This window comes from Echeneis naucrates, chromosome 14 (assembly GCF_900963305.1).
Source record: "Echeneis naucrates chromosome 14, fEcheNa1.1, whole genome shotgun sequence".
NCBI lineage: Eukaryota > Metazoa > Chordata > Actinopteri > Carangiformes > Echeneidae > Echeneis > Echeneis naucrates.
This window is the reverse complement of record NC_042524.1, coordinates 16331541-16567882: the sequence shown is the minus strand read 5'-3', so window position 1 is coordinate 16567882 and position 236342 is coordinate 16331541. Positions and strand designations below refer to the sequence as shown.

The 236342-nt window shown below is 41.0% G+C and overlaps 17 protein-coding genes and 1 long non-coding RNA gene across 35 annotated transcripts; 10 read left to right on the top strand and 8 right to left on the bottom strand.

The window, feature by feature from the left end:
- Positions 1–11951: 11951 nt before the first annotated feature.
- On the top strand, positions 11952–21058 carry gusb (glucuronidase, beta). Of its 2 annotated transcripts, XM_029518690.1 has the most exons (12): positions 11952–12233; positions 13031–13216; positions 13393–13574; positions 14497–14639; positions 15019–15206; positions 16225–16377; positions 16517–16695; positions 17611–17757; positions 18148–18232; positions 19200–19376; positions 19486–19621; positions 20189–21058. In XM_029518690.1, exons 1-12 carry the CDS (start codon positions 12018–12020, stop codon positions 20338–20340), a joined length of 1944 nt encoding a protein of 647 aa, XP_029374550.1. In that variant the 5' UTR covers positions 11952–12017; the 3' UTR covers positions 20341–21058. The 2 variants fall into 2 exon arrangements, with proteins under 2 accessions (XP_029374550.1, XP_029374551.1); XM_029518691.1 differs by lacking the exons at positions 14497–14639; positions 15019–15206 and having other exon boundaries at positions 13393–13464; positions 16219–16377.
- Positions 21059–22085: 1027 nt separating this feature from the next.
- Positions 22086–32070, bottom strand: vkorc1l1 (vitamin K epoxide reductase complex, subunit 1-like 1). Its single transcript, XM_029518693.1, has 3 exons — positions 31538–32070; positions 28222–28331; positions 22086–26373 (listed from the first exon to the last, which is right to left on the bottom strand). The coding sequence occupies exons 1-3, from the start codon at positions 31885–31887 to the stop codon at positions 26147–26149; spliced, it is 687 nt and encodes a 228-aa protein (XP_029374553.1). The 5' UTR covers positions 31888–32070; the 3' UTR covers positions 22086–26146.
- Positions 32071–34115: 2045 nt separating this feature from the next.
- Positions 34116–35995, top strand: znhit3 (zinc finger, HIT-type containing 3). 2 transcript variants are annotated; one of them, XM_029519456.1, is made up of 5 exons: positions 34120–34287; positions 34888–34919; positions 35040–35105; positions 35305–35382; positions 35496–35995. In XM_029519456.1, the coding sequence occupies exons 1-5, from the start codon at positions 34220–34222 to the stop codon at positions 35699–35701; spliced, it is 450 nt and encodes a 149-aa protein (XP_029375316.1). In that variant the 5' UTR covers positions 34120–34219; the 3' UTR covers positions 35702–35995. The 2 variants fall into 2 exon arrangements, with proteins under 2 accessions (XP_029375317.1, XP_029375316.1); XM_029519457.1 differs by lacking the exons at positions 35040–35105; positions 35305–35382 and having other exon boundaries at positions 34116–34287.
- Positions 35996–36093: 98 nt separating this feature from the next.
- On the bottom strand, positions 36094–48298 carry myo19 (myosin XIX). The gene is made up of 24 exons (XM_029519454.1): positions 47757–48298; positions 45042–45189; positions 44259–44407; positions 43578–43691; positions 42815–42947; positions 42661–42730; positions 42443–42545; positions 42241–42337; positions 42060–42136; positions 41869–41959; positions 41453–41618; positions 41150–41223; positions 40936–41057; positions 40615–40728; positions 40186–40362; positions 39966–40103; positions 39762–39869; positions 39560–39630; positions 39402–39481; positions 38641–38801; positions 38355–38484; positions 37892–37977; positions 37484–37807; positions 36094–37396 (listed from the first exon to the last, which is right to left on the bottom strand). The coding sequence occupies exons 1-24, from the start codon at positions 47832–47834 to the stop codon at positions 37283–37285; spliced, it is 2925 nt and encodes a 974-aa protein (XP_029375314.1). The 5' UTR covers positions 47835–48298; the 3' UTR covers positions 36094–37282.
- pigw (phosphatidylinositol glycan anchor biosynthesis, class W) lies at positions 47391–50352 on the top strand. Its single transcript, XM_029519455.1, has 2 exons — positions 47391–48495; positions 48723–50352. The coding sequence occupies exon 2, from the start codon at positions 48726–48728 to the stop codon at positions 50205–50207; it is 1482 nt and encodes a 493-aa protein (XP_029375315.1). The 5' UTR covers positions 47391–48495; positions 48723–48725; the 3' UTR covers positions 50208–50352.
- Positions 50353–50768: 416 nt separating this feature from the next.
- Positions 50769–56810, top strand: ggnbp2 (gametogenetin binding protein 2). Its single transcript, XM_029519151.1, has 14 exons — positions 50769–50925; positions 51708–51825; positions 52343–52423; positions 52587–52840; positions 53141–53239; positions 53860–53973; positions 54069–54278; positions 54430–54604; positions 54696–54884; positions 55038–55167; positions 55284–55409; positions 55523–55671; positions 55755–55964; positions 56062–56810. The coding sequence occupies exons 2-14, from the start codon at positions 51733–51735 to the stop codon at positions 56263–56265; spliced, it is 2034 nt and encodes a 677-aa protein (XP_029375011.1). The 5' UTR covers positions 50769–50925; positions 51708–51732; the 3' UTR covers positions 56266–56810.
- Positions 56811–57592: 782 nt separating this feature from the next.
- On the top strand, positions 57593–72579 carry dhrs11a (dehydrogenase/reductase 11a). The gene is made up of 7 exons (XM_029520193.1): positions 57593–57918; positions 70019–70228; positions 71015–71109; positions 71509–71638; positions 71811–71903; positions 71988–72053; positions 72137–72579. The coding sequence occupies exons 1-7, from the start codon at positions 57787–57789 to the stop codon at positions 72176–72178; spliced, it is 768 nt and encodes a 255-aa protein (XP_029376053.1). The 5' UTR covers positions 57593–57786; the 3' UTR covers positions 72179–72579.
- Positions 72580–73910: 1331 nt separating this feature from the next.
- Positions 73911–79766, bottom strand: LOC115054581 (sodium- and chloride-dependent GABA transporter ine). The gene is made up of 13 exons (XM_029519851.1): positions 79640–79766; positions 79139–79273; positions 78837–79041; positions 76355–76487; positions 76140–76274; positions 75862–75965; positions 75661–75785; positions 75256–75368; positions 75010–75150; positions 74813–74912; positions 74424–74524; positions 74172–74339; positions 73911–74063 (listed from the first exon to the last, which is right to left on the bottom strand). The coding sequence occupies exons 1-13, from the start codon at positions 79764–79766 to the stop codon at positions 73911–73913; spliced, it is 1740 nt and encodes a 579-aa protein (XP_029375711.1).
- A 2549-nt stretch (positions 79767–82315) lies between these two features.
- Positions 82316–100547, top strand: LOC115054791 (flotillin-2a). Of its 2 annotated transcripts, none has more exons than XM_029520191.1 (11): positions 82316–82511; positions 85145–85226; positions 89485–89575; positions 92694–92817; positions 93104–93222; positions 93352–93465; positions 93594–93713; positions 93792–94006; positions 94655–94838; positions 96213–96362; positions 97525–100547. In XM_029520191.1, exons 1-11 carry the CDS (start codon positions 82463–82465, stop codon positions 97573–97575), a joined length of 1299 nt encoding a protein of 432 aa, XP_029376051.1. In that variant the 5' UTR covers positions 82316–82462; the 3' UTR covers positions 97576–100547. The 2 variants fall into 2 exon arrangements, with proteins under 2 accessions (XP_029376051.1, XP_029376052.1); XM_029520192.1 differs by lacking the exon at positions 89485–89575 and adding an exon at positions 88897–88987 and having other exon boundaries at positions 82463–82511.
- A 3043-nt stretch (positions 100548–103590) lies between these two features.
- Positions 103591–112668, bottom strand: eral1 (Era-like 12S mitochondrial rRNA chaperone 1). Of its 2 annotated transcripts, none has more exons than XM_029519376.1 (11): positions 112469–112668; positions 110937–111095; positions 110627–110754; positions 110446–110523; positions 110313–110359; positions 110164–110225; positions 109955–110067; positions 109017–109322; positions 108251–108400; positions 107594–107674; positions 103591–106195 (listed from the first exon to the last, which is right to left on the bottom strand). In XM_029519376.1, exons 1-11 carry the CDS (start codon positions 112572–112574, stop codon positions 106073–106075), a joined length of 1353 nt encoding a protein of 450 aa, XP_029375236.1. In that variant the 5' UTR covers positions 112575–112668; the 3' UTR covers positions 103591–106072. The 2 variants fall into 2 exon arrangements, with proteins under 2 accessions (XP_029375236.1, XP_029375237.1); XM_029519377.1 differs by having other exon boundaries at positions 112493–112668.
- On the top strand, positions 104095–108031 carry LOC115054254 (uncharacterized). Its single transcript, XR_003841593.1, has 2 exons — positions 104095–104263; positions 106015–108031. It is a non-coding gene; the product is annotated as an uncharacterized LOC115054254 (long non-coding RNA).
- fam222ba (family with sequence similarity 222 member Ba) lies at positions 112533–146027 on the top strand. Of its 5 annotated transcripts, none has more exons than XM_029519374.1 (4): positions 117921–117982; positions 119234–119293; positions 136551–136678; positions 142316–146027. In XM_029519374.1, exons 3-4 carry the CDS (start codon positions 136597–136599, stop codon positions 144007–144009), a joined length of 1776 nt encoding a protein of 591 aa, XP_029375234.1. In that variant the 5' UTR covers positions 117921–117982; positions 119234–119293; positions 136551–136596; the 3' UTR covers positions 144010–146027. The 5 variants fall into 5 exon arrangements, with proteins under 5 accessions (XP_029375235.1, XP_029375232.1, XP_029375234.1 ...); XM_029519373.1 differs by lacking the exons at positions 117921–117982; positions 119234–119293 and adding exons at positions 122383–122588; positions 122782–122892; XM_029519375.1 differs by lacking the exons at positions 117921–117982; positions 119234–119293 and adding an exon at positions 112533–112616.
- trpv1 (transient receptor potential cation channel, subfamily V, member 1) lies at positions 145636–161329 on the bottom strand. 5 transcript variants are annotated; one of them, XM_029519367.1, is made up of 18 exons: positions 155125–155398; positions 154705–154833; positions 152923–153143; positions 152602–152759; positions 152280–152432; positions 152035–152172; positions 151402–151700; positions 150984–151160; positions 150747–150902; positions 150561–150656; positions 150379–150449; positions 148919–149084; positions 148778–148844; positions 148203–148531; positions 147994–148115; positions 147033–147145; positions 146807–146904; positions 145636–146645 (listed from the first exon to the last, which is right to left on the bottom strand). In XM_029519367.1, the coding sequence occupies exons 3-18, from the start codon at positions 153117–153119 to the stop codon at positions 146592–146594; spliced, it is 2394 nt and encodes a 797-aa protein (XP_029375227.1). In that variant the 5' UTR covers positions 153120–153143; positions 154705–154833; positions 155125–155398; the 3' UTR covers positions 145636–146591. The 5 variants fall into 5 exon arrangements, 3 of the variants coding, with proteins under 3 accessions (XP_029375227.1, XP_029375229.1, XP_029375230.1); XM_029519369.1 differs by having other exon boundaries at positions 145636–146904; positions 155125–155397; XM_029519370.1 differs by lacking the exons at positions 152923–153143; positions 154705–154833; positions 155125–155398 and having other exon boundaries at positions 152280–152734.
- Positions 161330–161763: 434 nt separating this feature from the next.
- On the top strand, positions 161764–163552 carry emc6 (ER membrane protein complex subunit 6). Of its 2 annotated transcripts, none has more exons than XM_029519379.1 (2): positions 161764–162256; positions 162728–163552. In XM_029519379.1, the coding sequence occupies exon 2, from the start codon at positions 162735–162737 to the stop codon at positions 163065–163067; it is 333 nt and encodes a 110-aa protein (XP_029375239.1). In that variant the 5' UTR covers positions 161764–162256; positions 162728–162734; the 3' UTR covers positions 163068–163552. The 2 variants fall into 2 exon arrangements, with proteins under 2 accessions (XP_029375239.1, XP_029375238.1); XM_029519378.1 differs by having other exon boundaries at positions 161797–162256; positions 162701–163549.
- A 1269-nt stretch (positions 163553–164821) lies between these two features.
- Positions 164822–169553, bottom strand: p2rx5 (purinergic receptor P2X, ligand-gated ion channel, 5). The gene is made up of 12 exons (XM_029519777.1): positions 169423–169553; positions 168477–168627; positions 168241–168312; positions 168019–168094; positions 167698–167782; positions 167464–167544; positions 166434–166575; positions 165982–166115; positions 165797–165890; positions 165650–165715; positions 165385–165473; positions 164822–165251 (listed from the first exon to the last, which is right to left on the bottom strand). The coding sequence occupies exons 1-12, from the start codon at positions 169551–169553 to the stop codon at positions 164981–164983; spliced, it is 1392 nt and encodes a 463-aa protein (XP_029375637.1). The 3' UTR covers positions 164822–164980.
- A 3090-nt stretch (positions 169554–172643) lies between these two features.
- Positions 172644–180551, bottom strand: LOC115054524 (polyubiquitin-C). Of its 2 annotated transcripts, XM_029519775.1 has the most exons (3): positions 180434–180551; positions 178696–179891; positions 172644–173370 (listed from the first exon to the last, which is right to left on the bottom strand). In XM_029519775.1, the coding sequence occupies exons 2-3, from the start codon at positions 179881–179883 to the stop codon at positions 172729–172731; spliced, it is 1830 nt and encodes a 609-aa protein (XP_029375635.1). In that variant the 5' UTR covers positions 179884–179891; positions 180434–180551; the 3' UTR covers positions 172644–172728. The 2 variants fall into 2 exon arrangements, with proteins under 2 accessions (XP_029375635.1, XP_029375636.1); XM_029519776.1 differs by lacking the exons at positions 178696–179891; positions 180434–180551 and adding an exon at positions 174104–174222 and having other exon boundaries at positions 172644–173426.
- Positions 180552–180830: 279 nt separating this feature from the next.
- cenpv (centromere protein V) lies at positions 180831–184392 on the top strand. 4 transcript variants are annotated; one of them, XM_029519780.1, is made up of 5 exons: positions 180831–180883; positions 182724–182816; positions 183138–183207; positions 183286–183400; positions 183693–184392. In XM_029519780.1, the coding sequence occupies exons 2-5, from the start codon at positions 182725–182727 to the stop codon at positions 183863–183865; spliced, it is 450 nt and encodes a 149-aa protein (XP_029375640.1). In that variant the 5' UTR covers positions 180831–180883; position 182724; the 3' UTR covers positions 183866–184392. The 4 variants fall into 4 exon arrangements, with proteins under 4 accessions (XP_029375640.1, XP_029375642.1, XP_029375643.1 ...); XM_029519782.1 differs by lacking the exon at positions 180831–180883 and adding an exon at positions 181686–182196; XM_029519783.1 differs by lacking the exon at positions 180831–180883 and adding an exon at positions 181686–182201.
- pigl (phosphatidylinositol glycan anchor biosynthesis, class L) lies at positions 183855–194301 on the bottom strand. Its single transcript, XM_029519779.1, has 7 exons — positions 194047–194301; positions 193072–193171; positions 187705–187795; positions 186471–186538; positions 185448–185479; positions 184501–184634; positions 183855–184326 (listed from the first exon to the last, which is right to left on the bottom strand). The coding sequence occupies exons 1-7, from the start codon at positions 194294–194296 to the stop codon at positions 184198–184200; spliced, it is 804 nt and encodes a 267-aa protein (XP_029375639.1). The 5' UTR covers positions 194297–194301; the 3' UTR covers positions 183855–184197.
- Between the last annotated feature and the right edge of the window lie 42041 nt (positions 194302–236342).

Here is a 236342-nt window from a genome sequence, read left to right as displayed (position 1 = left end):
CTTTCCCAGACTAATGTTGTGGTGAATGCATGGCAACGTGAGATGGATTGCACCAGAGAACCTGATGTGGTGACGGCAAGGTGCCTGTTGAAAAAACACAGGAAAGTGCAGAAGCAGTTTCTGTGACACAACGTCACTTAGTCCCCATGGGGGAAAAGCAGAGACACCTTGTCTTCCCTGGGACAATGAGTACTCAAGTCATGTCACGTCATGGCACAGAACCATTCTTAGTGCACCAGGATACAAAAGGGAGGGGTAACAGGTCTGCTGAGTCAAGCCAGACGGATAGTGAGGTCGCTGCTACACGTTCTGCACAGCTTTTGGCAATTGGAAAGACCCTCCGCCAGCTACATGCTGGATCTGACCAGTGATCCTGCAGTGTTCTGGCACCGGCTTCTGAGGAGCAACCTCTCCATGTTGATATGATCATAAACACTGATTAAGTCAGTCGCAAACACAAGAAAAGAGCTGGGAAATTTGCTACTGCATTCATGCCAGGAACAATAAATGCCAGAGCAGCCATGCAGGAAGTCAACATCAGTGGAGGTGTATGTGAGAATATGGCTGCGTGACAAAGGCATTTCTGCTGTAGTCACGGTGACACGTGCGACTGCAACAATACAACTTATCCTAAGAAATAATAATTCACTGTATCTTTAAAAAAGGAAGTAAGAGTAATTTTGGCTTTATTAGCGTCCAAGCATCTTAAAGGAATTATCAGACATTTTGTTGTGTAAGAATAGGATTGATACCTATAGCTGCAGTCATGTGGACATCAGCCCAACGAATCATGAAGACTGGAGTAAAGACACAGGGTCACTTTCAGGAAGCCATATTCTAAAGATGGCTATCAGGACGACATTATCAGCATCTAAATGTGCTGAAAGTTGGGTTCTCTGAGTCAACACCTTTTTACCAAGAACCCAGAAAGAATGTGTGTGTGTGTGTGTGTGTGTGTGTGTGGGACATGGCTTTCCAGACATCCTCCCTGTCCGTCTCTCTGTGTGGGCTCTCCTGCAGCGCCGGCCTCTTATTCAGTCTCCTCCGAAGCAGGAAGAGGAAGTTGAGTGTTCGATTGTGTGAAGGAACCAAACACTGATCAGAATTTGCCTCACCACCAATAACAAATTATGTCATGAGCGTAGAAATGTGTGACAAATCCCTCAACAATGATCAGAAGAACATGACTATTTGCTCACAACAAAGAGCTTTGTCTACGATGCCGTTCATTCACCTGTATTCATCAGTTTCCCTTCCTTTATGTTCGATTCTCATTCTTCGCTTCATTAAAATCAGACCTGTGACATCACAAATCAGTGTTTTATATTTTCCCATCCTGGTTATGTGAAGTTCTGTTGCTGGGAAGTTTTGTCAGCTTCAGCAATTCAAAACAAGAAAAGAGGGAACACTGATTTATTTTCTCAGCTGAAGACCCCAGGACGCTGGTCCACTCTGACCTCTGACCTTCACCGGGAACACAGACCTCTAGTCTGTGAAGTCTTGGACAAGTCAGAACAGGCTACACACACAATGGAAAGCAGCTCCAATACTGCAGCTTTAAGCTGTGGTCTTTTATTTTACACTTAAAAATATTCACATATGAAGTAAATCTGTTGCTCTGCCTCCGTTGAAGAACAGGCAATCGTTTGCTGACATGTTAGCTCTGACATCTTGAAAAGGCCATAATATAAGTGTGATTTTCAGCTCATTGGGGATGTGACCTTACAGATAAAAGCAATGATGGTTTATAAGGTCTTATTGCCAGCTTTTCACTCTCCTATTAAAACTTTCAAGATGGAGAGGCATAAGTCTTTTTCTGCAGCACAATGTAAATAATAAGTTTCTAAAATTCCCCAATATTCAGTGTAGCCAAAAACTCTTTTTTTATCCGTGCATTGTCTATTCAGCATGTTCTTGCCTCTGAAATATGTAGATCCACTTATTTATTGATGCATTTTTAAGTATTTTCATTTTGCTAGAGAATTGAGAAACTGACTATTCTAATCTTCTTAGGAGCAACATTTCTCCTGTCAGCATTTATTTGAAGCAGACAGCCTCCAGAATGGTAGGGAAGTCTTTAAAAATCAATTTCACATTAACTGCAGCTATTTTCCTTTCAACAGCAGGACAGCTATTTTCATCCTGAGCCATAGTTGATTTAACTGCACAATATGTGACTTTTTACACATCTGAAAGCCTTTATACTGGCATTCGTCTTCATGATGTGTGTGTGTGTGTGTGTGTGTGTGTGTCATGCTGGTATGATTTATTCCTGTAGCCCCTGCTGAATAGGCACCCAGCTGCTTGGCGTCATTAAAAAGGGAAATCCTCAGCACTGCCTGAGATAAGCACAGATCAATCCACTCCACTGCGTTAGGCGTTGCCACACACACCTCATTTTGCCATGATACATGCTGTTGAACACGTTCGCATAGTAAAAAATCACATGCTGGGTACGCCCTGATTTTCTACCATGGTTTCAGTGAAGCAGTTAGGCTATAGCCTTCAGCACACACGTACATCACTCCTACATGGCTTTAGTAAGTAACAGTGCACCAAGCTATTTTGTCTTGCCTGGGGGTGTGTTGCCTTTTCAAATACATGTGAGATGTATATTTAGAATACTTGTGCGTAACAGTGGGTGTTGCGTGGGAGGATGTGAGGAGTTACTTTTAACACTGGAACCAATGACCCATGTTTTGCAAAAACAACCACACATGGGCTCAAGAATGAGTCAACTCAGATGCACGCACAGACACTCATTTGCATGCTTTGATGAATTCACACACACAGAGACAAAGTGTGTTAGGGAAGAGGAGCTAAACTCCAGATGCACCAGCTCTCCTTCCAACCCTTCCTGTGCAGGAAACCCCGGCATGCAGACACAGCTCTGCGTGATGCCACAGCGATGTATTATTAACCATCTTTAAACATGGATTCTCCTTTTCACTCCATTTCCACAGTTTTATGGCATCCGTAGAGCTTAGGGGGATAAAGGCATTAAGGAGAGTATGTGTTTATGTGTTATGTTGTGCTGGCAAGCATCAAAATCCATAACACTGGGCTTTCAGTCAACTGGAGACTTCTTTTGTTTTGTTTTGTTTTGTTTTTTGTTAGTAAGGCAGGTGAGATATCACTCAGCGGGTGAAGACTTCCTCTCTCTCTTTATCTCTCATTCCAGTTCATTAGCATGTAGGCTGTAATCACTTGCACATATTCATTGTTCGCCTCCCACAGGCTATGAATTATTCAACACTCTGTTTTCTACATGAGAACAATGAGCTAAGACACGAGGAAATGCCTGTTCTCTGTCTTTACTCTTCCTCTCTGTCCTCCTCATCCTCCCCTCCTTCTTCGCTCCAGCTCAGCCTCCTTTTCTCATGCACCATAGCCACACAGCAAGGACAAATCAGTCTTCACCCATCAGTGTGCATAGTCATACCGCAGGATGATTATGGTTGCCTCAAAACAAACCTGCTCATGAGAAAAATATTATTTCACGGCTGTGTATTACTTTGTATTTTTACAGCAACACAGCCTTGGCCGTGCAAACAACAGCAGTCACGACGCAAAGTTTTGTTTCTAATCCAAACGAGCCGTCATGCAGTCGTGTGATTTGTTATTGATCAACCGATTCTAGGGCCGAAATGTGAGCCTCCAAATAGGAGCACACCTGCTAGCTGTCGCTAAAAATGATGACACATCCAACTCTACCACAAAGTGTGCTGACCTCTGCTCTGCCCTGCTCCCATGAAAGCTAATATGTTTCCCCACTCAGCTCCAACCACATGACCTGTGATGACCATTAACAGGTTGCATGGAAACAGTTAATCTTTGGCCAGTTTTGTACCTCACCTACAATACACAGGTGGCAACAAGCGCAGGATTGGGAACGAGCAGCATATTGCGGCAGTTTGCTCTGAATTTTGTTGACATGTTGAAAGCATTGTAATCCATAGCTGTTCCCTTTTTCTCAGGGCCAGATGCAATAACAGCCTTCATGTAGTATTTCTTCTTCTTCTTCGATTTTGACAGGGAGACGATTACAAACTGAAATGAAAATTGATTGAACAGGGTCTGTCAGCCTGTGCAGCTGAGGCACTGTCATCTCACACATTGTGTTGTCAGAGGATTCTGTGTTATTGTTTCCACCGAGAGCACAACGCACAAGCTATGTTATCTAGATGGAAAAGGAAAGATGTTTTTCTCATTCACATCACACTTACATCTCATAAGTCCAGGAAAGTTTCCAGGAAAATTCCCAGCTCCGACAGTCACTAACAAAACTATTCTTCTCCTTGTGGTTTCAAAGATGCACAGCTACAACAGAAATAATCACCTCCTTAAACTCAGCGTTGTTGTAGGAAAGTATTTATGTATAAAGTGTGGAGGAAAGAGGAGATCTGTGCTGAGGTGGTGGTTGGCTGGTTCTGCAGGCTCCTGATCACAGCCTGGGCTTTGGCAGAGTCACACCCTGGCACAGAGGCACCGCAGGACTTAAGAGATGACTTCCTACTCTGTCATGCATGCGCCCACTCAGCCAATCTGCCACTAGTGCTGTCTGACTGAGCCTCTCTGGACCCTCAGCGAAGCTTCACCCTTATTTCAGCTTCTCTTTGCCACACACTCATATCTCTGGAGGGAGACATAGTGCATAGTTTCATTTTAATAAAGAATAGGTCAATTGCCAAGGTGGCACACAATTTAACAATACTAAAAAAAAATAGTCCATGACAACAACTAGTTGCAGAATTTAGGGAAATAAATAGATATATCAATTTAGTGCAAATAGTATACTGCACTAAAACGTTGCTTGCTTTAAAGTTAGATCGAATATTCACACCTCAGTAAATACCAACTGCTTCCTGCGTCTTTTAGCAACACATTTACATGTCAATGTATAATGTTCAACTCATTTCATCATCTATTAGTGGCCAATATTAGTTATAATGCCTCATTGAATTGTCTGCCAAAGATTTATTGTCTTTTATGCATTCAGTATTTCACTACATGATGAGAACTATTTTCTCTCTATATGTTGTATTATTTCTTTTATTGCATTAAATGTTTTTATTACAGTTGTTAAGAGTTGCTGATAAGACACCACAACGTGTCTGTGTTGAACTAAGGACTGGGATGCCTCCAGGATGTGGAAAGGGGAAAGAAGGCACGCAGCGAGCAGCCTCAGTGACCGGTTTCACCTTGTAACACATGTTCACTGGGCACAACTTGTAGAAAGCAGTGAGCCAAACAAACTCCCCTTCCTTCTACTTGGATTGACATAAAAAGGCACAATGCAGCTAAGTCCCTTCTTTCCTTTGCTGGTTTGTTGAAGTCACACACAAAAAAACCCCAAAAAAAACAAACCCAAAGGTGAATGTGATAACATCCTTTCTTTCTTTCAGAGGAGATGCACTGACAAGCGGGTGTGAAGCGCAGTGGTTGGAGGATTCAGGAGCGAAACCACGTGACTCAGGCTTCTTATCAGATGCACCACCAAGCAGTAAATGTTTATCCAAGCAGTATGGACACTGTTGACAATGAGAAGAAACAGGATGCAGAGAGCTCAATAGGAAAGACGCAATTATATCCGCACAACACTGGAGCCAGTTCATTAACCTCTGTTAAAGCTACTTTACCATTATTAGACAGTTTTCAAATAAATGGAGAATACAAGTAGTTAAACTAACTTACACCACGACATTGCTCCTGCATGATGACATGATGGTGTGTTGAATGACAACCATGTTGTGTTAGGAGCATGTTTTTTTTTACGTTGGTAGTGATAACAGAATCAGACCAGATAAAATGTTGATTATAAGTCACGTTTGATGGTCTTGCTTGTGTTCAATAGAAGACAACTTATTTTCCTAACCACTGTGAGAGATCAGGCTGTACACGCTCCTCACAGACACATCAGTGTTTTTGCTCACTGATGCTGCTGGTAGAGTGGGCACAGACTGTGAAAAGCACATCAGCAAAATTTGGGGCTTTGGGAAATTGTGTCCCCCTTTCTCGCCCTCTAGCTCTGTGGCTCCCTCACTCCCTATTGCTTTCCCATCAATAATGCATGAATGAACAGCCTTTTAAAACTGTTCTTACTGCACACTGCTTTTTATTAATCACAAATGAACAAATTTATTCAGGAAAAAAAATCTAAAGAAAAGTTTAAAAACAAGTCAACTATGAAAATAACTGCAGCATAAAATAACATGGGGTGGGTAGAGTTAATAGAATGATTAAAATGTTGTTCATGTGTTCTTGGAAAAGCAGAACCAGGAATGACTTGAATATCTGAATATCATTACGATGATGAGACTTTCCCTGACTCTTCGTTTCAGTCAGGACGTCTGGAGCTGATTGCAGTTGTCAGTGCAATTGTCAATGCCAACCTCTCATCACTTCAGTCTAGTAATATGTAAAAGTACATATAATAATAGCAATAATAGAGATTTAGACAACAAGATGCTCTAAGTGATGGCATGATTATCACACAACTTCTACCAAATTGAGGTCATAACCTCTTCTGTGACCCACAACTCCTGCGTGTATTATGCAAGTGCATGTTTTTAGGCTTTCTTTGAAAGGCTGCTGATACAGCAGGTACACAACATAGTTTTTTCTTTTACTTAAAGGGTCATAAGTTAATAAAGTTTAGTTCGAGGTAGAGGTATAGAGTTAAATTGTCACGGTGACATCTGCTGGATCTCTCTCTCTTTCCTGCCTTTGCAGTTCCTTACACACCCACATTCCTGGCAATCACCTTCATTCCCTGCACCTGGTTTGCTCCACCCATCTTCCCACCTGAGGTCCGTTCCCCCATCAGTCTCCTTTACTTATACCAGCCTGTCTGCTCATTCAACCCTGGCTGTCTACCTGGTTTTAGAGATTCTGCCTATCCCCTTGGATTATTCTGCCTGGTCTGCCTGCCTGGTTTCTTGACTCCTGCCTGTTTGATACTGATTAAAGCCTGTCAGACTTACGACTGCATCTGTGTTCATGCTTATGGGTTCCTCTGTTCTGAGTCCTGATATAAATGGTTTTTCACAAAACAAGCAAAAAAAGCTGAAATATATGTGTGAAAAAGATAAAAGAAGCTCTACAGCCCAGTGGAGCGCCGGGAGTAATGTGCTGTGGATAAAAAGTGACAGTCAGGTCATCTGTTGGTCTGTGGTCTGTCTCATTGAAGGTTCCCACTATACTCCATGGATGTCTCAAAAATGTACTTGTTTGTCTAGTCTCACATAAACCAACTCAATAGTGATGAAAAAGAAAACACGCAGGGGACCAAAGATTATTGCAAAGCATGATAGTAAAGGCTGTGCCACAAAAGATGTAACATTTTGAGCAATTAAGGGGCAATCCTCACATCCAGCTGTGGAATTACACTTGAATGTTTTCAAAGCCCTTCTGGCTTGACTGCATTTGATTTTACCCACCAAATGATGTCATACAACAAAAGGAACGTGAAACAAGAAATCCCCAAAATGGAACGGAAACAAGAGGATTAGTAGTTTTGTAGTCGTAGCATCCCAAATGAATCGGTGGGAAACTTACTTCAGACAGGAAATTAACACTGAACTCACTATTAACCTTATGTTCATTTAAGGCAGATGGTAACGCTATAGACTATTTGGATTCACTCTGTGAACATCTTTACGACAAATCTGTCTTGTTTATGCATTATATCCACAGTAAATCTTCCTCCTAATGTTCCAGACAGCTTTAAATTCAGTTTTTGTTTTTTTGTTTTTTTTGAGTATCTGTATTTTGTATTTTTCTGACTACATGTCATTTTCAATGGGAAATATTTTGATCTAGTGAGAAGCCATGTGCGAAGAAAAAAATATTTTTGGAAGGGGAATGATGGGGTCATGTGGTTAAAAGAAATTGCAGACATGAGTCAGATGCAAATAAGTATACAGAGAAAGAGCAGTGTCTTCAAGTCTGCAACAGACTGAAGAGTCTCCCTGTAGGGTTTAGAACTTATCTGGGAATATTTATGGGACTCAGGGATGAGAAGCATATCTGGATATTGGTGAAATCAATGTCTACTTTGGTGTGCAATGCAAACCAAATTACTCCTAAGGCATGCATGGGTTACTTTAAAGACAATAAAATGTTAAACTTTAACTCTGCACCTCCAGTTCAAGATTGTCGGAAACCCGCAACTAATATAAACTCCAAGTTATGGAATATTTTTAACAAATCCATCCTAACCCAAAAATACCAGTTTATTCAGTTCAATACAGGTCAACTAAATTTAATCCATGCTAAAAAAAAAAACCAAACAAACAAAGAAACAAACAAAAAAACACACCCCACAGGATTATAAAGGACACAATCAAAGAATACATGTTTTGGTGATGCCGATGCAGTCAAAGGTATATACTTTCAAATTGAAAGAAACATCAATGTTTAAATTCTGAGATCACTCAGAAAATACAACAGGAAAGAATTCTTTGGGTAGCACAGTGGAGCGGTGTTGTCTCATAGCAAGAATGTTCTCCAACCCCCACCCCTGTACTCCTAAAAGGATAGCACCATAGCTAATAAATGAATGAATGGAGTTCGGAAACTTTCTTTTAAGTGGGTTAATCTACCTAAGAATATAACAAACCACTCTCTGCACATGCACTTTCAAAGTACAGTCCCTAGAGTCAGTCGTACTGAGATACCTAAAAAGTAAAACTAGAAGGGTGCAAGGAGCATAGATGTTTTCTGGGACCAATGCCAAAAAACATACACCAGACAAAAGATAAATTGAACTCTGCCCCAGAATTGAATGGGTTCCTTGAATGGGGTCCTGGTGCTTGCCTATTCCTCCAAGTCTGCTAGAAATGAACTTTAACCAAACCAAACAGAGGTGGAAACGTGACCTTGTAATAGAAGTAACAATGAATACATATTTTTATACTTTAGCTCTATAATTGTAAAAATGTATCTGTAATGTATTGAACACATCCAGACCGATTAGAGTGCAGTATTCTTTGCGTTTGCATAGTAATATGGTGCATCTGTTTGGGAATATAAAGCACAGGGCCCATCATTAGCACACATGATCCTCTCGATCAAAAGCATGCCTGCTATAATCACAGCATGAGCACAGGCAGGTGGTCAGGCAGAAGAACCTCACTGAATCCATGGAGCGGCGACGGATGTGACGTCAGAGCAGCCGGCAGCTGTGCGGTCCATGTGCGCGTATCTGGCGCCATCTTGTGTCTCATTCACATGATTCACGACATAAGGCCAGTGGTGAGGAAACACTGCCTTTGGAAAGTTGTTCCATGCAGCCCCAGATATGACATGGGGGGGGATATATATAACGTACGCACGAAATGCTAATTTGTGGCCACGAAATACTGTTAGTCAATAGAGCGCACCTTCTCTAACATTTGGAGAAGGCACAGAGGAAGAGGCGCTAAACAACCAGCTGGACAGGGATAGTATGACAGAGTTTTATTTTAGGCTGGGGATGAGCTACAAAGACATTCTGAGAAACCTGACATTGCACTAATCCATTATGAGCGAGAGACATTTAAATAGAGTATTGAGAGCCAGGTCGCTTCACCGGCGCAGGTACGACTTGGATGCCGGGATAGATTCTATTGCTGACCAAGTGCAAGGCCTTGGAAATTATCACGGTTATATGTGTACAAAGTGTATACAACACGGTATTCATATCAGGAAAGAAGACGTCAGGATCCTCCTCTCTCTCCTGGACCACATCGATTCCCAAGTTCGCCGGGCCAGCCGTCTCTGAAGGAGGCAATAAGCTCAGGGACCTAACTTTGTGTAGCACATGTACATATGACATATGGGATATGCATTAATGGCTGCATCGACGCCCTCCAGAAGAGCTGCCCTAAAGTCATCGGGGGTACTTTGTGGGGGCTGCCCCAGGCTCGAACGGACCGACATGGGCTCTGAGAGCGCGGCGGTACCTGCGGAGAGATGATGTGGATGATAGAGCAGCAGAGAGAAGCTGCGTCACAGGCAAGTACTGCGAACCAGAGAACTGAGAGCTGGTGGGGAGTGATGAGAAAAGAGGGATTCGGGCCCTGGATCAGCTCTGGGAGAACTGAAGGATGAGGGATTCTTCTGCGAGGGTTTTGTTGACAAAGCTCTGTCCCAGTTCTGTTTCACGAAGCACCGCATCATGTAGCCTATATTATGATCACAGCAGGAAACCCAGAAACTCTACCGTCAACTCTGCATTACCTTCATGTAGGCCTAATCTTAGACATTTAAGTCACTGTGAGTGACTGTGGTGTAGCTCTACATTCTTTAGACTGTTGTGAAAAGAAGACACAACGCAATGTAATTTAGGCAACTTTTACTTGCTTAACACAAACCTTTTTTTGTTTTTCCACTGCAAAGGCAGAGAATATAAGCAGGACTATATTTCACCTGTAATGGTCACTGTTTAAAAATGTACTGTGTTCCAGCTATGTCTTAATCATTCTTGCTTCTTCACCAGGAGATATTAAATGGCATCCAGGGTGTTTAGGGGTTAGGGTTAGGTGACCGTATAAGGCCCACCAAGAACACCAACGTGTCATGTACATGGCCACCTGACAATATGTAAACACAGCTGCACATTTTTAAGTTTGGTTCCATGTGACGTGGATGTGTTTGATTCGTGCACAATAATAATGGAGGAATCTAGCTTGGAGTTCCCATCTGCCATGTCCCAGGCATTTGATTTATATTTTCAGCTCAGGGACATGGTTCATTCATAGTTATTTGAGCCAATTTAAGTAGACAAAAGGATACAAATCATGCGCTTTAATACATGTTTTTACAGCATAATGTACATATTACTAATCATATTTGTGTGATTATCTTGTGTCTCATTTTGATAGTTGTATCATCAATATTATTTTTGTTTCCTGAACCAAAAATGTTAATTGCGGTGGTGGTTAAAACAATCCAATGTTTGATCAAGTATTGTGTCTTCCATAACAAATCACAACACATTTACAACACTAGAAAGTGAGGTGTAATATAACTATGGGTGGTGTAATTATGTTACATGTTGTGTAAAGTGTAAAGATGTAAAGATGAGAGCACATCGACATTTTGTACAAACTTGAATGGTTCATTGATCTTTTTAAACCGTATGTTGTATATAATAACAGGATAAGAACGTTTTCAAACTGCTGATAGTTACAAATTAATTTCTGTATACTTCTTTAAAGTTTTAACAACCTATGTAAACAACTGACTAATTTTTTAAACACCTTGAAAACGTCCGTCAAGGCTCACATTCTGGGGTTGCTACAAACAACTGTAATTATAATAGGAAGCATAATCAGTTGGAGTTTGGCATCAAAATAGTTATCTGCGTTGATAGGATAGTTCAGGTTTTTTGAAGTCATCGTACCCACCGTAGGCAGGGCTCAGTGTCCTGGTGTGTGTGCAGGACATATCTGCAAGACACTGACAAGAACACAACCTTCAGGACATCCCGCAGGCCACTGCAGTTTCTAGGTGTGCTCGGTTCGCTTACCCATGCAGCTATCCAAGAATAATTGATATTATGATTTAGTACTTCGTGCGCACGTTATACCTATTTCGTGGCCACAAATAAGTATTTCGTGCTCACGTTATATATTCCCCCCGTGTCATGTCTGGGGCTCTGTGGTTCCAGGTGTTATGGATTACTTATTTATTTCGTTGACTTTGTGAATTTGGACTTGACCGGTGGGAGCCTTTGCTTTGGTGAGAAAAGATTACCTAATACTTCAGGCGCTTCCTCTGCACAAAAAAAAAAGACTAGCATACAAAAATATTAAACGACAGTATACATGCCACACCGTTAGCATGTGTGTCAGGTGTTAATGTGTTTCTATTAATGATTTCCGGGGAATCTTTAAATCGCGCCGTGTTTTGCTCGAAAGCACACCGGAAGGAGCGGCTCTGCGGTCACGTGACGGCAGAGTCGCTCACGTGACAGACTGAGCCACAAAACCCCGCCGCGGTGTTGTTGAGCAGGCAAGCGAGACTGGACCAGCATGGTTCCTCCAGGGAAAGCCGGGCTGCTGGGCCTCCTGTGCCTGTTGGCAGTCTTTGACTCGGGCTGTCTGCTGGACAACGGCATGCTCTTCCCCCGGGAGTCCTCCTCCAGAGAGCTGAAGGAGCTGAACGGCCTGTGGAGCTTCAGGGCCGACAGGTCCCCCAACAGGAAGCAGGGCTTCGAGAGGGCATGGTACAAACAACGGCTGGCAGAGGTGAGCTGGACAGACCGAGGCAGCTGTTTGTTTGCTTAGCAGGTCAACAAATCCGAGCTGCTCTGAAGTAAGGCGAGTTACTGGCAGTACGTCAGAGCTGTGAGATGCGAGAGACACTAAACACAGCACAGAGAGTGCAAACTCCGTGTCAAAGTCTGCAGAGAGCTGCTGCACAACACCACACTGACACAATGAAACCCATACACTGTTATTCTAATCATCAGAATTATGATCAGATGTACCGCCGTAGAATTGTTGTTGTCAGTCTCTTGTGTTACATGACTAATAAAACTCGTAACTGTCATCAGCATTTCCAGCATAACCAGATCAGCAGCAGTTAACACTCGTTCATAGGTTCATAGACATCATTAAAACATATGATGCATTCAAATAAAATTGGTATTTTTACAACTTATGACTTTACTGTGGTCATTTTTTATTTATTTATTTATTTATTTATTTTAAACCTAAGAAGCCTGGAGTGCTAAAACATACAGCTACAAAATCACAAGAAAAAATAAAAATGTATACACTTGATTGAATGTTGGGCAAATATCGTTCTCCTTTCTAAACTTTTTAATCATCCTGTGTCACGACCTCACAACATGAATGTGTTGTTGCACCCAGGCAGGGATCTAACAGAGATTTACATTTACTATAAAGTAAATATACTCAGTAAAAAGTCATAATTGTAACGCTACTAGTGATTATTATTGTCATTGCGGTAAAACTCTTACTGCTGCATAGAGGTGTTCCACTCTTGGTTCTGTTATTTGAAAGTGTCTTGTTTTCCTTAGACTGGCCCAGTGATTGAAATGCCGGTCCCTGCCAGCTACAACGACATCACCCAGGACGCCACACTAAGAAATTTCATTGGCTGGGTGTGGTATGAGCGGGAGGTGGTCTTACCTGCCCGCTGGCTTGCAGATGAAACAACACGAGTGGTCCTTAGGGTGGGAAGTGCTCACTACTATGCCATGGGGGTAAGTAACTCTCTTTCACAAGAAGTAATCAGCATCAGTTGCTGAAAACTTGTGTAAAGACTTGCTGTATATTACTAATACAAAATATGGCTATCCTTGTTTGGATTCATAGGTGATTAATCACTTTATACCACCTACTGAGTTCAGGTGATCAACCACTCTTTTCACCTTCACAGTGGGTGAACGGGGTAAAAGTGTTAGAGCATAATGGTGGCCATCTTCCCTTTGAGGCTGAGATCAGCAGAATAATCCGCAAGGATCCTACTATGCCATGCAGGATCACCATCGCTGTCAACAACACTCTGTCTCTGGAGACTCTTCCTCCTGGAATCATCAAATACATGGACGACCGCACCCAGTAAGATAAGATAAAAATTGAATGTCCGTTTTGGAGGGGTGGTAGTAGCTCTGAGCACATCACTGCTTTGTTACTAAGAATACCGAAAGAGGAATGAAGTGTTAAGTTTTGGGTTTTTTTTTTCCAAAATGCTTACTCACTTGGCAGAGGTAAAGTGACTTATGAGTGAGAGACATCACTAAGGCTTCACTGATGGGAAGCTGAAGAATCAGTAGTGTGATTGCTTCAATTTGATGCCATGCTTGACATCAAACATTCAAAATCTTTACTGGTTTGGTGACAATTTGACCTGGGGTAAAACTTTAAACAGGATACTGCCTTCCACTTTGAAAGATCTTTCAGCTTCTTTGAATATCTTTTACAGTTTAAGTTTATTCCAGATCTGGGCATTGGTATATAGACATGGCTTGACTCATTGCTTTGCCAATGAAATTTTAGAAACTGGTGACAACAAAACTGAAAGAAATTGACTCTGCCATTAAATATCACAACAGCAAATGTATCAAGTGGCCGCGTTTAGGCGCCTGGAGATAGTGAATGTGTTCGGCATTTTTGCTCAAAAAATAACTGCATCATCAATCATTTACTAAACTACTTCCAAATTAATCTTCTTGGTCTGTCTGTTGGCAAATGCATTTGAGTGCATTGCACTGTGTTAAAGTTGCACCACGAAGATTCTTAAACTGCTTGTTAGATTTAATATTTCAACTGCATCCAGTACTTGCATATTATTGAAATCACATCATTACATCTTACAGTAGTTACTTCGTTCAGTGCTCGCACGTAAACTTTCTTATTTTCTGTGCTTGCCACTCTGACATGGTTAAAGGTCCTGTTGCTGGAATTTGGATGAGATTCAAATGTGCACAGTTTCTGTCAGTGGGTACTCGTATCCTCTGGAAAATAATATTTTTTTCAACAGGTATCCTGATGGTTACTTTGTGCAAAGCATCTTCTTTGATTTCTTCAACTATGCTGGGATACATCGTCCGGTGCTGCTCTACACTACTCCTAAGGCGTATGTGAATGACATCACTGTGGTGACTGACTTCCTGGATGATATTGGTAAATTGCTGAGGGATGCACTGAACACCTCACTCACTTACTCACTCGTTTGCTCTCTCTCTCTCTCAACGTATCCGATCGAGACAGACGGCTGCCCTTCCTGAGGCTGGTTCTGAACGAGGTGTCAGCCTCTTAAAGAAAGTTTTTCCTTGCCATTGTTACCAAGCGGTTTGTCTTGGAGTAACACCTCCATAAAGAGCTTAGACCTGTTCTCCATGTAAAGTGCCTTAATGTAATGTAGCACAACATAAGTATGAGTTTGTGCTATATAAATAAATTGGATTCCAAATTAATAAATAAATATAATGAAATTATAAATCAATTAAAAATTGGTGACATACAAAGTCACAAGACATGGCTGCTTTCCCTTGTGTTTCAGGTTTCGTGAAATATACAATATCAGTCAAAGGTGCTGTCACAGCCAACATGAAGGTCAGTTTGATGGACAAAAGTGGAAAGTCTGTAGCCTGCTCCAATGAGCAAACTGGAGTCCTCAAAGTGGCAAATGTCCAGCTATGGTGGCCGTACTTAATGCATGACAACCCAGGCTATCTTTACTCTTTGGAGGTAAGACAATATGTTTATACTGTTTAACACTGATGTGCCAAAGTGTCAGATTCCCATTATTAACTTTTATTCATAGTTTGTCAGCTACATCATCCTAGACTGGAATTACAGCACCAACAATATTTTAGAATGATGATACAAAACACCTTTCTAGTAGTTAAAAGCTGTGATCCAATGATACATGAAAGCATTTAGGCTATATCAGGAATTTCTGCTACCCACCTTCAATGCGTTATCAAAGTTTACACAATTAGTGAGATTAACAAATGGATCATGAGCCAAAGAATGTTAATGAACTTGCTTAAATTCATTTCTATACCACCAAATTGTCTGGAATCCATTAGCAGAAAAGTGTTCAACGTGACAGCTCATGGAAGCCAAATCTGGCTTAATTTGTCATCAAATGGAAAAATCAGCATGATGCAGATGTTAACCTTTTCCTGGGCAGGTGTTTCTACCTTGGCTATGGTAAGGGAAAGACAAAACAAAAAATAAAAAAGGATATATATGGTCTAACTTTTATTCACACATACTGATTGTAATTTGATATGGTCTTCATGGCCAACAGGAACACAATCCTGCATCAATGTATGTATTAGTATTGTGTTACTAAGTATGTTTAGTTTTTACCCTCATTGTTACCAAAGCTCCTCTTTTATGTGCCAAATTTTCATATGTTGTGCAAAAGGAGAGATTTGCTGCTCTTTTCAGTGGCACTTTAAGTTTTCTTAGCTCTGTCACAGTAAAATAAGCAGATTGTAACCAAGAGAACCAAAGGTATTTCGCACATTTACCAGTAATCTTTTCTAACCTTACCTTGTATGTGTACTTTATATGCAGGAAAGTGGTGACATCGTTGTCTTGTTTCAGCTCTTCACCACACACTGTTGCAATTTTTGCATCACTTTAAGGTTGCGAATGAGCTTCCTAACTATTTGTGGGGTTTTTTTTTTTAATTCTGCCAAAACATTTTTACACAGTCTGTGTGAAACTGGCCCTTGTTCACTTTGACATACAGGTTCGTTTAATGGCAGCTGATGAGAGAGCTACACATGAAGATGTCTACACTCTCCCAGTCGGCATCCGCACTGTTAAGGTCACCAGCACCCAGTTCCTCATCAACAACAAGCCCTTCTATTTCCATGGAGTTAATAAACACGAGGACTCTGATGTAAGTACCACTAGAGGGAAGCAAAAGCTTTACCCAAAGACAAAGCAGCATGTCTATTCTAACATTAAACCCAGCGAACATCCTGAGACAGTGCCTGACATGACATGATATTAATTCTTGTTTTTGCCCTGCATGCCAGATTCGCGGTAAAGGCTTGGACTGGCCCCTGGTTGTCAAGGACTTTAACTTATTGAAGTGGCTGGGGGCCAACTCGTTCCGCACCAGCCACTACCCGTACGCTGAAGAGATCCTGCAGATGTGTGATCGCCATGGCATTGTAGTAATAGATGAGTGCCCTGGAGTAGGCATCAAAGACATGTGAGTGTCTCTGTGACCTGTGGGTGCATTAGTGGGGGTCAACAGAGTAAGCATGTTACTCTTTAGCCACATTGTATCAGCACAGAGGACTAATTTACTTAAATGTCGTCACTGCTGATGCTGTTAAAATAAAGAGAAAATTTGGAGATGGTTACAATAAAATACAGTTAACTTCAGTTTGATTTATCTAAAAAGCTAAGTAATGTCAGTCTGTCAGCCGGATGGTCTGTAGGTTTAACACTTAGGTCCCGACAGAAATCTTACAACAAATATTTGATATCCTATGAAAAGCTGTAAAATTTTGTTATCCTCCTCAATTTAAAATAGGTATAAATTTATGGTGGTCATTAAAATTGGGGGACTTTCTACAGTAACAGTCAAAAATTTGGATACTTTCCTCATTCAAATGAACAGGAAAGTGTGTCCAAACATTTTTTTTGTAAAGTTAATATTAGTAAATAGGCATTACAATGCCACCTGTCTCTTTTCTTCTGTCTACAATGGGAAAATAATTCTCTGTTGCTCAACTTAAACAATGTATTTTTCTGCTGTGCTGTATAAAGAAGTTTATTACATTCTGTTACAGTCTGCACCACTAAGTGTTCTACATACCAGCTGCCAGCATTGTGATGAACTTGTATTCTTGGTATTTACTTAGTATGAGATTCATAAATGTGTGGTTGGTGAGCTGAATATTTTAATGACAGGTTCACATCTTACAAGCTGTCTGTAAAATAGACTCCGTGCCCCACAGCTCAAGCTGTTGTCACTTTTATTTTCTTCTGCCTAACTTGGTGCATGAGTTTATGGATCTGCAGCATCTAACTGTTGGGTTACAATCCTGGTAATGGCATGATATGATGGTGTTTTTGTCACCTCAGGGTTTGCTTTGTCTTTTGTGCTTCTCTGAGCTAGTCGTAGTTTTGGAAACAACTCCCTCGGCCATCACCTGGATGTCATGGATGAGCTTGTACGTCGGGACAAGAACCATCCCTCTGTGGTCATGTGGTCAGTAGCGAATGAGCCTGCAGCAGAGATGCCTCCAGCTGAATTTTATTTCAAGTGAGTACTGAGGACTGCACTGATTAACTAATTGTTCACACAAAGTCACTGTTGCTTTGTGGAAATCAAGGATAATTTTTTCTTTGTGCCTAACCCCTAACCCTATGAAGCTAGCCCCAACCCAGCTTGAGTTCAGCAATAGCCTAAGGCTTCAGAGAGACAAAGTGCTAACAAATACTAGACCCTAACTGCCATAGTCATTCTGTAAAGTGACTATTGTACGTGTTGATGGCAAAGCCCAGATTGCTTTCGGACAGTCGGAATCAACTATTGGCGTTCTCTGATATTATTGTGATTATTTATTGTCTATCACTGTAAATGCACCTGATTCCTAGATCACTACCCAGTGCACTACATTTGCTATTTAGTCACCTTTTGTTTTTCTTGCAGGATTTTGATAAGACACACCAAAGGTCTGGACCCTACCCGGCCTGTCACTTACATCACTGCCAGTAACTTTGCCAGGGACAAAGGAGTGAGTTTTTATGGTGAACTGTACACACTCAATCGTTTTCATTTGCAGTGGCAAATATGCTTTTGTTCTTTAGTGAAGGAGTAACTTAACATCAGTTGTTTCTTTTGGAATCTTAGGAAATGTAAAACTAAAATAATCTCCTTGATCAGGACTATGTGGGATTAGTTTGATCAGACTTGACTGACTATCCACACAACATGAACAAACAACACCATAACTGTTGCTATTTTCAAATGCTAAATGCCAACCACACTAAGCTACTGAAGAGCACAGAGAAAACAACATGATCCATTGTAAATTAACCAGACCTTCAAAGTTTGACAGCAATGGGTTTAGTCTATTCATGTTGAACCGCATGATTCAAAGTTAGAAGATAATGCAGAAAAAACTGACAGAATATATGCCTGTTCCTCAAAAAGCTGCAGCCAGATACAGGCCTCTAGTGAAGCAGATGAAGTGAACAACAAAGAAGTGAAGACAAGTTTTTGTTGTTGACAAAAGTTAGCAGAATTGTTGATAGCTCCTCATGCCCGAGGAGTGTGTTTTACATTCCTGTGATGTGAGGGAAACATTTCAGGGGGATGATTGTAGCTCAAAGGTAATGATTAGTTTGTAAAGGTTTGCAATTTGTGAAGGCTCAGTGAGTACAGTATTTTATCACTTCACTGTTCAAACACCGTCCATTCCAGTTCAAGTTACTGCCACCACACGTCCTCCTACTTGCTAAGGGCTTAAAAGGCAAATCCACCATATTTTGCATTATTATTTTCATGATAATGGCTACCACTACAAAATTCTTTGTGTGTAAATGGCTAAACGGCTGAATAAATCAATCCATTAGAAGTTTGACAGCCTTTATTTGTGATTTTTGGTCATTAAAATGGATCAAGCTCTGTGTAATAACGCAGAAGTCATCGTTGTGCTAAGGCGTCTCTAAAAGTGATATGATCTCATATCTTGTCCCTAGGCCCCCTATGTGGATGTTCTCTGCGTCAACAGTTACTTCTCCTGGTACCATGATCCAGGCCACACAGAGGTCATCCCCATCCAACTCAACACTCAGTTTGAGAACTGGTATGGAAAGTACCAAAAACCCATCATTCAAAGCGAGTACGGGGCCGATGCTGTGTCGGGGCTTCACAGTGTGAGGATTCACAAAACCTACACGTTCAGTTAGCTGACCAGCAATTATCCTGTATACATTAATATTTATTTTTGTTCACTCATGAGGCAGCTTTCTTCTCACGTTACAGGATCCACCCATGATGTTCACCGAGGAGTACCAGAAGGTTGTCCTGCAGAACTATCACGATGTGTTTGACCAGAAGAGGAAGCAGTACGTTGTCGGTGAACTCATCTGGAACTTTGCTGATTTCATGACGGCGCAGGGTAAGACAAACACGGATCATGACAACCTGCACAACCAGATCTGATTCCTCATAGCTGATACCACAATAAAACACTCTGCACTTAACGCCTCATGATGAGAGCGACACAGATACTTACTTCCATGCCATTAACTAAAACTACTAATTGTCATTTCATTAAATGTCAGAATTTGAGTGAAGTTGAATACATGTATGTTTAAAAATGAAATGGAAACATGAATCAGAAGTGTTACTGGAGTGTTTCCAAGGACACGCCACATGAGCTAGAGGAGTCACTGTGGCCTCCTTTAAATTGTCCTTTAACATCAGTGCAAATTTCTTGCCAAGTTTCCATGGGAGGAGTTTCCCATGGACCACCAATTCTAAAGGCCCTGGTGACAGAGCTATTTTAATCTACACTTATTTACTTACAGCTATAGGTTTCACTTTTCTGGTTTTGGCAATCAGGCAGCTCAGCCTACTAAAAAGGAATCTCTTCTTACATTAATCAATCGTCATAATGGGATGAACAAATGCTGCTTCGATTGTTGTCCCTTTTATGACTTGTTGCTCCATTTTGTGTCTGCAGGGCTCATACGTGTTGTGGGGAACAAGAAGGGCATTTTCACCAGGCAGAGGCAGCCCAAAGCAGCAGCGTTTCTCCTCAAGGATAGGTACTGGAGACTGGCTAACGAAACAGGCACACTTGCCCCTTGGACCAAGTACCAAGGGTGGCCCTGACACCTGCCTCAGTCCAGATATATTCTGGTAAAATCCTGATCTACTTTGAAAACTTGATTTGAAATTATTTCACTGATTGCGCCAATATGAAACACAGCTGATTCATGCTTTTATGTCATTTATCAAGTACCAACTCCAACGCTATGTCCAGGCATTATTCATCAACATGGAAACATAAAGAAGTGGTCATACTGCTAAAATCAGCTCAGATTTCCCTTTTCCAATAATGAATGTAATATGATTTCCCGACCACACACCTCAGTCAGGGCTGGAGGGATTTGCAGGATATTCTGGCACAGATATGTGAGGTGGTGTGTTTCAATTGGGGCCATAAAAAAGTCAGATCAACAACCAATCTAAAACCTCTGTATTACAGATTAGATCTGACCTTTTCTCCTGTCAGATGATATGAGTGCACCTGGCAAAGGCACTATACTGCACCGAAGGTACAGCCTTCACTGCTGTGTGAAGCAGTTACCTTGATTAGGAGTTTGATATAATACCAGTGCTGGTAGTGGATATAATCATGGAAGTGCTTCATATTTATGTATAAAAATCACCTTTGTGAACCACAGCATTAAAGAGGTGGCATGTAAGAGGGAGCACAGTGGATATGTAAGCTGTGGGGATTTTAACAAAAGTTTTGTAGAACATATGGATGTACACCCCAGCCTTGGTGCTGTTTCTTGAAATCTCTGATTAAATGCTTTGAAAAGCACAATAAAGCTCTGTGGTCTCAAACTCTTGTGTAACCCTGAGGGTTTAGTTGTGGTTGTTGATGGTGGCATGACTGCTATCAGACTTCTCACTATCTGTGACGCTGCTGGTGGCTTCACTACATGTTTGACCTTTGTGTTACAGCTGGACAAATACAGAATATTCCGATTCCACTTCAGTTGTCTCATCCACTCAACACTAAATGGGGCTTAGTTTACCTCCATTTCATGAAATTCTTTAAAGTGTCAGAACAAAACTTGAACAGCAATGATTTCTTTGGATTTGTTCCAGCTGTTCTTTCTGTTTTCACAATCATGAAGTTGCATAACTGTATTCATGTTCTACTAAGGAAACATGTCACATGACAAAACCTTTAAACTACTTTTCTGAAACATTAAATTAGTCAGTATTCTTTATCAGCACTGATAAAGACCTCATCATGGCTGAGCCAAATGAATATACATTTTCTTCATAGACATCAAGGCCGTGATTCATGGTTACTTTTTATATCTGTCCATGTGAGGCTGATGTTCAATAGCATTTTATTGCATTAGCATCCTGCAATTGTGTTTGGTTATTGAATACAAATCAATAAAATACAATAAGATAAAAAAAGTTAAATAAATTACATTAAAAAAAAAAAGTTCAATCAATGACATCGTCAGGAAAAGTTGAACCTGCTCTTCTGCCTTAGAGAAGACAGAAGAGTCAAACAGGTTTTACTTGGAGTAGTTGTTCTTCCTGTTAATTGTGGTCTTATCCTGTCATCATATCCAGAAAACAAGAGTTGCACTGCTTTTTCTGATCAAGCTGTCCAAAATTTATCATAAGATGAAATGAATTTTCTGCTGAGGGAGTTGGTCAACTCAAGTTGACTCATATTAATTTAAGATAAAATGTAGATTGTTTTTGAAGACGTTTGATTACAGGAGGCTTAACCTGCTCTGTTGGTCCTTTAGTTCCGAAATCAGCACTAACTCCTGGTTACTTTCACTGTTATTTCATTCAAAAAACTTAAAATGACAGACCATTTCAGAGGGAATGTTTTAATGGTAGATAATTTCCACATGACAATGACAATTAAAAATGTACTCATGTCAACCTTTTCCACAGTTTTCCCTTAAGATGGATTTGAACAGATTACCTTTGTCCGACCCTCCTGCCATTCCTTTAACACTTTTCTGTGTAAGAAAATACAGCATTTTAAAACATATTTGGCAATACAGAAGCAAACTCAGTAAGTTTTCCTCCACAAAGAAATTTAATAAACATTTTATGCTGACACATGGACTCCTAGCCCTCCAACCCGTCAATAATAATAATAATAATAATAATAATAAAAAAAAAAAAAAACTAAAATAACCCAGAATGTTAACAGTCTATACATCTAAAGGGCACAATTAATGACAAAATTAAAGTTACAATCATATGGTTAAACAGAGTGTCTTTTAATCTAACAAACATGTCCTAACTAGACGAAATAAAGATCAAAATTATAGTGGACTTGAGGAAGGGGAAAAAATTAATCTGACAGGGCATATTGTCTGTCAATTTCTGAATGGACTTTTGCACTGACATTGGATATTAAATCTTTGGGAATTACCAATTTATAGATTACATTTTAAGGGAGGCAAGCAGAAGTGCCAGTTTCAGTTACCATTCTTTGTTTTACAAGGCTATTACTGTTGCTCGTCTTTGGCTCAAGGCCTAGTGATCAAACAGAAGGCACTTTTGTTGGCTTGGTGATGCAACTAACATGGCAGTTATACCTCAGGGCCTAAATTAATTTTTGTAAGAATGCAGTATTGATCCTTTTGATCTTTTTGACATGAAATCATCACGCACAATGGTGATCCTTTAACCAGCAAAAGATTCCAAACATTTAACATCCAAATTCCTAACTTTTTCCTTAAAGTAACTGTTAACAACTAGTGTGTTAGGTTGCATATGACTGGATCCATGAACATAATGATAGGCTACTTGATGTGCCTGTGCCAGTTCTGTGATCAATACTGACAGGATTCATAGTTGCTGCAAAAAAAAAAAAAAACAAAACAAAAAACACTATCAAGTAATGTCAGTTTGAGTTCTCTACATAAAAGACTGTGCAAGTGAATCCATAGAAGACTTGTCTTATGTGAGTGCACAGGATTTCAAAGACAAAACAGTGTTGTGGCTGATGTGTCGCTGAAAAATGAGCTAACGCAAACCTGTCCAGGCAATACTGTGTAAGGAAGATCTTAAGGATGAGTAGGAAATATTTTAATTGTTAACAAGGAGAACAAAGGGTGTGTTAAATTTACTGTAACAGCTTTAATACCTTTTTGCCAATTTACTACCAATCATGTCACCTTAACAAGTTTCCAAACCAGATCACCAAGTCTAAATGAGTTTTCTTCCAGGCAGCGACTGGTTCTCATTTTGCTCTGTGTGGTAATAAATATCCAGAGTTCAAATTTGCTTAAAAGGGAACTGCACTGATTGCAGTTTGTAAATAAACCCAGTGTAGAGGGGTGGAGTAATACAAGAGTCATCTGAAACTAGATTGTATCACATTCATCAGAAAGACTCTCACCCAAGCCAGACAAACAGTCTGTGAAGGAATGTGCGCTGGAAATGTCCAGTCTGTTAAAGTTTACAACATCCCATTGTCAAATGAACAGAAAATGCAGTCAGCCTAAAATATATGAAAACCTATATTTTTTAAAAATCAACAAGTTTTGCTTTGGAACAGTCAACAGTGGTGTCCACCAGTCTATATATGAGATGCAGTAAATGGGTCACAACATGAAAGAAGAGATATACAACTTTACAAGATCTCAGGAAAATAATATCACCTCATTTTCAATTCACATGTACAACTGATGACTTCATGATTCACAGGAAGTGCATTGCTGAATTTCCTTTCCTGGTTGTTGGCATTATCAGCACATTAACCACCTTCACCCTATAAAACTGCCATCTAGGATAATTTGTGTTCCGTTAAAACACGAAGGGGCTTGGAGACGAGCAGGGATGGAAACTATTAACAGGTTGGTTCAACACCACAAATGAGTCACATTATCACAGTTACTAATAGGACTGTTATAGATCTTTGACTATGTGTGAGATTGTCCAATGGCCATCACATACTTAAAGCCAGGAGACAGTGTACCATGCATCTGTCAGGTAGGAGGATTCTGGATGGAAGAGACAATGGTCCTTCTTCGCCACCGGAGTAACAGTGTTGTGGATTTGTAGCAAAGCCACAGTGACCCATGCTTGCTGTCCCCCCTACTGTGATCCATCAGTGCAGACCTTGCTAGGTTAGCCAGTCAGCCACTTCATGAAAAGCTTCAGTGTGACAATAAAACCATCAGTGACCTCCTCCTGCAGCAAACACCCCCCAAACTCCACATATGGCTTAACATACCATTTTGTTTTCTTACACCTTGTTACACTTCTGGTGTTCATGTAAACAAAGTATTACAGTTTCCAAGGTTTGTCATGTCCTGCGGACGAACTGTAACTCAGCTTGGCAAGATCACTGTTACTGTTCAATTGACATCCAAATGTACACAGGCGTGCACCATGAACGAAAACCTGACGATAATTAAAGCAAGTGAAACAGAAAGATTAGAGATGCTTCTGCCACCAGGTCACTCTACTCTTGAGCAGACAATCACAGTGTAGCAGCCTTTTGCTACCTCATGAGACTCTATTAGGGAAGGAGAAACACTTCACCGGTATCTTAATTTACAAAACTGTGATCAGAAAAATAAAGCCTTGGACCCATGACAATAAAATGAGCAAAACTGGTGTTAACATGACATCACCCTCCCCATCCCAAAACGAGATGTTTAAAAAAAAAAAAAAAAAAATCACCTTAACACTCCTTTAGGCACATAAGTCTTTATGGATCCCACTTTTGGTGGTCAGGAATGCTTTTCACACGATAACCAAACCAAAAAAAAAGGGTGAGGGTATGTTGATGCAAACTCGGTGAGACGAACCTATACTTCTGTTCAAAAGACTTGTGTTGGTGGCTTCAGATGAGACGGTTACCACGTACAACAAAGAAATCCACATAACTCTGAACCGCATGCCTGACCAGGATTACAGGACAGAAGATGCCCGAAGTGCATCTTCCGGCACATCCACCTCACTGTGACCTTGATAACTTTTTATTCCAGATTTAACTCATGTTTTCTCCTGTTTAGTTGGTAGTTTTTAATTTTCTTTCTTTTTTGTGTGTGCGTGTGTTTTGTTTTGTTTTTTGTTTGTTTGTTTGTTTTTTTTTTTACCGTAAAAGGTTTGTGTCAACACTAACTCACAATCTAGCCTGGAATATTGCTCAGCAGCTATTTACAGAATTGCAAAACAAAACAACCTGATCTACACAATATCTCACATTGTCCCATATTTATTTTTAGTGGTCCTCTTCAAAAACAAAGCTACTACAAAGTGTAAACATAAAAAATAACAAAACTATTCTGTATAAATGTTATTCGTTTTTCCCCCTGATCCTGCCATTGAACTTTACCTGCAAACTGTCAATAACCATAATGAGCATTTGTCTAATTTTAGGACCCATCTTTCAGCTCAATATTTTAGTGCAGGTCTGCTGTGCAGTAATAGGACCTTTCTAACCATTTCATGTGAACTCCTTTAAATGTCCTGTTTTTCTTCCATTTAGCGACCCTTTGTTCATATGAGAGCTTGTCCTCCATCGTTCTGCATTGTGGCCTTCTGCGTCTGCTTGCTTGGGTTGTTTTGTTCCTGTCACACACAGTCACACCCACACCCACACCCACACCCACCCAGACACACACAAACAGCCAATCTCCTACTTGAGAGAGTACAATGTTAAAGAAGGTACAAGAAATTAAAGAGAATCATCTTCCACTTACAAATCCTTCCATGTTTGCAATCAACATTTGAGACGTCAGGCCCAACATTTAAGTTAAATTTCTTCATTTTTTTTTTTTTGAACACACAGCAGAATAAACATTGTTTGGAAGCAAGGTCTCCTGGTGGCAAGTCAAATGTTCAGAGGTCACATTTCTTTTCTTTTTTTGTGTGTTGTCGTACTTTTGCCGCTCTTGACAGCTTAGTCCTGCTTCACCTGGAGCTGCTGCTTCCAGGCCTCATTCAAGTAAACCAGTCGCTTGTAGTTGAGAATAAAGAGAATGAAGTTCAGCGCATATGTGGTGATGCAGATGATGCAGAAGTCCTTTAGGACAAAGTAGAGGATGTAGCCCAGGTAGAGCGAGCCCACCACCGACAAGATTGATGTTGTCATGAGAATGAGGGCGGCCATTGCACTGACAGTCATTCCTAAAGCAAGAAACACAAACTAAGACTCAGGCAAATAACCATTAAAAAAGGCACAACTTTGCAACACACATGCAGCCTGATGATTCTATTTACATGATCAGCCTCCTCGTGATGATTTAGCTCAGACACTGAATAGACTCATCAGACTATGCCACTGTCACATGAGCTCCTGTCATAGTTCTAAAGCTGAATTTCCTCGCTGTTAATGCTGGTGATATCAACCATTGCTAAACAACACATGGGCATTTCCTCTTTTGCTACCAAAACCACTTCATCCCTCCCTGGCATTAACAGTGTCAAAGTTGATCGGAACATAGCATGCATTCATTTGTCCATTATCCCTGTTTGTTCGATGTTTGGTTCGTTTTACTGGCAAAATACTCAGATTACTGAGTATACTGAGATACCAGTTACTGGTTTTGTCTCGGTTGACCAGTGACTGTAAGGTAGGAACTAACTGCAGTGATTGCTGACAGTGCTCACTGTCTTCATTTATTATTAATTAGATAAATTGAAATCCTAACATACAACAGTGGACTCCAGTGGGTTAGGGTTTAAACCACATTTATTTAACCTCAGTTCCTTGTGACTACACAATAGGATATTTAGCAGTGAACATGAATTCTATCTTTACCAGCTGTGACACTGACGTGATAAATCCATTAACGCATCAATAATTACAATGCAATTACATAATATGGTAGGTGGCACAAACATTTGGAATCTAATGCTTTTACATGTTTACTCACATAATACCAAATCTTTATAAAGCTGTGGTAGCACAGTAGAGGCCTTTAGCCTGGGAAATATCCACCATACCTTCTCTTCTTGGGGTTGGCAATGTGACAGTCTTTTCTATGAGGTGGCAGAGGCAATAAATTTGTCCTAGAAACAGATGTTTCCTCTAACTACTATATATCTGTGTGTATTAGACCATTGTGGGTGATGTTGCAAATCATTGAGCAGGTCGAGCTTAATGGACACATTTAATTTTTATTCCTATGGTATTCCCATCAATGTAACGAACTTTGATTTGACGAGTGTTTCATTTGCTGGATTATCCCAAAATAAAGAGTATTACCTGTATATCTTGTGGAAAGAAAAAAACGGTAAAATCCTTCTGAATATTCTCAAGATATAAAATGGCACTAGTCAGCACTTAAAGTCTCAGTTGTGGAGATTTTGGAGACACGCCTACTCACAAATATTGGACAGTCCAAGGCTGTGAGAATAATCCAACCTCTGAAACTGAGCAGCATTGACTCTATTATGGAAATCTTGACCCGCTGTAGCAGTTTGGCTTAACTGGGCTGCTATTGTGTTAGTCAAATGAGTGTTAACTACTGTGGCTAAAAGAACCTCTTGTTCTGTGCCAGCACCAGGTGGCCAGACAAGCCTACAGACCACTCAGCGGGCCAACATGTCAAAGCCTCAAGACTGAGTCAGCAACACCAACACTGTATTGAAGGTAGCGGTGACCAATGGGACAAGAAACCTTTAAGTAACAACACATCACACCTGAGACGAAATATTAATCATGGCTCTTAACTGTAAGTTTTGAAATTAGACAAAGGCAGAATTATTAGTAGTCAAACTTCAGCATTAAAGCCCACTGATCAAGGCCCAGCAAAGAAGTCTTTATAGAAAATAATTATAAGAAGGTCAATATTGATTGCAGTTCAGCCTCTCACATAAATACGTGATTATATCTTGTGAGAAAGGCCAATTGTAGCTGTGACTGTGGAGAGCAAAGTATTGAGTTAGCACTAGATATCAGTGTACAAGCTTGGGAGATTTGTTAAGTAGTTGCAACACCAACAGACCACTCAGAGTAAAATGACATCTTACCTAGTAAGAGCTGAAAAGCATAAAAGACAATCCCATAGACACTGTTGGGTTGGTTCAGTGCACTTTCATTTCCAAAAATTGAGCCTAAGAGTCCAAATCCTCGACCCCACCTAGGCAACAGAGAGACAGCAAGAGCAAATAGGAAAGCAGTTACAACTCTATTTCAGGAGTGCTGAAGAACTGCAGCAAGCTAAAAACACTGGGCTATATCTTTGTCTGATGCATTGGGTTATGACAGGACTCAATGACTCAAAATTAAAAAAAAAAACAAAAAAAACAATAGTCAATCTGATCTAGGTCAGGTGATAAAATACCTAACTGAAATACTTCCCCCACTTCTGTTTTGCAGGAACTTGAATGACCAGCACAGTAACGTTTGCCTGGGTAGCCTTATTATTTACAGAAACATATTTTAGTGTTCAACCGAACTAAATCTACTGGGTATTTGATTCTCAAACAACTATGATGTAAAACATAAAAAATAAAGAGAGAAGTAAAACAGTTCCTAAGAACCCAACATGAAATCTTCCTGGGCATCATTTTGTTCCAAAAACAGCTCGAAACCCACAGGCCTTGACTTTAAATGAAAAGTAGCAAATCAGAAACTGGAGAAGCAACGACGTTTGGCTATTATGCCTGAAAATCACTGCAATTATTGAATAATTGATGGCTATTTTCTGTTGACCAATAGACAAATTAATTAAGACACGCAACATTGTGATGAATGGATTTTTAACAGTCACTAAAGTACAATTAAATGTACCGAACTAAACTCATCTTTTAACATTACCATTTCCTCAACATTGCCGTGATTAAGTTCAGTACCTACTGTGCAACTACTGAATCTCTTATTTAAGAACTGATGTCCAATTTATCTGTATTGGAGTGACCCCCACTACTGTTTAGCAGCAAGTTAAGTATGCTCTCTTGTCTCCACCTGTGAATACCATTCAACCCATCTGCTGCCGCTTTTCAGTTTCCGGGTCACAGGGAGTGCTGGAGCCAAGCCCGGCCAACGTTCCGGGCAAGGGCAGGGTACACCCTGGACAGGTCGCCAGTCCATCACAGGGCCAACACACAGACACAAACAGAGACAAACAACCACTCACACTCAGACCTACAGACAATTTAGAGTCACCAATTAACATGATGTCTTTGGATGGTGGGAGGAAACCCACGCAGGCACAGGGAAAACATCCAAACTCTGCACAGAAAGGCCCCAGGCCGGGAAAACAAACCCGCGACCTTCTTGTTGTGGAGCAACAGCGCTAACCACTACACCGCCATGCTGCGAATGCCATTGCCTTGTTGACAAATAGCTTTAACTCTTTTTGAACACACAAGGTCTCCATTCCAGTTAGTACAGTTAAAGCCAAACTTCAGCATTTTGTCCAGATATTAAGCTGTAATACTTCAGTTTGATTAGACTCTATATATTACCTAAAATAATTATCTAAAAGACAGAATTACACTGATTATACTTAGTAGATAACATCTAAAATGGTGAATGTAAACAGTGAGAGGACATCCTGCATAGAAGACAAATGGGAAATGCCTGCTCATACACTGATGTACAAACTTACTGATGTAAAGCTATATAGGTTTGTTACTATTTGTTCCAAATGTTTCTCATTCTTGTCATGTTTCTGTGAACACTGGAGTTAATTCACTATTAATTTTAAACGTTCAAATGTCTCATTGAGGCAATATAGCAGGAAGAGGTTGGTTCAGTAAAGTAAACCTTTTGTTTTATTTCCTGAACACACCAACATTACTCAACTATGTGACAGAGGTTCTGTGTTAAGGACCAGTCGACTTAAATATAGGTTTCTGTAAATTATTTGGGAGGAATGGTGGTACAGAGAAAACAAGTTTTAATATCAACTTTTTTTAAATAACAAAAAAGATCATGTGGCAGCAGCTTTTGGACTGTACAGTTTCATTCAATCTCATTTCAAATGTCACTTCTTGCCATCTTATTCTCCTTGTGTGTAATAAATTCTGAGTTAAGCTTTTCATTCATACAGCGGACATTCTGGCAAGTGTTTCAGGGCTTTATCTCAAACAGAATTTGAAGAGACATGAACAAAACATATAGTTTAATATAGCAAACAAACATAAGGAGCTGCATTGCAAAGCATAGAACATTCACTTTATCTGTAGCCCTTCATGGTAATAGTGACCAGATTGCACACAGTGAACACTGTTTAGACTGAATTCAACTGATATGCTCACATCTGATTATATTTAGAGCTCTTTTTTAGGAGACAATGACAAGGTTATCTCACACACTCACAAAGACAGTTCACACAGTCATTTAACAAATATGCAAAAAGTCCTCGGCAGGTCACATTCCAGGTATGTTGTCAGTATGTGTTCAACGAAAACTTTCATTCATTGAGATAGATAGACAGATATGATTCAATGAGAGTTGCATTATCACAGAAAGGAAGCCCCAATATTAAGAACGTTAAGGGGTGATCTTTTAAAGGACTGGCTGCTTGGAAACATGCTAGTAAAAGAAGTCCTGCTATTTGCCCGTGGGAAATAAATCAAACACTCCAGCAGCAGCTGTATCTCATCAACAATGCGTGATGATGGGCAGCGCCGACAATGAGGCAGTGACCTCTGTAGCAGCCGGTGTGTGCTCGGTCCCCGGAGGTCGCCCCAGTGGAGGACTTAACCCCTGGGACCGGCTCCCTGCTGACATTAGCACGGCAGCTAATGACAGCGAAGTGACATGATACTGAGCGCCAGCTAGCAGCTTCAGAAGTTACATTTACAAAACTAGCAACATGAAACCAGCTAACCTCCAGACATCCGAGTGTTTGTTCGGCGGAATGAATGACTTCATCCGGACCGACACACACACAAAATGCTCAGTCTGAACAAGCTATCGTCAACTTTTGTGCTCAAGTTGTTACAGATGTTTTATTCCGACATACACAAACGGCAGCAGGACGACCCGTCAACAATAGCAATACATCAACTGATCATTTTTCTTTGCCTCACCGGCTGTGGAGTGTAAAATGGATTTCGTTTGCTAACGGTTAGCAAAGTTAGCTTCAGCGAGCTAACTAGGTAGCAAATAAACGTGCTTCTTAAATGCTCGGCTCAGAGTTATCTCAGAGCGGCTAGACTCGAGCTAACGTTGAGCTCGCAGCCTGTCAGCAGGAAGGGGCAACAGTGCGGTGCAGGGGCAGATGTTAGCGGGCTGTAGGTGACAGACTGGACCGCCAGCCCTTCCCAGTTGGCCACAATAGCAGGCAGCTTCATTGAGCGCCAGTGTCGGCGGTCTTTGCTGAATTCAAATTACCTTGAGCTGAACACTTTTGAACAGCTGATGGAGCTGCTGACGTCGCACATAGCCGTGTAAGTCGGGTCCCGAGCCTTTTCCCTCTCGACTTGAAAAGCATAAAGAGACAGCAGTATGCCCAACAGGCAAACGAGAAGCCGAGCTATTCTTTCCCACCGAGGGGTGGACACTCTCAGGACGGGCGCCGCCATCGCTCCCTGGCCTAGCTGGAGACACGCATACACACGCAGCGAGCTCGCCTGTGAGGCACAGCAGCGACGTGGAAAAGCGTCAGGACGCGCCACACCGTGAGGGGCGGACCCTGAGCCGATCAAGTGTTCATCACCATGACAGGAAAGCACCTCCACCATCACACAGACACCCAACAGGCCCAGCGTCTGGGAAAAGCAGAGAAATTGTGTGTTTGGCCTAATCTCCGTAAATGGAGGAGTGGGCCTATAACGTGTGGCCTCGCTGGGTTCCAGCTAAATCTGTGCACTCGTTTCCTGGGATTGTCTTTCAGGTCTATTTTAGCCTTATTTTAATTACAAAATAATGTCAGGTGAGCAACATTATTGTTACAGCGATAGAAATGTATAAATGTTGTTTAATTCGTCATAGACTGTGCAGAAAACAGACAGCACAGAAAAGAAGGAAGCGAGAGAACACGAGAGACCCAATATAAATAGTCTGTAAAATGACATGGAACCAACTGGATTATACTAAAAACAACCTAACAAAAACAAACACGGACACAAAGTAAAGCCTAACGTTCATATCTCCCCTTTCCTGGCAGTGAGCGCTCAGTGGCGGCCGCGGTCACATGACCACATGTATATAAACACAGGGTGACATCATCTGTTTACTCTCTCCAACGATCGTCTGGTAAAAACTGCTGCAGTCCGTTTCCCAATGGCGACAGATATGGAAAGATTCGTCTCTTTCGAGGAGGCCTATTACGATCAATATGACTACTATAACCTGCTTGAATACTCGTGCCATGCCTGTGGCAAAGGGAGATCCAAGAAAGAAATTGAGCTGAACACCAACCGCCATTGCCCCGCAGGACACGAGAGGAAAATAGCAGAGAAATATCACAACAGCCAAATGAAACGGAGGAGAACCAAGAGCTCGTCGTGTTGATTCCTCTTTTCGGTGCTTACAGGTAATAGTTTACCCGTCGCTGTCTGAAGATTGCGTTGAGAGATAGCTGAAAAGTATGCTCTTATGTAACCGTGTGGTACAACAAACAACTGCATATCATAATATTGCATTCTTTTTTGCACGAGCAGAATAACATATTTTTGCTGCATTATAATTGGATTGTGTGTAATCGGAGCTCATTGCCAGCATAATACAGAATGATTGAAATGTATAATCAACGGTTACCAAAACAGCAACACATTAATCAATGTGTATTTAAATATGCTATCCATGCCTCTTTTTAACGTAAATTGCCAAATACTCACCTATCCTAGCTTCTAAAATGTTACCATTTCCTGTTCTTGCCTGCTGTGCATTGTAAATCGAATGTCTTTTTGACTGTTGTTCAGACAAAACAAGCAAGTGGATTGTAACAATGTCGGTTTTTGGAAATATGGAGAGACATATTTTGCTTGAGATAATTGCAGATTTGTCGATATTATAAATAGCCTTTAGCTGCTGGATGTGTTTTGACCATTTCCTTCTGATTCCACACAGATTTGGACCCAAGGTGGATTTCCGTGTTTACTGTCCTGTCCCAGTGAATGGAGTGCTCTGACAGCAAGAACATTTCCAGCGATCAGTCACGAGACAGCTCCTCATTCCATACTCTATCCTGTAATGAGACCTGCTAATCTCAAGTTACAGCTGTGCAAGAATAGTTTATGTTGAGCTATATGGGTCAGTGGTGTGTGCTTGAGCTATATGGGTGGTTATAGCCATTTTATTTCAGTGAGTCAATATATTATACTGTATTTTAAGTCAATAAAAATTGGTGTTAATGAAACCATCTTGTTGTTCTATCTCTGTTATTCATGACTGAATTAAAACAATTTCAAGTGGATTTAGTATCGCTGGTTAAGTTCTGAATTGAACTTTAAGTTTGTTACGGTTTTGTTTTTCCCAGTCTGTAAAAGTAGAATCTGAGCTATCATCCTTTTCATATTTGTTTACTTACTCAGCAAAGCCAGCTCCAGTTTTGACCTGCCCTCTACTCTCTGTTTCTTCCTGTCTGTCAAGTGATTTCTCTGGGGGGAAACACTTTATGGACGTAGTGAGTAGCACATGGAGACTCCAAGTCAGGGATATTTTTCTCAAAATTGCTCAGTCACATTACTTGTAGTTTGGAAAGTGACTTGGGGGCATTGCGGGTATATATAAATTGTATAGTTATTTTCACTCATAATTTATTTAGGTTTACACTTGATACTTTACATGATACCAAATCCATGCAACCAGAGGTAATTAAAAGCTGCACAAATAATTACTACTTATTAATGATTGAAAATATTAAATGTAATCCACCTGATTTGGAGGCTCACGAGTTTTTCCGGTATTTGGATTTTACCACCCAGCTTTTATTTTGAAGAGAAGAGGGGTGGGGCTTCGACCGGAATACCTAATAGCCGTTTCCTGCTTCCCACATGTCGGACTGTCAGCCCTGCATACAAAATCAACTTAACTAATTTGTTCAACATTTATATTTTTCCTCCAGCGACGATGCAGATATGCGGCGTGTGCAGTGAGCAGATACCAAAATACAGATGTCCAATTTGCAAAATAAGATAGTAAGTAACTACAGCTTTCTGTTTGTTAGTTAGCTAATAAATCTTCAGTTAGCTTCTGATTTGTTTAGCTAAGTTTTCTACGATGTTAATCAGTTAAAACAGCTAAAACCACCTCTTGAGACTGGACGGTAATGTAATGGACGATGCATTTTTGAAGTTCCTGTCTAATGTAATATAACGGTTAAGTTATTAAGATGGAACTTAAGGAACATCCTACGTGTGTCCGTTTGCTAAGGCGTGAAACTACTAATTCACAGACAGTCAAAACACGGGACAAGTCTACATTACAAAACACACTCGAGCACATCCACGGACTATACCATCGTTTTCCACTGATTTCCTACTTAACAATTACACGTGAAGTCAATGGTGGGCTTCGCCACCACATGGTACGGAAGCCCGTGCTGGTCAAAGCCATTTGCGATTTGATGTTGAGTGAACGAAGTAAACATTTCAAATATCACAGTTTCAATTAGATTTGTTTCGCTAGCAATTCTTGTTACTTGTACATAACATCCCCTAAATAAAACATCTCAACAAATGGATATTAATGGAAAAATTAATCCAGTGTTTGTTTGTTTTTTTTTTCTCCTCCTGTAGTTGTTCACTTGGCTGTTACAAACGCCATAAAGGTACCTTGGTTTGATGTCCATCTTTGATTAATATGATTTTTTTTTTTTTTTTTTTTTAACTGTGGCTATAATTGAGGATAAAAATGCTCTCTTAAATCATCTGATTCCTTCTCTCGATAGACGTTTGCCTTGCTGTTGAGCAGCCTGCACCGCCTGTCCCTGAAGTGAAGGACACTGACAGTTCTGGTATGCTGCTGTTTTTCTTATCATCCCTGTGATTCACACATGATCAAATTAATGATGAATGGATGTAGATAATACATCAATACAATCAATTCATTTTACTTGCAAATCAAAAAGAATTCAATTGGCCATATACATTCAGGCATGAGAATTTTGAATAATGGCTGAATGAAATAGAAATGAATGTCTTTTCTTTTGGCAGAGCCATGGACTGTAGTGGATCTTCTGCAAGAAGATGACATCGTTGACAAAGTGCCTCTGCAGAGGCTACAGCTGTTAGGTATTAATAAAACTTTGCAACAGCTTCATGTCATATCTCCTCAGCTGACCTCATTCATGAAGTTTCCTAAAATGTTGCATGTTTTTTTTTTTTTTTTTTTTTGGTCTGTCCAGGTAAATCGAAAGAGCTAAGAGATCTTCTCTGCAACCCCCATCTCAGACAGCTACTTCGCTCTATTGACAATGCTGACAACAAAGCCAATGCAATGAAGCACGCCATGCAGGAGCCTCTCTTTGTTGAGTTTTCAGATCAGTGTTTGAAAATTGTAGAAAGTGAAACAAAATCATTCACATATAATGAAGATGATGATGATTTGTAAAATTGTGGATTTTTTTTTTTTTTGTCTTGTAGATTCTTTTAAATACGTGTATAAAATGCACTAGGAAAGACACACTGTGCCATGCTTCTTGTGTCTGCTGTAATTTTTTGCTGTAACTTTGCAATGTACAGTATGTATAGTATGATCATTTAAGGCTCTATTGAAAACTTTAAGTCCTAAAACAACACAAGAGGGTTAAAGTTTTAGTTATGCCAGATTACCTGCTGAGAAAGTTTGTGTTGAATTTTTTTTTTTTAAGGAAAACTTGTATATTAAAGATTTTATAAAGACTGATATTTATTTTTGTGAAGATCCTTTAAATACCAACAAAATTCAAGTTCTTGTACACCTATTCCTTAGTGCCCTTGACAAAAAACAGATTACACAAAACATGTTGATCCAGACACATTCATGTGAATCTACAGCAGAATAAAACATTAAATAATTCATTCATGAAGATGAGCAAGGAATCAATGGAGCTGAAACTTTTGCTGTGTTGGATCAGAAGCTTAAAAAAAATCTAATTCAGTTTGACATGCATCATAATGAGGAAATGTTTTTATGGTAAAAACATCTAAACATCTAACATCAACAGTTTAAAATAGTTATTTCACACACAATAGTGTACAAAGACTTTGGTGTGTTATACAGTACTTGCATTACTTTGGACTGCAGCTAATTTAAACACAAACAATAAACTGATATGCAGATTATGAAGATTATTTATCTTTTAAACAAGCTGTTCCCTGTTTCACATCAGTTGGTGCTTGTTAAAAGATTTTCTGTCTGTTGCAGTACTTAAGCAGTTGCATGGTTTTAATGTGCAATATGTGCTTTGCATGTGCGATAACTGCTTCATTTCCATTTTCCCAGCACCAACCACAGTAAAAAATAATGCATCATGTGCAGCTGAATCACGAGTGTTTACACACCGAGAATACATCTAAGAAATGACACATAAATAATCACCTCTAAATAAATACAAATACTGACAAGCCCATTTAGTGTGTAGAGTGTAGATTTTAAAAAGGCACTTAATAATGGGCCGAATACAAACGCATAGTAATCTGCTTTTAAAAGGTGCTATGATTGTGCTGTGTAGTGTTTGTTCTCAAGACAGGGACAAAAATGCATTTAAAAAAAGATTGTTTTACTTCTCTAGTAATTAAATCACCATGACCATAAGTCACATCCCATTTGTCGTTTTCGTTATGTGGATCTCATATGTTGCAGAAGTCTGTGCACTGACTGAGATTATGAATTTGAATTGAAGATGATTTTTTTTTCTCTCTTGATCTAAAGCCACAACAGATGATTACAGCTAATAAAGTAAAGTGTGTAGTTTATTGCAGCAGCTTTCCTGCTTCCTCTTTGGTTTTAAAAATAATTATCATGCCAAGGTGCAAGAACATCTTTGCACCCTAATAAAACATGGAGTAAGATAAACTTTGGCGACTTAAAAGACTAAGTATTACTTTTCTTTGTTAGGTGCAAAATTTTGCAAAATGGCACCACAAATGAAATGATTTGTTCCCTGTGTCGGACTATCCCTTATCTGGCTTCATGACTTGAGTGTCAATATTACAAAGTTTTTTCTAGCAGGATCTCATTGAAACCTGTCACCTCACTCTTCAGGTCCGGTTGCCTGTCAGCATAGAGAAGTGGCGATCGCTGATAGTGCAGCTTTACTGATCCCTGTGTGGAAAAAGGTATGTTAATCCCAAAAGAATAAGAATCCCTGTCCACAAAAACTTGAGACAAAACTTGTGTGAATGTTCACACCTTGGGTTGCGCTCGTATGGAGGCGAGCCCCTGTGTGTACTGGTTGGGTTCCACTTTGTACTCCCCTCTCCTGGAGGGCAGGTTGAGTGAGGCCATCACAGACATCATCTTCTGGAAGCCTGTGGCCGTCAGAGATACAGTGATGGATGGGGCTGAGGCCAAGGCCAGGCCCATGGGCCACCCCCTCACTGTGACAGGCTCCTGGAGGGTAGAGAGCTGCACTGAGCCCCGTTCCCTGATAACAGGGTTCAACTCTGGCACATTCTCTTCTTCAAGGTCCTTAGCATCGTCAAGTTCAGCCTCAGCCAAGGATTTTAATAGAGCCTGGCACAAGAATAGTAATTTATGTATTTACGTAAAGGACCAACAAAACATAATGTGATGTTATAAGTTCTCTTAAATGCTCACCTTCCACTTTCTCCAGGTATCCTGAATGACTGTAGCTGCCCTGTTCCATCTCTGGACCTGCTTCCTGACCAGCCAGGATCGCACCGCTGCAAGCACAATAAAACATGTTGAAACACCTAACAGCCAGTCATTCTTTAACTTTAATCCGTGCATACTACTTTATGTAACTGTGGTAAGAATTTTTTATGGGATGCATTATACTGTGCTCTCATTCAGAGGAAGCTATCAAAAGAACATCTGCTGTTAACCGTTAATCAGATGGGCTTCAATGTTTGGCAGCTTCTGTTGCTTCTAAAAAGATAAACAGTGCCAGACTGGCCAACAGAGTGCACGGACGCCACCAACTGGTTCCTGTTGGCCAATCAGTCAGCTAAGAGCCAGCAAACTCACAGAGCTGTAGTAGGACCACAGAACCTTGCTGATCCCACTCAGGAGTACCAGGCCATGGGTATTAAGAGTTTACCTGCTTGGATCAGAGTAGCAGATTTCCGACGGGCTTGGCGTCTGCGCCTCTGGTAGCGCAGCCAGCAGCACTGAATGACGAAGGCACACTGAGATAGGATCTTATTTCTCTGATCCTCCAGCAAATCTAGCTGCGAGACAAAGGCCAGCAAGGTCAGTACTGCCAAAATAAGGCCATAGTGCTGACTTACTATACAGTCCTAATCAGTAATTAAACATTTTAAACACCCACCAAAGGCTACAGAAAACAGACTGACTTTGAATGCCAGTGTGAATAAGTGACTGACCATTGACTGGGTGAGAAAAACTTTAGTCCTTCCACAGTGCACCCATGAATTGTGTTTGTCACTATCAAGGCAGTGTGAGAGATCTACATCCTGATTTTGTAGCACCACCCGGAGGACCTTCTCCACTTCTTGCTGAAGACCTTGATTGTCTGACTCCAAGTCTAGGACAGAAAGGGCAGTATTGATTCAGCTTTCCCATAGTGCATTTGTTTCACTGCACAGTATGTGTATTGTGTATTTAGTGATTCAAGTTCATCAGAATCAACAACATGGCTTCAACAGACTGACATTATTACTGCGGATTTAATACATTTTTCAAAACCTAAACACATGCATATGCAGATGAAGCATAAGGGAAGGGGGTTGTTAAGAGTTAACTTCACAACATTCATATTTAGTGGGTAGGTTTGTTCAACTTGAAAACAGAAAGCAGCTGAAAAGGGGGTCAGGATAAATATGTTCAAACAAAAAATTATTTTGTTTGTGAACCGTAAGTGAATCATTAGGGCAAGCTCTGACAGTCAGACAAACATGCATTTACCTTCAAGTTTGATAGGGAGTTGTAAATTTGTAAATCTTTTTAAACAAAAAAATAAATGTCCAAGGAGCGTAGGAACTGAGAGTCGAATTAACAATTAAGGCTAGTGAAGGAAAAGGAGAATAAACCTGCTGACCTGAAGAGAGGAAAGAAAATCAATCTTTATCCAAAGTCAGCAAGCCAAATTTGTCCATAAATGGACACAGTGACAATGTGTACTTACTAGCACAATCACTCTCTGACTGGAAATTTGAATATTTTGCAATCAGTCCATAACGTTGCAAGAAACTTGTGAAGGGAATTCTGTGAAAAAGGAATGACAAGTCAACCAAAATTCAGGAAAAACAGAACAATACAGTGAACAAAGGAAAAATTATTCACCTTATTGGAAAGCCAGCAGCACTAATGTGTATCGTCTCCACAATCCCACAGGCCTCCAGTTGCATGATAACCTGACAGCAGACAGAACATATCCATTAAATCCTCTCTCTTTTGGGAATATGGGAAACGCTGCTTCTGGTTGCTGCCATTGTGCCACTGCATTGAAAAACAGAACAGTATTGAATGTGTGCAGATCATCTACCTCCTCCTTTTTGAAGGTTAATGGCTTGCAGTCGTGGTTTGGTTTGATGCAGCGAGTGTAATGAGGAGTTGTGGTGTGAAGGATCTTCATCAAGCTCTCCAGAGAGTTCTCCAAAAAGACATTAACACAGTCAGTGCCACAACTGAATCCTCGACAGGGCCTGCTGACATAACCCTGGTGGTCAATGCTTAAGATGTGTCCTACCTTGAACTTGGAGACGACAGTTACTTTACTAAGCCCTTTGGAAGTCATGTTGTCCGTTTCCTTGTCGGTAAATATTTGGTGAAGCAGGGAGTTATCAGACTTTTGAAGCAGGCTGTTGAGCTCCGGAGGCACTGGGTCCTAAATTAAGACATCCAGTTGATGTTGAGTGGATGGATCAGTGAGTTCAGCTTCTCAGAACAAAATCAAAAGCTTTACAGACCTTGTTTTTCTCCACCATTCCTTGTATCTGGTAGTTGACCTTGCCAGCGTAATGGGCCACAGTGAAGTGTGGCACCTTGCTGAACTTGTCCCAGCTGATGTTGACATTATCACACAGCTCCTTCTCCAAACGAACCCTGAACATCTTACAGTCTGATGCTCGATTAAGACGACTTTCCTATAGGACAGGAATGTAAAATGTAATGATGTTGTACTTTCACCATCACAACCTATATGGAAACAAGCTTTTAAAAGGGGAGGAGAAATAGTACCTCTGTGCCATCCCCTTTTTAAAAAATGACAACTACAATCAGTGTAAAAAGATAAACCATACTTGTATCATTTAACTTGCAAAGTAGTTCTTTTTTTCATGTTCTTAACTATTAAAATAAATAAAAAAGAATAAATAATGAGAAAATGACCAGGATACCTCATTAAGAAGAGAAAACACACTGACTGTGCTCCCTTCTATGAGATCCAGACAGCTCTGGTTGTCTTGGTATTTGACAAAGGACCACTGCAACCCCTCTGACACATATTCCTCCTGAGAGTACAGACACAAACATATATGTTCAAAGATAAAAGCCATTCTTCCTTATACACAAAAGGTCAGAAAGCTGTTGTCAACAATAAGACACCCCCTGAAGGCTAGACATTAAACAGTGAACAGATTTGTATCATAGCATCCCATCTTTGGCTCTGCTTAGATCTCCCTGCATGGAAACAGAAACCTGACAGATGCTGCCATTACCTGCTGAGCTCTGAGATAGTGGGCCACAAAGTGCTGCTGCAGTTTTTCATTTGCGTAGTTGATACACAGCTGCTCCAGGTTATTGAGCTGGAAGCACTCAAACCCATAGACATCTAGGATTCCTGGAAATTATGGAGACAAGATTGCGTGTGCTCGTGAAAAGAAACTAGTGCTTTGTCTTCAGTGTATTCATAAGGACAAATAATGCTCTTACCTATGAAGTTGCACCACATTGATTTGTCTGCACAGATGCTGTTGTTAATAAATGCAACCAGCCATTCAAATAATCTGTTGGGAAAAAGTTCAATGACACTAAAATGTGAATGGCTTATAAAACACACCTTCTTTTCTGTTTAATGTTTAAACAAATATACATGATGGTTTCATGCATATTTCTAAAGAGTGTTTGATGACATAAGAGTCACCGTTACTGGACAAAAACAAACTCCTGCAGGAGCAGCCATCGTCACACAACATCACAGTGTGCATTATCTGAGGACTGAATTCTGTTACTTACTGGGCATAGATGACCTTGGCCAGGCAGTCTCTCCTCATGCTGCACTCTGTCTGGGAACAGGGCTTTAACACACTCTGCTTCCCTGCCTTCAGAGTCCTCACTCTTAGAGCCAACTGAAGCTCCTCAGTGGGGATCGAAAACAACTCAGCAGCCCTCTGCAAGAAGTCTACAACAAAAGCAGGAGATCACCATGGTTTTTCATAGACAATGTGAAACACAAGAACAAGATCATGAAATTTGTTCTTTCATCAGCAGGACGATGCTGAAGTAAAACCTTCGTTAAACTTCCAAAATGACTTCTTTAAACACCTTGCTGTTAATGCTTATGACAGTCTTACCTTGCAATAACCGAGAATTTAAAAGGGATTTTGGAAGAATTGATTAAATAAAACCTGAAACTAATTCAAATGTATTACCTTTAGACTGTTCCTCTAAGTTACAAGGTTGTGATTCGTCTGTTGAAGGGGAGAAATTCACATTCCCCAGCTGCAGAATCCCTGCTAGTATCTGTAAAACATTTAAAAAAAACCAAAGAAATTAAAATATGAGGAATTAAGAAAAAAAAAACTGCACCAAACTACACAGGAAGTTGAGATCAGTATTTTACCCTAAATATTTCCCTCTGCCTTTCTGCATTAATGCCCAGATGAACCATTGCCTCAACAGTCTCATGAAAACAATCCTCTGCAAAAGAAGAGAAAACGAATAGCAATTAATTGAACAATTTAATCAATTTGTAAATTTGTACAAAAGTAAAAACGGCACATAGATGTAAATTTTACACCAACCTTCCACTGTTTTTTCAGCATTTGGCAGCCACACAAAATGTTGACCACATGGCATTTTCCAGTCCTTTCTCTGCTCATCTGTGGCCCCTTTGATCATCTGAAAAATGACACACTGTCCTCATTTACATATTTATAAATGTGTTAATAATGTGCTAACATGCCATATTAGATGATGAGCTTTGTTGTGGCTCTGTGAAATAACCTGATAATAGATATGGAAGTTCCTCTCGTTAGCTGGTTGGCAGGCCACTCTAGTTTTTTCCAGCAAATATGTCTGCACAGATGCCCCCACTAACAGCTGACTCCTTCAGTACAAAACAACAGGATTATATAATGTGTCTTATGATTGACTCGGAAACAGTCCACTGATGCAATGAAGCTGGTGTGATCATACATAATGATAAAGAGTGCAGCAGGTACCTATCAAGCTGGAGCTGAATGTACTTTCCAAATCGACTGCTGTTGTTGTTTCGTAGGGTGCAGGCATTGCCTAATGAGGAGCACACTGTTGATGAGTGACAGTCCATAGCTGATATTTTCACTTTAATATTACACCAGTGATCTGTTTTCTCACCAAAGGCTTCCATGATGGGGTTAGAGTCCAGCACCCTCCTCTCTATCCTGCCCACTATGTCCTGACTCTTCACCACTGAGGATGAGGCTGCCACTGTGGCGTAGTATTTCATTAGGCAGCGGGATGTCCATGTCTGTAAAGAAACAAGGCTTTCACCAAAAAGTCAATTAAAGACAGCAGTCGTGTATCTTTAGGACTGGAACTAGTAGCAGAAAATAATGAAAAACTCCCATCAGAGATTGCCACAGGCACAGTGATAAATTGATATGACAATTTTGAACTCTACCCCAGAGGCCAACTACCATCAACCATGTGATGAGTTCTACTGTAAGTTTTCCTTTAATTCTGTAGCTGTCTTACTCACAATAAATTATTCTGTTCCTATTTAATTGATAGTAAGTCCAATAAATGTATGAAATGCCTAATGCAATCACATGTTATTTACTATTGATACAAGAGAAGCTTCATTTTCTCACATCAGATGCTGATACCAGTAAAGGTTGTGTTTATCCACAACAAACCACTGTTGATGTTTAAAAAGACACATAGCTAACTTAATGTGGGTTCTGGGTGTCTGAACCATATTAAATATGCTGAATGGTCTTAATTTACACAGTTAGTTTTACAATTTATACACTGTGAACTGGTCAGTATCCAAATTGACAGAGTTTAAGATTTTGTATTGTGACAAAAGGAGTAGAAAGAGTGACCATCTTTTTTATGTGGTATGTTGTTGTCATTGTGTATGTGACTGCTGGTTTACCTTTCCTGCACCACTCTCACCGCTGACCACCAAAGACTGGTTCACTGGCTCCAGCTGACCCTGCACATTCCTGTAGGCCTCCTCAGCCACAATAAAGATGTGTGGTTTGAGCTCCTGTTGACAAATATATACAAACCTATAAAGGCTCTGGTAATTCATAACCCTAGGGGGTGCTGGGAGCAATATGCAGAGTTTCTGGAGGTCAGTGATTTTGATAATGGCACTCTTCCTGTTTAGAAAGTAGGCATCTTTTGTTACAGTGGTGGTTGTAGTGACCATAAAGCAAGATGGAATTGTTTTGGCCTTTTAAAACTCTGCAAAGTTTCTGAACATCGAAAATACAGCTGACCTATTGATGTCTGTTGAGTTGTACCATCCATCCTTAGAAATCCAATACAGACATTCACCAACTTACGAACTAATTATGTTCCGAACAACCATTTGTAAGTTGTTTGTAACAGAGTATGATATTGGTGCTCGGCAGAAGAGGTGCGCAGAACAAAATTTGAGCTCGCGGTCGGCAAGGGGAGCGATCCAAACCCTACTTTAACTGACTGTCTGTCAGTTAAGTCTGTCAGTTTGTATCTCTGAATGTTCGAAATACGAATGTTCGTAAGTAGAGGAGTGACTGTATATAGAAATTTGCTGGATTACAGTGAGTGGCTACTGTCATGTAGATACCTGTGGTTGGGGAGCACAGTGATACTCCTTCATTACATCCACAGAGTAGAGGTCTGGGATTGGCTGGAAGGGGTTGAGAGCCACCAATGTGCAGCCAGCATGAGTGTAAAATACTCTTGCATTATACCTGGCCTGCAGGCATTTCAGCACTGGAGGAAAAGGAAAAACATTACAATATCTTTAGATATCAATAGTAAAAATAGGCCAGCAAATAGCCAACAGAGGTAGAAACACCAGAAGATAGCAGCAGTAAAAAGATAAGTTTAGCTAATTCTAATAAAGTCTTTGCTGATATAATGAAAGGCGCTACAGCTTCAAACACAGACTAAAATGCTGTAACAACAAAGGCTGAGCTTTTCTTAAATATAGTAGTCAGTGACTATTTAATTTTGTCAACCCCAAAAGTTGTGTTTTTAGAAGCAGAATAACTCATGTCATTGGCTCAGTCATTTGAATTAAATTTGTCATTGTGTTTATTGCAGCAGAAATCAGTCTGCAGACTTTATCTTGGCAGGGGTAAATAATGCACAGTAAATGTTGCAGTGCAAGGTGAAATGAGGGTGACACTGGCTGTGCATTTGTAAATAATGGCAGAGTTTATGTAACATTTCAAACACTGACATACCATGGCGTCCAATGGATTGGAAGTGGTAAAATGTTTCTCAAAATATCCAAGATTAAAGACAGTTGAAATGATTTAAATGTGATTTCACACTACCATCATAACATCATGTTTGCACAGCACAATGAAGAGACTTAATGTCCTCCATGTTCACTGGTTACCTGTTGTTGGGGTCACAGGGTTAACTTTAGTGAGGTCGTCATACGTGTGTAGTTGGTCTTCATCAGTGAGGAAAGCCTGAATTTCTCCCTCCAGCGAATCATTAAGGTTCGGGCGAGGAAACTGGTCTTTGTGGACAAATCCTTTCACCTGTGTGTATGAGGTCAAACTTTAGACAAACACACACACAGAGCATTATGTGTTTTGAATAGACACAAAAACAACACGAATAAAATGATTAAATCATCATTGTTCCTGCAAATATGTGAAACCAGAGGATCTCTTTTATATCTGATGCCCTCATGACATCATTTCTGAACATGCAGCAGTTTGAGAAAAAAGTCATATTTTAGAATAAGAATACATTCTTCTCTCAGTAGTCACAGCAGTACAGTATCATGACTCATTTATTTTTGCATCATAATGTAAAACAGCCTGGGTCCATAAAATCTGAGACCATTTTTCTGGTCCATGACATTTCTAAGATGTCTCAGCTCAAAGGAACCAAACATTTCCATTTTTATTCTCTGCTTTTAGATCTTTTAAACATCATAACACAGATGATAAATGTATAACTCAAGTCAGATTCCTCACATCATACAGCTGTGTGCATTTCCACAGAATTACTAGTCTCATTCATCACAACACTGACCGTCTACCCTATCCTGCCCCATCACATGGACTTTGATTTGATTTGATTTGAATCCTTTATTTATTCAGGGAAGGTCAATTGAGCGCAAGTTCTCTTTCCCAATGACACCCTGATACAAAACGCACTGAAGGACAAACACAATATAGTAATTAATTACAATTACATTCAGATTGTACTGTACACTGAACAATATGCATTTAAAACTATTCAAAGGAATAAGGCTCTCTAATTTAAAGGACACATTGTAAGTCATTCCATCTCTGGGGGACATAGGCTCAAAAAGCAGTCCTCACCCATTGGGTCAAAATGTGAATGAGTTTGCAAGTTGCAAGTTTTGAATGAAATTAAACTGGTAAGATCTGTAGGTATAACCTGTGGTACTTTGTAGATAAAAATCATGCGGTATTTTTCCCTCCTAACAGTTAAAGATCACCATCCTACATTTCCATAAAGAACCCAGTGCTGAGTTCAGAGGAGTGATACACTGCATCAAGGGGCTTCAACGCTGAAGGAGCAGCATGCATATTACATCACCATAATCTAGAACAGGTAAAAAAAAAGGCCTGGACAAGTTGTTTGTTGCAGTTCAAGGCAAAACATGTTCTGTTGTAATAAAAGAACAAGAGTTTTCTTGTTTTTTTTTTGTGAGCTCAAATATATGAATTTATCGTCTAACCAGATGCCCAGATATTTGTAGTGGGAAACCCTAGTGTATATTTTGTCTTATTGGAGTTGAGTAATACTTTGAGTAATAGTTGAGTAATAGTCTAAGATTAATTAAAGCTTGCTCTATTATACGAAAATCTGACTGTTTTACCTTTTGATAAACTTAAACAATTTGATTTGTAAGGCTTGAGATTGGTCTGACATAGTTTTACACCAACTGAGGGATTTACTGTCAAAACCAATGGATTCCTGGTACCTTAAAAGTAAGGCATGGTCAACTGTATCAAATTCCTTAGATAGATCTACAAAGACTGCTGCACACACCAGCTTATTATCTAAAACATGGACAATACCATTGACCACTTTAGCTGTCGCTGTCAAAGTATTGTGTGCAGATCTATAGCCAGACTTATAAGGGTTTAAAATATTAAAAATGGATAGATACGTTTTCAACTGGTTTTAACAAGCCGCTCGAAAAATTATGGCAAAACAAGGCAATTTAGAAATGGGATGATAGTTATTTAGATTATCTTCTGGAGCACCCTTGTGCAAAGGAGAAACAAGCTCAGTTAAAAACATCAGTTATAATAGGCGCAGCTAATAATAAAAGTTGTGGATCCAGCTGATTTGCCCTTACTTACAGCCTGTCTGGAAGCTGTCAACAGACTGAGGGACTAAACCTGTGCAGACACATTTAATCCAATAGCATGCAGTCTACATCCCATTCTGTACAGCTATTTTAAACCTATTTAAACTGTCTTAATGACATGGATTTAAAACTACACGTCTTTCCTGAATGCTCACACATCATTACAGTCAAAACCTCAAAGTGTCATTAACATGATTTTTGGAGGGCAGTAAGTGGCTCAAAAACAGCCATATATCGGGAAGATAACAAACAAGCAATGTTAAAGCTACGCGTAAAATGTGGCCTCAGTCCTCCACCGCTGTTCTCCGAGCAAACTTCAACAATCCATCTGTTTAGTGAGTGGTGCCATTCAAACTGACCCATCCCAGGGCGTTACGTAGACGAACACCGTTACAGCAGCGTGGAAAGTATGCTGAAACTTACTGAAACAGACCTGTGACAGTGTGCTGGTCTACAGTGAGTGTGTTGGACGAAGGTAGAAAATGTTGCCGGCTTCTGTCCTCCACACACCGATGGATCTATTTTTATCGGGCGCATTAACCGTTGGATGAAGTAATTCGGCCACAGGTATGAGTCAAGACATTTTCCAAAGCCTCTGAAAACGGAGCACCGCTCCACGCTGGTGTATCTACTGCAAGGCGCGTCGGACGTGAACAATATCACCGACTTTCACAATTTATAAACGGAAAAGAACAGGTTTAAACCACAAGCTGCAAAACTGTAGAGGAGTCGCCCCGACTCCCAACTCACCGTCCCCCCTCCATGCCTGAATCCCGGTCTAACTCTGCCGCCGTCCGCTGAACTCATGGATTTAACGGTCACAACCATCCGTCTGAAAACACACACGAAAACTTTTATCAAATCTGTGTTAGATTGTAACTAAACCGAGTTGGGTTAATTCAATCCGCAGCCCCCGCCGCCAACATTTTCCATTACAGCCACAAACTCCTCAAGGACAGAAGCTTTCCCGACAGCCTGCGGAGAGTCCGACCGACTGAGTGCTGTTCCCGCCTCCTCCTGAAGCTCCCCGGTCCAGCTGCGCTCCACCGCTGCACGGCTCGGTGTCACTCATACTGCTGCCGGGCTCATTCACTTCATTTTGCCAACTAAATCAGTTTACATTTACATTCAAACTTATGTTTGCATTTGCATTTTCTGTGTCTAAAAGTTCCATACTACATAAATGGCCCTCCAGCTTCTATAAGCTATGCAGCTACCTGAAATAAAGACTGAATAAATAACCTCCTACCAGTGTTAACATTAATATTGCTACATTTCCAGGATATTTTTGATACGCTTGAGATTCATGTCCCAGTTAGAAACGGAAGTAGTCAGAAATCCAAGCAGTCCTGAATGCGCCATGGGACTGAACACGGAAATAAGCCTCTATGGCGGCGCAGTGGTCGCGGCTCTCAGAAACTGTTCAGCTATGCTGTAAAACTGGTATTTTAGTGAACCTACCTTTTCCACCCGTAAGCGACGACCCAAGGTAAATACTGCTAAGTTACTGCCAAGCTACATAACCATATCATGAAACGTCGTACTGTAGATTTGAGAATTTATTTGACTCCAATTGTAATAACGTGTCAGTCTCACGGTAGCTCTGAAGCATTAATTTTGGTAATACCCTTGTACCTGTAATATGCATGTCATTGTGATCCAAACATATACTGCCTTAAAATCTCTCCTGAGGTAATGAATGAATATTGTTTGCAGGCCATGTCTGAGAGGGGACTAAAGGAAGCATTTGTCAGTAATCTCAATGGGACCAGTCTGCAGGACGTGGCACTGGGCTCACTTCTTTCACCACTATGCCTCTTCAGCAGAGGACTGATTCTGATCCTCTGCCATCAGGCTAAGGGAACTCTTCCACTGCCACTTCCACTGATTTCTCATCTGTTTCTGGACTTTTTTGTGCTTATTCTTCCCCTTGTTGTGTCATGCACAATCCTGAGCAGCATTCTTGACCAAGTCATCATTAGTTTCGTCTCTCTTTCAGCTTGTGTCTTTTGGTATATCTGTCGCACCAACCGCAGTCACTCATGGACCACCATCAGCCCCTTCCTACAGAGTCATGTTCAGTTCAGCCAGGTTCCCTTTGTGACTGTCTTCAGGGTGTTTGTAAATGTGAAAACTGCTATCAGCATTCTTGCTGTAGATTTCAGCATCTTTCCGAGGCGATATGCAAAAACAGAAACCTATGGAACGGGGGTTATGGACTTTGGAGTTGGCGCATATATTTTTGCAAATGCTCTGGTCGCTCCAGAGGCACGGAGGATAGGTATTTCAGGATCCAAGATGAATCATATCAGAAAACAGCTCCTATCTGTCTGGCCCCTGGTTGTTCTTGGTATGGGAAGGCTAGTGAGCCTCAAACTGACTGACTACCAGGAGCATGTGACAGAGTATGGTGTCCACTGGAATTTCTTCTTCACATTGGCCATTGTCAGAGTTGTGGCTTCTATGCTTTTGACTGTTTTGCCAGCCAACCACTCATGGCTATATTCTCTTCTGATAAGTGGGTTTTATCAGTTTACCCTGGAAACATCAGGGTTGAAGTCATTCCTTCTGCACAACAAAGACAGAGAGAAGGACTTCCTGCATGCCAACAAGGAGGGCATATTTTCTGTTGTAGGATATGTAGCCATCTACATGGCAGGGGTTCAAGCTGGACTTTATGTGATGCAGTCAAGATCTCAAGTTAAAGAGTGGCACAAAGTACTTTTAAATCTCTTGTTTGGTAGTTTTGTGCTGTACTTTGCTTTGTACACATGTCAGACACTGGTGGAGCCAGTCTCTCGCCGCTTATCTAATTTACCTTTTTGCCTCTGGAGTGTTGCTCAGTCTTTGCTATTTCTGTCCTCCTTTGGTGTAGCTGAAATGCTTTTACTGTTTTCCAAAAGAGCTTCAGGGTGTGACTCTGTGCCTTCATCGTGGAATTTACATAACAAAAAATCAGACTCTGTCTCTGACAAAAAAACAGGTGAAACGGAAAAATTTTGCCTTGTCCAAGCTGTCAACAGGAATCAGTTGTTATTTTTCTTACTTGCAAATGCCATGACAGGACTGACCAACACTGTAGTGGACACACTTGGCTGTAGTGCTTCATTTACAGTGTGTATTTTGTTGTTGTACATGTTCATTAATTGCTTTGTAATATATGTTTTACATCTGTGTGGAATGACGTTGAAATTTTGGTAAAAGGTTTTGAACCTGTGGTTCAATTCTTACAACCATTATTACAAGCTCTGATCTGTAATGCTCAAAATACAGTTGTGTGTGATATGGTTATGACAATATTTTTTTGTTTTGATAAAAATCTGAAATATGAATAAACATGGCATTGAAAGCAGACTGTATTCAGTGTTTTGAGATGATTTGCATTTGTTTATGTTTAAAAAAAGTCAATTCATTCTGTTTATTTTGGATCCTCTTATAAGGATTTGGGTACTGGGTAAGCAGCAAAGGTCAGTTTGAAATGTTTGCAACTTAACTCTCTGTATATCCGTTTATGTACATGCCGGCTTACTTTACCGTCTATTTAGGTTTTTTGGTTTATTTGTTTTGTTGTTTCTCATCCTCACATCTTATTCAAATCTCAACAGAACCTTCGGATAAAAACAGGAACTGAGCTTAAAAATCTGAGACAGCAGCAGGATATGACGAATCCTATTTAATAAAGGAGCTGGGAGGTCTCTAATTCATGATAAAGAAACAGGAATTCAGATTTTTTTCAGTAGTGAATGAATATTTTCTGCATCTGCCGGTAGACACCGCGCCCCCTTAAACGCCTCACGCGTTATAACGTGAGCGGCTACGTCGGAGGGCAAAGGTGAAAGCAGTCATGAAGATTCCGCCACCGTAGCAGCTTCAGTCACTGTCGCACTTGTTTATTTTTAAGGGGAACTTTTGGACTCGGGTAAGTACAAACTCTGGCTGGTTCTACTCGGGTGTCCGTCTGCTCACGGTCCTCGTTGTACTGAGTAGTTATCGAGGCTGAGGGAAGTGACAGTCGCTAAGTGGCCAGTCACCCACTTTAACTTTATATTAGCCATATTCAGGCTTGCTAAATTTAGCTTTGTGGGGTAGCTATGCTAACCAGTAAGTTACCCAACTTTCCTGGCATCGAGAGGGCGTGGGGAAACTACATTGTCACTCTGATATTTGTCGTTTGTTAGACTGTTGTAATCTCACTGTCCAATAATAATTTGAGTATACTGTGCAGAGACTGTCTTAACCGGCTTTCTCGTTTTCTGGTATTAGCTAACAGGCTAACACGAACCGGTTAGCCGCCGGTTCCTCCACTAATATATCCAGCAGGTAGACATTGACGTGAATAAACCTGTCTGCACAGCGTCAGTACTTCTAGGAGGAACACTGTCGGTCAGGTTTTTCCTCACAAAGACAGGATACTCCTTGCTCCGACGAGCCTTCGTTACTCAGGCTGTTCTGCTAACTTAGCTGGTTAAATCTGGGTCAAGAAGGATCTGGGTGAAATGTGCACCAACGCAGACGGTAAATCGGACGTTTTCGGCTTCAACACATAGTTGACATATAGCGGTCTCTTTTAATGCCCGATTGATTGAAAGACATGCTTTAGTGTGGCGACATTGCAGTGACCTGCAATCGTGTAGCATTAGCTTGGTGTAGCCTGTGCTGGTGTCAGATCTGGTCAGCCGGTCTCTGGTGTGTCACCTGCAGGCGAGCTGCACCAACGGGAAAAGGCATGGCACGTCTGGTAGCAGTCTGCAGGGAAGGGGAGGAAGACTATCCCTTTCTTGCCAGGCAGATCCCCTTGTACATCGATGATACTCTCACGGTAAGCAAGCTCTCCCCTGTTTTTGACTTCAAGGAGAATATCTGAGATCACAGTGAAGCGGCTAACTCAACCATGAGCATCTTTGGATCAGATGTTAGCCCTCCCTATCAGTTCACTGTACTCCGAGTCTGTCCAAGCGACACACGTTCTGCTACTTTCGTTTACTCATAATCAACAAGAAGGTTTTACACCAGATTGACTTTTTATAACATATTGAGCTTGTGCGGATGCAAAATTGATAATGAAAGCGCAAACCCACATTTCTGTAATATTATATTACAAATTACAGTCTTGCAAGCTAGCGATAGTGTGGAGTATTGTAATGCTATTTCCCCATGTTTCACGAAAAGTTGCCTCCCAGTCAGGAACTGTCAAATTTTAAATGGGGGGTCAAACAATTTATCCTAACATGATTATAAGCATTTGATGCACACACCTAAAACCAAAAAGAACACAATGTACTAGACAGTGGGAGAACATGTATATGTGCATTAACTGTAATATCTCATGTTGTCAGATGGTGATGGAGTTTTCTGATAGTGTCATGGATGTTGACAGCAATGAAATTAACACTTCTCATTGGAAACAGTTTTCTGAGGTGAGGATTTTTGACTTAAAATGGTGGCCCCTCGTACAATGTGTGCAAGCATTAGATTATTTATGTTTTAGTTTTTTTCTTTGTAATCTTTGCATGGAGAAAAGCATGTAGTTTGTCATCATGCGATTTAACTCTAAAGAGATGTATGATTCCTTTCCTTTAGTATCATTCCAAATTGAAGCAACAGGACTTGAATATTGCATTGATGGTAACGTCCAGAGAGGTGTACGGCGCACTATTTCAACTGGTGCCATGCGTGGGCTGCAGACGAAGTGTGGAGCGCCTCTTCTCACATTTGGTGGAATCAGGGAACCCGGCCCTAGAGCCACTCACAGTGAAACCTACAGGCATGCTATCTGTAACCAAGGCCTGTGTAGCAGATGTGAAGAAACTTTATACCCTCTTTTATGTCCACGGGTAAGATCTAAGAAAAAAATTGTATAATTTTCACAGCAAAATGGACTAAACCATGTATCAAAAGAGATCAGCCTAGTCTAAAAACCAAAACATCTGCTCTTGTATAAAATTTTTGAATGATATGCAAGGAAAATACTACACCAATCAAAACCCTAAATTTAACCCACTTTAATTCCTATGAGAAATAAATGTGGCGGTCCCAAATGCAAACATAATTCTAATGTACTAGTATCAATTCAGGAAATCAATGTTGGATTTTCAAAAACTAATTCTTAATTGCCTATTCTCTCTCTCTCTCAGGTCAAAATTGAATGACATGATTGATGCCATTCCAAAAAGTAAAAAGAATAAGCGGTGCCAGTTGCACTCCTTAGACACACACAAACCTAAACCTCTGGGGTAAGTAATGCACCTGTTTTCATCTTAAGTCTGTTGCCAGCTGTTCTTTTTTTTGTTTTTTTAATATTGAAAGTTTGCACAAGTACACTTTGGGATGTGTGTGCTTGACATTATTATGAATGATAACATTTCTTTGTCTTCGTCCTTTTTTTAATTTTTTCTCTTTTCCAAAATCAGCATTATGAAAACCGTCCTACAGTTAGGAGACTTGTATGTCCATGTGCACTCCTAGTGTTTTCAATCAAAACATGTGAAATCCCCACTTACAATAATGTTTTGTAAAAATTTGGTCTTGTGTAAGACAGGCTGTAGAAATTGGAAATGGACAGCCTTAGTCAGACATGCTGCAGTATAGTAAACATAGCCGAGCATTTAACCGCTAAAGAGCCTGATATTTTCCTTTCTCTGTAAATAGAGTGAATAATTGACTTGCATTAATCACTTCTAATGAGCACTGATCTTGCTTTGTGTCTGTTAAATGTGCAAAGTCATGACAATTTCACCACAACAGCTTGTATACAGCTTTTGTTTGATGCCTTGATGCCTGAAAAATCTGAAATTGCAATCATGAGATGATCAATTTGGATGGCCTTTTAATGATCATTTATTTTTACTTGCAGGGGAAGTTGGATGGATGTTTGGGAGCTGATGTCTCAGGAGTGCAGGGATGAGGTGGTCCTCATTGATAGTGCCTGCCTCTTAGAGACCCTGGAGACATACTTGCGTAAACACAGGTAAACATGTGACTGTCCTGTTCATTATTTCTAAAATGTTATTTGTCAGCGCTTTAAAAATAATTTAGTTAATTGCATTTCTGTGTTCTACCCAGGTTTTGCACTGATTGTAAGAATAAAGTGCTGAGGGCATACAACATCCTTGTGGGAGAATTGGACTGCAGTAAAGAGAAGGGTTACTGTGCTTCGTTGTATGAGGGACTATGCTGTTGCCCTCATGAGCGCCACATCCATGTTTGCTGTGAAACAGATTTCATCGCTCACCTACTTGGACGGGCAGAGCCTGAGTTTGCAGGAGGCTATGAGTAAGTCAAGTGTTATGCAGTGTCTGGTGCTCAGCTTACACTACCATTGGCCAAAGCTGTTTCTTTAACAGTTTCAGTTTCTTTCAAATTGTAATCCTTTTCAGTGTGCATATTCAGCTGATTGTATGTTTTGTTTAAAAAAAAAAAAAAGACGCAGAGAGAGACATGCCAAGACTATTGACATCGCACAAGAGGAAGTCCTGACTTGTCTCGGAATCCACCTCTATGAGCGGCTGCACAGGATCTGGCAGAAACTACGAGCCGAGGAGCAGACCTGGCAGATTTTATTCCATTTGGGAATTGATGCACTACGTAAAAGTTTTGAGGTATACAACTGAACTACCTGTTTATGTATGGTATCATTTCTTATCAGATACATTTTACAGTAATGTGATACTGTGCAATTTATGCCCCTAGACGGCAGTAGAGAAGATGCAGGGGATCAGTCGGCTAGAGCAGTTTGTTGAGGAGCTGTCCGAGGAGGAGAGGGCCAAAGAACTAAAGCAGGAGAAAAAGAGGCAAAAGCGTAAAAATCGACGCAAAAACAAGTGTGGCTTTCACCTAACTGAACAGGAGGCCGACGACAAGGACAAAAATCTGGATGAGGTATCCTAACAATAAGAAGCTGTGCAGGTTTTCAAGATGTCCATTTTCTGCAACTGCACATACAGTACAGGCCAAAAGTTTGGACACACCTTCCCATTCAAATGAATAGGAAGTCCACCTGTACTTCAGTCTGACCCATTTGGTGTTTTGTAGGGCTGTCTTGAGTCTGCGGATGGCAGTTGTAAGGCTTGTAGCAGCCATGATGAAGAGGAGGCTGGCTGTGAGGAGGGCATCTCCGCTACTGGAAGTACTTCCTGTAGTTGCGCTGACAACACCAAGCAAGGTAAAGATGCACACAGATATGTCCAAATGCAATTAAACTTTGCATTATCATGGAGTTTACAGTATCAGTATAATCATTGTAAGGAGAAATGACCCAGAAAAAAACTGTTTCCCCAGATTTATCTCCCCACAGCAACGGCAGTGACTGTGGTTACTCTTCAAGTATGGAGGGCAGTGAGACAGGGTCACGAGAAGGCTCGGAAATTGCTTGCTCTGAAGGAATCTGCAATCATGATGAAGCAGGTCTGGCTCAAGATGCTCTATGGTGCTTAGTAAACTGAAATGTTTGCAGAGTATTATCAACAAATGGCACAATTTACTAGTTTAGTCAGTCTGTTTTTATTTAACTTTTTAAGGAGATGATCCAAATGTCCATCACTGTGCTGAAGATAAAGAGGAGGAAGGAACAGACAGTTGTGTGGACTGCTGGCAACACTCTGAGGAAAACACTCAATGCAAGAGTAAAAAAAAGAAAAGGAAGGGCAAAGGTTTATGCAATGATCAGGTCAGAAAATGAGCTTGAGATTTCACATGTTGTTTGATGAATGTAGAAGGCTGTGTTACCGATAAGTATGCATGTTTCTACAGGCACAAAAATGTGAAAGTTGTCTATCGGCTGTGAACACAACAGGCCACGGTCCATCATCCCACACATGCCGAACCAAAGAAATCTTTTCCACCTTATGTGATGATACATTTGCCAGCATTGCACTACGATTACCATGGACGGTACATCAAAAGAAGCTCAGCCATCGAGCTGGGCCTCCAGACGCAAATATAAGTCTTGTGGAACTGCTGGTTAGTGAGAAATCTTCTCAGTAGAAATATACTTTTGTCATGGCAGACAGTCTGCTGTTTTATTTCTAATATCACTCCTGTTGTGTCCTTGATACAGGATGATTCAGAGATGAGCTCAGATGAGGAGAACTGTCTAACACAGGATGAAATCAAGGCATTTCAAGAAAGAAACCAATCTTTCTACAACAACCGCCACCAGTACCGACAGCTCCTGAAAGAGAAATTCACCAACTACTGCCGTGCCACTGAGCGGAGTAAGACGGTTTGTGGAAAGTGGTTTGCCACAACCATTGTCAACTAACTGCACTTATGAAAAGCCCACCTGGGGAAAACACTCATGAACACTGCTGGAACATGTTTAGAAAAGATGAAATTCTGAATCGCGTTTGGTGTCTTGTTCAGTCATTTCTCCTTTTTTAAAGTAAATGTAATTCTTGCTTTCTGTTGGTCATCTCTCTCTCTTTTGCACTCACTCACACCAACACGCTTTTCCATCCCATTTCATTCACTTTCACCTGTGATTGATTTCTTTGACCAAGCCTAACTATTGTTGGTCTTCTCTAGGGTTATTGGGTAAGAGCACAGTGGAATCAGTAATCATGCTTTGCAAGCTGTGATGTTAGGGATAAATTTTAGGAGTCTTACTTTTTGTTTTCTTTTTTATTTTGTTTCTCTGGTGACACTTCAGTGTAGTGGTGAAAGTTGTACCATTAAATGTGTACAGAAATTCTAAATATAAAGATTTTACAGAGAATAAACATCCATTTGTAGTAAGGATTTGGGTGTGATGTTAAGAGCGACATGTGCAAAATTTACTAAATAAAGAATATTTATTAGTATGCATTATATGTTTGTCCTTTTTTTTCTGACCAGATAATATATTTATATTTTGAGGTAAGAAGATTGAAAATTAGTGAACCAGTTCACTAGACAGGTAGTACACCTGTTCATAAGAGTAGAACACTCAATAAAATTCTTTTCTTTTAATTCTGGCATAGGAAGATGGACATCTATTTTGATTTCCAATGTCAGTAAATAAGAAGCACCATAATGAAACTAAACATTGTCCTGTTGCAGAGGAATGCCCTGACCTTTTTATTCTAAATTGATGAGGAAGCATCTTATATCCGACAAAAACTTTTTCCCATTTAAATAGCAGCTGAGCACGTTTCTATTAGTCCACTGCGTAATTTACTGTAAATGTTATATAAACATGAGGCAATTAGTTTTTAATTTCTACAGTGGAATTTAAATCAAATATGTGGAGATATAACTTCGATTTTTATCAGAAATGTGTAAAATAAAACTTGAATATTCGTATAGTCTCTGAACATATTTGTTATAGAAATCCCTATAAGCGGCAGCCAGGCAACAACGTTCAACCTTAATTTATTACAACTTATCTCGGAAAGAAATCTGTGAAAATTAAGTTAAGCAGCCGAACATTTCCCCACGACGAGCCTTTGCTGGCGGAGGACACGCGAAGGCAGCGAGTAGAGAGCTGTCGGTGTTGTTGTGTTTGTTTCCGGCAGGGAGCGGCAGCTGATCGGTGCCAGGCCGGGAGTGGGAGGGATGAGAACCAAACACTTACTCTCCGGGGAGCTTCATATTTCATTCAGAGGAGCGCATGGGTCCGGGCTGCTTCGCTCTGGCGGCCGTGGAACTGGATGCGGTTCAGACTAAGAGGAGATTGTCGCCGCCGCATCCCTCCGTGTGAGCGTCTGTCTCCAGAGGACAGCGGTGACTTGCAGTGAGCGGCTCGGCTCGGGGCGCTGCAGCTCGGTGTTCGGCGCCCGGTGCCGGCGAAGACAATACGGTGCAGATGGAGCGGTGGAAAGGCAGAGTGGCCCTGGTGACCGGAGCCTCGGTGGGGATTGGAGCGGCTACAGCCCGGGCACTGGTCCAGCAAGGCATGCGGGTTGTCGGCTGTGCCAGGAATGTCGACAAAATAGAGGTAGGTAATTGAATTTAGTGTCATTAACAGCTGTGAGGGGAGTCGGTCCGACACTCCGGACAAGCTAGCTCCTGGAGAGCTACTACAAAGTAGCTAACTCACCTTACCGGCTAACATTAGCTGACAACTTCAGACAGGAGCCTGCCAAAGGTCGTATTCTCGTTTGTTGAAAATAACAAGTTGAACATGATGGCACGCGAGGTAAACAACAACAAGAAGAAGTCTAATTACAGCCCCTTTCAATTTAATAGTCTTCCAATGATGACATGTATTACTGGAATTCGATCTAAATGAGATGCAGACTTTACTGCGAGAGGCACCACGGGAGCCGGAAACCACAGCAAACTACATGCTGTTACCATCCCTCCATAACATGGCAGGGATGTTATTGGACTTTGGACTTTAATATGAAGCTGAAAGGAGACATGATGGGCTCACAGTACCTTCTATCAAAGGAGGCAGCCATGATGCTCCCATCACGGCATAGCCCACACACACCTAATCTGCAATAATCTCCAGTTAATCCTTTCGGGAGAAAATCACTTTCTCTTGGTTGGCTCACGGCAGTGAGATCAAAGTTCAGTGGGAGCAGCATTTACTCAGATCTAACTTTTAATTGCGTGCTGAATGATATGTGAACAAAGGATGTCACCTGCTCACACCTGGCCATTGTGTTGGCCAGTTAATAGTAGGTCGCCCAGTCAACCACTAATTCACCTGCTGCCTCTGTTGTAATAAACCTGTTCAGATAGAGTCAAGTTACCTCAAAGTTTCCAAAGAGGATGTGCTGCTGGATGCCTATGGGGTTTCAGCCGAGTCAACACGAGACACTGTAAATAAAACGTTGTCTGCAGTGTAGAAGATAATAGTTTTCCATCTCTCTACTGTCTTCCAACCAATAGACCACAGACCTAAATTTCAACCTCTTGTAACCATCAACATAAAATACGTATTTTCCAGTTTAAACCACACCCATTTCTAATCAATTTTGGGATAAGATGAGTAAGATAGGTCAAGACATTGTTTTCGTTGCGACTCTGAAAGCGCATGATATTACTGGTGGCTGTTGTTGGATCACATAACATTTTTTTTCTCTCCCAACTATTGAAGGAGTGAAGTTATTGTAATTCAACTTGTGTGACACATGCATGCTGGCACAAAGACTTTGGTGGAGAATGGCTTAAAGGAAAACACCAGTTCCAGTGCAGATGACAGTGCCCCCACCCCAGTAGTTCTTGTCTAACCATAAGCCATAAGGCACTGCACCTTGCTTATCTTGTCAGCCAATAATTAAGCCTTACTCTTCTCAGTCCACAGTGGTCCTGGCTTCTAGCGCCAAGCTGTAAATATCTACTGCAGCTTTCTTAAGATCCCTTTTACACAACCAATGTGATTTTCATAAAGCAAAGTATTGGAGCCTTAGGTTGTTAACAACACTGTCAAGTTCAACAATTTGGTCTTTGCGATGCAGTGTCACCCAAGTATATTCACAGTATTCATTATGGTGGATAACCAACCATGGGAATGTTTTATGCAAGCTGTCCTTTTTTTCTTTCTTTTTTTCTTTTGCTAATGTTTAGTTTCCCACTAATGTGCTGAGCTGTTCTGGATTAGATTATTTCACATGCTTTGAAGAAGTTTATGAAATCAGTATGAAGTGAATCAAAAGTTGTTCAGTATGCAATTATCCATGACAAAGAAAAGCAGAACCTGTTCACACTGGAAAACCTGAAGGTAGCAGGTAAAGAGTTCATTGATAAAACTGATGATATAATGTCAACTAACCTGGACTGTGGCTGTTCTTTTATTCCAAATGTTTTTTTTTTTTTCTTTTCTTTTCTTTCAAGTGATTACTTTTATCGTATTTGTCAGGTCATGTTTTTCACTTATATTTTCTGTGACTTGGCTACGCATACTTAAAAACTTGCACATACATGTACATAGTCGGAACGAATTGCATAATACATAGCCTACCTCCATTCATACTCTGGTCACATGATCCATTCTGTGAATAGTTAACAGCCTATCTCAGTCCTTGTCAGTGACTTGTGCAAGACTAAAACAAGGTCACAACATTCAAATTCCTAATGAGCTTTAAAATACAAAAGCATCTTAGCCAAGGCAACCATACTCGTTCTTTATTATGGCTTATAATGCCTGAAACCAATTCTTAGACTCTTGACAACGTGATCTCCATCTTTAGCCTGGCCAAACAGAGTGAAAGGTTTCCATCTCTTCTATTCTTTGACACTTGTACAAGACCTTAGAGAGAGATCTGTGTGAGTTAAGGGACAAAGGCAGAATTGTACTCTTTCTGCTATGTAAACTGGGTTCTTGTCGTAGTTGTGGCGAACCTGGCATGCTGCTACTGGGGGATGCCAGTAAGTAATTGTTCTTCCCTAGTGCTGTTTATTTTTTACTTTTAGTTGTGGGGGAGGCAGCTTGTAATTTTTCTAACAGCAGTATCCTCACTTGGTAATTCACTGGATAAATTGTGATGAAAAGGAGAAATGCAATACAAAATGTGGAGTGAGGGAAGTGCAGAGCTGGGGCAACTTAATTGTTTTGCTGTCTGTGAGACTATGTAGTAGACAGCGGGGGCGCCCCAAGCTCAAGGGAGATGTGTGGTCACCATGGGCTGTATGCAGGAATGGAGATAGCAAGGCTAAATCCAAGTTGCAGCACCACAGCTTCTCATTAACTCTTGTGAAAACGTCCCAAACCAGAGGAAAGACACTTTCAGTTAGCCAGAAGAAAAAGCTCTCCACAGTGCACACAATGTCTTTATTCTGTGAGGCTAGAAAAAGTATGAAAGTGGCCCCTGAGCTTAGGACAGTACAGTCCATAAATTATGGCATAAGAGCATAGGGATACACATTTCCAAACCAAAAAGCTGCAGCATAACTAAACTCAGCTCAGGTCAGAGTCAGTGGATAAGAATAAGGCTTTTCTAAGGTTTGGATCATTCGACCCACATAACCTATATCTCCAAGTTCAAGGTATCTGCTTACCTAGCACAATATGATGCAGTAGTAAATACACAGTTATGGGAGGATGAACCTTTACTGCTGATTCCCACAACTCCAATAACTGCTGAGTTAAAAGGAGAAATATATTAGATGACTGACTACTGCTGCTTCTGCATCTAATCAATTGCTAGGCTATACACTGGTGTCACTGTGTCACTGTCAGACAACCATAAGCTGCCTTTTTATGTTTTTGCATTGTCTGCGGATCAGGGTGGCCGTAGTAGAGATCATCCTAAGTGTTGGTGTTGCTCTGGGGCGGGAGAGGCAGAAGTTGGGACAGGATGGGGTCTGTCACATAACAGATCAAACTCAACAGCGGTCTATGTATCTAGGCAGTACAGTTAGTGTTTCAGTGTCATTATTAATGATGATTAATGTAAATACTGTGCAGGATTTCTCTTTACATAATGACCCGTTGTTTTAATCAGGAAATAGTCACATTGGTTTTAACCCAGTAAATACAAACAGAACATAGCTGTGTAGATAATATATCTGTTTGTATTACAAGTAAAATTAAAACTGAGGCTACACACAATAGACAAAGCTGTCAAAATTCAAAGCTTTGGCTGATGCAATTTTAGATCAGATAAATTCAGCAGGCATAATTTGTGTGTAGTGGCAAACAGCGGACAAAGTGCCTTAGTAGAGAGAAAAAGGAGATTGTCAAATTTTTGTACTCAGCATTAAAGAAGATGATGTTGAGAAAATTAAGAGCAGAATTGACAAATAGATGATTATTTTATTTTTTTTAGAGTTGGCTATTTAGTACTGATGGCAATTGGAGTTAGAAAGCTGTCCAGAGTTTTTTTGGATTGCACTCACCAAATGCTAAATCAGTGACATCAGTTTCTCTGGTTACCTGTCTTTAATAATGCCATTTGGATTTGTATATTTAGTTTTTGAAACCAACAGTCTACTCCAAAGGGCTTGTATCTTAATGATTGACTGTCTGTTAATGTAGTTATGCACAAAGCAGAGGCTGCTGCACTTTTTTAACTAGCCTAAGCATCTTTTATTTGAGAGAGGAAATCCTAAGGTAAAACTGAGAGCTCTTGGCAGGTAAGCCAGAAGGTTAATTCAAGACCTTGGTTGACCAGCTTTTATGGAGTCACATGCTAAATGAGAAATCACAGCACTACTGTCCTAACATGCTCAGTCAGTCTTCACTTAACAAGCGTTTGTCTTAGCCATCCAGAACTATTTTCCACCAGGATTGTGAACTGACTAAGATTTATACCTGACTAATAATCTCATGTCATGTGTCAATAGATTCTGCCCCCTAGGGAGGCAACATTCACACCAACACTGCAAAGATTGTGTCCTTATGTATGAGTCCTCCCAAGGCAGCAGTCCAGGAGAAGTGATATCAATGAAAAACAGCCTTTTCAGGCATACAGTCAACATACCTGTATAGGTTTGGGGGGATGAAATTGTCTTGGTAGTTATCTCCCCAAAATTCTGAAGAATAGCTTAAATATTTCTGTTATTTGTTCAGGTGAGGGTTGACCCAGGTCCACAGTAATATCATGGCATAGCTGACATGTGTTCTGATTGTCCTCATAAAAAGATGAAGTAGTGTTGAAGAGAACCCACACAGCTTCAGTATCTGATATCTAGAGGCACCTGAGACATATGGGACCTTTGCTGATAAATCTTCTCGTGTACCATACCACCCAGAGTACTGCAAGCCAAAGTCTCAAACTCTCAGTCAGGATCCATACTGAGCTACCCCAGCAGCAGCAAATAAGCTATTTTAATGGGGTTATTTGTGTCCAGTTATTCATTCAATAAGAACTGCTTTTAAGTCATACATTTTGAACCATAGTAAAACTGTATTAGATTTATTTAGGAAGCAATTCTAAACTGAAGAAGGTTTTAGGAGCATCAAAAACATGAAATGCATTTCATCTCAATATCATAGGACTAAATTATATATTGCTAATTTATTCCCATTCAGTTTTTTTTGTTTTTTTTTTTGTTGCTATCTTGCTAAGACATGATAGGCACAGATTTATCAACTAAATCAAGGAACCTGTTTATTTTAATTGTATCCGTCCCATTTGTCCATGAAATCATATGAAAACTGTATACCTGTATAGGAAGGACCAGATAGAAAGAGACTGATGGTTTGATGCCCTTAATAGAGGCCAGCCAGTGAGAATCAGATTTTTATTCATTCTATTTGTGGTCTCTACTTTACACCCTCCCTTTAACTCATCAGTTGAGGTTTCCGTAACCAGCACTACCTCTGTAATACAATACATCCGCGGATGCTGCATCTAAATCAAATAAAATGCACTTAAATCTTCCAAATTTCTCAGTGCTCTTCTAGCTGCTTAAAACTCTTAGGTCAGGAGTGATTTTAATTACTTTCTATGCAGGATCACCGGGGTCTGTTACAGTTAACAGTCTGATATGTCTAGACAGTGCAGTGACCCCTATGAGACTCCCTCTCTGCACCACTGTGCTGTCCTCTCTCTGCTTATCTCTCAAGGTGTATGGTTTACTGGAGTTGACATTCCCTCCCGGGCCTCCCACTATGATAGGTGGGGGTCCTTCCTGTCCTGTCCTGTACAGCTCTTCTCTATGTGTAATGTATGTGAAATTATGTTGGGAGTGAGCGTATTTAAATAAACAGGCCAATTGTGCAACCGATAAGTGCAACAGCAGCAACAACCCTGAACTGGTTATTGGATTTACACCCACTGAGTGCTGGGAATGCCTGTGTACCTTCTCATTTAAACAATTATCCAATCAGCCAATCATTTCCAGTGTGTAAAAGCTGCAGTTTTTGCTCACATCAAACAGAAAGGGGAATTTTGCCATCGAAGATTTGAATCTGCCCAGCTTAGTATAAACTATAAACTTCTTCATTTTTTTACATGAATTATTGAAAACATGATTGTAACACACATCTAAATGTGCATGAGCACACTGACGGTGAAAGTTCTCAGGACTAATTTTTTTCAGCCTCCAGTTAAATCTTTCATCATCCTAATTATGATGTAACCCACCTTTTATTCCCCCTCCTGTCTCAACCCTCAGTTTTTTGCTCTTTGGATTTCTGCTATTCTAATTGGATCTTTTGTATTTCTTTCCCAGTTTCCTTATCAATACAGGAGACAGTAACCAATTGTTGGTCAACACGTACCCCAATTTTTTAGACAACAGCCAAATATATGGGTTCATTTGAATGGATGGTGAGCTGGTCTAGGCTAAATCAGTGAGTAGACCAACTCTGTTATTAGGATGTACGAGTATAGCCATGGAATAGTCTTTGTCAGTTGTAGCATTCATACTCTTTTGGTGAAACCCTGAAAATTCATATTCACATTGGCCTACACACACATTCACATAATCCCTGTACAATGTAGTTATATAGTCTGCAATGTGACTTTAGTTGTGATTTCTTGTTTTCCATTGCTAGGGCAACAGTTTACTTTGCCTCTGCCTTTAGGTTATAGGGTAGTGTTCCTAAGCACCCAGCCAGTGTGTATATGTAGCAGAGCTGCATGACAAAGAAAGCACGTTGTGGTGAAAGGATTTAATGAATGTACAACACAAAGACACTTCGAGTTCACCCAGTTCAATATTTCCATCCGAAGTTGGGGGCTGACAAGAAAAAAATGCAAATTTGATTATTTTGGCTTTGTCAGCAGCCAAATTGGATTTGTTGCTGGGTGTTTGTTTGTTATTGGAAACATTTTGTGGCTACTCTAACCTCATATGCTGAATAGACCCAACCCAGGCTGGCCCAGTTTGAATGCTTTTCATTTTTGGACTGGGTCAAACCAACACTGTGTCCATGAGACTGTCTTGGGTCTGTTTCGTTGTCTGGTCAGGGCTAAAGTTATTATAAATTTAGCATGCAGTATGATGTGGCTCGTCGTAGCTGTCATCAGGGCCACCCTCAGGCCCGCAGGGAGAGCAGAGCTGTTGTATGGATGGCCAGCATCAGGTGCACAAAAAACCCATGACAGAAGATAGGGGAGGCACGTGATTCATGCTGGTTTATAAGAAGGAAGCTCCAGCCCTCAGCCAGTTTCAACTACAAATAGCCATCATCTGACACCCATGTGAATTTACGAATAAAGGCTGCTCTCTGTAGTTCATCAAGTGTTGAATTGGAGAAATTTCATCCTCCCACTATTTTCTTTTTTATTAAAAAAATAAAATCGTCTTGTGAATCGTCTTGGTTTTTTATTCACTGTTTAGGAAAAAACATCCAACTGCACCGGTTACACCAGTCTGTTACACAACACCTGGCTGCTCTGAGTCTACTCTGCCAGGATTATAAAAGCCTTTTCATTCAAGCCAAACGCTCATGCCAAACATTAGATGTCATTTACTTATAATCATACACAGCGTTTTTCAGTTGACGCTGTATGGTTTCTGCCTGGGGCTGATAGTTGTGAGAGTATTTCATATTGTGGCAAGGTGTCCCACATTGCTCCATGGTTATTCAGAAAAGCCAAAGTCTGTCAGCAAGCGTTGTTACTAGCAAGCAGTGTAATTATTTTTCTTATCTCCCAGTGTTGATTATACTGTCCTGAGGGAAGTGCTGTAAAACTGCTCTGTTCAACCTTTAGACCTTTTAGTGGCAGTCTTTCAGTATTTGAAGGAGAGATAATGGGACAGCCACCCCTACTACCCTGCTGCAATCCTATTATATAGCCTGCTGTCACCTTTGACCCCACACCCTAACTTAGTTTTATGTCACACAAAAAGCAGTTCAGCTGGATAAGCAATTGGATCACAACTGGAGACAAACATTAAATGAATATGACTTATTTCTTGTGGAATGGCCACAAGCATCATCTTGGATTTGTGGTTAATGGCTTCAGGAGGAAGAATGTCTTCGACTTAGCTTACCCTTGTGAAGATAATTGCAGTAAAGTTGTCATATGTTGGATGGATTGGTCCTTGCAGCATTATTTTCACAAAAGTGAAACTGTCGTAGATTCCTGTCATTAGACAGAGTAAATCAAACTGAAATCTAAATACATTTTGCTGCTTTTAACGCAGGGTGCTCCAGGTTTTGTCTTTTTTTTTCTCTCTCTCTCTCTCTCTCTCTCTCTCTCTCTCTCTCTCACTCTTTCTCTTTCTCTCCTTCTGTTTCAATTTCTGGCTGCCAAACTTCCCTCCCCCTCTGCATCCCTTCCTCTGCACACTTTCTGTGATCACTGGACAACAGTCTCTATAATGAGGATGGAAATGCTGTATGACAGGCAGAATTGTTTTGTGTGTCACAGGTACTTAAGAGAGAGGACGGGAAGGATGAAGTGGGGAGGGGCTCCCAGTTGAATTATGGCTGCATTACATCCTTTTTTCAGAGAAGAAGAGAAGGCACATCACCCTAAAACACAAACCCCCTTTTGTCTGGGGAAACTCCTGAATCGACCTGAGACAAATATAATTCCTCAACTGTCTCTACTCAAGGCTGTTGCCTTATGAGCCATTGGCCTGGCTCACGTCAGAGGGCTTTTCTGCCTTCAATGCTTTGTCGTTTTTATTTTATATCTTTGCCAATATCCAGCTAGCTGTTTTGCTTGTCCATTTGCACCAGAGCCACGTGAGTGGGTAAACGATTGAACATGGTGTGGGACAGTTATGTCCGTAGTATTGTAGACCTTATATAACAACCCCCTGCAGGGTTTACAGACCATGAATGTATCTATGTAAGCATGTGCACATATATGAGGCTGCTGCATGGGTGTTTGTAACGCCCATTTAGTGTGACATGTAAAGGCTTTATGACCTGCTGTACAGTATTTGTCTTTTGAATTGACATAATATTTATCTTTCAGTATTGGTCAAAACTGTTAGGGTAATTGCAAACAGTGATTTTTATTTGAGTTACAGAGGTCTGTGTGTCTGTGCACTCCTTTATAAATACAAAAGACCAAACCATATGTAACTGAGCATGTGGAATGAGAGTTTTGTGCTTGTAAAATGGTTTGAATTCATTGATGGGGGAATAAAAACACACCAAGTAGTTCCCAAATTATTCTCTGAATAGTTACCTAATCTAATTTCATTAGATGTTTCCAGTCTGATGTACTGGAATCATTTGTATGTCTCCTTTGTACCTGCAGCACATCTGGCCTTCAAAGCTAGATCCAGATTTAATTGAAATGCTGCCTGAGTCATTGAGAAATGTGTTTGTAGCACTATAGCACATGTGCCAAAACCTAAAGATATCTGATTGTGGTTTTGGATTTTGATGAATCAATTTGTATGAGCTGCTTTTCCATACTAACTATGCTGCATTCTTGATGCATTCAGACTTCCCTGCCTGCATATCTACAGTTGAGCGTGATGTAGGCAGTGCCATTTCTGTAGGCATGGCCAGTGGGAGGGCTGGTACTGTCCGCAGCAGTACAGCTGGTGCCAGAACTCCCTCACACACACACACACACACATATTCACAGCCTGAGACTTCCTGTAGCTGGACCAGGATCACAGCCTGTTCACTCTGCTGCACCCACTTAAGACTTAGTAGCACAACTCATCCTCTCACTGTAACAAAAGGCCAGGCTTCCCCTTTACGTTAACGTCCCCTCTGAAACGAAGAGCCTCTCCATTAGTTTGTCTGTCTTTTCCTTCCTGCCTTGAATGCTTCTCCCTCCAGGGATTCAGGCAAGTGTGAATTTAATAGCCACAGTGTAAAAGCAGCTCAGCCACTCAACTTTTAAGTGTTACTGCTGCTGAGGAGACCTTTGATCAAACCTTCACACTGAGGGCATGGCCAAAAGGACCAAAAGAGTTAGTTCTCTACAGATGAGACAAGTGTTTTTAGCGTTTGAGCTTTTTGACAGCTTTATTGTGTAATGCCTTCTCTCTGGATAATCCGAGTTAAACGGCTTACGGGAAGAGCAGGGAAATCTGCACACCAAGTGTGCGATAGGTTTCATTCCCTCCATTAGGTTTTGTTAGAAAAAGCCAAAATTATCTCTCCATCCAATTTAATCTTGATAAAATCTTGATTATGAAAAGCAGGCTTCACAGGTATACTATGTTTCCACATGAAGCTTCCATCAGCTGATATACTGTAGTAGCTAACTCCAAATGTGACATGTAACAGGCTGCTACTGCTTTCCTCATGTATACAGAGGGCGTAAGCTGTCATGAAATTCCAGATAAAAGATTCTGCTTCTTCTTCTCAGGTGTTGGTTTTATCCCAGAGAGTGTTCAGTATTATCTACTTCCTACCTTCACAACATGTTATGTCCTGCCTACATGGCCAGGTACACATCTCAACTCAAGAACTGCCCCAGAAACAGAAGTGTCTTCATGGGACAGTTGTGTTGTGGGCCTGAAAGAATTAGGTGGAATGTTATGGGTTTTATGCAATGCTGTCAACTGTATGACTGAACAGGGAGGGATGGTCCAGCACCTCAGGTGCTCTGGCCCAGGAAGATACATATATACATTTTTGTGTGCATTAAATGCCATGCTTGATTCAAGTTGTTACTTCCCACTTTACTCACAAAATGATTTTTGGGTTTGAACTTGTTTCTATCCATGAATTTGGATAGATGCAAATACTCTTGCTATTTTTTACTCAGCTAGCTAAAATATTGACTTAACAGTTGAATCAGGCAGCTAAAAACTAATGACTACATAGGGGAAACCTTCTTCTTATAGTAGTAGTAGTAGTAGAAGTAGTCTCTGACCAAAGCAAAATTAACCATTTATGGTTAGTTATAATGGTAAGCACTTTTATGTTAAATGTCCAGTTGATGTGGTGTCTGAAGGGCCACTTGAGCATATTTGAGACGGATGTGCAGCTACATCAGGCTAAACTGTTCAGTTCAGAACAATCAGGCTTTATTTGCCCCCCACTGAAAATATCTAAATGCAACTACATGTTCACACGCCAGAAAAACCTACATAAAATATGCCAACACAAGATTTAGACATTATCCCAGAGCTCAATAGCTTTTTGTTAACTGTCAGGTTTTATAAAAGGTCAGGAGGTCAATGTTCCTGTGCACATATAATCCTCTTGGCTGAACAGGCACTCATAGCACAGCACAGGCAGAGTGTGACAGTACAGCTCATCTCTGTTGGCCACCAGCCCTGCCCTTTATCATCCACGCCCCTCCTGTCTGACTGGGACCTGCAGTGAAACATCAGGTGACAGGTGCAGCTGTGCATCTGTGTCAGTGTGTAAGGGACCCCACAGAGGTGGACAGCCCAGTTGTGTCCCAAAGAAAGAGGCATTCCTTCAGTGGGATTCTTGCTGCTGCATCCTGATTTGGATTTTGCTAGAAAGTGGAATTTTTAGATGACATTCTTTGTTGCTGATATAAATGCCATCAAGTCGGAGTCATAGTGGACACACTCATTCATCTTCTGGCTTTCAAATGGTTTGGTGTTGATTTTTATGGCTGGACAGTCTCATTGCTTCCTCCTTGTTTGAGTCAGTTGGCTTTCAGCCGGGATCCTATTTTTATTACAGTGCTGGAGCTTAATCATTTACAACTTCTAACTAGCAATAAAGGTTGTTACACTGAGCCTAAGGTCCTAATAATATGGTTTGAAAAATGCTCAGCTGAAACACCTCAAACTGAATACAAAGTTAAAACACTTTGGAAATAAAAATGACACCATGTTAATAATTAAAGATTAGATGACTCATACCAGATTATTTTATGGCTATATTCTTCCTATATATGCCCTGCACTTTAAAGCAAATGCTTGTATGTATGTATGTATGTTTCTACATTCCTTGAAAATGGCAACATCAGAGCTAAAGGAGTCCACTGCATCAATTCAAAATTCAGAAGAGCTGAACATTAGTGGATGTCTAAATGATAGAAATGAAATAGCTGTTGAGGGAAATGTTGTATCGATGTTTTCATCAACTGGACATGCGTCCTACAACTGTTCAGATTAAGAGTGCTAGCAAATTGATCTTCAGCCAGAATAACTGAATGTGTACCTGTAGTTGCAGTCAGTATCTCAGTCAGCACTTGGTTATCACCTGCTGTCCATGTAAACGATAACTTCTAGTGTTGGTAAAAATCTGATGTTTAGTCTTTTGTGGTCCAATTTGTGTTTTTCAGAAACTGGCAGCAGAGTGTCAGAGTGCAGGTTACAGTGGCACACTGATCCCTTACAAGTGTGACCTGTCCAATGAGGAGGAGATCCTGTCCATGTTTTCAGCTATCAAGACGCTGCACAAGGGTGTGGATGTATGCATCAACAATGCTGGGCTGGCCCACAATGAACCTCTGCTCAGTGGGAAGACAGAAGGCTGGAGGAACATGATCGATGTGCGTATCTCACAGACACACTCTTTGTCACAGGGATGGGAAGGACCACCCCATCACGTGTGTGTTGTATTGATTTTATTGCTGCTGTGTTCACAGAGCTAATACAGATGCAAAGGCAGGAGCTAAAATGATTTGTCTGGTGTGAGGCTGTAAAGTAAAAGTTAAAATGGAACTGTGTACTGTTACACGTGCACACGCACACACACAGATTCTGATCCCGATCCCCTCCCCTCACAGAGGGAGCCTCAATGGCTCTGAGTAGCCCTGGCACAACAGAGGCCCAGTAATGAAAGACAGCACTATTTCTCTTGTTGGGACTTTACATTCTGATTCATTAAGCTCTTGACCACTGAAGACCCCCCTGCTCTAAAGTCTTTCTCACCACAGTCCTGCATTCGTAATGCTCGTCCATCTGTTGTCATGGCAGCCCATATGAATGTGTACAGCCGTGTATTTTTAGCCTGTGTTTAATCTTTACGCTGACCTTGTTTGGTCACCTCCCTATCATCACACCATACTGGTTTTAACCTGCCATCTATAAGTATCACTGCAGGAGCAGATTAGAGGCCAAAATCTGGAAAGGGAGAGCAGGCTCAGACGCTCTAACACACTGACCCAGTGAATAACAGTCAGCTAGTCTGGCAGTGTTATAACATTCATTCATTCATTCATCCATCTTCTACCGCTTATCCATTTCTGGGTTGCAGGAGTGTTATTACGGAGTATCCTTAAGCATGATTTCACACCATAACATAACGCCATTATGTTTAAATGACTGATCAACAGGTGAATGTCTTAGCCTTGTCTATCTGCACCCGGGAGGCGTACAAATCAATGAAGGAAAGAAATGTTGATGATGGCCACATCATCAATATTAACAGGTAAACAATGCACACAGTCTCCAAATCTCAAAGCATCCAACCTCAGCCACGTTTGTTGAAGTGATTTTAATCTAGCAGCCATTAGGTAAAGCCAGCTCTTTGTCCCACTTAGCCCCTGGTATACATGGAACAATTAGATATTTTACCTTTTTCATTATTATTATAGTAATGTTTGATTTATTGTGATGTTGTTGATTGTGTTGATCTGTTAATTGATTGAAATGTCCGCACTGTCTATGATATTTACTCTGACAAATAAAGTTGTCTTTTAAGGAATCCTGCTGTAAAATCTGAACACTAGAATTCAGAAGCGTGGTCATTTATTCCCTGAATTTGGGCCTGAATCAAGATCAACATTCAAAATGTAGTTTCTCTCGTTATCTGTCTCTTCTTCTACAGTATGGGTGGGCACCGAATGGTGCCAAGTGCTGATGAGCATTTCTACTGTGCCACTAAATACGCAGTGACTGCTCTGACCGAGGGGATACGACAAGAGCTTAGAGAAGCAAATACACACATCAGAGCCACGGTAAGTTAGCTGTCACCACTATACTATGTATGTTCCTCTGTGATCTGTGGAACTGTCATGAATGATGTAAGGATCACATACATTAATATTTACAGTTGGCCTTTACTGTAAAATAAGACACATTGGGTTGCATCTATGTTTCAACAGTAAGCAGTACATTTCTCTCCTGCAGTGTATATCTCCTGGAATAGTAGAGACTGAGTTTGCCTTCCGGCACCACAACAATGATCCAGAGAAAGCAGCTGCAGTGTATGAGAGTATGAAAGTAAGACTTGACAGATAGATTTTATAATATCAAAGACAACTGAGTACAGTTGCATCAATAATAGCTGTTGTCTCCACTTTACAGTGTTTGAAAGCAGAAGACATAGCCAGTGCAGTCACATTTGTCCTCAGTGCCCCTCCTCATGTCCAGGTATAGCTTTATTCCTTTCTCTTGCTTTCATGTGAGGTATGTAATTTGGTTTCTCTATTGATCTCCCTTATTCTTGTCGCCAGATCGGAGACGTGCAGATGAGGCCAGTAGAGCAGGTGTCTTAGCAGTGAAACAGGAAGCTGCAGGAGGAGCAGATAGCAGCCATGGTGACCCTTAGCGACCTCTGCTGGGCAAGGGAGGGGGGAGGGGGATAAAACAAATCAACTACAGCTGTTTGGGATCTGCAGGCATGTGGTCAAGGACGGCTGGAGCCTTAAGGAGGCTGTGTGAGGAAATTAAGGGTGTGGTGACCATTAGGAAAACACTACTGATTGAAGCAACCTGGTGTTTGTGAATTATTGAGCTCTGTCCTGAGCTGGGCAGACTCCAGACTACAGCAGGAACAAATAACAATGGAGAGCTTCTGCTGTGCTATGCGGTCATCATCATGACCATCACTTCAGAGGGAAGAGTATGCCATTGATTGCACGTTTTAGTTTTGTTTTGGTTTTTTTTTTTTTTTTTGTTTTTTTTGTTTTGTTGTTTTTTTTTTTTGTTTGTTTGTTTTTTTTTTTTTTTTGCTGTTTAGGTCATATGACATATCTTTTTTGAAATTAAAAATAAAGAGTAATTGCTGTTTATATTTTTTTTATATAAATTTTAACTTTTGATCATAGATAGATGTGGTGTCATACTCACTAACCATAAACAATACTGTATAATACTCACTGTAACTAACCATCATCAGTCTGTCCATCCTGCTGCCCGTACTCACCACATGTTCACACACATTCAGTTATGCTACTCAGTTATCAGCCCTATAAAGAAATCAGGAAATGTTTAAAAGAGAGATATCTTTGTCTGATAAGCAGATGGGTTTCTATATTGCACCTCTTTCCCTGCATAATTTCAGTTCTGCACTTTTCATTGGTTTCTGGGGAGGTGTAAGACGCAAACATTGGCGACTCATTTAGGGGAAGAAACTAACCCAGTGCACATGTATAGCCTAGACATGTGTACCTTTTGGTGGAGATTTCTCATTAAATTAATAAATAAAAACTATTGCCCAAAAAGTGTATTGTTATGTGTTGTTTTCACCAGATGTACTGTCATTTTATCAATTTGCCATTGTAGAAATGAGACACAAGCTGTGGACTTTGTGACCTGGTTTTATTACACCCAGCATGACGATCATCTGCTAACCATCAGGTTTTTATCACCTGTGCTCCGCTGTATTTGACCTAATGAATGAGCCAGCTACATTGGGCCAAAGTGTCTTATGTTTTAAGGGAAACAGTTCAATACAAAATTCTCTTCTGTGAACTGGGAATATTGAATAATGGCATTTGTTAGTATCGTTGGATAAAATGTCAGCGCAGTATCTGATCACAGATTTAACACACAACTGCATCAATATAAATGGCCAAAAGATGGCGTCCTCCACAAATAAGAACAGGGAAGCAGCTAACCAGGCAGGGGTGCCACTCCCCTGTTCTCTGGAGCTGACAACAGGAAATGCTGGACAGATGTTGAAGATGCACAAACAACAACAGATTCTAAACACGTATCTGTCCAGCAAATCACAGTAAATAAGGAAAATCATACCAGTGAGGTCAACAAAATTTCAAAAATCAAATCCACAGCCTTAGAAAAACAGCTTTTTGAAATTATCTGCATGGCAGACATGCAGAAACACCCTTTCACAATTATGCAAATATTTTTTCAGTCCTACCTCTGTTCATTTTGCCAGAAGTTTGTCATGATTTAAGACAAATCAGAAGCAATATCTGTTTATCTAAAGCCTGCCAATGGAGGCAAGGTTAATTATAAGGTTCTGCAGAGCATTGAGGTACCCTATCAGAGGCCTGTCTGAATGGGTGTTTTTTCAGATGCACTGACACTGGAGCTGATGATGGCTATGACTGGATATCTGTTTGTTCCTCCCGTCTCATAATGCACCATTTTTCTTGTCGTTTCCAGGCCATGTGGCTGAATGGACTGCTTGAGTTTCTGTTGGAGAAATCGATCAACAATGTTAACACGCAGCTTTAGCTTTTCATGATCATGACATGATAATGGGCATTACATGCAATGAATTTAAACGCAAGTGGTTTTCACCTGCATGAGTGAGCCAGGCAGCACCCAAAATGTGTGGATTGCACCCAAAGGAATCCAGATAATGGACGCCAAGGCAATGAGCCACCCGACCCCCTGAGCCCAGGGAGGGAAGACATAGTCCCCATAGCGGGCCGGTTTGAATTGGATGATGGAGAAAATTAGGATAGTCTGTAGGAAGAAGCATTTCAATTAACAATGTCATACCTCTTAACCTAATTCATATTTATGTGGAAAAACTGCCTCTAGATTTACACCAATCAGCAGAGGAGCAACGATCAGCCAACACATTCTGAAGAAGATATTTGGTCTTTTTCCGGTCATCTCTTCCAGGTTGTCTGAAAGCCGATTTGTACCTGTAAATCAAAAGTTCCTTCAGACATGACTTCCCCTGTCAGCAAACAGCCAGCCAACCAAAGTCAGATACTGCATTGATGAGATGTGTCTGCCTTTTCTAGTGTCATCACATTAACTGGCCACTGAACATTGACAGCATTTGAATTGATTCATGCTCTAATCTGTACGTCATCTCTTTGTGCCAGAGTGAAGTGGACTCAGAGTTAGAATTAGGGACTTGGATTCAAGAAGAGACTTAAAGTTTACTGACTCAAATGTTAGAGATGATCATTGTATGTTTTTCTTACCATAACACCAACAGATGGCTATGACCTCAAAGAATGCAAGGAACGTGATGGACACTATGGCCGTGTAATGGTCCATGAGCTGGAAAACATAGATCCCCACCTGGACAGAGAGAGAGAGAGAGGAGGTGGGAGCCTTAAGTCTTTCTTGTTTGGTTATAATTTGGTTAGATGTCATCTAGTAAATCCGAAGTCTGTACCTGCATGACACAAGGAATTCCTAGAAGGAAGGCTGCACAACAAACAGCAAAAACAAGCAGCTCCTTCCGCTTGAAGAATGCAATCAGGTGTTGATTGTATTCATCCAAGAGACTGGTCACCAACACCTCAACCATTGCAAACTGGCAAAAGACAAAAAAATACTCTTGCTCTTTAGGTGTAAGTGAAAAAATAAGAGTTATTTTAATCCAGATTATTACTTAAAATGGAATATTATTATGAACTACCTCACTATCCAGTCCAAGGCAAAGCAACATGAAGAAGAACAATACGGCCCAGAGCTGTGCTACGGGCATGTTGGCAAAGGCTTGTGGGTACACAACATAAACCAGCCCCGGACCTGGATACACAGGACATCAATATAACAGTCATCACCCATCTGAAGAACGAACTATGGCATGAAAGCACAAAAACTATGATGGGAAATTTGAGCAGAGTTCTCCTACAGCCCCAGATTCGCCAGCTAGGAAATGCTGCTTAAAAGCCTCCAGCTAGTTAGTCTTGACATTACATTGACAGTGCACAAGCTCTTTCTAAAGATGCAAAGGTCAGGTACTTCTTCAGTCTGTCAGAAAGGTTTCTGTAAAAGCAGTAAAGCATGACTTCTATTTGCCAACGTTTTGTTTTCTTACCATCCACAGCCAGATCACTGACAGGAATACCCTGCAGATGAGACATGTATCCCAAGGAGGAGAAAATGACAAAACCAGCCAAGATACTCGTGAAAGAGTTGATTATGGATATAGTCAGGGTGTCTCTGTGGGGAGATAAGATGCTTTGTATTGAACCTTCTCACTGCAAAAAGGTCATTTTGGATGAGTACTGTTTATTACTTCAAGACGCTGTTGTTGAAGGAGTTGTAGCTGGACATGGCCAAGAGAGAGCCAAAACCAATCCCGATGGAGTTAAAGATTTGAGCGGCAGCATTCACCCACACCTACAGCGCAAAGAGGCAATTGTCCAAATTTGTTGATCGCTTCTAGTAGCACTCAACAATTGATAACCAATTCTGACAGTATAAATCCTTAGGCAGCTCTTCTGCTGTGCCATACAGGTCACAGAACACCAGTGATTATTTCCTGATACTGCAGTATTTTCTTTTCTTTCATACCTCCACTGAGAGCAGCCTGTCCCATTCTGGCAGAATGAAGAATGTTATTCCATCTAATGCTCCAGGAAGCTGCACATTATTAATAAGCAGGGCAATCAGGATGACGTATGGGAACACAGCTGTGAAGTACACTACCTACGCACAAACACAAAAAGGCAGGTTATTCACAGTCAGTCGTCCACTTTGTCCTGATTACTCTCTCTGTATTTCCTCACCTTGCCCGTTGATTTCACCCCCTTGAAGATACAGAGGTAAACAAGGATCCAAGCCAGGATAAGGATAAGGAAAAGTTCCAATCGGAGCACTCCTGTTTCCTCCACGCCACTTGTCTGTTCCAGCATTTTGTGTCTTCAAACAAGCCAAAACATGAGACAAATGAGAAGTCAAGATTAGAATAAGGGCATTCTACTGTCATCATGACATTATGCCTCAGAACTGAATACACTGTGGACGAAACCAAATGAGATGAACATTGGGCAGAGAAGCATTATCAGGTGGCAGACCAGCAGGCACAGTCTTTGGGCCTTTTTCATTTTTCTGATCCTTTCTGGTTTCATTGTTATAATCTGAGCACTTTGATCACTGACCTACACTACCAGTCAAAAGTCAAAACCCCAATTTGCCAGTTATTTATTGCAATTCAAGTCATTCAAGTCCAATGAATAGCCTGAAATAGTACAAAGGTGAGAGGTGAACTGCCAGAGGTTAAAAAAAAAAAGGTTACCCAAAACGAAAAAATGATGTACATTTCAGAGTTATACAAAAAGGCATTTTTCAGGGAACATGAAATGGGTTAACGATTTAAAGCTGTTCTGCAGCAATAGAGGTTGAGGTCTGCCTGCATCACAGCATTGTTGGAACATGCTGTGGTACCATACCCTCCTGAGCATCAGCTGAACAGTGTTGTACTGCAGAAAGTGATGTGTTGTCACAAAAATGGTGAGAAAAAGGCAATTTTTGCGGGTCCGGCAGACCCAAAGCCACAACTGAATTAGAGGACAAGTTTCTGAGAGTTGGCAGCTTGTGTGATAGGCAGCTCACAGGGTAACAGCTTCAAACGCAGCTTGATAGTGGCCGTAGTAAGCAAGTCTCAGTTTCACCTGTGAAAAGAGGACTTCACGAGCTTCAGGTTTAACAGGACGAGTTGTCAGAGTAAGACAAAGAGGCTTGCCTGGGTCATGAAACACGGACATTGGACTACTGAAGATTGGACGAAAGAATTATGAACTGATGAATCAAAATATGAAATCTTCCGCTCATCACGTGCGATCTTTGCACGCTGTTGAGTAGGTCAAAGGATGATTCCACAGTGTTTGGCATCTACTGCCAAGCATGCTCCTCCATGAAGTGTGATGGTCTGGGGCTGTTTTGCTGGATCCAGGGTCTGTGACTTGTACAGAGTGAGAGGCACCCTGAGCCAAAACGGTTACCACAGCTTTCTGCAGCGCCATGCAATACCTTTTGGTACGCATCTATTCGGTCAGGGGTTCATCTTACAGCAAGATAATGACCCAAAACACAAGTCCAAGCTATGCCAGAACTACCTCAAGAAAAAAATAAAAAGATGTTTGAAAACTTGGAGCACAGTCCCCAGACTTGGGATGAACTGGACAGAAAAGTAAAAGCAAAACAACCTACAAGTGCCACACATTTATGGGAATTTCTGCAGATTTGGGAAGAACTTTCTGAAGAATATTTGATTTCTATTGTAGAAAGAATGCCATGAGTGTTTTCTGCTGTTTGATCTGCCAAAGGTGGCTACTTTGAGTCAAAAGTTTAGAACACATTTTGGTCTATAAATTGATTGAATTATTTATTTTTGCTGTTGTTGTATATTAATTGCATGGTGATCTCACTTCCTTAAGAGGTTGCAAATATGGATATGATTGGATGTTAAGATATCATGACTTTAATTGGAATTTTGGATGTTTTTTTTAATTGCACAAGGATTTCAAAATTGATTTCTTTAAGGGGATAAAAATATTGGTCTGTTCAGCACTTCACTTTGAACAGTCCAAAGGCCTAAGACTTTCCAGACTTTAAGTCAGGCGCCACCAGTAACTTGACTGTCTTCAAAGACCAACCCTGTGCTGGCCAACCAAATAAGCTGTCTTCCCTGAAATTATTTTAATTTATATTTACAATCAAGTCAAATTGTTCCCTAACAAAAACTTTAATAATACATAACAATCAATGGCTCGGTTGACCCGGGTGTGTAAATTCATGCTTCATTCCTACATTTATTCACTCACTCTAGTTAAGCAAGTTAATCAGTAAACTAATCTGAAAACGTGAGCCTCCATGCCAATGTCTAAACAGAAAAGATTCACAACCAGCTTCTTTCAGAAAATTCGGCATGATATTATTGCACACTATAAAACCAAACCCAATTGTTTTGTTTTGTTTTTTTTTTTACATTTGACATTAGACTGTTGATGATGTTTACAGGTTTAACGAGACAGAGCATTTTCTACTCTGTGTTGTTCAAGTCTTATCACTAACCTTGTTAACATAGACCTCTCCCAAGATAGTACTGTCAAAATTATTTGGTATCGATTCAAGTTTGTGCTGTGTTTTCCTTAATGTTGCTCAGCCTCTTCAGCCTCTTCACTGTGGTCAAACTACAGTAATTCTGTAAATTTGCTGTAGAGCAACCATCATTGAGGCTGTATTAAAATCCCGAACAGCTAAACATACTTGAAGAACTCCTGGCTTGCTGTGGAGGTGTAGCTGCTGTTGGTGGCATGATTAGTGCAGTTAGGTGTGTTCCAGGTGTTATTGCAGTTCTGCCAGGGTAGCGGTGCCTGGAAGGAGCTGAAGAGATAATAAAGGGCCCAGGTGATGACAACATTGTAGTAGGTGCACATGATGAAGGAGATTGCCACTGATGCCATGCCCACTCCTGAGAATAAACAAAAATAAGGCTTCTCACACTCGGGAAAATGTCCAGGCTTTCAGTTTGGAGAATGTGACTGCAAATAGTGATTTATGCGACATACCTTTTAACAGAGGACAGGCATTGGCCAGAGCATGGACTGGCCCTCTCCTCATGTATTGACCTAGACTCAGCTCCATGTGGAGCAGAGGGATCCCCAACATCAACAGCATGAACAGGTATGGAAGAAGAAAGGCACCTGGTCAGAGAGGATGGCGAGAGAACCATGACTCATTTTGCTGCTAAAGGATATCACAATTACAATTTTAATGGACCTCTAATCTTTTATTTCCCTGATAGATCCTGTTTCATATCAGAGTTAATTTGTCATTTTATGGTTTTAATGTTAATTGGCTAAAATTACGTGTTCTAAAAGTACATGTTGACATCGCGTTTCGTAATTTGTGACAAAGAAGAAAAATGCAGACAAAAAAGACAAAATCATTGAAAAACTATCAGTGATGAGAAACATGCCTGTACAAACAACACATCACGAGAACCTTTGGACCCTGTTTTGACACCAATGTGTTTATAGAGAATATGGATGAATCTCTAGTTGCCTCACCTCCTCCACTCCTGTAGCAGAGATAGGGGAACCTCCAGACGTTGCCCAGACCTACGGCACAGCCGATGCCAGCCAGAGTGAACTCTATCTGCCTGCTCCATGTTGGTCTGCTGATGTCTTGGTCCATGTCTGCTCCCTGTGCCGCTGCTGTTACTCAGCCTGAGTTCCATAGGAAAGTTACCAGAATATAAGTGACTGAGTGATAACCTTCCTTTTTATTGTCCTTAATGATTAGCCTTGCAGAAACACTTAAGCATGTTAGGGCTCCACAATGACGTAAAAGGTATGAAAAAGCATATTCAAAATAAATTTTACACGGCAAAAGTAAATGTAACTTGTCTTCTTTTTGGGTTAGTATGAATTTTAGCAATTTTGCATTATATTATGTACAACTCTGATTTCAAAATATTATTGGCAAAGTTTTATCCCATTATATCCCATTTGCATAAGTAAGTTAGGCAAAAGGAAAGCAGCAACATTTAACTTTTACATTTTTTTTTATAATAAATCATTATTTTATACTTTCAGAATTTTAGTTTTTCTAGTGCAAGTTCAATCTTGAACCTTGACCCTTACATCAGTGATGGTCTGCTGAGAGTCAGAAGGAGTCTCAGACACACTTCTATGGAATCAGAGTTAAAGAACCCAATCATCCTCCCAAAGCAAAGCCATGTAACCAAATTGCTTGCGAAACACCATTACATGGAAGTGAAACATCAGGGATGGCAGTCCACAGAACGGACCATTAGAGCTGCCCGACTGGGGATTGTGGCTGGAAAGAGACTCATTAGTTCCCATCCTCCATCACTACAAAACATGCTGCAAAATCAGAGGGAAGTTAGAAGTGCAAAAAGATGGCTGACCTCCTACCAGAGCGGCTGGACATATCTCCACCTTTCAGGTATGTGAGCCTAGATGTGTGGACCATGGACAGTGGACAGTGGTCACTTAATGCACCCGAAGAGGTGCAGTTCACAACAAACGGTGGGCCATTCTGTTCATGTGTATGAGTACCAGAGGCGTACACATTGAGCTTATTGAGTTTATGGATACCAGCAGTGCATCAGCGCTTTGCAAAGATTTTTGGTTTGGGGTCCAGCGCAGTCAGGGGGACCAACTTTGTTGCTGCCAGTTCAGAGTTGGGTATGGCACGTCCTGATGGCAAACAGACCAGCATCTTGCAGTATCTTTATAACGGCTGCACACAGAAGTTCAATCCCCCATACGCCTCCCACATGGGGGGAGCGTGGGACCGCATGACTGGCGTCACATGCAAATTTTTAGATTCCATGCTTTTGCAACACAAGAATACCCACTTTACCCACTTTTTTGAGGTACTTTGTACACTTATGGCAGCGGTATCAGCGATAGTCAATGCAAGTAAACTGGTTCCCATCGCATCTGATCCCTCAGCACCAATCTTTCTTTCCCCTGCCATGCTCTTGACCCAGAAGTCAGGTTTAGCTGCTCCACCAGGAAACTTCACTGGGAAAGACCTCCTGAAACACCAGTAGAGTCAAGTTCAGGCACTTGCCGACCAATTCTTGACAGTTTTTGTAGCAGACCCATGATGTGCTTTTATTTTGAAATGTAGAATGTAATGATAAAGATGCTTAATTTCGATCTAGACTCCATTAGGGTAACAAGCAGAGAAGCACGTTTTCTACACCTTTGAAAGCAATGGCTTTTCACTCACGATTTGTTGAAGAAAAGGAGTAAGGTGCTGTTTAGCTTCGTTAAAATGCTAGACACATACAACAGGATTGTCAGAACAGAACAAGTTGAATGTTCTAACAGCATAGACCCCTAACCCAACTCACTACAAGAAACAAAGTTGTTGCAGTTTGTCTGATATCAAAAGGCAGTCAACACACTGTATATTTTGCTTACAACCATGCAGCCAACCATGCAGCCAAACAAGAAAAGAGGAGGCTGCAGCAAAGTGATGTTGTGGTGAACCCCAAAGGGCCTCAAACGTCTATAGGGGCAAAGGATTAATGGTGGTGTTGTTGTGGTACGGCGGTGACATTAGGCAGGAACCTTGTTTGTGAAAGGTGGAAATGCTCTAGTCCACTTATTTTTAACCCATTTCATCGTATACCCAAATCTAAGTGTCAAACTCAGCATTTATATAATCCGGATTAACAGATTGATCGAATGTTGTGGGAAAAAAAAATAAAACAACACGACAAAGTCTACAAATCACACAGTCACACAAGGCTCATCTGGTACTTTGACTCCCCCCACCCCCACACCACCAGACAGCTCACAATTTATACACACGTTGTAAATGATATCGAAGTTAATATGATCTGTTCACTAAAACTGAGGTCCTTTTTGCAAAATCACAACTACTGCTGGTGATATGGGACTGAATACACAGCCACTCCTATTTTATTATTATGAAATAGTATCCTCTCTCTGTGGAGGAGGGGCACTAAATACAGGAGGGGTATCTGATCGGCTCGGTCAAGTTACGCAAAAACGAGCACAGACATTTAGCAAGCTCATTTTCCAAAATAAAACTAAAACAGCTGCTCAGCCCCGGTGTTCCTCAACATCCCTTTTACTTTGAAAGTCCAAGGCGGAAGGTTGGGGTCTCGTTTCTACTAAATGACCCATCCGCCGCTCGACCGTGACTCTCCATTTTGAAAAAAAAAAAAAAAAAAAAAAAAATCGATAGGGGCGTGGAGCGACTGTTTGGATGTCGGGGAAGAAACCTGCCTTCTACTTGACGAAAAACGGCGGAAATCTGTTTTTATAAGCCGAATAAGATTTGTATTCGTCGTGTAAGTGCGGATATCAGTTCTGGTGCTCGGTAAAATGGGGAACTGTCACACCGTGGGACCAAACGAGGCCCTTGTGGTTTCAGGTAACGTTAACGCTGTTTATACAGTTGGATATGGCTGCCATGGCTGCCCGGTAACGCCCGGCCACACGCTCACATTTCCTCCAGAATGTGACTTGAACTTAACGTTTCAGCTGAGCACCGCGCCGTGCCGTGCCGTGCGTTCAGCAGGTGAAGCTCTTGGCCTCACAAACATGTCTAACGTTTCCGTCGGGAGTCCACCTGTTTTCTCACAGATGGTGTCGCTTTCATGCGTGTGCTGCCCGCAGGTCTGGATCTGGATTAGATCAGATTTAGCTCCATATCCGTTTTTTTATCACTATCACTTGTATTGGTGTATGTTTCTTTGTTTGTTTGTTTGTTTGTTTGTTTTTAAATAAAAAAGAAACAATAAACAATCGTCGAAATATTTCGAGCTCCTGAGGTGTAGGGAAGAATATCCTTATGCGTGTAGGATATGGCGGCTCTCTGCTGCAGAGGCGGTAACATTACGGCTAAATAGGAAAAATCGCAGGAGAAACGCTGATAACCTCTGGTGGTTTTAGACTGATATGCTCTCATAGTCAGTTCTTGTCAGGGACCTCCCATTTAAAAACCCAAGAGGCCAGGCCCCGCATTTAAAGATTTGCTCCCACAGACTTGCATTGGATTTTTAAAACTGCTTAGGAAACTTAACATTTAACTATCAGATCATTCATTCAGATGTAAACCTTAACCCTTACACCAGGAGGTACAATCACTGAATATAGATGCAGCCTGAGCCCATACTAAAAAAAACAAGACCTATGTTGTTGGGGGGGGGGGGGGGGATCTTGGCTCAATGCCAAAAGATTTTCAGTACACCAGGATCTTTTATACCAGTTTCCTGTCTCAGCAAATTCATGTAATTGTGCTTAGCTACTTATGTTTAGTCATTTTACTTTTGTGAAACAGTTTTTGACATGACTCCGTCAGAGTCAAATTACACTTTACTTACTTAATCACTTATTAAAAGTGATGCAAGAACAACTATCTTTGGGATTTTCCTGTTGAGACAAACCTGAATCGTGTGTCAGTTATCACATAGTGGAATATAATCTGAGCAAAGGTTACTGAGTATGAGTTGAACACCCTGACCCCAAAACAGACTCATTCAACAGTGTGAATTAAGTGACTTTCTGAGGAGATGGAGGTGTGGCCAAAGTCGAATTTCCGTTATTGGCCTTTAGTGAAACATACTGTAAAAGACCAGCTTGTGTATGGTGGGTAAAGAAGAACACTGAAGTTGATGACAGGATTTTTTTTTATCTGGTGTTAACACTGATTTATTTGTGCAGTCACCCCTCCCCATTTTACTGTGGAGTGAATGTAGTCAGGAATTTCAGCAATGCCAGTGGTAGACTAGAGCAACTATGAGTAATAAAATGGTCTGTGGCCTTTCTATAAGTTCTTAGTGAACCATTTTGGTTGCCAATGGCATTTGGCAGGAGTTAGATGGATTTTAATAGTAAAGTGTCTCCTATCCACATTGACAAAACATCCATTTACATGAATTAGATTTTACTGTAAAAGGACATGTCCAAAAATACATCCGCCATTGTTTGCACCCTTTTATCTCTTTTTCATGGCTATTCTCCAGTCAAAAATTTAAAGGAAAGAGAGAAAAAGGCTGATTTATTTACACAGCCAAATTCTGAAAGTGAGTTACTGTAAAGCTGTAGAGCTCTCGTTTTACTGTTTGACATTGTTCAGTCACACCCAGACAGCACTTTTTTCTGTAATGTGACAATTGTGCCTGAAAGTGAGCTTTCTGCTTTAGTCTTGAAATTTGATAGTATCCCTACCAAAAAGCTTTTAATGCCATTTTAAAAACGCCAGGGATGTTGGTCAGTATGACCTGCTGTAATGTGGAGCTCCTGGGAGTATTGGTAAAGATAGCTCGGCTCCAACACTCCTCTGTCTGTCAGTTAACATGTGACAGCTGTGAATGTCACACTGAACACTTAAGATTAAACCACCAGACTGAGGCCACCAACTGGGACTGATATGTTCAACTGGAAAGATCTGACATTCATTGTTTCACCATCCTAACTGTAGAGTAAACCATTGACAAAACATGTATAAAACCAGTTTTATGGGTCTTGATTTGATATGAATTGAGATTTTAATGTCTTGTTGTTGTGATGCAGTTGATCCAGCTAGTGTGTGAATGGGAAGGACTTAATGTCTAATCAACAGAATGAAAGTGACACTGGAAACTAGAAGCTTGGTCTTGGTGCAACATCACAGGAGCAAACATTGCTAAGACTGTGGTTGGAGGGTGGAAGTGGCAGTTCTTTGTAAGATAAACAGCACATGATCATCTGCTTGCAAAAAACTGGGTCAGTGCTCCAGCTTCCTCGATCTTCCTCCACAACTTTAGTTTAAAATAAAAGCCACTGCCATTGTTGGTTACATATAGGGCTATATATCAATATATTACAATAAAAATTTGTCATTAATTGACTTTGTCTGAATGAACTGCTGAAATGCTGTTCTACACAGTACAAATCGAATTACTGCTGTAATGTGGAAGCTTATTGCATGTTGCCTTGGTTATTATTAACAGGTGTTGCCATAGCTTTTTTTTCTACTATGATTGTAATCATGTGACACCCTTTTCGTCTGTTGTTCCAAAGGTGGCTGCTGTGGCTCAGATGAGAAGACATATATGGTGGGAGGCTGGGCCTGGGCCTGGTGGCTCATCTCTGACATCCAGAGGTACGTCATGTCTGCTCTGGCTCCAAACAAGAGCGTATGTGTAAATATCCCTTGGCAGTGGCCAGTGTTAATTTTTACAGGCAATTTTAATTTATTTTTATTTTTAGTCTTTTTGCAAAAATGGCATTTAATTCGAGTCATATTTTATTCATCTGAAAATTTTTAGTTTTTGTTTAGCTTTAGTCAATGACATAGCGTAATTTTTTCAAAATTTAGTTGACTAAAATCTAAAAGGTGCAATGTATGTTTAAAATCTCTATGGATCTCCATTCATTGGGAACATCTATTAAACAGTTAAAATCGAATGGTATCAAAGTTAAAAGATGCAATAAAGACTCATGTTATTTTGGATTTAATAGATAGGACACCTTGAACAGTGACAGGGAAGGTAGTTTTAATTTTTATGACTCAAAACAAGCCTTTATTAATTAACGAAAAATCCTTAAATCGTGAACACACACACAAAAAAAAAAAAGCTTAAAATCAGATGTCTGCTCATCTCTTGCGACCAAGTTTTGGTATCGATGGCCGTCAAGACATCTCTGCAGAGAAAAGCTGTTGTTGATTTCCCCAAAAGTGTTTAATGTCTCTCCCCCACTACCTCAAAAAGAGATTCATCTAGTTTAATTTGTTCTTAAAAAATTCTGTTACATTTTATTTACTTTAAGTTATTGTCACTTCGTTTTTTAGTAGTGCTTGTTTCACTTTCATCATTTATTGACAAAATATTATTGTTACGCAAATGCTAAGATGGTACAATGCTCACAAAACCAGTTTGAGAAGAGAGTTTTCACATCCGCATTTAACCAAGGTTTGAAAAAAATAAGCCTCTTCATTCAGTTCCAAAGTCACAGTTTCCAGTACTCCTTTTTTGTTGTCAATTTTCAGATTCCAAGACTTTAAGTGGATGTATCCTTATTTTTGTGAACTCATGCCTCTAACCCCAATATTTTACTCGTGGAACAAAGTACATCAAAATCTATTGAGCAGGCTGTGTTTGAGGTTGTTTGTCCTTCTCAGCAGTTATTCAACACGTTTACATGCACAGTTAAGTCGAGCCATCTAATCGGACTTCTGTTCTTGTCCCAGTGTATATGCATGGGAGTGAAATCGATTAATTTGTTGCAATCATGTCGCCTCTGCTACAATAGGCGGCGATATGCACTCTTCCGGATTGTGGGTAATGGGCCACTACCGTCACAGACCACAACAGAGATGGAAAGATAAAAAGGCAGATGAGCTAGCAAGTTAGCCTCTGTATCTGTCCAAAGATTTTTGCTTTTGCTGCAGACTTTGCCATGTTCGATGCCTAGAAGTTAGCCAGCTTCTTTTGTCTGATCTCCTACATTTGCGTTTACATTTTAAATACCGTTAAATTTCCGGGTCAAACACAGATCACCTCTTCTAGCTCCAGCCCAACTGTCCGTATACATGCAGCAGTAGATCAACTTTGAATTGCATTATCTGAGTGTGTTATTTCAACTATTATAAATTCGGTTTCAGTCGAGCTAACGTGTTTGAATTTACTTCAAAAGTCCAGTTTTGGTCGGACTAACACAATAATTTTTTTTTTTTTAGGTGTCATATAAACGTGCTTATTGTCTTTTACATTTTGGTCTTGAACCAGCACTTTAGCACCAGCCCTAGGCCATGTGTAAAACTAACATTTGAACAAGTTCCTATATCTCATAATTTATAAAGCAAATGCAATTAAAGTGTTATTCTCTGTCTCCATACTGTCAACAATGCCAATGAAAAAAAAACAAGCCAACAATGACTTCATCTTTAATCCTTTGAGATATTTTCTGTGGAGTCAGCGATCATTTAATCCAAAGAGCTGCTTGAGGAAATATCATTATAATGTGAGCACTGGAGTGTATTTTAAGTCAATAACATATGTGCATTAATCTACAGCGAGAATAGCTGTTATCAAATGCATGATCTTAATTTTGTGTTTCAAATACAGCCTGTATTTTCATGGAATTTGTTCTGAGAAGTGGAAAGACAGTATTGTTCAATGTATACCTAAATATTTTAGAAACCCAGATGTTTTGCTTTGCAGATACCCTGAAAAACAACATGTTCATGAAGGAACTCTCTCCTTCCCCTGTACTATCCATTGATGAATAAACAAGTCATGGTGAAATGGCACGAACAGTATCAATATTAAAAACAACACTTTGACATTTGTGTAAAAAGCAACTAATCGCAGGCCACCAATTTCAAATGCAGCCTCACCAAGCTGGCTTCAGATATAACACTGCACAAATAAATGGATAGTACACAACTGTGAGATCAGGAGCAGTAAAACTAGCTTAAAAAAAGCTCAATAATATTTATTTGACATTGAGATAAGAGCTTTAATTTGAAAAGAAGAGAAAAGTATAATGCTGTCTGCTCTGTCTGAGCAGACAGCAGAGAAGCAACACTCTGGGGTGAGAGTTTTTCATGACTGCATGATCACTAATTTAGACTCAAAAGGTCAAAAGTTAGGGAAACTTAGTTTAACTCTTTTTTTGTGTAAATTTTTCAATTAACAAGCTTCTATTTTCTGGTGTGTTTGCCTGAAAATGTCTTGATTTTGCAAAGCTAACCATGAAAGACAGAAATCTTACATCTTGGACCAACTGGCAATTTTATTTTTTGCTTTTGTGGTTACTGGTTTTAATTAATGATATTTAATGTTTTCTTGCCTCTTTAATCTGACTTTTCTAACATGCTCTGCTCTGTGTGGTGTCAATGTAAGCCTGTCGCAGCCCTACAGTGTCTTCTTGAAGTTACCCATTTCCCATTTAGGTTCCCAGGTCCCAATTTAGTGCTGCTCTTTATCTTTAGCTGCTAGGATACGTAATGGTAGATCTCAACAAATAAATTCAGGTTGATGCATTTCTGGATTTATCCAGCTTTCCAGTGAATCTCTCCTATTTTTACTTTACACGATTGGTCATGTGCAGTCTGGTCAACATTTCAGATGCTTCCTTCAGTGATGAGAACAGGAGAGGTGCTCACATTTAGAGAAGCAAACACTTGCACTAAAAGCCTTGTGTGTATAGTGGCTGGATGGCTTTATAAAAATGGGAGCGTGGGGGGACAGGAGGGGTGGGGGCTGGCTTCCTGCTTGTGCTGCAGTAATCATCTTAACGTCCAGGCCTGTGACTCATTGATCCAATCTTTCTGGAAGGAAATAGGAGGTGGAGCTTTTAACCAGAGTCTTCTCTTCATGTGTTGCTTCAATAGGTTTCCCATATTTTTGACTATTGGGGCTTTTTGGGGCTAACCCCAACAGCCGTGATTTAAAGTCTTCACATAAACCTTGCAGTCAGGCTAGTAGCTAAGGATATGAATTGTTTGTAATTTAATCATGAAAAGTCACTAGCATCAAGAATCCTGTTAACACAGATTCTTCTTCCTCTACATCCCAGTTTATTGAAACGCTTTCCTGCAGAAGGGACAGTAGCCCTGTTGTTTCTTTGACAGTTCTGCTTTTGTATGATGTATATATCACAAGTATCTAGATGTGACATCCTCTTGGAAGCAAAAATAGCATGTCAGGTTGTATCTTTTACCACCTTTCCCCTCCTCCTCCCCATAATCTTGGTTACTGACATTCCTAACAGCTGTTGTCCAACTTACTATTTTGCCTCTGCTACTCCACTGCCTGCCTGCGTAGAATGTCTCTGGAGGTTATGACCATCCTCTGTCGCTGTGAGAATATCGAAACTTCGGAGGGTGTTCCCTTGGATGTGACAGGGGTGGCTCAGGTAATGCATTTCAAAAGACCCTAAAAAAACAACAACAGAGCAGTGGCTGGTGCTTGAGGCAGAAGGACAACCCAGGAAAATGTTTCAACTAACAAGCTAACTGTCTTTTCTTCTCACCTTCATTGCTTTCTTCTCTCTGCAGTCAAAAGGAAACAATCAGCTGTCTCAAACTTGGGCTTTGCCATAATGCTGAACTCTGACTTACTTTTGGCAACGGGGTCACTAAATGAATGCTTTAGAAATGGCTCAAAAAAGCAGTCAAGAAACCAAATGCAAATGACATTGTTCGACTCAAGCTACATTTTAGACAAAAACATAAAACATACATTTGTATTGTGGATGGCATCTCATTTTGCTCCGTTGTTAGTGAACTGGAGTCCTTGGGTGAATGGTTTCACTTTGTCCTGTTTTTTTTCCTTGTGTTCAGGCCCTTCCTTCATTTGCTTTCCCTCCAAACATGTCAATTTTTATTTTATATTTTTCCACATTCTTCACAGGATAACGCTTGAGATTATGACCCTGCAGCCCAAGTGTGAGGATGTAGAGACAGCGGAGGGTGTAGCTATTACTGTCACTGGGGTGGCTCAGGTAAATCACCACACTTTTCTGGGAATGCCAGTTCAGACTCCACTAACCCACACATCCTGCCACCCTTCTTTTCTCTGGCATTATCCCATAATTACAGCAGAGGTGGTATTTCATTCAGAGGGCTCAAGTTAAGATGAACACCTGTATTTTTGTTTAATAGACATGTAGATGTACACACAGATGTTGGGTGAAATTGTTGTTTGCATGATTTGTCCCTATGTCTTGGTAGAATATACGTAGTCAAAAGTATCTGACCAAGCTGCACTCAGACTGACAGTAGCTCTGTGTCAAAAAAAAAAAAAGAAGGTAATTTCATAACACAAAATTAGCATATTTCAGTTGGCACGTCTTGGTTTGTTTCAATGCTACCTCTACCAGCACACCCACCCCATTGTAACCGCCTTGCACAATGTTATTTTCAGTCTCACAGTGAACTTGGTCCTCGTGTAACAGGAGAAGCCTGATGTGCATCTTACTGTCAGCCGCTGTGTTTTCTCTTGTGTTTTGATATTTGCTCTCTCTTTTGTTTTGTTTTTGTTTTTGTTTTTTTGCATCTAACCTGATCAGTGCAAAAATTTTACTCTTGCTGATAGTGATAGTGTTAATTAATGGCTTTTCCTTGTTAGAAAATTCTAAGCTGTTCATTACTGTATAAAATCAAAGACAGGCGTAACAGGTAATTACAAGTACACTAAAATACCACAGCAGAGTAGAAACTGTTTACAACAATCAGGGCGCATGCATAAAGCAGCACTACGGTCATGCAAAACCTAATGTGAAATCTAGAGTTACACATCCGCCAGTTGGGGCAATTGCTGGATTGCAACAATGGTTAGCAACCGTCTGCACAAGCTGCAGTCAGTTTATGTTTCTTCTGGAATTTAAGACAAGAAATTTTTAAGATTATAAAAATTTAGTTTAAATGAGAAAAGGAGATGTACTTGCTAGAACTGGATGAAAAAAAGACCTGATTTAGTCTCAGCAGGAATGATGGGTATGCTCTAGGTTCTGCTGTAGCAAATTGAGCTATGTGTCAGGTAAAGAGATACCAAGTGATCACAACAACCAGTTTCTAATGCTGGGAATAGTTTATTCATTCATGAGACAAATCAAATCTCTCCTCTGTCATTCTCGATATGAGGGCCAATAAGGAAGTTAACACAGTAATATGGAGAATAAAAGTAAAGCAATTTAAACTATCATTGAGCAAAAAGGTGACTCATGGTGAGCAAACGCCCTGTGCAGATGACTGACCACCAGTAACTGCAGCAGGCATACATTACTGTCCTTCGTTTGTCACGATGAAATCAAATTTTTTGCTAGATTGCGGCTATCATAAATTATACCAATTGAGTATAGAAACAGATTAAATAATATCCCACTACTTTCCATATTTCCGCTTCAAATTATATGTTCTTGTTACTAATTTCCCTTCTTTTGTCTGCATGCCAGTACTGCATTATCAGTTCTGTTTTTTGGTCACAGACAAGCAAATGTTCCTCATGTGTTTTCCTACATGCATGCTGACAATGAGCCTACTGTTTAGAGCTGAGCAACCCCTCACTCTCACACAGTTCACTTCACAGAGAGGCTCATCATGCCACCATCTGATTGGTCCAACCTAAGCCGCAGCCATTGTGGAGTGTGTTCATAGTAACAGGCATTGTCTGTCCTTGAATTAAAGTGACACAACAGTTAAGACTTTGAGAAAGGCATTCAGCAATCTCACTTTCAAAGGAACCAGAGTAGAATTTTAATCACAATTTTGTCTTAGTTACTTTGCCAATAAATTGATCACATTCTTGCATTGCACCTTTCCAGATCACTTAGTCGATTTTTTTTTTTTTTTTTTTGGTCAGTTAAACTAATTGAAGCATCAAATCAAGATGTTTTCAAATCTTTGAGCAGTCACATCAGTTTAAGAAATGTTGTCCCTTTTTTCTGTCACATTTCCTTTATTTATTCTTCTCAGTTTTGTACATTACAAGTTGGCGCAGGCAGGAAGAAGGGTGGTGCCACAAGTAGGATGGGAGGGAGGGGCTGAGATAGCAGGTCAGGAGTGAAGAACAAGGAATTACCATTGCATTCAAGTCCCAATTCTAGTCTTAGTCACAGTATGGCTCCCCCTGCTGTCTGTTTTAGCTGGCCCGTGTGTGAATGTGTTGCTGGGTTGCTGCCTTCTCTGTTTTCAGATGTTTCCTTGGAATGATGTCCATTTTCCCTGACATTGCATTTCCTTCCTTCCTGGTACGAGTGCATGTTGTAAAACCAAACCATGTGCAGACCTCTCACCTAAGGACCCAGCTCACACTCTCTCTCTTATTGCAGCTCCAGTGAAGTACATGACCCAAAACCTTCAATCTCACACACATTTTCAATTCCTTAACAGTGTAATTGAGCTCTCCAATTGTCACTGGCAGCCCTTGTGTGTACCTTGTAACCCTCAGGTCATTAAATTTTTTTTTTTTTCTCTCTATGAATGATTCCTCAAGTTTTGTTTTGTTTTTGTTGTGTTTGTCTTTTTTCTCATTATTTAGTTCATTTAAATAAAAGGATATGTTAATTGTTTTTTGATCTGCATAGAGGACTATTCTGTCTATTTCTGGGTTAATGACATAGCATTGCTATTTGGCTGTAGAAGTAAATTTTACATTTTGTGCATCAACTTTTGATGTAGTACAAGCTGATTCAAGGGATTCCTATGTCTACACTAAGCCTCCTTATGTTGTGACAAGTCACTATACTGTGATGATAAATTTGAAATAAAAATGATGAAAGTCTAAATATAATGCAGGATTTTTTTATATTAACTGGCCATATAGAGTCAGTTTTGACCCCTGCTAAGATAACATTTACAGTGATGATCCCTGCAGCCCTCAGTCTTTATATATGTGCAATATGTCACTTGTATCACAGACTTTATAAGAGTTTTTACATTTCTGTTTGTGTGTTTCTTGTATGTTTCAGTGTGTAAATGATGGTGTAATGATAGAAAATTATTGTTGGATGATGCCACAAAAGCTAGTGTATGTCCTGTTTGGATGTGTGCCACAGCTGTGTTTGTGCTGTGTTTGTCTGTATGTGCTCAGCTGACGCTCTTTGTCTATGTTGACACCAGGTGAAGGTGATGACAGAGAGGGAGCTGCTGGGTTATGCCTGCGAACAGTTCCTGGGAAAGTCAGTCATGGAGATCAAAAGTGTCATCCTGCAGACCCTTGAGGGTCACCTGCGTGCCATCCTCGGTAGGTAGTTCTCCCAAAATTAATGGTCAATCAAATGACAAGGACATGGAGAAGTCAGGTGATCAATGGCAAGTAAGCACAAGAGAGACAAAATTTAGATTATGGCATGTTTTTCTTCTCTTTATTCAAGTTCGCTGCAGCTGCAATCATTATTGGGTTATATCGGTTGCTGAAAAAGAATGACAATTGTATTTCATGTACATGCTCATGATATCTTTCCCATTTCCTTCTTTTGGTCCATTGGTCATCTTAATCAGTGAGCTCATTCAATAATTCCATCTTTTAGGAACCCTAACTGTTGAGCAGATTTACCAAGACAGGGACAAATTTGCCACACTGGTGCGAGAGGTGGCAGCACCTGATGTTGGTCGCATGGGTATTGAGATCCTCAGCTTCACCATCAAGGTATAAGACACAGAAAGGAGTTTCCTTCCCTTTCCATTAATCACTGAAAGATCTCTTTCCAGATGTCAATTTAAGTGGTAAGAGCTTAATAGCTGACCTACCATCCACATATATTAATCTTTTTGGCAGGATGTTTACGATAAAGTGGAGTACCTGAGCTCTCTGGGCAAAACTCAGACAGCTGCAGTGCAGAGGGATGCAGACATCGGAGTGGCTGAGGCAGAAAGAGATGCTGGCATCAGGGTAAGAGGAACACATGATTACAACTACAAAGATGAACAATTATTGCTAACTGCTAGCTAATAGCTATCATGTTTGCAAATCAGCAACACAACTGCTCGTTATTACATTTTTCACACTGTCTTTTGCAGGAAGCTGAGTGTAAGAAAGAAATGATGGATGTTAAATTCTTAGCTGACACTAAAATGGCTGACTCCAAACGAGAGCTGGAAATGCAGAAAGCTTCCTTTAACCAGGAAGTGAACACAAAGGTAGGACAGACAGGTCTGAACATATACCTTCATCAATGTGAAGTTGGAGTAATAAAGAAAAGCTCCTGCCTTTTCTAGAAAGCAGAGGCTCAGCTGGCATATGAGCTGCAGGCAGCCAAAGAGCAGCAGAAGATCCGTCTGGAGGAAATAGAAATTGAAGTGGTGCAGAGGAAGAAACAGATTACTATTGAAGAAAAGGAGATAGACCGAACTGATAAGGAACTGATTGCCACTGTGAAGAGACCTGCTGAGGCTGAAGCCTACAAGATGCAGCAGCTGGCTGAGGGACAGAAGTGAGTTGACCCAACTGCTTAAGTCACTCTATACCCGTTCATGCCTATTTAAAATTTCATTGCTTTTATTGGGGGAAATGCTAATGACCTATTTCAGTCCAGATGTTTTCATTATTTTCATTATTTACATTTCATTGAGCTGAGTAAACAGTCTGCCCTAATGAAGCTGTTGTTACAATGTTTTAAAATGGAGAGTCCATGGCACACCCACTAATAAATAACCGTACATGTTGTTACCTATTATATCGTGCCACAGTCCAAGCTGTGTTTTGTCCTCCTTAAGATTGATCTAACAACATGCAAATAACTGCATCATAATCAAAGAGGCAGTGTCAGTTACCATAGTTCACAATGAGCACCATTAAAATCTGTCAAAATCATAGAGGTAACCAGGAGCAGGAGAAAAAACGCTCCCGTTTGTTTTTGGGAAAACAGCACTTATTTCAAATATAAACAAGAGTAGCTCTTCTTTCAACATTTTGCACACATTATGGAAATACAGTGGTTGGTAAACCAGTTCCTCTCATGCTGACAGCAGTAAAACTGGGCCCTGTGGTTTTTATGGTAAAAATGTATACTAGATCAATTACTTTGAAGCAGCACATTTCACACAAGTGAAGAAAATATATTTTTCTAACACAACCCCAGGATGAAGACAGTGCTGACAGCACAGGCAGAGGCTGAGAAAATCCGCTGTATTGGTGAGGCTGAAGCCACCTCCATTGAAGCAGTGGGAAAGGCAGAGGCTGAGAAGATGAGGCTGAAAGCTGAGGCCTACCAGCAGTATGGAGAAGCTGCTAAGACAGCCCTGGTCCTGGAGGCTCTGCCCAAGGTCTGTGAAACACCTTTATACTGCACTGCTTTTAGAGCACTAAACATCATTTGGGCAGCCTGGTTTATTGGGTCAGTTACTCCATATTGTCACCAGTTAGAGCTATTACCGAAGTCATCTGTGCCATCTTTAAACGCCTTTTTCCACGTGGGTGCAAAAAGTAAACACACACAATAAGCATTGAAAGTTCTCATTATAATAACAAATATTGTTTGCTTTTCTGGTATCTTCACTCAAGTCATTCATGAATCAGCAGCAGCTGTCATGTCCTGTGTAATCAAGTAGTCCCAGGGGAAGAGAAACAATATGCCATGTCATTACTCTTTATGTTTTCACACACTGGACATGGCATGTTAATAAATAATATAAACTCTCCGTCCTGCAGTACAGATGCTATTGGTATTAGTTTACTTACAAAATGGCATTCTCCATCCCGATAAGCATATTAGCGTGCTCATTCCAGCCACATAGGTAAATTCACACTGACAGGACTTGCATGAGCCAAGAGCCACTGGATGATGATGATGATGATTAGTGTTTGCAAATGTCTTAGTTTTTGACAACCCAGACTACAGTGCAAGTCCAGAGATCCCAAACTAAATTGAGGTAAGCAGCATTTCCCAAAGGCTTCATTTTCAGGGCTTGAAATCTCCAGACTCACATGAACATTTAGTGAAACTGCCTCAAGAAAATGGCATTACTTTAAGTGCTTTCTCAGGACTATGCTGCCCAATTAAGTGAACCTCTCCAGGGGATCTTCAGCCTGAGTCTGCAGTTGGGGCAGGTCCTGGCTCTGTAGAAAAAATCCTATATTGTACCCGTACCGAAAATAAAATATCTGACTGAAGTAGACAACTACGTACCAGTGGCCTTCTTTTCACACATAATGAAAACTCTGGAGTGGTAGCTTTTACACTTTCTGAGAGTTGAGGTCAAAGATACACTCGACTCTCTGAAATTTGCATACAAAGCATACATTGGAGTGGATGATGCTGTCCTTTACATGCTCCACCATGCCATTTAACCTTGCACTTATTTGAGAATTATGTTCCTGGATCCAGAAGATCATTCATTCCCACTGCCATCAGATTTTACAACTCCTTAACTATTAGAGGAAACGCTACAAAACAGCAGAATTTCCCTCCAGGGCTTAATTAAGTATTTCTTTTACTAAAGTATAAGCATGCGCAGTGTTGAAAGCCACAATCGATCAATCAAAGAGAAAGACAAAACACCTAATAAAGTTTTGTTTTTCTTCTCCTAAGAAATTGGTGAGGAGGTAGAGCACAGAAAATATTTATTTCAATTCCATAGTTTCGGGGTAATGAGTGTTTTGTCAGAAATAACAAGCACATGCCCACTGTGTTTTATTAGATTGCCAGTAAGGTGGCTGCACCCCTGTCCAAGACCAACGAGATTGTCATTCTGAGTGGGGAAGGCAGCCGTGTGACTGGAGAGGTGAACCGTCTACTTGCTGAACTCCCAGTGTCTGTCAATGCCCTCACTGGGGTGGATCTAACTAAGGTGAGATCAGCACAGGAGACTTTTTACAATCTCGTACAACTTTTCTGGATATTAATCTAAGTCTTGACCTGCAACTGTTTACTTGTTTAAGATTGCTGGAACATTTGAGTATTAGAATTTTTGCACAAAAGATAGAAACAAGCCTCATAATACGATTTGCTAGAACTGAAAAACACAGGGCACATAATGGAGCACAAACAGCCACCACTGCTCAACAGTTCTACATCTTGCCAAGCTGCAGACTCCGTACTTTTGCGTCATCATTCAGGTCTCAGTATTTTTCACAGAATAGCTCAAAAATGCAGAGCAGTATACAAGCAGCTTGGACCAGCCATGCATGAACAAGGTGTAATGAATATATCTTAAAAGAGAATGTCTCATTGTGCAAATCATCAACATTTTGCTAACATGGGATGATTATATGTTAGTGTTGGATCTTCATCTTAGTCACCTTCTGTCTGAAAAAGAACTTAAAGCAGGAACAATTCATTTTCTTAAACCAGTCCTACAGATTTCATTTAGTCCACATTGAGGTTACTCTACCCTGAGGAGGCTATAATTAAATGTTGTAACCTTTAAATGATCACTTCTATTTGCATCTGTCAAATGAGTAACTGTAAAAGTAACGTGTGGAGCAATTGCAACCTAATACCTTATTGTTTACCTGTGGATATGAAACAGAATTCAGGAGATTAATGTGCTCAAAAACTTTCCACCAATCATCCGTCCATCTTCTAGCGCTTTTCCGTTTCCAAGGGGTGCTGGAGTCCATCCCAGCTCCCTCTGGGCGAGGACAGGTCGCCAGTCCATTACAGGGCCAATACACACAATACACGTATGGACAATTTAGTCACCAGTTAACCCAAACATGATGTCCTTGGATGGTGGGAGGAAACCCACACACTCCACACAGAAAGGCCCCAGGCCAGGAACCAATCCCACAGCCTTCTAATTGTGGGCCAACAGTGCTAACCAATATGCTGCTGTGCTGCCGGCCACCAACCAAATGTTTCAATATTTGGTCCACAGAAGGTCATGGATATGAAAGAATGATTTCATAATCAGCTGTATTTTCTGATGTTGTGACAGTCCTGTGCACTGGGCACTTAGGTTTAATATTATCTTTTAGAAGCAAATAATCCATCTGACTCTAATCCCCCAGATCCCTCTGCTCCAGAAGATGACCAGCCCACAGTGCCAAGCAGCCATCTGATGAATCAGGCCAGAGACTCGTTACTCTGAATCCTCTGACATGTATCTGCCTCAAGCATGAAACATTATTTTCAACCTCTGGCAAATTATGCAACTGCCTTTGGCTAAAAGCCCTTATTACCAACCAGGAGGAGTTTTGTATTTTATTTTTTTTTTAGATGTTTTTTTTTTTTATTTTATTTTATTATTTTGTAAAATCAAAAATAATCTGGGGTTAACATCTAAAAGACCAGACTTGACATATCTTCTGTTGTTGTCAGTTTTTGTTTTAGACATAGTGATTATATCACACAGCACTAGTTGGCCAGGGTTAGATGTTGTAGTCCTGTTCAGCTAAAGTCATTTAAAGCAGAATTGCTCTTTCACAAAACGTCTGCATTTTTTTACACGGTGGTGTGAAAGATCATCCATAGAAGGCAAAACTGTCCTCAGAAGGAAGTGCTGGAAACAGCCCTTTATACTGACAAATCAGAATATCAAACCGCTCTCCAGAGTAGTGAAACAACATCTGTTTGGAGGACTACACCTCCCTGTCAGATAACATTTATTGACCTTTGGGAGCTGAGCAATGCGTGCCTGCTCCTGCCTTTTTATATTGAACTATGATTCATCTAATGCTTGCAGCTCAGGTGATGAAGCAGCGGATTGAGCATAGTGTGAAATTATTACATTTTATTTCATTTTTTCCATTATTTTAGACTTTTATCTATCTTGAGAGAAAGAACCTGATTGATTATCAAACCACTGTTACACTTACGGCTCACCAGATTTTCACCCACTGATTGTAAGTTTTACAGGAAATCACAGTTTCAGATTTTTGAATCATCTGTAAGCTCTTTACCTCGTAGTTTGTCATGTTTCGTGTCTTCTTGTTCTGATGTGCAGTGCCTGTTCACCACTCAAGTGCCCACACTTCAGGACAGTGGTTTGGTTTTAGTTGGATTTATGTGTGTCACTGTGTTAAAGATGAACAATGTTTAAATGTTGCTCCCTGTTCTGACATCATATACTGACAGCTGTGTTTTTCACTTGTCACTGTTGGACTCAAAGGCAGATAGAAACGCTAAGCAAACGCATAACACAAGCCATTCGTAGAAAAGATAGGTCATACTAGAGACCCTGAACGCCCGCCAGGCTTACTGAACATTTCTGTATTACCTCAAGTAGCACATGGTAGATATTCAGGGTCTGAGCTTTAATTCACATCGTTACTCCTCCCTTACCTTTTCCTGAGGATCATGAGTTGGTCCTCCTCTCTCTCATCTGTTGGTGTGTTTCTTAGATGCTGTTTGAAATATTCACTTTTGCAGATAGTGTATATATTTTGTAATCTTAAAGACTAATCCCATATGTATCTTATAATGGCAAAAGTGACCGCTGACCTCTGTGGTTGAAAGTTGCTGCTGTGTGTCAGTTCTGACCATATTCAGGCTGTGGTGAGGAATAAGGTGGTAGACGGAAGATTAGGAATGTGATCAGGTGGTAATCATGGTGTTGGACTTCATTTGGACTGAGTGTACTGTGAACATGTGTATCTTATTCTATTTTCTTGTGGATCAGTCTAAATGCTACATCCATTTTCTTTTCACAATCATTTCATTTTTGAAAGCAAAAAGAAAAATTGTGAGTTCAGTGTAACGTCATTACTGTGGGACCAGTGTGCAGTAACTATCAACCTCTAGATGGCAGAGTCACAGCAGGATTTAACCTACACGAGCTGCGCCTCAAAATCAATGAGCCATTGTTGCTGTCAAATTTAAGCTTCTTACTTCACATTTGGCCTCAGTTGTTGCTGTTCAGTTCAAAACACATTTCTGTTTGGCTGGCCTTTTTTTGTTTTGTGTGTGGTATACCATAAATAATGCTAATTAACCACTTCTTTTAGTCTGTGACATTAGATAGGTCTTTTTTGTCTTTATTTTGTCAGTGAAGCTACAATCTTGCAATTTTCTTATTATCTGTAGAATAAACATGAAGCTTATGGCTGTTTGATTTCAGTTTTTTACATTACGAATCCCACAAAATATTAATGTGTTGCTGCAAAATGTAGGAGAAAGCACTGCCTGGCTTTTAATAATAACCAGTTTCTGTACCGTGATTTGAAATGGCCAGTGTTTTTTAACAAATTATTCATTCAGTCTTGGCAAAAATCATCTGATTGTGGATTTTCCCACTGTGCCACTTCACTGCACAGTAGAGGATGATGTACAGGTCATTTCTTCACTCAGAGCGCAACATTAAACATTCACACAGCTGATTGGATGGCTGCCCCAATTTCTAGAAAAAAACATGGGAAACTTGGTACCTTTTCGAGCGCCACTTTTATTGAGAAAAGCTGATTTTGTTTCTGAACACAGTGCCTTTGTTAAATAAGGTGGAGGTCATTGATTCTCTTAACCGTATCAAACATGGGAATACTAATTGAATTAACTGTAGAACAAAAAGTAACATGTAGGATATATGAACTTTATATAGTATTCAACTGCAAGTTTTGTGCTTTCTGCTCTTTCTCTAATGTACTATATGACATTCGTACTACAACTGTATAAAGGAACAGCTGCATCTACTAAACTGAAATAGCAATGTAGCGTTAAGCATTTAACAGCTTTGTGTAGACTCTGGATCACTTGAATAACCAAGTTTTTTTTATTATTTTTTTTTTGGTCTGTGTGCCAAAATTCACTTCTTTTTTTTTTTTTTTTTTTTTTAGTTGTGTCGGCAACGTTGTAACTCCAAGTAGCATTAGAGATTAGAATGTGTTCAAAGACCAAATATTCCAGGCTTACTTACTCTTGTCTTGTCCGCACCTATCTGTTGTCTGCCGTGGAAGAAATCTATAACCTCCATTGAAGCCATCGTGTCTTGTGGCTTGGAGCAGCGGCCTCTGTAAAACTGATCCAGCATGGCATTCTAAGCATGTGTTCATGTTACTGTGTTGTGTGCCACCTTATAATAAATGCTGTACCACCTCTTGCTGGCCTCAGTGTCTGTCTGTCTGTTAAAGAACGTTCAATTCAGAAATCTTGAGTTATAAGCCTGCACGATGGGATTAAAAAGATTTCACTGCTCATGAGGAGGGAAAGTCACGTCACTGTTTGATTTATAATAAATGGCGCCCATGGAAAAGAGTTCAAGACATAAAAGAAAGGAGAAGATAAAACAAAGCAAACAACATCAAACAGTGTAGCTGTAACTATTTGGGAGATTATGCATCAGGATAAGCACCATTGTCATAATCGCAGGAGCAGCCCCTCCTCTTGCCCAGCGGGGCAGAACTGTCAGAGCTCAGAGGTAAAATCTGTATAATGTCCACGTGTTTGAACATTTGGCTGCAATACATTTTAACACAGCTGTAATCACTCCAGCGTGAATTAAGAAAGACTTAAAAATATGTCGCTGATGAAAATCTCATTTTTAGTATCCACACTTTTACAACTGAACCTTCGTGTTCCCCAGTTTACAAGTCCAGTGTGTTCTGCTGGCATTTTATCAATTTTGCTGTTCTTGGTTAGCAGCAGTGTACTTCAAATGTTTAATCATAACTCCTGCTCTGCAGTGACAAATTTAGTTATGTATTGTGTTTTTGTGCTCTGCTCCTTCATTTCGCTTTTGTACACAGATTTAATAATGAATATGATCAGAAAATTGCTCCACTTGATATCGCAATACGTATCATTCTGTTCTTTATATTAATTGTCTTGATAAATTTTCAATGTTTCAGTGTCTCATTTTGTGTCTTTGTGTGTTCTGATGGAGGTGAGAACTGTCCGGGCTGGACTTGAGACAGTTCATGTTCAGCCTGAAGAGGGCAGTCACACTCTAGCACCACAGCAGAAAACTGCAATATTCTAAACTGCCTTTAATAAACAATTACACAAATGAAACAACAATGATCCAACTGTGCAAAATTTGACTTCATGTTCTTTTGTGGTCAGAAAAAAATCTAAGTGGAAGAAACTGCTGATCTGAAACATGGTGGGTCATCTGTGATGTTCTAGTTGTGTTGTACTGACACATATTTTGCTGTGATGGAGTTCTTTGTTTTTTCAAGGTGGCTTTTGATCAGTTAAAGAAAAGTATGACAGGAATTACACAGGAAAAAAAAATGTTGCAGTCTCTGCATCCATCCCTGAGTTTGTGACTTTAAATTTGCGGTCAACATTACATCACCAGCAAAAACTCAAATTTTAACTTTGCAGCTGCTCAGATGACTTTCATTTGCAGGATTTCTTGGTCTGTGTCACTCTACTGTGTCCATTGTTTCATTTCTTTATGGAAACATGTCACTGTTGAAAATGTCAGATGAGAAATCTTAATTTTTCTGGTATACCAGGAAACGCAACAGTATGTAGTTACCACACTCAGAGTGGGGTAAAAGATCCAAATAGAGATCTGATCTGCTTTGTGTTTGAACTATTTTTGAATTTGAAGCTCGCAAAGTTAAATCTAAAGGTCATAAGACAGTTAACAAGATCATGAAGCAAAGAGGAAAGAACAACATTTTGATGATTCATTTTATAACCCTCCCTCATATTTTTATCCTACACATATTATATACCATCTCTAAAGGTAGCTGCTTGTTCCAGCTGCCAGATCCCTGCGGTTGAATTAAAAGAATAAAATTCACTACTGAATAATTGCGCAGTAGCCTGAAGGTGAAGTACCTGAGAAATGTTCTGAAATCCAGGACTTCAACAAATATATAACCCTATCACAATCAGTTCCTGTAGTTTGATTCAAATGCCACACTGTTGCTGTTCTGAAAGGCATCAAACACAACTGAGTGGTGGCTGCTGTGGCGGTTAGAGCAGACCGTGGTGCAGCCATGTTTGTGGCCCTCCCAGAGGACACGATCTCCGATGTGCCTCAAATTACTCCCAACCAGATGTTTCTTAGTTGTGAAATGAAGACATGAGCTTCCTCCAGTTAATGACAGATGGGGAGAGAGAAACGTTCAGGGGGGGAAAAATGAACTTCTCACTCATTTCTTTTAAACCTTACATCGCCTCAGAGGACGATCTCACACACTCTTAATTAGTCTGCTCATTTAAAATCTATTTCCACAGTGTTGTATTTGCTCTGAGCCAGTGGGGCTTGGGCGTGCCGGGTTGGGTTGTTGGGGGGGGGGGGGGGGGGGGGGGGGGGGCAGGACTGTAAAAAGCATGTGGGCCACTACATGATGTCATGGTCTCCTAACTGCTGCTAACTGTTTAATCAAACCCCAACAAGTTTCTTTGATAAGACGGGAAAAAACGAGGACAGCACCCTCCCTTTTCGTCTCAGATGCACTGAATAATTTTTTGAGAACTTATCTTTAAACGCAACTGGAAAATGAGCAGAAGAAGCTGAGGCATTTCGGCAGCAGATAAAGTGTTGGAGGGAGAGCAGACCCCTCGGATAGACCCACCTCCACCTTTATCTGCCCCCCCATGAGGGCCTCTCAAACTCAGAACAAGCTCCCACGCCCTAATCAGGGAGTGTGTTACCGTGGCAACTGCCATGTCCCAACGTCGCCCTTTACTTCCTAAAGCATATGTCTAACTGCAGACAGATCCATGAATTAGATATATGTAGTGACTTCAACAACTGGGATTGTGTTACAACATAAAAGCGGTGCCTTAATGCAGAAGAAGCTGTGGTAAATTTCACAGGCAAGAAGAACACGTCCATATTTTTGTTGGTTTCTGTCTTGGTGTTTAAGCATTTGCATCTATCAGAGTGGCTGGAGAAGTCACTAAACCAATGTATTGTACTTTGAAGAAACTTTTGGATTTCAATGACATGAATCCAGAGTGTTAAACTCCCCAGGATGACACAAACAGCCTGTTATTAATGGACGCGGCTGAACCATCAGGGATTAAAGAAAAACTACAGTTGCTGTGTATCCTTTGATGTGCTGTGTGTGTGTGTGTGTGTGTGTGTCTGTGTGTGTCTGGTGTGTGACATATCTAATAAATAGATATCACCTCTCCATATCTTGGAATCTATCGAGGCATATGAAACAGAAATCCGCAGAATTTAATAAGTCAGATAACATATCATCAGCTGACATATCACAGTATTAAATTCCAATCCATCAGACCATCACACATAAATCCAGGGTGCTGTGAGATTTAATAGGTGAACATTCATTTTATTTCTGCATCATGAGATAAAGTTCAGAGCTTATAGACAAGTCTTATATCACTGCTGAGTGCTCTTAATGAAACATGTATCACCAAAAAAAGGTCAAAACTCCCAAAGAGATTTGGGGGGAAATGAAGGAACTGATGATTGAGTTATTCTTGGAAGTCAACATTGGTACAAAACTATCATGAAATGAAAATGATATCAATAAAAATACGCAGAAAATGATGCTTTTCTGTTTGTGTCATTGAAGTGAAAATGGCATTCATGTGGACTGTTTGTGCCAAGTCCAGCTGGGTGTAATGCGGGTGTGGTCCGTCACTGGACAGACAGCCAGGTCAACAGCAGATAAGAAAAAGGTTGGACCCGTGCTGTCAGGTCCACCCCAGATGTCATCACAGTATGCTAATGAGCCAGGGGCCTTTAAGTGCCAGCACCCAGATGACAGAGCAGTTAGGAGACTGAGAACCTGACGAGGACACGTAGCCGAGCCTTAAAATATGAGCATGTCATGGGGGAAGTGTCAGTGAGCCATAAAAGATGCAACGCTGCATACGAAAAAGGTGAGCATGTGACAGAGAGGAGGCTGAGCTCGATGTTTTAAAGTGCACTTTATTGAAAAGGGAGTTTGTTCTCGCTTTTCAGCTGCCAAGCTCATTTAGTAGCATCTTTACCACATTAGCATATAATCTCCACAGCTTGACCTTTTCTGTTTGCATCACTAATGAGTTGTCACCTCTAAGACCACAACAACGTGCTGCTGTCAGTAATGTCTTGTGCCCTGGACAGGATATCATCTTATACTGTAAGTTCATTAAAGAGACACTACAGTATAGATGATGTACTATCCAGGGTTTCAGTCCTGCTCGGACGCTCTCAGCCACACTCAGGCCTGCTGGTGCTGCTCGCTGTAGAGGAAGGCCGTCAAACCGTTACCATTACTGAGTTTAGTAATGGTAAGGGTTCTATGGCCCTCGCTCAATGTCATCTGGAGCAGCAGGATGAACTGCAGGAAAAGCCTGGGACTGAACTCATCTTTATATATGTTCTTGTGAATGTGTGTTTAATAAAGCTTATGGCTCCCATACAGCTCAGCGCCTCGTTGTTTTGTTGACAGCACATCTGAAGTGTGACCCTGCTAAGTGTCTGAAGGATTACTTTAATGCGCCAACTGACATGCATCAGTTATATTTTCTAGCCACAGTTGGCTTGTCTAAGTGGTGATCTCTGCTGCGCAACCGGCTTGTCTAATCACAGGGAAGCAGCCATTGCATAAAGAGCTTGAGGGGTTGACACAGCTTCTGTGAGACATTCAAGGCCTCTCCCTCTCTCCCTCCCTCCCATCACCCTTGCTTAAGGGCACTGGTTGGTTATTCATCAAGATGCCCCGGATAGAGTAACTGTCGAGTTAACTTGCAGGCAGCAGAAATGAATCTAATCACCATTATGTGACCCATTTTAGCATCAGGTTAGTGCTCCATTTTGCCATCCATTAGGGAGACAATTCAGCCCTCAGGGGCAGAGCTGGGCTTTATAACAGCCAAAAAAGCATAGGGAGGATGGGGGAGAAAGAGAGAGAAATAGGGAAGATGAAGCAGTGGAACAAAAAGTGATAGTCAGGGGGATGGATGGCCACAATTCAAAGGCAGCAGAGAGGGCTAAAGTGATGTGGCTGTGCAGGGAACAAGGGGCGGATGGTACATCAGGGACATCTGAGTGAACATGACTGTGCAGGTCCCACTTCAGTTTATCTACAGTCCATGTTTGTACAAGGCACGCACCAAGTAAAGAGCTCTGAGAGCCAAAGATAAACCGTCAGCCTTTTCACAGCTCGCCAAACCTGCACAGCCATAAAACACTGTCATGCTTGTGTCAAAAGATTCATTTGAGGAGAAGCTGTGACATGTTTGTTACCTAAAATATATCAATGCTGCATAAATGACTATAATTCACACTTCATGTGAGCTGCTTTTATCCTGCCTCCTTACGCTGCTGACCTGAAGGCTAGTGCCGGCTGCAGGTGATGTCTGGTTGGAGACCTTTATCGAATGTCACCCACCAACTGACCCCCTTCTACAATCAACAAATATATTTTACAGAATTTTAAATCACAGAAATAACCTTATGACTGAATGTATCATATTTACATGAATATTTTTGCTGTCTTATATGATGAAGACTTTTGACTACAATTTCTTTTCCCTAAAGAGATGCACACTCAGATGGAGTTCCATTTATACAGTATAAACGGCCACCACATAGCTCCTCATCAGACTCATGATGAGATCTTATGCTTCAGTTCTGTCCTTTGCAGATAAAACCAGCTGGATGTCTCCACCTCTTCATCTCTCAAAGATTTCCTTCCATCCTTTTCACTTCCTCAGCTTGACTGAGAGCTTCAGCCTCACTTCCCTCAGGTAGATGCGACTCAGGTCCTCGCCTGCCTCTTGAGCGATGCGTGCGATCATCTGTCCGGCTGTGCCAATCACCATCCTCTACAGGCACAAGACATACAACAACAACAACAACGTCAGGCACCAGTAAATAGACGGGGCCAGGGGTTTCTAAGTTGCTGCAGGGGTAACAGTCCATTTAGAAAAGGTCTAACAGTACCACAATATTGGTATAGGTAGCAGTAAAAGACATTTTCATCATTATTAAAAGGTTTAACGTTTTGGATGATGAAACGTATCTCTTATAGGATGACGCACACTATGTCACCCTCACCGGCACCACAAACTATCACAACAGTAAAAATAGCTCTGGCTGCAAATTATTTTGTAACTGGGTTCATCTGAACTCAACAAGCACAATTTAGCGAAGGCTAATTTGTCCATTATTTATTTTCTTATAGTGATTACTTGAACCTGTAACCTCAGTCAATTTATTTCTACATCCTGCCAAGATTGTGTGTAATTCCATTTTAACACAGTTATGGGTGAAACTCATTGAAATAGATTTTGGCAAAAAAGGGTTTCAACACAGAGAGCTCATGATAAAATAAATAAAAACATTTCTTTGGTCGGTCATCCCTCTGAATTCTCATGTATATTTCTTTGTCGGATGTAAAAGCTGAAGAATGGTGTTAGATCTGAGTTGCTCTTCTCAGAGGTCACCGGTGTTGAAACATTTCAGATGCATGGATGTAGCCTCAAATATTCTTTTTCATCAAATATGCATGGTTAGCAAGAGCTGCTCAAATATTTACAAGTTAGAAACACAAGGAAAAAGGAATCTCACCATACGAAAGGAACAACAAATAAATATCAGAAACCATAAGAAAAGCTTTTGATGTCACGTCAGTTCAATTACGGTCACGCTCCCGCCCCTGATTCAGCCTCCAGAGTTAGTTCAGAGATATTTCAAACAGTGCCATTTCTGACAAAGTAGTTTGTTGGTACCGCATTCACATTACATTTTATTACGGTGAAGCAAAACAAAATGACACTTGATGTTTGTTTTTCTCATGGCAGCCAACAGTGAGACAAAACTCTTGTTTATAGAATCTCTTATAAACAAGAGTTTTGAACATGGCCTAATCAGTGAACACACAAGCACTTCCCACTTGGTACTGAAATATGAATCCATTTACATCCATTTAAGGCCCCATTTACATGTAAATTGTTATTTTTAAAAACAGAAATTTCATTACATTACATACATGGGTCAGTGTCAAAATGTTTTCTGAATACGGGCACGTGTACACGATGTTATTTTTGAATACGGAGAGGGTGAAATGTCTGTTTATGAAAATAGCCCACCACGTATAAACGTAGCCTAAAGGAGTTGTCTTGCAGCAGCCAAGTCACATGAAAGACAAAAACATATGAGGAACTGTTCATTCATTCATTCATTTCCCCCTACGAGGAACTGCTGTAATAATAAAATCTTACCATGTGAGCTTCTTTCTTGGCATTAAGTTTCACCGAAATCTCGAGCTTGTCTTTTTCTCCATCTTGCCACAGTTCAACAGACTGAAAACAAAGATATTTCAACATCTAATTTTTTAAATGTTTAACACTACCCATATATATATATATATATATATTGTATGCTCAGGTGAACAGATGAGTGGAGAAGGACGAACTAGCTGGGAGCTCAGAGCAGTGGCCATTGCTTCATATCCCCAGAATTGTTAAATATTTTTTGTCAAATATTTGCTTTTGAATTTGTGCTTTTTCAGTTTGTGGGAAGACACTCATGCCCCATATTGTAGCTAATAAAATCTGCCACATTGTCTCACGTAGGTCATGTGGTGGTGTGTTTCTATACCTGTGGGTGCAGCACTACACAAAAAAAAAAAAAAATGCTAGCAATGCCACAATGGGAAATGAAATGGGCAAAATGGTCCTGTAAGGTGTATATGAAAGAGACTGGGACCAACAGCTGCAACAAGCACATGTCAGCATGTAGTATGGAAATGAATATGACGGGCTTTAAATAGGCCACAGAGTCAGTGTAGGGAGATGTAATAGGTGTTGTTGTCACTTAGGTGTCAGCCTAACATCATTAATGACGTAGTGTCGATGCAGCATTGGTTCATTAGTCACCTGTGTCATTGAATAAGGCACTTCCTGGGGCAGATACTCCAGAAGCTTCTCTCGGATGATATTGGTGCATATTTCCTCTGGACTCTGGTCAGTCAGCACCTCACTGTGGTACTGCCATGACCCTAGCTTAGCGACAGACATAATGTAGCTCTGCAACAAAGAAATAAAAGTCTGGGTATTGGTATGAATGAAACTAAAACTAAAACAAGTAACAGAAAAATGGAAATGAGATGCTGTAAATAATACGCAAGAAAAGACAAATAATTTCAAATGCAGCCAAAATCTACAGAGGTATTATCTTTTAACTGTGCGTGATAAATAATAAAACTTGTTGCTTGCATTTTTCATTCACATTCAGGTCTAAGTTGAATCTTAGGAGTGACTAAGCCTTTTCTGTAGGAGCACCAAAGCTCTGGAATGGTCTATCTCCACGTATTTGGCTGTCACTCTCACTGCACCTTTTAAAATCAAACCTGGCTCTGACTGAGAGATGACATTCATATTCCCTCCCTTCTTGATTTTATGTTTTTCAATTTTTTGTCCTGTGTGTTACTGTAAAATTTCTAAACATACAGCACTTCGGTCAACCTTTTGTTTTTTTAATGTGCTTTATAAATAAATAAATAAATGGAGTTAGTAATTGATTTCAGGTTATTTTTTATTATACTGTTTACCAGTAAATGATGTTCTGTTCTAGTTAAAAAAAATGTTGCATTCTAAAAAAATGCATTCGTTTTTCTTGCTCAGTACATAATCTAAATTGTACCTTCAGAGTCTGGACATCCTCTCTGTCCACAGACGAGAGCATGAACACATCTTTGAAGTGAGGCCAGCCGTCCTGGCTTCTCAGAGCCTTCAGCTGCTCGTTGTTCAGCACAGAGTTGGGCTCAGCGCTGGCTTTGGGCCCGGCAGTGTCCTCATGAGGCAATGGCTCTGAATCCCTCTCTGACTTCTTTTTGGCCGATGGAGGCTTGATCATAGGCCTGACCCGCATCCTGCGTCCATTTACCAATCCACATGTCAACTCTGCTGTCATTTCTAACAGCCTGTCCTTAGACTTTACCAGGTCCACCTTTCAGAGAGAAGAGCGTTAGTGAAGACCTTTTTAATTATTTAAAGTGGGGCACGTTCAAAAACCGTGGTGATATTCCTCAGCCCTGAAAAAGGCTAAACCAACAAAGAATCACCTGTGTGGTCAAAGCCTCATACTGCATGTTTAATCTTGTGTGTCCAAAAGCATCACTGTTGTCAAAATTTGCCCTGTTAAAAACACTCAATCCCAAAGACATGACTCTGCTGCTGTAAATACTCATAAAAGCAACAAATGTACACTATATTAATCTGTGAGGGAAAATGGTCCCAAACAAATGTAGTTTCCTTCTGTTTATATCTGGTTTGCTGAAAGCTGCACTGCCCGGCTGTTCACACAAATAAATCAGTTTTTCAAAATATCTATATGCATGACCTGTTTACAAAAATTTCCAGCTTTCACATGCTACAGCAGAAAATCTGAAGACATGGAGCCACAGACAAGACAGAGAAGTCAGACAGTTTAGAGAAATTGACTAATATATTATAGATTTTGCTCTTTCCATAGGTTATGCTGACAATCACCAAGCAAATCCCCCCAAAATTGAATATTAATAGGCTTTTCCATTAGCTTCAGTTAATGGATAGGGCTATCAGATAGATCTGATAAAATACCTTGTTGAGGACCAGGACTGCTGGGATGTCTGGGTGCTGGGCGAGGCACTTGAGCACTTCAAAGTCAAGCCTGCTGCTCCTCCATCTGTCTGCTGCATCCACCACCACCACCACTGGAAACAGTTCCAATAATAGTGCACTCTTAATATTCATCGGTTGACACAAACACACCAAAAAGAGCAACTCAACAAAGAGAGTCTGCATAATACTTAGGTCGGCTTCTTTGACTGTGGTCCAGGGATCCACAAGCAAAGACTTCTCCAGCTGGTGCCTATGGAAACATACATTACATTGCGTTGTAATAATATATGGAGAGTAAACACACTGAATAATATCAGCAATTTAAAGAGACAAGCACCTTTTAACCTTGGATGCAGTGGTGAGACCAGGAGTGTCCAGTAAAATCTATAAAAGAAATACACACATATGCACTGAATACAGAATGTGGCGTTAGAACCGTTTTGTAGGTATTGGAGTGAAAACACTCTTACTATCTGTGTATCATCCTCTGTTACGACGCCCAAGGAACGTGACCGTGTAGTGTGAACTTTCTTGGATACAGCAAACACCTTTAAGAAATGAAAAGTGACTCAACAATGTGAGATGCACATTAGCCATCGTAAGGCAGACATATTACAGTGTGGAGCAACAAAAGAGACAATTAAGACAAACCTTTCTTCCCATAAGCTGGTTGGATAGTGTGGACTTTCCAGCATTTGGGGCACCAATTATAGCCACTTTCAAAATTTTTGAGTTTTCAGGCTGGTCTGGATGTCTCAGTAACAAAGACATTTGTTCCACTGAAAAAATAAATACAGTATGGACAGACAATAAAACGGATCAGTAAAATGACTGCAGCAAAAACAGGAACTAAAACATTAGCTTGGAAGAGGATGATGTCTGCAGTATTAGGAAAAAAGGCTAGGCCTGAATGATCAGATGAGTTTAGGGATGTAAATCTCTGGCACAGTGGTCTGGTTACCGCTGTCCGCAGGAATCGAGGCTGGGAGGCGATAAAAGCTGCTGCCCGCCTCTGCTGCACTGCCTTTCATCAGCCTGTTGAGAAATGCCTCTGATGTAATAAAACAAGCAGGAGTGAAGATAAATCCATTTCTCCCTCCTCTGCAGCAGGCCGCATTTCCTGTAAAGACATTCGACATTTCCATCACTTCACTGCAGGCAGAGTGACTATGTTTATTTAGATGTTAATGTGACTCAGTAGTATTACGCATTTAGTGTTCCTTGTCGAAAATGCATATCATGCCATAAGATGTGTCACAACATCATCTTTCCTAAGTGTTGAAAAATTCTGAGTAGTCTTCTGAGAACCACACAAAATTTGATATGAATAGTTTGCAAATTGGCACGCCTTTAAGGTGAAACTTTTTACCAACAGTGCTACAGATGTTTTCGAGAACTTCTTCACCTTACTTGTCAGATCTTATGGGCACCTGCAATACATTCTAGTGGCAAAACTAAAATATATAAAAAATGATTGGTTGTTTGTTTTGTTTGTCAATCCAGAAAAATGGACTTGCTGATGCCAATTTAAATTACAAATTATTATAAGCCATGACATAAACATTAAATTTCATTAAGATTCAGACCTTTGGTTAAACAACACGAGACATCGCTCTTTACGCAAAAGTGTTTTTAATTACTATATATTAAAGGCAGAATGTGACTGGGTGAAAAAAGACTTCACAAATAAAGCTATTAGGACAACAGGTAACTATGTCCAAATGCAGGGTCGTGCAGGTGTCCTACCCAAACATGGCTGCCAAGTTTGTGAGACATCTTCATTTTAAAAGTATCTCCCTACACATCAGTCTGATGAGACAGGTGTGCAAGAGCAGGATAGGTAGATTTACAGTGACAATTTATGTGCAATGTTTTACTACTAGTCCTTCATCAGGGAAATCTTTGAAAAGTGTCCTCCAGAAGTGATTTAAGACACACACAAAAGACATTTACTAACTCTGACCCTTCCCTTGAAAAAAAAAAAAATATATGAATATTTAAAATACATGTATGTATCAACAGGTTGACAGCTGGAGATTGTGTCTCATTAGCCTTGTCAGTGTGCGTGACCTGCAGACTTCAGCAGATCAATGAACACATTATATATATATATGAAGCTCAGATGTCCATAAGAATGATAATGAATAAAAAATCCAATGGCACACAAACCGTTATTCCATCTGAACATGTTGTCGTAAATGGGAAAGAAATTGTGTGTGTTGTGTAACTGAATGAACAAATCTGGATGTCTTTTTGGATTTGGATGACATTTAACCCTAACCCTTTTTTTTTTTTGATGGATGGATGTATATCTTAACGTGTCAGGCTGAAGGTGTGAAAGCCATTTTTAAATCAATGTCCCCTCTGGTCGGTCCCCCTGTCCCCCTGTCCCCCTGTCCCCCGGTCCTGCCCTGCTGTGGACACAGACCGTGTCTCTGTGTCTTTGTTGGTTAGATGGAGACAGAAATAATTAAAAAAAAAAAAGCAGCTGACCCGCTGTGAGGGACCATGACGCACTTTCCTGTCGAGCAGACGCGGCGGCTCGGGAGGAGAAGATGGCAGAGTCCCTGCAGACACGAGCCCACAGTCGGAGAGCCATGGAGCGGTGGGAGCCGGTGTTTTAGCGTCTATCAGCGAAAAGGTGAGCCCGCCTGTTTACATTCACATTGACTACAGGGGGGCACCATGCTGTCTTGGCCCAACAACGAAGGACTTCCGGTGTGAAGAAGGTGCTGACACAGGTCTGTGTGGAGGCTGCAGCGCCCCCTGGTGTTCAGCACCCACTCTGTCTGAACAGGCGAAATTTCACATTTAAGGTTATTTTTATCTGCATTTCAGCAAAAAATGTTGCTAAATGAAGTCCAGTTTGAAATTTCGTCTTTGACGTGACCTGACTTACTTTATTATTAAGTCATTGATGGCTGATAGACAACGAGTGCACCAAGAGAATAAGCATTTGGGTCCATCACCAAAAGGGAGAGCTCAGCGTCTTAGTGGCCACAAAATGAACAAAATAAGGCCAAAGATAATTCACTTTAGAGCAACGGAAATTAGACAAGAAAACATTCAGGTGGAAAAGACTGCTCTATAGGTGGGGAAACCACCTAAAATAAATTGTAAAATAATTGCAGGCTTAATTTTCACTGGCATCATTTCATTGGCATCTCCATTCACTCATTCATTCATTCATCTTTAACCGCTTTACCAGTTTCCAGGTCGCGAGGCTGCTGGAGCCAATCCCAGCTCACTCTGGGTGAGGGTGGGGTTCACCTTTGACAGGTCACCAGTCCATCACAGGGCCAACACACAGAGACAGACAGAGACCAACAACCACTCACACTCATACTCAGACCTATGTACAGTTCAGAGTCACCAGTTAACCCAAACATGATTGCTTTGGACAGTGGGAGGAAACCCACGCAGGCACAGGGAGAACATGCAAACCCCACACAGAACGACCCAAGCTGGGAACCGAACCCACAACCTTCTTATTGTGGGGCAACAGCGCTATGGCATCTACATTCATTAATAAAGTAACTAAATGAATTAATAGGCATAAATCATTTTGCAGCAAACCTTCCCTCAAGACTCCTGAGGCCCCAGTATGGAAATGACCTGTCTATAGAAGGCAGGATAGTCACAGGCTCAAATCAACCAACAGCAATGCCAAATCAGCTGATCATGATGCACAAACACATCTGCCGACATGAGCAACTCGTAGTTTAAAATGGATGACAGTGCTCAAAGGATCTTTTGGCTCCAGTGATATTCTCCAGATTACTTTGTGAGGGATGGTACGCTTATAACCACAAATCAGATTGCAGAACGCAGACTATTCCTCTTCCCTCTTGTCCCTTGAGCACACACAACAGAGCTTATCCCCAAGGGTGCTTGAAGCACAGTTGTGACAATGCTGTTGAGGATATATTGAGAATTCATGCTCGCAGGATCATGCCAACCTGAGGAAAACACAGCACTCTCCCATAGTCACACCCTATAGTCACTATTCAGTACCAGTAAAAAACTGTTTATGTAATGACTTGATAACTATGAAATCTGTAAGGTTAATCATCAGACTAAAAGGACAGGTTTGAATAATGATTGATTACTGTAACACATTGTTTTCATTCTGTATGGCAAAGCCAGGCAGAGCAGATGTCTCCCCGTAGTCCATCAAATGCGCCGGCTGTTTGTTAGTCCTCGAGGACTTGCTCGGGGCGGAACAAACACCTCCACTGGGGAGGATGATGAAGGATATCAGGTAGCTCACAATCTGTCATCATCTAACTCTAAAAGCTCTGCAGCAATGGAAGGGCAACAAAAATGAAGCTTTTAGCAGACACTTACTGCCGAATTCCAATTGAACAAGAAACCAAAAGGATATTTAAGGATCAGTAATGTCTGAACTTTCTCTCTATCTGCCTCCCTCCCACTCTCTCTCTCTCTCTCTCAAATTCATTCAAGGCCTTTTCTCCCTGCGGGCTTTCCTCACATGGCCATTTCACGTGGGAGTGTATCAGAGTTCTTTCTATGACTGCATTAACTTTGGCCTTCAGAAAGAGCTCTCTCTCTCTCTAAAAAAAAAAAAAAGACAAAAAGGCTTTGCCTGCAGACCATTTAATCATAAGCTGTAGCCCACTTTGCCATTTGAAGTGCACTTGCCAATGAGATTCAGCAGAGTGTTATGGAAAACCTCTCTCCATGTGCAGCAATTCAGTGTGCTTCTGATTCCTAATCAATCTTGCTGTCTATAATTGAAAAAGACCACACTGTATTGATCGATAATAGGTCAAATGTTCCCAAATGCATGTGCACAAATCCTCTTCTGCTGAAGTAGTTTTTTTTTTTTTTTTGGAAATGCCATTGTTGATTTGCTAATAGTAGCTGGAACTGGACATGCTGTAACTGCCAGCCTCCCACTAATAAGATGACCTTGCAGCTCATGAGGAATAACAAAGTTCATGGAATAAGAAGCTCAAGCCATGGGGCATGTCAACAGGGAGCAGAGGTGGGAAATAACAATCTGTCAGTACGTCAGAGCATCCATCACTCCATCACCACAGACTGCAGTGAGAGGCGTAATTCTGCACAGCTGGTTGACTGTCTATAAAACAGCTGCTGCCAAACTTTTTCATGCTGAGAACTCCCAATGCAGATAGGTTATTTGCAAAAGATCCCGCAGATTAATGAATGGATGGATGAATTTCCACATCTGATAAATGAGAAAGCAGTGAGATTTAACTGTTATGCGATGCCCTGAAGGTCCCCCAAGGTCCTTCCATTCAGCAATCACTTCTCTGTATTTTCTTGTTCAGGCTGCTGTTTTAAAAGAGGTGATTTAGCTCCCAAACTACCCATATAGGTCACACTGATGTTCTGATTGTACAATCTCTCTCTCAGTGGGGGAGATAAAGGGGAAAAAAAACTTTTATTCATTCTAGACTTGCAATCGATGGGACTTGTCTGTGAAGTGGATCAATAATGCCTCTCTTTGAAATCATCAGTCATGTCAGTGGTGAATTTAAAAAGCGTAATTAGGAACAGCGTTCTTAAACATCCTGTATTGACATCTTCTTTGGTACGGAGAAAGACACCATTCTGCATCATTAACTTTGTATTATTGCTTGATGGAGCCTGCTGCTGCTACTTCCCCACCTGCTGAACTCAGTGCGCTGTGTGTGATTGGGCTTTCAGACCAAATTCTCCCCTCTTTCACTTGCTGATGGGGGAAGTGAGGCTTGCAGGCCTGAATTGACTAGAGTATTGTAATAGGCCTAGTCCATACTGGCACCCACGCCATGGAGTTGTACTTTGCAGTGTTACCTTCCAGAAATATTTGTGGAGTTGAACACGTGTAATTTACACTCTAATCATCCTTTTTTAATTGCAGGCTCTAAGTGGATGCGACAATACACTGCCATGAGTGCAGATTCCCCAGCATTCCCATAACTCATTGCTGTCTTCAGTTTTGTCCATCTGTCTCTCTCAGGTAATAAAATGGTATCAATACTGTGGAGAGGGCAGGTGGGCGATTGTAATGGAGTAATTTATTTTAGTTGTCACAGAAATATAAGTCTTTGATTAGGGAGCTATACACATCAGGCTGCACAAATAGAACCTTTCATCAAATCACAAAGCATGTGACACTATTGACTGTGGAGTCTTCTCACTGAGTTTAATCTTCCCATAGCAAGATGCATAATGCAATATATGAACAACTAAATGGCACAAAATCCAAGAGTAATATAACTCAAGGTAAAACTTGCCTTGCTTGTGTACAAACGAGCATTACATTTGATGGGGAAAATGTTTTTTCAAACAGTAGACTGTGCATATGTTTGGTCTAGACCTGCTCTATATGTAAAGTGCCTTGATGTAACTTCATTAGGATTTGGCACTGTACAAATAAAATCTGATGTGATTTTTGATTTGATTTGATGCATAAAATAATGAGTATCACCGGTAAATGATAAACTGAGTGAGTCTGACATTTGTATATCCTTGCATCACATGAAGTGGCTGCTCATCTTGAACTTTTGAGATGAAACTGTTCATCCACACTACAAATACATACCCCTGATGTTTCATAGACCTACAATGGCAATTTTAAGGTGGAAGTGACTTAAGCTTCATGTTTTGTGCTCAAACAATATTAGGATGATTGGTCAAGCAGCACTACCCCGCTCCCCATACAACACACACACAGACAAACACAAACAATTCAAAGGACAATCTGAATAGAATAGTTTATAAACTTCATATAAGCTGATGCTCCCATTTAGAGCACAATGGCTCACTGACTGACTTGATGAGAGTGAAAATGAAAATGATATGAATCATATGCTGTGGCCTTTGCAGTCACTTAATCCGAACACACTATCTACGATTATCCCTTCAATTGAAGTCACATATCATCCGTCATCATCTCTACTGCCACGGAGCATTTGAACTATTTGAACTGAAGGTTCGTGAAAGTCCAAATCTTTCTGAGACAGCTTAATTTGAAATGGAATTCTAAACTGTTCTGTGAATATCAATATGAACTATGTTTTAACAAGATAATAAGAGTCAAATAAAAAGCATAAAAAGGGAAGTATTAATATCAACCTTTAAATAATCTTTTATGTAAAGGGATTATTATTATATGTTCACTAACATGTAAATAGATTTCAATGTCATGGCTAGTTGAGGAATTTTAGGAATCGAACAAGATTGTATCGTGTACTTTCATCCATCCTCAACTGCTTATCAGTTTTGGGGTCGTGGGGGTGCTGGAGCCAATCCCAGCTCACCCTGGACAGGTCGCCAGTCCATGACAGGGCAGATTCAATCATGTGTTCTAAAAAAACTTCTATTAGTATAACTAGAAATTCATGGTTAGTGCTGTCAAATAAATGTATTGACCAAAAAAAGTGCATTATTATTGTATAGTAGTATAGTACAATATAGTAGAATCTCTGTAAATGAAATGCATTTAAAATGCATTCAATTGAATTAATTTAGCATTTATTGAAATACAGTATTTTCCTAGAGGTTACTTAAGGGTTACTTAAATTTTCAACACCGGTCACTCTACAATCAAGGCACTGCACCTCATAAAATATGATTTCATATATGAAACTGTTACATTTACAGAGCTTGTTGCCTTGTTGACAATTTGGGCCAGCATTAAAGGCAGAGTTTGACATGTAGTTTGATACTATCCAGTATACAGTATATGTGATGGAGCACATCTACTTTTGTGCTGTTGGAATGATTCCACCTCCCACTCTCTTGCTGATATTTACCCCTCCGTTTAAACCCCCTGCCTGTCCCTTTAAACTCCCGTCTGTCCTGCGCAGCGCACAGCGCAGTCTGGAGCTGGCTCTGCAGCTGCGCATGCGCCGAAAGTTGCTGCCGCAGACAGCAGCAGCAGTGATTCGGCAGCGCAGGGCAACGGGAGAAAATCTGTCCGTTTTAAACCATGGCGACGTACTAAACGATGCCTTTCGCAGAGGTGAACGGAGAGTAAGTAGTTGTGTCTTAATAACACGCGTGCTGCGCGATACTGTGTGACATCCTCTCAAAGTGTGGCATAAATGTCAGGAAAGGTCTGAGAAGGCAACAATGGGACTGAGTGTGTTTCAGACTGGCTGGCTAGGTTAGCTAGCCAGGAGGCTGGGCAGTCAGCTGGCACACTGGCAACACGCAGGTTTGGAGCTACTACACTGCTCCTCTGTACCGTCTGAGTGTCTGCCCTAAGTCTCCCCGGCTTATCTGACCTCCTGTCAGCCGCACATCTGTGGTCCGCTCCCTGAAGAAGCCGCACATTCTTGTTGAAAACTGGTGTTAACTGAATGAACATGAGCTTGCGTTGCTCATCTGGTTAGCTCGTAGTTATTTTTGCAATTTGACAACAACCAGCGAGGATCATACGAGACTCCCTTTGCCTGCTAAGTCATCATCCCGATGGCACATTGATCGCGGTAGTTTTGGTTAACGTGATGCAGGTAGTTTAGTGGCGCCTGTCGGGAGAAATTGTAAGATCCTCTCCGGGAATAAGCCGGACTGTGGATGAAGTTGAAGTGTGGTTATCTTGTGCTATTCCTGGCTTTCAAAGTAAGGTATGTCTGTCTCTGACTTGTCTCCCCTATCCGACACGCTCATCGGGACGTGCATGTATACATCCAAATTTAGTGTCAGCCGTCCTCAGCCTCGATACAGATGCTGAATGTGCTCTCCGCTCGCCAGCGGCGGCGTGTCTGCAAATAGCACCTCTCAATATAACGGCACAGCAAAGTGTTTCCACCTGCAAAGGCAAGTGTTAAAGGTGATAACAAAAGGTTGACGTCACCGGGCTCATCCTGATCGTGCCGCACAACCTCGACCACTGAGGAGGTGGAGGAGGAGAGCAGGAGTAGTTTCAGAGGAGGGGAGCAGTTTTGGGTTTTGTTTTTTTTTTTTTTCTTTGTTTGGGGTTTTTTCATTTTATTTATTTTTCTATTTATTTGTTTTGTGTTTTTGCCATAACGTCTAATGGTTCGGGTCTGGAAGGAAAAGGTCTATCTCTGATCAAATTTCGGGTATCCTGAGGGCGCACTTAACTAATGGGATCCTATCGATGTTTCTCCCCCTCCGAGCCTGATCTTTACACGGCGGAATGTTAATGTTGCCACAGCCTGTCCGTGTTTTCTTTGGCTACTCTCAGTCCGGCTTTATTGTTGTAGTCGGTCTATAATGACATGGAGCTTGACTGATATGATTAAAATCTTACCGCAGTAAAGCAACACTCCTGTGACTGACCGGACTATGGAAGTGATCGGCTTAACTCTGCACATGGTAAGATGATCAAACTGTGACATGTGGAGAATTACATCTGCATGCATGTTTAGATCTAAATGTAAAAGGCCATTAAACTTTATTTTGCTTAGTTGAGCCTGATTAGTCTGTTTCAGTGGTATCTTGTGCTTACCTAAACAAGAACCTGGTATTACTTGCCCAAAAGTGCAATATTGCAATGCAGTTTTCTTCCCCTACATTTTCCAGAGAGCAGATAATTAAATTTCAGACCATGTTGTCTGGGAAACTTAGGGCCCAAGACTCTCTGCAATTATCGTGTAGAAGGAACTCTTTTTGCATTGGGGTGCTATGTTTCCCAGCACAATGAAGATTAATTAGGTCCTAGAAACAAATGACTGTAAGCCCTTGCCCCATCTGTAAAACACAGTTTGCCTGTAATGACAGCAGCCTGACAGATACCTAGAAAAATGAAAGTAAAGCTTTACTCATACAGTGACATATTGTGATTCCAGGGTGTATATATATATATATATATATGTGCATTTTGCTTAGTATTCAAAGTAATTTTTAGTCATTGAGTTTCAGCTCTTGAATATGCTTACTTTTCTTTAAGTCTGGCAGATAAGCCTGAATGTCAGGAGCATCTAGTTGATGACTTCATGTCACACCGGTCAGCATCATAGAAAATTATGATGTTTCACCAAATTGAAATACCACTTGAATGCATGTGTTAATTAGATATCTGCATGGCTTTACAAAGCATCTCTTCTCTTCTGCTTATGTGTCATTTGCTGACTCTTTGACCGGTCACCACAAAGTCACGAGTCTTTGCTGAGGGCACACTGGCAGGAAAGCAAGTTTGCTTTGTTTTCTTTTTCTGGCAACCACTGACAATTATATTGTAACATAATGTTTTATGTTTTGGGCAGTGGGGGTTAATTTCCTCTAAAATGTTTTTGCAGCATCCTTGCTGCTCTAGCCTCTCGGATTATAGCTACAGATGAGGTTAAACTATTGCAGAAAAAAATAGGTATTGTAAAAATCACACACACCTTCGTGTTTAAGCTCACTTGAGTGGAAGCTTTAAAGCCAAGTGCTGAGTAGAGTAGTGTGAATGTAATATGCACACCCACTCAGTCTTCTTGATACTAATCTTACTCTGTCAAACTTTCCTCTCGTAAGCAAACGGCAAAGCACCTATTAGTGAGTGATGATTGGTCTTACAGAGGAAAATCAATCATTGTGAGCACCTTACACTGAAGGCCATATGTTTTTTGTTTTTTTTTTTATCTCAAAAGGTTCTGCACATGACAGCCAAATGGTCTGATTCCCAACATTAGGCTTGTTTCAGACAGCAGTAATAAGAGGATAACATCAAAGCTCTGCTTTATTTCTTAGAGACTTCAGAGCAAGACTGTGAATAACAGATCACAAGGTACAAAGAGTGAACCACAGAACTTGAGCAGCTTTTATGTTTGAGCTGTTGTTGGGATTCACAGGGAGCTCATTAAAATACATTGATTAGTTACAGTCCTGATTCTGTGATTGTTGACTGTGAAATGGCTCGACTAACCAGCATATTTTTGATGCAATGATTTTTCTGTGCTGGAATGAGCTACTTGGCTGATGCTCATTTTGGTTTATTCAAAGCCAGTCATTTGATGTAACATTTTAGAGACGGCACTTGAATTGGAAATGCGTATCCATGCACTTTCCCCAATGCAATACATTTGTTCCTTTCATTTTCCAATGGGGGCTTGTGTATGGTAAATCTCTTGCAGGTGAAGTTTATGTGCATGGAAGATTTTTATTTTCCTCACCCTGGTCATTTTAAACCAACTGTATTTGTTGAATATCATTCATTTGCTACACAAGGCTGCCGCCTTCCTACACCCCGGACACCAGGGAAGAGATTTCCCAGGTACCAATGAACTGTCAACAGGCTCTACCTTTTGCTCATCCAGTCGACAGTGCAGCTGTCAGCCCACACTTACGCACTCAGCCACCTACCATTTGGAAAGACTTTCATTGAGGCCACCCGATGCCTTCTCAGCTCTATGAGTCCGGTTACAGACAGGTAGCAGATGTTTGGTAGCCTTTGTGCAAGTGGGCAAAGTCAGGAGACACAGTGTTAGGGGTCAAACGTAGGTCAGGCTTGGAGTAAAGAACCATCGCCACATGATACATCCAGATCAGGTGTTTGGTACGTCATGAGCAACTTCTGGGTACCTCTGACAACAAGGGACTGACCTGCAAGGCTCAGGCTGTGGGTCAGCTGTTACATGGTATTTAGTTTGGTTCACATGGGCTGCTTAATGCTGTGCTAAATAACTGCAGGCAATAGGGCTGATTTGGTGGTACACTTTGTGTCTTTGTTTGCTATATTTTTGGTCTTCTTTGTGGCTTCTTTTGCATTGATTTGGAGGCTAGCCAACAGGCCCATTTAGGGTAAAAAGCCTTACTCTTGCTGGGTAATTTGTGTAGTCGGCAAACCCAAGGCCTTAAGTCAGGGAGTGCCATAACCTGATGTTGAAAACACCAAGACCAAAGGGCCGTCTGAAATTGTTGTGTCTTCTGCTTGAGGCCAATCAGGGGGAGATCTGAGTCTCTTGGTGACATTCAACGCAAAAGCAGCAGGAGGAACAGGGCTTGGAGCTGTCTCATCAGTCTGATCAGACATGTTAGTGGCAATGGAGACGACAGGGTTGTTTACCCACCTCCATCTCAGAGGAACAGCAGAAGAGCAAGGCAGATACTGTTATCTGTTTATGGCACAAGATAAAGCCGTTTCAATCGGATCACTGACCCTCAACAGACAAACTCCACCCCCAATACCAAGCACTGTGTTGTAAGAGGTTGCCAGGCGAGTCCCATATCACTCTTAAGTAATCCTAATAGTTGCCATTAGCATGTCCGCAGTTATTGGTGTAGTTTTCCAATGTCCATGCCAACTGTACATATCAGGGCATCATTAGCCACCACCAGAGAGGCTCAGAGGGTGACCCAGTCTGCGGGGTCAGAAAGAATGCCACAACAAAGCACTAGTAAAGCGGTGGGGGATATCAAGTGGAGGGAATAGAGGGAGAGTGAACTCAAAGTGTCATAGTTGGCACAGACATTAGATAGAGCTCAGCTACTAGAGGATTAGAGGGAGGGAGGAGGCATAAAATGCTTTTGGCTAATTGGGCTTTATTTTTAATATTTCAGAGGGTTCATTAGAGACTAAACTGGTGAAAGATTTCAGCTTTGGCTACGGTTTAAGGAAGTTTTTGGGACAAACCACACTACAAGAGTAATAGATAATTTTTGTAGCTGTCTTCTCATCCAGCACTGGGTACATTTTAAATTAAAAAGCTTGTTTTGTTTTTCTGAAGTTCAGTTAAATTACATAATGGCACTTCCTTACCTGTGTTTCTTACCAGTTATTTGCAGTATTTAAAATCCATTATTCATTGCCAAGAGAGTAGTTGTTTGAAAGATTTTAAAAACTCAGTTTTTCATTTTTTCTGATTTTTAACTGGACACAGTAACCTGCAGGATGGATCACATAATTATCATTTCCCAAGTGACAAAGCAGTGAATTTATCTGAAGGCCTGGCTGCTAAGAGCTCTACTGGGGACGAATGAAGGCTGCTGAGGTGAGTGGCCACTGAAAGGCACTTTGCCATGACCGTACTCAGTTTATCATGGGTTGCAGCACTTCTCCAGGCCTCAGTGTGTGGGTGTGTGTTTTTTTTCTTCTGTGCGTCCAGTGTAGCAGAGAGCAAGTGGCACACAGAATGGGGCCCTTTATAACCTCCTAACCCTCTGGTCCTGTTTGCAGCCATTGTTGGCCACAGTGAATGGTATCGCCGTGCCTTGAAACGTAACCAGATGACATTCTTCCTGTTGTTCAAAAGGGCCCAGGGTTATGTTGTGAAAAGCGGCTGAAAGGATGGGCTAAGACTGCGACCTTCAGAGGCTAATCTCTGGCATGTCATTCACTGCCTGTTTGAACCAAAAGCAGACTTTTCTGTCTGATAGCCATGCACTAAGTCAAACTAAGCAGGTTTTCTTCTTGTGTGGGGTTTTTTGTGTGTGTGTGTGTGTGTGTGCGTGTGTGTGTGTGTTACAATCTGAAAATGGTCAAGTTAGTTGGTTGTTTTGTTTTTCACTATAAAGCAACTACAGGGTGTCGCGCAGGGGATGAGCTGAATCGCTATTCCAGACAGACAGCGTGTCTGACACCTACATTGTCCAAACAGTCTCTCCAGCCGGTGATTGAGCCCTCTGTACACAGACATGTGGCATCAGCAGCCCCTCTGTACTGCATGCTGAATACCACCACTGCTGTGAAAGCAGAGGAGATGAAATGCACTTAGTGACACAGTAAACATCGGTGCAGCTCTTAAACTAGCTTACGTTGTTTGTGTGTTCTCCTCTCTGGTGTATTTGCTGTCTTCAGCTGACTGCATTTCCAGGAATGTGCAGAGACACAGTTGTCGCTCTGCAGGCAATTTTGGCTGTAATCACAGTTCATAGTTGAATTCTGTAGTTGGACTCAAATGAGCAACAATCGCACAGGAGTAGTATTATTCTCCTGAACAAGATGATCACCCTTGACATTACTTTTTTGTGAATGGATGTAATCTATCAATAGTGCTATGGCCTTTTTTCCCTTGCACATTAAATGGTTTGCAACTTGCACGTTAAACTATTAACCACAACTTAAATGTCTGACACTATTTGCAAAATAATACATTGTTGTTACACACTTAGTCTACACCTTGACTCTCAAAACTCACTCCACCAGATGCTTTAGTCCACAGTGAGAATGGGTCTACCATTAATGTTCAAGGGGCTTTGCTTTTAATCACATTAGAATACACTTAAATGGCATTGAACTGTCTTTGTGTCTGTTTAAATTATCTCTGAGAGCAGATCTTGGGGTTTTCTCCCTTCTACCAGTGAATAGCACTCCTGCTTCCTGTGTTAGCTCTCTGCCACCTGTATGAGGTTAAAATGAGGGTCAGACCTCTTGCTGGATTCTGTTGTTTGGGGCCCCATTTTTCAGGAGCTGCTTGTGGTGGAGGAAAGAAAAGCTGTCAGGTTTTTAAGGACTCTTTTGTCAGACATCTTTCAACGATAAATGATTGGCATATCTCCTGCCATTTCTCCCTTTTGTTTGCAGCCATTGAGTTCAAGAGCAAATAATGAAATTGACCATTATGTGTGATGTGTTTGAAGCCTGTGTGTGTGTGTGTGCGCGTGCATATGTAAAAAGGTGAGGTTGTTTACAAAGGAAGCATTGAATTAGAAAAGGAAAATGTCAACTTTTATCATGCTACTGCACAACCATTTTGCATTAGTCAGAAAATATCCCCTGAAGTAGTGTAACATCCGCAGAATGTGATTGAGATAGAGAGGGAGACGGGGTGGGGGCACAGGAAGTAGGGTGGGCCACAATTTGAAAGGCATACTTGAAAATACTCATGTGTAAAGAGTCCTGAGGCAGGTCATGTTGCTGTGTGACAGAGGAGCATTCGTCTTGCTGTCTATCTGACATCCCAGGGTCTCATTGCACAGGTTTGCCTGCGCTGCATGTCGGCTTTCTGTAATTAATAGCTAGTAGCCCCCTCACCCCATCGAGAGACCAGGTGCTGCTTAGATCTGCCCTGGCACAGAAATACAGCAGATTCGCTTGTCGTGGGTTTTACTATTATTGGGGTAAAACTCACAGATGTCACCAACATCTTTCTCACTTTGTACATCTCAGCTGACTGTGTACATATAAACACACAGTCCTAGACCCAAAACAAAGAGATGCTTAATCATTACTGTGAATTTTAATGGTCCACTGCTGATGGGTAGCATGTTGGTAAAAGATGTGGTTCATTTAGCCTACTTTGTGTCAAGCACCATTGTACTCATGTCCTGTGCTGTTTAGCAGAGCTTGCGGCCCTGACAGATTGCCATCCCGATGGGGAGATTTACCCAGCCAGCAGTGCCTGTGGCACTGACACCATCATTAGGCTTTGATCAGCTGCAGTCTGCAAGGAGAAGAAGAGAGAGTAATATTCTTGATCTAATTACTAGGAGACATTTCAGGCGGTGTAATGTGTGATTTAACCTCTTGTCAGAGGCTATAAAAGGAAGCTGGGTTAATCTTCCTGGCAACCTCTTTTCCACGCAGGGGAGAGTGCCTTTAAATTTCCATTTCCCATGAACTGGTAAAAACCACTGTGCCAAAGCACTATGCTGACATGCTACTGCGGACTTTCTACTTGAAATCTCTCAAGGCAAGCGTTCCCTGACCTTTGAATGTTAGCAACAGCTGGCTCACAGGAATTTGTGTGCTATGTGCATTTGGAGAATTGCAAGTGGACAAAAAAGGTGTCCTTTTGACTTCTCTATGCTTCCTGAAAATGGATTATTTTGTAGCCTCTTTTGTTTCTCTCTTTCATTCTTTCTCACCATCACCACCCACACACTGCAGCATGATGAGTGCAGCAGACTTAATTGAACAAATAGATCGTAAGTGGAATCAAGGGATTTGGGTTAATCAGTCAAACATAGTTAAACAATTCTTTGGACATTCAGGGATTAGTTTTGCCCATATTGAGCTCATCAGAGCCCATTCTCCCCAGTGCTGGCTGGGCTTTTAGGGCCAAGGGCCATGGCCTCTTTGGCTCCATGGAGAACCACACACACACCCCTCAGCATGCTCCATTGCCTCTGAATTCCCCACCACTCTCCTCTCCCTTTGTTACTGAAGACAATTGGAATGATGGATTAGCAAATTAAATGTAGACCTTTCTATTCATGGCCACCCCAGCTCAAAGTCTCATTCACTGGATCTATCGCAAACCTCCAACGCGGTGAGCAGGGTCACTGTATGTCTGTCTAATTCCTTCAGAAAAACATTCCTTCTTTTACCTTTAAATACATTCTGAAGATCCCGTTCACTAACTCTTTCCCAGCATAAAAGCTCTCAGTATCTTGTTTTCACAGAATGACTTCCTGTACATTTTCTACCCCTTTTATTACTCAGTGCTGATCTCACTGATAGGAAGTGGCTCTGATATGATGATGTGTCATGTTGGCAAGCTCAGTACACAGCTGCAACCAGCCTGAGCCTGCTTGAAATTACCTGTGTCATTGTTCCCTCTGTGTTCCTGCGAGCGGAGCACTGACCCTGCTGGTGCCTCAATTCCCTTTAAAATACCTTCATCTTATTTAAAGTTCAGCTTTGTTTATTGTCTATGTAATGTTGCCCTACTGGTTTAACTCTATAATGCCAGATCCAATACACAATGGGCAGAAAATAAAACATTTTTGAATCTAAAGTTTTTATTTGGCCCTTTAACAAAATGTAAAAAAATAAAAAAATAAATAAATAAATAAAAATCATCATCATCGGGCATTACACCCAATTCCAGCGATAACAAGAACTTTCTTTCTTGGCCATTTGTAACATCTGCGTTTTTATATCTGCATTTTAGTTTAGTTTTTTTAACTACCTTTTTGCATCCCTTTTTCTTTTATTTTGACAAGGGGATGGTGTCATAAATGCATATATCAAATATGATATGCACAGCATTATAGGGTTAAGCAGCTGCTTTAATACAATGATGATGGTTTACTTGAATCCTAATGTCAGGACACAAAAGCGTCACTAAGATGAATGTTTTAAACAAAATCATCCTCACAGTATTTCTGCAAAACATACTGCTTTCTCCTACAAGTGCAGCTGAAAAATTGACTGATCCAACAAAAGTTGACAGAAATATCTATTTTGAGTTAAATTGAGTATTTGTTAAATTATTTTAGAAATAGAAATGTCAATATGATCTTCTCTTCTTAAACGACTCATTTATCTTACTGTTAAATTTCAGTGTAATCCAAGTTTAATTGTGTGTTTTCAAAGTTCAGTTTTTAAGCCCAGGTCTTTCTCAGTTTTCCCTGCTAAGCAGTTAACACAGGCCCCTGCTGGCTCTCTCCCTCTGCCCCACAGTCCATCCTATAGTGCAGCAGAGAGGGTGTGGGTGGGGGGTGGATGGCTGTGCTCTGTAGAGACTCCAATTAGCAAGACTAGCAGGCCCGCTGAAGGTCACTCCCTGAGCTTTGGTGGGGGGGGCGGGGGTTGGGCCAGTCGGAGGCAGCACTGGGAGTAACCGGACTGAGACACTCAGCCGGACCTCAGAGTTCCCACACAATAAGCAAACAGCAGTTTACATACTCTGCGTTTTTAGCATTTCAGTGTTGGGAAAAAGTGTCTCAATATGTTGTTTAAAGGTCAAGTGTTCTCAGAGGTCTGTCATAGTATATTGTGGCCATATCTGAAAGACCCATTTGTCATTAGCTCCAAAGTCCCCTACTTCATCAGCTCATGTCTGGTGTCGGCTATCTAGGCCTGATTGATAGCTCTGTCCTTATTGAAGGGAATGGGGGTCGATGGCAAAAAATTTGCTGCTGGGTGCATTAATGCAGTGTTCAATGGCATAGACCTTTGAGCATGCCTCATCAGTCTTGAATCATTGGACGGCCGCAGGAGATCTCTGTGAGCGGGCAAGATACAAGAAAGAGAGAGAGAAAGAGAGAGGGAGAGCGATAGAAGGAGTTTTTATCAACTGAGCCAACTCTATTACTCATATGACTCTATCTCACTGGTACAGACTAGAGGAAGAGATTGAATATTTTGATTTAAGGTCGATCCACAAATATCCGTGCTGCGGCTGTTACTTTGAGTAAAAAATGTATTTGTTAAAGATAAATTCTTGTATTGATTCTTTTATCTTTGATCGGCCGTGGCCAAAGCAGAAATCTAAACCACAGTTATGGGTGGATATCATAAATATAGTAAAAAAGCCATATAAATAAATAGATACAATATGTTTTCTTTACACCAGTGTCAATGTTATGTGTTCAATACATATATTTGCTCTTGCAAACAGTTCACACTAAAATGTATAGACAAAACCAATACATTAAACAGCGACAAATAGATTCATCACTGATAGCTCACAGAACTCAACATATTACGATACTCAGGGCTCAAAAGTATTTAGGTTCGATGTTAAACTGAACTGAATCCAAATCCACCCAAACCAGTTGACAAAATTGGAGGAAATGGTAAAATGATTTTTGTATATTTTAGATGTCAATCCAGTTTGAGAAGAATATCAGAGCCCTTTACCAAAGAAACAGACAAAACTGTTCAATCAATCAATCAAAGAGAGCACTGTGGTTGTTATGTGACATCTGGCGTAATTGTTTGGTGATGTGGCGATTGCTTTTGTGTGTTAAACTGGTACCTGTGTAGGAGTAAAAATTTGGTGCCATGACAGCACCAGTACACAGCAGCAGTGTGTGTAGGCTCAGACAGACAGACGGAGGGCCTGGTGAGCCTGGGAGGGCCAGATGTTCCCATGCAGACACGGACGTGAGATGTTTGCCACGCCAGGCCTGTGTTTGCCTGGCTGTCCACAGAGTCACAGGCAGGTTTCCCATTTCCCGAGCCGGTGTCTGCTGGGGAGAGAGCTGGGGTGGAGGGGGTGCTCACATAAACACAGGAGATGTAGAGGAGACCACAAATGTCTTGTGTGTTGCCAGGGGCAAAAAAAAAAAGAAATCTTACACTGTCCTGTCCGGTGGAGAAAGATCTCTTTTATTCCTCAGCTGCTCTGTAGGTGCAACAGCGACTCGTTTGGTCTCGCTGGAGGCCAGACTGAATGTCAGAGGTGCCACGGAGGCAGCTGACCTTACCAATCTTCCATAGACACAGGATGGAGGCAGATCAGTTTTTATTGAACGCACACAGCAGGGTTTGCTATTGGCGTGTGGGGATTTTTTTTTGACATGTTGGGCTGCACTTCTCAATGCAGCAGAATACTCTCCCAATTTATGTACATCACATCCCTCAGATACATACCAGCTCTACTTCAGGTGAATGTTATTTAGAGTTTTTTCTTTGGCCTGTATTTAAAGCCTGCCACAGGACCTTTATATACTAACACTAAAAAAAATAAACTGTATATAAAATAACAGAGTTAAAGATTAAGCTCTGGCTCACTCAAATTCTTTGGGGAGCTAAATAATTGAATGGCGCTGAGTTATTACAGCATCTTAATTTTTAAAATTGATGGTATTCCTACAGATGAAGACACTGTTCATACTTTCATGATCACAAGTCTTGCTTAAGATGTTCTGGTGTCTAAACTAATAGTAAGCAATATCTAAAGCATCACCGCAACATCACATAGGAATACTAATGGTAAATAAAAATAAAAGATTGAATTGAGTGAATTTTCCTGCAGAATTGGGTCGGACAAGAGTCCAATTAAGGTTTGTGTTTGTGTGTGTGTGTGTGTGTTAGTGTGATAGAGTGAGAGAGAGTAAGAGAGAGTGTCTGCACATGCACTGGTTTATATACAGCTCATACGGGAGGGAAGGCAGTTAGTGTAATGACACAGAAGATAAATCTCAGCAGGCCTGTGCAACACTGGAAGCTGGTCTTGTGCGTTAAGCCCTTTTAGGATGATTTGTGAGACTCAGTGCTTGCACAGTTCTGCCTGGCAGAGCTGCTCTGACCCCCAGACCCCCCACCCCCCTACCTTACATCAGCTCAGCTACACTCACAAAACAGGCCAGACCTGGTTAATGCTAAGTCACTGTTATGGGTCTGGGTCAGACGAACGCAGGGACATAACTTTTTTTTGTGTGTTCTTGTTAACCACATGTCAATAGCAATGTGCTGGAAATACAAGAGGAAGTCATTATTTCTGCATTGTGTGTGTGTGTGTATGTATGTATACATATATATATGTATACATGCACTTGTGTGTAAGATGGAGAAGGAGAGATGGGGGAACAGCTGCATTGATTTGGTTTTGTTTGCTGAGTACTCAGAGCAGAAATGTAAGCCGTGGGAACACCTGGAGAGAGAGGAAAATGGGAGAGGAGGAGGTGGTAGTGTCAGCTCTACTTCTGGCTCTGTACCAGGCATACATACATGCACGCACACACACCTCTGTGTGTGAGAGTAGCCTAGGATCCCAATCAGGAGCACTTAACAAAGCTTTCCTCTTTCTCCCTTTAATCGCAGGCTCAATTTGTCACTGGGGTGTCCAATTTCTGATAAGCACTTTGACTGAGAGAGGCAAGGTGGGTGTGGGGAAGAACACAAAATGGATGCACCTGCTAACAAATGAAATCAAACCACTCCATCTTCATTTCCCCTTTTTCCGCCAGCTGGAACAAAGCTGCCGCGCTTTAGCTCTCAGCACATTGAGTTATTTCCCACTAACCAGGCAGAAGGCCTGGCTGACTTACAGTCAAATAATTAGAAAAGGCTCAGAAGTCTACTTTTAAAACTGTGATGGGCAAATGGGCCCAGTTTCAGACCTAAAGGGAATTAAATGTACATTAGCTAGCTAATTGTATTTTTAGATGATTTATTTTGTATGACTTTGGGAAAGTGAAGGAAATAGATTTGTTATCAGAATAATGGGGCTCTCAAGATTTCCATAGTTCACAGATAATTTTAGGCTCATATTTATTTGTATCTTGAATATCTTTACAGAACATTAGTGCAACATAGGCTTATCTGTTTGTTGTAGGTATCACAACTAAGAAATTTAGAACTGGGCATGGAAAACCAGCTGCCTCGAGTTTGTCTAACTCTATCAATGTGCAAAATCTGACACACACAGACAGAAGACGTGGTGTAGCCTCCGTTGTTTCTGTGTTGTTTTAACATGCCTTCATGCCCTACAGTAGTTCTATACAAAACCACAGTCTGGTATTTGACACAGGCACATGTGACTTAGTGCATAGTTGTCTAGTGCGATATGGGGAAATGTGCAGATAACACAGATGTTGTAGAACCATTGAGGACATTAAAAGCTCAGCATTGATCTATATATGTATGAGCATCATCTCTAAAATATTTTCTGAGAAGCTAGAGAGTTCTTGTATGGTGTTTAATTCCACTCTTTTCATTCTCAATGTGTCTCCACTGTTATATCATAAACACCAAATTAGTTTTGTCTGGCTAAAGGGATTTTTTTATTCATTGCCCTCACAGGATAGATCGTATTGTTCCCTTGACCTGTACATAAGTGAAATCTCACAGCCACTGGAGGAACTTCAATGAAATCTGGTAAAAGAAAGAAAATATGATGTTCCCTCAGGATGAACTATAATAACTGTAGTGATCACTTTGGGGATGCTCAGGCAAGCCTGGTAGCACAGTAAACTGAGTTGGACCTGGAAAAATTAATTGTCATTTTCATGTTAGCATTGTTAATGTGTGCATGTCAGTATTTATGTGTCATTCACCAGCATGTCCTGCTGACATTTAGCTATTATAGCTGCAAAGCAGAGTAAGAACGTGTTCATGTTCAGAGAATCCTTTGAATGTTGTAAAGGATGATTTCAGAGCAGCCTCTGAACTCATTTCATGTGTTAATCATTAATTAGTGTGAAATGTACTATGAATGGGAGTAAATCAAATCCAACCTTTAGCACTGCTTCATGAGATCTTTTTCTTTCACTACATGTCAGATCTTTTTTGCTTCCTCTCTCAAGTGTTTTAAGAGTGTCATGTCTGAGAGTAAGTCGGCTTTCTCCTCACTGAGGCATGCCCAGCTTCTGGCTGCACTCTGGATGGATATTCAGCCGAAAAATAAATAACTAGGCTGGTGCCCCTCACTTTGGATCCCCTCTGTTTTGGCAGGCCATCCACATTGCATTTTCTATCAGGTGTAAACATGTCTGTCAAATGGCGCAGCCAGGGACCTCGGTATTTTGGCATTCATGATGCCATGCATGTGCCGCTGCCAGCACTTTCTGTCTGACCGCCTGACCTTGGCCAGGCTTGACATGACTGAGCACACTTAGCTCCTACCTTCCACATTTGTAGGGCTCTTTGGGAAGCCAAGTGGGCTTAAGTGGCTGCTAGTGAAACTGACCCCAAGTTGAAGAATGGACCTTGGCTTGCTGTCCTCGCAGCACTGATGTAGTGGATGGATAATGACCATGACATTGCTCTGGCAGAGATTGCCCAGCCAGGCCAGGACACTAACTGCCTGATATCTTCTCATCCTCTCATCTCACCACCATTACTGCCATCTTCTCCACTGTGAGCAGCCATGGACATCATCCAAGAGGTCGGGCCACAGACTCCAAACTGCTGATGTAAAGACAAGAGAGAGGGAATGAGGTCACTCTGATAAGATAAGGCCTCATACTTTCAAGTGTGCTTCCTTCTCTTAGTTTCATGGTACACAGCTCCTCTAAGAGCTCTTTTTCTCATGGTCAAGTCAACATTCTGTGTCTGACATGTTTGCAAAGATTTATCTCATGCAGATGTGTACCATGTGTTATTGGCACACTGTCTCTCTTCTCTCCGCCATCTCACCTCAGGGAACTGTCACTTTTTTATCAGTTAGTTACTGAGTGTTCATAACGGACTCATGGTTCTTTTGCAGGCCACTCCCTCCCTCCAAAGAAGAGCAGCTTCAAGTTGCCGTCTTCCTCTCTCCCACACTACTGCAAAGGTTTCATGCCAGTTTTAGTCCTGACATACTGTGTCTTGCAGCTTCAGATACTACTATATTACAGACTCAGTTTGTGCACGAGTTGGATTTAGGCTGATTACTACCACTCCCCGCCCCCACCCACCTTCCTCTTTTTTTTTGTGTGAGATAACACTCTGGGTTGATAAGGGGGGTCTCTGCCCATTCCTGTGCGTCGGGATGTGCTGGAATCATCAGGACCCATTGTGTGAGACTGTTAACGTAGGCTTACATATTCGTGTCCCTCTGCTGGCAGCAGAAATCCTTTTTGCCAGTTGTTGGTAAAGCCTGATGGGCTAATGAAGGTTGTACAAAAGTGTTATTTCTTTGTAACATGTTCAAGAGCCAAGGCTTTTTCCCCTTTCTTTTGACAGAATACTCTGGCTTGGTATTCAAGGGTAAAGAGCTGTTCTCTTCTTCCTGTTTCCTTTCTTTCTTTACCTCCTATTCAGACTACTTGCAAAGAAAAGTAATTTCACTTTCTCTGTCCCTGAGAGAATCAACACAGTGAAGTTGCATTGAATTTCCCCTGCAACATTTTTTCTTGGCTCTATTTCAGACCCATAACCTGGGGGTAAACATGCAATTAAAATAACAGCAGCCTGCTTTCTCATCCACTCTCCTCTCCCTGAGCCATTAGCACAAGCCATGTACAACATGGTGACTTGGTTCTCCTAATTGGTTTTTCTTTTAATTGGTATAGAAAAACTGCTAATATTCAACCAACAAGCAAACATAGTTTCTCATATTATTTTTTTTTTCTTTATAGTTTTTCTCAACTAATATTGTTGTACACAACTCGTTCTAATGATCTTGTTTTTAATGCAAAGTCCTCACTTTTCTTGTGCTTTATAGCTGGTTGGTATTTTAATAGAAAATCTCCCTTACACTTAACCTGATGCTATTCCAAAATTTCTGGCAAATGCAGATCATAGCTGATGGAGTAGATATTGATCAAAGCATCCTGTACATCAGTGCAGTCAGCTGGTCTGATTTTCTAAAAGGCTTCCATCTATCGTGATCCTTCTTCTCCTTTTTGCAATTCTTTTTTTTTTTTTTACTGACAGACAGCTTTTTTTTTTTTCTTTTCCTTTCCGTTTGAGGAACAAAAAAGAAAATTTAGGTCAGCTTTTATGGGAGCTATTTGACACATGACACAAGCCATGTGCAGAACTTGCTCAAGTCCTGCTTTGTCTGGTCTGCCTTTATTTGACTATAATGAAATCCACACAGTTATTCACACACTTTTATTACGGTTCTATAAGTAGACTTGCCTAATCACAGAGGCCCCCCCTTAATACTCTAAGAACCCAGTGGTGTCTGTCTGCATGGGGCTGATAGTGTGAGACGCCTGGCTAAACTCCACCAAGCCAATCCCTGCTTCACAAGCCTGCCCAGCTGGCTCAGCCTTCACAGACACAACTTTGTTTCCACTCAGGACAGGAGGGGCTGTGTCTCTGTATTACAAAGGCTGCTAAGCCACTGAGGTAGACACCTAGTTGGATGGAGTGAGGGTTTCACCCATGACCAGATGGGGCTAAACCCCCTGCTTGTGGTCACAGGGTAATTAGAACTTGATAGATGCCAGCAACGGAGCAAAAAAGGTAACCTCCAACTTTAGTGAGTGCAGTCCCCGTCCAGACTTACACTGTCAGGTGTAGTCATCCTTCTCCTGATACAAACAGTGTAATGTGTTAGGGGGAAAAACTGTGTGGGGGTGTTTGCCTTTGTAAAAAGTGACAGTGTTTAGCGTGTGATGTATATTTGAAGTCTCGGTGGTAGTGCTGCTGATAAGCAAGTCAGTAGATGTCAGGCTTCTGTCTGTCGGGTTTCATCTCCTCCTGCTCGCCGCTGTAAAGCTGAGTGTCAGCTGGGGCATTACCATAGGCTGACCTTTGCCGCTACACTCCCCACTGCACAGTTTTCTGACATTCAGGGGTGCTGTGGGGGAGGCAGGAAGGCGCTGGGTTGGTGGGCCGTTGGCTGTTTTTTTGCCCGCAGTGTGTTGATGTGTGTGTGTTCTTGTGACAAATGAACTGACAGTTTAAGCTGGTGTTTTGTTTGGTTTTTTGAGGATTTTTATTTTTTTATTTATTATTATTCAGGGGAATTTTTCCCAAGTCATTTCATTCTCCTGCCACTGTTTTGCTTTTGAAACGTCAAGCAAAGGCACTTTTGTATTTGATATTTACTTTTCCTCCACCCCAAACCTGCCTGTTGTCAAAGAGATTGTGGTTATCTTTGTGTGAAATCTTGGCACCCTGATAAATGAGAGAGGGCTGGAAATCTTGCCTGCTGACATCAAGGCGCTATGTACCTAAAATCCTTCCAAGGCCGAGGGAAAAGAATAACATATCAGGCCAATTAAAATTAATGCATGGTGACACGCTGAATCGAGGGCAGGGATTGCTGCCATATGGCGGTCCAGGCTGTAAATCAGAAAGCAGGGAAAAGAGAAGGATGAGAGGAGTGGGAGGCTGGGCAGCAGAAGAGTGACACAGCATCAACAGCACAAAACATCCCCAAAATCCTCAGATCTGTTTCAAGACCGCTCCTGCAGCACCCAATGGTCTCACCCTCCCTCTGCCCTTTTCTCCCTTCCTCCCCTCCTGCTGCCTGGCCCCTGCAGCACCCCAAGGTGCAACGCTCTCAGGTATCTGTGTAGAACTGGCAGCTTCATTAAGGCTTGTTTTTTCTCCCCTCACCAGGAGGATTTAAATGAGCTGTCATCCTGACCTTTTTGAGCTCCTGCTTTTTGAAGCAAGTTCAGGCACCACACCACCTCAAATCTGCCACCCGTCTTTCTCCCTTTCCACCTTTCTCTCTCGCTTTGTCACTCTTTCCTGCACTTGTCTCCTCTCCCTGCAGGGGGGAAGACACTTTTAAGCCATCACCCTGCGGCAGACAGGCATGCCAAGGTTGTTTTGTGGGTAATTGCCTCTCTCATAGACACTGTTTTTCTGTGCACACTTACCACCCTCTTCTGATGCGACACAGTAAAACGAGGGGGGGGGGGGGCACGGACTCTGTAGACTAAATTTGCTACCTAACTGTTCTTCAGTGCTGATTAAGCAAGCATCTGTGGTGTTTTGAGTACAGCAGTAAGCCAAGTGGAGCATGGCTAACATTTTCTCCCTCTCTATTACATCAGGTTATTGCACAAAGTGGCAGGCATTTATTGGAGCCATAGCCCTGTTCATTCATTTATTTTCACCACATCCTGAGCTGGCTCCATTGTTTAATGTCCCCAAAATAAAGGCCTCTGTTTAGAGGACTGCAGTATCGATCAGAGACTCACTAACTTGTCAGCTCTAGGCATATTGAGTGTGTTCTTTTCAAGTGTACAGGAGTCATTAATTTCCTCCGCTATGGTCTGGGGGAGCCGGAGAGGTAAAGCACAGGTAGCAGGGCCCAACTAGACTAACATTCAGGGCGAGGAGGAGGAGGGACTCAGTCGATTGAAAGCTGCGAGCCCCTCGGGGCCCGACTGCCCGTTTTACTTCAGCTGTTTGATGTTTAATTGAAGTTGTTATTGGCATCAAATGTCACCTTACCAGATGCTCCAGGTGTGAATCAGTTTCTAATTGAAAGGTAACTATGTCTCCCTCAGCCCTGTGCCTCCAGGGATCAGCCACAGAGTTCTATTAGTCTGGACCCAGCCTCTGTATCACCACACACCATGTGCTGCCTTACAGTTATGTCTGATGCCCCCACTTCTCTCTATCTCTCCCCCTCTGCAGTGTGAGGAGAAGTGTGTGTCCCATGTTGCATTAGTGTCTGTGTGAAATGCTGGCCTGTCTGCCGGGGCCAGGTGACCTCCCCCTCCAGCTTCTCCCCCACACGCAGATGAACACTGGACTTCAGAAATGTAAGTACTCCAAATGTAAGATCTCAGCATACACACTCATACACACATACATACATACACACACACACACATACATACATACACACATACATACATACATACATACATACATACATACATACATACATACATACATACATACATACATACATACATACACACACACACACACACACACACACACACTATTAACTACCACCATCCCACACAATAAACCAAGCTGTTACAATCCTGCTGCCCACCCCACATCAGATCACCATGCCAGCCCTGGCCTGGTTCTCTTCTCCATATCTGTGGTAAAACCAGAGACAGAGTGACAGAGAGAGAGAATATTTAGGAAATTAGGATGAATTGCACCATTAATTTGCTGATGAACAGTGAACTAGCTCCCTTCCTCCCTCCTTTATCGCCCCTAAAGATTGGCCTGGTGCTGTGTGCTCACTGCACAGCGCCATGTCCACATTCATGTGTTACATGTGATCATCTTAGTTACTTTTCACCATCAGGAGGAGTCAGTTACTGTCACACTCACAGACAGACTGTGGCTGAATGGGTTTGGGCTGATGGGCTTGTAATGTGAATGAACATAAGACCTGATCTGTCGCCCTGGTTTATCAGCAGTCAGAATTCAATGTGCCTACATTTTATAAAATTGCATTGTTGTGATTGGATGAGTGGGACAGCCCAACAAATAGAGAGCTTAAATCAGTCATCAGTAGGGAGAGTTGAGACTAGTAGTGCTTGGATTAATGCACAACAGGTTGATGAATCGAAATGGTAAATATCAGTCAGTGTTGCTGTTTTTTTTTTTTGTTTTGTTTTGTTTGTTCCCTTCTGCTCTGTTTTCACACATTATAAGGATTTCAAACTTTTTAAACGTGCAAATGATTGTATATTACCTATTAAATATATTGATGCAAATGCATGAATATATTCATGTATTCATGCATTCTTACTTTGTGTAAAGGTTGGTATATATGGTTCTAATATTTGAATCTTGATCTTAAATTTTGTACTGATACGCTCCTTAAACATCTAAAATCAGTCACTTCCCAGACATTGATTATGATCTGTCTAGATGGTCAGATTTGTTTTTTTTGGATCATAAAAAGTCTACGCCTCCTTTTCTCCTGTCTGTTTTTCTCAGAGTAGGAACTCAGCCCCAGCCTGACCCATTTCTGCAGCAATTTTTTTTTCTGTAAAATGCTCCGGCTCATCAAGACTGTAATTTCAGAATCACAGTAATCAGCCAACCCCCAGGAGATCAGCAAGCGTGAGGGAGTCTGTTAAGTGCCAGCGTCTGTTGCCTCACTTAGGCAGGCTTGTGACATGGTACAGCCATCAGCTAGACTGTTTCTCTGCTCTTCCTTTATGTGACACACTAAGACACATCAGAGCACAAGACGCAACTGGAGTTCAATTTGGTTTTCTGCCCAACACTGTAATCCATTTTGGTGATGGAGCATGCATCCCACTGCACAGCAGTTCCTAGAAGTGCAATTTCAATCTGTTTTTTTCCCCCCTCCTTGTCATTCTTTCATAATGGTTTTTCTTTTCATCTGCTCTTCAAAGTACTATTAACAGACATGGTGTTACATCAAAAGCCACAGATCTGTATTTCATTTACACTAAATTTTTTTTTCAAAGTACCTCAGGAAAAAGCAAACAAAAGATAGACCTGTGCAAACACTATGCAGCCCCTGTAGATCACTTTCTGCATGTCTGCAGGTTGTGCAGCTGTCATCTTTTGAAGCTTTAGTTCCCTGTGCGCTGCTACACAGCCAGAACCAGGCCTCAGCCCTGAAGTAACATCGCCATCTCACTCCTGGCTGTCCACATGACTCATTGTCTCCAGAGCCCCATCGTTTACCCAGAATGGTAGATAATTTGACAGTTTAACTCCAGAAGAGATGTGCTTGACTGCTAGTTGTCACTTGAAATCTTAGAAACACTCCACTAGTTTCCACAAAAAAATGCTGAAAAGAGTTTACATAATTAGCTTCGATTTGTGTTCCCAGTCCCGTATCCTTGACCTCTATCCCTTCAGTGACTCAGTGCACTCTAATGCTAAGTCTTGCATTATAGACTCTTTCTTTTGACACTTCTCCCTTCCTCTATTTTCCAAGAGCTCCAGATCCCCCTCTCTCCTGCGGGTGAATCTGTGCATAGCAGAGTCATTTAAAGTTACGAGCTTGCAGGTTGCTGTCACAGGCAAGGCCAGAGCAGCTGCTCTATTTATCATCAGGGAGTGACTGTAAACAGACGACGGCTGTGAAATGTAAAGGCTGTCAGAGGGGTAGATCAGGTACGCTAAGACTCAGTGGGTCATGAAGAAAATGCCTCATCCTCCAGGCAGGATGACTCAAGTACCAGGAAGTGGCCCTTGGTCCTCGGTTCCTACAGGCAGAACAAACAGTGAGTACAGCTGGACCACTTGGCTGATTTTTCTTTTTTTCCTTCCACATCTCTGTCCCCACTGAGATCAAACACAACCATCTCCTCTTCCTCTTCCCCATAATATTTTTCATTTTTCAAAGGTCTTGTGATTTTGATCTATCAGCATGGGACGCTCTGTTCAAAAGTCTGCAGAAATGTTAAGGAGGTTTTTTTCATGTGAAAAACCATATTCACGTGTCTAATTTGATGCTGAAGCTTGAGACCTAATTTCCTGTTCTTGTGTGAAAATTGCAGTTTACAGCAGCATGAGCCCCTGCCCCCTGCCGCTTAAACCTTGTTCAATGAAAACAGTCGTTTGAATAAAAGAAACCCTAATTAGTGCCTGCTGACTGTGCACTTGTGTTCTTGCTAGCTAGCTAGCAGCGGGGTAATTAACGCAGGGCCAGACTGGCCCCTCTTCCCCATTTCCCTCCCTGGGAACGTGCTTAGCTGGAGATTTGAGAGATGATATGCTCGTAGCCACTAGCAGCCGCCTACAAACTTCAGTCATATCCTCATTAACTCTCCCTTGATGCTTTAAGCTCTTCAACTAATCCAGGTTTCAGGTTAAGGTGGAAATGCTAATAAGCTACACTTGCTTACTAGAACGCATAATCAACAGCTGCCAGCACCCTTACATGTAAACAACAAGAGGTCGATTTTATTCACAGTTATGGGAAACAATTCTAAACAACGGTTTACCAATTTCACTCCACATTTTACAGCAGTCCTGTTGAACCCTTTTTTTGATTAGCTTTTTTCCTCTAAAATGCCTCCCTAAGCTTTGTTAACAATGTCTAATCCCTTTTCCAATTTAATGAATTGGTCAGTTTCCAGACATCGGCATTGCTTTTTTTTTTGCTATTTGCCTGATTCTTACAACTTAAGTATAAAACTCATTATATAAGTGCCAGTGGCGAAGAAATAACTGTTCCCAGTGGCATGCTCACTACTGTTTACCGTTCATGCTTTCTTTAAGTGAAAGCTGTTTTTCGTTGTCTTAAAAGTAGTGCATAGTTGGGTTTTTTGTTGTTGTTGTTGTTTTTAGTAAAGTATATTAAATTTATACATCTGAATCATCTCATGGTGTTCAATAGTCTGGTTCATTTTCTAAGAAGGCAAAACTTCATTTGTGCCTTTCAGTGATAGAGGGATGACTCTTATCTTTTGAGTAGTTGATTAAAAACAGGTCACCGTTTCACTCAGTTTTGTATTAATTACCCCACAGTAACCCTTTCCATGTTTGCTCAGCATGCACCTTGATGTCCCCAAACAGCTTGTCTGACACGGAGCAAATCCTGACAGATGATGTTACCATGTTTTTCATTCATGCCTTTCACAATTCTGGTGCCATCCAGTAGATTCCATTCCGATGAAATGATAAAAGATGTTTTATTCATTGCAACAGCTGATGGTGCTCTCTTCCCACCTACTCAGAACCCTTTCTAGAGCTGCACTGACATAAGGCTTTGACAACAGTTGCAGAGATTGTGCCAGAATCTTACACACTCTAAATATATCTTGAATTCTGATAGCGAACACGTTGATCTATAATATAGTAGTTTTGTGGAGCTTTATTGCCTGAAATGGGATATGTTCTCTAGAATACATAGCCCGGTGATGCTCTGTTAACAAGGTGAGCTAGTTGTCAAGATCAAGCAGTTGTTTTTATTTCGACTATGTCACTAAATGGCATCATCTCCAACAAGGTCGTTCATCATTACCTGTGTTTGTTCATTTCTCCATTTTAGTTTACCCTGGTATTTATTCACAGACAGACATTAGGCATCAGTGATGTCGGGTGTCAAGCTCCAGATCCTTGGCCCAGACCCCGGCATTAATGAGGCTGCCATCAGCAGGCTGAACACTTAGTCACAGCAGCCCCCTGTGTGCCGCCCCATACCAGCCCTGCACATTGCTGCCCATTGTTTCCTGTTCACAAATAAAGCATGAATTAATTAGCCAGTTGGCACAATTCTTGGTGCCGCAGTGTCAGCACTCGCAGTTCAGCCCCATCCCTCATCACTCAAGCCCAGTCCGCCTTCTGTGAGACTGAGCCTAACATTTACGGCTGCATGAAACTGCAGACCTCTGCCAGCAATTCAGACATTTCAAGTTACTGCTCACTCGACAACAGAGAGAAGTCGCTGTAATGATGATATCTATTTTACCTGCACCTCCACAAAACTGTTAAAACAGTGAGTTGAATCTCACTGGGTGACTAGTGATCCGGGCACTTTGTGTCCATCAGTCTGACAGTTGTGGTGTAAGTGGGTCAGACTGGCAGAGCCGAGGTGATCAGGCAGTGAGATGGAGGAAAGTAGGGAGATGAGCCCGTCACTCTCTTAAACGATTATCTCCGACTTTTACTCATGTCAGATGAGTGGAAGTGAGCACACTTGTGTGAAAAATCTCATATGTGGCAGACTGAAAACAGGTACAATGTGCACAAAACACTAACACATTAGCCAACACCTGCATTTTGGACAGGCTCATGAATGAAGTACATGCTCACACATGCACAAACACATAATCATGTACACATTGTCACTTTGACATTGTTAAATTTAACCACGGTGCTTAACAGTTATAACAAATGTCTGCAAGGTGAGGCCTGGGAGGTGTTCCCGCAGATCAGAGATGCTGCTGCTGTGTCTGATTACTTGTCTGCTGTCATGGAGCTCTTCTCTCTGAGTCTATCTCTTTCTTCCTTCTCCCAAAAGCAGCCACAGGGGACCATCGCTGCCTTGCTCACTCTTTGTTTATTTTGTGAGTCAGTGGCAAAGAAGCTCAGCGCCCCCCCCCCCCCCCCCCCCCAACTGCTCACTTATTGTTTGCCTGGGATGCTACATCAATTAGGGCTACTAAAAGCTGCCGACCTCAAAGTCACAGATGTTACCACAAAATTGGATTTTAGACTGGGGATGTGTTGGCCCAAGTAGTTCAGCTGAGAGTGAGATCGAATTAAATCTGCCTCATGAGATGGAAGCTGTGAGGGTTTTAGCAGAAAAACAGTAAGGGTATGGAATATGAGAGCACAGTCCAAATCAGGTTCCTCTCAGCTGCTCAGATTTCAGCTGATGTGCTCTTTGTGGTATATACATTTCTACCTGGATTGTTTTCTCTCTCATTAATTTTACCGATTCTGACTCTTCTTTCTTTCTCTCTCTCGCCTCTGACCTGTCCTATTCTCCACCCCAGGGGACACCACACAAAGGATGAGATCCGCTCCATTTCCAACCCCTGCAGAGTTGGACGCATATGCTAAGAAGGTTGCCAACAACCCTCTCACCATTAAGATCTTCCCCAACAGCGTCAAGGTCCCCCAGCGAAACCACGTGCGTCGTACAGTCAACGGGCTGGATACGTCAGGCCAGCGCTACAGCCCGTACCCATCGTCTCAGGCCAGTGCCAAGACTGGCCTCCTTGCTATTGTCAAGGTACCCACAGTCAAAGGCATCCTAAAAGATTTTGACGGCAGTCGGGCTCGCTTGCATCCTGAAGTCATGATGAATCCCCCCAATGGACCCTACCAAGTGGCTTCGACCAGCACTTTAAACCACCACCCTCTGCCGAACCTTCCCCGGTCGCAGCAAAGCTTAACCCTTCAACCGCAGGATCCTCCTCAGACTCTACAGATGCCCCTCCCTCAGCACCAGGGTCACACCCAAAGCCTCAGACACCCTCCCCCGATGGCCCAGCACCCTCAGGGCCCACCCAGACTTCAGACTCTGTCTCAGCACCCAGCCCTTGGCCAACCGCAAGGGCCCCCTACAGTCATGCTTCAGCAGCAACCACCACCTGGGCTGCAGGGGGGCAGGAAGCTGCCAGATGGCGAGGCACCACCTAATGTTACCGTTTCTACCTCAACCATTCCACTTTCAATGGCCGCTGGGCTGCACCAGGGCCACCAGGCCGACTTGAGCACCATTGTGCATCAGATCAACCAGTTCTGCCAAACTCGAGCCCAAGGTGCTGGTGCAACCTCCATGTGCGAGGGCCAAATCGCCAACCCCAGCCCCATCAGTCGCAATCTGCTTATCAGCGCCTGCTCCAGGGTCTCCATGCACAGCAACCCTGCCACTCCTGGTTTCCCCCCACCCAACTGCATCATTGGCCCTCAAGAGAAAGCCACAGTCCCAGTGGGAGGTCACCCTCCACCCAGCGTGGCTGTTTTGAACCACTTGCCTTCCAGCCACACTGATCTCAAACAGCAGCACCACCTGCAGCAGCACCTGCATCCACAACAGAATCAGCAGCAACAACAGATACAACATAACACACAGCAGCAGAAGATGCGCTCTTGGAATCAGCACCAGTTAGCCCATGTACCACACATTCAGAACGGAGGGACCCACCTCTGCAAGCAGCCTTCCAGGGACCCCACCTTCCATTTTAAGGGCATGGGCTACCCTGCAGAGGTGGGTGTGGGTCAGCCTTACACACTCAAACCTCCCATAGAGAGGCCCACCCCTTCTCCTCCCGTCAACAACGGCATGCCCGGCCCCATGGCCCACTACACTAATGGTCACTACTTCCAGTCCCACATTTGGAACAGCAGCATCCTACCCACACCCAACAGTGATAGCTCCGGGTCTCAGGACGTAGTCATGCCATTCCACGGTGCGGGCCCAGGGGGCTGCACCACGCTAGACTGTGGGCCCCCTGGGGCCCCCCATTACAGGCTAGCAGCGAGCTCTTCCTCCACCTCCTCCTCCACCCAGACTACTCTGATGCAAACAGCAGATTACTTGGGTGGGGACTTCCAGACGCCCTACTTCCGCGATCAGAATCTAGGGTTGATGGGCAAGATGCAAAGGCCTCCTCTGAGCAGGGTTGGGCCAGAGGTTGGGGATGGCAGAACCGCTCTCATCCAGCACCCAGGGTACAGATAAGCTATGGCCTTGTCTACACAACAGTTATCAGACCCCTTTGTTTAGTCTTAACAGAAACACATGAATAAAAGAAATGACCGCTAATGTTAAAGAGGGTAAATTAATATATTTAATGAAGAACAGTATTTTTTGTTCTTTCTTCTTTTCATTTCTCTTTGATAAATCTTGCAAGTGATCAATTACTACATTTTATTTTTGTTAATGAGTGCTTCAACCTGGCACTTTAGGGAACTTCTTCTGTGTGTGTGTGTGTGTGTGTGTGTGTGTGTGTGTACATGTCTGTACTGTGTGTGTCATACCCTGCCTCTTCCTCTCTTACTTGTCTATCTGTGTGCCTGGATCTTGACTGATCCTGTGATTCAACTTCAAACCTATCGGTGAAGTGTTCTTATGCATGTGAGAAAGAAAATCAGATAGAGCTCTGCTAAAAGGTTACAGAGGTTTTTTTCTTTTAACAAAGTCTTGTCAGGATTTTTTGTTTGTTTGTTTGCTTTGTTTGCGAGTACTAATTTTCATTTTGGTGTTAATGCTCCAATTTGATATTAACTTGAAAGTTGAACACAATCTTTAGAGGATTTAACGGAATAATGATGTTTCAATGCAAAATGTTCAAACACTGGAAACGACAAAGTACAGCTTGCAGTCTGTACATGCATACCAAGTTTTATTCTTCTTTAAGTGTAATTATTTATTTGTGTGATTCCTCTCTGCCAGTTAAGGAAGCATGTATTCAACTTGTTTGTACATAGTAATGATCCAGCAGGGAGCAAATATGTTTTTGTTTTTTTTTAAAAAGGTGATGATCTGTTCTGTGATGCAACAAATTCAGGTGTTTAAAAAAAGACTTTTGTTGGAGCCAGGAAGGATTGGCAACAAGATGGTGAAATCTTGCAGAAGATGCCGTAAAATCTTAACTCTCATACGTTAAAATGGCCAAAGTCAGGTTAACAAGGACACACGCTATGAGGATGTGCCATTTTGTTTTTGTTTCCTTTTCAGACTGTTTTTTGTAACCATGACAAATGTATTACTTGAATGTTGAGATTAATCGTTTTCCAGGTATTGAAGGAGATGGGTTAGTTCTGAGGATGAAACTCTAGGCTAGAAGAAATAATAGTGTTACTAATGTCACGTAGAATCTCACCAGAGTTTTGATCCTGGCAGTGGGAACGTAAGTGAATTAAGTTTTGGTTAGTTGCTACTTATTCTGATGTGAAGTCTGGCTGAAAAGACCAAATTGATCACTTGCAAGATCAGAGGTAAACAAAACTGACTTTTAAGTTTAAAGTGAAACAGCAAATGCATTGTTTATTTTATTGTACACTGGCTTACCTACTAGACTACTGTAACTTTAAAATTTAATGATTGTGTGTGACTCTTGCCTGCTGATGTGGGTGGAGCTCCAGTTGTGTGCGTGTGTGCATGTGTGCGTGCGTGCAAGCGAGTGTGTGTGTGTGTGTATATTTGTGTGTAACAAAATAATGCCCATGTTTTGTTCATCTAACTCCCTAACAGCCCTTAAAAAGCCTTAAGTGTTTGGTCCTTGGACTTTCCTTTGCAAATGAGCATGGTTTTAATGAAAACCCCAAACAATAAGGAGAAAAAGATGGCAAGGATACACAGAAACAGCATTTTCTTTTCTGGTCTTTATAATTTATGAAGTTTCATTGAATAGACAGGCAATTCCTTAGAGATTCTTTATTATGGAAAGCAAAAAAAGGAGTAATATTTTGTAATTATATATTTTAGCAATGTGTAGTTACAGAGCTGTAACAGTTTTTTTTCCACATTTCAAAGCTTCAGTTTGCAGTTGTGACTATTTATAATACTTGATTTGCTTGTTATTTAAATTTTATTTTCTTCTTTGTTTCTTGTATTATTGCTGTGAAATGGAAGAAGGTCCATAAGCCTTTCTTTTGTGTCATTCTGTACGACATATAAGAGGCAAGAGCGTGAGAGTTGTGCTACTCTTTTTGTAATATTGTAATAATAAAATAAAGTTCTAATTTATGCTTTGACATGAGTCTTGTCTGAACCTGAAACAACAGCAGGTGATTTAACAGCAGTTTTCCTTCCTTCCTTCATACAGCTCACACTCTATATTTTTTTATATAATCAGCGTATCCAATGGCTGAAGAGGGCAAAAGGCCTGTCTAACCCACATGTAATTTGTAACTGCAAAATCTAGTGCTGAAGGTGGTGTTTGCACCAATTGCAGTGCTGTCATGCTGTTTATCTGCGCCCAACGCTGCCAAATAGAAACGGGGAGAAGAGTAGACAAAGCAAGCTGTGAAATCTGCAGGACTATCTGGCTGCAGTAGATTTAGCTTGTCTGGTTGTGATGAAAGTGGGACTCGTATAAAGGGCACGCAGCAGGAGGGCAGGATCAGCCCCTTTGTGATCACTCCTTGACAGATTTGGTGTGATGCCATAGGGGCCAGCAGGTTGTGGCCTTTTTGCAGAGAGAGTGTCCATCCTGCCCAGGTGGCAGCAGAAACAGTATGTGCAGACACCTTCGGTTTGAATGGTTGATGTATTTCAAATTCACAATCTCCTTGGAATTTAGGCAGCAGGTCTTGTAGCTACCTGCACTGAAAATTTGTACTTTTCAACACCATGTCAGTGATGCATGACCCCTGAAAGATAAAATTTGAAATTGAACTTAGACTAGAGTCAGAGGTAGTTCACCCGATAATCAGTAAAATTTCTGAATGATGTCTGAAGGTTTGAATGCCCTGTTGCTCAGGTCAGTCAGGCTGAGCAGCCAAAGTGAAGCTCTGAAGCTGTCCCTTCAGACCTGTGCAGTGTTCAGAGGTCTCAGCTCTGTGGACTGATCCCTCTGCTGCTGCCGCCGCTGCCGACTGCCCTCCAAGAAGAAGCCTCTCCAGCTCCTCCCTGTGGAAAAAGAAGAGACATGTGAGCAGAGACAGTTCCCTTCCTCCTGCCACAAACATTTACCTTTTATATGCCTTTAGTCTTTTGGGGGTCTGGAAGCTCTGCAGGCTGTGTCCGTGCTGGCTCACCTCTGTTCACTGGGATGTCTGTGACAGGCTGTTGTACACGATCCCAGGGGCCAGGATCCTCATTGATTTTGCCCAAGTTGATGTTCCATTTGTTCCAGTTGACTTCCTCCACTCTGAGACGACAAGAGGAGACACATGCTCCAATTACTGTCTGCTGTGTGACACATCAATCAGCTGTCAGCAAAGGCAAATTAGTGAAGAACAGTACGCTGCACACAATCGATCCTGCTCACACAGCTGCATCTTTTGTTAAATCTTCAAGCCTAAACTTTTTTCCTGCCTTATTGTTATTACTTGCTGAAGTTTTTTTTCTTCATTGTTCCTCCAGGTATTGTCCTTGGGAAGGTGGAGGAGGGGGGGGGGCAGCTGTCATTGATCGAGGGCAGGGTTCACCCTGAACAGGTCAGCAGTCCAACAACACAAGGTAACATATAGACACATGCAACCATCAGCCTTGTAAACACAGAGCCACCAGAACCCAGAATCTTCCTGCTGCTTCCTGCTCTTCACCCCCGAGCCACCACATCATACGAACCTAAATCATACCACCTCACAAGGCTCCTGGGACTGTCATTGGGTTTGCAGGTAATCGATCACAAACCAAGATATTATAGTCATTAAAATTTTACACTATGATGGTTCTAGATGAAAAGCAAGTTCACCAAAGTTATCTGTACTTAATGTCTGTAACAATAAATGAAACATCAAAACCACTAGTCAACCTTATGGTGGAAATGAGGTAAAGCACAGGATTCATGGGAACAGAACAACACTGACATCCCATAGTGCAGTCCATTTGTTAATTGATGGATATTTATTTTCAAACAGCAGCTGGGCTCAGGGCTCTTTTCCTTGGACGACTGGGACATTTATCATGGAGATTTACATCAGTGATCTGAGCTGTTATCAGAGGGTGAAACCTTAAAAAACATGTCAGTCACTGAAGCTGCAAGGGACGAACCTGAAACACCAGCGTCGGTCATCTCTGAGAGCGATGCCCAGGCTCTTCTCTACCCCGCATCGAAACCGCCTCCTCAGGCAGCCCGGCAGCCTTTTCTCCATGTCCAGGATGGTGACAGCCCTCTGACAGCAGTCACAGCACTTCATCAGACCACAGCTGCCTCAGACAGATACTCACATGACACTGTGTGACCCCTGTTGGTGCCTCACCTGCAGCTTCCAGATGCTGGTGCTCTCCATGGTGATCATCTCCACAGTGCGGTTCATGAGAGCGATGAGCATGTTGAGCAGCAGGATGTAGGTGAGTATGATGTAAAAGATGAGGAGCACATAGAACACCTCGATGTACTCATAGTTGTCGGTGAACTCCATGTCGCCCATGCCGATGGTGAACTTGAAGAGCTGCAGCGTGGTATAGGAGATGTTTCTGAAGGTGGGTTTCACACACTCCTGTGTTTCAACGGTATCAAACAAGCGTGTTTTCTTAGCAGTGTCAGTGGTGTTAATCTCTGGAGGAGTTATGAGCAGGCTGACCACCGCTGCAGGAGGAGACAAAAAGGTTGTTTCTTCATTCACAGCACATTGGCCTAATATTAATGCAATTTTTTATCCTTTGTTTGTTTAATTGGTTTGGAAAATAATAGACTAAAATAATAAAACTGTGGATACATAAATTTGCCAGAAAGACTCACTGGAAGGAGTTCATTTTGTTGTTGTTTTTTTTTTTTCTTTTTTGAGTTTATTTATATATATATTTTTTACTCACAGAGGAAAATGTAAAATACCTGCTGAAAATCCAAAGAGGAAGACAACGTAAACAAATAGAAATCGCAAGATGTCGCTGAGGATCATCTACAGAAAGAAAAGAGAGCAAAGTTATCAGGGATGAGTGTGGTCACCGGGATATTCACCAGGGCGTGGACTACCTTCTGTATCATGACACTGTAGATGCCCATGTGTCTGTAGCCCCGGGAGAAGTAAAGCAGGTTCACCCAGCTCAGAGCCAGGCTCAGCACCAAGAAGCCGAGGTACTTCCTCTCCCCCGACAGATACAGCCCAGCTGAGATCAGGAAGAGGACGGCCTGAATGAAACTACAAACAGCACAGAAGTCACAGCTTCATGACTGCAAACACAAATCTATACTACACAAATCAGGCTGTAAGTTTGTGTGTTTTAAATTTTACAGAATATGAAGAGAAAAAAAATCAAGGTCGGTCTGCATGGTATTTAATAATGAAGTTATTGATTGATGAAGTTAATAATGGAGTTGTCACAGTGGGAAAATAATGGTATCAATCAAAAATAGTTTCATTAATGATATAACGTGCTTTTACTCCTATGAAATGTGGATTTGAGGTCAGATAGTTTGTTAAGGTGACATCTACATGTAGCTGAGGGATTTGACTGTTAGTCATTTTGTATTCCTGTACAAGTAAAATCTGTATTGAATCTGTATCTACACTGATCAGCAACAACACCAAAACTCTGATAACTTGTTTTCTTATTGTAGCTGATTGATCAGATGTCTTACAGCCCTGATGTGCTGATGAATATTATAGTTAATCTAGTTTACAACTCAGTTTATAACACACCAGTATCCTGGATGGTCAAGCAGCTGCAGATTTAATGAAGTCTTACATGTTTCAAAGCACACCTCAGCTATGTGTGGAAAAATTGTTATTTTTTTTGCTTAGCTATCCCACTTTATTATACTTACTTCTTGCCTTTATTGGATCTTATTTGTCAGTATTTGGTTAATGTCTGCCCTGCTGCCTTCCCAGTGAATGCAAAACGTGAGAATTCAGCTTCTGCTGAGACCTCAGCTGAGTGTGTCCAAAGAGCAACGTAGCTTGTCTTTGCTGACCCCTGGCTATTAAATATCTCCACTGGCAACAGTGAGGTCGAAGTGCACGTCACAGTACACTATGACATCGGTGGTGGGCGTGGTCACGATGCAGCAGAGTAGAGTTCTGACCACGCCCAGGGGAAACAGAGTGCAAGGTTACTTTTTCACCTCCACACACGCCCAGTGATGCTTCCAGGCATTTAAGCATTTTCCTGCCACTGGTTTCAGATTGTTACACTCATCGACAGTAGGTGTCGGTAAAGAACAAAGAAGGGTTAGGATTAGTGCCAGAGGAGATGAAGAAGAAAACTGCTGCTCTGCAAACATGGATGAAAACAATGATGTTTAAATTATATACCTTAAAAAAAAAAAAAAAAACGCTGTGCAAATGTTCAATTTCACAGATTTGTTGAACCTGACTAAATGCATTTTGGTGACAAACACTGAGCATACACTTGGTGTCGTTTGTTTACGAGAAAACTCCGAAAGGGCACTTTTAATTTGAACCACATAAAAAAAAAAAAAGATTTAATGCTTACAAGAGAATCTCATAATATCCGTCAATCAGCAATGAATTCAGCTTCGGGCGCTTCCGCTTCATGTCAATTATCTGGGGATTTAGATAAGGTCTTTGATCAGTTACATGAGATGACTACAATTTTCACAAGGTGATGATAAGAGCTTTTGAATTTTAATTTAAAACATAAGAGCAGTGCCATACCCCCCTGAAAAAGAAATAGCAGTTTGCCAGTGTTGTCAGTAGCTGGCCTGAAACATACAGGTAACCAGAGATGGTGTCTTCAAGGGGAAACGGCGGCTGTGGGGTGGGGAGAAAATAACATCAGCAGCATCACCACATGTCTGTCTGCAGTGGCTACACAGATCGATCACACAAGAACCTGCTTACCTTCCCATACTTTTTATTGTAGGCCACTAGGGTGAAAATGATCAGGTACATGAGGTAGACCAGGAAGTTGAGAAAAAACATCCGACCTGCAAATTTCTTCCATTTCTCCTCCAGCAGTCGGCTTAGAGGCTCTGTCTGCAGCATCTCGTGGCGGTTCTGGGAGCAGACAGATGTTTGAGGACAAAACAACAACAACAGCAGCTGCTGTGACGTGGTCCATGATCCATGCGTACTCACAGGAATGTCACTGCCGTAGACCAGTATCTCCACAACAGAGTTGTCCTCAAAGGAATCCACAGAGGCCAGGTCATACAGGGAGCAGTGGACCGGCCCGTAGACCCATTCAGTGAATTTACGAGACAAATGTTTTGTGTGAATGTCCTCGAACTCCCGTTTCAGGATGTGTGAAAAAAGCTGCAGACAAAGGAAAGGAAAAGCAGAGCATAAAGACTTAGCCTTTATGAATGGCATCATGTTAAGTTGCCTGCATTGCATTTTTTCCTTAACAAAACTGATAACCAGCATGATATATCTACACATAAAAGAGCGAGATGAGCCGAGTTCAACCCAGCCACCAATAAGATAAGATGAGATAATATCTGCACCATATTTCAAACCCATATAGCCGACATTTTGAGCAAATGTCTGTACTGACTGCTATCTTGCCCATCTTGGCAGCCATTTTGAGAGGCGTCAGGCCCTTGAGGTTCTTGATGTCCTCCAACTTCAGCTTTGGGTGCAGTCTGGCGGTGGTCTTGAGGATGCGGTCATACATGCTCGTGATGAATTCTGTGTTTTCCTTGGAGTTGTCAGTCACCACCACCAGAGCGTGCAGCACCGTGTTGCCCTGAGAGTCCACCAGCGTTGCATCGGCTCTCTGGTACTCATTGTCCATCAGGAAGTCCACCATGTCAGCCTGGTTGGTGCAGGCTGCCAGAGAGAGGGGCAGCTCACCTGAAGACATCACAGAGAGGTTGTCTGCCTGTCGCTGCTCTTTAGTTATAAAGCTCTTTTTAAAGGTTAACAATTACAATGCTTAAATGTTTGTATTAAAAGCACAAACATGAGCTCTGTCAGCATTAGGCTGATACATTTCCTCTGTCTTCAGATGCATAAAAGATGATATGGCCACAGCTCACTAAGAGATTTCATCTGATAAAGGTCTTTCAAGAACCATGTTCCATAAAGTGGTTGAATCTTTTCTCCTAAAAGCCTCTCATAGTGCGTGACATGCCCAGAAGATGCAGTTTCAGAAGTGTCCCTCCCTTCTGATGCACCGTGGACTCACCAAAGTAAAAGTATGGTCCATCGTTGGGCTGGAAGAATTTTCCGCAGGCTTTAGCATGGACATCAGCTCCTTTACTGACCAGTAGTGTCACATAGGAAATATTCCTCCTCTCAATGGCAACGTGCAGCGCTGTCTGGCCTGTTGGATTCACACATCACTCCTTATTCCCTTTTGAATTCATGACTGATGTTAATTGAGAGCTTATTGTCACAGCATGTCAGCCCCCAGATACACAAAAACATTACCTTTGTAATAGCTGTTAGTGTAGGCCACATTCACAAATTCTTGAACGTCACCCAAACGCTCTGAAATGTTAATTAATAACTCCACAGTGTCGTTCTTGTTGTCTTTGAGGTGCAGCAGAGCCTTCATTAGAGCAGTTTTACCATAGGACTGGTCTGTGGGTGGAAGCAAACATTCAGTTAGTATACACTACCAGTCAAACGTTTACACACACTTTCCTATTCATTTGAGTGAGAAAGTGTGTCCAAACTTGGACTGGTAGTGTGCGTGTCAACAGTTCACAGTTTGGTGGAGCTGCTGCATTGTTGGCAACGTCACACTGACACAAGGAGTCTGAGAGCTTCTTCATGTTTCGGTGCAGGTACTCGTACAGGCCGTCCAGCTGTCTGACGTCCCCACTGGCTGCCGCCTCAAATAGCCTGTCAATGGTAAACGTCTTACTGTCTCTCTTGCTGTTGTTCTGTACTTCACCACGAATCCCTCTGCAAGCAAAATGTATTTTACAGGAAAATGGATTACAAACAGCTCATAGTGAGTTAACAAGAGTTAAGGCACAGTCCAATTCAGCAGCATAACACCTGCGATTTCATGGGCATTGGAAAAAAAAAAAAGAGGCAGGAATCACATTATCATGGAGATGCTCACTTGTCAAAGTTGAGATTGAATCTGATTTGAGGCTTGGGCTTCTCCAATTCCTCCTGGTAATCTGTGTCCATGGGAGCTGTGGGGGACTCATGGCCAAAGCCAGAAGTAGCAAGAAAATCCCTCTTCACTTTTTTTTTCTCTTCCTCTGTCCTGTCGTCTGCCTCCAGGGAAAAACCAAACGCCTCTGACTTCTTCATCCTGACCTCTCTCTGCAGTCCGATCTGTGTGGACAACACAACTCAGAGAAACTTACAGGTTCAGTCATCAGCTACAGGAACAAAGGTGCTGCATAGGCCTCAACACACGCACACACACAGACACACCCTCTGCCTCTTACGCACTAATTCAGAATTTATATTGATGTTATTGTTGTTTTGTTGTTTTGTTATTGTCTTATGTGAGTTGTCTGTCCCTTGTAGAATTTCTCCTGCTGTTATTTCATGTGATCATGCGTTTTTAGTTGTGCTGATGGAAACTCTTTCTGCCAAATTCAACGTAAACAACTTTCCCTTCTGTCTATCAGCTATGGGCCACCCATGACATGTAAAGATGACGCTATGCTGACAGACATAGCATGTCTCCTTTAATCTTCCTTCCAAGATTATTCAAATTGTCAGGGCCTGTCAGTTGGTTGTGTCTGTTTGTGTCCCATTTCTTGCTGTTTTTTTTACCTCTGCCTGGCTGTTGGCGTTTCTTGTTTTTGATTTGGATTACTAAACAGCTTTTGAAATGGTCAGCGCTTGCGGCTCTGCATTTTTGGTTCCATTATGAGTCTGATCTTGATACCAAAAAAAAAAAAAAAAACGAAATACATTCCTCACACCTGGTCTAGCAAACACAACTAAATTGTTTAGTGCATCACAAACCAAGAGCAGCTGAGAGCTGCAACTGAAAACACAGCAGGAGAATGTGTGTTAGCTTTTGTGCTGGTTTGAGTTTATCAGCCATGTGTGGATCGTGTTTATTTCAGGGAAGAACCTCACAGGACTTGAAGGGTAGACATATTCTCAGACATGTGATGTCTGATCATTCTCAATCACTAACAAAGGAGTTTATTTAGAGGAAGAGTTCCATGACAACACGCACAGACCGCACACCACACACCCACACACACACACACACACACACACACAGCACTGGATGTGGAAGCCCCTTCTCTGCTGGATAACCTAATTTTTTACCCTTAGGTCACCTAGGTTGAAACAGAATCACAGAGTACATCAGAAGTAAAAATATTCTGAGTTCTGAGTTCAACTGATCAAAGTGAAGAGATAGGTAGTTTGACTTGAAGGAGGACGTTAAGGACAATGGGAACCTTCATCATTGGTGGCTTTTTGTTCCCCTTTTCATTAAAAAATGGGGAATTAGTGACTCATTGCAAGGCTCCACATTCATCACAAGATAAGAATAACGTATATAAATATACGTAAAAGCAAACGAGAAAACAGAAGTCCATTTTCCAGTTGCAACCAAATTGAAATGAATTTCAAAATTCATAAACGCATAAACATTGAGTTTATGTCCAGCTTTATGGTACAGTAATGCCAGCTTTGTTTTTAGCATTCTCCTGCTGATTATTTTGCTCTTTCACTGTTACTGATTATGGAAAAATGCTGTGAAGCAACTCATCTGTTTTCTCTGAAACATATTCTGTATGCCCATCAAAGCTCAAAACCACTAACCAAACAACGCAAAGTATCATGTCTAAGAAAACAGAATAAAGTGTCATTCTTCAGCATATCTAGCATTATAAACAAATTCATAATACATCATTTTACTCACCGCAAATAATTCTTCCTCCTCTCGATTCCAAATCTGTTCCTCAGGTCAAAAACCAACAGCAGTTCATGCACAGTGTCCTGTAGAAATCTGGGTGTGTGGATCCTATTGTTCTTGGTCGTAAGATGCTAGCTACATGAAGCAGAGTCAGAGGAGCATAAAGTGACCCGCCCTACTGACCATCAGCACACATTACTGAAGCTCTGAGGATGCTGTATCGACTTCCAGCTCATACCAAGACGCCACTAGATCATGTGACATGAACACAAGCGTGATTCATGATATGGAGTTTAACACTTTGTAAACAGTTGTTGCAACTTTTTCAAAATATGAAATAGCTTTAGTAATCAAAGAAAATATGATAGTTAAAAATATAATAATCATGTGTTTCCGGAAATAAGGCATCTAAAAAGAGACACTTACCCTTATTGAATGCTGCTTTTCTTGTATTTTTCTGTCGTGCAATATTTATTAAGTGCGGTTTTCAAATTTCTATCATATTGTTGGAGCACTTCCAGTACGATTAATCTGCCTTTCACACATTTCCTTTTCACATGTCTTCAAGTTTTGTGCAGCTGCAATCCTGTGACTGGGTGTGTGCAGAGCTTCTGCCTACAAGGGCAGTTTCCTTTCTTAAGATGACTTCCTCTCTCACAAATAAATTAGGCTTTACACAGTAGGGTGGTAGGCCACAATAAGTAATTCAAATGTTACCCAAAAGGTGCCAGAGCAGCCAACCTTCAGTGTTATATTAATGTGCGTCTTGGTGCTGCACAACTTGGATTAAAATCTTTAATCCAACGTTTGTATTAAAACATTTTAGTTGTAGCTTTCATAATTACAAAAGTATTTCATTGTATTTATTGTTTATTAATATAGCAGAAAAATTATGAAATATGGAAATATTTAATGTAGCATTATGGGTCACCATGATGTCATTTGGCATGTTACACCCATGGGTGTGAAATTTTCCAACACACAGACATGGTTCTTTTATTCACTTTCATTACACTACGTTCATTTTGGTAAGTAAGTGTTAATTTAAATAACTTCAAGCTCTGGAAACAGAGGTGGGGGAGGGGTGCTCTGTTTTGCTACATCCCTGACATCAGCCCTAATCTGATCTGAAACTGTTACAGCAGTACCGTAACAGTACAAAATTGCCACCCGTGACAGTTCAACATGTCTTCTCTATAATGAGCCTTTTCTTTTTCATTCTTACTAAATGACTAAACAAAAAGTCTTTCGTGATGGCAACCACCTTCAAACGCAAAACAAACAGTAATCACATGAAAACTGGTTGAAACATGAACATTTACCACCTGTCGACAGCAATACTTCTAGCTGAAGCATGAAAACTGAGGGAAGGCAAAAAAGAAAACAAATAGATCATCCACCCAAACAAAAACTGCCCTCAGTGAATGCACACAAACTCAAGAATATATAAGCAGAATGTATGAATCCAGTAGGATGAACTTAAGAAATTAACATTAGCATGGCCATCTCAGCACCCAGGTCAGGTTGTTGTTATCTGAGCGAGTGATGAAGAGAGAACCAGACTAAGCTGCTTTCTCATGCACATCACTGTGCATGTGCACATAGAAAACCATCCATTGATGCAAATTATCTCACACTGCAAGGTCAGCAGGAATCCAGAGGTTTGGCCCATCAGCATTTCCTGACCGGAGGGGTGATGCTGAGAGGAGAGCAGGAAATACCCAACCCAGAGGGGACCACACACTACGCTGACATAGATGAGACAGAGGGAAGAGGGAAAAAAAGTATGACAGGAATATTTGATGGAAAGGTTTCTCCTTCATAACCGATTTTCTGCTTAGGAGCCTGAAACCCCTCATGGATTTTTTATAATGCCACCAGACAGGGAATGACCATAAACTAGTGCTCATTTCTTACTACTGTAGCAACAGCAGTTGGTAGAAAGTGAAATGATGGAGCAATGTGAGGTTTTACAGCACATTGTGTTGTTGCACTGTATATTGCCCTGTTGAGGGTGTTGTGGCAAAATTTTAGCTCCACAAAAGGGCTTCACAATTAATCAAAACTGCATTGAAACTTAATATTTCAAAAGCGCCATTTAAAATATTTTGTTACTGATAACGAAACGTGAAAAGAAATCTTTCCAACTGAAATTTCATTCACATCACGATATCTCCCAAAATAATCAGAAGATTTTTTTTTTTGTGAATATCATGCAGCCCTCCCTCAGTCAATCAGAAAAATAACGATAAGCATATTTCCAAAACGGCAGAAATATGTTTTTCTATATCGATTTTGTGGTAAAAAACAGCAACATCAAAAACTACAACAAGGCCTGGTATTCTCTTCATCGTTGTTCATTCACATTGAATTGTAACGTTTCAGAGCAGATTTACATCTGGCTGGTAATCAGATTCTGTATTTTGGTCCAAAGAAATTCCACATCAAATGTTGTTGTTAATGTTTTAGCATTCAGAAGTGTGCAAAATTCAAGTCAATGATGTAAACAGAAAGGTAGCCTCTCAGTCAAGTTCGATCACAGAGGACCATGGCCACGCCGACAGCAGAGTCTGCGTTCTGTCCGTACACTACCGGCTGAGGAAACGCCTTCTCCACCTCCTGTCTTAGCACCTCGTTGCGAGCGACTGCACTGCCACTGCCCACGATCCTGCGGACCCCCGCCTGCTGCAGACACTCAATAGGCATCATGGAGGTAATGTTATCCAAGACTCCATGACAAAGTGCCCTGGTCACATGACCCAGAGAAAGATTAGAGGTGGAGATGTTGGTCACTTGACCGAGGCTGAGAGGGTTGTGTCTCTCTCCCAGGATGGTAGGACTTATATTTAGGTCACTGCTTTCCTGATTCAGGGCGCAACCAATCAGTTTCTCATATAAGCATGAGTCACTCAGCTCAGCATCTGTAAGGGGGGAGCAGTTTAACTGAATGAAACACACTTCAATGAAATTATAATCATGTGTCACTTTACATCACTTCATTATAATTCATTTACACATGCTGTCTATGTCCGGTACGGTCAGTACCTTCAAAACAACCCTAGCTGCTGAGACGGCTGGTGAAGGTTCCCTCTTTCCCCAAATGAACACTGACCTCTGAGCTTTCATTTGCTTTTGCTCAAGTTTAGAGAAGAGCTCAGTAGTTTGTCTCCAAGTGTCAATTTTCCTCCAAACCATTCACCAAGCTCAGTTTCTAAATACAGCTGGGGTGTAAAATGGGTCATGTAGTTCCAGCCATTTTATGAGCCAAGTATTTATAGCTTTGACAAGATTGAGGGGTTTTCAGGAGAGTTGCCATTTATCATCCAAATATTTGCTGATCAGTCTAGTATGAATCTGACTTGAGTCATGTTACAGCTATGTGAAACTGTACTTTGATACCCTGATGCTTCTACATGTCTAAAAACATGCAGCAAACCACGCTGTGGGATTGTAGGCAGGAAATGGGAACACTACGATCGATACATTAACAAGTTGAAAAGCCATTAGGATTCAGCCTGGGAACCATCAGAGCAAGTAAAATAAAGAAATAAACTGAGAATTATTGCAGTCTTTTTGGGTTGTAATTTTTAAACTACACATCAGAACATTATATCCAGTCTGACTCTGGTTGAGAGGGTCCATCAGTGAATACAGAATGTGATAGTCTGCCTGATATCTAGGAGCGGAAAGCTTGTAGAGAGTTATAAGCTGGACAGCTGCAAATAAGGGTCTATAAAGTATAAAATCAAGGGCCTGATACTGTCCCACAGATTTCAGTTTTTGATCTTTAACAACAAAAAAACATGTATATTTACATGTTCAGTTTTGGGCAAATGAGAGAATCTGTACATGTAATAATTAAGCTAAACTACAATAAAAAAAAATCACATCAGTAACATCAGTGTTTGACTGACACTACGATCCTTTGACCCCACTGAGGCCACAATCAGCCACTCTACGGTTTCAATCACTTTTTCAGTGAGATACAGGTTTTCTCTCAAAATATCATTAACTTTGATTTTCATGTGCAGACGAAATTGTAAATCAAAATGCTCACCAAGCTCTTTCATCCAGGCAGTGAGCATCTCCACAAAATTGGCCAGTACATTTCCGCCATTGAGTGATGCCGCCACCGCCAGGTAGGAGGAGTCAAAATAAGGGAAGTAGGAGATGGCAGAGGCAGGATGAGGAGAATTTGGAGGTGTGAAGTCAGTTGGCATAGCAAAGGTCAGCTGAGCCGAGGTGCTTATGTTGAGAACTGCTAATTTCAAAACAAGATACATGATGAAGTATGACAGCACAGTGCAGTATAACTCATATTTCCATTTAAATGCTTCCATTGCAAAAACATGGGTGTGTTAACTTTTCTTTGTCTTTCATTTACATTGAATATTCTAATAGAGTATAATGCATTCAGTGCATTAGTGTGATCCCAGTTTTGGACAGAACTTCCTGCTTCACCTGCATCTGACTGTGCTCTCATGCAGGAGTAGACAGAGCACTGGAAGTCCCCAAGGGCAGCTCCTACTGGTGTCCCAGCTGGGATCCCATGCCAGTCAGAGCATGTCTTTCCTGCCAGTCCACCAGATGGCACACACTGAGGAAGCAGGGTTAAAGGGAAGCCTGCACTCTTCAGACTAGAGCAAGCACACACAAAGTGACTTGTTGTGTAGGTTACGTAAAACTGTGACACATGACTCTGACACTGAATGTGTGTGGTTACACATATTTTTGTGCATTTGGCACTATCATAATTAAAATGGAAGCCGAGCACTTTACACACATGTCAATATTCCACTGTTTGGAGGAAGTATTGAAGAAACCCCAGCTGGCTGCGTTCTGAGGCGTCATCACACACCCATCCAAACCACAAAGCATGGACACAACATAGTCCTGGATGGTACCTGCAGCTGTGAAGTCCTTGAGGAACTCAGGCCTGCAGTGACACGATTCATCGTCAGATTTTACTTTCAGATCACAAAAGCAATGAGTGCAAGATGCTCTATATGTGTTGTGTTTTTGCGTGTGTGTGCTGACCTGTGTTTCATGTACCAAAAGATTGTGACACAGCCAAACCCTGTAGCTACGCTGAGATGGGAATCTGGTTTTGGAAGAGAGGACAGAAAGTCACTGCTGCAGCGTCCATCCTGCCAGGTGATCAGCTGACTAGTGTCTTTTGCTGTGAAGAAGTCTCTGGACCAGTCACAACCTGTTAGGGGAGAGAAACATGAACAAAAGAGCGCATTGGTTAATGACACCCTGACCCCAACTTAAATGAGGAATTACTCACTTAATTGTTTTGGTCTTGGTTTTGTTTTGAGACAAAAACTATCATAGCAGGATGATGTGTTGTCTGATTATAAATCTTTTTGGGATACAACCAGCAGAGGGCCACATAGTGATGACAATGACTTGAAAGTCAAGTCAGTACAGATGCATCATTATCACAAGTCACAATTCAGCAAAGGAGAACACTTTTTTTTTCCATGGTAGTCTTCATCTGAATCCCTGTGGACACAAAATGTGCAGTGTGGTTAAACATTGTGTAATTTAGACAGCCTCTTTTTAGTCTTGATTTTTCAGATCAGAATCAGCTCTGAATCCTCTGTTACCTTCACTGATTTACAGTTATGATAGCATATTGAGATTCAATCATATGCAGACATGCTGAAAGTTAGTTTTTACATTCTGCTTGTCATCCCATCTCCTCTGCCAGATGAGTAGACTGGCAGGAAATGTATCCTCAAACATCACTCAATATCAACATACCATGCATTCAGAAAAAGTACTTCACTTCTTCACTGTCAAATCTTAGTCTTATAGCTAAAACTATTTTAATTGATTTCCCCCTTAATCTATAGTCACTGCATTAAAACAACTAACACTCATTGAACAATGGGATCAACTCATTTAGTAATAGAAAGATGGCCCAAAACCAGAACCTGAACTTGAGGCTCCTGTTTATTACAAGCTGTGAGTCATTTCTAAATTATGATTTCTCACCTGATGGTACACATGTTTTAACATTGGCACCATCACATTTACTGCTATTTTGCACATTTTCTTTCCAGTTTCCCAGCAGCTCCACTTGGTCGGGGTGCAGTTCATCCAACTTTCAGGTACGAGTGTCGCTCCTCAAACTGTCCGTGTGCCACAGAAACCGTTGTGACACAACTTCCCTACACACTGCGTTGAATCATAAGGACAGGAAGGAGGCCGTCTTACCGCTCTGTGCTTTCCAAAATAAAACTCCATGCATCTGGCCGGACAGCCCGATGCTGCGGACACACTGCAGTTTGTCTCTGGGCAGCAGGCCGAGGCAGCGATTCACGGTGTCTATGATCCGACTGGTGTTCTGCTCTTTGGCCTGGACGGACACACACACACACACTAATGTTACCAGGCTACACAGTGAAGTTGGCTCGCACGTGAACGCACCCACCTTTGTCCCGGTGTGGTCGACTACATCAGACTGAGTAGGCTCGCTGTGGGCGGCGGACACGGCCCTGGACTCCGTCTCTAATAAAACGGCTTTGACCGAGCTGGTGCCCACGTCCAGGCCCAGGATGTAGGTCGACATGACGGCGGAGGTGACTGTGAGAGTGTGCACAGGTTTCTTGGCAGTACGGCATCACGGTGATAGGGCAAAGTCAACACTGCTGCATTCACGGCATACCGGGTAATCGGATACTTCTCCTTTGTTTGTGTTAATTCTTCCAAAACTGGCCCTGCTTAAATGAATGTCTCTCCTTTTAATATGTCTGCTTGTCTAACTATGTAACGGTATAAAATGTCTCCTTCCACTCGAGAGGAGCAGTGTGTGCTGGCTTCAAGCACGGTTTACCTGAATGGAATTGGGTCATTACTTCATTAGTTACACGTGTGTCCTTTAATGTCAGAAGCTCTCTGATTGTTAGCCCGAAGTGAATATAAAATCTCATCTGAGCTGAGAAATCTTTGGCAAATTTCTGATACACAACGACACATATACATTTAACTTAACAATGTTTAGCGCCACTTTATTAAACATCAATATTAGAAAGCAGTAAAAGAACTATAAAAATGAAATATATGAAATAAAATATGAGATGCATCTTAATCGCACATATGAAGTTACACACTCACATTTATATGCTATTTTTTAATAATTTAAAGGTGACTTACTGAAACTATATACACACTGATGAAGTACAACAGTAACAACAATGATAAATGTGTCTCAATGGGATGAAATTAGATCAACGGGAACACAGGAGGAATTTAAGGGGAACCGTTTCCTGTTGTAGAAGTCAAATTTCCTACTCCTTTCAACTTCTTTGAATACACCAAATTGTGGTCCACTGTCTGATGATTTCCTGCCTCCCACAATGCACTGCGGAGTAGCATGGCTGACTTTGCTCTCGGAGTGTCGCCCAGACGAGAATGAATGTGCTGTTTCTGTGCCAAAGCGGCTGACGCTTCTTAAACGCGGTGGACTGTCCGAGTCTGTGAAGCGGCTCTCACAGATTATGCTTGTGTAATTCCAACGGGAGGAGCCGACAAGTCCCGTTTAACTCCGGTGAGTAGCTCTTCTCTGTTACCGTTAGCGAGATAACCAGCTAACGGTGGTAGCATGCTAGCATGAGCTCAGACAGGAGGGTTCAGGTGTATCAGATCTAAACCAGCCCGGGCTGGACATTATATGGCTTACTACAATATCTATGCTTTACAGACCAGAGCTCTGTTTAGCCAGGTTCTAGTAGCTAAGCATACGGTGACCAATGCAGACCGACAGCTTTGATTTCTGTCGAAATGTTGACCTAACATTTTTATACGAATCAGTGTCTTTTCACTCGTATTCCACACTGTTCTGTACTGTTAGGTAGGTCAGTCTCTCCCATATCTCCCATTATTTGTAATTCCATAGACCTCCACATGGCTATGGTATGAGTATAGGGATGGAAGTTAAAGTGAAGTAAAACAGCATACATTTCACCATCTGTTATGAAAACATTTGTTACAGCTGCATTCTCCTGTGATACCTGATCAGAGCCAACATGGCGGCAGTTGTAGCGAAGCGTGAGGGACCCCAGTTCATCAGTGAAGTCGCTGTGAGGGGCAATGCCGCTGTGCTGGACTACTGCCGCACCTCTGTCTCCGCTCTGTCCGGAGCAACAGCTGGCATCCTTGGCCTGACGGGACTCTACGGCTTCATTTTTTATTTCCTTGCTTCCTTTCTCCTATCCCTGCTGCTCATTCTCAAGGCCGGGCGGCGATGGAACAAATGCTTTAAATCGCGACGGCTGCTTTTCACCGGGGGCCTTGTCGGAGGTCTATTTACTTATGTCCTATTCTGGACTTTCCTCTATGGCATGGTGCATGTGTATTAAAAAATCTGGTAAAATTTGTAAAAATTTTACCACAAACCCCCTGAATTATTTCAGTTATATTCTAGGTAAACTTGTAAAATTGTCAACCCTGCTGTTTTTTAGATAACATTATAGAAAGACCTGAAGTTTTTTCATCATTAACCGTTGACATAATTTGACCATGTGTCACTTATCACAACCAGTAAAATCTGTACTTCTTTATGTTCTATTCCTCACTTACCTGTGACTATGTACTTATTTAACCTTTAATTCCAGCTCTGTGCACAGTGATCCACACAAGGATAAAAGCCAAAATTAGTATAAAGTAGAATGTAGTGCAGCATCTCATTTTAACAAGGTGTGGCATTACGGCTTATCTACAATACTATGGTCAGATAAATGTGATTTACTGATTTGAATAAATACCTCCATACAAGTTTGTTTGTGTGAATAATTTTGCTTGTCAGACGGTGTCACTTGTTAACAAGAAAACAGCATGACAGATACATTTGTTTACAACAATAAAGGACATTCAATAAATAGAAACAGGAAAGGGAGCTGTCATACTTCTGTCCATTCGCTAACAATCAGCCCAAACTCCATCAGTGAACTCATCCACTCAGGGTGGATGGATCACATGTGACTGACTGCATGCCACTGCTTCATCAGTGAGCAATGTTGGTTGTGCAATCAGAACCAACTCAACATCAAGCAGGGAACAGATAAGTCATAACACAATTAAATGATGCGTCCAGCTGAAACATAAATAAGACCGTTCACATTTTCTTACATTCAGCTCATAAATGTATTCAAAGTAATTTTTTTTCTTACATTATAATTTCTCTCATAGCTCGACTTTGAATTAAGAAGCTATTTCAGAGAGCGATTCTGAAGAATTCCATTAAATTCTTGTTTTTTAACTAATCGATTTTTAGTATTGCAGTAATTTTCCATAAAATTAAATAAATCTATCATATTTCTGGACCTGTTAATGATGTGATTAACAGCTGATGAAAAGATCAAAGTGTTGACTTCAGAGTGCATTCAGAAAGTATTCAGAACTCTCACCTTGTGCTAAAATTTTAAATCTTTAGTCCATCAGTCTACGGTAAACAGCCCAAAGTGAAAAAGTAAAAACTGAATTTTAAGCAAAACTAAGATGACTGGTATGGTATTATTTGGAAAGACACACACCTGTCTACAGCCAGTTAACAGTGCATATCAGAATGTAAACCAAGCCAGAAGGAAGTGAGTGCTAGCTCAGAGAGAGAATTGTGTTGAGGCCCAGATCAAAAAAGTATGCAAAAACCTTTCTGCTGCACCGAAGCTTCCACAGACAGAGTGACCTCTATAATTTTAAAAGATTGGCCCAATCAGGTCTCTTCACAGAGCTGAGTATTCAGGGAAAAAAGAAACCAATGGTCACTCTGACTAAGCTCTATAGATGAGGATATATTTTATTCAAACAATTTTAACATGATGGTGCAATGTTACAGCATGAAAACAGTCAATGGTTCTGAGTACTTTCTGAAACACTGCCAGGAAACAACTAAAAATTCAAATTCTTTGAATTTGTAAAGCAATGACTTCTTGGTGACTTCTTCAATTATCGTCACCCTGCTAAGTGCATCAGCATTATCCCAGTATTTTTGTGTATCATTTTTATGGACCTATTATAATCACCCATATTCCACCTTTGCTTCCCAAGCCAGCCACTCTTTGTATCTCTACACCAGTGCCATGGCTCACTGTGCAGAACAATGACATTTCCCTGGACCAACACAGTTTCAGTCAAGCCAAGCATCACTCAGGCTAGTGGAATACCAGCAGTCGTGGTAGTGGGTGAGAAGTGGACATCAGTCCTACTTTTGGTTCCAGCACCTGCAACATAACCAAAACCACTGCGGGTGATTTGTCTTGCTCTGTCAGCAAACTTAACTGTGTGGAGAGAAAGTGATATGATGCCTTGGCTCTGCACCTTGAGTATTGAGGATGGCAGAGTATCGCTGTCCTGTGTTGCGTGGAATGGTGGGACCCCGTCTCTCCACAGACGACTGGCCCTGTTCAGCTGCAGAAGACTCCTCAGTGGCTTCAGGTTCCTCTGGCTTTTTGAAGGAGTTAGCAGCTCCTTTCTCTACAGCTGGTCTCCTGGATCTCTTTTCCCGAGGCCCTGCCTTCCCATCCTTGTGTTTGGTCCGTTCTTTCCTGTTCAATACAGTAGAAATGTGGCTACAAATGTAATAATCCTGTTTCATAAAATGATTTTAAAATGTATTTTAATATTTTAGTATTTACACGCTTTATTTTAAAATAAGCGTGTAAATACAATTGGTCATACTTGAAGTTGATGATTTCAAACTTCCTCTCTCGGTAAAAGGAGCTTGTGTTCATCATGTACAGTAGTATCATATCACATGTAAAGGCTCCCTGAAAGAAGGAAACAGATATGACCTAGATATTCGTATCATTATTTTTGTTACTGATGGTCACCCGATACCTCTAATTGGACTATATTATGATATTTTCTAGCATGATGTCAGCTTCCTCATTACACACCAATCACCCAATTACATATCAACATAAAATGTCAACAAATTACTCACTATACCCAGCAGAGCAACACCCGAACCAATGGCAATTATTGTGGGAATAATATTGAATTTCCCAGCCTGCAAAACAATAATAAATATTCAGTGGAAGTATATTACTGAGATCATGCAGTTCCTGAGAAAAAGAGCTGATGTCACTACCTGGCCATTGATCATTATATCAAAGCGAATTCCATACACTTTGTACAGAGTGCGATAGGTTTCCCCATTTTGATCCTTATAATACCTGGCATATCTGTAGGGGAAAGATGAGCTGACTTAAATAGCATGGATTCAAATAAATAGTAAGAATTATTAATTTCATGTAATTGCATGACAGGACATACCTGAAGTTGTATCCTGATGTGACTGAGTTGTTCAAGTTCATGTCCAAACGGGTGAAGCTGTACTGTGGATTACACTGTGAAGAGTCTTTATCCAGGTCACAGTTCCACTCAATGAGGATACCAACAGACCCCCCCTGATGGACAACAATAGACTGTCATAATAATAATGTTCTTGTATTTCTGCACAGCAAATAAAACACAATAAAGCAGAAATCCAATTTCCACCTGAAAGCTCTGGTCTGTTTGTAAAAGCAGAGCTGAATTGTACTTAAGCAAATTTATTTTATAACAGAAACAGAATCAATAAAGATAATTGACTGCAAAATTAACAAAAACAAATTTCCATCATTTCAATTTCTTATAATGGCTTATTATGAAATAACTGTGAAGAATTAAATAACTGAAGTCCCTCCCGCCCAAAGTCTTAATCGGTACATTAGTAAACTTGATACCTTAACAGCCATGCTCTGGAAGTCATGTCCAGCCCAGCTGATCACATCTCCGAGGCGGAAGATAGGGCAGTAAGGGTGGTTTTCTCTGTCATAGGAGCATCTTTTCAGGTAGCTGTCATCAGTGGTTTCAAAGACGTTAGATCTAAGAAGTTCAGACAGGACAAACATGCCCGAAATGGCAGATTTTATTTTCAAATTGAAGGTTGCATATTTTTGAGTTTATCGACTGAAGGGGCAATTTGTCTAATCTAGAAACATGGATAAAAAGAATCCACTGAAATGAAAAGATAAAAAGCCGCCGAAGTTAGCGTACTCAGGTTTTTCACATGTGGCAGCAGAAGTGCTGGAGAGATTTAAACCCTGAGAGACAGCTGACCCTGCCAAGTAAGAGCCACCGAATTCTCTCAACTTCTTATTTGGCTTTGACCTTTCAAGCTTGGAGCATTTCAGGCCAACCTTGGGAAGCCCTCACCCTGACTCCACACACACAGTGACTCAACTATAAGGTTAGATTTGTGGTATTCAAAACCAAACCTTTCCACTCTCTGACTATAAGGACAGAGAAGAGCCACACGTGTCACACTGCAAGTCGTGTAGTGTTGTAGGGTCCATTAGAAGGGATTTCTATTACCTGCCAGTCCCTGGTAGGCATAAGCATGCCAACATGAACGAGGAATCCTAGCAGAGATAACTGTGTAATTTAAATAAGATCCTGACAGATGAATTGGGCACAGCTCATGGTATCTCTCTGCTGTCGAGCCAGATTTGAACAGAAAACAGCAGAGGGGGCAGCAGCAGAGCTCCCTGGGCTAGCCCCATCTGATCTGACACCTGTCCAGAGTGAGGCCCGCTGTCAAGGACATCTCAGATGACTGTTTCACTGTCTCACTGAGAGCAATGCCCAGGCTGGTATTAATAGAAGGCTCTCTGCACCCTAAAGCTATTTAAAGCAGCCACTGGAACACGTATATCCCTGAGCTCTCTCACTGATCTATGTCACGATGCCTTGGATCCAATCACCACCACTTACTTGGAGAATTCAAACTTTGGAAACCTGATGAAATTCTTGATATAGATGGTGAAGTTTTCTGCTTTGCTCAGTAAGGGCTCTCTGTAAATGAGAGAGATGGGCGGCTGTGTGTAAAAGATGACAGTGGAGCTTGACAGAGTGTATTAGTAATAAATACAATTTGTGAAATATCACAGTGGAATATCACAAAATGGCTACTTTCTCAAAGTTCTGCATTAGGGTAAGGATTCTCACGTGGGTCGCTTGCTGTATTCAAGAGGACACCAGGCGTGAATCTCACAGGTCCCAGTGCTGTTTAAACACAAGCCGGTCTTGATTCCTGTCAGAGAGGGTAAAGAGCCTTGACTGGGTGGAGCCTGAAGAGAGTTAACTCTAAAATAAGACATAATGCATGCTTTTGGGATTGTGTATGATTAGATGTGCATAAGTATTGTATGTTAGAGCACTTGTGGTTAAACCTGAGATGATATATGAGAGATAAAGTCCATATTATCTGGGCTGCAGAGGAATATGTAAACCTGTACTTGAGGTTAAAATAAAAACTACCGTCCTCACCATGGCCAGCTATTACAGTCTCCCCTTCACCACAATCATCATCACTTTGACATTGTCCATTTGGCACCTTGAAACTCTGAGAGAGAATAAAAGATGCTGAATAATAAAATGCCTGTGAACACTGTAATCTGAAACAGTGTAAACTGGATTCATTCAGATTTTAGGAATTAAAAAACACAATTCAGAAATGCTAATGCTGTTGCTCTTTCTCTGTAAACTCACCTCAGCACAGAACCCAAGTCTCTGATTTGGAGTCTCTATGTAATTTGTTACTATGAAGAACACCTGCTCACCCTACAAAATAAAATTAAGTCCAGAAAAAGGTTAAACAGATTACACTCCCCTCTAAATTGACAATTGTTAAATCTGTGTAGACAGATATTGAGGCCGATGATTTCCACAGAGGCAGACATGCTATAGCCTCGAGATCTGTCTTGACAGCGACATAATCGGCTCACGTTTGGCGGTATGGTGTAGTCCTCAGCACTCCAAAGGTGAAGCCCTGTCTCAGAGCTGTTGGTCAGTGTAACACCTTTAAGTTTGGTGATGACTGAGGTTTGAATAGCCTCTTCTCTCTCCTGGTACCCTTTCTTCATCACAAACACCCACCTGAAACATCAAAAGATAGTTCCTACGATGTATGTATGTATGTATCAATCTATCGATCTGTGTGTGTGTCAGAAGGGTGCAGAATGATATTTGTGATGGGATGAACGGCATGTTCGTGACCACACACATTATAACTGTCATTTGATTATAAGTGTGTTCAGCAGCCTGTGGAAGATGAGAGCAGTTATGCTAATGTGTTAATGTAGCCTACATACATACATCGCAGAATAGTTGTGCATCCACACTGCAACTTCACTGAACTATATTGGAACTATTGAGCACATACACAGCATGTGTTGCACGTAATGAGTAAAACAAAAACTCCCAAACCTCTTGGGAGTGACATGGACGTTGGACCGGAGCACATGAGCTACATTACAGAGCATAGAGCCAGATATGATTTTACAAGCACCCCACAGTAGCCATACTGCAGACACTAAATTTGTCTCTACATCTTAGCTTTCATGAACCAGTGAGGTCAAACAAGTTGTTGGTATCAACCCTGGCCATACTCTTCCAGTCACCTGCTCATGTTTCATCATTTCTCATACACACATCAGTGTGACATCACAGTTTGAAGGGTGGGGTAAGATAACCTGCTCTGTCTACAGTAGTTTGACACATTAATGAAATCACCAAGACAAACCTTCCTAGTGTTTAAAAACCCAAATGGCACTGCCTCTTTAACAACACTCAAAGTAAAAACCGACAAGCTCAACTATTTTTAACTTGTGAATCACTTTCTAAAAGGTGAGGCCATTTTGTCTGAAAAAGCATGCATGCTCTGCACCTCACCCTATTATGTATCCCAGCACGGCCAGCTGATAGAGTCGAAATAATATCCCAATCTTCCTGTTTTCAGCGATGACATATTTTTCAGTCTTGTAGTTGAGCAGAGAGACGAAGAATGCCCCCCAGCCTGCCATTGCTCTCACACAGTGAGCTAGTGAGGCAGCAGCTCTCAGACTAGCAGGTCATATATACAGCTGCTTGACTTGTCATGCTGCGGACAAACCCACTCAGAGGGGCTGCAAACAGCAACACACTCTGTGACTACACGCTCTCTCGACCATCTGCGTGAAATATCAAAACAATATATCTTTATATACCTGATCCATTTTCACTGAAGAAAGTTTGGGAGCCTCACAAAACTCTTCAACAGAGCAACAGGCTTCAAGTGAAAATGTCTCTTCTATATATCCATAATGATGTTTGTTGTGACTCTACATTTTTCACAGCAGTCCCACTCTTATCATAATAATGTTTCTGTATCTTTTAAGTAGTATCTTTTAGTAATTGTTGGTAGTACCCATTCGTTCATTTTATTATGGGATGGACAATGGAGAAGATGTCTGTGCTCTTTCAAAACATCTACCTTAGGCAGGAAACTCATTTTGGACACTCATCACTGCCCAAGTTAGTTTTGTCTACCAGCTCAGCTCCTTCTCATCAGAGCGGTCAATTTAAATCCATGGTGATGCTTCAATAATCTCCCTGTCAATCTGGTTCCATTCATCAGTAACTTATTTAAATTTCTTTACTTAGGGCAGAAACTCCCACCATTGTTATTATTTCTCATCTCAACAGCTTCAGCCCTTCTGTTTTTCTGGCAACCATCTGCTGATTTAAGCAAGCCCTTGGCCAACCACAGGAATCCTTCTCCAGTTAGTGTTACCGGTTTCAACCAGCAGATTCTCAGGTTGCACCACGACAGTCACCCACAACAATTTGATTCCAACACCAAAAAGCCAACAGAGGAACCGCTCAGTATGTATGAGTATAATATATATATAAAAATATGATCTCCCAGTACACCCTGGGTAACTCTGGAAAAAGAGTAGACATAACAATGGCTGCCTTGATGAAAAGGCTAAGTAAACAGCTGTTGTTGCAAATGTTGGCTATGTGGCAGTAACAAAAATTACATATAGTTCCTTTAAAGCATTAATATTGATACAACAGTAAAAGAGATATCACCCCTTCAAATCAATTCTGTATTGATCAGGTTTCAAGCTGCTCCCTCTGGAACTACAAATGACCTTTCACAGATGCCATATTATTCATCAAAGCCTGCCTGGCCTGCAAATTAATTTTGACGTGTGAAATTGGTGGCGTTCCCCTTTAGAGTAACATGTGCATTACACATACACGTTATGATCATGGCTATAATAGGATTATTGTCCTTCATAGCTCAGTCTGTTTAGTCATAACACCATCCTCTTTCATTTTCCTATAGTTTTTGTAATGTCCTGCAATGCATTGTACGTGGTAGATACTTTTAAGCTTTTAGTTGTTATTCTGAGAGTCTCTGAGTTGGCCTTTGGAGTCATTGTAGCCTGTTTCTAAGAAAAGGACCCACAGAACTGAAATATCTACACTTATAGACAGTTTGTCTGACTGTACTGATCAATGTCTAGATGATTTTGTAACCCTTTTAGCTCCATACAAATCAACAGTTCTCAATCCAATATCAATATATATATATATATATATTTTAGCAGAGTTCCTTTAAAGTATGTGCTTCTTTTGACCAGCAACCTCCAAAGAAGGAGGTTTCATTAACTGGGCAAATTATAGCTCCACATAGCTGCTGTTAATGTCTTTAGCTGAAGGTTCACATTTTTTCAAGCCTACATTGTGAATGTTTGTATGTTTGTATTTATTGGACAAGAACAATAAAATGACTATAATGGCTTTTGTGACATTATTTAAAAGAGGATGTCCAACGTCCAGTGAAAGATCTGCTTGAACACACTAGCTGTGGCGTCAGCAGCTCCTCAGGCAGTTAATGGCTATATCTCTTCCATGGATCTCTGTGTGATTTAAGGAGTGGACACCTGCTGCCTACCTGATAGCAGAAAAATCTTCTCAGAGTAATAGCACCCATACTTTCTCTGGACCCAACTGCTTCCGTATCAGAGCCATGGCTGGTTTAATATCTTTAAGGAGACTTGGGTGAACATTTTGCAGTATGGCCTCTACTGATCAAGAAACTCTGACGGCAGTTTCAGTAAACAAGCTGACATGACGGGGCTGAGGATAAGATGAAATTGAAGATTTGTTTTATTGATGCACTCGTCCAATGAACCTGGAGCTTTGGTGCCTTAGTTGGCTGAGTCTGGAGTAGTTACCTGCTTTGCCCGGTAGGTTCTTCATTAAACCAAATTTTATCGATGGACAGTTCAAAAAGATGACTTAAGTTAAGCTTAAACTTTCAGCTCTTGTGAAGTAAAAAATATTCTTTACATGCACTATAATACTACATTTATGAGCATTTAAGACATGGAGTTTCTTATCCATCAGGTAAGACCATTACAGAGGCATAACATGAGACAAAAAGCACTATGTTTTGTGCCAAGAACTGACTTTCAACATTTAGTAACTTCCACAGACACCAGATAGAAACAAAGTGGAGTCAGTGTTGGACCACACATTGACACCAAAGCAGCCTAAATCAAAACTGTGGAAAGTTCTCCAAGATGCTTAGAACAGCAGGCGTTTTACAGAGATCTTGTGATTCTTTAGTGGCTGGTAACACATTGTTTACTTGATTCAGCTCATCTCTTTTAATGATGGATGAAGTGATACAACTGGGTCATTGCATGTTTTTTTCCTTTTAAATTCTAGTGTCAAAGACATTTTTGTAGTACTGCGGATGATTAGTCAGTTACTAGATTAAACAAGAAAATTAATCTACCTAGCAGTCAATATCTACAGTAACTGCTGTAGACCATGCCCCACATCCTCCAGCAGATTATAACCAATCAGTGGAAGAAGGGGGGACTGAAAGTATTTGTTGAAAAAAAAAAAAAAAATGTTCCTGCACCTTTACAAAGGAGGACATCTAGTGGTTACCCTCAGCCATTTCATTTATGACCTTTGAATAGGACAACCATATCCATACTCCCCCCCCCCCCACCTAACTGAGCATGCTCCTTCCTGGTTTTGCTTGGACAAATTATTCAGACAAATAAATCATGTGCTTATCCAAATAATTAAAGGAAAAATGCAAAAAATGGAAAAAACCCCACTATGTACTTTAATATCTCAACTTTTATTGGGTTATGTCATCATGTAGATTGAGTAAAACCATGGAATGATTTATTGACCACCCCTCAGACGCAGCACCAGGTGGAGGGTGGACTCCTTCTGGATGTTGTAGTCAGAGAGGGTGCGGCCATCTTCCAGCTGCTTTCCGGCAAAGATCAGCCTCTGCTGATCTGGAGGAATGCCTTCCTTGTCCTGGATCTTGGCTTTCACATTCTCAATGGTGTCACTGGGCTCAACCTCAAGGGTGATGGTCTTGCCAGTGAGGGTCTTGACGAAGATCTGCATGCCACCTCTCAGACGCAGCACCAGGTGGAGGGTTGATTCCTTCTGGATGTTGTAGTCAGAGAGGGTGCGGCCATCTTCCAGCTGCTTTCCAGCAAAGATCAGCCTCTGCTGATCTGGGGGAATGCCTTCCTTGTCCTGGATCTTGGCTTTCACATTCTCAATGGTGTCACTGGGCTCAACCTCAAGGGTGATGGTCTTGCCAGTGAGGGTCTTGACAAAGATCTGCATGCCACCCCTTAGACGCAGCACCAGGTGGAGGGTGGACTCCTTCTGGATGTTGTAGTCGGACAGGGTGCGGCCATCTTCCAGCTGCTTTCCGGCAAAGATCAGCCTCTGCTGATCTGGAGGAATGCCTTCCTTGTCCTGGATTTTTGCCTTGACATTCTCAATGGTGTCACTGGGCTCAACCTCAAGGGTGATGGTCTTGCCAGTGAGGGTCTTGACAAAGATCTGCATGGCTGCACCTGTAAAATAAATTAGGATTCTATGTCATTTAAGTTATCGTTACTACCCAGGAAGTCAGTGTGTTGCCATAGTGCGTTAAAATTCACCAACCAAAAGCTTAAAGTACATTATTTTAGTGACTAACCTCCCCCTGGATTATTTAGTAATTTTTAAATTGTAGTGTACACGTTTTTAATACACAAATCAAACATTTTGAAGCCTATTAGTGGTTTAAATTTGTCACAATCGATAGGGCCTGATGTGACTCCTGAACATCCTGGTAGGAAGCCGGTGATTCGAGCACCAGCGCCATTTTAGAATAACCTATTGTTGTTTGCCTTGGTGTTGTTCAGGTAGCTCTACGCGCTAATGGAGGATACAACTAGAAAATGTTGCATCATTGTTTTTTTCCCCAAACATTGGCAACGAATTTTTCGTTATTGTCCAGCTAAAGATGGATCAATAAAGTAACCGCTGACACATCATCGAGTTCAGGTTCATCATCCGTTTGATAAACGGTATTTTTTCAAGCTAACCGTCATTGTTTACGAAGCAGTTAGCTGTCCAAAAAGGGACGTGAAGAACAGTGGAGTCAGATAAATGGCATCTGAATACCGATGGAACAATTACACCAGATAAATTAAATAAAATACGTAACATTAAAAAAAAAAAAAAAAAAAAACAGTTTTGTACTCACAGGCTGTTTGGTCCTCGCACGTATCAACGCCTCCCTCTGACTGCAGTTTCCAGGGGGACAGGATGATTTATACTGGGTATACGTCATCGATCGGTATTCGTCCGCAAATGAAAATAGTCCCCTGTTCCAGTGTTCATGGTTTACACAGAGTTTAGTTGTTTAGTTGTGTTATGCACATGAAACAACAGAGACAGATGCAATATTTGCATACGAGATGGACAACTGTCACTTAGTTACGTAACTGAAAGTACTGCCTCAACTGCATGGTGTCTGACAGTCTGACATGGAGTCACTCATTAGCCACATGAGAGCTCAGTAAGTGTACCTGTGCTTTATTGTGCTGCCAGCTGCTGTGACAGCAGGCGTTCATTCTTCTACCTCCATCCACATCATTCAGGCAGCCTGTGGTTACACTACATGAAATTGAAATTGAAAAAAAAAAAACCAAACAGGGGGTTCTGTAACAAGTATGTCAGAAACAAAAGCAAGCATGAGGTCTGAGAGGTTTGTGAGACACACACTTTTGTCAACATTTAAGTCCTCCCATTCCTGACATTTCCACTCTTTCATCCCTGGGATGGAGGGGAGGGAACGGAGCTCCCACCCTATCAGTCTTTCAGCTGTCCCCCTCTTGTTCAATGTTTCAGTGTTTTCAGACATTATTTAGTTGACTGTGTATGATTTTATTTTTTGTGGAAAATAAATGAAATCGGTTGTTTTCATAACTGATTAAATAATTTAGCTCATCACCTCTTGGTCATGTGCACTCCTGATGTGCAAACAAAAAGCAGACTGTCAAATCAGCAGGGCTATGAGATAAATGCCTTTGGTGGGACAAAGAGATGACACCAGATTATCCACATGACAATGTTGAGCCACTTTATCTTTGGATTAGATGGTAAATACCACAGAATGATCATTTTGCTCTCCATAATCCTAACTAGATTCCCATAGTGTCAATCCCCAACCTTATCCTCTCTTGTGGCTTCAGGTCAGTGAATCACCGGTGTCCTTTATTTACAGTTTGCTTGTTGTCCTTGTTAGTATTACAGTGACATGCACTAAAAGTACCACAAATAGTATTACAACTACTTCTGTTAGAAGAACCACTAAAACAAAAATCAAGTCATAATAATAAAAAGGCTATTCAAAGCACAATCAATGTTAAAGCAAATTTCAAGATGTAATCAATGAAAATATGTGCAAGTGCATATAAACAGATAAAAGAAATTTAATTCTATTGTAAAACATTTCGAGCTTAAATATAAGGACAATAACAGTCAGCTGACCTGCCTTTGTGGTGGAAGGCCATTCCACAAATGAGGAATTGCTACAGCAAAGGCTAATCACCACTTATTTTTAATGTGCACCCTGGACTAGTTCGAGGATTCAGACTGGTAGACCTGAAGGGGGCTAGAAGCTTAATTCGTATCCTTTTTTTAATTATATTGTTTAAATAATTAGGCAACATTAACTTTCGGGGCTTCAAACAGTTGTTCAAATAAAACCCTTTGATAGGTTTGAAAGGCCAATGTATGTATCTTTGGTGGAAATTGTAACAATTTTTAGACATCTAAAATGTAAAAAAGAGGCCCACAAAATTGGATTTTCCTTTTTTTGTAAGCAGGCAGTGTTTGTATGCTGGTAAGTTTAGTGTCTCTTTTTATGCAAAATCCCGTTCCGTAAAGTAACTGTAACAGTCCAATAAATGCAGTGAAATAAAGAAATATATTTCCATCTGAAATGCGGTGGTATGTATAGTGTCACCTTACTAAAATAATGGCCCAAGTATTTTTATTTATTTATTTGCCTCAATCATCTCATGATGCTGGCCACCTCTGGTAAAATTGCCTACATCCTCAGTTGAACAGATCATGTGATTCTACCGCTGTAGTATAATGGCCTATGTCAAATAACAATGTGATTTAGGCAGTTTTACATGGGACCTGCCCGCTGTTGATTCACACTACTGCAGAGGCACAGAGACCTACAAAGACAAGAAGTTCCTTCACCCAGGCACAACCATTTCCCAACTACATCAGGAATATCAACAGGCAGCTGCAACTGCTGGAGTGACGGCCGTCGGAACACAATATTTCACAGATCTATTCTGCATTCGTTCTGCGAAAAGGTCAGTGTGATGTTTGCGTTTCACCCAAGCATGAGAACATCAGTAAGGCTGGATATGATGCACAGGTCACCCAGAAAGATGAAGCAAGGCAGGAGAAATCCCATTAAAAGGATTCTGCGAGTAATGTGAAGTATGTTTAGACAATGGACTTGCAAGCTGTGCTGCTGTGTCCAAAAAGCCAAGCCAACAGCCTGTATTACAAATCAGAAATGCAGGTCCAAAACTTTACCCTCTTCAACTGGTGATGAAAGGAACAGTCCTGCTACATTTGGGGCGAATTGAGAGGTATATGCACACCTTCAATATTGCCATTTTGAAGGTGTGATCAAAGACCATCCAGAACTCAGGGAGATCATAGTGTGGAGCGACTGTGGTGGTTTTCAGAACTGCAATGCATGTGTGTTGAATGCATTCTCTGAGCTTGCAAAGAAATATGGGGCACTAATAACAGAGAAATACCTTGTTGCTGGGCCCACACAAATGGAGTGTTACAGCATGCATAGTACTATTGAACACAAAATAGTTACTGATATCTTCACCCCAAGAGTCCGTCATCATACTCCAGACTGCAAGAATTAGGCCATCACCTTACAATGTAAAGGTGCTCATGTGTGATGAGTTCCTGAAACTCAACTGAACTTACTTCATTAGCATCAGACCAGAAAAAAAAGGTTGGAGATCTGACTGTGCATGACTTGCGGGCTATTCAGTTTTGCAGTGAAGGCAAGTTCCATTTCAAGCTGTCCTTCTCGGAGGACTCTGCCTGGGAAGTGCCATGCAGGGTACAGGTGCCAAATGAGCCGACAGCATGGATAAAAATGTTTCCATGTGCTCTGCCAATCAAGGACAGAAAGTTCTGGGACTTCCAGTCAATGAAATTCATCATGCCTGCTGAGTGTTATCATCTCTTTGACATTTTGCCACATTAGTGGGCATCAGTGAAGAACCTAGCAAAGAAGAGCTGGAGGTAGAAGTGAGAAGATTCACATGCCAATTGTGTTTAGTTAGTTATACTTTGTCATTGACAGAGTTGAAGGTTTTAAATTACTTAAGTTACAAAGGCATGTTAAAAAACTATAGCCTTTGTGAGTAAAATCATTAATAAATATATATTCAATATTTGGTTGCTTTTTTGTGTTTTCTGAAAAACCTGAAAGAATTGAAGAGGGTGTCAATACGCAAAAACAGAACAAACAAAATCATACTAACGTACAATGATTACATAACAGCAGCTATGCATTTTTTAACGTAGGCAACATGATGCACAATATTTTTACTCAATTCATCAATATTTGTGCATGGAGGTCCACAGACTGTCTTCCATTTATCGGAGTGCATATTCTTCACCTTCAGCAGTTTTATATCTTTAATAAACCACCAAACATCAGTATAGTCAGAGACATGGGTGTCCTTTTTTGCCCTCCCAGCAGAATATAAGATGATCTACAGTACATCTTTACAGAAATGTGATTTTACATTTTCCTGCTTCCATTTTACTTGAGGGCCTTTGTTCTATAGTTTGCCTGCCTCCTCTCAACAGAAAACATTTATATACTGAGTTTCATTTGTAGTCTATTTCCTCCTTCCTTAAAGCAGTCTGATCAAGAGATGGCGCCATATCCTCATAAAACCATCTTCAACTTCCCTAGGCAGTCTGCAATGTGAGATTCTGCAGTCATGAGCAGACTGTCTCTGAAGTGACTCAGCAGATCCACTTAAACCAAGACCACATACTGTGGTTAAATTGACAAAGTACATAAAGATAGTGCTGTTGATAATGGAAGCTAATTATGAACAGTAATCTTTAATATTGCATCTTCCTACAAATTATGCTTAGTAGTCAAATTTTAACACTTTACAGGACAGTTGTAAATGTGGCTTCATGATTCAGCGATAAACTCAACTGCTTGACTGAATCCACATAACATACCTAAGAGGTTAACCCCTAGCACCCAAGTTCCTTAATATATAAAAATAACTCCTCTAAAATTCACCTGGGTCATAGCATGGCTGAGTCTGTCTGTATGCGTCAAAATTTACTCTTGATAAAGAGTGATAACACCGGAGAGGAAGAAAAAAAAAAGTGTGTGGACAATGTGCCCATTTCTCTCTTATTTTACAGAGACCAAAACAAAGACAGTAGTTCAATCTCTTTATTAACTGATTGACTGCATTTTGGTCACAAAGGATTAAAATGTTTTAGTACATCATGAAAAACAGACATGTTGCACTTGAGGAAAAAACAAAAACAATTAACATGGAATAATTGACCAATTTACTGCCCACCCCTCAGACGCAGCACCAGGTGGAGGGTGGACTCCTTCTGGATGTTGTAGTCAGAGAGGGTGCGGCCATCTTCCAGCTGCTTTCCGGCAAAGATCAGCCTCTGCTGATCTGGAGGAATGCCTTCCTTGTCCTGGATTTTCGCCTTGACATTCTCAATGGTGTCACTGGGCTCAACCTCAAGGGTGATGGTCTTGCCAGTGAGGGTCTTGACGAAGATCTGCATGCCACCCCTCAGACGCAGCACCAGGTGGAGGGTGGACTCCTTCTGGATGTTGTAGTCAGAAAGGGTGCGGCCATCTTCCAGCTGCTTTCCAGCGAAGATCAGCCTCTGCTGATCTGGAGGAATGCCTTCCTTGTCCTGGATCTTGGCTTTCACATTCTCAATGGTGTCACTGGGCTCAACCTCAAGGGTGATGGTCTTGCCAGTGAGGGTCTTGACGAAGATCTGCATGCCACCTCTCAGGCGCAGCACCAGGTGGAGGGTGGACTCCTTCTGGATGTTGTAGTCAGAGAGGGTGCGGCCATCTTCCAGCTGCTTTCCGGCAAAGATCAGCCTCTGCTGATCTGGAGGAATGCCTTCCTTGTCCTGGATTTTTGCCTTGACATTCTCAATGGTGTCACTGGGCTCAACCTCAAGGGTGATGGTCTTGCCAGTGAGGGTCTTGACAAAGATCTGCATGCCACCCCTCAGACGCAGCACCAGGTGGAGGGTGGACTCCTTCTGGATGTTGTAGTCGGAGAGGGTGCGGCCATCTTCCAGCTGCTTTCCGGCAAAGATCAGCCTCTGCTGATCTGGAGGAATGCCTTCCTTGTCCTGGATCTTGGCTTTCACATTCTCAATGGTGTCACTGGGCTCAACCTCAAGGGTGATGGTCTTGCCAGTGAGGGTCTTGACAAAGATCTGCATGCCACCCCTCAGACGCAGCACCAGGTGGAGGGTGGACTCCTTCTGGATGTTGTAATCAGAGAGGGTGCGGCCATCTTCCAGCTGCTTTCCGGCAAAGATCAGCCTCTGCTGATCTGGAGGAATGCCTTCCTTGTCCTGGATTTTCGCCTTGACATTCTCAATGGTGTCACTGGGCTCAACCTCAAGGGTGATGGTCTTGCCAGTGAGGGTCTTGACAAAGATCTGCATGCCACCTCGCAGACGCAGCACCAGGTGGAGGGTGGACTCCTTCTGGATGTTGTAGTCAGAGAGGGTGCGGCCATCTTCCAGCTGCTTTCCGGCAAAGATCAGCCTCTGCTGATCTGGAGGAATGCCTTCCTTGTCCTGGATTTTCGCCTTGACATTCTCAATGGTGTCACTGGGCTCAACCTCAAGGGTGATGGTCTTGCCAGTGAGGGTCTTGACGAAGATCTGCATGTTTGCACCTAAAAATTAAAATACTTTAGTCTTTACAATGAGAAAATTGTTTCATCTTAAAATTACCCCCTTTGTGAACAATTAAGATCTTTTAACCAAGCCAACCATTCTCAACTTGACTCCCGCCCTTATAAATAGGAAGGTAAAATAAAATTAGACTAATGCTTAGAATACAATTGTTACCATCTATTAAGAAAAGCTCAGCCGCCATTCCAGTCCAAGCGCCATTTTGAGATCTTATCCCTTTTGTTCAGCTCACGTTACCCGCTAATGGAGGTTACTGGAAATGTCGAGTCACCGCTGTCGCTAGCAATAGCTAACCACTACCGTGTTTCAGTTTCCTCGAACCACCACATTAAGAGTAAATTCTTAGCCATTTCAGAAAATAAAGTTAAACTACTCCTTACTTTAAGGCCTACTTTCGATTTGAGACAGATACCACTGTTTACATTACTTGAATGAAACTGTTAAACAACGAAATCAGCACAAAAACGGCTTCGGTACAAAAATTATTTGTTAATAGCCATTTAAACACAAAGTTCATACTTACTGCTCCGTTAGTGTGTAGACAAGGAAAAAGTCTTGAAATGCTTCTTCGGACGGAGACTTCTCTGTGTCAGCTTCCACTGAATAGTTGTGACGATACAAAGACAACGCGGCGTTATATACTGTAGGCTACATACGTCATCTGTCAATATCACTCCGCATTTAAAAGTAGTTCCCACAGCTACGACGCGCACACGGTCGGTTCGGTTGATCAAATGAACACACGCGTTCAATGAATTAATCTCGCTTTTACTCAAAACTTAAACATCTAAAAATGTAATATGTACAATCGATCACGATGTTTTGATATGTTTTTCTTGGCGGAGTAATATCTCTGCAGACCGGCTCTCGCTCTAGAATGTGCTAGAACCAGCACAGCAACAGGAACGTAGTCCGGGCTTGTGATTGGGTGGGACGGTTGTTTGTTTGAGCAGTGATTGGTTGCCGTGTTACGGTAAGTGATGTTTCATGACTGAATTATGGGAAAAACAACAGAGAGCCGTCCAACAACTTTGCCAGACCTAAATAGACGTAATACTAACTTATGGTAGTTTGACCCATGTGACACGTAGACTTCGCCCAACTTCTCCTCCTGCTTGACTAGAAAATAAGGAGCTCATTGTTATCAGAAGGACTTTGTGGACCACGCGCAGACAGGAATTCAGTAGATCTCTTTGAAACGTGCCTGAAAACAGATGGAAACGTGCTTAGTCAAACATGTGCCACCAGCTGTTGAGACGGTATTTTAGGAAGATACAGGAAGATCAGACTGCCAACTGACCTTATTCACCCACTTTACCTCATTTACTGGCAACGCATAACCGTGTATGGTCATCTCAATAAAGATTGTATTCATTCACTTATATTAAATATTTGTAAGTTAAAGCAGATTTGAATGTCATAGTCAGTACTCATGACCGTATATGAATGGTGGAAATAAGGGCATATGGTTGTGAGGTTACAGCAGTAAAGCAGGCTGAGTAAAGGTGACATTGTAACAAGCAGATTGTAAATTTGGATAACCAACAGTGCAGTTCTCTCTCTCTCACGCACAGACTTCCTTGTGGGAAATGATAGAGGTAATTTAGCTTCATATGCATATTGCTATCTTTATGGTTTGAGTGGAATGGCTGACTCTTGGAATATTAGTTCCTGGTTTTGTTTTTTTCTATCTTGTTAATCCTTTTAGTGATTTATGCCACGGTACAAGAGTGACCTACTTTATTTTTACTGTTCGGAGGAAATGCTTGTTTCCATAAGGATAATTAGTCTTCAACGTTCAGTTGGTTAAGGAAAATTCACAGATGTTGAACACTGATTTGAAATTGTATGGAACGACCGGATCTGGTCATAGCATTTTGATTTGGTGAAGGGATTTTTGCTGGTAAGGTCCTGATTAAACATGCATATGAAATTCAGGACAGATGTATTTTGGTTGTGGTGACGAACAAGTACAGACCAATGATTTTCTATTTTAAGTTTTCAGCATCATTAGAGGAATATGCGCACAGTAAGCTAAGTGAAATCAAAGAGCAAATGCTCAGACGGGGTCTGCAGCTGAGTTTCTATTATGGTTCATGGATATGATACAGCTGAGATTGTACTAATATATGTATTCAGGTCACAGCTTTCCCTTGTCCAACCCTCCCAGTACCCTGCCATATGACACCCAACTCGTGATGCACCACCCTAGTGCTTTCCATTCCAGAGCTGGTTGTCTGACTCAACTAGTTCAATTTCTGAGGAACGGACTTATGCAAATCTGCTGTAAGGTACCCTGCCCCTTACTTTGAATTATTATCAGCTATCTCATAGTGTTCCAGGAAAAACAATGTTTCAGAAAATAGGCCTTTCCCAGTTCTGTGAAAGCTGAAAATATTAGCAATTGAAATGAGAGTGTCTATGACTTGGGACAGCAACCTTGATGTTGACTTTTCATCCAAGTGCCCACCTTTGAGTTGAGTTTGTTATCAATGATCAGATCAATGACTGTTAATGGGTGCAAATGGTAAGTGGGTGAGAGGCTTTCAATGTAAATGTGACCCCTATCAGTGATTTGCCTTGTGCAGCGTCACTGTACTTGTTTTGAATTAGGACACCCAGTTCCACGTCAGCAGGTTTCACAAGAAGTCACACCAGTTTAACCGGAGCTTTATGAAAGCACTGGACAAATACATTCCTGTCCTCTTACTTGTGGACAATAAGGTGATAAAGTAAGGTTTATCGCCCAAAAATGCCAAAATGCAAACATATGTATCTTACATAATTGTTTGTTATTTTGTTTCTATTGACAGAATGGATCTTGTGAAACATACAGGTGGCTGCCACTGTGGAGCTGTTAGATTCCAAGTTTGGAGCTCCCCAGACCTTCATGTTTTCCACTGCAAGTATGGCAAATTTAATTAGAGAGTTTTTCAGAATCAAATCTAATTTATTTATATAGCACCGAATCATAATACTGTTACTTCAAGGTACCACACATACATAGTAGGTCAAGACCAAACTCTTTATGGAGTTGTTAAAGAAACCCAGCATATGACAAAGCATTCAAGGTTTTATTTTAAATGCAAAATGAAGTGGTCTCATACCAAAATTGTGATTCTGGGCCAGATATCAGTTGAATGACAGCTGAATAAAATCTACCATCACATTAAAGACATTTCTATCAATGCTTTCTTGCAGTATAACTGTTTTGTTTGTTTGTCCAGTTGTAGCATTTGCACAAAAAAACAAAACCACCATTTCATTGTTCCAAAAAATGCCTTCACGCTCTTACAGGTAGGACATTTTGGATCTCAGAATAAATTTAAGAAAAATGTAGAATTTGAAGTGATTACCTTTTTTCTATTTGTTCAGGGGTTGGATAATCTGACTACCTACACATTTAACACCCATGTTGCTCAACACACCTTCTGTAAAACCTGTGGCGTTCAAAGTTTCTACACACCACGCTCCAACCCCGATGGATATGGTATGATCTAAGTGCTGACACAAGTCACATCACTCTCACGTGCAGCACTGTTGTTTTAGTCTAAACTAATACTATTGCGTTTAAAGCTTGGTGTCCTGCTTTTAAGATATTTTAAAATATAGAAATGATATGTTCACATTAGTTCAGTGGTCACATGATGGCAAAAACAAACTAAACTTTAAACTAATCCTTTGTATTACCTCAAACCCTAAAGCCAACTCACTGGAGACAGACTGTCTTGTTCATATGCAAACTGGTGACAGGTCCTTTGTTACTGTTGTTTTGTCCCCAGGTGTTGCTCCACACTGTTTGGACCCAGGTACTGTGCGCAGTGTCACAGTGGAGAACTTCTGTGGGGACAAGTGGGAAGAAAGCATGCAAGCTCACAGGAACATCAGAGACATGTCTCGACATGCATCTGACACAGCTCACAATAAAAACACTGACACTGTGGCACAAGAATAACGTTTTTTAATCAGTAGTAGAAGTATTTTCAGAGAGTGAAATTACAAGATGAAACAAGCAGCTCCACAGTTGATTCTGAACCCCTGTGGTGTTTTTATACAGTGGAATGACTCAAAATACAGAAATTTCCCTCACAAAGAGGAATTAAACATTTTTATTCCTAAGTTTCTGTCAGCTTTATTTAGTATGCTAATCTGTATGCTCACTGTGATCAAAGTAGCTCATCAGGTCTGTATATAGCCAGTAAATTTACCCCTGCCACTGTTTTCAAATAGTTAGGCAGTGAGATACCAAACATTGGAACCATTAGTGCATCAGGAAAGGCCAAACTTTTAATAGATCTTCAGGTTCTTTGGCCCCTGTGGGATCATTTGGAAAGTGTTTATGAACATGTACCGCGAGAAGGTGATGTACAAGTAACGGAACCACAGGAGTTGAGTGCGATGACAAAGCATGGCAGCCTAACAAGAAAAGAGACATTATTGAAATCCTCCTCTCATTACTATAGCATCTCTTTAAATAACTGGCTACTCAAGCACAAATGTGACCTTGTTACAAGGTGCTAAATGCTAACGTGTACCCTGTACAAGGGCAATGATTTATCGTGGCAGCAAACTGCCTGATTCAAAGCTTACTTTGGCTTGCCTGTAGCCCTGTGAGCCTAAAACGCAGCAGAGACACGAGGATAGCAGCCAGCTGAGGGGGAGCTCCAGGAAGGCAATATACTTCCTGAGGAGCCCAACAGTCACCAGGGAGAGCAAACAGCAGTCTGGGAAAGCACACAGAGACCTAGTCAGCTGCTAACCTTATTTAACATTTACAACAGCAGCAGACATCAAATTAGGCCTGTCTCCACGCAGCAAACTTTAAGCATTTCAATCAATGTGGCATTTATTATGTAGCGGTTGGGAGAGTGACTGTACGGAATTTGAAAGACATTAGTGTTCTCAAGAAATCACAATATTACATTATACTACCGAACACAGACTTTGAATTTGGCATGAAGTTGTAGGGCATGAGGATCTTAAAGCTGTTGGTAAACTGCAGGTAATGAATAACCAGTGCCCTGAATAAACTGTGTGTTCCCAACAGCCTCTGGACTGGGATCATAATGCCCTTTAGATCTCATGATAAGATGAACTACATGGGTCTACATGCTCATTTCTGTTTGTGACTTGCGTGTCTGCTGCAATGCACAACTGCCTAATGCTGCCACCTGCAGACAAAAATGTACAGAAAACACATGACACATGGAGCCCTTCTGAACAGAAGAGGGCGCCCTACATTAACAAAAATACCCAGTCTGGGTCAGTACTTTCCAAGTGAAAAATGGAGAAAGACCTCTTGTGAGCAAGTCATTCCTGACTTATCTATTCGGAAGCAGTTTGTGTCCTTATTTTAAAGCTTAGTAATTAATTTGACTCATGGTCACTGTGCTCTACATGAATAGGATTTTGTATCATTCTCAAGATATTTCACTGTTACAGACAGTGATCAGTAAATGCAACATGTAATTCTTTGGTCACAATTTAGCAAAAACAGACAAAAAAAAACAACAAAAATTTCCTTGTGTCAAACCTACCATTGGGTACTTGACCAGTAGAAGCCAGATGACTGTAGATGGAGATAGAGAGGGGAAAAAAAATACATTACATATAAGCAAATATTACAATTATTATTACAAGTTATTACAATATATTGTTGACCAAGAGATGATGCATTTTACTGACAAGGTGCCATGTTTTTCCTGTCCACCATGCAACTAGTGAGGGTGATTATTTGATAAACTGGTAAAAATCCAATGACTGCAAGGTCGCAGAAAGGTCCACGCTGTGCTGCAGCGCGTTACTGACACATCTATCATTATATGTGTTTTTGAGTCAACTTAAAATGAACACTGAAGGGTTCTTTTTGTTGCACCAACCACACAATTACCTTTTACATATTATACTATACAGTAGATTACATATATACCTGTACTTCTTCATGCAGTAGTTTTAATATGTTGGTGAAAACCAACTGTGGACATCTAAAGCAGTGTAATATGAATGCCTCTGAGTTCCAGCAAAATGGGAATCATGAGAAGTGAGTTGGAGAGCTCATATTTTTTCAAAGGATGAGGCCAACAGATTAACAGAGAGCTAAATAGGCTCAATGAGGCAAATCAATGTTTGGTGGACAGTAATGCACAATTCATGGTGCTAAATAATATTTTTTTTATTCAATAGTCTGATGCAACGTGCATGGTTGGCCTCTCCAAAGCTGCCCTCCAACCTCACCACTTCAGGGACAGGATTTACTGCTGCTCTCTGGGAGCAGAGCTGAGCCTCTGAGGACTTTGTTTGGATGACCTCTCAGCTTTGTAACAAAACCAGTTCTGAAAAACATGGTGTGTGAGTGTGCGTCTTTATGAGGAAACATTCAGAGATTTGAATGTGTATGTGAGTTGAAATGTTCTGCATTTTCCTGGACAGTAATTTTATGATTGTGAAATGGGCTTTCTGTGTGCATACACTGTATGTAAGCTGCATCATATCTCCGTGAATGGGGCCTGTAAGTGAAGGAACTGAAAAGATGTAGCAGTTTCTCTGATAGCAGTTTGTACCTGACAGCTTTATGGATGGCTGTGTGATTGGCATGGCCACTCACTCCTCTTCCATCGAAGGTCAACACCTAAAACAATAAAAGTTCTCACTGTGGGTGAAAAGCTTGAATCTGGACATCTAAAAGTGAATTTCAATAAACTAAGGCAGAAGCAGAGGGAGAGTTTATTTCTTGGGTTAGTGGAAGGGTTTCTGTATCTGACTTTGGAGCTGCTTGGCAGCTGACAACTGATATTTAAAAAGCCCTTTTCTGTGTGCATGCTTGCACACCAGAGGAAGCAAATGAGAGCGAGAGAAAAAAAAAAATCAGGTCAAAGGGAAAGAAAAAATGCTTGACTAAAGACTTGGCATTTGTTATGTTCAGGCATATTCTACCATGACCAAGTCTTTGCAATTTAGCACAGGTTTAAGCTTCCAACATCTACATTACACAAGTAACTTGAAAACTTCAAGTCTCCAAACGAGTTGCCCTCTAATGTGAATGCAAGAGGACAACCTGATGTTAACAACTGAAACATTTTTCAGTTTAAAAGAAGGAAAAGTTTTCAAATCTCATTATTTGTCATATCTGTGCTTAATTTTCCTGCCTTTATTCATTAGAGACGATGTCTGTATGTGACTGACTGATTCTCTAAGTTAGTTTTTTATTCTTGGCATATTTAGCCGGTGAGCTTGACAGGATGGGAGGAGATGTGTTTGTTTGTCCTCTTTGATAACAAAAAGAAATCTGTGACTAAGGGAGAGCAGAAACTAGCTGCACTTCTTCATCATCCCCCCCTTTAGTTTTTTAGTTTTATTTGCCATTGCTGCTGTAGTTTCTGCTTGTCAGAAAGTTTTACTATTTTTCCCTTGATATTGAGACAAACTGGTTTTATCCTTTGATTCTAAATTTGCTACATTCCTCTTAGCTAATAGGGCAGAATTGCACTGGGCCTGATAAAACGCTTTGTATAAACACAGAAACTGAACCCAAACTTTCTACTGCTGCAGGGGCAATTTTCTCTTGTTTTTTGGGGAGGCTTGAAATACAGTCAGCATTGGACAAAAAGAGATAGATTCTGACAGAATCATTTCACAGACGGCGGTGGAATGGGGATAATGAACTAGGAAGCTGTGCTGCCAAAACATATGTTAAAACAAAACAATGGCAAGGAAATTGAGTGCTAACATCAAACAGGAAATGACACAGAAGCCTCTGCTCTGAAAGGCAAAAATGTGAGGCAGAGCTGAGCATACCATGTTGATGCAGTGGTGTCTGATGTGCCTCACGATTACAGAAGAGACCAAAGAGACACTCCACTCTGCTTTGGGGTCATCAGGAAGTTTTCTAGAGAGCAGAGAAAGAGCCTCTGGTTATCTACTGAGCTAACATTACAACAGTGGTTTATATGGAATATATTATCCTTGAATTCCGCATAACATTAGCACTGAATGTGTCTGAAGCTTAACAGTCCACTTTCAGTCCAATTTCTGCACAGAGCAGATTTAACCCAGTATTTGAAAATAGACTGTTGTGGAATGCAAACATGAGGGAGCGTGGGGAAGACTGGGCCTAGGGGTCAGAAGACCCTGAGCATCCTGTTCATCGGAAACTACTGCCTGGAGACGACATGGAGGAGGCATCTAACATCAGACTTACTGGGCTCTCAGCTTCCAAAATGCATGTAGACAATCTCATTGGCAGAACAGAGAAATTGTTGTTTCCCATTTTAACAACTGTAAGTCTGCTCTATCCCTATAGAGGAAGCAACCCAAAATATTTAATGAGACAGGTTGCTTGCTCTCAAAAATAAGATGGACTGAAAGAGTTTACATGAAAAACAAAGGCTGCATTTTAAGAGGAATCAATCTAACTGTCAGCCACTACTCTTCTGAGCACAACCAACAAATAGGGCTGCACAATTAATTGGGATATATTGAAATCCTAATAAGGTTAATTGCAATATCCTAAGCAAGAGTGCTGTAGGCCCTGGCCTACAAACCATAAGCTCTAGACCAAAAGGAATATGTTGTGTCCATACAAAACTCATTAAAAATCCCAACACCATTTATATTTCTGATTGAAAGTGCAATGGAAAACGATCATTCCAACTGAAACTGCAATGGCAATGTGCCAACATAATTAGTCACAATATGATCTTTGTATTTCATGCAGCTGTAGCAACAAAGGAAAATGACATAACTGCATGACAGTTTAATGGCCTTAACTGTGGAGGTGCTGTTTTGGCAAGACAAGGAAAAAGATGCACGATGTGACGTGTTGTTGTACACTTGGTGTGACTCATGGGTGATGTGAGTGACAGTGTGTGGGTGCATGTATATGTATATCAAATGTGTTTAAAGAGGGAGTGGGTGTGCGTGCATGTGGGAGGGGTGAGTTAACAGTTTTTCCCTCCCCTCCGTCGCTAACAATGTGCCAGGACAGTTGAGCTAGTTGATGGAAGTGATGGCTTATGCCAAAAATCTATTGGCTGGTAGCGATGTGCGGGTCAGGGAAGGGAGTTTGGGAGATGGCTATGTCAGATGGAGGAGGGACAGAGGGTCAGGGGTTCAGAGATAGTCAGAGATAGTCTAAAACTGTCATCAAATGAATGTGCTTCTGCGACAGTTTGATACCAATGAGCTGGGGAGCTGAAGAGGGCTTGCATTGTTAGTCGGATGACACTAATGCAATAGCGTCTAAGTAATATTATGCAAAAAGATGGTAATTGTTGTCTTAATTGATAAAATACAAGGCTACTGTCCTAATTTCCGTCATTATTAGATTGAAAGTTTATAAAAGGGTAAAGTTCTGATAGAATTTGCCCAAGTATGAATGAATGTTAAGTATTCCAATATCACTCTGAGTTCACAACTTGGCTTCACTGTAGCCCTATTTGTGTTTTAACAATCCTTGTCTACATTGCTGCATTTATTATTTATTATTAGGTCTTATCTTGACAACCGTCACTAAGCACAAGTCTGCAAGGAGGGGAGAAAAAAAAAATGAACAAAAGATATGAGACACCTGACCTTTCTCAAGCAGGATGAAGGCTGAGAGGCTGAGTGTCAGCTTCGCCATGGCAACAGTGCAAAATGCCCTAGAGTAACCTCCCCAGCTCCCTTTTGTAACTTTGCATGGGGATGTCTAATTGCTTGCAGGCATCTGTATGCAGTTGTTGAACTTTGGCCCAGTAAGGGGATTCTGTGAGTGTGTGAGTGAAAGCGGGGGAGGGGGAGGGGGAGGGGGGGGTGGAAGAGAGAGCAAACGAGTGAAAAAGAGGGAGAGAGCTTGTTTTGTCTGTTCACATGGACCACAGAACTGAAACTGCCAGACGTCTGTCCACACAGTCAGATTATATGTCCTGCAGGGAACCTTTGAGATGCCACTAAATACTTTGAGTACACCCACAATATCCCAATGTCAAAAGGCAGTTACAACTATAGTCACAACAGCAATAGACACATGTTTCACAATGACTTCCAGAGATCTGTGGCTGCAGGTTTTGCCAAAATTCACCCATGTTAAGGTCATAAACTGTTATGAAAGGCACCATGGAAAAGTTGCTGTTAGCATTGTTTTGAAGAATAAGCAAAGGGGCAATGCAATGTGACAAAATAACTGTTTTCTGCTGGATGCAGGATTCAATAAATGAGAGAACCCTCTTTCACTTTTTTTAACCACACACACAAGGCTAATGTGTGGTAATGACATATATATCTAGAATAATAGCACAGCCGGAGGTCCGTGGCAGAGCTGGAACATCTCTGGACCATGTGCTTAGAAATCTGTCTTTTTTTCTTTTTCTTTTTTTTAAACCTTTGATCAATGTGTGTTTAAACTTTACCCGGGGTTTACCATGGGCATGGTTAAATTATTAGAAATAGATGTGTGTTGGTGAGAGAGAGAGCAGCCTTAGTGCAGTCAGATGACTAATGTAATGAAGAAGTGGAATGGTTGGATTTGTGCAGTGAGCAGCTATAATAGAGTCCAGGGAGCAGACAGAGGTCAAACCAGTGCAAGTGGAGAGGCATCAGAGCGTGCTTAGATTGAGCTTGATCACAAAGGACCCAACATGCACTGGGGCCCCAGATACTGTCAACACAGCTGTACTACTGAGTGAGCATTAAAGGGAAAATCTATCTATTTTAAATCAGAATCCGCGTGTTATTGCGGTCATCTTGGAAAACAGGCTACTATGTGTCATGATGACAGATCTGGGAGAATTTTTTACCCAGGTCGCGACACATTGTCCACCCTGAGCGCTGGACTTTTGTTGTGAAGTCAAGAACTCAGCTTTAAATTCAAGTTTTTAAAATCTACTGTAAAATAAATACATACATACACACATAAACAACAACAATAATAATAAGGATGATTATTCACTTCCACTGAAGCAGTTGTCATTGAGAAAATATGAGAAATAATGAGCGTTTTTTAGGCAATTATTTACCTAGAAAACACCCAGTTCAGTCATCTTTTTTAAACGTAATCCTTTCAGTATGTGTAAATGGTGATTGACAAACTGCTAGAAAGACCTCTTAATTCTTAGCATCACAAAGTACATACTCCAGTAATAAAATCCTCGCCTTTCTAAAGTAGTTCCAACAAAACTGTACCATTATAAACTTAAAGTAGATTGGAGTTTTGCAGGACTATTATATTAGATGGGATTAGTTTTAACCAGCTTTATCTGAGGGTAACAGCTCAAACTCACAAGATGCAAAAAACACCACACAGCCCATGGTTTTATTCCACTAAAATTAAACTATGAACTATAGTTTTATAATCCATTTATTTTGTGTATAATGGACTGGGCACTATTGTTTGCACAATAAAATGAGAAATAAAAAAAACAGGGAGAGTCAAGGCAAGGATGTACATCTGCACATACTTGGGCAGAGAAGATTTAGAGCAAAGCCAAAGCGTGGCTTGCTTTGTAAAGACACACAGTTTGGAAAAACAGTTTGGAATGACCTACATTAGCAGTGCTCAGACTGCTGCCAAAATGTATCCCACAGTCTTTGGTAGTTGGCTCTGGCAGACATGGACAAGAGGAGGAGGGGTGGAGTGGAACAGAGGGAAAGAGCAGTCAGAGTGAGAGAGCTTGTCTGTGAGGGATTGGGGCTGAGGCTCTCAAAGTGCTGATTAGGTGTGTGTTTTGGGCAAACAGCAGAAAGGGAAAATGGGCTACACTCCAGGTCAGCAAAAGTGCAGACAGCACTAAGATCAAAGTTCAGCTATATTCTGTGTGCACAGGATGATAAAACTGTGAAGTCTGTGTGTGTCTGTTTGTGATTTAAAACACACAGACAGACATACACTGACAATGTTCGCTAGGGCAGACAATTTGGGCAGGCGGCCAGCTTATTACTCTGAGTCTCAGGCTAGTGCCAGAGTTCATACAGCGCTCCCAGTGAGCCAACATGTAGAGACTCACATGTAGGCAACCATGAGGTTCCTAGAAACTGTCTGCAATTTCAAGCGAAACTGCTGGGTTGATGCACAGGTAAAAAAAAAAAAAAAAAACCTTTTCAGCATCACCTTCAAAAGCTATTTCCTCTGTAACTTGACCTTGCCAATAGCCAAAGCCAGACGACTGAGAATCTTACAGCTGCAATAACAACTAACAACAACAAAATAAAATGTAAAGCAAAACAGAAGATGGATAAATTCTGCAGGAATTATGAAAATACTGCAGGACTAAGTTCAGTCCTTAAATTTGAGAACGTGAAACGGATGATAGAAAGTTATTAGTTATGGCTGTCCTAACTTGGAGGTATTTAAAGCCACGGGAGAACTAAATTGGTTTCTGTTCGTAGTTTATGGTATTCCATATAATACAAATATTCAAATCAGTAAAGTGAAATATCTTCATTTTCTCACATGAAATTGTATGAAATATTTTTCTATAGTTTCTTCACAATTGAACGAGGCAGAAAATGGAAAAAAAAAAAAAAAAAAAAAAAAAAAAAAAAAGCTCTAAACTGTCAGGTTCCGGCAGCAATGTTTCTTTTCAAACCTCAAAGATGCCAAGATGCTCAATAGTTGTGTAACACATGGAGCACTAATGCGAAATTGCGTTGGCAATGTTATAATAACGTGCAGAAATTAAAAAGAAAAACTGAGACTTATTTTCAATAAGCCTGGCAGCAAATACAACAATTCAGGATCTGTATACGAGTAGCACCAAAATGTATAATACTTTCAGTATTTCAGGACTGTTGCTGCATAAACCAGTCTTCAAGTGTACCAATTACCCCCATTGATGTTGACATTGAATATTCATGACTGTTAACTGACCGCTTGGAACAAACAAACAGCTTACTGGTGTAAACATTAAAAGCAAAATCACACAACTAACTTGTACTTGATAATGTCACTATATTTAAGTACTGACTATACAAGATAGATTTGGAGACATATACTGTAATACATTTTGTTCAGATAATATTTTAGGCTGAGTGTTAACCTCAATTTTTGACCAATAATATAATACGGTATTATTGGTACAACATGAATCTGTAAACCCTAACCAGCATATATTATTCCAAGTCAACACAAATTAAATACTTTCAACGTGAAACAATGAATATGTTGTGTTTATTGTGAAGGTTGTTTACTTATGATCTAATATGGTGACTCTGGATGCTGGTATCCCCAAAACGGCACAGCTGTTGAGAAGTTCTTGTTTACGCTGAGCTCCTTGCTTGTAGTAGTTTCCTGGATAAAATTTGGAGCAAATTACTGGTGAAGTAGCACAATGAATGGAACAGCTAAATCCAGTGCTGCTCAATTTCAAAGAACTCAATTACATCTTATTTACAGCAATTTTTATTAAATATCATGATGACATTTAAACTTTGTTATATTTATGTAGCTTGATTCATCTTGTTGTAAGAAAGCCTTCAGTACATTGAAGAAGGAATTGCTAATCTGAGGCATTTCTGGGTAAAGGTTGTTATTGATGGAAATGCATTTGAATTTGTGCAATACTATGATTTAGCAGCTATACTCCTCTTTTTCTGCTTTTTCATTTCATCCAAAATTCAGCTACTACTAAATTTAAAACATCTTTTCAAACTGGAGTGGAAAATATGAAAGGTGTAAAAATATGTTGTCAATGGAGAAAGTGGTTAGCTCAACACAGAAATCACTAACTAAAACCCTGGCAAACTGACTCAAATTGAGAATTTTAATTGAATATTTTTACACGATATAGTATGCTTTCAACATAAAAGGTTTCAGGCTCCTTGTGTCTTCAATGAACTTTTGTTGATATTGTGCCTAGCCCAAAACAATTTCAAAGCAAGAAGGCACCAGGGGATTAATCCAGTGTAAAATATCTGCATCAGATCTATGATACTGTTGTGAAATACAGTTATGCCTAAACCAGATACTAATTATGGACATTACATACACAAGTAATTTTAAATATATCATAACTGGCAAAGGCAAGTAGTTGTTATTTTTGGGTTAGGTGTGACGAGTTTGCCTTTATGACTTACTACTTTGCTGTTTACACACGAGTTACCCATGTAACTAATACCAGCTAGGATTAGTTAGCAGCACTTTTTGTCTACCTTACATGATCGTACCTTCTGATAAGCACAGCAGATGGATGCAGGCCTTTAACTCGACGAGTCGTATAATCGTTGGCGCGAAGAACATACATTCATCATCTGGATGCGCCGTTACAACCAGAGCTCTGATGTCTGTGTCTCCGCTGGAGAAAGCTTTCAGCACACGGTTCAAAGACTTCCCCAAAGCTCGCCGATGTCGATAGTAAAGGCATATTGTCCAAACCAAATAGGATAAAACACTACAGAAAACCAGGTAAATGCTCATTATTTTGATCGTTACCGTAAACAATCCGTGCAAAGACAAAAGTCTAGCACGTAGAAGGTTCCATCTCCTAAAACCATCTCTTCAATCAGTCTGATACATCTGATTTATCCCGCTGGTTGCAGGACACAATAGAGATAAAAACTAACTCGAGAAAAGCAATAGCTGCCCACTTTTGGTTCCTCGGTGGTGTGCTTTAATCAAATTGAGTCAATGTCGTTTTTTCAGTTCATTTGAGTTTTTATTAAATGATCGGTAGAGCGTTTACGCGAATATATTAAGAATATTGTTTGAATAATAAATTAATTCAAAAAGAAAAATAAAGACACGTTGTTTAAGCTAAATTTGCATTTGTGAAAAGTGAACATTACAAACAACAGAAATGTTACCATGTTTGAGGGGAAGATTTAGCTGTCACACCATATTGTCCTTGAAGGTGTATAAAAATCAAAAATAATAACTTGAAATATTTGTTGAAAGACTGACATATCAGTCCGTTTTCTTTATATATGGAAAAAATATTCATTGTCTTGTTGTCTAAACATTTTTTGAACAAAGGCAGTATCCTGTGGACTCAACCAAGTGTGAACAATTTATTTTTCTCTGTCAGGACATCGACCGACAAATGCGGCGCAGCCTTCAGTCTGCCCAGTCGTCCACAGCCCATAACCCGCGGATTTACAATCAACAATTGTCACATATTTCTGTCTAGTGGTACCTTTCTCTCCAATCGGCATATTTTCTAAATATGAGGTGAGTGCAATACGCTGGCGTGAAGCAACAGAATATGTCTAATTAGCACGCTATTTAAGCGTCCCGGTCTACGCTGAAAATCTGCCTTGCAAGATGGCGACGTGGTTGAGAATTCAAAGGTGAATTATAGGCTACGATAGCCAGCTAGCGACAACAACAACATCTTAAACACCGGGTTTCAACAATGAAGCGGCGAACTAGCACATATTTCTAAATCGGTTATTATTGTTTCTCTCGTTTTTGGTGCATTTCCGGAAGAGCTCTCTGTTGTGGAAATGAACCCATCCCCCAAGATAAGATACAAATCCAATTGCGTTTAAATTCAGTGTGGTGCTAAAAGACAACAATAAGAGGAAACAGCAGCAGTATTTCTCACGGCTAGGTTGGGCATGTGTCTCTGAAGTTTACTAAAGCTGCAAGATTTACATGCAAGTCATCGGAGAGCATCTATAATTTCTTTCTCACGTTACCTTAACTGAAAGCTGAATCGTCACACAACGAAAGCTGACCAAAGCAATTTACATTGCACGCCTGTACTCTGAAAATGTCTTAGAGAACTCTGGAAAACACGATTATAAATAGTTGGAATGGAAATGACAGAGGGAGGTAATGCCCAGGACTGACTGTTCCACACTCACAATTTCTTATATCTACTGGTAAAGGACATAAGAGAGGAATACAGCTTTAATTGTATTTAAATATTTCAAACAAATGATTGCCGTCATTGATTTCTATGCAAGCTATAACTGAAAGCAGAATAAAAACAGAAACAGTTGGATAATTAGGTCACTAACAGGAACTGCCAAAGCTCATTCAGAGGGCAAGTTATCCTGCATTCTTTGTTGCTTTGAATAACCAAAAGGAGGCTGGGAGTTAATATTTTGCTAAACATGGAGGATGCTGTGACACAAGCATTAACCTAATAGGTCTCTCTTTCATTTATTGGCAGCACAATAGGAACATTTGTGGGTTTTTTCCTACCCAGAGAATGGAGAACATTTGCAAGACCTCACTTGAAAGGTGACAAAATCCTTCTTAGGAGCATGGTTTGGTTTCCCATTTCAATAATTGTCAGCCACACTGGTAAATAATTGCCCGAGACCTGAAGTTCCTGATCAGCTAAACTAAATGGAGAATATGTAGGGGAAAATTAAATTAAGAGTAAGAAGATAGATCATAAAATATAGTTTTAATATTTTAAGGCAGCTGAAGAGCTGTTATATATTCAATCTAAATTTGTAGCTGGTTGAATGTGCCAGTTTTTGTTCTTCTAGAGTTCATTTATTTAATTATAAATCATTTTGTTACTGCTTTTATTGGTTAAAAAGTTATATCACTAAACTGAAGACAGCCCAAGGTTATAGTTAAAAAACAATATCTACCAGCAGCACTAATTAAAGCTTGTTAGTTACAAGGTTCTTGTAAAGATACTGTAAGATACTGTTCTTTTAGTATTTATGAAATTGAGAAAGTGGGCTAAATCCAGGGACTCGGCCTGTGGATTGAAAAAAAAAAAAAAAAAAAAAAACAAAAAACAACAACCCAGCTTTCAGCCCTGGTTATGGTGGCAAGTGTTGATGCTTTTCCAACCTTAAAGTTAGTATTGGGATCTCTTGGTGTGGTGGTTGTGATATACATCTTGCAGACTATGAAAATGACAGCACAGAAAAAGCTCACAGGATGCATCCCTCTAAAGAAAGACAAGAAAACAAGAAACACCACTGATATGCTTTATTTTAAATCATTACACTGTGTGTTTGGCCGCACGTTTTTGTTATCTATAAATAGTCAGACTAAATACAAAGCCCAAGTTTGCCCAGTTGCAAAGTGCTTCGATATTTAATATGTAATTTTCTTTATTGACAGGCATTCATCAGAAAGAGTCACAGTGCTTCCTGGTTCTGCCATAGATCGCTACTATACTTAACTGAACCAGACTTAAATGTTCTTAAGCAACTAAGAAAAACCTTCTGGTGCTCAAACAGCATACAACTTAATTTTTATTTCCCAATCACATATTATAATTTTCCACCTTATTGACAAAAGAAGTTAGGCTCTGTCTTTTTCAGTGCCATTATTTGGCTTTTCTATAAAGATGTATTCTGTTTTTAAAAGCATCATGTTATTGCCTGTGGATTACACAGATTTCTATATAGATATTTTATGACTCACATTTTTGAACATAATATTGCGTAATTATATAATGAAAACTAAAGTACCTCAGTTTAAGATGTTTTGATTATGTAACCAACCGTGAAAGTCTTCACTTGTGCAGTTTTGACCTGATTCATATCACAAACAAGTGTAATTGAGACTAATAAGAAGCCATCAACAGTCAAATCAGGAGGAGCTCTTGTTGTTTTTGGTGAAAGATTGGTGTTTTCAGAGGTGCAACATGAAATGTTGGATGGTATACTTTGAGTTTCATAACGTGTTACCCTCCCTGACAACAGGAAGTGACATGAGCAGTCCAGTACAACAGGCGCGTACTCATTTACATGGAAATGCAGAAATATTTCAGAAAAGTTAAATATGCTAGAAAAGGCTGCTATGGCGTGTTTTCGTTTATGTCCTGTCACTCACTGATAGCTCTTCAGGTTTAGTCTTTGATGCTGCTGCAGCAGGACTCTCAAAATTCTGTATTTTTGAAAGTACTGACAATATTGTCATTCTAATCCCTGATCCATCTCATTTTATATTCTCATGCAGAATTCAATATAAGAAAGGATTCGATTAATATATCATGAAAATGGAAATCTGACTTTAAAAACTGAATTTATATCTTTTCTCTTGGGGCAGGTGGTTTGTGACTCCAAACATGGTCTAGGTAAAATCTCTAATCCGTGAAGCCGCAGCAGCTTGGTAGCACTGAGCCAGGATGTCCAGCAGCTCAGGCTACCCCCCTAGCCAGGGGAGCTTCAGCAGCGAGCAGAGCCGATACCCCCCACATTCTGTCCAATACACCTTCACTGGCACGCGCCACCAACAGGTAAAAGATTCTCTTTGCTTTGTTGTTTCTGTGCTATCATTTGTGTTTGCCTTGCTTTTGCTTTGTACAGTACATAATTCATTTTCGATTGTAGTTCATTGTGTCAAAGGCCTGTTATTATAATTTTGCCTTCACTTTTGTACATGTCCCGGAAATCACTTAGCAATGCAGGCTAACATTCGAAATTGGAGGGATCATTCCTCATTTCTTTTAATTGTGACTTTGGAGCCTTACTTAGATGCCCGTAAAAAGAACAGAGAGGTTTGTTTCAGACTTAGGAGAGAGCTTTGCAACTTGGATTCATGCTTTAATTCAGGCTTGAGCTGAATAATACTGGTGAACACGTGAATTCCCAGTCTGATGTAGGGAAGTGAAATAATATAGTAAAAAATAAAATCTGAAGCTACAGTTATTAACTTGAGTTGTTTGCATTAAATCCATGGCATTTTACTGTGTAATCAAGCTGCAGGAAGGGCAGCATCTTCACTATACTAAATGTGTAAAGGTGAAATGCGACTTTCTGTGATTTACTCTTAGTGGGAATATTTTGGTGCCAATTCACCTCTGACCATTATATTAACTTTAGAAAGACATATTCTTTCTTTATCAATATCTTTATTTGGATTTGAATAATTGTCTTAGATTTGTTTAATCAGTATTGAATTGAGCTGTTGTCATTTTAAATCATTATGAAGTTGACTGATTTTGACACCTGTGGTCTCCTCAACAAAAAATGCTGTTATCATCTACTTTAGTTTGAGTTGATATGGCAATGGATATGTTTGTGATGTGTCTCATTGTGGCACAGTTTCCACTTGCTTGTTCGCTGGTCTCTTGTTAATAGCGATTAATGGTGTTTTGGTTGATATAATTCCAAGAAGCAGAATTTCACAGAAAACTGCTGAGGCTAAATTTCTGAACATTTGGATTGTTTGCTTAAATCTGGGACAAAACTGGAGTTTGGAAATGTTTCCTGTAACTGCTTTTGCTTGGTCAGGTTTGTTTGGAGGTCACAGTGTGCTGATAACATTTATGTGAAATTTAACCGATAGCTTTTTGATAACTGTTTATGGATATTTAAAAAGGCTTTTCTCAATTTACTGACAACAGAATACATTTAAATTTGCCCAACAGAAGCAGTCCTGCTTGTTTTGTTAATATTATTGATGAGGTGTTCAAATAGGAAGCAGGCTGGTGGCGTTGCCCCACCTCCACATTATACTCCTACAGAGAAAAATGTTCGTTCTGGTTAGCATAGACATGACAATGTGGTATTCTGCTTTTGTTCTAAGCTGGACAGGAACTTTGTTTTTAATCTGTTCCAGTTAGCCCTCCAAATGCTGACATTGTCTGTGTATATTACTCTAATGCCCAGTGAATTCATTCAGGAATTCGGTCCTCCTGTGAGCACAGAGATGTGAGTGCAGGTAAGTGCTGGCCATTTTTGGCTGATGCACCTCTACCTATAATTTTCCAACTGCTTTAGGGTTGTTAGCAGGGAGACATCCTTCCGTGATACACACGCACACATTTTCTTTTCCTGGAATCCTGGAATATCTCAAGGTTGAGTAGTAGCATTATGATCCTTCTGGCTGTAAGATCCTTGATTTCACCACAACTTGCCTCTCAATGGAACATGAATCATAAGCTTCTGCTTATGATTTCTGTCAGGTCTTGGATAGTCTGTGATCCCAGGACCTCTGGATCTGCTGGGTAGATGCTTTATTGTTGTCTCTACAATCCACTCCTGTAGTCAGCCCTCATGTTCCTATCAACTTTGTGTGACAGGTTGGGCCATTCCCTTGGATCACTTGGACCTGTCTTATTTTAATTTGGACCCATATTAGCATCTTAAGTCTTCAAGATTCAGATGATGCATGCATCTGTCTGAAAGAGGGTGGTGACGTCATCCATGTAACTCCTCAGGGAGTTGCTGACATAATTCATATCTCACTCTGGCCATCTCTCTTCCATCCATTAGAATGATTTCAAATGCTACTGTGGAAGAATGGGGGTGATGGAAGATAGTAGTGTTATCCTTTTCTCCAGCTGGTACCAAACAACTGAGACTTCATGGGTTGTGTAGCAGAGATGAAGGTTGTTGAAGCAGTTTGCTACCAGACCAGGTGCAGATGATGGTATAAGGAAGATGATGTGAGTGCTTTTTGTGTTTTGCCAGTGGGTTGCTGGTCAAAGCACTTTGCCATCAACTTGAAGACTAGCTTCCTTTCTGCCTTTAGCTGGACGATGCAGCTGAAGTGTCATGGGAGTCTTCTTCCTTTGTGGATTGGCTTTTTCTGATATTCCCAATGTTGGTTCCCTGCTCCGTGTGTCCTTGTGTGCTCATGTTGTTGGTTGTACTGCTGTTGATACACACCCTGATGAGCAGAATTGTATTACCCTCACCAGCTGCAGTGGTGGGATCAGTAGCACTGTGGTGTCTAACCTGGCAATGATTCCTCTTTGTCTGACTTGCTGCCACAGGCAAACTTGCATCTGGTTCCTATTGCCACAGTTTGCCTTCCTCTGGGAAATTTGTATGACCATGTATGTGTCACTTTGGACCACACACAGCAGTGATCTCCCAGGATCCCTGCAATAATTTGTTGTTGCAATGTTGCTCATTGCTGTGTTAACCAGCCCAATTTCTGACATCTTCAATCCTGGTCTAGGTTGAGAAAAGCAGAGAGCCACAGGAAATAATGTGGGTGAGGTGTCTGACACACAACAGGAGTTGTATGTCAGATGCCTAAAGCCTAGGCCATCAGGATGCTCCTCAGACAGGGTTTAAAACACAATCTATGTATGTATGAACAAGCTGGCCTCTCTGTGTGCATGTGAGAAAGGCAGGAGACTTAGGTTGTTGTTTTTTCTTATTTTTTCTCGCTGAGCAGTGCTTTGCTAACAGATCCCTCTGCTTTCATATTGTTGCAGCCTTTGTTAAAAGTTATTTGCTCTGTACTTTCAGGAGTTCACTGTACCAGATTATCGGACTCACATGCAGGATCCACAGGGTCGGAGAAGACCATCTCTGCTCTCTGAATTCCATCCTGGAACTGAAAGGTAATGGCTTCACTTCAAATATTAGGTCTGTTTTCTAAGTAGCTGAGAGATGATGAGTTGCTCATGTATGACATCTAGATGAGGGTTTATTTTAATTCTTCAATTCAAGGTCTCACGAAATGGAAAGGCGGTAGAAAATGAATGAATGAATTTTAGGCTCTTTCCTCTTGTACTCCCCCTTAGGGTTGCTATGGATGTCCCCAGATTAAAGCGCGGGAGTCATACATCTACACAGACAGATATGGCCTCTAATGCATCCATAAATGTACTGTTTACTCTTTTCTTTAGGCCCCCAGAGAGACGCCATGGTTATGAACAGCAGTTCCACTCAGTCACAGCACAGCCTGACCATGAGGCCTTGGAGGCTAAACGCCCTCGCATGGAGACTGCCGCTGAGTCTCACATCACCCGCACTCCTCCAACTGCTGGGGGTATTGTCCTGCCCATACCTCATACGGTACAGGACAGCCTTAGAGCCACTGTGGAGGTCAAAAAGGTGGGAGCACAGCTGGTCTCAGTTATATTTTATCTTAACAGAGATGTTCTGACTTCGTAAGAGTATTATCAGAGTTAGTTATTCAACCTTTCTATAGTTTTTTACAATTGGCCTAAACTGGGGTTTAGATCACTTATGAACTTTTGCATCCCTCTTCCCAGAAAGTACTCTGACATATATGTATGTATAGAGTATGAGAAGTCCAAACTGTGTCAGGAAATGTGATTCTTGAATGCAAGCTTAGTGGCTCTTTTTCTTTTTTTTTCCCAGGAGTCTCAGTTCACTGTCAAAGTAGAGTCCCCATCCCCAGGAGGGCCTACACTACATCTGGCGGAAGAGCAGGACACCTCTCCTTCCAAACTATCCAAAGAGGAGCTGATCCAGAGTATGGATCGTGTGGACAGAGAGATTGCTAAAGTGGAGCAGCAGATTTTCAAGCTTAAGAAAAAGCAGGTTGGTTACCCAGTGAGATCTTTGTTTATGAATGTGCTTCAAACAGAATGGATGTTATGTAAGAAAACCTGGCACAAGTTACAGCTTTTAAAATGAAGCAATATCCCACGAGAAATCAGGGTGATTTTTAGAACAACAATGAGGAACGAATAAATGGTTTTTATTGCTCTTTATGAAACAATGTGTAGTTAAAAACCACCATTATGAATGTCGTCAGGGTCCTGTTCAATTAGTTTCAGTGTTATAACATAATTACATCACCATATAACAGATTTTAGAGAGGCTGTACCTGAAAGCTGAGGTTGTCTCACATTGTCATCTGTTCTTGAGGGCATAGTTGAACATGTCAAGGTATCTGTCATTTAAACTGGATTGTCATTTCAATCCAGGCACAATTAAAATAGAAATATTGATAAAGATTAACATGAACATTGGGATAAGTAAAATTGAGGCTTCTAAACAGGCCTAAGGTGTCAGCATAGAATATAATTCTGAAGTGACAAATTTAATAAGGATATTTAGCTTAAATTTAAAATAAACAAGAAGTTTTTCAGCAATGCTTGGACCTCCTCCGTTCACTGAGAAACATGTTGAAAACGTTAAGGCTCCACTCAGTGTTTGTTATATGGCTCCTCCTAAACTCTGCAAATTAACTCATCTTCTCAGTGAGCTGCCTTCATCAACCGACAGTCAATTCACCTGCGCTACAAGACACTGTTACCTTTTATTATATATCTCAGTTTTCCCTCTGTGGGATTTATTTATTTATTTATTTTTGAGGTATTTCAGGAATTCCTAATCTTATCCCTGTAACCTGGCAGTTTACATAACCTTTAACTTGTAAACAGATGATCGTTCGTTTTTTCTGTTGGTATCAGCATGACCTTAAAGCCAGAAACCTTCACTTCAGTTAAAAAATGTTGTACTCGAACAAGCTTGTAGAAAATAATCTGATAAAGCCTGCATGAGCCCCAGGCTCCAGAAGCTAAGATCAAAACAACCCTATGTTTTCTACCACTTGTTGTGTGTGAAAATAAATACAATGAAAAACATAGTAAATATTGATTTGGGTCAGGCATAAAGAAAAGGATTTCTATATCTCCTGTGTGTGTGTTTTTATTATGTTTTATTGGTCTAAATGGTGTGTGTTGTCTCTTAGCAACAACTGGAGGAGGAAGCAGCAAAGCCGGTGGAGCCAGAAAAGCCTGTGACTCCTCCTCCAGTGGAGCACAAGCATCGCAGCATAGTCCAGATCATCTACGATGAGAACAGGGTCAGTAATCTACTGCAAACATATTCATTCTCTTTTTCTTAATTGTTTTTTTTTTTGCCAGCTGTTCTTCTCGTTCTCATCTCTTTGCTGCTTCAAAGCTGGAAAAGGTTACATTATTTTTTTTCATTGGCCTGATTGGCTGTGTAGCATAACAAGCTTTTCAGCTAAATCTTCACTGGGGGGGGGGGGGGGGGACTATGGTGACCATGGCCAATCAGTGACAAATTTTCTCAAGTTATCTTGCTCAAAGCCACTGGCTAGACTCGTTTGTCCCCAGCTCCATGTTTGTAGTTTCTAACTCAATCCGTGGTTTGGGTTTTAAGTTCATTCATAGTTGCATGTTTTAATATTTTACATCTTACCAATCCATTTTAGCAGGATCTCACCTTTGTCAAGTTACTGCCAGCGCTATTTGAGCATTTGTTTTCCCACTGCTCCGTCATATTCAAGCTTTCCACTAGTGAACCAGTGAGAGATATGGAGCATCTATATCAGCTCCGCCATGTATCTCCTCTCTTGTAGGAATCCAGCAGTGATGTTTTCATTTTCAGAGAGAATAAACAAGTGTGTCTCCAGGTAGAATATGTTGCAAAGCCCTATGGTTGTTGCATTATTGATGCTTGAGGAAGAAGAGAGAGAGAACGCAAATAATTTTTTACTTGGGTATTTTTGTTTTTTTTTAAGTTAATAATTTGATTTTCGAAATGAATTAAAACTACTTCATAGCTGCATTCAGTTGTTAAGTCAATCAGAACAAAATAATACTTATGTAATTGATTAATTGTTAATTTCTTGATTAAAACCACTGAACACTTGATTGATCCATTTTCTAAAATGGGCAGCTTTTTGTGCTCTTCCATTATAGTAAATTAAATATTTTAGACTGTTGATTAGACACGATAATGTCACCAGTTTGTGATACTATGTTGAGCATTTTTAGCTGTTTTCAGATGCTTTATAAACCAAACAGAAAACAATTAATCCGGAGATGAAGTGCTTATGAAAAAAAAAAAAAAAAGAAAAATTGGTCCCAGCCCCGAAAAACATCTATTTCAAAGTCAAGCCATAGTCTGCATATCAGCTGAACAGTCTGACTGAGGGAGTGAGTGTGTCTGTGTGTGTTTATTGAGGTCACTGTAGTTCATGTCTGTCAGACAGTGTTGTGATAGGAGACACGCCTTCCTTTGCAGTCAGCTGTTAACCCTTTAGGCTCTGTAGCTCTGTGCACAGCATTTAGTCTGACAGGAGGGGCTATTGATCTAAAGCTGTATATAACCCATATGATTTCTTTTATTTCTTTCTTTGATCCAGTTTTATATCTTTTAGGCAGCTTGTAAGTCATATCCTAAGATATAATGAATTTGGGTGAAAATGTTTTAATTTTGAAAGTTTTTAGATTGCAAGTTTAATTGATGTGGGTTTTTCTAGAAAAAAGCTGAAGAGGCCCATAAAATACTGGAAGGGCTTGGTCCCAAGGTCGAACTGGTATGTAATTTAAAAAAAATATTTTCTGTTGTTGCATCATCTTGCCTGCTTAACAGTTTGTAATGAATTAGTTCCCTGTCTCTGTTTTTTCTTTTTTCCCCCTTCTCTTAGCCCCTGTACAATCAGCCATCAGACACAAAGGTCTACCATGACAACATCAAGACGTGAGTATTTTGCAGTGAACATGATGCACACCAACACTATAGGAACTGTTGGAGCTGAGCAAAGTGTTGGGGGTAATGCCCGGCTCAGCAAGATAAACCCAGTTGATAACACTGTTTAATCTGATTGCTGAGTCACCAGATTGAGTTGTCCCACTGACACCAAGGTAAGTGATTAGAAGTGAAGTGAAAGAATGCTCCTCTGTCTACGTTTGGTGTGTTTATAGTCAGTGTGTTGTGGGTTGAAGGTCATGCCGTTGAGGACAAAAGCCTTATCGTTGTTCAACATGAGTCCGGCCCATCTGGTTCAGTCTTTTATCAAGACAGACACCACCTCTGTGTGAAAGTGCTGTATAGTCCACGCAGTCAGGGTCAGCTCTCTCATTATTATCACCCCCCAGCCACCATCATGAGTAAACAGAAGTTTTCCCAGTATTTCTGTCTGCCACTATGCAAGTAAATGAACGAACAAATATTCATAATATTTTGTTATTGGAGATGATGGAGAATGAACCAATTTTCTATCCCATTTATGATTTTCTAAATTACAAAGGGACTTTTGTAATAGCTGGCCACTGATTTATTATCTGTGGCTAAACAAGTTTTCTACAAGGGCATTATTTTTCATGTATTCACAGTTTTGCATGATTTCTTGTAAATGCCACAGTAATTTGCTGTAATTTGTTGTTCACAGTAACCAGGTCATGAGGAAGAAGCTGATTTTGTTCTTTAAAAGGAGGAATCATGCTCGTAAACAAAGGGTAAGTGTCCCTGCTGTTCACGTTCTGGGTATCTCTGTTTGGTCACAACATAAGCTGTGCCACCCATTCCCACAGCTGTAGTTATACCACACCTTTCAATCTGAATTCACTTGACTTCAACTGAACAGAGGAGATTACTGGAATAGTCAAGTCTCATGATTGTAAAGCTGCAGAATATTGACATGCTGTTGGTAGTAATTCAACAAAAGAATTATTGTGAGGCGTCAGCGCTAACCACTACGCTGCTGTGCTGCCCTGTCTATTTTAATAAAATTAAAATAAATATACAAGAAAGTCTGATTTAAAGAGATTACAGTTTAACTATTGCATGTAAGCATTTTTATGCAAACCCTTTCTTGTCAAATACTGTCATCTTCAGGATGCTCAGGAAGCTAAAGTCTTTTGTTTGATCATCCATGTTGTCAAACGGGATGTTACATATTACATTTTGGAACTCAATGAATATTTAATACAGGTTTTACATCGTTCAACAGAAGGAACTTGTTAGTTCTAGGTCTGTGTACATAAGACATAAAATCTAGAAATTGTGGCCTGCAGTGAAACTCTTTAGCCAAATCAATAGACTGCAGCCATACTGGTGGCTCCCTGAGCATTTAGTTTGCATTTAGTATAGTGCTATGTAATGGATACCAACATGCTAACATCCTCACAAAGACATTAGAGTTTGATGGGAATGGTGTTGGTATTGTACATATCTTCAGTAGTCCAGTAAAAATTTTGTCCTGATCTTGAAATTTGTCAACATTTCACTTGAAACCTCAAATGTCTTATGGTGGTACCAGAGTCAAGTCCAAAGTCTGTAAGCTAGGAACAATGAAAGATGAACAAAATTTAATGGCAATCCATCAAGTTGCAGTTGTATTTCAGCGCCAAATACTGCCCAACACTGCACCAGATTAGGTATGGTTATCGTCCGACTAAAAGGAGACATCCAGGTTTCCCGTTTGTCGAACAGTGTTGTGTGAGCCAATAACTGCTTTTATATGGAACAGACTAACAAATGCTGTCATGTAAAAGAACAGATTTGAGCAATGCACGGCTCAAACAATTACTTCTGTCTTTCTTATCTATAATCACTGATCTGAATACTTCAGCCCATGTTGAAAAACTAGGATTTTCTTTTTGTATTCCAATGGCTCAGTGGGTCCCACCTTTGTCTGGCTCTTCCCTGTCAGGGTCAGACAGACCTTTTGGACTCTGAACAATGGCAGAGTGGACATGGCCTTGTGCCAAGAGGAAGGTGAATTGTTTGTCTGTAGCTGCAGAGAGTGGAAACGAGGGTGCATTGTCCTCCCAATGCGGGAGTCTTTCCATAATTCCACGTAACAGTTTAACTCTTGCATGTCTGGAAATGATTTTTATTTTTTCAACATTAAATGTTAAGACGTGTGATTAAAAAGTAAGCATATGTCACAAAGTGGCAATCGGCTTATGAAAGCTATTTGTAAATAGAATTGCATAAAAACAAACAGTGCTGCGGTTAAGGCACTGAATTAGGCAATTGCAAAGACACACACATATCAACAACAAATGCAGCCAGTTCCTGAGCAGCATGTACTCTTTCATCTCTAGTTTCTGTAGCTTGTCTGTCTATAAAGCCTATTCAAAAGCAAAATGTCACATAATTGTTGATAGTTAACCTGATGGTTAGGATTTAAGAGTTGTTTCCCTTATTTGCATCTATTTTGCCTCTTCATTGATGTAGCAACATAGTACATCAGTTCTGAGCTCTGAGCGTTAGCCATTGCTTAATTGGAAACATAAGACTTTCTCATCTCTCCAACTTCATAACTGTCCGCATTGTAAATGAATAGTGCTCAGTTGGGTTCAGTTGTTTCTTTAAATGCTTAAAAAAAATCAAATTAGAAATCATTTGTTACCTACACTGGGAAACAAAACACTAGAAGATGCTCTTTTAAACTATTGCACACATGCTCTGTGCACAGGAACAGAAAATCTGCCAGCGCTACGACCAACTAATGGAAGCGTGGGAAAAGAAGGTAGAGCGGATGGAGAACAACCCCAGACGCAAAGCCAAGGAGAGCAGAACACGGGAGTACTATGAAAGGCAATTCCCTGAGATCCGCAAACAGAGAGAGCAGCAGGAGCGCTTCCAGAGGTAATTTATCTGTGACTAGTTCACATTTCGACAAATGGTACTTGTGGCACAATATATAGTTGGCTATGGTTGGTTCTTTGTTCAGAAGCACGCTGATAGAATCTTCCTCAACTAACCAAGTTTGTATTGGTCTATACTGGAAAGGGGTAGATAACTGTTCTCATACCGGCTACGGACTGCTGCAAACAATTTTCATTATTGACCTGGAAATTATTTTCTTTATTTCATAGAATTAAAGTTTCATAGATAAACTGAGGTTTGGAGTGCGAATCAAAGTTCTGATGTAGACTGAGAAAAACAAACATTCACAGAGGAATTGGTGACTTTTCTGGATTTCCTGCTCAGCATATTCCTTGAACAAATAATGAAGAATCTGAATTGCTCAAAAACATTATTGGCAGACAGAAGGAAGAAGAATGTTTTATTTTCTTTATGTATGGCTGCATTACCTTGAGATTAAACAAATCAAATTTAAATAAAATGTATTTATATATCAAACTTACATGAAGGCACTTTACACATAAAGCAGGTCTAGACCAAATTCTTTATTGAGTCTGCCAAAAGTACTTTATTGCATCAAAGCAAAGGACTGAACTTAACATAGTCCGTAAGGATCTAATGCAAATGAGAAGGTGATCAAAGATGGTGATAAAGGAGTGAAAACCTACTCATTCTGTTAATGGATTCATAATAATTGTGATGATGATGAAAATTATTATAATGGAATAATAATGTCAACAACTGAGGTAACACCACATTAAAATAGCCTCATCTGTTCAGCCCTCACTTAAATGGAGGACACGAGACAGTGTGTAGGGGCCTACTTTGGGCAGAGACACTGGCTGCCCAGGGGGCTCTGGAGACGGTGGAAGATGGGGTCAGGGCCAGGCGTTTGGTTGGTGCTAGCTTGATGCTTTGTGTGTTCATTGAAAGTAAGACTTTGCAGTTTGGCACTGTTGGGGCAGACTGCTAGACCATGAAGTCTGGAAGTTTCAGTCAGTGTCTTCATATGAATTGCAACATTTAGAAATCATTTGTAATATTAATGTTTGTAATGTATCATGTCCCTGTTTTCACAGAGTTGGACAAAGAGGAACAGGCCTCTCTGCAACAATTGCAAGAAGTGAGCACGAGATTTCTGAAATTATAGATGGCCTTTCTGAACAGGAGGTAGGTACTCTAGAGTAACTGGAGAACTTTCAGGATCTTTGCAGTACTTACTTCATCTTAGGTGTTTCTATAATCTTAAAAAGTCACAAAGACTGGGAGTGGATGTCAAAGTAGAAAGATTATTTACAGGAACAAGGGAGGCTGCTCTCTGAATCAACAGTGTCCATCATGCCTGTCCATGTTCCACAGAACAATGAGAAACAGATGAGACAGCTGTCCGTCATCCCTCCCATGATGTATGACTCTGAGCAGAGGAGAGTGAAGTTTATCAACATGAACGGCCTGATGGATGACCCAATGAAGGTGTACAAAGCCCGGCAGTTCATGAATGTTTGGACTGAACATGAGAAGGAGATCTTTAAGGAGAAGTATGTTCTTTTTGTTTTTATTGCAAAGCCTACTGCAATTTGTTCCTGTAAATCTGCAGTGCAGAGATGGTTTATAGATCCTAATATGAGCTTGCGCTTGCACCAATATATTTTTGGCTGCAGCACATGATTAACAGCTGTCGTCTCGTTGTAGGTTTGTCCAACACCCCAAGAACTTTGGCTTGATTGCCTCCTATCTGGAGAGAAAGGTAAATTTCTTCTTTTATTTTCAAATGTGCGAGTTTTTACAACTTATGGCAGGATTTACTTTTATTGATCTCCAGGGTTGCACATTAAAGCGCGACTCTTCCAAAGTCAATCACACACACTGCTCTTTTGGACTTTGAAGCTCAATATTTATTTTTCATTGTGAGATTTTTATTTAACTTCATTATCTTTAATTCTGGTTATAACAATCTTCAGATTTATTATGCACAATGTTTTTCTTCATGAGGAACAGAAATATTAAGATCTGCTCTTTGTGGCTTCTCTTTGCCCATGAACCACATACATACAGCGCTTGCGACAAAATAAATCTGTTAAGAGTGTGTTCTCTTCATGACAGATATTAATCTATTGATTGTATCATGGTATGATATCTAGCGCTTACTAACTTTTAATACAAGAACTTATGAAAAAAAAAACAAAAAAACAAACACCTGATTATATATGGTTTGATTTCTTGGCTTAGTGTGTGGCCGATTGTGTCCTCTACTACTACTTAACCAAGAAGAACCACAATTACAAGACGCTGGTGAGGCGTAATTATGGACGCCGAAGAGGAAGGAACCAGGTAAACCTAAGATTTGATGAAAATCTAGTTAAAGCTCTTTAATGAAAAGTATATGAACCATTTCTACTGGTGGCCATACATACCTTTTTATGTGTAAAAGATGATAAAGTAGCAAGTTCTACTAAATTTTATCAAACAACCTTTATGATCTGACCAACCTATACAAAGGAACAGATGAAATACTCCTTCAGGCACCTGTGAGGTGTGATGAATTCACATGATGAGTTGGCAGCATCAGGTTTGTCTTGCCATGTTTTGCCACACCTGTTTCATAACTGCTCACCCTTTTATTGACAACAATCATGAAACACTTGCCACACCTATCTTTTGTGGTTTGCATCCTCATTACCAGGGCTTTTCAGAGTGAGAGCAACAGGAAGCTCAGTGGCAACTCCCACCTTTTTTTCAGTATTAGAAAGCAACTCTTGGATTGTAGGTGTTACTACAGCATGACTTGCTTTTATGTCAGTTATCCCTAAAGATACACTGACACAATCTGTGAAAGCTTCAAGATGCAGCAGTTCTGTTTGCATGCTTTGAAAAATGGTTCAGGGTGAGAATTTTTATTTTTTTTATTTTTTAACTTTTGAGATTCATAGCTGATTGATTAATTCCACACACAAAAAGGAATTCCGTATTATTTTGCAGTTGGATTATTAGTTTAATATTAAATCATTTTCTCAACCCTGGGAATAATCTGCTTTGTTTTGTGTTATATTTAATCTTTTACTGACATCATGTTGGGCTTTGGGACATTGTGCTAACTGTTTTGCTGTGTTTTTTTTTCTCTTGATATTAATGACATCAAATTAAAACAACAGATAATCCAAAGAAGGTTAAATTGGAGCTATAATGGAGTCACTGAGCTGCACGGTTTCACACAGTTCTGTAGTAACCAGTTTAATAGAAAATGTAATTATTGAAAAATGAAGCAGCTGGTATGACAGTCTGCATGATTCTGTAGCTGTGTCACCTGCATGGGCCCCCTCCTATATGTGTTTGTTGTAGTATCAAGACATGAACTGCAGATGCTCCTTACTTTAAAACCTGTGTACTTAAGTAAAAATGCAATGTTATGCTGTACTGTAGAGGGTGTTTTGTAGGTATTGGCATTATCTCCAAAGTCTGTGTTGAGGGATGGTGGATATTATTTTCATTCTTTGTCCCAGGGGAAGTTTTGTCTTGCTTCACTCATGCCACAGTCTTTGTACAGGACATTTTCTCTGTATATATACCTTGTAACCCAAAGGGTTGTAAAATGTGGATTCTTTCTTTACATAGAAGGAGGTGTAGAGGACAAGAGCTCCTGATTACGCATACACAAAGGTGCCCCCTCTTGTTATATTGGTCACCAAGTGACCAATATAATTTTGTCATAGGTAACTGAATGGTGTAAAAAAAAAAATTTACATGGCTGACTACAGATCAGAGTTGATACTGCAGATTATTAAATATGTGTTTATCGTTCTGGAGTTCACATTCCTTTCAGTGGCAAGTGGCTTTATGTGGATTTTTATCATATATGGGTGATATGCTGGTGTCAATGTTCATGGATTTTCACTTGTGTAAAAATTGATGTTAGATGACTTGATTTTGGTCAATTGCTTCAATGGCTGCAGTTGGTGCAATCCATGTTGAGGTTGAAATCTGTGTTTTCTTCATTGCCATTTGGACTAATGCACATCAGGATATCTGAACTCCTGGTGTGGCTTAACAACTGCAGTTTGAGAGAGAAGAGTGAGTCATTAGTGAGCAAAGGAGAACAGAGTTGTCAAAAGCAAGAGCTAAGGAATGTAGGGATGAGTGTGCAAAAGTCAATGAAAAAAAAAAGCCTCATTGAGACAGAGTGAGTGCTTGCATCTTTTCTGAATGTGTGCTGTTGTTTTGTTTTGTTTCCATTTTCCATTTCCTCTTTTTTCTGCTCCTCCGAGAGGGAGAGGGAGAGAAAAGAGAGCGAGCCAGCCAGCTAGCCACCCCTCACTGAAACAGTTGAATTGGTACAGCCCGGCCATCTGACGGGCCCAAAAAACTCACTGTGCTGCTGTGAGTGCCAATCAAAGAGGAGTGCACGGCAGGGATTACCTTGAGTGACCCTGCATAGATTAGTGCGTGCATGTGAGATGGACAATTCTTTGGGCGGCTTAAGCGGCCTGATGACACGCTTTCCTGGAATATGTTCGGCTGTGCCGTGGCCCGGCAGCCCTTCTAAGGAGCTCTGCTATGGTGCTGTCCTGCCCCTTTACTGCTATCGTTACCACCGCTATGGAACTACTGGAGGGTAAACTCACATTTGCTACACCAGTGAGTTGTGGCTCACAGTAGAGCGAGGGTTTTTTTTATGACCAGCAAATGAGCTTGCAGGTATGTCACTTGTTTAAAATCACACATTTAATTTGAAAAAGAAATTTTCCTACATTGTGCTCAAGTTTATTTCACTCTGTTTCTTCTTTCTATTTGCCATATTTTGTTGCTACTTTGCTCAGGCTTTTCATTTCTTAGCCTAGATATTTATTTGAGCCTTGCAGGCAGCTAGACTCAGCTATTTTAGGGTAGTTTTTCTAGGACAGACATGGCTTTTAGTTTCACAGTCAGACCAGTGCTTGGTGATCATGCATGTACATATGGGCATGTCTTCATGCTATGCCATATTATTTATTTATTTATTCAGCTGAAAAAATGTAGGAACTAATTTTTTATTTAATATTTGGAAGATAAAACATACATAAAGTATATTACACTCATGAGCCTCATTGACTTACCATTCTGAGCTAAATGAATACTCTGTGACCACAAACACACACAAAAATAATAAACAGTACTTACTGTACACATTCATACCTTCCCACTGTGGATGCAACCATTTCATTGTAGAACTTGGTCCTTGTCTTGTTCATGCTGGTTAGGAGCTTAGCATCTCCTATCTCTGTCAGCTACTAGCTCCACCCTGTAACACTGAGTCGCAACAACTGACGTTTTGCAGTGGAAGAACATTTTCAATGCATTGGTCTTTTTTGTGCAATGTTGGCAGTCTGGCAATGTTTGCTCTAAACTGTTTGTATTGAGATTAAATTAGCAGCAGCATCTGTATAGTTTGTCATTTCACCATCATGTTTTATTATATCAATGATGACTGTCGTGAAAGACGTGTTCTAGAAATTTCAGAATTTGAGCAATGCTCTTCTTTGTGTTATAACTTCATGTAACTTTCACATTTATGTCAATTACCTTTTTGGGTTTCACTATTTTCTTAGTTTTGCTTGAAGTTTAAAATATTTAGCTTGGCCTTTTTTGGTCTTGTTGGGCTGCTCACACAAGTATTGCAGTAATATGGTAGTGGTTATGTTTTAATTACCCATCAACCTTTGAAAGGGTTACTAAAAGTGAAATATAAAACAAATACTGTGTATTGGGAGAGAAGACAAGATATGAACACTTGCCAAACCCAGTTCTACCGCAGCCATCTCTTAAGATTGATCTCATCTGTTAAGAACACCTACGCCACAGGCCATAGTTTTGCTAACACAATGCATTTTGTCATAAGGGCAAAACACTGACAAACATCCAAGCATTAATTTCTGGCAAATTACTAGAATGGAAAATAAACACAACATTTCCAGTTCAAATGAAGCAAGTAAATTGCAGTTGTTAGTGCAGTAGATAGATAAAGATATGACGATAGATAATAGATAAAATAGATAAGAATAGATAAAAAAATATGACATAAAGCTCAGTTTTAAGAATTCTCTGAGAATATATAATAATATCACCCCTTTTAATACTGGTGAAAGCTTATTACTGAAAAACATCAGCTTTGATCTAGTAATGATCTATAGACACTTGAATAATAAAAAAAGTCTTAGTAATGCATCCATCACCCCACTTGTCTTTCTTTTTTGTAGTCTTTAGCCTGTTTCATGAACTTAATCATAGCAGTACAGTTAATCAAGCAGTGAAGTAGATTTCATTGGATTTTAGCACCATTGAAAAGCTAATTTTTCCCTGCAGAGCTCCTGGTAACCAGGGGAACTATGGCTAATCTTTTTACCTCATTATTTACTGTAAATTTTACCATTGTGAACAGAATTTAATTTCATTTTCAGCTCGATCACACATTTTCATCTGAAGTCCATGGATTTAAATGTGGCTGTTAAATGTTAAAGCATAGTCCATATTCTTATCTTTCTTTTTCTTCATTTCAAGGATTCCTTTATGAAAATGTTTCTGCTCATTCTTTTGGTAATGCTAATTGGGCCATTGGATGATTGCAATTAGGGTAATGAGTTCTAAGGAGAGAGGGATGACACAGTAATAATCTATCTAATCTAATCTATAACAATTTTTTAATTTCTTATTTCTTCAGAGTAACTGCTTGAAGCAAGAGAGAGATTCCTCTGGTGGCTGAAGTTCTGTGGTAGGAAAGGGAAGATTGACTTGTGGCTCTGTCATTTCCTAAATCAAACAAGACTTGTGAATCAGCAAAAGAGGGGAGAAATTAAAACTCTCAAAATATTCAAGCCAGGTCAGGAAAGAGCTTCGTTTAAAAACACTGTAGAACCGCAGAACCACAGGGCCTCATTGACTTTTGGAGAACATCTGTGTACAGGCTTTTTACACAGTGTGGGAGAAGAGGCAAGAATGCCACGGCTCTCTGACCACCTCCAAAGCAAACACGAATGCTCCCAGACCCAACCAGAACAGCATCTCAGTGAAGGACATGTAGGGGGAGAATAACTCCCTTAAAACAGACTGGTTGCTGCAAAAAGGTCTCTGAATTGTTGAGTGCCAAAAAACATTCCTTGCAGACTGCTGCAGGCAGGAAACAAGTCAGGAATTTAATTCCCAATCCAAGTTTGACGCAGCTCTCTCTGTATACGTCAACCTCAAATCTGAGCTCTGAATCTGAAGGGGATTCCTTAAAGAACTGAATAGAACAGATGCATCATCACTCTGCGCTGTATAATCAACATACCGCTTCCAAAATAAAGCTGCATGGCTATTTTCAAGCCATTTCAACATGCAACATGCTTAATATTAATATATGTATGTTGAAATGGATCAGATGTATCTCAGTGAGATTTATGATACAAATCCAAAAGCAATTGGAGAAGTAGGTTGTAACCAAAATTCTTGACAAATCAACAGTTTGCAGCAGTGACATTAAGTACAAATCAAATTTTCCAGTTTTGTCTCCAACTAATTTCAGTATTATGAAAGGAAGGCTGTGAGCTGAACAACCTAATATGAAGTATATGTTATAAATTTAATATACTGCCACATGCACTTTATTGCAAATTATAGCAAATTTGATTTTGCTCAAATCATGTAACTCCCCTTCTCAAAAGTGAAGAAGATTGTTGTCCGTCTTTGGTTAAAGCTGGCTATTAGCAGCCACTAATTGTGCAAGTCAGGACCTGCAGACATGAAAACTGCTACTCTTTAGGCAGCTGAGGCTGATTCAAATAAATGACTGGGACAGTTGCTCGCTGTTTTTTTCCTCAATAGGTGTCAGGCTTTCCAGTATTAGGCTTTATTTTTTTCATATGACAGCCAGACTCCTCATGTGTAGAGCAATATTACAATATAGACAGCCACCAAAATCCCCCCCCCCATGTCGCCCAGTCTTTCTCTTTGCCTCGGTCCATATCTGTTGCCTTTACCATTGAATGAAGCACATTCCTTGGCCCCATCTGGTACCAGCATGGGATGTTTGGCTTGGCATAGCCAGGCTTGTTCCAGCACAGCGCCTTCATGGAACAGGCAGGAGGAAACATTCCGTGGTGAACCACGCCAGCAGTGATGATAAAGAATGTTGCTCTACCCTCAATCACTCAGCCCTATTTTTTTTTAACATCCAGTTTTGAATAATACTTCCAATCTGCATATGTAGGCAGTGATATCGATCTGAAGTCAACCCCCAACCTTTTTTTTTTTTTTGAAAAACAATCATCTCTCTGTTCAGTTTAAGACTTGCTCCCTTTTTGTCTGCTACAGTGTGGTATAAAATTCATAATGAGTGTTTGGATCAAACCCTTTTTCTCTCTCTTAGCAATATAATGTAACAAGTAAGACACGCAACCTCCTAATGCTCCAAATGTCATAATTTTCTAATAAGGCTGACAGATTTGAGATGATTATCTGCTTTGTGGTTTGTGTTTCACGTGTTTCTGTGTGACGATCATCCAAATATGGCATAGTCTAATCCTATCTGCAAATGTCCAACTCGTCTGTTCATCGTCTGTCTAGCCAATATCTTTATTGCATCTTTGGTTTTGCTGAAACCTGAATGGTAGCTTGAAAGTAAGAAATGGACCAGATGGTGGCATATATTATCTCGATCCCATAATGGCCAAGTGTGGAATATTACAATTACGCCTTTCTTTTCTATGAAGGTAAGATGTGCCCCAATGTACCAAAAAGGGCATTGTGGTGCTCCAGAGGTGTCCCAAGCTACATATCATATTCTAAAGACATAAAGGAACATACCTGTTACTTACAAGACCCAACACAAATTGCATGTTTGTACATTTTCAGTGAAAATGAAATAGAAACATACATATAAAAATTTCTGTCTTCCTTACTCAGTCTGTCTAGCGTCAAACTGACTATTAAGCAGACTATCGTCACCCATATTGTGTTGTAGGATTTAAAATGGTCCTCTGGGCTCACAGGGCCAGTACACACACAGCTTTACACTTGGAACATGGTTGTTCCGTTAAAACAGACAAAGCTTGGCAAGGAACTAAATCTAAATGTCAGACTTGTAGAGAAAGGTAAGAGTATGTGGCAGGTTAAAGCATTGACATCAGCATATGTGGAATCTTTTCTATGTTGAAGTGATATCACATTGGCTTAAGATTCATCGAGACATGCACCTTTAAAAGACAGCTATGGTTTTTTTGAACAACCTTGGTAAATTCACTACAGGGTAGTTAAAGACTGAGTCGCCGTATGCACTAGTTGGGTTATAGGCACTTTTAGCATCTTGTATGATTTTTACTAATCTGCCCACTCACCTTTTTAAAGTTTAATGAAAAACAAACTAATATCTTCCCTTTGTGTTTTGTCTCAAGCAAATAACACGTCCCTCACAAGAAGACAAGTCAGACGACAAAAACGAAGAGGACAAATCAGAAAAATCTGAGAAAAAAGAGGACGAGGAAAAGAAGGACGAGGAAGAGAAAGATGAAAAGGAGGATTCAAGGTTAGTTATGAATTGTTGTGTCACTCTGCACGCATTGTTCTTAGTTAATTATAGATATAATTAGATATAATTATAAATGTAAATATTATTATATAATTAGAGTACCTTAATTTTCCATGCACTTATTTTCAAGCCAATTTTGTAAAAGATTCACCTTTTTATAATCCCTTGGTCCTACACAGTTGTTCATATGAACAATTTGTCTTCCACTCATAAACCAAATTCATGACTATGGCTTTTGGTGTGAATAAAGCTTTTCCTACTGTAATCTTTTGGTTGAACAGAGGAGTAAATTATTCACAAAAATGGCTTGACAAGTGACTAGTGTAATGCCTTATGACCCAATTTGTCTAAATGTGTTTAAATATAATCTGTTTTTTTGGATTGTTTTGACTTGACACTGTATCATACAAGGATTAATTATAAATGAGGATCACTGGTAGGAAGATTTCACTTCTCAAGGGGAGTAACTCATGTTCTAACTCGAGAAAAGACTTGGAGGTTGTGTAGCAGTATTTATTTTGTGACATTGTGAATAAACGGGACAACCTGCTAACTTGTTGACGATTCAATTCAGCCTCAGATTGGTCTGAACTCTCAAATGCTTTTCTTGTGTGCTCAGTCGGGGAGTGAGGCAGATTACCAAAAGGACTTGTTATTATTGCTGACTCAAAAGGGAATAGATATTTGGTATACCAACAACCCCTTAAGCTTGGTTTTCCTTCTCCAAAACCACAGGGACATTGGCAAGGACAAAGACAAGTGTGACGGTGGAGAGGACGAGGACGGAAAGGAGCAAAACACGCCGCGTGGCAGGAAGACTGCCAATAGCCAGGGCCGCCGTAAGGGAAGGATCACCACACGCTCCATGGCCAATGAGGCTGCAACTTCGGCAGCCGAGGAAGCACCTCCCCCTGCCTCTGAGCCGGTCTTGCCAGATCCTCAACAGCTCTCTAAATCTGATTCAACACAGAGGTCCATGAAGGAGGCTGCAAAAAGTCAAGTAGTTTCCATGGATGCCAATAAAGGTGATTCTCCTGAGAGATGTTCTCTAGTATTGGTGACAATATATATTTTGTCAACACTGGCTGACACACAGGTGTAAAAATATGTAAGGAAAGGAAAAGCATTGGATTGATGACGGAATGGAATGAAAGTATCCAGAGCTCATTCACACTATTTTTACAGTTTTGCTTTATTTTACTTGCTGTTTTTGGCTATGAACCAAAAATATTGTGTTGGCCGATTAATCACTTGTAAGAAGTTCATTTTGGTGGCATTCTTGCATTTCTTTACATTCTATACTTGTTTTATATACATTTTGCACATGCAAAGTTTCCACTTTACAAAAATGAAACAAGTCCATTCTTAATAGCACATGTTTCTAAACAACGTTTAGAGACATGCCAGACTATCATCCGCCATAAAATGTGTAGATACATAAGCTGCTTGCACCTGAGGGTGGACTGCTGGTTCATTAAGTTCGTTCACTCAAAGCCAATGTCAGACAGACTCTGCTGTGCTTCCTGAGTGCATCAGGAAGCTCTGGGTAGTCTGTCCATTACCATGGCAATCAACTGCTCTAGTTGAGCTGTTGTCATGGTACTTAGTCACGCACTTGTTCTCTTCCACCCTTGAAGTCAGTCTGTCTGAAGGTGGCAGCTCAGGTTATTAGGTATCAAAGTCCCTGTGTGCTAAGCTCATTCTGGTGCTAATCTGAATCATTAATTCACTGTTTTATAAGTGTGCTGTGCTCTTCTGCCAGCTGCTCCTGTAATTGTCTATGAGCTCTTCTTTACTCAACAGTTATGCTATATAGTTTGCCCGATCATGTGATTAATTAACCTCCTACTCTGTGTTCTTCCATTCAGTCAACTCTCCGACCTTTCTGGCCCTGTTCTGGGCATATCACTGTTTACATAGGACTGTGTCAACTGTGATCTCTCTCACTGACAACATGGTGGATTTTGCATGTTTGTTTGCCTGCACTGTTGCAACGCCTGCAGCCACAGTGCTTCTTAGAAATAAGTGGGCTAAGTGCTAAAGGTTAACTATGTGTCAGCCTTGTCCGTTTGAAATGATGCTGAGCAAGTTTAGGAAACTACTGATTCAGTAGATCAACCTTAAAGTTGTGGGAGATTATGTTTGTGTTTGATGGAAGGTAAACTGCTACAAAGTAGACGGACGCCCAGGCTGTTTCCCAGAGATTAATGACAGCCCTCGAGGGTTCTAACCTGTCACGGGGAGAACATGTGAGTTTTGCCACGAGAGATGGAGGCCCAGTCCAGTAGACATTTGCTTAACTAAATGTAACAGACTGTTTGGTTGGGGGACCTTTGATACGAACCATCTAAACAGTGAGAATTGATCCACTCATCTAAGAGGTGGGTGGGGCATGTGGGGGGCAAGCCTACTCTTAATGTCAAGGGTACATCTGCTGCTATATTAGTCTAAATGTTTACACAGTCTCACTGGGTGCCATGGAAGAGAGTGTGCTAGAGTTCATTCAGCCCCCTCCCCTGTAATCGTGTACTTCTGTGAATTTTGGGGGGTGTGCAACTGTGTCAAGCCAAAGCAAGAAGGCGGAGCGTGAGATGTGCAGTGTCACAGTAGAAGGGGTGGGAGAGTTATTTGTCTCCATCCAAGGCCTTTTCCCAAAGAGGGAGGCACGGCACTCAACCCCTCCACTGTCTGGTGTTAGATCAGCTGACCAAGGCCCTCCCCTTGTGGATTAGACAGGAGGAGGGCTTGTACTGAGCTCTGGGTAAGGGGAGAGACGCATAGATGGGAGGGGAAAGAGAATGAGAGTGTGAGAAGAGAATGAGCTAGAGCAAGAGTGGAAGTAAGGGAGCAGGACTCGGCAGCCCCTGAATGTAAACAGATTATTAGAATAGTGGCCATGAGAAGAAGACCGCTGAGGAGAGGACAGTCACTTTCTCTCTCTGTCTGTGTCTCTCCCTCTGTCTCTGCTACCCTCCATCTCTTTTTCTCTCTGTCCATGCTCATGGGGCTATTTTTCTTTCCATTGTGATTTAGCTGGTGCTGGTGAAACCGGAGAAACTTCTCGCTGGACCGAGGAGGAGATGGAGGTAGCCAAAAAAGGTAACATTCCCATTACTTTCCCTTTTCACTTTATCTCTCCATCCTTCCTCTGTTTCTGTGTTGCTGTTATCTTATCTGATTTTACTTCAGACTATCTGTTTTTTTGAAAAAAGATTGGCTGCTGTATGAGACACAGGGATTCCTTTATCTTTTAACTTGTGGTTTGTTTAGGCCATGCCTGAAGCAATGCAATTATATATTGTTATTTATTATTTAATAATTAAATGTTTCTTTTGGATCACTTTCAGTCATCCACATGTAAAATTCCTTTTTTAAAGTTGCTTTAGTTTTGTTCATACTTTAAAGTGCAGCATACTGCGCCTGGTGCCAGACTGCACCGCTACAGTCAGGTCATATGCCATTTGTGTTTGCCCTGTCTGCCCCCCATTTGTTGGCTTTGTTGGTATGTGTTTAGTGCCAAGAACCATAGACAGGGGATTTAATGTGGATTAATTAAGCCTGATGTGTGCGTATTGGAGATTTACTTCCCCCTTCACAAAAATACGTAGCAGTCGTGATCTCCTCTGGCATTCAGACCTGTATGCTACATATGTTTGGATTAGTGTACGCAAAGGAGACGTGCTCCACCTCTCCTAGTCATATGACTGAGCCGGCTCAGAAATCACTTTTATGCTATGTTGGCACTAATGGCTAATCATTCTCACACACTGAGCACAGTTGCCCTGTGTTGCAATGTGTTGCTCTATGAGAGTATGTATTAAAACATAAAACATCCCTGGCCTAGAGGTTGCATTGGAGGTTTTGTTGTTATAGGTTCATACCTATAAATGAATGAATATTTAATGAAGCTGTAATGCTTCATTGATGTCTTTGGTCATTGACAAATTTATTTCAGGCAAATCAGATATGTAACGAATCAGCATCCATCTTCCCTGGCAATTGCATGGTGTGATCAAACAACATCCTGTCATGTCAAGCTTACTTATTCCAGTAGGATCATGTGTCTGTTTTGCTGGAATTGCAGAATTTGGGCAAAATAATTTTTAGCAGCAAACAATAAAATATAAAATACACAGGTTGATTAACTCATCTCAAACAGCAGAAATATTTCTAAATTTCTAAGGATTGACTTTTATTGAATGTTACATATTTATTTTTATTACAATGAGAATGATTCCTTAAAATATTTTCAGAATATGCAAATATGATCTATTTACAAAACATAGGCTGTCTCAAATTGTCCATCGTGTGGATATATTTAGCAGATTTTGATTGTCTGGATGCTACAATAACTTAAAATGAGACACCAGTCACTTTGAACCGTCCCAATGTCCTAATTTTTTCATTTAAGTAGAAAGGTAATGGGGTTTGCATGTAGCTCTGTGGTGATTTGTTGTTTGTCTGCCAGTAACTCTTATTTCCTTTGGGCTGGGAGGGAGGGGAGGTCACTGGGGTTACAGTATTTGGAGACGAGATGCCCTAATGTCATAGGTAAATGGCAGTCTTCCACCTCACTGCGACTTGGCAATGTTGTTTCAGAGTTTAGTTAGACTGTCAAAGCTAATTGTGTTCTCAGCTCAGTTTTTGGTCTTTCAGGATGGAAAAGACCAGCAAGAAATTTTAGCAATGGGGTCATTAATAACCCTACCTTTAGCAGCTTTTGAATTTAACGAGACACTGTTGAGAATATCTTCTTCAATCTGTTACAGATCTTAAATGTGTCAAAGAAAAATGTTAGTTATTTTATGTCAGAGTATGTTCATGTCAAGTCAGGATTTGATAGTCTGGGTATACCACTGCGCTGTGCCTCCAAGATAGTAACTGTGAATGTCATGATTTGAATTTGTCTGATCTTCAATGTAGCATTAGATTGTATTATCACAAAATAACCAGAATTTTCAGCCTCACTAGTTTAAATTCTCGCCGCGTCCAAAGGCAGCAAATGATTAACCCAGAATTTTCCTCTATCCCACTGCAGGGTTAGTGGAGCATGGGCGAAACTGGACAGCCATTGCCAAAATGGTCGGCACCAAAAGTGAGGCACAGTGCAAAAACTTCTATTTCAATTACAAAAGACGTCACAACCTGGACAACCTGCTCCAACAGCATAAGCAGGTGAGCTATTTGTTATCCTCAGCTTTCTGCTATGGCATATTACAATCTGTGATGCTACTTTTGTGTGTCTTCTAGGATACACGTCGGGCTCGTGCTGATAGGTCTCAAGGTGAGGGTCTAGCCACAGCATCACCTGATGATGATGAGGACAACGCTGATGACAGTGAAGGTTAGAGATATGGATGATATAAAGTATGAGCTCATTGTTAAACACACACACGGACACTTTTTTTTTTTTTTTTTTTTTTTTTTTGACTTTTTTTACTTTTTTGGCCTGCTTATCTGAGGTTCAAGTGCCAGGGCAAAACCTGCATGATGGACACAGCAGGCTTTGTATCCAAATTTTGGCCTTGCATATGAGTTGTGAGACTTTGTGCCTGATATTGCCAGGTACTGGGTAAAGAGAATCAGCAGAGAAAGAATGTGGTTAGCACAGTACAAAGCAGGGAAGCCTGATCCAAATGTCTGATGAATTGTCACTGAAGGATTTCACTTGAGTTGATTGTAGTTTGCTTTCTCTCTACTAACTGTAGTTTTAATTTGGGGGTGGGGGGTCAAATGGAAAAAAGCAAAGGGGGAGAGGAACAGATAAAAGATATGAACTAATTCTGACTACATGGGTGCCCATTGCATAACAGTTCTTGGCTTTGAAGACTAAAGAAGGGCCGCTCTTTGAACACAAAGTGCTGGTTCTCTTGTTTGATCCAGAAAGCCTGTCTGTCTATCCGCCTCCCTCCTTTCCAGAAGGAAAGGCCTTATCTTTGCTGGCATTACATGGTGAGGGTAACATGCTATGAAAACAAATAATATGAAAATACTCTATGTAGAAATATAGATCAAAACAGAATATTACTGGGCTACTTTTCTCTTTTGAGTTTATTGAACGTGTCTTTTTTGTTAGAAAGTCACGCTTAGCAAAGGCCCCACTCACAAGATAGCAGTGGCAACAACAGGCGGTCACAAGGTTTTCTGTCATGTTTATTTGACTTTCTCCTTGTCTGCTCTGAAGAGGCCTTGGTTATCTACATTGGTCAGATCTCACATTATTCAGACATACATAAAGCACAGATGCATTAGTCTTGCTCTATTAAAGTGTACTTACAGATATTGTGATGTTGTCTTTTTTTTTAGTTATGCTCATTTTCTGATGTAGGTTTGATAAATTTAATTCATCTGCACATTGAATTTGCATAGACATAGCATCTTGGCCCATCATGGGAACAATTGCAGAAGTAGGTGAAGTGCAAACCAACATAGGTAGACAGGTTTTACAGGCAGTTTCTCTCTTAAGGATTTATGATAGTTGAAAAATACCACTTTTTCACTGAAGTGCTACAGTTTGTTCAGTGTTACGTTTGATCTTAAACTAAAGAAGCACTCATGAGCTTTTGTTTGTATATCAATCAATGAGTCTGTCATTCTAGGATGCCAGCATAAAGCAATTATTAAATTAGCAAACACAGGAACCAGCAGTTAAATATGACCTGAAGAAAAAAATTCACATGGGTGGAGATGAAATCTGTCGATAATTTAAATGAATGTATGAGCCCCAAGTCATGTTTTTTTTTTTTTTTTTTTTAAACTCATGAATTAATTCACTTGTTCCAAATTCATTATACATTTATTTGTACAATCGATTTCATGTATGCTTTGACTTTTACTAATTCATCCTGTCATGCCTATTTAGGTGGTGACAATAGCTCTGATACAGAGAGTGCCCCCTCCCCCTCTCAGGCTGACTCCTCAAAGTCTGGTGACTCCAAGAGGGCAGACACCGCTGCAGTAGATGCTCAATGCTCTGAGCAGGACAAAGGCCAAGCCAGTAATGGCAAAGCCCCAGAGTCAACATATGGGGAACTCTGTGTCAAGGAAGAGAAAAGCCCAGAGAGTGAGACGGGGTCTCAGGAGGAAAAGGCTAGGGTTGCTTCCTATGCAGGCTCTGTACATCCCAAAACTGAGCCTCAGGATGTGGACATGAAGACTGGAGAGGTTCAGGTCAAGATGGAGCCTGAGATCAAGGAGAAAGGAGAGAAGGGAGATCATGGCGAAATGCAACAGGATCTTCATTCAGACAATGACTCCAGCGCCACCTGCAGTGCTGACGAGGATGTGGAAGCAGAGTCTGAAAGACAGAGGTGTGTTTTTTCATAAATCCTGTCTCCAGTCTCATGTTGTGTGAACAAAAGTGCAGCTTTTATGAACAGGACATGAGTGTCACTAACATATTTTGTCTTGTGGCACTGCAGAATATTCTCTATGGAAAAGCCTTCATTGCTCAGCCCTCCAGGCTCAGTGCTGGTGTCGTCACCCAAGCAAACCCAGCTCAACATCCAGCAGCTCCAACAGAGGGCAGCCGCCATCCCACCCATGGTTAGTCACAGTTACACAATGATGAATTTAGACTAAAAAGGCAGGCAACAGATTGAAATCACGTCCACACAGAAGTCGTTAGGAGCAATGTAGCAAGATTAGAAACTGCATAAATTGGTACTTTTAGGCTCATCATGTTTTTATCTCCTTTGAAATTTAACTTTCCAACATGGGCAATGGCAGTATATTTGGTATGAGCCTCACTGCTGATACAAATCAGCCATTAGATTGCCTGGGTCATCTGGGCCTTTTCTCTCTTTCATGCATTTAGGTGTCGAGTCCCTTTGGCCCTGGCGCTGTGCCCATCAGTGGTTTTGCCATGTTGCAACATCAGATCAAAGCAGTCCATGAGTCTGCACATCAGGAGGAGAAGCAGAGGCAGGATCAGGGAGATCTGGAGCGCAGACCCCTTTTCAACACCCGGAGCCCCTCTGTGCTAGATAGAGATGGTAAGTGAATAAAAACTATCCTCATTCTGTCCTCATCTGTCCCCCTTCCATGCTCGTCGCTCCTTCAGCCCTTGTTCCCTGTTGCTCCCAGCAGTGGTCTATTTATAGCTAATACATTTTTCAGGCCCCCATCCATTTTTATGTAGTTTCGAAAAAGGAAACATTTGAAGGTGATCTGGACAGTTGCAATGTGACCTGAAGACAAAAAAAGTTAGCTCACTCTGTTTCACATTTGCATCTCAAAGTGTGCATTGGTGTACCCCCTAAACTGCCTGAAGAATGAGAGTGGATTTTCGTTTGTTTGTATGGGTTTTTTTTTTTTTGTTTGTTTTTTTGTATGTTTTTTGCTGCTGTTTGTTTTTGTTTTTTTTTTTTACAAAACGTTGAATGACTTGACCACGTCCGCATCAGACATTTACTGCTTCTGTTTATTCAGCGTTCAGCCACTTAGCTCCAAAAGGGAGAGTGGTAACTTCATTAGGCAGACTGCACTATGGGTTGATTTATTTATTTATTTATTTTAGTTTTTAGTTTTTTCCCCCCTTATTAATTAATTTATTTGTTCGTAAAGCTTTTAGCACCTTTTAACCAGAGTGCTGTTAAGAGCAGAAAAGCTGTCAGTAAGCTGCTGGGCTTTGGCACCAAGATATTTACTGCATAGGTTTTGTGGGTTTTTGTCCAGCTGGCGGTGCTAGTTGTTGAGGCCCGTAAATTCTAGGTCAGCTCAATGCTAGGTGGCATTGAGTTCTTGTTTTAATAGTGGCTGTCTTCCCTTTGTCCTTATGCCTGTGTACTGCAGGTAAGCTCTTACCCTACATGCCTTATGACATGAAGCTGGCTCTGGACCAGGAGGCCCTCTCTGGTCGGCCAGGCTCTCCCTACAGACTCTCTCCCAGGGAGCTGAGCAAGGCCTCACCCCAGCCTGACCCCAACGCCCCCAGTGCCTCCCGCTACAGTGTGCCGCCAGGTAAAAGCACACATCTTCACCCTCCCCCCCGCCTACCCCGCTTCCCTTTTAGTCTACTCTCCCTTCCTCCCTGCCTCGGCTGACTCATTTGAGTCTTTTGTGCTTGACCGCTGAGGCATTCTATTTACTATTCGCAGCAGCATATTATTTAATTCCTTTCACTCTTGTACTTCAGTCTATTTAATTTTATATATATATCAAGAGTGTATTTACTCTCTTGTAGACTGATGTAACAGCCTGTTTTTATAGTATTGTGAATAATATTTTACTTATCTTTAATCTCAAATTTTTGCAAGAGGACGACCGGTTTTGGATCCTGGTTTTAGAGCAATGTGCATTAGATATTTTTCTCTGGTCCAGAGGTATATTGCAACCAAATTGGGATTTTATTATGTTTGGGATGTAAGTGTTAAGCAGATATAAGATACAGATTTTGAAAACTATCAGTCTCTCTCCAGAAATATTGAATTGGGAAGTTGTTATGGTTGTTTCCTCTGAAGAGTGGTTCATTTCTGTTTCTTATTTAAAGGTTTGGGTGCTTGGGTATACATAGCACTGTATTGGAGCCAGGATCTCTGTATGTGTTGGGGCTCTTTGGGTTGGTGATGCATGACACTTCATAGAAGAGCTAGCAATAGGATATTGATGTATGCACTGTTAAGGCCACACCTCCAATACTGCATTGAGTATGTCTTTGCTCTGGTGGACAGAACAAAACTATCTATTCTCATGCACTGAGAGAACTCAAAATCCTCTTCCTTGACCTTTAATTGTGAACCCTATAATGCATTCAAAAAGTTGAGGTGGTTTGTGATTGCCATTAGCACCAGTTATATTTCTGCTTTTTTTTTGCTTAGTGACATCATAATACCTTTTTTCAAAAGGTACTTCCCTTGCAGTGCCTGTCACATGACCACAGAAGACTATTATTAATGTTTGCTCAGTCACCTTGATCAATCAACTACATGCAGTTATTTAGAGACGCAGAACAAAAACCACACCATCTTTTTCTAATATATTTAAAATATCTTATATGATCTTATAATAGCTTACATATTTTATTATAATAAGATAATTTTAATATCAAATTAATATATAGTTTTGACACTGATGCAGCAGTGAATAAAAAAAAATACATATACTTCATTGTGAAAATATATTTGGTACATCTGTAATGTTATAGCCTGCTACAGATCATACAGTATAGATGTGTACATGACAAGACGTGCCTTTTACTCGCACGGTTGCACTTCCATTTGTCATGAAACATTATCATAAAAAAACAAAAAAAACAAACGTGTTTGGTATTGTTGTAGAACAATCTACAGAACAAGTCTAGCTGAAGCTGCAATAGGGTTAGTTCTTTCTCTAAACTGCACCCAACATCACCATTTCCACTTTCACTGTCATTCACTGTTATATTTTATCAGCTGAATTCCATTATTAAACCTCTTACTACCCTTTTGACATTTATTGAAGTTACATCAAATGAAAATCTTTGCATCACATCATTGCGTGCTACCAAAATAAATCTGTGAATGTATTTCTGCAGCAGAGTCACAGTCAAAGCCATGCAGATGTGTGAAGATGGTCGTTGTGGTTAATATTAGTCTATGGTATTTCACAAACCTACAGTTCTATATTATAGTTAGTTATTATTATGCCTCAAAAACCAATCCATACATTCATTCTTTAATGTTGTTAATGTGTTTACTAATACTGGACTTCAGTAGTTTCTCTTGTGTGTCATTTGGAGAGAAGCATATTTTCCATGTGCTGACTAGGCTGTTGTCCACGATGCAGCTGTAACATGAATGTTAATGTCCAACGGTCTCCCTGCAACAGGGATTTCTAAATTCGTCATTGAGTGGTTTGTTTTCCTATCTGCCACTCTTGGAGCCATCGGGATTATGACGTCCATGCCTACTTGTGGAAGTCTCATGCAGACATTTGCATTTTTGATTTTGGAGAGTGCAGAGCATAATGCGCACTCCCCACAGGGAGGTTACTCTCAGTCTGTGTGTTTATGTTTGCGTAGTATGGTCCATTTTGTCTACTCGGTTTCCCTAGGAGACGGTAAAGCATACAACAGGCATAGGCTAAGGTTACCTCAGGCTGTTGGACAGTTACTGGGGTCTTCAATGTTTAGTTCTTCACTCGCTGCAGTCTGTCAGAATAAAGCTGAATATTTACTATGCAGTCTTTGATAGGAAATGAGGCTTAATGGAACCTTACGTGTTGAGTGAATTGGCAACTCTGCTGTCTGACAGACTTAGATGACAGGTCTAAATAACTATGAGTATATCTATGTTTATGTGGGTGTTTAATGTCCATATAGATGTTTAATGGCCGATCATTGACTGTTTTTGACTCTTTATGTCCTTTTTATATTACTCTTAGTTCTCCACCCTGCCTCCAACCCGTTGGTCGGAAATATGCCAGATGGAGTCCGAGTATACCTTCAGCAGACCCAGTCGACCACCAACATTCCCTCTCCTCCTCCACTCATTCCAACCACCAAGCCTACAGAATAAGCCCTCCTTCATCCAAGGAGGCTCCATCTCACAGGTAAGAAACCATCTCAGACAAATTTTATACCATATTCATAATTTTCATGATCTCATCTATAATGTATACATCTGGTTTTGATAATTAAATGTTTTCCATAACAGACATGATGACACTAAAACAAAAAAAATTACTCTCCCCCAGTTAACTGCTTCAATTTTTGTTTTGTTTTGTTTTTTTAAGCAGAGTGCAGCCCAGATAAAAAATTATAGGAATATTTTATTGGGGGTACAAATAAAAAAAAATCTGTAGATTACATTTGATTATGTGCAAAATGGGCTAATGATTTTCCTTGATTGTCCAGTAGCTATCCTGTGAGCCAAGGTACTGGCTTGATTTCTTGATTGTTATAAAATCTGTATTAGTCAGCAAAGTAAAAGAGTTTACTTGGTTTGTTTATTTACAGTCTATATATGGACTTGACATTAACAACGATCATCTACATCACTTGAAACTACCACAATTTACACCGATGGCGAATTTTGTTCTTTCTCCCTGATTTTCTAGGGAACTCCTGGCACATACCTCCCACCGCATGCTGTGTATGGGCCAGAGGGGAGTAAGAGCGCAGTGGGCTCCATCTCTCTGGGTCTGCCTCGGGCAGCAGGATCAGAGCAAACCCGGGTAGGACAGCAGATGGCCACATTATTATCCTATATTGTCACTGTTGAGATCAGACATACGTCTGGTCATACATAAGACACCAGTCAAATAAAAGCAAGTATAATACAACAACAACAAGCCATTCAATCACACCTCAATAGGGGCATAATTATTTATTTTTCCATATCAAAACATTATGCCTAAGCAAGAATTGATTGTATAATGGATTTTTTGTAAGTCAATCTTTAGACATATTTGAAAGTATATGCTTTTATGCAACACTTGTGTGATGGCTAACAAATTTTGATGAAATGGATGGGAAAATGTATGTCTGTTTAATCTGAAATCACTTAAGTATTATCAGCTCAAATCGTGCTGTTCTGAAGTGATGTTTTCACTGTCACAAAACTTTAACTGCTGCAGTTACTTCCTCCAGTCTGCAAACTGTAACCATTATAATAATCAAACTGCATCTATTCCCCATCATGCCCTTTCAGGAAGTGCACATTGGAGAACTAATTTTATTATAAAGGAAGATCAGTACAGATTATGGAGTAAATCGCCAGGAACCTTGATAATGAAGTTGCGTCTTGTCTTCAGTGGTGTCAACGTGTTACTTTTGGCCAGCAACATAATCGGAACAACAAAGACCCGGAAAGAAGGTTGATCATTGAAACAGATGGCACAAGGAGGAACTACTTCAGTTCACTATTCTTAAAAAAAATATCCTCTTTGTGGTCTGTGAACGCTCACTCATCCGTCTCTGTCTGCGTCAGAGGTGTTCTTACTACAACACAATGCAAAAATAAGAACTGCTGACTGAACTGTAATGATCTTGTAAACCAGGAAGTATGGTACCTGTTATCACCAGTTCAATTCTTCCCTCTCTAGTTCACTTGATATATTCCATTTATTTTGTTCCACAATGCATTTCTCTATAAATGCAATTGCTCCAAAAAGTGAAACTGTCAATGTAAAAGACTACGTTGTACCACCAGCACTCCGGCTAATGCAGTCTGTGGGAACAAAATTTAACACGGCAGAAATAACTTGCGTTTTTCAGTAAATGTTTTTCTTGCTGACTTTAGATGATGACATGGTGATACCAACCACACAAGAGTTTACTCATTTCCTTCTCTTTGCCTCTAGGAGGAGCAGCCGTTCCATCCATACAGGATGCCAGAGGCAACCCAGCCAAGGTGGGCGAGGGTCTGGCTTCTCAGAGGCTCAATAACTCAGGTAATGATGCAATTAAGTGTTTGGTTTGGGTGTGTTCGACTAACTATTTTAGAAGTTTTTTATTTCTAATTAGCATACAGGAATTTTTACTTTTTAACTAGTCATTTATTTAGATGCTTTGGGTTATGTTATATCTTTATTTATGTTTCTGTCCAGCGGCACACCAGCCTTGGCCAGTCCAACATTGCTGCTGACCTCTTGAAGGGCACAACACAAAGTGGCCCACAGAGGACCTGAGCATCCCAGACAAGGCCAGAGGAGACCAGCTGACTAAGGTCATGTAATCTATGAAGGCAAAGGCGGACACATCCTGTCCTTTGATGGTAAGTGGCTTGACTGTGATATATCAAATAACTGTTGTTTATTTCTTCACCAACTACACAAACGTTATCATGAATTTATGCGTCCAAAAGCTGTCAAGAACCCAGGGAAAACACCCGCAGTCCCAGAACAGGCATGAGATGAAACGTACCTATGACATGATGGAGGGATCCATGGTCAGGGGTCACCCTGGCAGGGAAGGCGCTCCATTTAGGGTACTGCTTGCTTGTCACTAAATATATATAGTATGTTTTTCTGCTCTGTTTTTGTTTGAGTCAATGGGTATGTTGCCTATTGTCAGGTTTAATTAGCAGAGCCTTGCCTCGAGAGGGTATCCCGGAGATTCTAAGGAAAGGCCATTGATCACTGGATCTATCAGTGCAAGGTACTTAAGGGTGAAGTTTAACTTTTTCATAGGATGTATCAAAATGAATAAATAGGCTGAAATATTCTCCAAACATTTCCAGGAAACACCGAGAACTCCTGCAGAGACGTATGATGATGCCATGAAATGGAAACAGATAAAGAGAGAGAGCCCCAATCCGCTCCTTTGAAGGTGGTATTGTCAAAGGCAAGCCCTATGAGGGAGTAAATACCATCAAGGAGGCAGGACGATCCATTCATGAGATCCCCCGGCAAGACCAATCCAACCAGGACAAGAACCTTGATATGTCAGACAGGAGGGTAATGGAGGGCCCCGCATCACAGGTGAAATTTTATGGACCTTCTTTTTTGCACTGCATTTAGCGCTGTCATTCTATCGCTCTGTTTTATGTTTGGGTTTCATTTCACTCTCAAATATGTAGCATCAGCAATACATAATGTGTTGTAAACAATAGCAATAATGAATTGGTGTATGGCATATTGTTCCCCATTTACCAGATTCACACTCTCAACCAGCCGACCATCAAGCACAATGTCAAGTCCCTGATCACCAGTCCATCAAAGCATCCCCACAGCATGCCCCAGCTTGAAGCCATGGAACGAGCCAAGTATGAGGAGAGCAAGGCAGTACGCCACACCTCTGTGGTCAATTCCCCAACTGTTCTTCGCTCCACACACCAGGAGACAAGCAAATCCCAGCTTAGCCCGGGCATGTATGAGGATACCAATTCTCGCAGGACCCCTGTCAACTACAGTGCCAATCCTGTGCAAAGAGGATCACCTATGCTGGGACGTGCTCCAGAAGGTATATCCCATAATCGTTTTATGTAAACACTAGACTTCAGGTTTTCACCTATTCATTTTATAACTAACATTATAACAACTGCAGTTAAAATGTCAGACAAAATAAAATATCTGTTATCTTGCTAAAACAAGTCAGCATATTTTAAAGATGAACCATAGGAAGTGTGTCAGGTCTACTGAGGTCAATGGGTGATATTGTATTCCCATTGTCATTTTGGCCTCTGGTCATTGATATACTCCTGTGCGGTTAGGTTAAAATAGTTTGTATAGCTAATTTAATGAGCCATGTTGGTTCCTCTCTCCTGCATAGGTGGTATGAGCTCTTCGAAATCTGCTGCACATGAAAGAAAGAGTGCCATGACGCCGACACAGAGGGACAGTGTCCCAGCCAAGTCCCCAGTGTCAGGTGGTGACCCTGTGGCTTCTCATAGCCCCTTCGACCCACACCACAGGCCCGTTGTTTCTGGGGAAGTGTACCGAGCTCACCTGCCTCCACACCTTGACCCCACCCTGGCCTTCCACAGAGTGCTGGATCCTGGTATCATGATTATATCCCTTTCTACCCTTTCCACCAAACAGAATAATAATAGGCTTGATTCTGAGCAAAATGACAAAAGCAGCTCAGGCCCTCTAATTCATAGGCATAACATGTTCAGGATCTTTTCCAGCCTTTGACGTCAGCAGTTGTGATCGGTATCTCTGAGCCTTCTGTTCTGTTGTTTTGTTTTTTTCCTGTCCTCAGCCACAGCATTCATGTTCTCCAGGCAGCCATCCCCAACAAACTACACAACACCTACCAGCTGTATACCATGGAGAACACACGGCAGACCATCCTCAACGATTATATCACTTCCCAGCAGATGCAAGTCATCCCTCGGCCTGACATGGCCCGAGGCTTGTCACCACGGGAACAACCTGTCGCTATCCCTTACGCAACTGGAACACGAGGTATGGGCCTCCACCGGCTGCACCTCTCTCACCTGCCACATCCGGCAGGGTGGAGGCCTTGAGTGGAAGGGGCTGAAGTCTGCCGATTGTGTGTTTGTGAAGTAGTGGCTACCTTTTCCAGACGCCCAGAAGCAAATGACCTAGACAAATTTTGCTGATTTGCTCTTAACATTGGGGCTGCAACTGATTCGGCTTATCTACCAAGTGGGTATGGTCATCCAAATCTCCCTTTGCTGAGTGGTTGCCTCTTACAAGTTGACCACTATTCCACTCTCTTTGCACCCCCATTGCTTATTGGTCAATCTGTATTTGGGAGCACTAACAGAGGAAGGTGACGGGTTACAGCTAAGTGTATACGGTGTACGTACATTCAGAAATTGATGGATCGGTTCTTGTTGTTCACCGCTGGCCCTTTGCTTCTGTCTGTAAAAGGGATTATTGATCTAGCCCAGATGCCTCCAACTATCCTGTTGCCTCACCCTGGGGGAACAGGTACTCCCTCTTTGGAACACTTCGCCTACCTCTCTGGAGCTCAGCCCCCTTTCCCTCCTAGGGCTTTCAACCCAACCTCCATATCGCCAGGTGAGGACCCCACCCATCCCTATCCCTACACCCCGTGTCCCCTTATCTTCCTTGCCAAGATGCCCATGTCCGCTTACACCTCAGTAAGAGTGCAGCCCTGCACTGGCCCGAGGTGTCAAAGGTCAGCGTTGCCTGTCCAGTCACAGAACAAGCTGAATCTTCCTGCAATCATTCTGGGAAGGATTTGTCACCAAGCTCACTGTTGTATAGCATAGTATCTTTTTTTTTTAAATTATTATTTCAACACAAAGAGAAAAAAAAAATGACAGCTAAATTCATAGTTCTATTACTCGAAACTCAACACACCGTGATGTGTAGACTCAATACTACCATGGTCTAAAGATTTAAAAACCTTTAATCTAGAGCATCAATAAGGTCAGTGAAAAGTCTTCTGATTGATCAGAATACATCAGTTGCAAAAATGTTCTTATGTTTCACCCTGGGTTGAACTGTGATAATCAAAAAAAGCCCTCATTGTAATCTGATCCAAAATGAAGACATATATAAATATCAAGTACATATTCAAGTAATGTTTTGAGTAGACTTTTGCTCTTTCTATGCAAATTATAAACATGGCAGTATTCCTGGGACAAACTATTACAAGAACTGTGCTGTGATTCAGATTCAAAACTTGTCAGCCAAGCTCTGATCCATCCCTGCTGTGACCACATGGCAGTGAGAGTCTAAATCCCATGTCTGTGGTGTTTGTCAATGCTCTTCTCAGGTCACCCTGCCCATCTTGCTACTGCCACTGCCAGTGCCGAAAGGGAACGGGAGAGGGAGCGTGACCGTGAGCAGCAGGAGAAAGAGAGGGAAAAAGAGAGGGAAAGGGAGCAGCGGGAACGAGAGAGGGAACGGGAGAGGGAGCGGGAAATGCGTGAACGAGAGCGGGATCGGGAGCGAAGCAATGAATACATCCGTGGAGGTGAGTTGCATTTTTGCTCTTTATAGGGGCCTTTATTTTCAAGCACTATGCCAATGTTTGATGTACATGTGTACATCAGGTGCATCAGAGCAACCAGGCCGGCCAGGGAGTCGAGGTTATCTGCACTCCCCTTCTCCGTCGCTTAGGACACCAGAAGTAGTGGTTCAGCAGCGGCCAAGCATTTTCCAACCCAAGAGTGTCATCACTTCTCTAATGTAAGTTTCAACCTAATCTAAGTCATTGTTAACATCATCTCATTTGCGCTGTGTTTCTCCAAATGTAGGTGATGGATTCATGTAGATATTCCTAGTTTAAGCTTAAATTGCCACACCACTCAGAACTGACCTGCCCCTCAGGAAATACGCTTGACCATTTTGTTTCCCCATTTCATCGTCAGGCCCCTTTCAGCAGCAGCAACACCAGCAGCACAAAGTAGCTCTCGCTACGGTACTGCTGCTGATGCTCTGGCTGCATTGGTGGATGCTGCAGCTTCTGCCCCACAGATGGATGTGGCCAAGGTGAAGGAAGGCAAACATGAAAGGGATGATGACATGTCTTCATCTGCTGCAACTCGGCGAGCAGCCACCCACTCTGAACAGCACCAACAGGACGCAGAAAGACGATCCATGCAGTCACCGTATGGTGCTTTGTCTCTGCCAGGAGGTAAGCCCCATCCAGCTTACTCTGAGGGCCCTGGCGTCGGGGGTAAGGATAAGGGGCCTCAAACTTCAAAGTCCCGCATCGAAGAGGAGCTTCGGACTCGTGGAAACGACTATCACAGCCGCTAGCTTCATTGATGTCATCATCACACGGCAGATAGCCTCTGACAAAGACTCACGAGAGCGAGGCTCTCAGAGCTCTGACTCCTCTAGCAGCTGTAAGTGTGTTGGATACACATGGTTTAGGAGATAGCTGAACCTTGTTAAAACTCGCAAGTGCACTATGTTACTGACGTTGTCAGTTTCGTGAGTGGATTAGCACACATATTAGCTAAAAGTAATCTTTTTCTTAAACTAAATTTTTATAAATCTTGATTATATGGTTTAATTTAAATATTGTTTCTGTTGCTTAACAGAAATAATTTTGTTCATACCTTTACTGCAGTGTCATCGAGTCGATATGACAACACTGGTGGGGGGGCCATTGAGGTGATCAGTCCTGCTAATTCCCCGGTCCAACTGCAACAGGACAAACCAGAAGATGGGCAACAACAGGCAGCAGGTATGAAAATTAACACAGTTTGAGCCTGTAACCTCCTGGAGGTAGACTATTGTGTATGTATCAGAGGTGGCATGAAGGACAAAATCTTTTAAACAAAGATCATGTACCACAGTGGATGACAAATTTGGATAGGGAGGTTAAATTTAGCTGCTGGTGGAGTAAGTGTGCCTTGAATGACTCAACCCTACCTGACCTTTTCATTTGAGACTGACAGACACCATTCCCCAGCCCTTGTCTACTCACCACACTCCACTTGAAGTTATTTTTGTCACGTGCAAGCACATTTAGATCAGTTGCCATTGGCATACAGTATATTGGCCCCTCCCCAAGTTGTTATCCTTTACTTCAACCTGACTGTCACTCCAAAACTAAAACACTGTCTTC

Coding starts and splice junctions, on each gene's coding strand:
- gusb (XM_029518690.1), top strand. CDS start 12,018: ATGGTTCCTCCAGGGAAAGCCGGGCTGCTGGGCCTCCTGTGCCTGTTG. Junction 13,575..14,496: donor TACATGGACGACCGCACCCA/GTAAGATAAGAT, acceptor TTTTTTCAACAG/GTATCCTGATGGTTACTTTG. Junction 19,622..20,188: donor TGATTTCATGACGGCGCAGG/GTAAGACAAACA, acceptor TTGTGTCTGCAG/GGCTCATACGTGTTGTGGGG.
- vkorc1l1 (XM_029518693.1), bottom strand. CDS start 31,887: ATGGTGGAGGTGCTTTCCTGTCATGGTGATGAACACTTGATCGGCTCA. Junction 28,332..31,537: donor TCAAAAGTGTTCAGCTCAAG/GTAATTTGAATT, acceptor TCTGTTGCCTAG/GTGGGGTCGAGGATTTGGAC. Junction 26,374..28,221: donor TGCTTTTCAGCTCTTACTAG/GTAAGATGTCAT, acceptor TTCTTGCTTTAG/GAATGACTGTCAGTGCAATG.
- znhit3 (XM_029519456.1), top strand. CDS start 34,220: ATGCAGATATGCGGCGTGTGCAGTGAGCAGATACCAAAATACAGATGT. Junction 34,920..35,039: donor CTGTTACAAACGCCATAAAG/GTACCTTGGTTT, acceptor TTCTCTCGATAG/ACGTTTGCCTTGCTGTTGAG. Junction 35,383..35,495: donor GCAGAGGCTACAGCTGTTAG/GTATTAATAAAA, acceptor TGGTCTGTCCAG/GTAAATCGAAAGAGCTAAGA.
- myo19 (XM_029519454.1), bottom strand. CDS start 47,834: ATGGTTGTGACCGTTAAATCCATGAGTTCAGCGGACGGCGGCAGAGTT. Junction 45,190..47,756: donor TCAGGCATGGAGGGGGGACG/GTGAGTTGGGAG, acceptor TCATACACACAG/GTGAAAGGATTTGTCCACAA. Junction 42,137..42,240: donor TGCTGAAAAAACAGTGGAAG/GTTGGTGTAAAA, acceptor CTTCTTTTGCAG/AGGATTGTTTTCATGAGACT.
- pigw (XM_029519455.1), top strand. CDS start 48,726: ATGTCTGAGAGGGGACTAAAGGAAGCATTTGTCAGTAATCTCAATGGG.
- ggnbp2 (XM_029519151.1), top strand. CDS start 51,733: ATGGCACGTCTGGTAGCAGTCTGCAGGGAAGGGGAGGAAGACTATCCC. Junction 55,410..55,522: donor CTGCAATCATGATGAAGCAG/GTCTGGCTCAAG, acceptor TAACTTTTTAAG/GAGATGATCCAAATGTCCAT. Junction 55,672..55,754: donor AAGGTTTATGCAATGATCAG/GTCAGAAAATGA, acceptor ATGTTTCTACAG/GCACAAAAATGTGAAAGTTG.
- dhrs11a (XM_029520193.1), top strand. CDS start 57,787: ATGGAGCGGTGGAAAGGCAGAGTGGCCCTGGTGACCGGAGCCTCGGTG. Junction 57,919..70,018: donor GGAATGTCGACAAAATAGAG/GTAGGTAATTGA, acceptor TGTGTTTTTCAG/AAACTGGCAGCAGAGTGTCA. Junction 71,904..71,987: donor CAGTGTATGAGAGTATGAAA/GTAAGACTTGAC, acceptor TCCACTTTACAG/TGTTTGAAAGCAGAAGACAT.
- LOC115054581 (XM_029519851.1), bottom strand. CDS start 79,766: ATGGACCAAGACATCAGCAGACCAACATGGAGCAGGCAGATAGAGTTC. Junction 76,488..78,836: donor GCAAGCCAGGAGTTCTTCAA/GTATGTTTAGCT, acceptor GCTTGTTTGAAG/ACACAAAATGCTGGAACAGA. Junction 75,786..75,861: donor TTCAACAACAGCGTCTTGAA/GTAATAAACAGT, acceptor ATCTCCCCACAG/AGACACCCTGACTATATCCA.
- LOC115054791 (XM_029520191.1), top strand. CDS start 82,463: ATGGGGAACTGTCACACCGTGGGACCAAACGAGGCCCTTGTGGTTTCA. Junction 85,227..89,484: donor CTCATCTCTGACATCCAGAG/GTACGTCATGTC, acceptor CATTCTTCACAG/GATAACGCTTGAGATTATGA. Junction 94,839..96,212: donor TCCTGGAGGCTCTGCCCAAG/GTCTGTGAAACA, acceptor GTGTTTTATTAG/ATTGCCAGTAAGGTGGCTGC.
- eral1 (XM_029519376.1), bottom strand. CDS start 112,574: ATGGCTCTCCGACTGTGGGCTCGTGTCTGCAGGGACTCTGCCATCTTC. Junction 110,755..110,936: donor CTCGATTCCTGCGGACAGCG/GTAACCAGACCA, acceptor TTATTTTTTCAG/TGGAACAAATGTCTTTGTTA. Junction 107,675..108,250: donor TGCCTTATTCAATGACACAG/GTGACTAATGAA, acceptor CTTTGTTTTCAG/TCTGTTGAACTGTGGCAAGA.
- fam222ba (XM_029519371.1), top strand. CDS start 139,006: ATGAAGAAAATGCCTCATCCTCCAGGCAGGATGACTCAAGTACCAGGA. Junction 139,094..142,315: donor TCCTACAGGCAGAACAAACA/GTGAGTACAGCT, acceptor TCTCCACCCCAG/GGGACACCACACAAAGGATG.
- trpv1 (XM_029519367.1), bottom strand. CDS start 153,119: ATGAAGAAGTCAGAGGCGTTTGGTTTTTCCCTGGAGGCAGACGACAGG. Junction 150,657..150,746: donor ACAATAAAAAGTATGGGAAG/GTAAGCAGGTTC, acceptor CCCACCCCACAG/CCGCCGTTTCCCCTTGAAGA. Junction 147,146..147,993: donor GACCGACGCTGGTGTTTCAG/GTTCGTCCCTTG, acceptor TTGTCGTCTCAG/AGTGGAGGAAGTCAACTGGA.
- emc6 (XM_029519379.1), top strand. CDS start 162,735: ATGGCGGCAGTTGTAGCGAAGCGTGAGGGACCCCAGTTCATCAGTGAA.
- p2rx5 (XM_029519777.1), bottom strand. CDS start 169,553: ATGGCAGGCTGGGGGGCATTCTTCGTCTCTCTGCTCAACTACAAGACT. Junction 168,095..168,240: donor GACTTGGGTTCTGTGCTGAG/GTGAGTTTACAG, acceptor ATTCTCTCTCAG/AGTTTCAAGGTGCCAAATGG. Junction 165,252..165,384: donor TTTGAAATCATCAACTTCAA/GTATGACCAATT, acceptor TGTATTGAACAG/GAAAGAACGGACCAAACACA.
- LOC115054524 (XM_029519775.1), bottom strand. CDS start 179,883: ATGCAGATCTTCGTCAAGACCCTCACTGGCAAGACCATCACCCTTGAG. Junction 173,371..178,695: donor GCAAGACCATCACCCTTGAG/GTTGAGCCCAGT, acceptor ATCACCCTTGAG/GTTGAGCCCAGTGACACCAT.
- cenpv (XM_029519780.1), top strand. CDS start 182,725: ATGGATCTTGTGAAACATACAGGTGGCTGCCACTGTGGAGCTGTTAGA. Junction 183,208..183,285: donor ATGCCTTCACGCTCTTACAG/GTAGGACATTTT, acceptor CTATTTGTTCAG/GGGTTGGATAATCTGACTAC. Junction 183,401..183,692: donor CTCCAACCCCGATGGATATG/GTATGATCTAAG, acceptor TTTTGTCCCCAG/GTGTTGCTCCACACTGTTTG.
- pigl (XM_029519779.1), bottom strand. CDS start 194,296: ATGAGCATTTACCTGGTTTTCTGTAGTGTTTTATCCTATTTGGTTTGG. Junction 187,796..193,071: donor GTCACCATATTAGATCATAA/GTAAACAACCTT, acceptor TCTGCTCTCTAG/AAAACTTCCTGATGACCCCA. Junction 184,635..185,447: donor TACTGGTCAAGTACCCAATG/GTAGGTTTGACA, acceptor GTGCTTTCCCAG/ACTGCTGTTTGCTCTCCCTG.